The sequence below is a fragment of the Vulpes vulpes genome, chromosome 15 (assembly GCF_048418805.1).
Source record: "Vulpes vulpes isolate BD-2025 chromosome 15, VulVul3, whole genome shotgun sequence".
Classification (NCBI taxonomy): Eukaryota; Metazoa; Chordata; class Mammalia; order Carnivora; family Canidae; genus Vulpes; species Vulpes vulpes.
This window is the reverse complement of record NC_132794.1, coordinates 79,457,357-79,745,714: the sequence shown is the minus strand read 5'-3', so window position 1 is coordinate 79,745,714 and position 288,358 is coordinate 79,457,357. Positions and strand designations below refer to the sequence as shown.

The 288,358-nt window shown below is 41.4% G+C and overlaps 4 protein-coding genes and 1 pseudogene across 15 annotated transcripts; 2 read left to right on the top strand and 3 right to left on the bottom strand.

The window, feature by feature from the left end:
- Positions 1–4,712: 4,712 nt before the first annotated feature.
- LOC112917981 (olfactory receptor 6C74-like) lies at positions 4,713–5,672 on the bottom strand. Its single transcript, XM_025996130.2, has one exon. The coding sequence runs from the start codon at positions 5,664–5,666 to the stop codon at positions 4,713–4,715; it is 954 nt and encodes a 317-aa protein (XP_025851915.2). The 5' UTR covers positions 5,667–5,672.
- Positions 5,673–23,665: 17,993 nt separating this feature from the next.
- On the bottom strand, positions 23,666–24,820 carry LOC112921802 (olfactory receptor 6C2-like; annotated as a pseudogene).
- Positions 24,821–43,800: 18,980 nt separating this feature from the next.
- Positions 43,801–44,787, top strand: OR13A1 (olfactory receptor family 13 subfamily A member 1). The gene has a single exon (XM_025995550.2). It carries the CDS (start codon positions 43,801–43,803, stop codon positions 44,785–44,787), a length of 987 nt encoding a protein of 328 aa, XP_025851335.1.
- Positions 44,788–79,768: 34,981 nt separating this feature from the next.
- On the top strand, positions 79,769–137,081 carry ALOX5 (arachidonate 5-lipoxygenase). 2 transcript variants are annotated; one of them, XM_025990024.2, is made up of 14 exons: positions 79,769–80,034; positions 87,539–87,737; positions 91,664–91,745; positions 109,150–109,272; positions 118,002–118,108; positions 120,130–120,302; positions 123,243–123,389; positions 131,368–131,571; positions 132,252–132,338; positions 133,768–133,946; positions 134,232–134,353; positions 134,733–134,833; positions 135,141–135,311; positions 136,366–137,081. In XM_025990024.2, exons 1-14 carry the CDS (start codon positions 79,885–79,887, stop codon positions 136,543–136,545), a joined length of 2,025 nt encoding a protein of 674 aa, XP_025845809.1. In that variant the 5' UTR covers positions 79,769–79,884; the 3' UTR covers positions 136,546–137,081. The 2 variants fall into 2 exon arrangements, with proteins under 2 accessions (XP_025845809.1, XP_025845815.1); XM_025990030.2 differs by having other exon boundaries at positions 79,792–80,034; positions 135,383–137,081.
- Positions 137,082–142,715: 5,634 nt separating this feature from the next.
- On the bottom strand, positions 142,716–287,210 carry MARCHF8 (membrane associated ring-CH-type finger 8). 11 transcript variants are annotated; one of them, XM_025989993.2, is made up of 8 exons: positions 286,949–287,102; positions 229,075–229,254; positions 165,870–165,920; positions 151,715–151,797; positions 150,627–151,466; positions 149,030–149,210; positions 146,919–147,066; positions 142,716–146,437 (listed from the first exon to the last, which is right to left on the bottom strand). In XM_025989993.2, the coding sequence occupies exons 2-8, from the start codon at positions 229,174–229,176 to the stop codon at positions 146,133–146,135; spliced, it is 1,710 nt and encodes a 569-aa protein (XP_025845778.1). In that variant the 5' UTR covers positions 229,177–229,254; positions 286,949–287,102; the 3' UTR covers positions 142,716–146,132. The 11 variants fall into 11 exon arrangements, with proteins under 11 accessions (XP_025845778.1, XP_025845782.1, XP_072595491.1 ...); XM_025989997.2 differs by having other exon boundaries at positions 286,820–287,088; XM_072739390.1 differs by having other exon boundaries at positions 229,107–229,254; positions 286,949–287,086.
- Between the last annotated feature and the right edge of the window lie 1,148 nt (positions 287,211–288,358).

The window sequence follows — 288,358 nt, the reverse complement described above, 5'->3', positions numbered from 1 at the left end:
AGCATAAGATACCTAGGAATAAACTTAACCAAAGAGGTAAAGGATCTATACCCTAAAAACTATAGAACTCTTCTGAAAGAAATTGAGGAAGACACAGAGAGATGGAAAAATATTCCATGCTCATGGATTGGCAGAATTAATATTGTGAAAATGTCAGTGTTACCCAGGGCAATTTACACATTTAATGCAATCCCTATTAAAATACTATGGACTTTCTTCAGAGAGTTAGAACAAATTATTTTAAGATTTGTGTGGAATCAGAAAAGACCCCAAAAAGTCAGGGGAATTTTTAAAAAGAAAACCATAGCTGGGGGAATCACAATACCAGATTTCAGGTTGTCCTACAAAGCTGTGGTCATCAAGACAGTGTGGTACTGGCACAAAAACAGACAAATGGATCAATGGAACAGAATAGAGAATCCAGAAGTGGACCCTCAACTTTATGGTCAACTAATATTCGATAAAGCAGGAAAGACTATCCACTGGAAAATAAAGTCTCTTCAATAAATGGTGCTGGGAAAATTGGACATCCACATGCAGAAGAATGAAACTAGACCACTCTCTTTCACCATACACAAAGATAAACTCAAAATGGATGAAAGATCTAAATGTGAGACAAGATTCCATCAAAATCCTAGAGAAGAACACAGGCAACACCCTTTTTGAACTCAGCCACAGAAACTTCTTGCCAGATACATCCACGAAGGCAAAAGAAACAAAAACAAAAATGAACTATTGGGACTTCATCAAGATAAGAAGCTTTTGCAGAGCAAAGGATACAGTCAACAAAACTAAAAGAATGGGAGAAGATATTTGCAAATGACGTATCAGATAAAGGGCTAGTTTCCAAGATCTATAAAGAACTTATTAAACTCAACACCAAAGAAACAAACAATCCAATCATGAAATGGGCAAAAGACATGAACAGAAATCTCACAGAGGAAGGCATGGACATGGCCAACACACACATGAGAAAATGCTCCGCATCACTGGCCATCAGGGAAATACAAATCAAAACCACAATGAGATACCACCTCACACCAGTGAGAATGGGGAAAATTAACAAGGCAGGAAACCACAAATGTTGGAGAGGATGCGGAGAAAAGGGAACCCTCTTACACTGTTGGTGGGAATGTGAACTGGTGCAGCCACTCTGGAAAACTGTGTGGAGGTTCCTCAAAGAGTTAAAAAGAGACCTGCCCTTCGTCTCAGCAATTGTAATGTTGGGGATTTACCCCAAAGATACAGATGCAATGAAACGCCGGGACACCTGCACCCCGATGTTTCTAGCAGCAATGTCCACAATAGCCAAACTGTGGAAGGAGCCTCAGTGTCCATCGAAAGATGAATGGATAAAGAAGATGTGGTTTATGTATACAATGGAATATTAGCCATTAGAAATGACAAATACCCACCATTTGCTTTGACGTGGATGGAACTGAAGGGTATTATGCTGAGTGAAATAAGTCAATCAGAGAAGGACAAACATTTTATGTTCTCATTCATTTGGGAATATAAATAATAGTGAATGGGAATAGAAGGGAAGGGAGAAGAAATGGGTAGGAAATATCAGAAAGGGAGACAGAACATAAAGACTCCTAACTCTGGGAAAGGAACTAGGGGTGGTGGAAGGGGAGGAGGGCGGGGGTGGGGGTGAATGGGTGATGGGCTCTGAGGGGTCACTTGACGGGATGAGCACTGGGTGTTATTCTGTATGTTGGCAAATTGAACACCAATAAAAAATAAATTTATTATTTAAAAAAAAAGAGAAATCAAGTTCTTGCTCTGGGCTGAGGGGAAAGGAGAGTAGAAGAAAATTCATTTGTCACTGCCTATTGTCCCAGAGTGGGGTGAATATGCCTCTCATGTTGCCAGTGGTTTAGGTGGCAAAGCCCTATTTCCATAGCCCAGAATGTTTCATAGCACACACAGCAAGGCTACGTGGCAGCCTAGACTACTGAAACCCCAGAAAGGAGCAGAGATATAAAACAACCTCATTTTGTTGCCCACAGGTCTGAGCTACAGCTGGACTCTCAGACTACATAGGGTTCTGATGAAAGCTCTGGCTCTGCCACCCCCAGGGGGTAAAAGCCCAGTTAACATGCAACATTGCTGCCCACCTTTCTATACCAGTTAAGGGGAACAGGCAGCTTCTTTTACATTCAGCCCTAAGTGCTGCTAAGACAAATGTCCTGATGCAGTGCCTCACCTCATGACATACCTTCTCCAAGACACCTTCTCCTACACCATGCTCCTTCATCATATCCTCACCCTTCCATGTGAAGAAGCATTCTCGTTTTACAGCATCAACAATGAGAAGATGCTGGGATGCCTGGGTGGCTCAGCAGTTGAGTGTCTGCTTTTGGCCCAGGACATGATCCCGGACTTCCAGGATCGTGTTCCACATTGGGCTCCCTGTGAGAAGCCTGATTCTCCCTGGCTTGCTCCGGAAGTAGAACAAAGCCTCCAATTAACCTGCCTGTATCTGAGAGCCAACAGGACCCAGCATGCATTAGGCCCTTGAGGATGACTGATAGTAAAGCAATGGTTTTACAGAGTGTGTGGTGTGAATGAGAGTGCAGGCATTTGCCACAGGATCTCATCCCAATTCGGTATATAGTTAGTAGGGTTTTCACTCTCTCAGCTTCTCACTGAAGAGAGAAGGAATTGGACCACACATCTAACACATCCCACTTTTCCAGCTTCTGTTAGAAAGACTAGCTTCTCTCCTACCTGTCTCAGGGCACTAACAGGGTTTGGCATACTTTAGTCTCCTGGGGCATACTAAAAACAAATATTTGGATGACTAAAACAAAGGGTTTGGATGAGCACAAAGATTTGAGAAGTACCCGAATCTCTGGCTGGGTTAATTGGTGAGGTTTATCTCATACACTAAGCTGGTTCATGAGGCTGGGCTGTGAGCATTGGCAGAAGTGGCTGTTTTATCTAATGCATAGAAACCAAAAATACAGGGAACCCCTGCTTTTAGATTGGGCTCATAAATTATCTTCTTTGGAGAAAAAAAGGGATATATAGAGACACAGCTGTCCTTGGAAGATCATGACCCCCAGGACACTTTATAATCATACCCTTCCCAGACATAAAAACTGAAATCATCCAATATTCTTTGACAGTCTAAATCTTCTTCATCAGGTTATGCCTTAAATATTAAGTAATTCTCAAATCAAACAGGAAAGGAATATATGCACTCAAATCAGACCTATGGAAAATCAAATGCATGCCATGTAAATGCTGTATCAGATGTGACAGGAACTACTTCCCACTAGGGCCAGTTGTCTGCAGGCGGGAGCCGCTTCCTTCCTGAGACAACAAACACAGTAACTGACCCAATTTTAATTCATTTTTAAAATAACCAATGCACTTTTTCCTTTTAAACTTCCTAATTATGAGTTTTTTAGTTTTTGCTATATGAAATGTCAACTATAATTTAGCTTAACCTGGAAGTCAGTGGCAGCTCCCATACCTAAAGTCACATTAGGAAAAAATGTCTCTTACATGTAGGGAGAGAATTTGGTAGTGGGATCACCTACCTTTCAGCAATCTATTGGGGTCAGGGCTTCGCAACCTCAATTACAGGGAATAAAACCTCAACACATTTAAAAGTTTTGGGGTACTTAGATGGCTCAGTTGGTTAAGCATCTGCCTTTGGCTCAGATCATGATTCCAGGGTCCTGGGACTGAGCCCTACATAGGGCTCCATGTTCAGCAGGGAGTCTGCTTCTCTCTCTCTTTTTTGTCCCTATCCCTGTTTGTGCACATATGCTCTTTATCTCTTAAAGGGGAAAGGAGAGAAAATGAGTGAAAATATCAGTGAGGGTGACAAAATATGAGAGACACCTAACTCTGGGAAATGAACAAGGGGTAGTGGAAAGGGAGGTGGGCAGGGGTTTGGTGTGACTGGGTGACGGGCACTGAGGGTGGGCACTTGGTGGGATGAGCACTGGGTGTTATGCTATATGTTGGCAAATTGAACTCCAATAAAAAAAAGAATAAATACAATCTTTTAAAAAATTTTAAGGTTTTACATTTTATTTATATTTCAAGAAAGAGTTAAAGACAATTTTATTAACATTTGATACAGTGGGAAGATGACAAAGTCAAAGTGCCCATTCTAACCACATGGAGTTACACTGAGCTTTTATACCTCTAACACCAATAGACCCAAAGAGAGAATAAGCTTACTGCTGACTCATTTACATAAAAGATACAATGAATACAATACCATTAACTTTCTTTAGGCTATTATATTATGACTTTATGTAATTTTCAGAATAATTTGTTACTAAAATTTCAACCATGAATACTTAAAATGGTAATGGTTTCTACCCATTTTTTAAAGTATCAGGAGGCTCAAGCATGAAAATGTACCATAAACAGTAACAATTGTTATCTGGTGACTTTTTTATTCTTAGTCTAAAGACTTTGCATTATGTATGTATACTAAGCTCTCCATAAATATTGTTTGAGCTGAATTCATAAAAGACCACTGAGTAGAAAATTAAGGAAGATATTTTCAGCACAATATAGAGAACTAAGAGGAATTCCCAAATAGTGAAAAGTATTGTATTGTAAAATAGGATAGTGCCCATCTAGATGAAAATTAGCATAAGCTAGATCACCATAGGGAGAGATTCTACAGAAAAGATTTCTGCAATAGTGGGAAATTGAACTACAAGACCAAGAAGATCCACTTACCCTCTAAAGCTCTGTTTACGCAACCTCACCCAGGACAGAGCATCCCTCAAAGCCTGGTGGACCTGCTTGTTCCGCAGAGTATAAATAACAGGGTTGAGCAGCGGGGTCACCACTGTGTTCACAAGGGCAGCCTCCCTGTTGGAGTCCATCCTGTTTGTTTGCTTTGGTTTCACATATATAAAGACACAGCTGCCATACATCAGAGAGAGGACTATGAGGTGAGATGAGCAGGTGGAGAAAGCTTTCTTTTTCTCCTTGGCTGATGGGAGTTGCAGGATTGTGACTACTATGTTGCTATAGGCAATGATGGTTATGATAAGGGATGTCAAAAGGATAAAGGAAGTGAGGACAAAGGCCAACATATCAATAGACCTGGTGTCAGAACAGGAGAGATGAATCAGGGGGCCAAGGTCACAGAAAAAATGGGGGATGACATGGGGACCACAGAAGGATAACCGGAACACCTTTACTACCAGACCAGTGATGAGAGAGAAGGACAAAGCACAACAGGCCATGACCAGGAGGAAGCAAGTCTTAAGGTTCATGATGGTTGGGTAATGCAGAGGCTTGCAAATGGCCAAGTATCGATCTAAGGACATTACAGCCATGAGGAAGAAAATTATTGACCCATAAAACAGAAAAGAAAAGGCTTGTGTGACACAAGCAGTAAAGGAAATTGTTTGCCTTCCTGAAAGAAAGATGGACAGCAGTTTAGGAATAACTGTGGTGATAAAACAGCATTCAAAGAAGGAGAAAGTGCTAAGTAAAATATACATGGGTGTCTGGAGACGATAATCAACCCAAGTGATGATGATGATCACCATATTTCCTGTGATAGAGGCCACGTATGCCAGCAGATGTACCAGGAAGAAGATGTTTCCCAAGTACTGGATGGTAGGAAACCCTTCCAGAATGAATCCTCGGATTACTGTCTCATTCCTCACCTCCATAGTGATCTTTTCTCTGTCATCAACTCTCTTGGATATGTTAAACTGAAAACATTATCAGCAAAAAATAAAAATTTAATTGATGGCCACTGTTAAAAAATGACTACTTGCTACTACAATTCTGAATAAGGAATCACTTTATATCATTTAAATGCTGTATTATAAATTATTTTGAACTTTTTCTATTATTAAGCTATAAAAATTGAGGGTTTATTGTTTATTTTTGAGGGTAATTTTTATTTTTATTTTTTTGTCCTTTTCTGATTGATTTATTTCACTCAGCATAATACCCTCCAGGTCCCCCCACATCAAAGCAAATCGTGGGTATTTGTCATTTCTAATGGCTGAGTAATAATTTTTAATGTGCCACTTTATTTTTTAGAAAATAATATCTTTGGATAGCAGTCTATAAGGTAAACACTGTAACATGAAAATGATTGTTTGCAGGTAACATATAAAACTAATGGATAACAATAAAGGCTGTCATCCCACAGAGAATAATTTTATGAGGTCATAGTGTAAATTTCTAAACTTCAGGTAGGATATGCAATATATAAAACCCTCCAATGTGCTGACTTTAGCACTCTGGAAACAGAAAGTGTAGGGGGAGAAGCCATTTTCTTATTAGCATGTTCCAAACCGGTTATTTTCATGAAGTTGGTTCAGCCTGAGTTATTCACCTAGGACTTTAAAACTGAGCAGAAAACCAAGTTTATCTCAGTGTCTCATAACTACCTAGTCCTTCGGTTTAAGAGAAACCATGTCTAAAGATGAAAGGTGGTGATGACTGGGTTGTTTAGAATCAATGAATAAACATTTAATGAGTACATCAATTTCCCTCCCACTCTACACACCTCTCAGAACAGAAGATTTTCTTTCTGTTTAAGTCATAAATTACCTTTCAGTTTTATGGGAATTCACAGTTTTCCAGGAATATTTTTGCTACACTGGAAAATTTCAGTATGATGGAATTACACCTATATTCCCATTACAATCACTGGAGGAACATTCATTTTTTTAAAAATGCCGATGTCTAGCTAGAAGCTGGATGAATTGACATGTAATCTTTGAGAAAGGAGTTTGGGCATCTGTTGGAAATCAGTGCTCTACTGAATAAGTCACCATAATTAAATTGTATTTTAATTTTTTGATTTAGTTAAAACTATTACATTAACTATTCATGATTCGCAATACAAACTTAAACATAACCATCGAATTTCATAACAGAAGAGAGTCAGAAAAAAAAGAAGAGAGTCAGGAAATAAAAACAACAAAGGTCACTTTCCTTTGGACCCTGTTGCTAGTCACTTTCACAACAACCAGTTGCTCCTCACCTTTCAGAGTCAGTGAGAATCATTGCAGTCATAAATGAGAATACATTCACATGCCCTGATAAATATTTACCACCGGGTTATTTACCAATTTACCATCCCCAATGAGGACACACGTGGTCTAAAAGAACAAACCTCTGGAATATTCAGAATTCATTAGAGGAGCAGGAACTTAAATCACAACAGAGTCCCAGAGGACATTTAATTGTTCATATTTGGAAATGAGAAATTTCAGCAGAAACATACCATAATTTCCATTTCACTGCATATGGTAACATACTACCACCATTCTCAATAGCTACGTTGTCCTTTGTACAAGTCCTTAAAGGTATATTTGCCATGAGTGCCCTAGAGTTGCAAAATTTACAAAATACTGAATTATATATGACAAGAAAGACAAGCATATACAACAAAAGACATTTTACAATTTTTTTCTTTTTTTTCCTTTTTAACATGGTATTTTATTTAATGAGGTATAATTTACACACTGTAAAATGTACAAATTCTAGTTACAGGTTGATAATTTTCTACATATGTAAACAGCCATGTAACTACTACCAAACCAAACTATAAAACATTCCCATCTCATCACAAGTCTCCTGTGCCTCTCCCAAGTCAATAGCCCACACCAAGAGAAAACTACTTTTATTTCTGTCATCAAAATTTTCTTTTGCCGCTTCTTGAGATTCATTTAAGTGGAACACAGCATATGTCTGGCTTTATTTCCTCAGATTTCTCAGAGTTATCCATGCTATCACATGAACCAATGATTTATTCTTTCAGAGTGCTTTGAGGTAGGTCATTATCTATCTATACAACAGTTTTCCACTCTTCCACTGAAGGACATTTGTGTCCTTTCCAGTTCAGGGCTACTATGAATAAAGACATTATAAATATTCTTCTACAAGTCATTTTGAAGACTGCATTTATTCTCTGGAGTATATGGCTTGGAGTGAGAGTACTGAACTGATCATAAAATAGGTCTTAGCATTATAAGAAATCACAAAACAATTTCCAGAATTGGATTTCATTTCTCAATAGCAATTCATGAGTATTTAAAATGCTCCATATTCTCACAAACGTTTGGTCTTATAAGTCATTTTTAATTGGACACAACCTCTGTAAATTGGTTCGACCATTGCAGAAAACAATATGGAACTTCCTCAAAAAATTAAAAATAGAATTACCATGTGATCCAGAACTCCTACTTCTGGTATATATCCAAAGGAACTGAATAAAGGATATCTGCACTCTCAATGCTTATCACAGCGTTAGTCACAATAGCCAAGATATGAAAATAGCCATTAGTGGTGAATGGGTAAAGAGACGTGATATATAATGTGTAATATTATTCAGCCATGAGAAAGAAGGAAATTCTGACATTTGTGGCACCATGGGTGGTCCTAGAGGACATTAAAGCAGAATGAAATAAGAGAAATATTAATACTATATGATATTTCTTTTTTTCTTATTAGTCTTGTTAAGAGCTTAACAATTTTGAGTTGTTTCAAAGAACCAACTTTTTCTTTAAACTTTTAGTTCACTATTTCATTGATTCATATACATGTGCATTCATGTTTATATGAATTCAAACTCATCTGCATAATTTAGTTAAACCTCCCTTTTATTTTTCTACCCTTTAAAACTGAATATCTAAATGATTAATTTTATACATTTTTTAAAATATAAGTATTAATGCTATGCAGTTTCCTCTAAACATGCTTTAGGCTGCATTTCATGAAATTTAATATCTTGTGTTAATATTTTTGCGTCCAAAATATTTTAAGATTTTCTTAGTAATATTTTCTGTAATCCGAGAGTGACTTACAAATGAACTATTTAAAAAAAAGAAATGTGCTTTTTATATCCAAGTATTGAGGAATTTTCTAAGTAAATTATTGTAATTCATTTCTTACTTAATTCAATTGTGATTGGAGAACATGTTCCATATATTTTCAGCCCTCTGAAATATTTTGAGATTTGTTTTACAACCCAGCAAAAATATATCTTGAAATTTCTTTTTTTTTTTTTTTAGTTTTTTAACTTAAATTCCAGCTAGTTAGCGTATAGTGTAATATTAGCTTCAGGAGAAGTTAGTGATTCATCACCTACATATAACCCCAGCACTTATCATAGGTGCCCTCCTTAATACCAATCACCCATTTAGCCCATCCCCAGCACACCTCCCCTCCAGCAACCATCAGCTTGTTCTCTATAGTTAAAAGTATCTCTTATGCTTTGCCTCTCCTTTTTTCTCTTTACCCTATGTTCATCGGTTTCTTAAATTCCACATATGAGTGAAAGCATATGGTATTTATCTTTCTATAACTGACGTAAATCCTTTAGCATACTACACTCTCGTTCCATCCATGTCATTGCAAATGGCAAGATTTCATTCTTTTTAATGGCTGAGTAACATTCTATTGTGTGTGTGTGTGTATGTGTGTGTGTGTGTGTGTGTGTGTGTGTATCACATCTGTTTAACTCATCAATCAATGGACATTTAGGCTCTTTCCATAATTTGATTATTGTTGATAATGCTGCTATAAACATTGGGGTGCATGTATCCCTTCAGATCAGTATTTTTGTATCCATTGGGTAAATACCTAGAAGTGCAATTTCCAAGTGCACATGAAAATAATGTGTATTCTCCAGGTGATGAATGTAATAATCTACAATAACCAGTTATGTACACTTAGTTGATAGTCATTCAAATCCTCTGTACTTAATGACTTCTTTTTGTCTTTTTGCCATATTAATTATTAAATGATGGTGTTAAAACCTCTAACTATAACTGTGGATATTTTTTTAACTTCTCCTTTTAAAAATATTATTTATTTATTTATTTATTTATTTATTTATTTATTATTTATATTGAGGTTCAATTTGCCAACATATAGTATAACACCCAGTGCTCATCCCATCAAGTGCCCTCCTCAGTACTTCTTTTAGTTTCTCCAACCTTTCTTTCATGAACTTTAAGTTCTACTATTGTGTTCATATATATATAGAATTATGTCTTCTTGATAATGTCATCCCTTTATCATTACAAATTTACCCTTTATCTCTGAAAATACACTTCATCATGAAGTCTTTTTTTAAAATAAATATTATTTTGGCCACATAACTTTCTTTTGCTTCATATTTGCTTGTAATTTCTTGCTCTGTGTATTTAAATGTTATTCTTATAACCAGCACATAGTAAGTATGTGCTTTTTACCTAATATGGTAATCTCTGTCTCTGTCACTCTGTGTGTGTGTCCTTCTTTTTTTATTTGAGTGCTTAGTCCATTTACATATAATGATATTGTTGCAAATTTAGATTTAAGTCTACCATCTTGATGTTTCCTTTTATTTGTCCCCTGTTTTATATTCCTTATTCTCTTCCTATCTTCCTTTTAATTAAAAAAGCATTTTTACATAAATTTATTTTTTATTGGTGTTCAATTTGCCAACATAAAGAATAACACCCAGTGCTCATCCCGTCAAGTGCCCACCTCAGTGCCTGCCACCCAGTCACCCCCACAGCCTGCCCTCCTCCCCTTCCGCCACCCCTAGTTCATTTCCCAGAGTTCGGAGACTTCCATGTTCTGTCTCCCTTTCTGATATTTCCCACTTATTTTTTCTCCTTTCCCCTTTATTCCCTTTCACTATTTTTCATATTCCCCAAATGAATGAGACCATATAATGTTTCTCCTTCTCCGATTGGCTTATTTCACTCAGCATAATACCTTCCAGTTCCATCCCGTCGAAGCAAATGGTGGGTATTTGTCGTTTCTAATAGCTGAGTAATATTCCATAGTACACATAAACCACATCTTCTTTTTTTAATAAATTAATTTTTATTGGTGTTCAATTTACCAACATACAGAATAACACCCAGTGCTCATCCCATCAAGTGTCCCCCTCAGTGCCCATCACCCATTCACCCCCACCCCCCACCCTCCTCCGCTTCCACCACCCCTAGTTCGTTTCCCAGAGTTAGGAGTCTTTATGTTCTGTCTCCCTTCCTGATATTTCCCACACATTTCTTCTCCCTTCCTTTATATTCCCTTTCACTATTATTTATATTCCCCAAATGAATGAGGACATACACTGTTTGTCCTTCTCCGTTGACTTACTGCACTCAGCGTAATACCCTCCAGTTCCATCCACATTGAAGCAAATGGTGGGTATTTGTCGTTTCTAATGGCTGAGGAATATTCCATTGTATACATAGACCACATCTTCTTTATCCATTCATCTTTCGATGGACACCGAGGCTCCTTCCACAGTTTGGCTATTGTGGACATTGCTGATAGAAACATCGGGGTGCAGGTGTCCCGACGTTTCATTGCATCTGAATCTTTGGGGTAAATCCCCAACAGTGCAATTGCTGGGTCGTAGGGCAGGCCTATTTTTAACTCTTTGAGGAACCTCCACACAGTTTTCCAGAGTGGCTGCACCAGTTCACATTCCCACCAACGGGGTAAGAGGGTTCCCCTTTCTCCACATCCTCTCCAACATCTGTGGTTTCCTGCCTTGTTAATTTTCCCCATTCTCACTGGTGTGAGGTGGTATCTCATTGTGGTTTTGATTTGTATTTCCCTGATGGCAAGTGATGCAGAGCATTTTCTCATGTGCTTGTTGGCCGTCTGTGTGTCTTCTTTGGTGAAATTTCTGTTCGTGTTTTCTGCCCATTTCATGATTGGATTGTTTCTTTCCTTGCTGTTGAGTTTAAGAAGTTCTTTATAGATCTTGGAAAATAGCCCTTTATCTGATACGTCTTTGCAAATATCTTCTCCCATTCTGTAGGTTGTCTTTTAGTTTTGTTGACTGTATCCTTTGCTGTGCAAAAGCTTCTTATCTTGATGAAGTCCCAATAGTTCATTTTTGCTTTTGTTTCTTTTGCCTTTATGGATGTATCTTGCCAGAAGTTACTGTGGCCGAGTTCAAAAAGGGTGTTGCCTGTGTTCTCTTCTAGGATTTTGATGGAATCTTGTCTCACATTTAGGTCTTTCATCCATTTTGAGTTTATCTTTGTGTATGGTGAAAGAGAGTGGTCTAGTTTCATTCTTCTGCATGTACAATATTCCCAGCACCATGTATTGAAGAGGCTGTCTTTCTTCCAGTGGATAGTCTTTCCTCCTTTATCAAATGTCAGTTGACTATAAAGCTGAGGATCCACTTCTGGATTCTCTATTCTGTTCCATTGATCTATGTATCTGTTTTTGTGCCAGTACCACACTGTCTTGATGACCACAGCTTTGTAGTACAACCTGAAATCTGGCATTGTGATGCCCCCAGGTATGGTTTCTTTTGTAAATGCCCCTGGCTATTTGGGGTCTTTTCTGATTCCACCCAAATCTTAAAATAATTTGTTCTAACTCTCTGAAGAAAGTCCATGGTATTTTGATAGGGATTGCATTTAACGTGTAAATTGCCCTGGTAAATTTGACATTATCACAATATTAATTCTGCCAATCCATGAGCATGGAATATTTTTCCATCTCTTTGTGTCTTCCTCAATTTCTTTCAGAAGTGTTCTATAGTTTTTAGGGTATAGATCCTTTACCTCTTTGGTTAGGTTTATTCCTAGGTATCTTATGCTTTTGGGTGCAATTGTAAATGGGATTGACTCTTTAATTTCTCTTTCTTCAGTCTCATTGTTAGTGTATAGAAATGCCACTGACTTCTGGGCATTGATTTTGTATCCTGCCACACTGCCAAATTGCTGTATGAGTTCTAGTAATCTTGGGGTGGAGGCTTTTCGGTTTTCTATATAGAGTATCATGTCATCGATGAAGAGGGAGAGTTTGACTTCTTCTTTGACAAGTTGAAGGCCTTTAATGTCTTTTTGTTGTCTGATTGAGGAGGCTAGGACTTTCAGTACTATGTTGAATAGCAGTGGTGAGAGTGGACATCCCTGTCTTGTTCCTGATCTTAGGGGAAAGGCTCCCAGTGCTTTCCCATTGAGAATTATATTTGCTGCGGCCTTTTCATAGATGGCTTTTAAGATGTTGAGGAATGTTCCCTCTATCCTGACAGTCTGAAGAGTTTTGATGAGGAATGGATGGTGTATTCTGTCAAATGCTTTCTCTGCATCTAATGAGAGGATCATATGGTTCTTGGTTTTTCTCTTGCTGATATGAAGAATCACATTGACTGTTTTACGGGTGTTGAATCAGCCTTGTGTCCCGGGAATAAATCCTACTTGGTCATGGTGAATAATTTTCTTAATGTACTGTTGGATCCTATTGGCTAGTATCTTGTTGAGAATTTTTGCATCCATGTTCATCAGGGACATTGGTCTATAATTCTCCTTTTTGGTGGGGTCTTTGTCTGGTTTTGGAATTACGGTGATGCTGGCCTCATAGAATGAATTTGGAAGTACTCCATCTCTTTCTATCTTTCCAAACAGCTTTAGTAGAAGAGGTATGGTTTCTTCTTTAAACGTTTGATAGAATTCCCCTGGGAAGCCATCTGGCCCTGGACTCTTGTGTCTTGGGAGGTTTTTGATGACTGCTTCAATTTCCTCCCTGGTTATTGGCCTGTTCAGGTTTTCTATTTCTTCCTGCTCCAGTTTTGGTAGTTTGTGGCTTTCCAGGAATGCGTCCATTTCTTCTAGATTGTCTAATTTATTGGCGTATAGCTGTTCATAATATGTTTTTAAAATCATTTGTATTTCCTTGGTGTTGGTGGTGATCTCTCCTTTCTCATTCATGGTTTTATTAATTTGAGTCTTCTCTCTCTTCTTTTTAATAAGGCTGGCTAATGGTTTATCTACCTTATTAATTCTTTCAAAGAACCAACTCCTGGTTTTGTTGATCTGTTCCACAGTTCTTCTGGTCTCGATTTTTTTGAGTTCTGCTCGAATCTTTATTAACTCTCAACTCTCTTCTGCTGGGTGTAGGATCTATTTTCTGTTTTTTCTCTAGCTCCTTTAGGTGTAAGGTTAGCTTTTGTATTTGAGTTCTTTCCAGTTTTGAATGGATGCTTGTATTGCAATGTATTTCCCCCTCAGGACTGCTTTTGCTGCATCCCAAAGATTTTGAACGGTTGTATCTTCATTCTCATTAGTCTGGATGAATCTTTTTAATTCTTTCTTAATTTCCTGGTTGACCCTTTCATCTTTTTAGCAAGATCGTCCTTAACCTCCACGTGTTTGAAGTCCTTCCAAATTTCTTGTTGTGATTTAGTTCTAATTTCAAGGCATTATGGTCTGAGAATATGCAGGGGATGATCCCAATCTTTTGGTATCGGTTCAGACCTGATTTGTGACCCTGTATATGGTCTATTCTGGAGAAAGTTTCACGTGCACTTGAGAAGAATGTGTATTCAGTTGAGTTTGGATGTAAAGTTCTGTAGATATCTGTGAAATCCATCTGGTCCAGTGTATCATTTAAAGCTCTTGTTTCTTTGGAAATGTTGTGCTTAGAAGACCTATCGAGTGTAGAAAGTGCTAGATTGAAGTCACCAAGTATAAGTGTATTATTATCTAAGTATGTCTTAACTTTGGTTATTAAATGATTGATATATTTTGCGGCTCCCACATTCGGGGCATATATATTGAGGATTGTTAAGTCCTCCTGTTGGATAGATCCTTTAAGTATGACATAGTGTCCCTCTTCATCTCTCACTACAGTCTGGGGTAAATTTTAGTTTATCTGATATAAGAATGGCTACCCCTACTTTCTTTTGTGGACCGTTTGAATGGTAAATGATTCTCCAACCTTTTATTTTCAGGCGGTAGGTGTCCTTATGTCTAAAATGAATCTGTTGTAGACAGCAAATGGATGGGTCCTGCTTTTTTATCCAGTCCGAAACCCTGTGCCTTTTGATGCGGTCATTAAGCCCATTCACATTCAGAGTTACTATTATAGTATATGAGTTTAGTGTCATCATGATACCTATTCAGTCCCTGTTTTTGTGGATTGTTCCATTGGACTTCTTCTTAAAGGGGAATTTTAAGAGTCCCCCTTAAAATTTCTTGCAGAGCTGGTTTGGAGGTCACATATTCTTTCAGTTCCTGCCTGTCTTGGAAGCTCTTCATCTCTCCTTCCATTCTGAATGAGAGCCTTGCTGGATAAAGTATTCTTGGTTGCATGTTTTTCTCATTCAGGACCCTGAATATATCCTGCTAGACCCTTCTGGCCTGCCAGGTCTCTGTGAAGAGGTCTTCTGTTAACCTATTACTCTCCCCCATTTAAGTTAGGGATTTCTTGTCTCTTGCTGCTATAAGGATCTTCTCTTTATCTTTGGAATTTGCAAGCTTCACTATTAAATGTCAAGGTGTTGAACGGTTTTTATTGATTTTATGGGGGATCTCTCTATTTCCTAGATCTGAATGCCTGTTTCCCTTCCCAGATTAAGAAAGTTTTCAGATATGATTTGTTTAAATACATATTGTGGCCCTCTGTCCCTTTCGGTGCCCTGGGAACCACATTTAAACGTAGGTTTTTCTTCCTCAGGCTGTTACTTATTTCCCTTTTTCTATCCTCATGATCTTTTAATTGTTTGTCTCTTTTTTCCTCAGTTTCCCTCTTTGCCATCAACTTGTCTTCCATGTCACTCGTTCTTCCACCTTGTTAACCCTTATCATTAGGACTTCTAGTTTGGATTGCATCTCATTCAATTGATTTTTAATTTCTGCCTGATTAGATCTAAATTCTGCAGTCATGAAGTCTCTTGAGTCCTTTATGCTTTTTTCTAGAGCTTTTTTTCAGTAGCTTTATAATAGTGCTTCTGAATTGGCTTTCTGACATTGAATTGCAATCCAAATTTTGTAACTCTGTGGGAGAGAGGACTATTTCTGATTCTTTTGAGGTGATGTTTTCCTTCTAGTCATTTTGCTTAGCAGAGTGGCAAAACAAGGTATATTGGGAAAAGGGGAAAAAGACAGAAGAGAAAGAAGAAAAGGAAAACAGAAAAGGCAGAAAAAAGAAAAAAAGAAAAAAAAACAGAAGAAAAAGAAAAAAGGGGAAAAAAGGGCAGGAGAAGCAAACAGAAATCAAAACTTAAAAAAAAAAAAGACAAGGGGGGAGGGGCAAGATGGCGGAGGAGTAGGGTCTCCAAGTCACCTGTCCTCAACAAATTACCTAGAAAACCATCCAATCATCCTGAAAATCTACGAATTCGGCCTGAGATTTAAAGAGAGACCAGCTGGAACACTGCAGTGAGAAGAGTTCGCGCTTCTATCAGGTAGGAAGACGGGGAAAAAGAAATAAAGAAACAAAAGGCCTCCAAGGGGGAGGGGCCCCGCGAGGAGCCGGGCTGAGGCCGGGGCGAGTGTCCCCAGGACAGGAGAGCCCCGTCCCGGAGGAGCAGGAGCTGCACCAACCTTCCCCGCGGAAAGGCCTCCCGGGGAATTGGAGCAGGATCCCCAGAGAGGCGGGGATGCCCTCGGGCTCCCTGGGACAGTAACAGAGGAACTGCGCCCCGGAGAGTGCGCCGAGCTCCCTAAGGGCTGCAGCGCTCGGCGGGACCCGGAGCAGCTCGGAGGGGCTCGGGCGGCGGCTCCGCGGAGGGGGCTGCGCGGCTCCGGGAGCAGCTCAGCGGCGGCAGCTCGGGCGGAGGAAGAAGCTCCGCGGAGGGGGCGGCGCGGCTCCGGGAACAGCTCGGCAGCGGCGGCTCCGCGGAGGGGGCTGCGGGGCGGGAGCGCGAATCCGACAGCGCAGGCCCCGGAGCACAGGGCGCCGGGACACAGCCCTGGATCCGGCCTCCCCGGGACAGGCAGAGGCCGGGAGGGCCCAGGACAGCGAGGACGCTCCTGCCTGGAACTGAGCAGATCAGCGGCCCCGCCCGGGAGCCCCCAGGCCCTGCACACGGAGAGCCCCGGAGCTACTGCGGAGCTGACTCCAGGGTCCCAGAGCTGCCCCCGCCACTGTGGCTTCCTCCCGGGGCCTCACGGGGTGAACAACCCCCACTGAGCCCTGCACCAGGCAGGGGCAGAGCAGCTCCCCCAAGTGCTAACACCTGAGAATCAGCACAGCAGGCCCCTCCCCCAGAAGACCAGCGACACGGACCAGTTCCAAGGGAAGTCAAGGGACTTAAAGTACACAGAATCAGAAGATACTCCCCGTGGTTTTTGGTTTTGGTTTTTATTGTTTTTGTTTTTGGTTTTTTTTGTGTTTTTTTGTTTGTTTGTTTGTTTGTTTTGTTTTGTGCTTTTTTTTTTCTTTCTTTCTTCTTGATTTCTGATTGCTTACCCCACCCCACCCCTTTTTTTTCTTTTTTCTCCTTTCTTTCTTTTTCTTCCTTTTTCTTCTCTTTCCCCCCTTTTTTTTCTTCTTTCTCTTTTTTCTTTTTCTCTTTTCTTTCCTTCTCTCTCTTTTTCTCCTTTTCCCAATACAACTTGTTTTTGGCCACTCTGCACTGAGCAAAATGACTAGAAGGAAAACCTCACCTCAAAAAAAAGAATCAGAAACAGCCCTCTCTCCCACAGAGTTGCAAAATATGGATTACAATTCAATGTCAGAAAGCCAATTCAGAAGCACTATTTTACAGCTACTGGTGGCTCTAGAAAAAACCATAAAGGACTCAAGAGACTTCATGACTGCAGAATTTAGATCCAATCAGACAGAAATTAAAAATCAATTAAATGAGATGCAATCCAAGCTAGAAGTCCTAACGACGAGGGTTAACGAGGTGGAAGAACGAGTGAGTGACATAGAAGACAAGTTGATGGCAAAGAGGGAAACTGAGGAAAAAAGAGACAAGCAATTAAAAGACCATGAGGATAGATTAAGGGAAATAAATGACAGCCTGAGGAAGAAAAACCTACGTTTAATTGGGGTTCCTGAGGGCGCCGAAAGGGACAGAGGGCCAGAATATGTATTTGAACAAATCCTAGCTGAAAACTTCCCGAATCTGGGAAGGGAAACAGGCATTCAGATCCAGGAAATAGAGAGATCCCCCCCTAAAATCAACAAAAACCGTTCAACACCTCGACATTTAATAGTGAAGCTTGCAAATTCCAAAGATAAGGAGAAGATCCTTAAAGCAGCAAGAGAAAAAAAGTCCCTGACTTTTATGGGGAGGAATATTAGGGTAACGGCAGACCTCTCCACAGAGACCTGGCAGGCCAGAAAGGGCTGGCAGGATATATTCAGGGTCCTAAATGAAAAGAACATGCAACCAAGAATACTTTATCCAGCAAGGCTCTCATTCAAAATGGAAGGAGAGATAAAGAGCTTCCAAGACAGGCAGCAACTGAAAGAATATGTAACCTCCAAACCAGCTCTGCAAGAAATTTTAAGGGGGACTCTTAAAATTCCCCTTTAAGAAGAAGTTCAGTGGACCAATCCACAAAAACAAGGACTGAATAGACATGATGACACTAAACTCATATCTATCAATAGTAACTCTGAACGTGAACGGGCTTAATGACCCCATCAAAAGGCGCAGGGTTTCAGACTGGATAAAAAAGCAGGACCCATCTATTTGCTGTCTACAAGAGACTCATTTTAGACAGAAGGACACCTACAACCTGAAAATAAAAGGTTGGAGAACCATTTACCATTCAAATGGCCCTCAAAAGAAAGCAGGGGTTGCCATCCTTATATCAGATAAATTAAAATTTACCCCAAAGACTATAGTGAGAGATGAAGAGGGACACTATCTCATACTCAAAGGATCTATCCAACAAGAGGACTTAACAATCCTCAATATATATGCCCCGAATGTGGGAGCTGCCAAATATTTAAACCAATTAATAACCAAACTGAAGAAATACCTTGATAATAATACACTTATACTTGGTGACTTCAATCTAGCTCTTTCTACCCTGGATAGGTCTTCTAAGCACAACATATCCAAAGAAACGAGAGCTTTAAATGATACACTGGACCAGATGGATTTCACAGATATCTACAGAACTTTACATCCAAACTCAACTGAATACACATTCTTCTCAAGTGCACATGGAACTTTCTCCAGAATAGACCACATACTGGGTCACAAATCGGGTCTGAACCGATACCAAAAGATCGGGATAGTCCCCTGTATATTCTCAGACCATAATGCCTTGAAATTAGAACTTAATCACAACAAGAAGTATGGAAGGACCACAAACACGTGGAGGTTAAGGACCATCCTGCTAAAAGATGAAAAGGTCAACCAGGAAATTAAGGAAGAAATAAAAAGATTCATGGAAACTAATGAGAATGAAGATACAACCGTTCAAAATCTTTGGGATGCGGCAAAAGCAGTCCTGAGGGGGAAATACATCGCAATACAAGCATCCATTCAAAAACTGGAAAGATCTCAAATTCAAAAGCTCACCTTACACATAAAGGAACTAGAGAAAAAGCAACAAATAGACCCCACCCCCAGCAGAAGAAGACAGTTAATTAAAATTCGAGCAGAACTCAATGATATCGAGACCAAAAGAACTGTGGAACAGATCAACAGAACCAGGAGTTGGTTCTTTGAAAGAATTAATAAGATAGATAAACCATTAGCCAACCTTATTAAAAAGAAGAGAGAGAAGACTCAAATTAATAAAATCATCAATGAGAAAGGAGAGATCACTACCAACACCAAGGAAATACAAATGATTTTAAAAACATATTATGAACAGCTGTACGCCAATAAATTAGACAATCTAGAAGAAATGGACGCATTCCTGGAAAGCCACAAACTACCAAAACTGGAGCAGGAAGAAATAGAAAACCTGAACAGGCCAATAACCAGGGAGGAAATTGAAGCAGTCATCAAAAACCTCCCAAGACACAAGAGTCCAGGGCCAGATGGCTTCCCAGGGGAATTCTATCAAACGTTTAAAGAAGAAATCATACCTATTCTACTAAAGCTGTTTGGAAAGATAGAAAGAGATGGAGTACTTCCAAATTCATTCTACAAGGCCAGCATCACCTTAATTCCGAAACCAGACAAAGACCCCACCAAAAAGGAGAATTACAGACCAATATCCCTGATGAACATGGATGCAAAAATTCTCAACAAGATACTAGCCAATAGGATCCAACAACACATTAAGAAAATTATTCACCATGACCAAGTAGGATTTATCCCTGGGACACAAGGCTGGTTCAACACTCGTAAAACCATCAATGTGATTCATCATATCAGCAAGAGAAAAACCAAGAACCATATGATCCTCTCATTAGATGCAGAGAAAGCATTTGACAAAATACAGCATCCATTCCTGATCAAAACCCTTCAGAGTGTTGGGATAGAGGGAACTTTCCTCGACATCTTAAAAGCCATCTACGAAAAGCCCACAGCAAATATCATTCTCAATGGGGAAGCACTGGGAGCCTTTCCCCTAAGATCAGGAACAAGACAGGGATGTCCACTCTCACCACTGCTATTCAACATAATTCTGGAAGTCCTCGCCTCAGCAATCAGACAACAAAAAGACATTAAAGGCATTCAAATTGGCAAAGAAGAAGTCAAACTCTCCCTCTTTGCCGATGACATGATACTCTACATAGAAAACCCAAAAGCCTCCACCCCAAGATTGCTAGAACTCATACAGCAATTTGGTAGCGTGGCAGGATACAAACTCAATGCCCAGAAATCAATGGCATTTCTATACACTAACAATGAGACTGAAGAAAGAGAAATTAAGGAGTCAATCCCATTTACAATTGCACCCAAAAGCATAAGATACCTAGGAATAAACCTAACCAAAGAGGTAAAAGATCTATACCCTAAAAACTATAGAACACTTCTGAAAGAAATTGAGGAAGACACAAAGAGATGGAAAAATATTCCATGCTCATGGATTGGCAGAATTAATATTGCAAAAATGTCAATGTTACCCAGGGCAATTTATACGTTTAATGCAATCCCTATCAAAATACCATGGACTTTCTTCAGAGAGTTAGAACAAATTATTTTAAGATTTGTGTGGAATCAGAAAAGACCCCGAATAGCCAGGGGGATTTTAAAAAAGAAAACCATAGCTGGGGGCATCACAATGCCAGATTTCAGGTTGTACTACAAAGCTGTGGTCATCAAGACAGTGTGGTACTGGCACAAAAACAGACACATAGATCAATGGAACAGAATAGAGAACCCAGAAGTGGACCCTGAAATGTACGGTCATCTAATATTCGATAAAGGAGGAAAGACTATCCATTGGAAGAAAGACAGTCTCTTCAATAAATGGTGCTGGGAAAATTGGACATCCACATGCAGAAGAATGAAACTGGACCACTCTCTTTCACCATACACAAAGATAAACTCAAAATGGATGAGAGATCTAAATGTGAGACAAGATTCCATCAAAATCCGAGAGGAGAACACAGGCAACACCCTTTTTGAACTTGGCCACAGTAATTTCTTGCAAGATACATCCACAAAGGCAAAAGAAACAAAAGCAAAAATGAACTATTGGGACTTCATCAAGATAAGAAGCTTTTGCACAGCAAGGATACAGTCAACAAAACTAAAAGACAACCTACAGAATGGGAGAAGATATTTGCAAATGACATATCAGATAAAGGGCTAGTTTCCAAGATCTATAAAGAACTTATTAAACTCAACACCAAAGAAACAAACAATCCAATCATGAAATGGGCAAAAGACATGAAGAGAAATCTCACAGAGGAAGACATGGACATGGCCAACAAGCACATGAGAAAATGCTCTGCATCACTTGCCATCAGGGAAATACAAATCAAAACCACAATGAGATACCACCTCACACCAGTGAGAATGGGGAAAATTAACAAGGCAGGAAACAACAAATGTTGGAGAGGATGCGGAGAAAAGGGAACCCTCTTACACTGTTGGTGGGAATGTGAACTGGTGCAGCCACTCTGGACAACTGTGTGGAGGTTCCTCAAAGAGTTAAAAATAGACCTGCCCTACGACCCAGCAATTGCACTGTTGGGGATTTACCCCAAAGATTCAGATGCAATGAAACGTCGGGACACCTGCACCCCGATGTTTCTATCAGCAATGGCCACAATAGCCAAACTGTGGAAGAAGCCTCGGTGTCCATCGAAAGATGAATGGTAAAGAAGATGTGGTTTATGTATACAATGGAATATTCCTCAGCCATTAGAAACGACAAATACCCACCATTTGCATCAACGTGGATGGAACTGGAGGGTATTATGCTGAGTGAAATAAGTCAACGGAGAAGGACAAACAGTGTATGTTCTCATTCATTTGGGGAATATGAATAATAGTGAAAGGGAATATAAAGGAAGGGAGAAGAAATGTTGGGAAATATCAGGAAGGGAGACAGAACATAAAGACTCCTAACTCTGGGAAACGAACTAGGGGTGGTGGAAGGGGAGGAGGGCGGGTGTTGGAGGGGAATGGGTGACGGGCACTGAGGTGGACACTTGACGGGATGAGCACTGGGTGTTTTCTGTATGTTGGTAAATTGAACACCAATAAAAATTAATTTAAAAAAAAAGAAAAAAAATAAATCAATTATAGATGCAGTAACTCTAAAGAGTGTAAATGGTACTTCAGTGCTTTTCTGACTAAATTCGAATTCTGTAAATTAGTATAAAATTATGTTCTACTGATCACAGACTAAGATTTTTAAAAAATAAAATGACTTTAGCTTGTCAAAAAAAAAAAAAGACAAGGGAGAGTATCCTCTGATTCTGTATATTGTAAGTCCCTTGAATTCCCCTGGAACTTTCCAGTGCTGCTTGGTCAATAATTTCTTTTTCCCCGTCTTCCTACCTTGATAGAAGCTGAACTCTTCTCACTGTAGCATTCCAGCTGTTCTCTCTTTAAATCTCAGGCTGAATTCATAGATTTTCAGGATGATTTGAAGGTTATCTAGGTAATTTGGTGAGGACAGGTGACTTGGAGACCCTACTCTTCCACCATCTTGCCCCTCCCCTTATCACATCAAATCTGTTGTTCCAGAAATAAAGATATTTGTTTATAGATTTATTTGGAAAGACTCTACAGTCACAATTAGACTCCTTTCTACCTCTGGTTAGATTCCTCCAAGTTCCTTTATATTTCCTGTTGTAGGGAAACAATCTTAACTACTCAATTCCTTGTTCCAGAACTTATAATGCTTCCTTTCCTATGGTACTCATCATCAGGTCTTTAGTACTGAAATCATCCTGGCAAACCAGTAATACCAATGGAAACTTTACATTTCAATTAGAGACATTTATATGTCTTTATTATAGTCAGAACTAGAATTATAAAGATTTACATTCTATTTATAAAAAACTATGCACCATTGAAAATAATGCATTAAGTCATTTCAAGTAGTATTATTAATATCATGACAGTTATATATGTGTCCTTCAAAAATAAATATAGTGACCTCATTACATCTATCCTTGAACCAATTTGATACTCTTAATTCTTGTGAATTTCATTTTTCATCCTCATGCACTTACCAAAAATAGATACTTGAAATACCAGCTTTCCAACTTTGAGATTCCACATGCATCAAACAGAATCATGTATATGAGGCTGTTCATTAAAATTTGCTGAATTCTAATGATCTAAAACTAGTGAAAAGATCCAGGAAGATAATTTCATCTCAGTATAAAGAAGAATGTTAAAGTTTTCAAGAAGTGGAGAATATTGGATTATAAGATAAATTTGCCCCTATTCTAAGAATAAACAAGCAGAACCTCTAATAATGTATTTGCTAGCCTATATAGGAGATTCCAGAAATAGAAGGGACATTGTATTAGATGTAGAAGTAGCATTCTCCTCTGACAGTCAGTGGTTCTATTTCTTCAATCTAACCCTGGACAGAGTATCCCTTGCAGCCTAGTGGACCTGCTTGTTCTGCAGAGTAGAGATGACAGGGTTGAGCAGTGTGGTTACCACCATGTTCACAAGGGTAGCCTCTCTGTTGGAGTTCAGCCTTTTCATTTGCTTTGGTTTCATATATATAAAGACACAGCTGCCATATATCAGAGAGAGGACTATGAGGTGAGAGGAGCAGGTGGAGAAAGCTTTCTTTTTCTCCTTGGCTGATGGGAGTTGCACAATTGTGATTACTATGTTGCTGTAGGTAATGATGGTTATGATAGGGATGTCAAAAGGATAAACAAATCAAGGACAAAGGCCAACATCTCAGTATATCTGGTACCAGAACAGGAGAGATAAACCAGGGGCCCAAAATTACAGAAGAAGTGAGGTATGATATGGGAACCACAGAAGGATGAATAGGAAAGCATTACAACTGGAACCACCATAAGGATGAATCCCAAAGCTAAACAGGCAATGACCAGAAGGAAACACATCCTTGGGTTCTTGATGGTTGGGTAATACAGAGGTTTGCAAATGGCCAAGTACCGATCTACGGATAATATAGCCATAAGGAAGAAAACAGTTATTCCCAGGAAAAGAAAGATAAAGTCTTGTGTGAAGCAGGCAGCAAAGTAAATTGATTGCCTCCCTACCAGAAAGATATCCAGCAATTTTGGAATAACAGTGGTTATAAAACAGCATTCAGAAAAGGAGAAACTGGGATCCCTGGGTGGCGCAGCGGTTTGGCGCCTGCCTTTGGCCCAGGGCGCGATCCTGGAGACCCGGGATCGAATCCCACATCAGGCTCCCGGTGCATGGAGCCTGCTTCTCCCTCTGCCTATGTCTCTGCCTCTCTCTCTCTGTGACTATCATAAAATAAAATAAAAAAAATTAAAAAAAAAAAGAAAAGGAGAAACTGCTGAGGAAGAAGTACATGGGTGTCTGGAGGTGATGGTCAGCCCAGGTAATGGTGATTATGAGTATGTTTCCCATGATGGAGGCCAGGTATGCCAACAGATGCACCAGGAAGAGAATCTTTCCAGGGTGCTGGACACCAGGAAAACCCTCCAAAGTGAATTCCTGAACTTCTGTGTGGTTTCTTGCATCCTCCATCACCGACTTTTCCATTTCTCCAACTCTCTGAGCTATTGTGTAGGGTATCATAACTGAAGAATGAAGAACTTTATTTTATTAAATGTATAAAACAGTGTAGACAAATGGAAGAAGGGGAGTGGGAGGTACAGCCTTCCAGTTATGGAATGAATAAGTCACAGAGATGAAAAGTATAGCATAGGGAATATAATTGATGGTATTGTAATAGTATTGTATGGTGCAGATGTTAGCTAAACTTGTGGTGAACATAGCATAACATATAGAGTTGTTGAATTGCTATATTGTATACCTGAAACTAACGGAACACTGTGTGTCAACTATACTTTAATTTAAAAATTTTAAGAATGGAAATAAATCAATTAAAAAAATGTAGGCATGGTCATTGGATTTTTCTACTACTTTAAACTTTATATTTTATGTCTAAGTTTTGCACTTTATTAAGTAAAAATATATTTTTATCTATGAATATGTTTATGTTAAGTGGTAAAAAAGAACCGTGCATGTGATTATAAGTCTTCATAAAGAATAATGTAACTTTAACAGTGTTAGTTATTCTTCTATAGTTTATTGACAAGCAGAAAAAATCCTTCTTTAAGTTATATATCTGATCATTATTGATAAGGTACCATTCATATCATGCATCCACAATGTAAATATTATAAAAGGAAAATTGCATCCTTAGTTAAAATACTTATGAGTAGGTCATCCCACCAAAAAAATATATATACCTTGATGATATCCTTAGGATTTTTCATCCATATTTGAAGTCATAACATCATCTGTAGGGAAACTTCCTTTGCTTCCAGGTGCAGCTCTCTAAAGTGAGAGTACTAGAGTAGAAGGTGGACTCTAATTATATTTTTGGAGACACAGGTCAGGTGATTCTCCTACAGAGCTTGAGACTAGTCAGTAAGTGGTCATTCTAAGGGAGAATATCTTCTGACCCTATGAGTCCCTACATTTAGGAGATGCTAGCCTGAGGATAGAAAGAGAAATTGTATGCCTTGACTCTGGCAATTATTTTCTGATCATTCTCTCTTATATTGTCCACCTAAATAAAATATTCCTTCAAGTCCATAAACTTCTCTATGTGAGCCTTTGTCACTCTGGTCAACTAGTGTTCATTTCAGATCTCTGAACTGGCTGTCTGACTTAGTCAAACCTCACTCTTTTGAGTATATTAAATCAGTCTAAAGAGGAACAGACTCTGCTTCAATTTACAATAAACGAGCAGCAAAATAATGCAATCACACTAAGGCCATTTACTCACCTAAATGCAGCTCACAATAAACAGAACTCAGTCTCCTTCTCTTTCACTCTTCCAACAAATCAAAATTCTGATCTAGGCACTTAGAAATTGTGTGTGTATGTACGTGTGTGTGTGTGTGTGTGAGAGAGAGAGAGAGAGAGAGAGAGAGAGGATGGGAAGAGACAGAGAAGCACTTGCATTTAAAATTATCCTAATTTGTCCTAGAGAAAAGTTCAAAATGTGCATCTTGTCTGCTAAGCATGCTTCTTCATATGAAATCGGAACTTTCTAAAACTGGGATAAACAAAAGTGAAAGTTCCGTGGCATTCTTGCCTGATGAAATCCTGAGAAAGAAAGGAGAGCACATATATACCATCCCCAGTGCTCTACTGGAATCTGGGAGTAAGTTAACTTGGAATTCCAAAAAGTTTTATACCTTCCTTACAGGCTCCAAGTTCTCCAAAATCCCATTCTGCTTCTGAGTCAGCCACCACCAACAGGAGACTCTGCTTGCTGGGCAAATGCTCCAGAGCAGGGTGGAAGACAGCCTCCTCACTCAAACTAGTCCCTTCTAATAGTATTCTTCTTAAATACATTCCAGGGCAGGTAAAATGCATTTCCACTTCCTAAATTCTCCATGTTGAGGAGAATAAACATGTCATTGGTAGCTAAGATAAAACTTAAAGTAATTTCCCCCATCATATTCTTAGCATTCGACTCTCTTGACACCAGTCAGGATCCATTAGGACCAGTGGCAAACCCCAGATACACCAGACCTCATTAGAAGATAGAACAAAGTCCAATGTCCCTCTAGAATCCCTGGTAGCTACTAATTGGGCATTGTTGGAAACAGAAAATTATGATACCAAAATCATAGCTACCTTTTCATTACATATACAAATATAATAATTTGGACTCCCAAATGTCCATTGTCCTCCATGGAAATCTTCAAAGACAGAGCATATATAATCCTCCCAGATTTTATAAAGTCCCAATTTCATAATGCTACTAAGTTGAAACTGAAAGTTTAAGTGTGAAATTTGGAACCCCACCAGTGGTAATAAAGTGAAGCTCCCTTACTCTCCCAGTACAGTGTCAAAGAACACCAGATAAAACACAAAGTTTAAATAAGAGCTAAATGCCCAAGTATCAGTTGACAAAAACTTGTCATATCAGCAACATCAGGATGATAGAGATAGTAGAATTATTTGAAAGAGTTTGAAGTAGCCATCACAAAAACACTTCAATGATCAATCACAAGCATGCTTGAAACAAATTTAAAAATAGAGGATCCCTGGATGGCGCAGCGGCTTAGTGCCTGCCTTTGGCTCAGGGCGTGATCCTGGAGACTCAGGATCGAATCCCACATCAGGCTCCCGATGCATGGAGCCTGCTTCTCCCTCTGCCTGTGTCTCTGCCTCTCTCTCTCTCTCTCTCTCTGTGACTATCATAAATAAATAAAAATTTAAAAAAAAAATTTTAAAATAGAGGGGGCAAGATGGCAGCGGAGTAGGGTCCCCAAGTCACCTGTCCCCACAACTTACATAGATAACTTTCAAATCATCCTGAAAACCTATAAATTCAACCTGAGATTTAAAGAGAGAACAGCTGGAACGTTACAGAGAGGAGAGTTTGTGCTTCTAACAAGGTAGGAAGGTGGGGGAAAAAAATAATCAAGTTGGGGAGGGGTCCCTAGAGGAGCCGGTCTAAGGTCAGGTGGTGAAAGCCTCCAGGACAGGAAAGCCCAGTCCTGGAGAAGCAGGAACTTTAAAAATCTGCACCGGATTCTTCCTGGACAGAAAGGCTCTTACCAGGGAACTCGGGCAGAATCTCAGGAGGGGCAGTGGAGCCTCCCATTTCCCGGGGTCACTAACAGAGGAAGTGCCCCGGGGGAGAGCGCTCCGCACGCCGCGGGGCCCAGCTGGGTAAAGGGCTGGAGCGGCGCCCTGCGAGGCCTCGGGAGCAGCTCTGGCGGTGGCTCCGGGCGGAGGGGGCTGCGCCCTGCTGCCTTGGGGAGCTGCGCCCCGGATCCCAGGGCAATGGGGGATGCCACCAGTGATCCTGCGCTCCGCCAGGACAGGTGAGGTGGGGAGGGCCCAAGAGAGGGAGGGCTTTCCGGCAGACGGGCACCCCCAAGCTGTGCAGATCAGCACCCCCGCCCCGGATCATCCAGGAGTGTGTGGACTGAGAAACTGTGGTAGTTACTGCAGCAGCTGACTCCAGAGCTGGAGAGCGGGCTAATGCCAGTGTTGTTGTTCCTCATGAATCACCCTGTACCTGGGATGGAGCAGGGGCCACCAGGGAACAAGGGCCTCAAGGGATAAACAGCTCCCACTGAGCCATGCACCTGGCAGGGGGCGGGGCAGCTTCCCCAGGTGCACACATCCGAGAACCAGCACAGCAGGCCCCTCCCCCCAGAAGACCAGTTGGAAGGACAGGGGAAGAGCAAGTTCTTGACCGATCAAGCTGGAAAGCGCCAGAGGAAGTCAAGAGATTTACAGTATATAGAACCAGAGGATACCCCTCCTTTTTTTTTTCCTTCTTTTTCCAGTAAAACTCATTTTTAGCCACTCTGCACTAAATGACTAGAGGACTAAATGAGCAAAATGACTAGAAGGAAGAACTCATCACAAAAGAAAGAATCAGAAACAGTACTCTCTCCCACAGATACAGAATTTGGATTACAATTCAGTGTCAGAAAGCCACTTCAAAAACACAATTATAAAGCTACTGGTGGCTCTGGAAAAAAGCATAAAGAATTGAAGAGACTTCATGACTGAAGAATTTAGATCAAATAAGGCTGAAATTAAAAATCAATTAAATGAGATGCAATCCAAACTGGAGGTCCTAACGATGAGGGTTAATGAGGTAGAAGAACCAGTGAGTGGCATAGAAGACAAGTTGATGGCAAGGAAGGAAGCTGAGGAAAAAAGAGAAAAATAATTAAAAGATCATGAGGAAAGGTTAAGGGAAATAAATAACAGCCTCAGAAGGAAAAATCTACACTTAATTGGTGTTCCAAAGGCCACTGAGAGGGACAGAGAACCAGAAAGCATATTTGTTCTCTATCAGTAGGAGTCTCTTATAGCTTGTTTCTCTCTCTCCTTTTTTTCTTTCTCCATTTCCGTATGTTCATCTGTTTTGTTCCTTAAATTCCACATATACATGAGATCATCTATTTGTCTTTCTCTGACTGACTTATTTCATTTAACATAACACATTCTAGCTCCATCCATATCATTGCAAAGGGCAAGATTTCGTTCTTTTTGATGGCTCAGTAATATTCCATTGTATGAGGTCAGTGTTTGATATTTGTTCTCATTCCTGGACAGCTCATCCCAGCTGTCTTACTCCTTGATTTTCTCCTGTGAACTAGCTGCTAGGCTAGTTCACAGGCTGTATCTTTACTAGTTTTTTTACTTTACTTAATACTAGGCTGTATCTTTACTTCATTCATGATTCTAAAGGTGGAATGTCTTTCCCCACGACATCCACTGTTCTTGAGAGTGCCCTACGCTTGAACTTTGAATTTAAATTTACTGTATTCTATTTCTGTATTTACTGTATTCTATTCTATTTCCTTTCTCTTTATCTCATCTACTTTTTCCCTGTTATTCTTATTTTATGCTCTCCCTTGCATGACTAAAAGTATTTGTTATGATTCGATTTGATTTCCAATTTAGCTTGTTAACTGTAACTATGTGTTTAAGTTTAGTGGTCACTTTAGGGTTTGTAGTATTCTTCTTTATTACAGTGTATCTCAAGTGATATTATATCATTTAATATATAGTATTAAGAATCTTATGATAACATTATTTCATTTCTTCCCAGATGGCCTTTGTGTCATTGTCATCATTTACTTCTGAATGTATTATAAATCCCACGATATTATTTTTTAAGATTTTATTTATTTATTCATGAAGACACACACACACAGAGAGAGAGAGGCAGAGGGAGAAGCAGACTCCATGAAGGGAACCCGATGCGGGACTCAATTCTGTGATTCCAGGGTCATGCCCTGGGCCAAAAGCAGGTGTTAAACCACTGAGCCACTCAGGGATCCCCCTTATTATTTTTCTTTAGGTAGTTTATTATCTTTAAATATATTTAAATAATAAATAAAATATTAAATCTTTCCTAGAATTACTGTTTCTAGTGTTCTCCATTCTTTTAGGTAAATCTAGATCTCCATCTGGCATAATTTTCCTTCTCACTGAAGATTTCATTTAATATTTCTTATTTATGTTTACTGGTGAAGAATTCCTTTTGTATTTGTGAAATATTTTTCACCTTTACTTTTGAAAGATATTTTTACTGGACACAAGATTCTACATTGACAGTTTTCTCCCCTTTCAGAACTCTAAAGATTTTTCTCCATAGTGTTCTGCATTGATCTATCTTTCTTATCATTTCTCTCTGTATTTACTGTGTCTTTTTTATTTTGGTTGTTTTTAGAGATTTTTCTATCATTGGCTTTAAGGATGTGTACTGGTGATTTTTTTTTAGTTTTTATTGTGCATGGAGTTTACTGAATTTATTATATCTATGAGTTTATATTTTTTATTGAATTTGGAAAAAATTTACCCTTTATTCATTTCAATATTTCTTACATTCTATTCCACTCCTTATCTTCTTGTAGGGTTTAATCACACATATATTAATCTATTTGATGTTGATTTGGGACTCACTGATGTACTATTCTTATGCTTTTTGTTTTCTTCTGTGTTTGATGTGGATAGGTTGTATTGCTAGTGTTTCAAATTCACCAATCTTTTTTTTTTTTTGCAATGTCTAATGTACTGTTAATCCCATTAAGTGTATTATTAATTTAAGACACTGTAGTTTATATCACAGAAATTGTATTGGAATCCTCTAAATCTTCTAGGTCTCCATTTATTATGTTTTTCTATAGTTTCCTGAATATTTAGAATATAGTTGTTAAATAACTGTTTTAACGTTCTTGTCTACTGATTTTATTATTTTTGTCATTTCTGAGTTGGTTTTCATTCATTTTTCTCACTCAAAATATGGGTGTATTGTCCTACTTCTTTGCATGTCTGGTATACACATTATGTCTAGCATGAGAATTATCATAAATTCTATGGGCACCTTAAAGAAAATAACAATGTTCAACAGTTTGTTGTAGGGGAAAATGAACCATTTTTTATTTTTTTTTTGGCTGGTTTCTCATAGAACTTTAATAGAGGATAGGAATCAACAAAGATTGAGGATAGAAGGAATGAGATTGAGAAACTCTGATAGGATGGTACTTCCCTTTTCAGGAAGATATGAGGCAAGACGAGTAGTTATTAGAGAAAAGCTGAAAAAGGACTTGAAGAGTACAAAACACATTCAGGGCTACAGCTAGGACATAAGGACTCAACCAAAAATTAATAATTGGATTGTTTTAATAGTTGGTCCCAGCTGATGTTAGGGCATAGGACCTGGGTAGAGTGGGCTATGGTATTGCCTAGGCTTGACTCTCCAAGGCATTCTGAGATCCCTAAATTTGCACAAGTTTCCAAGCATCTCCTGCTGGAAGGCCTTCCCTTTCTGCTAAGTCTCACAGCACAGCTCTCACCATCTTCCAGTCAACCTTTCTACAGCTCTGCCTGACACTCATCTTTTGAGGGGCAGCTTTTGGGAATTACACATAATTTTTAAGAGACCCATTTGCTGAGACTCATGATACTGTATAAGAATGTTAGAATTCTTTTTTATTATTTATTTTTATTGGAGTTCAATTTGCCAACATATAGCATATCACCCAGTGCTCATCCCATCAAGTGCCCCCAACTCAGTGCCCGTGACCCAGTCACCCCACCCCCCACCCACCTCCCTTTCCACCACCCCTTGTTCGTTTCCCAGAGATAGGTGTCTCTCAAGTTCTATCACCCTCACTGATATTTCCCACTCATTTTCTCGCCCTTCCCCTCTATTCCCTTTCACTATTTTTTATATTCCCCAAATGAATGAGACCATATAATGTTTGTCCTTCTCCAATTGACTTAGAACCCACCAGGTCCATCCATGTCGAAGCATCTAGTGGGTATTTGTTGTTTCTAATGGATGAGGAATATTCCATTATATACATATAATACAGCTTCTTTATCCATTCATCTTTCGATGGACACTGAGGCTCCTTCAACAGTTTGGCTACTGTGGACATTGCTGTTATAAACATCAGGCGCAGGTGTCCTGGTGTTTCACTGCATCTGAATCTTTGGGGTAAATCCCCAGCAGTGCAATTGCTGTGTCGTAGGGCAGGTCTATTTTTAACTCTTTGAGGAACCTCCACACAGTTTTCCAGAGTGGCTGCACCAGTTCACATTCCCACCAACAGTGCAAGAGGGTCCCCCTTTCTCCATATCCTCTCCAACATTTGTTGCTTCCTGTCTTGTTAATTTTCCCCATTCTCACTGGTGTGGGGTGGTATCTCATTGTAGTTTTGATTTGTATTTTCCTGATGGCAAGTGATGTGGAGCATTTTCTCATGTGCTTGTTTGCCATGTCTACGTCTCCTCTGTGAAATTTCTGTTCATGTCTTTTGCCCATTTCATGATTGGATTGTTTGTTTCCTTGCTGTTGAGTTTAATAAGTTCTTTATAGATCTTGGATACTAGCCCTTTATCTGATAGGTCATTTGCAAATATCTTCTCCCATTCTGTAGGTTGTCTTTTAGTTTTATTGACTGTTTCCTTTGCTGTGCAGAAGCTTTTTATCTTGATGAAGTCCCAATAGTTCATTTTTGCTTCTGTTTCCCTTGCCTTCATAGATGTGTCTTGTAAGAAGTCTCTGTGGCCAAGTTCAAAAAGGGTGTTGCCTGTGTTCTCCTCTAGGATTTTGAAGGAATCTTGTCTCACATTTAGATCGTTCATCCATTTTGAGTTTATCTTTGTGTCTGGTGTAAGAGAGTGGTCTAGTTTCATTCTTCTGCATGTGGATGTCCAATTTTCCCAGCACCATATATTGAATAGACTGTCCTTTTTCCAGTGGATACTCTTTCCTGCTTTGTCCAATATTAGTTGACCATAGACTTTAGGGGCCATTTCTGGGTTCTCTATTCTGTTCCATTGATCTATGTGTCTGTTTCTGTGCCAGTACCACACTGTCTTCATGATCACAGCTTTGTAGTACAACCTGAAATCCGGCATTGTGATGCCCCTGGCTCCAGTTTTCTTTTTCAATATTTCCCTGGCTGTTCAGGGTCTTTTCTGATTCCACACAAATCTTAACATGATTTGTTCCAACTCTCTGAAGAAAGTCCATGGAATTTTTATAGGAATTGCATTAAATGTGTGACTTGTCCTGGGTAACATTGACATTTTCATAGTATTAATTCATCCAATCCATGAGCATGGAATATGTTTCCATCTCTTTGTGTCTTCCTCAATTTCTTTCAGAAGTGTACTATAGTTTTTAGGGTATAGATCATTTGCCTTTTTGGTTAGGTTTATTCCTAGGTATCTTATGCTTTTCGGTGCAATTGTAAAAGGGATTGACTCCTTAATTTCTCTTTCTTTAGTTTCATTGTTAGTGTATAGAAATGCCACTGACTTCTGGGCATTGATTTTGTATCCTGCCATACTGCCGAACTGCTGTATGAGTTCTAGGAATCGTGGGGTGGAGGCTTTTGGTTTTTCTACGTACAGTATGAAGTCATCTGCAAAGAGGGAGAGTTTGACATCTTCTTTTCCAATTTGAATGCCTTTTATTTCTGTTTGTTTTCTGATTGCTGAGGCTAGGACTTCTTGTAATATGTTGAATAGCAGTGCTGAGAGTGGACATCCCTGTCATGTTCATAATCTTAGGGGAAAGGCTCCAGTGTTTCCCCATTGAGAATGATATTTGCTCTGGGCTTTTTGTAGATGGCTTTTAAGATGCTGAGGACTGTTCTTTTTAATGTACTGTTGAATCCTATTGGCTAGTATCTTGGTGAGAATTTTTGCATCTGTGTTCATCAGAGATATTGGTCTATAATTCTCCTTTTTGGTGGGGTCTTTGTCTGGTTTTGGAATTAAAATGATGCTGGCCTCATAAAATGAGTTTGGAGTATTCCATCTCTTTCTATCTTTTGGAAGAGCTTTAGTTGAATAGGTCTTGTTTTTTTTTCTTTAAACATTTGATAGAATTCCACTGGGAAGCCATTTGGCCCTGGACTTTTGTGTCTAAGGAGGTTTTTGATTACTGCTTCAATTTCCTCCCTGGTTATCGGCCTGTTCAAGTTTTCTATTCTTCCTGTTCCAGTTTTGGTAGTTTGTGGGGTTCCAGAAATACGCCCATTTCTTCTAGATTGTCTAATTGACTAGTGTATAGCTGCTCATAATGTTTTTAAAATCGTTTGTATTTCCTTGGTATTGGTGGTGATCTCTCCTTTTTCATTCGTGATTTTATTAATTTGACTCTTTTTTGTTTTTAGTAAGGCTGGCTATAGTTTATCAATATTATTAATTCTTTCATAGAACCAACTTCTGGTTTTATTTATCTGTTCCACAGTTTTTCTGGTCTCTATTTCATTGAGTTCTGCTCAAATCTTTATTAGCTCTCTTCTTCTGCTGGGTGTGGGTTTTATTTGCCGCTCTTTCTCCAGTTCCTTTAGGTGCAAGCTTAGCTTTTGTATTTGAGTTCTTTCCAGTTTTTTTGATGGATGCTTGTATTGCAATGTATTTCCTCCTCAGGACTGCTTTTACTGTATCCCAAAGATTTTGAACGGTTGTATCTTCATTTTCATTAGTTTCCATGAATCTTTTTAATTCCTCTCTAATTTCCTTTCATCTTAGCAGGATGGTCTTTTACCTCCACCTGTTTGAATTTCTTCCAAATTTCTTCTTCTGATAGAGTTCTAGTTTCATAGCATTGTGGTCTGAAAATATGCAGTGGAGGATCCCAATCTTTTGGTATTCGTTAAGACCTGATTTGTGACCCAGTATGTGGTCTATTCTGGAGAAAGCTCCATGAGCACTTGAGAAGAATGTGTATTCAGTTGCATTTGGATGTATAGTTCTGTAAATATCTGTGAAATCCATCTGGTCCAATGAATCATTTATACCTCTTGTTTCTTTGGAGATGTTGTGCTTAGAATATCTGTCATTTACAGAAAGCGCCATGTTGAAGTCTCCCAGTATAAGTGTATTATCATCTAAATATGTCTTAACTTTGGTTATTAATTGATTTATATACTTGGCAACTCCCACATTAGGGGCATAAATATTCATGATTGTTAGGTCCTCTTGTTGGGTAGATCCTTTAAGTATGATTTAGTGTTCCTCTTCATCTCTTCCTACAGTCTTTGGTATAAACTTTAATTTATCTGAGATGAGGATTGCTACCCCTGCTTTCTTTTGAGGACCATTTGAAAGGTAAATCGTCCTCCACCTTTTATTTTCAGGCTGTAGGTGTCCTTAGGTCTAAAATGAGTCACTTGTAGACAGCAAATAGTGATCTTGTGTTTTTTATACAGTCTGAAACCTTGCACCTTTTGATGAGATCATTAAGCCCATTCACATTCAGAGTTACTGTTGAAAGATATAAATTTAGTGTCATCATAATACCTATTCAGTCACTGTTTTGTAGATTGTTCCTTTGAACTTCTTTTAGAGAGTCCCCCTTAATATTTCTTGTAAAGCTGGTTTGGTGGTCACATATTCTTTCAGCTTCTGCCTATCTTGGAAGCTGTTTATCTCTCCTTCTATTCTGAATGAGACCCTTGCTGAATAAAGTATTCTGCTGCATGTTCTTCTCATTTAGGACCCTGAATATATCCTACCAGCCCTTTCTGGCCTTCCAAGTCTCTGTGGAGGGGTCTGCTGTTAACCTAATACTTCTCCCCATATAGGTTAGGGATCTCTTATCTCTTGCTGCTTTAAGGATTTTCTCTTTATCTTTGGAATTTGCTAGTTTCACTATTAAATTTCGAGGTGTTGAACGGTTTTTATGATTTTAGTGGGGGGCTCTCTATCTCCTGGATCTGAATGCCTGTTTACCTCTCCAAGTTAGGGAAGTTCTAGCTATGATTATTCAAATATGCTTTCTGGTCCTCTGTCTCTTTCGGCATCCTCTGGAACCCCAATTAAATGTAGATTTTTCCTTCTGAGGCTGTCATTTATTTCCTTTAACCTATCCTCATGATCTTTTAATTGTTTTTCTCTTTCTTCCTCAGCTTCCCTCCTTGCCATCAAAGTGTCTTCTATGCCACTCACTGGTTCTTCTACCTCATTAACCCTCATCGTTAGGACCTCCAGTTTGGATTGCATCTCATTTAATTGATTTTTAATTTCAGCCTTATTCAATCTAAATTCTGCAGTCATGAAGTTTCTTGAGTCCTTTATGCTTTTTTCCAGAGCCACAAGTAGCTTTATTATTTTCTTTTGAATTGGCTTTCTGACATCGAATTGTAATCCAAATTTTGTAATTCTGTGGGAGAGAGTCCTGTTTCTGATTCTTTTGTGGTGAGTTCTTTCTAGTCATTTTGCTCAGTGAAGAGTGGTTAAAAACAAGTTGTACTGGAAAAAGGAAGGAAAAATAAAAGAGAAAAAAAAGGGAAAAAACAAAGGAAAAAAAAACAGAAAAAACACCAATGAACAAAAAACAAAAATACAAGGATGGGTATTCTCTGGTTCTATATACTGTAAATCCCTCGACTTCCCCTGAAGCTCTCCAGCGCTGCTCAGTCAAGAACTTGTTCTTTCCCTCTCCTTCCAGCTGGTCTTCTGGGAGAGGGGCCTGTTGTGCTGATTCTCAGGTGTGTGCACCTGGGGAACTGTCCAGCACCCTGTCAGGTGCTCGGCTCAGTGGGAGCTGTTTATCCTGTGAGGCCCCTGTTCCCTGGGCGCCCCGCCCCTCCCAGGCACAGGGTGACACCAGGAGGAATAACAAGACTGTCCTCAGCCAGCCTTCCAGCCCTGGAGTCAGCTCCCGCAGTAACTACCACAGTCTTCCAGTCCGCATTGGCCTGGATTCTCCAGGGATGGGAGGCGCTGGTCCTCACAGCTCGGGCAGCCCAGTGGCAGAAGCATCCTCCCTGTCCTGTGCCCTCCCAGCCTCTGCCTGTCCCCCGGGGAGTGCAGGATCCTGGTCTGTGTCCCCCAGTGCCCTGGGCTCTGGGGCCTTTGCCGCTGGAATCACGCTTGGGGCTGCACAGCCGGGTCTGTGCAGAGCCGTGGCCTGAACTTCTCCCAAGGCCCCGCAGGGTTCGGGCTCCACCTGGGGCACACCTTCTCTGTTAGTGACCCCGGAACCTGGAGGCTCCACTGCCCCTCCTGGGATCCTGCCTGAGCTCCCTGTGAGCGCTTTTCTGTCTGGGAAGATTGTTAAAGTTCCTGCTTTTCCAGGGCTGAACTTTCCTGTCCTGAATGCTCTGGCCACCCAGCCTTATCCCAGCTCCTTGTGGGGGCCCCTTCCCAACTGGATTATTTTTTATTCTTTTTTTCTGTCTTTCTACCTTGTTAGAAGTGCGAACTTTTCTTTCTGTAGCTTTCCAGCTGTTCTGTCTTTAAATCTCAGGCCAAATTAGTAGATTTTCAGGATGATTTGAAAGTTATCTAGGTAGGTTGGTGGGGACAGTGACTTGGGGACCCTACTCTTTTGCCATTCTGCCCCGCCCCATCAGTATGTTAGAACTCTTAAATTCACTTTCTTACTTTCCTCTTTTAGCATTCAGGGTAGGTCATATGCCTCTCTACTTCTTTTATCTTCCTTTCACATTTCCCTTTCTTCCTGTTTAACTATCTGATCATTCTCCTTTCCTTTTTTTGAATCTGTTTTAAGGAGTAACATAAATTTCATTCTGACAGCAAGTCTTTTTTTTTGTAAATTCTCCTATCTTCAGTTTCTTCTTGTATAGCTAGGGAAATAGCTAATTTTTTTCTAAAAATTTACTCTCCCTTTTTCCTGTATGACTTTCCAGCTTGGCCACATTTCCCAGCTTCCCTTGTAGCTAAATAGGCAACATAATTAAGTTTTAGCCCATAGACTGTAAGTAGAAGTTATGTGTGTAAATGCTTCACTTGCTTGAAATAAATTGCTTTCCCAAGGCTTCCTGTCACTTTTCTTCTTACGAGATGAAGTGTGGAGGTTGTGGAATATTTCATGAAGGTGAAGACAATAATGGCCTAGGAGATCAAGAATCATTGACTTGGGAGAAACCTGGATCTCTTAATAAGATGGGGCAAGGCTATCCCATCAGTCTGGAAACAACCCCATTACTCATACACATTTCAGATTATTGAGTGAAAGAGAAAATATTAAGCCACCATATATTTGGGTTTCTTCGTTATAGTAGTTTAGCCTTTAACTTAACTCATACACATTTATTCATGAATGGTGACATATCAGTAACATCTCAGGAAGGAAATTTTTTGTTTATGTATCTTTTGTTTCATTGAAAAAAAGATAACCTGCTCGGGCATAGTGCTGCCAGCACACAATCTTTTGTGTAATGGTTTCCAAATTAATAATAAATAATAAATTTAATTAATTAATTAATAATCCATAATAATAACTCATGTGGTTTCCAAAATGAAGTCCTGAAAATCCTGAAGGTAGATATTAGTATTCACATTATATAGACTTAAAAAATTATTGTATTCAGAGAAATTATAAAAGTTACAATAATTTGGGGCATCTTGGTGGCTCATTTGGTTAAGTTTCTGCCTTCTGCCCAGGTCATGATCTCAGGGTCTGATGATTGAGCCCCACATAGGGCTCCCTGCTTAGCAGGAAATCTGCTTTTCCCTCTCCCTCTACCTCTCCCCCTCACTTGTGTGTGTGAGTGTGCTCTCTCTCTCAAACAAATAAATAAATAATATTTAAAAAAGACAATTCACACAACTGCTCAAATAACAGGTCTCAAAGCCTTTTGTGAACTATTTACTTTAGTGCTTGTTCTAAGTACATCACACTGCTTAGTGAAATTAGAAGTGGTTGAAGTGCCTTTTAATAACAAACCCACTTAACCAAATGGATCAGTCACTTAATCAACAATTATGCATTAAGTGTCAGATATAGTCAGGACATTTTCATAGGGAAGAAGGTAATAGACATATCTAGTCTGTTCTCTGCTCATACAGAAAAACATATATATGTAAATAGGTGCCACATGGGGGGAAGAGGAAGTAAAATATTACCAAACCCTTTTCATATATTAGGTACTGCGATAATGAGGGAAGTCTTATCATTATTATAATTAAGTCCTGTAGAGGTTAAGAGACTTGCTCCAAGTCACACAACCAGTAGCATTCAGGCTTGGGATTTGACTCCAGCTCTGTAAAGACTCCAAAGCCCATGCCATTATCACTGAAGCATGGTTGGAGAGCCCCTGGGTGTGACTGAAATTTAGCAGAGGGTAATCATTTCCCTCCAGGAAGTCAAAGAAGCCTTGTAGAGGTGGTAGAATTAGATCTGGGAGAAAACATGGGAGGACGGGGAAGGGAAGAGAGCTTGGTAAGGGAGCCAAGATGTGTGGGTGAAAGATGGTGAGGGGGCAAGCGCTATCGGTAGAGATAGTTCATGCTGGGAAGCCTGGGAACATTTGCTCCATGGCTCTAGACTTCCACAAAAGGCAGTCTAGAAATGCTACCTGCCTTTCTGACGCCGCCGTGCCCCCAACTGCCACCCAGTCCACATGTGTGAGCACATTATTCTGAGCACCTGAACCTGAGTCTGTACTGGCCCAGATTATGTGAGCTGGGAGAAAGGTTTGGTCCTGCCCTCTGCTCAAGCTCACACCCTTTTACATACATTTGGATCAGAAGTCTGAACTGGCCTTTGTCTGAACACCAGTGACAGCCAGGCACCCAGCAAAAGTGATACTTAATTGCTCCTTCAGGGTCCACTTAGAATAATAGAGAACAGGTGTCCCAGGTGTCTCCCATTGGCAGTGACAAACTTTGCTGAAGATGAGTCACAAATTCTTGGCAGGATTAGCTTAAATAGGAGAAGAAAGCCTTTATCTAGACTGATTGTCCTAGATTTGTATATTGCTTCAGTGTTACCATATTTCCAATCTCAATCATGATCGATGGGGAAAGGATGTCTATACATAAAATTTATTAGCTCCACAAGGTGAAGAACTTTTTCAAGGTAATTAGGAGTATTCTGAAGATGGCTCATTCTATTGGGTGATATAAAAGGATGAGAAAAATTCCACTCATAACTCTTAGTCTGCCTAAATTTGATCATTAACTGTATATAAGACCTGGTATTTTTTGTTTGGCTGACATTAGTAACATTTATAGATTTCTCACTCTGTATTATTACTGTTTGATCAGTAAATGAATAGAGCAAATAGGATGCAAAAGCTGGCTGAGAGTTTAAGGTTTTCATTTACACCTCAATCCCCATTATAATCATATAAATTCTTCATTGATTTTTCGTTTTCCTGACTTTTTTTGACATTCAATGAGGTTAGATTTAGTGGGACATATAACAAATTTGTATAATTTTCCAAGAATTCTAGGGTGGAATCCCAAAGACTTGGGACTAGATACTAGCTTTGTCACTAGTACTCTGTGTGACTAGGGTAAGTCATTTGGATGCCTTTGTGATTTTACAATAAATGGTTGGATTAGGTTGTCTTGAAAGTATCTTTCAGATTTAAAACCGAACATATGAGATTTTGGCATTTTCTGATTTTTATCTTTCTGTTATTGAATCTTGTTTATGATAGGAATAATTTACCTTCATGTGTTACAGATGGACATTGGATTAATTATATGGTGACTGAAAAACCTTAAACATCTTTAGAGATAAAAATAATAGAAATGGTTGAATACCTTATGATAGCAATACTTCTCCACTTCTGAAATTATGAACAACAAATTGGAACTAAGATAAAATTTCACTAAAAATAAATTGTCTTCCACGTGAAATCTAATCTATCTTTATGAAAAACTAAGTGAAATGAACTTTTTAATTTCAAGAATTTGAGAACACTTTGTGCTGTTTCTTTAAAGTGATCAAATCATCCAAGATGCATTTTCATTTTCTTTGAAACTGCACTGAAGGGTCTGGTAAGTGTGGAAAATAATCCCTTTTAAAATGTACTATCACCTCTCACGTGGAGAGTCATATAGTCGACATGTAGTATGTGTTTATTTTTTTAATAATAAATTTATTTTTTATTGGTGTTCAATTTGCCAACATACAGAATAACACCCAGTGCTCATCCTGTCAAGTGCCCCCCTCAGTGCCCACCATCTGCAGTATGTGTTTAATTGGCAATTGGTACCTGAAATCTTTTTCTTTTCCCTCACATTTTTGGCAACAATTTTGTGATGCTTGATGAGGATAAAAGCCAATGCCCTATGAACCTCAGGAGAGAAAGGTTTTTGTTATTTTCGGAAGAGGAAGTGATTGGCTGAGGTCCAACAGAGATTTTATGATCATTCTCAAATGAAAGAATATTCGATCCTGGATGCTTTGATCTCCCTGTTGACCAATTGGATGAGGAGACTGTCCACCTGCCCTGGAAATTATAGTGAGAAGGTAATTATCTGAGGGGTAATTTGTTCCCTGAATGTGAATCAGTTTGTTGATACTTCCTTGTCCTGAACACCTGCTCAAAAATTCCATTTATGTTACTTATTTATTTTTCTATCCTCAGTCTGAAGTTAAGAGAATGGGTATAAAGTTTTCTTCATAATAGATTCTTTTGGTACTCCAGTAATGCTATGTGATAGATCCACACATGACTGCTCAATGTTTGGTGATGGAGGTGTCTGTCTCCTTCTAGGTGTGGCCACAGCATTATGAATCTCTGGCTTTAAAATCTGTATGGTGAAGTGGACTGTGAGTGATGACTGGGAGTGTCAGATGGTTAGAATCCCAGGGAAGAAATTAGTGGGAAGTGCAGAAACCTTTCATGGAGACATCCATGGGGCAAATCCAACTCTGTTCCTTTTCAGCCTGAGTCAGCTTTTCAGTCTCACAGTGGTCCCTGGAGTTAAACAGGAGTCACCCACCAGACTATGTTGAGGAGCCAGCAAAATTCCAGAGGAGCAAATAAAATATCCAGACCCACAACTCAAACCATACAGAAGAAATATTTACATTTGTTTGAAACAAATGTGAAAGAGGTTAAAGCATATTGCATTTATTATCTTCAGCAAAGTGATGGAGATGACCTAGTTCCTTACTTCTGGGAAGACACAGATGTAGCTCTGTCATTTGCATCAGCTTTGAACAAACTTTACACTGACACAGCCTATTGCTCTAATTCAGAGAAATGTTATGCTCTTCTATTCAAAGATTAGTCTTCACCTTACAAAGTGGTGATATGACTTGATCATGGGTGTTTACTCATCTTGTATAGACCTTTTAATACTTCAGTCATAAATACATCCATTGAAGTTTGACAAAAAGCAGAATTATTAATTGAAAGTGAACATCCTCCTTAAATCAACTCTTTTAATGAATAAAGAGTTGAAAACAAGGGAAAAGCAAATGTAGTACCAAGCTTAAACAATATAGAATGTGTACTGTGTTGAGAATGAAATCACTCTGCTTTTATTGGTACTGAACTGTTCTTTACTATTATTCCAACAAATGTATTTGAGGGCTCACCTGCTCCATTCCAGGCACAGGTCTGAAGACCAGGAAGTGGTGGCCAGAGATGACTGAAGCAAATGCCCCGATCTTAGAGGACCATATTGTGAAGTGATGTGTAATGGGTTCTAGCATAGAAATATGTACAGAATCCTGAAAGGCCACAAAAGAAAGAATGGTCCTTTATAGGGAAGGGATGTTAGAAAAGGAGGGAGATGATGATAGACCTGATTCATGAGAAGGAGAGCATCCTGGCTGAGAGAGCTGCAAAAACAAAGCCACAAAAGTCTGTCATGGCTGGTATGTTGGCCAGACTGGGAGTTCTGGGTGTGGCTGGAGCTTTGGCTTTGAGGAGTGAGATAAGAGGGAAGACATGGTCTGGACAGGAGGTGGATCCAGGAGTGCCCGCTGGGGGCCTTTATTCTGTCAGACTTGCCTTTTAGAAGGGATATTACATGGAAAAATCAGAAAATATAGAGAAGCAAAGGCAAAGAAATGAAATAAAGTATAATTTATCCTCACTGTTCAAATTCTGTTCTATCATTTGCCAGTTGTTTTTTCTACAGGTATATATGCAAACAGGATTTTTTTCTTAAACTCAAAATAAGATCCTATTGTACACACTATTTTTGAATTTTCTTCATTCTATTTTTATAAGCACAAGTAAAACATTTCTAATGCATCATTTAATAGGTAGAACATTATACTATATCAATACATCATAATATACTGACTTTAAAAAGTATAGGTTGCTTTTACATTTTCAGTATTATAAATAGTGCTGTGATGACACCTTGAAGATGTTCTTAATTATTTCCTTAGGATAAATTCCTAAAAGTGCAAGTTCTGGCTCAAATGGAATATAAATTTTAAAATACCTGCATCTTGGCACCCATGCTAATGTTAGTCAAAACCAGGTTTTTCAAACTTTGCTAAATCATGGCTCATAAAGAATGGATTGATTTAACTTTTGTTTCTTTGAGGTTGAATGATGCTTTATAATTTAATTGGCCATTTGTACTTTTTATGAGCTAATGTTCTTGCCCTTTGCCTAATGTCATATTGATATGTTTCTCTTGATTAATAAGTCCCAGTACAGTATATCTGTATAATATTGCTCATGCTATGATGTAAAGTATGAATGAAAAATGGTAGCAGCCTACCTTAGGATACATCTTATCTCTCTTTTTAGCCCTGAAATCACATGAATCTGTGGGTAGAGATTCACTTGATAGCCCTGGAAACCCCTCTCAGCCCAAGGACCATGAGTAACGAGACACTAGTAACAGAGTTTATCCTGCAGGGCTTTTCGGAGCACCCAGAATACCATGTGCTCTTATTCAGCTGTTTCCTCTCCCTCTACTCTGTGGCCCTCACAGGTAATATCCTCATCATTTTGGCCATCACCTTCAACCCTGGGCTCCATACCCCCATGTACTTTTTTCTCTTCAACTTGGCTACTATGGATATTATCTGCACCTCTTCCATCATGCCCAAAGCACTGGAGGGTCTGATATCAGAGGAGAGCTCTATCTCTTATGGGGCCTGCATGGCCCAGCTCTATTTTCTCACATGGGCTGCATCCTCCGAGCTGCTCCTCCTCACGGTCATGGCCTATGACCGGTATGCAGCCATCTGCCACCCTCTGCACTACAGCACGACAATGAGCATGGCATTCTGCAGTAAGCTGGCCACAGGTGTATGGGTGCTTTGTGCCTTCAACACAGCCATCCACACTGGGCTGATGCTGCGGTTAAATTTCTGTGGCCCCAACGTCATTACCCATTTTTTCTGTGAGGTCCCTCCTCTGTTGCTTCTCTCCTGTAGCTCCACCTATGTGAACAGCATCATGATTGTCCTGGCTGATGCCTTTTATGGCATATTGAACTTCCTGATGACCATTGTGTCATATGGCTTTATTATCTCTAGCATCCTAAAAATGCGGACTGCAGAGGGGAAGAAAAAAGCTTTTTCCACTTGCTCTTCTCACCTCATTGTCGTGTGTATGTATTATACTGCTGTCTTCTATGCCTACATAAGCCCTGTCTCCAGCTATAGTCCAGGGAAGAGCAAGTTGGCTGGTGTACTGTACACCATATTGAGCCCTACACTCAACCCCCTCATCTATACTTTGAGAAACAAGGAGGTCAAGGCAGCCCTCAGGAAGCTTTTCTCCTTCTCCAGAAATTAACTTCTATCTGCTGAAGCTTTTGCTAGAGATTGCATGTGGAAATCCATAGCGGTTTCAGAGATTCTCCAGTGAATAAGGCTTTGAAAACTACCACTAATAATTAAGTGTGATTATTAATAGATTTTCAATGTGACCTGAAAAGCAATTATTGTTATTCACTTTGGTTTCTTGTAATGTTTATATTTTCTATGTTTTGTAATGGATTTGAAAAAAATACTTAAATGAGTATTGAGTGATTAATAGTGTATTACTCATTTGACAAAACAAAACTCATTTGATCTATATTCTTAGAAAATTAGTAATTCAGTTAAGGATATACCAGTACCCATGATGGTGAATATAAAAAGAAAAAGCATAAGGAGCGTTGCATTTCAGGGTGTGGTGTAGATGTACAGAGAATACATGTGTAGTGTGAAAAAAGCCCTGCACTGGTCAGGGAGAAGATCTGGGTTCAAATTCAGACTCTTCCAGAGCACTCAACCTACTTCAGCTGTAGTTTCCTTCTGAATGTAATGAGGAAAATAAATCAACTTAGAGGTACTGTCAAGATTGAACAAGAGAACTGAAGACAATGATACCAAGTGCTGTATAAATTTAAGATATTACTGTTGGTGAGTGATCATTGAGGACAGGAGCAGCCAAGAAAATCTGGATGTCACAGCTCCTCACCCTGGCCTGGCTCAGGGTAGTGTTTGTGGTGGCTAGCTGGAAAGGATAGATGGAGGTTAAGATGATGAGACCACACAGAAAGGGGCTGCTGGGGAGAGGTAGATTCAACTCTCTAAAAATGACCTAGTGAGGAGCCGCACTGGGATGGGTAAATGAGAAGCCATTCTGGTGATTTCTGATATAGAGTAGAACCTGCTTGTCTCAGGAAGCCTCAGGCTCATGAGTGAGATTAGCCCTGCTCAGGAAAGGCCAAATGGAGTTCCTAATAGATGGATCATTTACCTTTCCTTAGTGGATTCTCTCTGTTTCCAAGAGCCTGTCATTTTTCAGTCCCCAAACTTTTTTCCTGCTCTTCAAATGCAAACAGGTCCATTTTAGTTTTTAGATCACTTCCCTATTCAGTGGAGCCCTTGTCAGGTTCTATTCCTGTGAGATCTATGTGAGTATCCCATCTTTCTCTCTGTGATCTCTAGGTCCAAGTGGAGCATCCCTCCCTGACAGAGTGCCATCTTGCTTGGAGTTTGTCTTCTCTATAACAGATGCATTCATTTCCTTCAGCAGACTTGACACTTGAGACTTTTTTTGTGGCTCTGTTTGCAGGAACAAGCATCAATTTGCCTTTCTTAGTTGAGACAGAGATGACATGCTCTTGCTTCCCTATATGTTATCTGTTAAAATTAGTCCTTGTGATTTAGTGCAGACAAACTCATGACTCCACAGGCATCCAGTAGGCAGCATTTTCTATGACTGGCTGACTATAACTTCACATTATCAATTCTTTGAAGAGCCACAGAGAGGAACTGCTAGAAATCCCAATTTACCCATTTCTCTGCTTTTTGTTTTTGTTTATGTCTATTAGTCAAGGAAGGTTCATACTTTCTTCAAATGTTTCCCCAACCACAAGCTCTTACCCTTTTGGCCTCCCTGACTCAAGCAGATCTTCTGTAAGTGTTCCACCAGATGAGTACACCAGCACCAACAGGCAGATAATAAGGGGTCTGGATGATGGAGATAAGATATGGGCCTGTAGTGCATCCAGCTTGTCCTCCATGAAGGTTGCTTTATGAACGGAAGTCTTAGCCACATTCCTGTCCTTTGGCTCCAATGAGGTGGTTGTATTCTTGTATTTTATATTGACTTTCCTTTTTCTTCAGTTTAGGAATTGATCCTTGGGTGTGACTACACCAGAGTTTATCAACGTTGACATTGTTAACATTTGGGCTAGATTATTGCAGGAGCTTTCCTGTGCATCATAGTAAATTTAGCAGTCTCTAACAACTAGGCCTCTAACAACTAGGTGCCAGTAGAATCACTCCAGACAAGAATGTCTCTAGACATTACCAAATATCCTTGGGACTGAAGAAAGAGCAAAATCATCTCTGGATGAGAACCACTGAGCTACAGCCAACCAGCATCTCTCACTTTTGGAATTTGTGCACTGCTATGCCACTTTCACCACTGACTACTGCCTCCAGCTAACATGAAAGCTTTTGTATGTCAGGTCTAGGACTAAGTACTGCCACAATTCATCTCTGGTTTTCCAGTAACTCTATAAAAGGCTAGGTGATATATCCAAGTTACACAATGAGTGGGATTTATGATTTCAACTAAAGCTCCATGAATCCAGAGCTTATGCACTTACCCACCAAAGTATATTAGAGCCTGTCATGGACTCCACCTTCTGGCACTGTCCATGATTGAGACAAAGGGCTTTGTTAACAAGCTGCTGCAGCTCCTATCCAACCTGACCAGTGGGTCTGGAAGAGCAATCTGTTTGAAAGCGTTTTGAAAGGTAGCAACTGGCCTCAGCAGAACACAAATTTACATACTAATAACTTCTTTCAGAGCTACTAAACTGGTACAGTGATATCTGTCACTTACTTAACAGAGATGAGAGACTTGAGCCATTTCTCCAGACGTGGAGTTCTTAGAGGTCCATCTGGCAGGGGAAGCCATTTATTACAAAGAAAGGGATTCATAAGATTGCAGAAGCCCATCACATTTAATTTTCCACTGCATGAAGCAGATTCTTATCTCTTAAATTTAATTGAAGAGCCTCCTTTCTTGAAGAAAGGAGATTGGAGGGGTTACTTTTCATCAAAAGCCATCAAAATTTGGCCTGTCTCATCTGGTAGGAACAGAGTCCAGAGGCAGGACTAGTCCTTAGTTCTTCACCACCAATTAGAATGAGCCCAGTTAGCCTTCTTAGATGAGAGCTCTACCCATTAGCTAGGCACCATAGCTGGGTCATGTTGGCAGCTCAGCGAGAGAGTGTACCTGGCATTCTCTAGGAAAACATGAGATGAAGAGAGGGTCTGAGCTTTTGAGTTTTGAGGACAGTGTTTCCTTACATTGACCCAATGCCAGATTTGAGGACCAATTCATGATTAGTTTTTGCTTTGTCCTTTGGGAGGGCAGTAAGCAAGCCTCAGGCCTTTTGTGGGCTGGGATTTCTTACATCTGAGTCTGAATCTATTGGTGGTATGATACTGAGTTGATCTGCTGTTGTGTACTCCCACATGCTGCCTTTTCCACCTTCAACACTTGTACTCATGCTATAATAGACTTATGAGAAGAATGAGACCCATTAGAATACTTCATTTTTCTGAATTATAAACTAATCATGGTGATTATGTAGCACCATAAATGTGTGCTTACTAAAACAAAACTGTCATCTCTGTTTCCTGTATTGAAGTGGAAAAACTCAAAGTCCAAATTATAATCCAACCTCCACTCAGATTCCTTGTGATGCCAATTAATCTACCTAGCATAACTTCTGTGTGGGTCTACATGCCAGGAAATACACCACATTCTCCTGCTTCCCTCTGTGCTTGGATAGCTGCTTGAGCTAGTCTAGATGGGGAGGTTTTGAGTTGTTTGGACAGAAACTAGCTCATTATTAATCTATTGTCTCTCAGCTCCAACCCCAGCTCTGGAATTCTGGGCCTGGAGTTCTGCGAATCATAAATTAATCTTTGCAGATGGATTTCTGTTAGTCTCTGCTCAGACGAGACCCTAGAGAAAGATAGAAACACTAGAGGCAGAAGAGACTTGTTCTGTTTCACTTGCTTCCTGCTTCTGTCAGCATTGCCCTAATGCTGTGTCATTAACTTTGCAGCAGTGATTCGGTCCAATGACAGCAGCTGGCTGCAGTTCTCACACTTGCAGGAGCAGCCTCATTAGCTCCATAGAGACACTGGCATGTGTCAACAAATGTTGCCTACTCAGAGGCTTGAATCCCAGCTCAGTAGGAGCTCTCTCCTCCAAGGTTCCAAGGAAGCAGCACTCACTGAGCAGTGCCTATTCCTCAAAGTCCTGAGTCCTAGCTCTGTGGAGTCTCTCCACACTACAGGAAGACCAAGCTACCCAGAAAGCACACTCCCATCAGAGGTCTCTCATCCAGCTCAGTGGACCTCCTTCTCTGGGGTTCTCAGTTACAGCAGCATTAAGCTCTGTCTTGGTTCCCCTAGTCCTAGGAGGTGAAGCTTCCTTCTGAATATGCTGTTTCTGTATCACCTCAGTGTTTGCTTTATGCCCTTATGGCCCTCCAAAACTTGTTTCACCAGTTCCTATATTAAATCTTCTCTGTGAAGTTGTGTAATATGGTTTCTGTTTCCCACTTAGACATTGGTTGATGTAGGCCTCCCTTCAGTGGGTGTTAATGTTGCTGCTGCTGTTGTTATGGTCTCCAGCAGGAGTGCTTCAGGCTCTGATAAATCTAAGCCCTACTCAAGTACATCAATCTCTGTCTCAGACACTTGACAGCAGGTCAAGGGCCAGAACACATTCTGGTCCAGGAGCAAGGAACAAGGTGATATTTATTATAAAAGTTAAGAGTTCTTTCAGGCTTCTTCTTCCAGATCTCAGGATCCTTTTTAAAAAGAGGTCAACAGGGATCCCTGGGTGGCGCAGCGGTTTGGCGCCTGCCTTTGGCCCAGGGCGCAATCCTGGAGACCCGGGATCGAATCCCACATCAGGCTCCCAGTGCATGGAGCCTGCTTCTCCCTCCGCCTGTGTCTCTGCCTCTCTCTCTCTCTCTGTGACTATCATAAATAAATAAAAAATTAAAAAAAAAAAGAGGTCAACATGTTCCTCATTGCACAACTGGGCTGGAAAAGAATCTCTCTGAATGCTCTAGAGAACTTTTTCTCCTGACCCGATTCGTGGTCTCAGAGCAGTGCTTTTATCTTTATTATCTCATCTGGGGATGCATGTCCTTGCTTTTTTTGGTACACTTACCACAGGGGGTAGGGAAAAGGCCTTTATCTCTTCTTCAATCAGAGGTAATTATTTTGGTGTCTTGCTATGTGCATTTTTAGAAGTCCTTTGTGCATTCAAGTCTCCTCCTCATCCTTTCTGGAGGTCTTTCTTAGATCTTGGGATCCAGTTACATGATTACATGTCAATGACCTTAGTTCTTTGGCTAAAGACTGAGGGCCACTGTTATCATATTGCTGGAGGCTAGTTATAGATTTGAAAGGATTTAGAGATTATAATGCAATGTGTATAAACAAAATGAAAATAAGATCAGCTTTTAGGCTATTAATTGGATCAGTATATGTTATAAAACATACATAATTTACTCTTCAAATATATTTTTTTCTGCTGGTATGACTATTTGGCTAGGAACAACCATATCATTATCTCAGTTTTAACTATCTTCTTATAGACTTCCATTCCTTCCTACCCTCTTATCACAAATTATACTGTCCTTATCAATTTCTGCAATACCTCCTGAGGATACAGCAATGAGCAAGATGGGTAAATATTGTCTTACCATGTAGCCAGGAAGGTAGTTTAATAAATAATGAAAACAAAATGTCATCAGGGGTGAAGCATAAACACAGCAAGGGAGCTTCATCTATAGGCCTCCTATAACAAGTGCCATTTAAGCTGAGATCTAAAGGATAAGCAGGAACTAGAAGGGCTACTTTTGAGTGAGAATGGAGAAAGGAGAGACTATTCTTGGCTTAGATTCTGGCAAAAGTATGGAGCAAGAGTGTTTGTGGCACATAAGAATGGTTGATTCATCTATCTACTCCAGAAACCAATATTGTACTATATATCAAATACCTATAATTCTCCTTTTTGTGGGGTCTTTGTCTGGTTTTGGAATTAAGGTGATGCTGGCCTCATAGAACGAATTTGGAAGTACTCCATCTCTTTCTATCTTTCCAAACAGCTTTAGTAGAATAGGTATGGTTTCTTCTTTAAACGTTTGATAGAATTCCCCAAGGAAGCCATCTGGCCCTGGACTTTTGTGTCTTGGGAGGTTTTTGATGACTGCTTCAATTTCCTCCCTGGTTATTGGCCTCTTCAGGTTTTCTATTTCTTCCTGTTCCAGTTTTGGTAGTTTGTGGTTTTCCAGAAATGCGTCCATTTCTTCTAGATTGCCTAATTCATTGGCGTATAGCTGTTCATAATATGTTTTTAAAATCATTTGTATTTCCTTGGTGTTGGTAGTGCTCTCTCCTTTCTCATTCATGATTTTATTAATCTGAGTCTTCTCTCTCTTCTTTTTAATAAGGCTGGCTGATGGTTTATCTATCTTATTAATTCCTTCAAAGAACCAACTCCTGGTTTTGTTGATCTGTTCCACAGTTCTTCTGGTCTCGATTTCGTTGAGTTCTGCTCGAATCTTTATTAACTCTCTTCTTCTGCTGGGTGTAGGATCTATTTGCTGTTTCTTCTCTAGCTCCTTTGGGTGTGAGGTTAGCTTGTGTATTTGAGTTCTTTCCAGTTTTTGGATGGATGCTTGTATTGCGATGTATTTCCCCCTCAGGACTGCTTTTGCTGCATCCCAAAGATTTTGAACAGTTGTATCTTCATTCTCATTAGTTTCCATGAATCTTTTTAATTTCCTGGTTGACCCTTTCATCTTTTAGCAGGATGGTCCTTAACCTCCACTTGTTTGAAATCCTTCCAAACTTCTTGTGATTTAGTTCTAATTTTAAGGCATTATGGTCTGAGAATATGCAGGGAACAATCCCATTTATTTGGTATTGGTTCAGACCTGATTTGTGATCCAGTATGTGGTCTATTCTGGAGAAAGTTCCATGTGCACTTGAGAAGAATGTGTATTCAGTTGCGTTTGGATGTAAAGTTCTGTAAATATCTGTGAAATCTATCTGGTCCAGTGTATCATTTAAAGCTCTTGTTTCTTTGGAGATGTTGTGCTTAGAAGACCTATTGAGTGTAGAAAGTGCTAGATATATCAAATACCTAAAATTTAAATTAAAATAAATATTTTTGAAAAAAAGAAGTATTGGTCCTAATCTGGACCAATGGTGGGGTAGCCTGGGTGTCTCAGCAGTTTAGCACTGCCTTCAGCCCAGGGCCTGATCCTGAAGACCCAGGATCGAGTCCCACATCGGGCTCCTTTGAATGGAGTCTGTTTCTCCCTCTGCCTGTGCCTCTCTCCCTCTCTCTCTCTCTCTCATAAATAAATAAATAAAATCTTTAAAATAAAAAAAATGGTCAGAGTTGACCAAGATGATAACATAGGAGGCTCCTGAACTTCCTTCCTCCCTCAGATGCACTGAAAGTTCAGCCACACATAGTACAATATTCTCTGAAAGAAATCCAGAAACTAGTTTAGGAACTCCTACATATCAAACAAATGAGAAAGTACCCACAGCAAAATGGGTAAAAAAGCTAAGATATACTCTCACCATAAACATTCCCTGTCTCCAGCACAGCACCATTACATGTAGGAGGGAACCTCCAACTTCCAGTTTATTTCTGAGGAATAAAGGATTTGGACAACATTTAATAGCCCAATTTATAAGACTTGCACCCAAGGAATGAGATCCAAAACCTATCTCTGAGAGCCAGTGAAGCTTGCGTCCATGAGACTTATAACACTATAACAAAAAAAGAAGCAGTTCTTAACAGCATATAAGCAGTTGCTGTGGCTATTCCCCTAGGTCCCAGTGCAGATGAAACAGACAAAAAGGCCAATCTTCCAGTCTTTTTGTTTTGTTTTGTTTTATATATGGAAATATGTTTTCTTATGATAAAAGCACACAATTTGTTTTTATTGAAGTTCAATTTTCCAAATTATAGTATAACATCCAGTGCTCATCCCATTAAGTGCCCTCTACAGTGTCTGTCACCCAGTCACCCCAAACCCCTGCCCACCTCCCCTTCCAACCCTTTGTTCATTTCCCAGAGTTAGGAGTCTCTCATGGTTTGTCTCCCTCTCTAATTTTTCCCATTCAATTCCCCTCCTTTCCCTTATAATCACTTTCACTATTTCTTATATTCCCTGTATAAGTGAAACCATATGATGATTGTCCTTCTCCAACTGACTTACTTCACTCAGCATAATATTCTCCAATTCCATCCATGTTGAAGCAAATGATGGGTATTTGTCCTTTCTGACAGATGAGTAACATTCTATATACATTACATCTTCTTTATCCATTCATCTGTCAAAGGACATCATGGCTCCTTCACAGTTTGGCTATTGTGAACATTGCTGCTATAAACATTGGGGTGCAGATGTCCTGGTGTTTCACTGCATATGTATCTTTGGGGGGGCACACAATTTGAGTTATTACTACTATGTAAACAGAATTTGGTTTTCTATATGACTGAAGTCCTCATTCAACCTCCCACTGATGCAATATTAACATATACATACCTAAATTGTCCTGTAATTAATTTAGATATTGGTTCTATATATCCGCAGAATGTAAAATGTATAACAGAGATAATTTCCTGACATTGTTAAAGTTATAACATTTCCCAGCTAAGCCATCAACTAAGACTTAATAAGTCTTTAGATAAGTGGCTGAATTCACCTAAAAGGCTATAACATGAATCACAGCTTATTTGAAGGGTAGTGTCAGGTATCCTTCTTCAGTGGGAGTTCTCCTTACAGTAGTCTACATAGTCACCCAGGAGCTATTATCTTTGGCTCCATACGATGACATCTCAGGTAGAAGGAGACAAGATCTATATGTTGGAATATACTTGGCTTAAAAGCCCCATGTCCCACAAAGGCCAATATCTCTTTAGTGTCTTTTCAAAGTGCAACCTGGAACTTTAAATTTACCCTACTTAGGAATAGGGTTGTTACAGATGTAATTAGTTAAGATGAGTAAGGTGGGTCCTTACTCCAAAATTCTTGGTGTCCTTCTAAGAAGAAGACCAGACATGCAGACATTGAGACATGTAGAATAGACCAGACCAAGAGAGAGAGAAAGACATTGGAGTGTGCCAAAGACTGCCATCTACCACCACAAGCTCTAAAAGGGAAGGAAGGATCTTTGAGCTTTCAGAGAAAACATGTCTCTAATGACAACAGCTTGATTTCAAACTTCTAGCACCTAGGACTATGAGAAAATAAACTACTGTTGCTTTAAGCCCCCAGTTAATGGCAATTTGTTGTCATTCCTTGCAAACTAGTAGAGTTGACTTCTAAGGTAAGGGAAGCCTCAAATTATGGCATCTCATCAGGTATTAGTTCTTCATATGTAATAGAAGTCAACTGTTTATGGATCACAATTGGCTTTTCATATTTATGAGATCCAGGGGAACAGAACTAGAAAGTAAACACAAAGTCAAATTAACATGCAGAAGAGGCAAGGACTTTGATAATCCTTTACCCACAAACAGGGAAGTATTTGCTAATTTAAACACAAATTGCTCTCATCCTCTTTTACATTTAGAGGAATTAAAGCCTCACAATTACCATGGCAATGGTAATTTCCACCCGTGGCAATGTTGTTTACTAACACCCCACTTCAGCAGCTTGCAAGGACAAATATATCTTTTACTAATGCACAGGTTTGTAGATTAGCTGGGATTTGATGGGATATGATGGCCATGGCTCTGGCTGAAGATTAGCTCTAGATGTGCTGCACATGTCTTCTCATTCAGGAATATGTGGCCAATTGGTTGATGATCTGATTATAGCAACTTGATGTAGTACAAGAAACTAAGCCAAACCAAACAAATCCATTTAAAGCCTTGGCTTGTATCATGTTTACTAAGATTCTACTAGTGGAGTCCAGTATCGGTGAGATTAGTAAACATACTCAGCCTACTCTAGAGACAAGTACTGCAATGTCACATGGCAAAGGGCATGGATATGTAATTATTACTGGAAAGAAGTCAAGAATTGAGAACAGTATACTGATCACACTTCACAACCCTCTTTTGGTTTTGAAAGGTGAATGCTACCTTGTATTTCCTCTCACTTTGCCCCAAATGAAACCCACGAAGCATAACTGGAAAAAAGATAATTATTTGTATAAGAATATAAGAGATTTCACAGAGGAAGACATAGACATGGCCAACAAGCACATGAGAAAATGCTCCACACCACTTGCCATCAGAGAAATACAAATCAAAACCACAATGAGGAGGAGGGGCCAGATGGCGGAAGAGTAGGGTCCCCAAGTCACCTGTCCCCACCAAATTACCTACATAACCTTCAAATCATCCTGAAAATCTACGAATTCGGCCTGATATTTAAAGAGGGAACAGCTGGAATGCAACAGTGAGAAGAGTTCGCGCTTCTATCAAGGTAAGAAGACGGGGGAAAAAAGAAATAAAGAAACAAAAGGCCTCCAAGGGGGAGGGGCCCCGCGAGAAGCCGGGCTGAGGCCTGGGCGAGTGTCCCCAGGACAGGAGAGCCCCGTCCCGGAGAAGCAGGAGCTGCACCAACCTTCCCGGGCCGAAAGGGGCCCGCAGGGAGTTAGAGCAGGACCCAGGAGGGCGGGGATGCCCTCGGGCTCCCTGGGACACTAACAGACACCTGCGACGCGCGTAGGAGAGTGCGCCGAGCTCCCTAAGAGCTGCAGCGCGCACGGCGGGACCCGGAGCAGCTCGGAGGGGCTCGGGCGGCGGCTCCACGGAGGGGGCTGCGAGGCGGGAGCGCGAATCCAACAGCGCAGGCCCCGGAGCACAGGGCGCCGGGACACAGCCCAGGATCCGGCCTCCCCCGGGACAGGCAGAGGCCGGGAGGGCCCAGGACAGCAAGGACGCTCCTGCCTGGAGCTGAGCAGATCAGCGGCCCCGCCCCGGAGCCTCCAGGCCCTGCAGACCAGAGCCCCGGAGTTACTGCGGGAGCTGACTCCAGGGCTCCAGAGCTGCCGCCGCCACTGGGGTTGTTCCTCCTGGGGCCTCACGGGGTAAACAACCCCACTGAGCCCTGCACCAGCCAGGGGCAGAGCAGCTCCCCCAAGTGCTAACACCTGAGAATCAGCACAGCAGGCCCCTCCCCCAGAAGACCAGCTAGACAGACCAGTTCCAGGGGAAGTCAAGGGACTTAAAGTGTACAGAATCAGAAGATACTCCCCTGTGGTGGGTTTTTTTTTTTTTTTTTTTTTGCGTTTTGATTTCTGTTTGCTTCCCGCCCCCCCCCTTTTCTTTTTCCTTTCTTTTTTTCTTTCTTTTTCTTCTCTTTTTTTCTTTTTTCTTCCTTTTTTCTTTTTTCTTTTTCTCTTTTCTTTCCTTCTTTCTCTCCTCTCTTTTTCTCCTTTTCCCCAATACAACTTGTTTTTGGCCACTCTGCACTGAGCAAAATGACTAGAAGGAAACCTCACCTCAAAAGAAAGAATCAGAAACAGTCCTCTCTCCCACAGTTACAAAATTTGGATTACAATTCAATGTCAGAAAGCCAATTCCGAAGCACTATTATAAAGCTACTGGTGGCTCTAGAAAAAAAGCATAAAGGACTCAAGAGACTTCATGACTGCAGAATTGAGATCTAATCAAGCAGAAATTAAAAATCAGTTGAATGAGATGCAATCCAAACTAGAAGTCTTAACGATGAGGGTTAACGAGGTGGAAGAACGAGTGAGTGACATAGAAGACAAGTTGATGGCAAGGAGGGAAACTGAGAAAAAAAGAGACATACAAAAGACCATGAGGACAGGTTAAGGGAGATAAATGACAGCTTGAGGAAGAAAAACCTACGTTTAATTGGGGTTCCCGAGGGCGCTGAAAGGGACAGAGGGCCAGAATATGTATTTGAACAAATAATAGCTGAAAACTTTCCTAATCTGGGAAGGGAAACAGGCATTCAGATCCAGGAAATAGAGAGATCCCCCTAAAATCAATAAAAACCGTTCAACACCCAGATATTTAATAGTTAAGCTTGCAAATTCCAAAGATAGAGAGAAGATCCTTAAAGCAGCAAGAGACAAGAAATCCCAGACTTTTCCGGGGAGAAGTATTAGGGTAACAGCAGACCTCTCCACAGAGACCTGGCAGGCCAGAAAGGGCTGGCAGGATATATTCAGGGTCCTAAATGAGAAAAACATGCAACCAAGAATACTTTATCCAGCAAGACTCTCATTCAGAATGGAAGGAGAGATAAAGAGCTTCAAGACAGGCAGGAACGGAAATAATAGGTGCCCTCCAAACCAGCTCTGCAAGAAATTTTAAGGGGGACTCTTAAAATTCCCCTTTAAGAAGAAGTCCAATGAAACAATCCAAAAAACAGGGACTGAATAGGTATCATGATGACACTAAACTCATATCTGTCAATAGTAACTCTGAACTGAACGGGCTTAAAGACCCCATCAACAGGCACAGGGTTTCAGACTGGATAAAAAAAGCAGGACCCATCTATTTGCTGTCTACAAGAGACTCATTTTAGACAGAAGGACACCTACGGCCTGAGAATAAAAGGTTGGAGAACCATTTACCATTCAAATGGTCCTCAAAAGAAAGCAGGGGTAGCCATCCTTATATCAGATAAACTAAAATTTACCCCGGGACTGTAGTGAGATATGAAGAGGGACACTATATCATACTTAAAGGATCTATCCAACAAGAGGACTTAACAATCCTCAATATATATGCCCCAAATGTGGGAACTGCCAAATATATCCATCAATTAATCTTTGGGATGCGGCAAAAGCAGTCCTGAGGGGGAAATACATTGCAATACAAGCATCCATTCAAAAATTGGAAAGAACTCAAATACACAAGCTAACCTCACACCTAAAGGAGCTAGAGAAAAAACAGAAAATAGATCCTACACCCAGCAGAAGAAGAGAGTTAATAAAGATTCGAGCAGAACTCAACGAAATCAGACCAGAAGAACTGTGGAACAGGTCAACAAAACCAGAAGTTGGTTTTTTGAAGGAATTAATAAGATAGATAAACCATCAGCCAGCCTTATTAAAAAGAAGAGAGAGAAGACTCAGATTAATAAAATCATGAATGAGAAAGGAGAGAGCACTACCAACACCAAGGAAATACAAATGATTTTAAAAACATATTATGAACAGCTATACGCCAATGAATTAGGCAATCTAGAAGAAATGGACGCATTTCTGGAAAGCCACCAACTACCAAAACTGGAACAGGAAGAAATAGAAAACCTGAAGAGGCCAAAAACCAGGGAGGAAATTGAAGCAGTCATCAAAAACCTCCCAAGACACAAAAGTCCAGGGCCAGATGGCTTCCTTGGGGAATTCTATCAAACGTTTAAAGAAGAAACCATACCTATTCTACTAAAGCTGTTTGGAAAGATAGAAAGAGATGGAGTACTTCCAAATTCGTTCTATGAGGCCAGCATCACCTTAATTCCAAAACCAGACAAAGACCAAAAAGGAGAATTATAGACCAATATCCCTGATGAACATGGATGCAAAAATTCTCAACAAGATACCACCCAATAGGATCCAACAGTATATAAAGAAGATTATTCACCATGACCAAGTAGGATTTATCCCCGGGACACAAGGCTGGTTCAACACTCGTAAAACAATCAATGTGATTCATCATATCAGCAAGAGAAAAACCAAGAACAATATGATCCTCTCATTAGATGCAGAGAAAGCATTTGACAAAATACAGCATCCATTCCTGATCAAAATTCTTCAGAGTGTAGAGATAGAGGGAACATTGCTCAACATCTTAAAAGCCATCTACAAAAAGCCCACAGCAAATATCATTCTCAATGGGGAAGCACTGGGAGCCTTTCCCCTAAGATCAGGAACAAGAGAGGGATGTCCACTCCTACCACTGCTACTCAACATAGTACTGGAAGTCCTAGCCTCAGCAATCAGACAACAGAAAGACATTAAAGGCATTCAAATTGGCAAAGAAGAAGGCAAACTCTCCCTCTTTGCAGATGACATTATATTCTACATAGAAAACCCAAAAGCCTCCACCCCAAGATTGCTAGAACTCATACAGCAATTTGGCAGTGTGGCAGGATACAAAATCAATGCCCAGAAATCAATGGCATTTCTATACACTAACAATGAGACTGAAGAATGAGAAATTAAGGAGTAATCCCATTTACAGTTGCACTCAAAAGCATAAGATACCTAGGGATAAACCTAACCAAAGACCTAAATGATCTATACCCTAAAAACTATAGAACTCTTCTGAAAGAAATTGAGGAAGACACAAAGAGATGGAAACATATTCCATGCTCATGGATTGGCAAAATTAATATTATGAAAATGTCAATGTTACCCAGGGCAATTTACACGTTTAATGCAATCCCTATCAAAATACCATGGACTTTCTTCATAGAGTTAGAACAAATTATTTTAAGATTTGTGTGGAATCAGAAAAGACCCTGAATAGCCAGGGGAATTTTAAAAAAGAAAACCATAGCTGGGGGCATCACAATGCCAGATTTCAGGTTGTACTACAAAGCTGTGGTCATCAAGACAGTGTGGTACTGGCACAAAAACAAACACATAGATCAATGGAACAGAATAGAGAACCCAGAAGTGGACCCTCAACTTTATGGTCAACTAATATTTGACAGAGCAGAAAAGACTATCCACTGGAAGAAAGACAGTCTCTTCAATAAATGGTGCTGGGAAAATTGGACATCCACATGCAGAAGATTGAAACTAGTCCACTCTCTTGCACCATACACAAAGATAAACTCAAAATGGATGAACGATCTAAATGTGAGACATGATTCCATCAAAATCCTCAGGAGAATACAGGCAACACCCTTTTTGAACTTGGCCACAGTAACTTCCTGCAAGATTCATCCATGAAGGCAAAAGAAACAAAAGCAAAAATGAACTATTGGGACTTCATCAAGATAAGAAGCTTTTGCACAGCAAAGGATACAGTCACCAAAACTAAAAGACAACCTACAGAATGGGAGAAGATATTTGCAAATGACGTATCAGATAAACGGCTAGTTTCCAAGATCTATAAAGAACTTATTAAACTTAACACCAAAGAAACAAACAATGCAATCATGAAATGAGCAAAACACATGAACTGAAACCTCACAGAGGAAGACCTAGACATGGCCAACATGCACATGAGAAAATGCTCCGCATCACTTGCCATCAGGGAAATACAAATCAAAACCACAATGAGATCCCACCTCACACCAGTGAGAATGGGGAAAATTAACAAGGCAGGAAACCACAGATGTTGGAGAGGACGTGGGAAAAGGGAACCCTCTTACACTGTTGGTGGGAATGTGAACTGGTGCTGCCACTCTGGAAAACTGTGTGGAGGTTCCTCAAAGAGCTAAAAATAGACCTGCCTTCGACTCAGCAATTATAATGTTGGGGATTTACCCCAAAGATACAGATGCAATGAAACACCAGGACACCTGCACCCCGATGTTTCTAGCAGCAATGTCCACAATAGCCAAACTGTGGACGGAGCCTCGGTGTCCATAGAAAGATGAATGGATAAAGAAGATGTGGTCTATGTATACAATGGGATATTACTCAGGCATTAGAAACGACAAATACCCACCATTTGCTTCGATGTGGATGGAACTGTAGGTTATTATGCTGAGTGAAATAAGTCAATCGGAGAAGGACAAATATTATATGTTCTCATTCATTTGGGGAATATAAAAAATAGTGGATGGGAATAAAGGGGAAAGGAGAAAAAATAAGTGGGAAATATCAGAAAGAGAGACAGAACTTGAAAGACTCCTAACTCTGGGAAACGAACTAGGGGTGGTGGAAGGGGAGGTGGGCCGGGAGTTGGGGGTGACTGGGTGAGGGGCACTGAGTTGGGCACTTGACGGGATGAGCACTGTGTGTTATTCTATATGTTGGCAAATTGAACACCAATTAAAAATAAATTTATAAAAAAAAAGAATATAAGAGGAATTTGGTAGTTTGGTTGGGAAGGGAAGGGGATATTTTGAGGGGGGTGAAAAAATGCATATGAAAAATAAAGATAATCAGAGACAGAGAAAGGGGAATAATAGAATATGGTGGAAATGATGTGACATAATATCCAAGTGTACATCAAAATAGGCAAGGTAGCTTCTTTCTGGTTCTGTTTCTGGAATATTCACTTTTAAGTCATCATGTAAGATATCTACCCTGAAGCCATCGTGGTAAGAGATCATCTAAAGGAACTGTATAGAAACAGAGAGAGATACTGGAGCAGCCCTCAGCTCTTTGAATCCTATCTCAGTTGTCAGTCATATGAGTGAGGAGACCTTTGACTCTAGCTCCAGTTATTATCTGACTGCAACTGCATGAAACACCCTGAATGGGAACCACCTAGCTGAGCAATATTCCCTGAAATAAACCTCCCTTTGTCATGGTACAGAATTCTTTGTATATATTGCTGATTCTTTTTTGCTAATTTTGCGTTTAAGATTTCTGCATCTATATTTATGAGGAGATTTGGCCTGAAATTTTCTTTATATACTGTTTTTCTTGTTTTCATATCAGGGTATGATATGGACTAAATTGTGTCTCCCTCAAATTTATATGTTGAAGCCCTAACCCCTTATGTAATTATATTGGATATAGGGAATTTAAGGAGTTGGTTAAGGTTGAATGAGATCATAATGGTAGAGCCTTGATTCACTAGAACTGTGCTCTTATAATAAGAGGTAGAGACACCAGCATTATCTTTCTCTGCCATATGAGGACACTGTGAGAAGGTGGTTGTCTGCAAGTCAAGAAGAGTGCTCTCACCAGAATCTGACCAAGGTCAATGTGATCGGTTTTATAGGCACTTGAAAGTAATGTTATTTCTTTGTTGTTGGGTGAAGTGTTCTATAGTTGTTGGTTAGAACCCAATGGTTGATGGTCTTGAGTTCTTATACATCCTTACTGATTTTTTTTGGCTACTTGTTCTATCAATTTTTGGGAGAAGGATGGTGAAGTATCCAAATATAATCATTGGTTGTCTTTTTTACCTTTCAGTTCTATCAGTTTTTACTTAACATATTTTGCAGCTTTCTTATTTGGTGCACACATTTAGGATTGCTATGTCTTCTGGGTGGATTGATGCTCTAATAATTGTGGAATGTCCCTCTTGAACTTTGGTAATTTTCATTTCTCTGAAATCTAACTTGTCTGATATTAAAATAGCCACTCCTGCCTTCATTTGATAAATATTTGCATGAAAATCTTTCTCTATCCTCTCACTTTCAAACTGTCTATATTGTTGCATTCAAAATGAGTGTTTATAGACATCATATCATTGGGTTATGTTTTTAAATCTATTTTATCAATAATTCCTTGAATTGGTGTATCTAGGCCATTCACATTTTGATGTCTTAGGGCTTAAGTCCACCATTTTACATTTTGTTTTCTGGTTGTTCCTAATTTCCATGTTTTCTTTTCCCTGCCTTCATGTAGGTTACTTGAACATTTTATAATAATTCAATTTTGATTTATCTATAATGCTTTTGACTGTATGTCTTTGTATAGCATTTTTAGTGGTTGCTCTATATATGATTTCCTTTATATTCAGAGAATTTCCTTTGGTCATTCTTTTAGGACAGGTATACTAGTGAGAAATTCTTTCAGTTTTCCTTCATCTGAAAGTGTCTTTATATCCCTTGATTCCTGAAGGATATTTCCACTGGATGTAGGACTCTGTATATTGGCAATACTTTTATTTCAGCACTTAAAAAAAATATTGCGCTACGTCTTTCTGGCTTCCATGGTTTCTGATGAGAAATTTACTGTCACTTGCATTGTTCTTTCCTATGAGTAATGTGTTGTTTCTCTCTTGCTGCTTTCAAATTTTTCTTTCTCTTCAATTACCACAAGTTTGAATATGATGTGTCTTGATGTGGATTTCTTTGAATTTATCATACTTAGGATTTATTCAGCTTCTTGGATTTGTAAGTTATATTGTTTGCCAAATTTGAGAAGTTTTCCGTGTTTGTTCGTCCAAGTCCTTTTCCAGCCCTACTCTATTTCTGCTCCTTCACAGATTCTAATGACACAAATGTTAGATCTTTTGTTATAGTTCCATAAGACCATAAGGATGTACCTACTTTTTTTAGCCTATTTTCTTTCTGTTGTTCAGACTGGGTAATTATTATTCTGTCTTCAGTTCATTGATTTTTCCTTTGTCTCCTGCATTCTGCTGCCGAAACTTTCCATAGAATAAAAAAAAAATAGTCATGATTTTTTTAAGTTCCAAACATCCATTTGATTCTTCTTTATTTCCTGGCTGAAAATTTCTGTTTTTTTTTTTTTTTTTTTTGTCCAAAGCAAATATATTTTTTTAATTAATTTTTATTGGTGTTCAATTTACCAACATACAGAAAAACACCCAGTGCTCATCCCGTCAAGTGTCCGCCTCAGTGCCCGTCACCCATTCCCCTCCACCCCCCACCCTCCTCCCCTTCCACCACCCCTAGTTCGTTTCCCAGAGTTAGGAGTCTTTATGTTCTGTCTCCCTTCCTGATATTTCCCAACATTTCTTTTCCCTTCCTTTATATTCCCTTTCCCTATTATTTATATTCCCCAAATGAATGAGAACATACACTGTTTAGATTTTTTTTATTGGAGTTCCATTTGCCATCATATAGTATAACACCCAGCGCTCATCCGATCAAACACCTCCCTCAGTGACCATCACCCAGTCAGCCCATCTCTCCTCCCACCTCCCCTTCCACTACTACCTGTTGTTTCCCAGAGTTCGGAGTCTCTCATGGTTTGTCCACCTCTCTGATATTTCCCACTCATTTTCTTTCCTTTCCCCTTTAATTCCTTTCACTATTTTTTATATTCCCTGAATGAATGAATGACAATAATGTTTGTCCTTCTCCAATGGACTTACTTCACTCAGCATAATGCCCCCCAGTTCCATCCACATCGAAGAAAATGGCAGGTATTCATCATTTCTAATGGCTGAGTAATATTCCATTGTATAAATAGACCACATAGTATTTATCCATTCATCTTTCAATGGACACCGAGGTTCCTTCCACAGTTTGGCTATTGTGGACATTGCTGCTATAAACATTGGAGTGCAGGTGTTTCGGCTTTTCCCTGCATTTGGATATTTGGGGTAAACCCTCAGTAGTGCAATTACTTGGTCATGGAGTAGCTCTATTTTTAACTCTTTGAGGAACCTCCACACACTTTTTCCAGAGTGGCTGCACCAGTTCACATTCTCACCAACAGTGCAAGAGGGTTCCCCTTTATCCACATCCTCTCCAACATTTGTTGTTTCCTGTATTGTTAATTTTCACCATTCTCACTGGTATAAGGTGGTAACTCATTCTGGTTCTGTTTGTATTTTCCTGATGGCAAGTGATGCGGAGCATTTTCTCATGTGCTTGTTCGCCATGTCTATGTCTTCCTCTGTGAAATTTCTGTACATGTTTTCTGCCCATTTTATGATTGGATTGTTTGTTTCTTGGGTGTTGAGTTGAAAAAGTTCTTTATAGATCCTGGATACTAGCCTTTTATCTGATGGGTCATTTGAAAATATCTTCTCTCATTCTGTAGGTTGTCTTTTAGTTTTGTTGACTGTTTGTTTTGCTGTGCAGAAGCTTTTGTCTTGATGAAGTCCCAATATCATTTTTGCTTTTGTTTCCTTTGTCTTCATAGATGTATTTTGTAAGAAGTTGCTGTGGCCAAGTTTAAAAACGCTGTTGCCTGTGTTCTCTAGGATTTTGATGGATTCTTGTCTCACATGTAGATCTTTCATCCATTTTGAGTTTATCTTTGTGTCTCGTGTAAGAGAATGGTTAGTTTCATTCTTCTGCATGTGGATGTCCAATTTTCCCAACACCATTTATTAAAGAGACTGTCCTTTTTGCAGTGGTTAGTCTTTCCTGCTTTGTTGAATATAAGTTGACCATAGCGTTAAGGGCCAATTTCTGGGTTCTCTATTCTGTTCCATTGATCTATGTGTCTGTTTTGGTGCCAGTACCACACTGTCTTGATGACCATGGCTTTGTAGTACAACCTGAAATCTGGCATTGTGATGCCCCGGGCTCTGGTTTTCTTTTTCAATATTCCCCTGGCTATTCAGGGTCTTTTCTGATTCCACACAAATCTTAACATGATCTGTATCCAACTCCCTGAAGAAAGTCCATGGTATTTTGATAGGGATTGCATTAAATGTGTGAATTGCCCTGGGTAACATTGACATTTCCACAGTATTAATTCTTCCAATCCATGAGCATGGAATAATTTTCCTTCTCTTTGTATCTTCCTCAATTTCTTTCAAAAGTGCTCTGTAGTTTTTAGAGTATAGATCCTTTACCTCTTTGGTTAGGTTTATTCCTAGGTATCATATGCTTTTGGATGCAATTGTAAATGGGATTGACTCCTTAATTTCTCTTTCTTCAGTCTTATTGTTAGTGTATAGAAATGCCACTGATTTCTGGGCATTGATTTTGTATCCTGCCACACTACCGAATTGCTGTATGAGTTCTAGCAATCTTGGGGTGGAGTCTTTTCAGTTTTCTATGTACAGTGTCATGTCATTGGCGAAGAGGGAGAGTTTGACTTCTTCTTTGCCAATTGAATGCCTTTTATTTCTGTTTGTTGCCTGATTGCTGAGGCTAGGACTTCTAGTACTATGTTGAATAGCAGTGGTGAGAGTGGACATCCTTGTTGTGTTCCTGATCTTAGGCAAAAGGCTCCCAGTGTTTCCCTCATTGAGAATGATATTTGCTGTGGGCTTTTTTAAAATTTTTTATTTATTTATTATAGTCACACACACAGAGAGAGAGAGAGACGCAGAGACATAGGCAGAGGGAGAAGCAGGCTCCATGCACTGGGAGCCCGATGTGGGATTCGATCCCGAGTCTCCAGGATGGCGCCCTGGGCCAAAGTCAGGCGCTAAACTGCTGAGCCACCCAGGGATCCCCGCTGTGGGCTTTTTGTAGATGGCTTTTAAGATGCTGAGGAATGTTCCCTCTAACCCTACGCTCTGAAGAGTTTTGATCAGGAATGGATGCTGTATTTTGTCAAATGCTTTCTCTGCATCTATTGAGAGGATCATATGGTTCTTGGTTTCCTCTTGTAGATATGATCTATCATATTGATTGTTTTATGAGTATTGAACCAACCTTGCATCCTGGGGATAAATCCTACTTGGTCATGGTGAATAATCTTCTTAATGTACTATTGGATCCTATTGGCTAGTATCTTGGTGAGAATTTTTGCATTTGTGTTCATCAGGGATATTGGTCTATAATTCTCTTTTTTGGTGTAGTCTTTGTCTGGTTTTGGACTTAAGCTGATGCTGGCCTCATAAAATGAGTTTGGAAGTATTCCATCCCATTTTATCTTTTGGAACAGCTTTAGTAGAATAGGTATTGTTTCTTTTTTAAATGTTTTATAGAATTCCCCCCGGAAACCATCTGGCCCCAGACTTTTGTGTCTTGGGCAGTTTTTGATGAATGCTTCAAATTCCTCTCTGGTTAGTGGCCTGTTCAGGTTTTCTATTTCTCCCTGTTCCAATTTTGGTAGTTTGTGGTTTGCCAGAAATGAGTCCATTTCTTCTAGATTGCCTAATTTATTGGCGTATAGCTGCTCATAATAAGTTTTTAAAATTGTATTTCCTCGGTATTGGTTGTGATCTCTCCTTTTTCATTCATGATTTTATTAATTTGAGTCTTTTCTCTTTTGTTTTAATAAGGCTGGCTAATGGTTTATCTATCTTACGAATTTTTTCCAAGAACCAACTCCTGGTTTTGTTGACCTGTTCTACAGTTCTTCTGGTCTCTATTTCATTGAGTTCTGCTCAAATCTTTATAAACTCTCTTCTTCTGCTGGGTGTAGGTCTTATTTGCTGTTCTTTCTCCAGTTCCTTTCGGTGCGAGGTTAGCTTGTGTATTTGAGTTTTTTCCAATTTTTTGAGAGATACTTGTATTGCGATGTATTTCCCTCTAAGGACTGCTTTTGCTGTATCCTAAAGGTTTTGACCAGTTGTGTCTTCATTTTCATTAGTTTCCATGAACTTTTTAAATTCTACTCTAATTTCCTAGTTGACCCTTTCGTCTTTTAGCAGGATGGTCTTTAACCTCCACATGTTTTAGTTTCTTCCTAATTTCTTCTTGTTATAGAGTACTAGTTTCAAAGCATTGTGGTCTGAAAATATGAAGGCACAATCCCAATCTTTTCGTATCAGTTGTACCTGATTTGTGACCCAGTATGTGGTCTATTCTGGAGAAAGTTCCATGTGCACTTGAGAAGAATATATATTCAGTTGCATTCGGATGCATTGTTCTGTATATATCTTTGAAATCCATCCGGTCCAGTGTGTCATTTAATGCTCTTGTTTCTTTGGTGATGTGTTTAGAATACTGGTATTTGCAGAAAGCACTGTGTTGAAGTCTCCTACTATTAGTGTATTATTATATAAGTATGCATTTTCTTGGTTATTAATTGATTGATATACTTGGCAGCTCCTGCATTAGGGGCATAAATATGCATGATTGTTAGGCCTTCTTGTTGGATAGACTCTTTAAGTATGATATAGTGTCCCTCTTCATCTCTTACTACAATCTTTGGGATAAACTTTAATTTATATGATATGAGGATTGCTACCCCAGCTTCCTTTTGAAGACCATTTGCATGGTAAATAGTTCTCCAACCTTTCATTTTCAGGCTGTAGGTCTCAAATGAGTCTCTTGTTGACATCAAATAGATGGGTCTTGCTTTTTTCTCCAGTGAAACCCTGTGTCTTTTGATGGGATCATTTAGCCCATTAACATTCAGAGTTACTATTGAAAGATACAAATTGAGTGTCATCGTAATACCTATCAGTACCTGGTTTTGTGGATTATTTCTTTGGACTTCTTCTTTGTTTTAAAGAGTCCCCCTTAATATTTAATGCAGAGGTGGTTTGGTGGTCACATATTCTTTCAGTTTCTGCCTATCTTGAAAGCTCTTTATCTCTCCTTCTATTCTGAATGGGAGCCTTGCTGGATAGAGTATTCTTGGCTTCATGTTCTTCTCATTTAGGACCCTGAATATATCCTGCCAGCTCTTTCTGGCCTGCCAGGTCTCTGTGGAGAGGTCTTCTGTTAATCTAATTTTTCTCCCCATATAAGTTAGGGATTTCTTGTCTCTTGGTGCCTTAAGGATTTTCTCTTTATCTCTGGAATTTGCAAGTTTCACTATTTAAATGTCAAGGTGTTGAATGATTTTTATTGATTTGCAGCAGGGAACCTCTCTATCTCAGGATCTGAATGCCTGTTTCCCTCCCCAAGTTAGGGAAGTTCTAGCTATGATTATTCAAATATGCTTTCTGGTCCTCTGTCCCTTTTGGCACCCTCAGGAACCCCAATTAATTTTTCCTTCTAAAATTTCCCTTAACTTATCCTCATGATCTTTCAATTGTTTTTCTCTTTCTTCCTCAGCTTCCTTCCTTGCCATCAACTTGTCTTCTATGCCACTCACTGTTTCTTCTACCTCATCAACCCTCGTCTTTAGAACCTCTAGTTTGGATTGCATCTCATTTAATTGATTTTTTAATTTGTTTTATTAGAGTTCAATTTGCCAACATATAGCATAACACCCAGTGCTCATCCCATCAAGTGCCCCCATCAGTGCCCATCACCCAGTCACCACCACCCCCCACCCACCTACCTTTCCACCACCCCTTGTTCATTTCCCAGAGTTAGGAGTTAGTTCTGTCTCTTTCTGATATTTCCCACTCATTTTTTTTCCTTTCCCCTTTATTCCCTTCCACTATTTTCTATATTCCCCAAATGAATGAGACCATATAATGTTTGCCCTTCTCCGATTGACTTACTTCACTCAGCACAATACCCTCCAGTTCCATTCACATCGAAGCAAATGGTGGGTATTTGTAATTTCTAATGGCTCAGTAATATTCCATTGTATACATAGACCACAGCTTCTTTATCCATTCATCTTTCAATGGACACCGAGGCTCCTTCCATAGTTTGGCTATTGTGGACATTGCTGCTAGAAACATCAGGGTGCAGGTGTCCCGGTGTTTCATTGCATCTTTATCTTTGCAGTAAATCTCCAGCAGTGCAATTGCTAGGTCATAGAGCAGTTCCATTTTTAAACTTTGAGGAACAATGACACAGTTTTCCAGAGTGGCTGCACCAGTTCACATTCCCACCAACAGTGCAAGAGGGTCCCCCTTTCTCCACATCCTCTCCAACATTTGTTGCTTCCTGTCTTGTTAATTTTCCCCATTCTCACTGGTGTGGAGTGGTATCTCATTGTAGTTTTGATTTGTATTTTCTTGATGGCAAGTGATGTGGAGCATTTTCTCATGTGCTTGTTTGCCATGTCTACGTCTCCTCTGTGAAATTTCTGTTCATGTCTTTTGCCCATTTCATGATTGGATTGTTTCTTTGCTGTTGAGTTTCTTAAGTTCTTTATAGATATTTCTTTCTAGAAAGTTTCTAAGTTTCTTTATAGATCTCGGTATCTCATTGTGGTTTTGATTTGTATTTCCCTGATGGCCAGTGATGCAGACCATTTTCTCATGTGCTTGTTGGCCATGTCTATGTCTTCCTCTGTGAGATTTCTGTTCATGTCTTTCATTTAATTGATTTTTAATTTCAGCCTGATTAGTTCTAAATTCTGCAGTCATGAAGTCTCTTGATTCCTTTATGCTTTTTTCCAGAGCCACCAGTAGCTTTATAATTGTGCTTCTGAATTGGCTTTCTGACATCGAATTGTAATCCAAATTCTGTAACTCTGTGGGAGAGAGTACTGTTTCTGTTTCTTTTGTTGTGAGTTCTTCCTTCTAATCAGTTTGCTCAGTGCAGAGTGGCTGTATGAGCAGGCTGAGTCAAGAATATAAACCATGCCCTAAGTAAATTTCAGCCTAGATGATTATGCCGAGGTCAGAGACCAGAATTGAAAACAAAAATCAGAACAAAATATAACAAAAGTACCACTCAAGTTAAAAACAAATTTTAAAACAAAATAGTAAAAAATAAAAGGCCAATAATACCAAAGAAGAAGAAAACAAAAAGAAGAGAAAAAAGCAAAGGTAAAGAGGAAAAAGAGAAGAAAAGAAAGGGGGGACTGGGAGATGTTGGTGGTGGCAAAGTTGTAGGGGAGGGAGAATGTAGTCTACCTGAGGGGTCCTAGAGGGTGGTCCTCTTGGTTCTGAGTATATTAAATTCTGTATGTTAGAAGATGCTCAGTCCCAAATTTATATAAACCAGAAATACTTGTAGAAGGCCCCAACATTGACCACCTAAACATAAATGAGATAAAAGAGGGGGGCATAATGGGAATGAGGAATCTCACAGAATGAACCAGCACGGTATACCACTTGGTTCTGAGTGCATGCTGGTCATGTTTTAGAAGGTATTAACTTCTGCCATTGTAGAACAAAATGAGGCAGAGAAAACAAAAAAACACAAAACCAAAAATCATATCTTGTATATCTCTCAAAATTAAGTTGAGTATGTTAAAGTGAATCTAGAAGTGGGAAATATATGTAGGACCTATAATTGTAGAAATATGAATGTCAAAAAGGAAGAAACTTAAAAATGAAGAGGTGGTAAAATATTGTAGTTAAGGTGGAAAAATAGAAAAAAATGGAAATTTATAGTCTGCTATAAAAATTCATTGTACTGGAAAAAGGAAGAAAAACAAAGTAGGAAGAGTATCCTCTGGTTCTATATACTGTAAATCCCTAGACTTCCCCTGGAGCTTTCCAGCTTGCTCGGTCCAGAACTTGCTCTTCCTCTGTCCTTACAGTTGGTCTTCTGGAGGAGGGGCCTGCTGTTCTGATTCTCAGATGCATGCACCTGGGGGAGCTGCCCTGCCCCCTGCCAGGTGCACGGTTCAGTGGGTGCTGTTTATCCCGTGAGGCCCCTGTTCCCTGTTGGCCCCACCCCTTCAGGCACAGAGTAACACCAGGAGGAATAACCACACTGATGGCAGCCAGCTCTCCAGCCCTGGAGTCAGCTCCCACAGTAACTACTGCAGTCTCCCAGTCCGCACTGACCTATATATCATGTGCTCCTGGGGCAGGTGCGCTGACCTGCACAGCTGGGGGTGCCCGGCGGCAGGAGAGTCCTGGCTGTCCTGTGCCCTCCCCACCTCCACCTGTCTCGGGGGGAGCATAATATCCTGGGCTGTGTCCACTCAGGGCACTAGGATCTGGGGCCTGCGCTGCTGGAATTGCGCTCCCAGGTCCACAGCACCCAAAGGCAGCAGAGCACAGCCCCCTCCATTCGGAGCCCCCACCTGACCTACCGGCTTCTCCCTGAGGCCCGGCTGGCTGTGCACTCCAGCCCTTTACCAAGATTGGCCCAGAGTGTGAGGTGCACTTTACCCCGGGGCACACTTCCTCTTTTAGTGACCCCAGGAATCTGGAGGCTTCCCTGCCCCTCCTGCAGTTCTGCCCAATTTTCCCTGCTAAGCACCTTTCCAGCTGGGAAGAATCCAGTGCAAATTTTCTAAAGTTACTGCTGCTCTGGTGCTGGGCTTTCCTGTCCTGGAGGCTCTCGCCCCTGGACCTTAGCCTGGCTCCTCATGCCCCCCCACCTTGATCTTTTTTATGTTTTATTTTTCTGCCTTCCTACTTTGTTAGAAGCAAAAACCTTTCTTTCTGTAGTGTTCCCGCTGTTCTCTCTTTAAATCTGAGGTCGAATTCATTGGTTTTCAGAATGGTTTGAAAGTTATCCAAGTAAGTTGGTGGAACCCGGTAAGCTGAGGACCCTACTACTCTGCCATCTTGCCCCACCACTAGCTTGTTGGTTTCTTAAACAGACACTTACCCATCTTATCCAGCCCTTCTACTCCTGGGTATTTATTTAGCCAAGAGAAAAAAAATGTATGTTCTTATAAAGATGTGTATGTAAATGTTGATACAGCTTTATTTCAATAACCAAGTGGGAAAAAATCGAATTGTTCATCAACAGGTGAATGGATAAACTAATAGCAACATATTTATATAATTGACCAGTTATCAACAATTTTTTTAAATGAAAGACTAATACAATACAGTAACATAGATGAATCTCAAAGTAACCATACTGAGTGAAGAAAAAAACCCAGACAAAAAAGGGTACATACTATAGGATTCTACTTATGTAAAAATTCTATAAAACATATACCAATCTGTTGGGACACTAAGTGGATCAGTGGTTGCCTGGGGAAGGCATGGGTAATGATTACAAGAAAGCATGAGGAAATTCTTCAGAGTGATGAATATTTCTTAATTTTCTTTATCATGGTGATTTCACATGTGCCCAAATTTTTCATATTGTACACTTTAAATAGGTAAAGTTTGTTGTATGTCACTGACAGCAAACTTAGTCCTTTGAGAGATTAATTAAAGGACTCAGAATGGAGAAGCTGTGGTTTAAAAAGAAATTACTGGTGGTAAGCATCAAACCCATTTAAATAGGGACCCCACACTAAGCAACTGCAGAATTTATGGTTACAGGACAGAATAAACAATAAACACAAGGGATTTTGATTGATATTGCCTAAATTGCCAACCAAGGAAATATTTTCACAACTATCCCCATACTATTTTGGTATTTCATCTTTGCTAAGTGAGAAATACATTCTTGTTCTATATTTTGTTACTTTAATTAAAGAGGTTGAACAGCTTTTCATATATATTAAATGTATATGGTCATTCTTTTTCTCAGTTATTTGCATGGGTTCTTGATATATTAAGAAATTACTTCTTCATCCACCACACATTACAAATAACTTTTGTTTACTGTGTGTATCTATATGAGTGTCTGTGGGTGCATACATTTTGAATGTTTTATGTAGTCAAATCAGTAAGTGTTTCCTGTTGTGCATTTTGGCTTTTCTGCCTTGCTAAGAAAAGCTTTCTTTACTGTAGTGTATTAAAAATATTTAGTATTTTTACTTGGTGATTTTAAGGCCTAACATTTTATACCTAAAACTATGAATCAGCAGTTCCTCAAAAATTTAACATAGAATTATTATATCATTCAGCAATTCTACTTCTGAGTATACACTTAAAAGAATCAAAGCAGGCATTCAAACAGACATTTGCACACACATGTTCACAGCAGTATTATTCACAGGAGCCAAAAGATGAAAGCATCCCAACTGTCCATTAATAGATTAATGGATAAACATTTGATGTATACATACAATGCAATATTATTCGGTTTTAAAAAGGAAAGAAAATTCTGGCACCTATTACAACATGGATGGACTTTACACTATGCAAAGTGAAATACACCAGTCACAAAAGGACAAATATTCTATGATTCCACTTATGTTGAGGTATCTACAGTAAACAAAGCTACAAAGATATAAAGGAAAATTGTGGTTACCAAGTTCTGTGGGGAGAGGAAAATGTACCTACTAAGTGCAAATCCCAGTGCTGAGCACTAAGTGGTTGGTGATAGAGTCAGCTTCTTCTCAAAGGGCAGGATGCCTCAAAGACACTTCTGACACCTCCAAGAGGAATCTGGCTTAGGGAAGAAACCCTGTGGCCCACTACATCCTAAATGCATGCACCATACTCTGTCCCTTTTGCTACCACCACTTTGGGGCATACTGTTGAGATGAAAGCCAGGATGATTAGTCACCCGAATCATGCCTATTCCCCCAAACTCACTCTGGAACAGCTTAACTTTGCCACCAGCCCAGCTCTATAGGGCCCTTCCAATACCAAAGATGTAAAGTGCTTGTTCTTAAAGCTGGGTGAGGAAAATGATATGCCCCTCCTTTTCCTCCTACATGAGGCTTCCTTCTTCCTCTCCCAAGGGGAACTGTTAAGCTTTGCCTCAGGGAGCTGGCATCTGGTGTGAATCCCACCAGTCTCCAGTCCTGGACAGGTGAGAAGGTAAACAAGAGCCACTGTGGCCACGTTAAGAAACAGACTTACCAGGTAAGTCACTTCACCGTTCTGAGCTTCTCTTTCCCAACTGTCAGCTGAGAGTAACCACTAACACCTCTTCTGCATCTCTCAAAGCTATCACGTAAAGCACAGTGGGCCTGATCCTGGAGACCTGGGATCGAGTCCCACGTCGGGCTCCCTGCAAAGAGCCTGCTTCTCCCTCTGCCTGTGTCTTGCCCCTCTCTCTGTGTGTGTCTCTCATGAATAAATGGATAAAATCTTAAAAAAGAAAAGTACCTCTGTACTCAGTGGTAAAGTACCAAAGAGAAGAATGATCATTAGCTTTGTCTTCCTAAGTAAAAAGTTGAATTGGACTGCAGATGGTAAACCTTTCTGGGCCTTAGGAGAGTATAAAACAAGGTAAGGTAGTATGGAGTGCCCTGACCTACTTCTTATATACCAGCCTTGTGGGATGGGAGAGGGATGGACCAGCAAAAGCCTGGTCTTGTTCTGAAATGCACAAAGTGGGAGAAAGTGGAGAGAGGTGAGGTATTCATTCAAAAATGTCTGAGCTCTGGCCATAGACTGAAGGTGTAACAGGCTTTCATCATTATTCTTTCAGCAAGATCCTTACAAAGTGCACTCTTTACAACTTAGTCTTATTCTTCTTATTCTTCCTGGGAAAGGAAAAATGGCAAACAAACAAACAATGGGGCTGGGAGGATGTCACCTGCTCCTCCACCTGACATCCACCTGAGGGGAAGTGCTCAAGGACTATGAGGTCATCTGTCCAAAGGCAGGGTGGGGAGATAGGATTTGGGGCAATTTTTTTTTCTTTCCTTTTCTTAATGCCTGGTGAATGAACATTTCTTTTAAGTGCTCAGTGATAGTCAGTGCTTAATTCTGATTAGCTATGTTTGGAGGTCACCAAAAGAAGATGTGGTCCAGGTGACAAATTGTAACTGTACTTATGGTCGTGAGCATTTCATAATGTATATAAATATCAAATCACTATATTGTATACCTGAAACTAATATCATACTGTATGTCAGCTGTACTTCCATTTAAAATGTTTAATGAGGAGAAAAGGTGTGGGTCTACAAAACACCCTCCAGAGGAAAATGACTACTCAAAAGGATCTGTCACCAGTCATTTCCCTGGCCATCCATGGCACCAGGACCATGTTGTCCTGGTGGAGGGGCACCCTTGCCTTGAAGCAGTTACTAATGCCATGGCTCAAAAGGGCTCCCTGTAGACATGCCACAAGGGAATCATGAGACCAGCTAGAAGGGAAGTCAGAGCTGCTCTCTTGAGCTTAGGCTCAGGGTCCCTGTCTGCTTTGCCTGCCACAAAAACCAGGCTTTCCTACCTCTCCAGTAACTCAACCTACCTAGGATCTACTTACAGCTTCTCTGTGCCTGACATCATGCAGGAGACAGTCCCTGCCCTCATGTACTCCAGAATATGTTGGGGGAAATAAGAGACAGAAGCAAGTACTCATGGGACAGAGGGGCAATGTGCAAAAATATAAGTATGAGCAAAAGTTGTAGGAGCTCAGAAGAAGCGCAACTAACTCTGCCAAGGAAGGCTCCATGGAAGAAGCAACACTGGTGTAGTTTCTCGGAGGATAAAATCAGGAGACAGAGAAAGAAGGTAAGAGTACTCCAGACAAGGGAAGGAAACATGCCAAGACTTCAAGGAGATAAGAAGTAGAGTTCAAGAAAGAGCATAGTAGTTGAAACACAGCATGAGGCACAGCAAGCCAAGAATACTTTGGTATGAATGCCCTCACCCCAGGTCACCCATAATGTGGGAATGCCATGCCAAAAGAGAAGTTTCCACGCCATGAGAAGCAGAAAAACTATTGGGGACTATTGCTCCATTCATTACCCCACTCATAAAGAAGGAAAGTCATCTGAAAGAAGTATGCCACTGTTTCCAACCCGCCTCCAGAGCAGTGGCATGGTGGACCTGCCCAGAGAAAGAGGCAGGCCATAAGAAAAGAGCTCCATAGGTCCCCCTAAGAGGACTGACTTTATTTGGAAGAGAGCATGGGGAGGTTCAACCTAAGAGTGCTATCAAAAACAGTGGAGATTTTTGGTGGCAAGCAATTAAGAAGAGAATGGCGCTTAATGAGAGCAACAATCCAAGGTATAAACCAACTGGAGGTATGCAATAGAAACCAAGAAAGGAAACTGCCAAAAAACCTTCCTAGGCTAAAACAAACTTCAAAGAGTTTTCAAAGACTACTGCTATAAAAGGTCCAGATTTATTTGGATCTGACTATAAAGCAATTTATATCCCAGGGCATTGTCAAAAACAACAGCAATCAGCCAGCAATTAGTGAAGGCTAATAGTAGGATGTGGTACCAAGAGTCAGAAAAGCAGACAGAGAAAGAGGCAAAGAGAGAACAGCTAAAAACCTTGTCATCCCCCCTTGGGGAATGCATGTGCCCAAGGTGGCATTCTGAGGAGTGACAGAAGAACCTCCTGCACTACAGAGGAAACAGACTTCACTGTATTGGTGAGTAGAGTCAAAAAAAAAAAATAATCAAAGGACAGCAACAGATGCATAGACCAACTGAACAGAATAGAGTCTAGAAAGAAACCCATAAATATGGTCAACTAAACTATAACAAGTGTGCCAAGGGTATACAATGGGGAAAGAATAGGCTCTTCAATAAATGATGTTGGGAAAACTGGATATTCACAGGCAAATGAATGAAACTGAGCCCTTATCTTACACCATATATAAAATCAACTCAAGATGGATTAAAGGCTTAAACATAAAGCCTGAAATGGTAACACTCCTACAAGAAAACATAGGGAAAAAGCTCTCTGACATTGGCCTTGGCAATTATATTTGGATATGACACCAAAAGCACAGGGAAGTAAAAGCAAAAATAAATAAATGAGACTACATCAAACTGAAACTCTTTTGCATAGCAAAGGAAGCAATGAACAAAATGAAAAAAAAAAACAACCATTCAATGGGAGAAAATATTTGCAAACCATACATCTAATAAGAATTTAATCTCCAAAATATATAAGGAACTCCTACAACTGAATCGCAAAGAAACAAAAAACCGAATCAAAACTGGGCAAGTGACTTGAATAAACATATTTTCAAAGACATACAAATGGCCACCAGGTGCATGAAAAGGTACTCAACATTATTAATCAGATAAATGCAAATCAAAACTACAATGAGATAACCTCACACTGTCAGGATGGCTATTATCAGAAAGACAAGAGGTAACAAGTGTTGGCTACAGTGTGAAGAAAAGGGAACCTTTGTGCACTGTTGATGCGAATGTAAATTGGTGCAGTAACTATGGAAAACAGCATGGGGTTTCCTCAAAAAATTAAAAATAGAACTACCATATGATCCAGCAATCCCACTTTTGGGTATAGATCCAAAGGAAATGAAACGAGGGTCTCAAAGAGGTATCTGCATGCCCATGTTTATTGCAGCATTATTCACAATGGCTAAGATATGGAAACGACCTAAGTGCCCATCGATGGATGAATGTATGAGGAAAATGTGCATCTATATACAATGGAATACTATGCATCCATAAAATGTTGTAGCATTTGCAACATGGATGCAACATGGATGACCCAGGAAGACATCATGCTAAGAAAGCAAATACTATATGATCTCACATGTAGAATCTTAAAAAGTTGAACTCAGAACCAAAGAGTAGAGCAGTGGTCACCAGGATCAGGGATGTAGAGATGTTGGTCAAGGGGTACAAACTTCCAGTTATAAGATAAATAAGTTCTGGATATCTAATGTACAGCATGGTGACTGTAGTCCATAACATTATACTGTATAGTTGAAATTTGCTAATAGATCTTAAGTGTTCTCATCACACACACAAAAAAAAGAAAGAAAAATAAAAAAAGGAAATCATGTAAGATGATGGATGATTGCAGTAATCATGTCACAGTGTATCCATTTTTCAAAACCTCACATTGTGCACATTAAATATATACAATTTTATTTGTCAGTTATACTGTAATAAAGCTGAGGAGAGGGAGGCATAAAAATAAATAAATAGCTTTCCTTCAAAAAAAAAGGTAAAATATTCAGGAATAAATTTAATAACAAAAAATGCACTGAAAACTACAAAACATTATTGAAATAAATTAGAGAAGATCTAAATGAATCGAAAGATGTCCCATGTTCCTGGTTCAGAAGACTTAGAAAAACTTTTTTAAATGTTTTAAGCACCACATATGTACTACAGCAATAAATGAGGGAAAGAAAGCTAAATGCCCAATAATAGCGGACTAATGAAAAGAAATAGTGGTATACCCATATAACTGAATATTATGCAGTTGTCAAAATATTTTGAAGGTAAAATTATGTAGGAAAATGCATGTTATAATACTAAGGAAAATGCAAATCTGACAAATTACACACTATGGTGTGGTCCTGATGGTGTAAAAATGTCTAATAATAAATATTTACTACTTTTCTATCCACGAATTTTGTTTCTATATCAAACGTTTCTTTAATTTCTACAATAATTTATTACTTTTATCCAAAAAAATGTTATATGTACTTTTTAAAGAAAAACAATAGTCATTTCATTCCTAGATGTCAAGTGCAACTCCATAGCCATTCTTCACACCACCCGCAGGGGCTCCTGAAGCCTGTCTCTTGGCCTGGCAGGGGTTGGGTCCCAATTTTGTGTTAGCTTCACCTGTGCATCTCAGCTGTGCCCATTCTTTCATGTCTTGACTCCCAGAGAATCCCTTCAGTGCCTGTCTTTCCATGAATAAGGCTAGTCCCATTGAAATCTGCCCTTATCTCCCACTTGCCGAAAGTGGACTGGCAGGTACTCACTGCTCAGTGGTTGGTCCTGCCAGGCAGAGAAGGAAGCGGGATTTGCCACCAGGTGGAGCCCGGGTTCCCAGAAATAGGGAGCCTGCCTCAGGCCTGCCTCTGCTCCTCCCCAACAGTGAGTGTACAAGAAGGCCGGGGACTTGACACACCCACCTCCCAAACACACATGGAATGAACTTGTATTTTAATTTAGTTCAGCTCATTACTGAATGTGCACCAGTTCTTCAGCTGGCGCTGGGGAGGGGAAGGGCTGTGAGCCTGAGCCTAGTAAGTGGGAATGAAGTGTGGGGGGCGCAGGCCAATACAGAAGACTTATAAAATCATGTCGCAGCAGTGGGAACGCTGACCACCCATGGAAGCTTCCTCCTAGGGAGCAGCATCTTCTACTGACAGCCCTTTCAGGGTTCAGCCTGAAAATTAGAAAGCTGACCCATGACTCCGCCAGGCAGCGCGCTCCCCAGCCCCGGTCCTAATTCCTGGAACATGTTTGCTGTGGAGTCCACCACATCTTCTTTCCCAGAACTTCAGTGAGTGGTCCCCCGCCCCCAGGAGCCATCCCCAAGCAAGCCTAAGTCCTTCCCCACCATAGGCGTCTCCCGCCCCAAGTCTCTTCGGCCACCCCGCCCCCCACCTGCCCAAGCCCGCAGGCCTCTCCGGACAACACCTAAGTGTTCAGATTTGTGTTCTGCTGCCGCGGCCCCCCTCTGGCTGCCCTGCTCCCGGCTCTACTCGGAGGATGTCCTGTCCTGAGGGCGCCTGGCGTCTGCTCCCTTCGGTGCCCACTCGCACCCTGCCGAGAGTGACACTCAGCCAAGCCTTTGGGTGAAGCCGGAGCTCACCCAAGTCTCTGGCCTGCAGAGACCACTCTCCGCGTCGGCTCTGGTGTGGCTTCCTCCGGGGAGTCTTCCCGGAATCCCCAGGTGAGTCTCCCTTTTCCCTGCAAACTCCCAGAGCACCGCTGGTCTAAGAGACCGTGGCATGGGCGGTCCCCAGTCACACCGGGAACTTGTGAGTGTAGGGACTACGCCTCCCTTCTGGAGGTCCCCGGGAGCCCAGCCCTCCGCCTTCTCGGAGCCCCGCGCCCAGGCGAGCAGAGGCAGAAGGAAGGTGGAGAGCGGGAACAATGCCTAGGCGCGGAGCGAGACAATGAACGGACGCTCGGTAAGGGGATGGCAGCTTAGGGGGTCCCAGCCCCAAGACGCCTAAAACAGACACCAAGTGAAAGCCGCGAGAGCAGAGCCGCGCCAGCCCTCGCCTGCCCGCCGCGGGTAGCCAGCAGCCTGAGCGTCGGGGCGGGCGGGGGGCGGGGGCGGGGGCGGGGCTGGGGCGGGGGCGGGGCGGACTGGGGCGGGGGCGGGGCGGGGGGCGGGGGCGGGGCGGGGGCTGGAGCTGGGGGCGGGGCGGGGGCGGGGCTGGAGCGGGGGCGGGGCGGGGGGCGGGGCTGGAGCTGGGGGCGGGGCGGGGCTGGGGCTGGGGCTGGGGCTGGGGCTGGGGCTGGGGGCGGGGCGGGGCGGGAGGCTGCGGCCCTGGTGCCGCGACCTGCGGACGCGCGCGAACCCGCCGTGCCAGGCTCGTGGAGCTCGCAGCCCCCCGCCATGCCCTCCTACACGGTCACCGTGGCCACCGGCAGCCAGTGGTTCGCTGGCACCGACGACTACATCTACCTCAGCCTCGTGGGCTCCGCCGGCTGCAGCGAGAAGCACCTGCTGGACAAGCCCTTCTACAACGACTTTGAGCGCGGCGCGGTGAGGGCGCGGGGCTAGGACCGGGCTGGGCACCCCCAGGGTCCCGTCGGGGCGACCCAGACCGAGTCGGGGCGGGGGCGCCCGGGACCTGTTGAGGTGGTAGGGACTGGGCTAGGGGAGTGTCCAGGACTCCGTCGGGGCGCCTGGGACCCAAGTGCAGGGGCGGGAGGCTTGCAGGGTGAGACCTGCAGGGCGCCGCGCTTCTGCCCCGGGAGCAGGAGAAGCCCCGAGGTCCGCTTACCGTTTCGCAGCTGGGACCCGAAGGCTCTGAAAGGTTCCTCGTTGGGCAAGGGCTGTGGGCAGCGCTACTTGTGCCCCATTTTGTAGGGCCCCTTCCACATGTGGGTCGTGGGGTGGGGTGTGGGGGCGTGCAGGTCCTTGCCCTACTGTGAAGCCAGATGGCACCTCGAAGCAGCCTCAAGCTGTGGGGAGAAAGAAAGCACAAGTCTGGGAGTTCAGAGCTCTGGGTTGAATCTGGGCCTGACTGCTAGCACACTCTGTCCCCTCACTGGGACTCCATTCCCTCAAATGTAAAATGGAAAGGATGATTTCAGGCTGGTCCAGGAATCTGGTTGAGCCTAAGCCCAGCTACTGGCCCAGAGTGGAGTTAGCAGATGTCTTCACAACTGTATAGCGCACATTCTCAGGACAGGTCCCCAAAGGAATTTAGAGGGAAGAACAAGAGAACTCAAGCAAAAAGCCTTTTGCAAAGCCTGGAGATTGTCTGTCTCCCAGCAGGGTATACACTAGGGAACACTTCCACCCCAGACATGAGGGCACAGTGGATCAAGAAGAGGAAGGAGGGCTTCTCCTCTCCCCTTCTTACTAGATATCCTGGAGCTGTGGGAATCCAGAGAGCAAAAAAGAGCCAGTATTTACTGTACCTCTACTCTGTGGTGCCACGTACAGGTGGCACCATTTAGAAGTGAACTCCTGATGCTGATCTGGGCATGAATTCCAGCCCTGTGGCTTTCTCTGTGAGCATGGCAGGTCATGATCCTTACTGAGCTTTTAATGACTTGCCCAGTCCACTGCCAAGTGCATAGGAAATGTTCCTTGTATGATTATTGTGACAGTCTCAACACACTGCATGCCCAACACACTTCCATTGCCCCCCAGCTCCTGAACTGGACCAAAAAGATTCAGACTTTACAAAGTGGTCTTTTCACCCCTTAGTTGATTGTTAGGTTGAACCATATGTCAAAATTGCTCATAGTTGACAATTTTTGATAAGCAAAACTGGGAATTTCATTTGGTTCAACTGAATATTTCTCGGATAAAATTCATGAATTAGGTTTTAAGTCTGTAGAGGCTGCAGTAAGTAAATAATAGTCTACTGCATTTCCCAAATTCAAACTCAAAGTGGGCTTGATTCATCCCCAGGAGCTTCAAAACCTTGTTATTAGAGGACTTGGCACTTAGCCAAGTTCAGGACGTTAGCCTGGTCCAAGCTCCCTTGAGGAAGAGTGAGGTGTTAAGTATAAAAACAATGGTCTGTTGTTTGGTGTGCCCATTAGGGAACTGGCCCAGAGGACCGTGGTGCAGGAAGGCCAATAAGACATCCATCTGGGAAGATGACACCTTCTGCCATTTCTGTAGGACTTTCATTTAATTCCATTCATTCGTGGTTCCCCCAACATCTCAGGAAGGAGGATAGGATACAGATTATTTCCCCTTAATAAGGGGACTGCAATGGGCCCCATTTTCCTTTACACACACACACACACACACACACACATCTGTGTGCTCATGCTGTATAGGACAGGGCACCCCACATGTGGCCTCTACCAGGAGGAGACACTGTAGTGTGACAATAACAGGATCATTAGAGGAGGGGTAAAAGCACTGTTCTGTTCATTACTTCCCCACCTTGAGAATTCATTCAAATGACACTGTGACAAAACATCTCAGTGAAAGTCCCAGAAGCAAATTTCAGGAGAGGTTTGCATGTCACATTTCCATTGAGGTGGGAGAGGGCAAGTCAGGAGAGCTGCTGGGCTGCAGGGGAATTGGTTAGTTCCTAAAGACTCTGAAAAAAAAATCCACTTTTGAGAAAGTTCCTGTTGATGCAAAGCTACTCCACACTTTGTCTTGCACAGCCCAGAGCTACTTCCTCATTCTCCAGCTGCTGTCTCTTTAAGGACAGTCTGTTCCTGTTGGGTAAAGGTGAAAAAGAAACCTTAGAAGAGGAAATATTTGCTGAGAAGAACTGGCCATCCCCTCTTACTTGGGAAAGGGTTCTAATCATTATGGTCAACAACAGTCACAGTCACAACAATAAAGGCTGTTACCAGGCAGCCTGTCCAGTCATCCCTAGGTCTTTGGCAGGTCAACATGCACATTCCTCTGGGCACAATTCAATCAAATGATAGAACTGATTTCTTCTCCATAAATTGAGTTACAGATTCCTAGTTATTCTCATCAGAGTTCCACATACTGATTCGGGTCAGGACTGGGAATTGAAGCCCTTCAAAGGTGAGATTCTCCTGTGAACGGTCACACCCTCAGTGGCTTCCCTACTGCCTGCTTGGGAAAGCCCATACCATGAACCCACACAGCCCAGAGACTGGCCCAAGTCTGGCCAAATTGATTTGTCTCCTAACTTCTGTCAGTTGAAAGCAGTTCAAGTCAAATGGGACAACTTTTACAGATCTGAAGGTCTCTGGGAAATATTACTTGATCCATTTTCATTCCAAGACAGCACTTTTAGGAAAGCTAGGGACAATACAGAAGTGTTTAGTATATTGTCCTTAAATGTATTCAGTGAGTGTAGACAAGTCTTACAACTATATATACTTCTCAAGTATATTCAGGGTATGTTAATCTTATTAATCTCCCTATGAAGCGAATACTCTAGAATACCTCCTCAGTAATAATATATTAATGAAAAATAAACATTTCCCTGTAAGCTTCAATCTCTATCCCCTAGTCTTCCCTCTCTATCCTCTCTTCCCTACATTCTGGCTCCTGTTTCTCCTTTTCTTCCTTCCTGTCCCCCTAGTTCCCATCACCACCCAATGTCCCCCATTTCTCTCTTCTTTTCTGCTCCATTTTCTCCCTCTTGCTCTGTTTTCCAGTGTCCCCTAGTTCCCTCTTCCCTGCTCCATAACCTCCTCATTTCCTTGCCCAGCCCCTTAACCTCCATCAATATGAGCATCCCAGGCTGGGCCTCAGGACTCTGCTCTGTCCTTGCTCCAGCAGAGAGATCCCTCTCCCTGTCCCAGCAACAGCAGGGATCTGGGACGGAAACAAAGAAACCTTTATAAAAATGCTGATATAAAGATCAAATGAAAAGTGACCAGCTAACACATTGATGAAATATTCAAAAGCCTTAAAACCATATATGTAATAAAGAGTTGAAAGCAATGAGTAAAACTAGAAAACTGGCCCTTCTGTGAGATGAGACTGGGAAATTGCATGTTTCCCTGCCTGTGCATCCCTCTCCAGCATCTGACCATTGCACCTGCTACCTCTAACCCAAGGAACTCTAAGCTCTAACCTCCTCCTTCTACACATGCATTCCCCACCTCAGGGGTCTTGCTCTCTCAGTTCCCTACATCGAAATGCCTTGCCCATCTCTTCCCCTCCCCATTCACCTCACCCCCCAAGAGCTGCCACAAATGCCGTCTGTTAGACTTTACCATATCCTTCCACTCCACTCCATGTTGGCCCTTCATACTTTATATCAAGAGGTTGAACCAGGGCTAAAAGCAAGGTCAGGTGTCTCCCAGTCCAGGGCTTTACACATGATATGATCAGGGGAACAGTGGGAGGAACTTGGGCTTGGCCATCCACAGATATGGATTCTAAATGCAGAGCCACCAGTTACTAGCATGGTAGCTACCTTAGTTTCCATCTGTAAAATGAGATAATCATCTTCTTGGCCATGTTCATATACTATATTTATTGAGGGCCTGTTATGGGTAATCCACTGTTGATAGCATACAGTGTACAGAATGGACATGAGAATTCGACATTTCATGGCAAACAGATGATAGACACAGCATTCGCCCAGTGTACTGGCCTACAGAGAAGAGACAGGAAGAGACATCTCGCAGTTCCTAAGACCTGACTTTGCTGTCTGATATACAGAGCCCTGAGATCTTCCTGGAGGCCTTACTCTCTCCTCTAGGACTCCCCAATAGTGGCTCCCTTAGGTGCCAGAGCCACAGACTAGACTGTCCCTAAGACTTTCTGAGTTGGGTGAGACTGAATTCCTCTGGCCCTGGTTTACCTCCTATAGTACCAGGTCTGAAGCCAGGACCAGCCAGATACAAGCCAGACAGACAGGCCTGTCACTCTCCCCCTGCCAAAGACCCCATTAGATGGCATGTTGAGTCCCTGTTAGTCTGTCTGGCCTGTTCATTCTAGGTGAAACTCCAGGGCCCTCTGCCAGGCATCTATGGGGGTGGTGGGGGAAGGGGACCTGAAGAGTTCCATTCTCCTGTGACTGCATCACAGGTATGCTGAATGGAGACCCCACTGTCCTCAGAGAAGCTGCTGCATTTCTTCCTGGTCAGTTACCACTGCCAGCTGGACACCTAGCCCTCCATCTGAGAATCACCCAGTCCTGCAGAGTCTTCTTTGGTCCCAACTCCCTTCCCTTTTTATTACAAGGTCCTGGACTCACCTTTCCCAAGACAGTGTCCACACTCAAGGCACTTTTTACTTTAGAATGGCTGTCCTCTCATCACTTACCCTGGCATCAAAACCACAGACACTGTCAACCCACCTAGCTCCTTGGAGCCACAGGAAAGCCACTTCCCTGGAGCAGCTGTCCAGGCCCAGGCCTTACCACATGCTAACTTCCCTTTGCCTGCCTGCACTGCCAGCAACAAAAATGCACATGGCCGCTTCTCCACTCTCAGGAATTCTCTCCAGATTTTGAGCCAAGAGGTTTGAGCTCACAGGCTCAATTTCTTCCTCCCACATCTACTTCTGGCTACTCAATTTGCTGTGTGTAGTCAGGGATGGATCACAGCACAGAGGCCCATACTAGCTCATAGCTGTTCATAGGCAGTGACCTCAGGAGTCCAGGAAGAAGGACCTGTTGATTCTGATGCACACAGCAGCTGGTTACCTGTGGCCTTGGAGAAAGAAGCCTACTTAGATATCATATCACTTGGATTTCTCAATGGTCCAGCAAGCTAGGCATTCTTTCCCCTCATTAGATGAAGAAACAGAGCTTCAGGGAGTAAAGCAATTTGCTGAGGCCCATGACCAGTCACTTTGGATCTGCAGTATGACTTCAGAATGAGGCTGGCTGAGATGCCCTGTTGCATGGCTCACCTTGCCCTCTGCCCCATACTGCCACCCCCAGTCCTTGGTTGGATTCTCTGTCGTGGCCCCATGGGAGAGCTGAGGTCTCTGCCCATCTGCCTGGCTGGCAGGTGGAGTCTGGAGTGGGGAGAGGCCCTGCAAATGTCCAGTGCCTATTCTCCTTCTCCAAATGGACATGGCCTGCTGTTGCCTCAGCTCAGGGGGCCTCCATTCTCTCCCAACCCCAGAAGCCATCCCACAAGAGCTGTGTCCTTCCTTTCTTCTTTTCCTCCCAGCTCCTCAGGTCATTCAGCCCCTCACCCTGGGACTCCTCTCCCGCCCCTGCATCCTGGGACCTGCTGGCTTCTTCCCAGGCATCAGCACCCTGCAGTACAGACAGGCTCCCCAGCTGAGGTCCCACAAGCCTGGGGGTCAGTGCTCTCTGAGACCTCACCTGTGGATTCTGCTCTCCCACAGGACACACTGTGGGGTAAAATAGTTCTTTCACCCTGCAGGATTCTGCATTCTGGCAGCACAGATGTGCCTGCACACCTGTTAGGGACCAAGAAGTGTCATCTCAGTACAGAGGCCTGGCTCCTTGGTCCTCAGAAACTCTATGAGGACCCAGGCTCAGACCACAGGGCACAGGGAGGAGGCTTCCTCTTTCTAACCACAAGTGTCTGGCGTCTTCAGTAACCACAACATGCGAGCTGCACTTTGCTCTGAGCCAAGAGGTTTGCTGAAAATACCCAACTTCCCATTCGTCTTAGGAAGTCCTCCCTGGGGCTCCTCTGGAAGCTTGGTGAGAGAAGGTTGGAAATAGAGACATATGGGGTCACACGCAGAATGAACACCCCTCCCCTCCATTTACTTCACTATCATGCTGATAGTGTTCCTCTAGGTTCTGCCATCAAGGAAGAAGTTCAAGGGTTGGTGAAATCTGGCTTAGAAAGTACCTTGAGGGGCAGTCCGCGTGGCTCAGTGGTTTAGCGCCGCCTTTAGCCCAGGGCATGATCCTGGAGACCCGAGATTGTGTCCCACATCAGGCTCAGTACATGGAGCCTGCTTCTCCCTCTGCCTGTGTCTCTGTCTTTGTCTCTGTCTCTGTCTCTCTGTCTCTGTCTCTGTCTCTCTCTCTCTCTCTCTTTCTCTCTCTCTCTCTCCGTCTCTCATGAATAAATAAATAAAATCTTTTTAAAAGAAAGGTACCTTGGGGGAGCACTGAGGCCAGGGCTCCCCAAACCTGCTGGTGTATAGAACACCCAGTACAGTGCTCAAGCTCTCCTTTCTTTCTGTCTGCCATCAAGAGCTGCAGACACACAGATCACCCCAAAGCCATGGAAGAGCTGCCCAGCACCCTACCATGCCTGCCCATCTCCTAGAGTCAGGAGCCTGGCAGCCTGGAGCACTGAGGCACTGAGCAGCTCAGTGCCAGAGACCTGGTGGGCAGTCTGCGCATGGCCTGCAGTGGCACCTTTTAGCAGCAAGACCAGCCTCAACCCACCACTGTGCCACAGATGTAGTGGGAACTGCTTATCTGATTTTCTTGACCTTGCTGTGGCTCAGTGAACAGCACCTGCCCTAGGATGACAAATATCTATGCAATTTCACTTGCGTCTGAGCCTCCCCATTTCACTCAGTTATCTGCTCCCCAGAGAATAAGAGAGACATGGAGCAGCTGTGCTGGAATGGTCTGAATTAAAATTCCATCTCTGCAAAGAAATAGCTGAAATGGGACTTAGTAAGCCTCAGTATCTTCATCTGTGACACAGTCATGACTGCCCCTCACCCTCACATCATTGTGAGGATCTATAGCTATCAGCAGCAAGCCCTTTGCAAGATGGAAAGGGCTACCCAGAATGCAAAGGCCAGTTTGCCCCTCCAGCCTGTAGGGTGGAAAGGCCAGCAGCTCCCCTGCCCTCATCATGGGCATCTCAGCCCTCACCAAGCACAGTCTACCAGAGGGCATCCCGTCCTGGAGTCTCCTCTCCTCCAGCCTGAATCATGTGCAGACAGCAGGATGTCCCTCTCTGAGCAGCACTATCCATCTCTTACTCATTAGACCTCCATCTCCATAAAGGCAGAGCCCAGGACTTGTCCACCTGTCTCCTAGGTACAGCACAGAGCCTTGCCGAGGGCAGGCATTCTGCAAACATCTTGGCTAAATAAACTAAGGGGTGATGCAGAGGCTCAGGAACCACCCCCCCTCCAGACAATCTGATATGCCCTTTTTTTTTTATCTCAGGTTGATTCTTATGATGTGACCGTAGATGAAGAACTGGGCGATATCCAGCTGGTCAAAATCGAGAAGCGTAAGTATTGGCTCCATGATGACTGGTACCTAAAGTATATCACGCTGAAGACGCCCTGTGGAGATTACATCGAGTTCCCTTGCTACCGCTGGATCACTGGTGAGGGCGAGATTGTCCTGAGAGATGGACGTGGTGAGTATTTCAAGCTCCTTCCACTCCCTGAGCTTCCCAGGAACCCAAGGGGTTTGCAGGCCCTCCTTCCTCAAAGAACTGTATTCTTGGGAATAATAACACTGCTGCTCTGTGCCTCGATGCACTTGTAGGTGGTATGATGTTCCTAAGGGTACTAATAAGTCCCGCACTCAGAGGGCGGAGTGAGAGGCCCCCAGCCACATGCTCAGCTGTCATCCCTCTGTGCTGCAGTCCTTCAGGGGCAGGCTTATGATTCCCTTTTTGTCAGAGGGCACCTAACAGCAAATACCTGTGGAATATCTCCCTAGATGGGCAGTTGTCCAGGTGAATTTTCATTTCTTCTCTCTGTGAGGTCATAGCGGGGCTTAGGCTCCAGGGTATCCCACACAGGACTGGGAAGGGGAAAAGTTGATTAGGAGTGCCCCAAGCACAGCCTAGAGGAGCCATGGTCATGCCTGGTGGTCATGGGCACCAATTGTTAAATCTGAAGTCCTACATTTCACTTAAAGAGAAAAGAACTTAAAATCTGCCCTCTTCAGCAAGACCCTCCAATGTGCAGACCCCAACCTGGCACTTCCTTTCTTATTCCTCATAAGAGACAGACAGCTGGCCTGGTATGGAGGAGCAGAGAGAAGAATGGATGGCAAAGGTCAGCTAAAGCCACTGTCTCTCTGGATGAGTCCCCCTTGCATGCTAGCCTCTTAGTGTGTGAGTGTCAAACCCATGCCTTGGCAAAATTCTGACTCCAAATGATGGTCCTTCAGTTTGCTCACACTCTAAACCCAGGACAAGAAGTCTTCAAAGCTGTGAGTCACTAAAATAATGAGGAAGAAGACAGATGCTTTTGTCAGTAAGATGTTTAATACTTCCTAGTTGGCAGTGCATTCCTATCCTAGTAGATCATTCATTCTTCACAGAGGTTCAGTGGGGTAGGTAAAATGGAAATGATTACTACCCCCATTTTTTAGCTAAGAACACCAAGACAAAACAGGAAAAACTTCTTTTCTACCCAGTATTCAGGCTGCACCCCATGGTTTCTCACATGAAATTTAAGAAACCAAATTCCAAAAACATTTTTGAGCTGAATGACTGGAGCTAGGAGGATTTTTGTCTCCCGATCTGACAGGGAAAAAAAAAGTCACAAAATTCACTCTGTCTTGTGGTGGCCAAAATGTGAGTAGTTGTGGACAGGATACTTCTCTTTCTCTAGAATTAGAAAAACAACTAGCTCCAGGTCTCCCTCATACCCCTCCAACCCAGGATTCTTGGTTGTGCAGTCCTTTTTCCCACAGACCCTGAATCCTTTTCTGGCAAAAAACATATGGCACATTCAAATGCAGATATTTAGAAAGGTGTAGGCCAGTATGCAGGGGAGCACACCAGTGTGCAGGCCATTAGCACTGCTAGTTCTGGCGGGGTGGGGGGAGGGAAAGAATGCCAGAATAATCCCAGAAGGGGGGTGTCCTGGAGACAGAGCTCCAATAGGAGTAGCTGTAGCCACCAGTAGGGATATATACAGCGTGGGGAAGCATGAAGAGAGGACCTAGGGAGTAAATGTCCTCTCCTCATTTTCCCATGCCCTTCTCTGTCTGGTCAGGGTCCCCAGCAGCTGAACCCCATGTGAAGCCCAATGATGAAGTTCATTCCAATGAAGAATAAGATCAGGGCCTTCAGGGACAGGACAAGGTGAAGGCTAGATCTGGAGTGGCACATAGAAGCTATCCATCGATTGCTGTGAAACAATCTTAGTGGCTTTAAATAGCCATTTTATTTTGTTCATAATCTTATGGATCAGAAATGTGGGAAAGACTCAGCCGGGCAGTCATCTGTGAGCCATGGAGCATCAGCAGAGGGGGAAGGACTAGCAGGCTCACTCCTAAGATGGTTCTTCTCTCACATGTCTAGTGCCTTGGGGCTCCTTACCCTCTCTCCCCACATGGAATCTCTCATTCCTGGAGCCTTCTCTCTGGAGTTGGGCTTCCCACAGCTTGGCAGTCACAGGATAATTGCACTTCTTATGCAGCAGCTGGCCTCCAAGAGCAAGTATTCCAAGAGATAGAAAGTGGAAGCTGCCCGTCTCTTCCTGTCTGGGCCTAGAAACTTACGGAGGGTGAATTCCACCATATTCTATTGGTCCAAGTCCACCCAGACTCAAAGCCCACCTCTCAATGGAAAGAATGTCAAAGAATGTATGGCCATCTTTAATCCACCACATAGCATAACAAGCAATCCTTGGGACAACCTGGAAACGAAGGGGCCCAGCCCACAAATGACATGGTAACCTCTGCGATCTAATACTTCCCACGGCACTTGGGGTGAACACAATAGTCAGAGGACCATCACTGTGGCCCCAGGGATCCAGAGCACCTGTGTGAAAATATAGCTTCATTAAGGCACTCATATCCATGTTCTGGAACCAGCTCCCACTCCTGAGCCTTGGGGCATTCAGTCTAGGTCTTGTCACCTGCTGTGCTCCCAAAAGTTCCATCGGTCACCAGAGTGGAATGTCCAATATCTTCAGGGCCAGGAGAAATGGAACTGATGCCTTTTGAAACTTGGTATGTGCAGTTCCACATGTTCTGACATATTCATACCACTGAAAGTGAAGAGACCCAATTTTTTAGAGCCAGGTACCTGAGAAACAGGCTGGTTCTTTGAGATAGAATAGAGATGATGAATGTTGAATGCCTACACCCATGTCTCCTACAGCTAGTGACAGCTACCATTACAGTGACTCATCCTGCCTTCCATGGGTTCAGGCTGCCCCCACTGGATGGCTTTCCATCCTCACAGTAGAATAAAGAGATGCCCCATTGATCTTCTTCTCAGGGCCCCAGTTCCCAGCCCTGGACTGGAGCTGCCTCTACCAGAAGGAGCTCTGAGTGCAGGCTAAGAACTATTGGGTGCTGGTCTGCAATGAGTCAACTGCAGCCTGAGAGTAGGCATTTACCAATGCTTATAGCAACTTGCAAGAATTATTCTATTATTGTTGCATCTTATAATAAAAACAGGCCTTGTGTTCTGAATGTCCTTGGTTTGTTTTTTATTTCATTTTTCTAGTAGTTAATTTTTATTGTGTTTTACAAAAAATATCAGACTGTGGTGGAATGGAAATTTTCAGAACCAGAGAGCTGGAGAAGCGCTATTATAGACCCCCTTTTCTGGAATCCTACTATCTGGGCTCCTACTAATTGTGTTCACTGGCTCTACCTTAAATAACAGTATAAAAGGTAGTCATGAACCAGCTTCTCCTGCTTGAAATTCCCTGAGCAGATTGACCCTGCCCTTAGCTACTTGCCCCACTTCTGAAATGAGAACCAAGATGCCTTTGAATCTGGGCTAAGAGGGAGGAAGAGGCAGCACAAGTCCATCATGATTATAAGGACAGTCGTGTTAATTATTGTTCCTACTTACTGTCAAGCACTATGTGAAGTGCTCACTAAATCCCCACTATGACCCTAAAAACAGGCATTATTACCTCCATTTTACATGTGAGCAAAATAAGGCAGCTTGCTGTATACACTATATGCCTGCCGGAGAGAGGTAGAGAATCATTGGCCTGCCTCCATAATGCCTGATGAGAACCAAGCCTGGCTCACGTATCTGGATGTGATTCTCAGGGCCCCAAAGTACAAGGTCCTCAGCTTGCTGAGTGAACAGGCAGAAAGAGGGGGAACTGGATTTGTCTTTTATAGTGGGAGTGCCTAATCTTGTGTTGAAACTCCACTAATTAGCTGTGTGACCTTCAGCAAAGTTCAAAGGCAAAGCTGTTCAACCTCCCCAAGCCCCAGTGTCCTCAATATGAACAGGGCAATATTCTGAGGCATGTAAAGATGGGGGCAGGGTTTGTGTGAGGGAAACCCGAATATTGAACATTGTTACCCCTTTTTCCCATGGCTCTTCTCACATCTGTCCTTTCCTCACAGCAAAGTTGGCCTGCGATGACCAAATTCACATCCTCAAGCAGCACAGACGTAAAGAGCTGGAAACACGGCAAAAACAGTATCGGTGAGTTAAGACATCAGACCAAATGGCCATAAATAAACTGTGCCCACAGGTTATGGCCGACCACTGCTGCTAAGATGACCAAGCCTCCAGTTTGCTGTAGTGCTCCTCAATCCCCAACCTCCACCTGACCACCACTACAGGCAGAGATGGTAAACAGCATTATGGAAAAAACTTGAGGTCAACCATATCAGCATTTAGGAAGAATGGGACAGCAAAAGCTTAGATTTACATTAATGTTCTTTAGCCTCCCATTGTAGAGATTACCTCTCATTTTTTTTTATGTCTTCTGATAAGAATTCAATTATAAAGTGATATATAATCTGCAACAAAATTGACAAATATTTAGCTACCAGACCAAGGAAAAAGAGTGAGAGAACTCAAATTATTAAAATTAGAAATAAGAGAGGAAGTATAGTACCCACCTTGCACAAATTAAAATGAATCAAAGGGAATGCTATAAACAATTGCATGCACAGTTGTATAACACATTGTATAACACATTAGATAACTTGGGTGAAATGGGCAAATTTCCAAAGAGGCAGAAATAACCAAAACTGAGGCAGGAATCAATAATCTTTTTTTTTATTGGAGTTCAATTTGCCAACATATAGCATAATACCCAGTGCTCATCCCGCCAAGTGCCCCCCTCAGTGCCCATCATCCAGTCACCCCAACCCCTCACCCACCTCCCTTTCCACTACCCCTTGTCATTTCCCAGAGTTAGCTGTCCCTCACGTTTTATCACCCTCACTGATATTTTCACTCATTTTCTCTCCTTTCCCTTTATTCCCTTTCACTAATTTTTATATTTCCCAAATGAATGAGACCATATAATGTTTGTCCTTCTCTGATTGACTTACTTCACTCAGCATAATACCCTCCAGTTCCATCCACATTGAAGCAAATGGTGGGTATTTGTCATTTCCAATGGCTGAGTAATATTCCATTGTATACATAGACCACATCTTCTTTATCGATTCATCTTTCGATGGACACCGAGGCTCCTTCCACAGTTTGGCTATTGTGGACATTGCTGCTAGAAACATCGGGGTGCAGGTGTCCCGGCGTTTCACTGCATTTGTATCTTTGAGGTAAATCCCCAGCAGTGCAATTGCTGGGTCATAGGGCAGATCTATTTTTAACTCTTTGAGGAACCTCCACACAGTTTTCCAGAGTGGCTGCACCATTTCACATTCCCACCAACAGTGCAAGAGGGTTCCCCTTTCTCCACATCCTCTCCAACATTTGTTGTTTCCTGTCTTGTTAATTGTCCCCATTCTCACTGGTGTGAGGTGGGATCTCATTGTGGTTTTGATGTGTATTTCCCTGATGGCAAGTGATGCGGAGCATTTTCTCTGTGCTTGTTGGCCATGTCTAGGTCTTCCTCTGTGAGATTTCTGTTCCTGTCTTTTGCCCATTTCATGATTGGATTGTTTGTTTCCTTTCTGTTGAGTATAAGAAGTTCTTTTTTTATAAATTTATTTTTTATTGATATTCAATTTGCCAAAATAAAGAATAACACCCAGTGCTCATCCCGTCAAGTGCCCACCTCAGTGCCCGTCAACCAGTCACCCCCATCCCCCGCCTACCTCCCCTTCGACCACCTCTAGTTCGTTTCCCAGAGTTAGGAGTCTTTCATGTTCTGTCTCCCTTTCTGATATTTCCCACTCATTTGTTCTCCTTCCCCCTTTATTACCTTTCACTATTATTTATATTCCCAAAATGAATGAGACCATATAATGTTTGTCCTTCTCCGATTGTAAGAAGTTCTTTATAGATCTTGGATACTAGCTCTTTATCTGATAGGTCATTTGCAAATGTTTTCTCCTATTCTATAAGTTGTCTTTTAGTTTTGTTGACTGTTTCTTTTGCTGTACAGAAGCTTCTTATCTTGATGAAGTCCCAATAGTTCATTTTTGCTTTTGTTTCTCTTGCCTTCATGGATGTATCTTGCAAGAAGCTGCTGTGGCCAAGTTCAAAAAGAGTGTTGCCTGTGTTCTCCTCTAGGATTTTGATGGAATCTTGTCTCATATTTAGATCTTTAATCCATTTTGAGTTTATCTTTGTGTCTGGTCTAAGAGAATGGTCTAGTTTCATTCTTCTTCATGTGGATGTCCTATTTTCCCAGCACCATTTATTGAAGAGACTGTCTTTTTTCCAGTGGATCCTCTTTCCTGCTTTGTCAAATATTAGTTGACCATAAAGTTGAGGGTCCGCTTCTGGATTCTCTATTCTGTTCCCTTGATCTATGTGTCTGTTTTTGTGCTAGTACCACACTGTCTTGATGATCACAGCTTTGTAGGACAACCTGAAATCTGGCATTGTGATGCCCCCGGCTCTGGTTTTCTTTTTTGATATTCTCCGGCTATTCGGATTCTTTCCTGAGGAATCAATAATCTGAATAGAACAATCACAAGCAAAAAGATCGAATCGGTAATTTTGAAACTTCCCACAAAGAAAAGCCCAGCCCAAGATGGCCTAACTGATTAATTCTGCCAAACATTTAAAGAATTAATACCAATCTTGCTTAAGTTCTTCCAGAAAATAGAAGAGGAGAGAACATGTCCCAACTCATTGGATAAGATCACTATTATACCAAAATCAAAGACATTATAAGAAAACTATATACCAATGTCTTTTATGGGTATAGATGCAAAATTTTCAATCAAATACTAGCAAACAGGATCCAGCAGCATGTAAAAGGCATTATACAATATGACCAGGTGAGATTTATCCTAAGTATGCAAGTTTGGCTTAACATCCAAAAAATCACTTAATGTATCTGTAGAGTAAATCACTTACCGTATCTGTAAAGAACAAAGAAAGTAAATCACTTACCGTATCTGTAAAGAACAACAAAACCCATGATTATCTCAAAAGACACACAAGAGTGCATGTGACAAAATCCCATACCCTTTCATAATTAAAAAGAACACTAGAAAAATAAGAATTAAAGGGAAATTTCTCAACCGATAAGGGGCATATGTAAAAAAATTTAGTTAGCATCATACTTAATGGGAAAAAACTGAATGCTTTTCTCCTAAGGTCCAGGAGCAAGATAAAGATGTCAGCTTTGCCACTTGTATTAGCTTTGTACTGGAGGTTCTAGCCATGGCTATTAGACAAGAAGGGAACAAAGAGCACCCACATTAAAGAAAAATAAATAAAACCATTGTTATTCACAGATGACACAATCTTTCATGTAGAAAATATGAAGGAATTCACCAAAAAACTTTTGGAACAGGGTCTTGGGTGGCTCAGTCAGTTAAGCATCTACCTTAGGCTGAGGTCTTAGTACTGGGGTCCTGGGTTTGGACTCCCTGCTCAGCGGAGAGCCTGCTTATCCCTCACCCTCTGCCCTGTGGACCCCGCTCATGCTCTCTCTTGCTATTTCTCCCTCTCTCTCAATCTCTCTCTCTCTCTCAAATAAATAAATAAATAAATAAATAAATAAATAAATAAATAAATAAAATCTTTAAAAAAACATCCTGGAACTACTAAGCCAGCAAAGTTGCATGGTACAAGATCAATACAGTTGCATGTACAATAGCATCAAAAAGAATAAAATATTTATAAATAAGCTTAAAAAAAGAAGTCCAAGACCTATACAATGAAAAATACAAAACATTGTTGAAAGTAATTAAAGAAGACCTAAATAAGGTGAAAGACATCTTATGTTAATGGACCAGAAGACTTAATATTATTAAAATGGCAATACTCTCCAAAGCAATGTACAAATTTAACACAAACCCTATCAAAAAAGGTTACTTTTTTGCAGAAATTGACAAACGGATCCTAAAGTTCATGTGGAAATGGGAGGAACTCAGAATAGTTAAAACAATCTTGGAAAAAAAAAGTTGTGGAACTCACATTTCCAGTATCAGAAATACTACCCTGCTGCAGTAATCAAGACAATGTGCCATAAGCAAAAGGTCAGATATATAGAGCAACTAAATTAAATTGAGAGTTCAGAAATAAGCCATTACATTTGTGGTCAATTAATTTTCAACAAAGGCAGCAAGGCAATTCAATGGAGAAAAAAATAGCCTTTTCAACAAACAATGTTAGGACAACTGACTAGCCACAGACAAAAGAATGAAATTGGACACTTATACCACATACAAAAATTAACTTAAAGTAGATAAAATATGTAAATGTGAGAGCTAAAACTATAAAACATTGAAAATACAGGAGTGAAATTTCATAACCTTCGATTTGGTAAATGATTTTTAGAAATGACAACAGGAGCATAAGCAATAAAGGAGAAAGATAAACTGATGTCATCGAAAAGTTTTAAAAAACTTTTGTGCTGCAAAGGATAACAAAAAGAAAGTGAAAAAATGGGGTACCTGGGTAGCTTAATCAGTTGAGCATCTGATTCTTGGTTTTGGCTCAGGTCATGATCTCATGGGTCATGGGATTGAGCCCCACATCAAAGCTCTATGCTGAGCAGAAGTCTCCTTGGAGAGTCTCTTCCTCTACCTCTCTTGTGCTCTCTTTCTCTCTCTAGCTCTTTCTCAAATAAATGAATAAAATCCTTTTTTAAAAAGTGAAAGACAACCCACAGAATTGAATTGATAAAATATGTACAAATCATGTATCTGGTAAGGGACTTGTAGCCACAATATTTACAAATCAAAAATAAAAGACAACCCAATTTAAAAATTGAGAAGCATCTGAATAGACATTTTTCTGAGGAAGATATGCAAATTATCAGTAAGCACATGAAAAGATGCTTGACATCATTGTTCATCAGGGAAATGCAAATCATTACCACTTCATGCTTGCTGTGATGGCTGAAATAAAAAAAGTTAGATAATTACAAGAGTTGTGAGGGTGTGGAGAAATCAAACCTCTCAAACACTACTGGTAGGAATGTAAAATGGTGCAGCTGCTTTGGAAAACAGTCTAGTAGTTAAATTATCTTTTCGTTTTTAAATATTTTTTAATTTATTTATTTATGAGAGACACACAGAGACATAGGCAGAGGGAGAAGCAGGCTCCCTGAGGGGAGCCCGATGAGGGACTCTATTCTGAGACCTGGGGATCATGCCTTGAAACGAAGGCAGACGCTCAACCACTGAACCACCCTGGCATCCCTCAATTTATCTTTATTTAAAGATTTATTGACTTAGAGAGAGAGAGCATGAGTGGAGGGGCAGAGGGAGAGGGAAAGAGAATCTCAAGCAGATCCCACACTGAGCACAGAGCCCAATAGGGGGCTCAATCTCATGACCCTCAGATCATGAGATTGAGCCAAACAGAAACCAAGAGTTGTATACTTAACCGACTGTACCACCCAGGCATCCCAAGGTACTCAAATTATTAAATAAAGAGTTTCTGTATTACCCACCAATTCCACACCTAGGAATATACCTAAAAGAAGTGAAAACATATGTCCACACAAAAACTTGTATATGAATGTTTAAATTATCCATAATAACCAAAGGTGAGCATAACCCAAATGTCTGTTAACTGATGAATGTATAGTATAAATAAAATGTGGTATGTCTGTACCATGGAATATATTTTGGCCATAAAGAAGAATGAATAAATACTTCTCCAGAGAAAATATATGAAATAAGCACTTGAAAAGATGCTCAATACCATTAATCATCAGGAAAATGCAAATCAAAATCACAATGAGAAACTACCTCACACCCACCAGGAACTAGAATCAAAAACACAGACAGTAGCAAGTACTGGAGAGGATATGGGGAAACGAGCCCTCAGATGTTGCTGGTAGAAGGTAAAATGGTGCAGCCAACTTGAATAACAATTTAGCAGTTTCTCCAATCTTAGACTACTAGCAATTCTGCCCCTTTTTTTCTTTTGTGTGTGGTATTTACACAAGAGTAGTGAGAATAGGGATCTCTACACACACACACACACACACACCACACACACACACACACACACACACACACACGAATTTGTATACAATATTCATAGCAACATTTATAATAGCCCAAAGGTAGGAACAACCTAAATTCCACTAACTGATAAATGGATAAACAAAATGTGGTATATCCATATAATGGAGTACTCCTTGGCATTGAAAAGGTATGAATTATGGATCCATGCTAAACCATAGATGAACCTCAAAAACATTATGCTAAATAGAAAAGTCATTTATAAAAGACTACATGCTGTAAGATTCTATTTATATGAAATGTCTAGAACAGGTAAGTCTGTGAGCACAGATTAGTAGATTATTGGTCTCCCAGGGCAGGAAGTTGGGGATGGGGGATGGGGACTATCAATGGGCACAGGGTTTCTTTTTGGGGTGAAAATATTCCAAAATTAGATTTTGGTGAAGGTTGCACAAGTCTGTAAGTATACTAAAAATCCTTTAATTGGATATTTTTAAGGGGTGAACTTCATTATATGTAAATTATATTTCAAATAGCTGGTTTTGAAATAATACATGATCTAGAGTGCTCATCTGGAAAATGATGGTCAGTGTGCTGTATCCAGCCTGTAAATTTGTATCATGATCATTGTGGAGCTCTGAGTAAACAGGGCTCTCATCCCCCAGGCCTTCTCAGTCCAACACCTGTCTATCATCAAGGCATATTTCACGTCCTTCTTTGGCTGTGGAGACATCTGAGTTTGTGACTCCTTCCAAGGATGAGGAATGGAAGGAATCATGCTGAACAATCAGTATGATTACCTGGGCTGTGGAGGAGCTTTTGGGAAGTGATGACCATTACATATTTCCACGTATTCCTCTATAGTGTAACTCCTTACAAGGTATGTGTAGTATGTCAGGTTTTTTTTAGTCCAATAAAGCAAGAGAAGAGGAGTCAGTGAACTGCTGCTATACAGAGCAACATGGGCAGCCTCACAAATACAGTGTTGACCAGTGGAAGCCATACACAAGATATCTGGCCAATCCATGGACTTTGGAGTTGTATTGTTTGGGGAAAGTTATATAGCAGTGCAACAATAGACAATAGCATGGAAATCATTCCCATAAAAGGAAGGATAGAGATGGAAAGCAGGTGTGGTGTCGGGGTACTGGTAATGTTCTGATTCTCCATCTGGATGTTGGTTATAGAGCTGTTTTGTACATTTTTTTTGCATGTGTGTGTGCTTATATATATTATATATATACAGATTATATACAGATACAAACATACATGTATTCATATATTTGATTTCATAGTAAAATGTTTAAATAAAACTTTAATGTCTTTATACCAGGTGAAGGAAGGTAATCTGAGTAATGTTAAAGATTTATGAATTTGTGATATGTTTTAAGACGTTTGTGTTTGAGCCTCTCAGCTCAGACACCATATGATGTGTTTTGAGACTTTTGTATTTGGCACAGAGCACAAGGCATTGTCTGAGAGCTCTATACCACCATTCCCATTTTAAAGGATTATTATTTCTATGCTCCTTCCTCAGCCTTCCTCCCCACTTCAGCCACACCTGTCAGAGCCCCTACAGTGAGCACTCCATGGACATTTGGCCCTGTGGGAAGAAGGAAATGCTAGATTGTGGTGATGATAAACAGCTTTCAGAGAATTAACCTGGTTTGTGTTCTGTTAGGTGAACAGACAGCAAGTTATACCCATTACACTATAATTCAGACTAAGATGTTAATGGCTGACAAATTAAATTAGTCTTACAGGTATGTTGTCTTAACTCGGTATTTTCCAAAGTGTGTCCTGGAGCAGTGGTCCAAAAACTTGGTCCCCATGATAAGACAAGCTCAGGAAACTGTTTATTACATCCCCCTCCTGGAGGTTCCCAGTACACATAAACATTGAGAATTCTGAGAAGTTCTGTGCTGGTGGGCTGTGCTAATTCTTTTTTAAGCCCAGTGTTTTCCAAGAGAATCTGACACATGATTCTAAACATCTACAGAACAAGTACTCTATGAGGCACCCTTTGGAAAATGCTACTTTACTAGGGAGCTGTGGATTCTGTGATGTGTTTGTTTCACAGGGATAGGGCTTTGGCAGGGCCTAGGGAGATGGAGCCAAGAGCCTTTCCGTTGAAGCAGTTTTCCCCTCTCTTAGATCTAATCATTATTTCTTCTTCCTCCTTCCACTCATCTGTCCTTTTCAGATACCCTCCTCTGCTTCCGTTCAGGAAACACTGTACCAAATCTGCACTATCTGCATAATCTAGGGTTCCTCTTTCACATAAACTCTTGGGGTTCCAGATAAGAGTTTGGAAGTAAAGTAACTAAGAATAGCCTCCAATCTGTTAGAAAGCTGCAGGTCCAGCTGGCTCTCACCCCTCAGTCAGCCAGGAAGGGCAATGGAGAAACCCACATAGGTGGTAATGCAATGCCCCGTTCTTACCGTGACTGCATATTTCCAGAGGGCGCATGCACACAGAACAGTGTGCAGTGGAGTGGTTTGCAATCAACAATTTAATCACTTCACAACTTGCTTTGTTCACTCATTATTCTGTTTTAAAGAGGAGCCAGTTGACACAGTCAGGTGTTATCCATTCATTTGCAGCACATCATTGTATGAATAAACCATCAGGCTCACTCACTCTCCTGCTGATGGGCATGTGGACTGCACCACAGTGAGCTTCCTCATATGTCTCCCGGTGCCATCATGGAATAGTTTCTCCAGGGAATATTCCTCAAAGTAGACTTGCAGGATTGCAGACCACATTTTAAGTTTTCTAGATATTGCCAATTGTTTTCCAAAGAGGTTCTTTCAGTTATCACCCAGAGCAACTGTTTCTGAGACATGCTTTGCATCTTGAGACATTTTCATTCAGGTCAGTCTAATGTCCTGCAATCGTATCTCCTTGATTTCCTCATTCTTGAATTGCCGCATATTTCTAGCTGTGTGTGAATTCAGCCATTCCCCTATTGATGGACATTCAGCTTGTTTCCCACCTGTATGTTTGTCTGTATGTGGCATTACTCAAAGTGGTGCAAGAAGCAGCCTTGTGCAAGCAGCTTGATGGACTGGTGCCAGATTGATTTCCATAACTCATATTGCTGGGTCAAATTAGCAGTTTCATTTTAAGAAATACTAACAAAACTCCTTCCCCACAACTTTATAGCAATCTTCAGTGCAATTTTCCAGTTTCATGTGTATATATACAACATACCCAATCATGCTGATCTTTTGTATTTTTAACAATCTAAAAATCTCTAAGTTGGACTCCATTGTTGTTTTAATGTGCATTCCCCTGACCACTAGGAGTTATGCCCCTGTGCATTGCCTCTTCTTTGAATTGCCTATGTTTATGCTTTATTTTTCTGTCTTTCTTATTAATCTAAAGAAGTTCTTTGTATATTAAGATAATATCATTTTGTTATAAGTATAGAATATGTCATTTGTCTTCTGTCACAGAAGATTTTAGTTATTTTCTTAACTACATATATTGACTTTTCTTTACTGCTTTTGGGTTTCCTGCTTTGCATAAGAAGGCCCTCCCCAACCCAGTGTCACATTCGTACACCTATATTTTTGTCTTCTACTTTTGCAATTTAGTCTTTAACATGCCATGTTATACACCCACAATTCACCTGCCATGTATTTTTATACATTATGTGAAGTAGGGGTCAAGCATCCTCAGTATCACTTATTACTTATTACATACTACATTCGTCCCTACTACCTAGGGAGGACACCCACCACACGCAGAGCCAGCCCAGGGTGGTGGTTATGGGCAAGGGCTCTGAAGCCAGTTTCTGACTCAGCTCCCGTTTACTGCCACTCACCCCATGTCCTGTGCAAGTTGTTTAGGCTCTGTGTGCCTCACCCCCTCAAGCTATAAGATGAGTGAAATGCACTTGACGGGATGAGCACTGGGTGTTATTCTATATGTTGGCAAATTGAACACCAATAAAAAATAAATTTATAAAAATAAAAAAAAAGATGAGTGAAAGAATAGAACTACTTTATAGCAGCAATGTCCATAATAGCCAAACTGTGGAAGGAGCCTCGGTGTCCATCGAAAGATGAATGGATAAAGAAGATGTGGTCTACATATACAATGGAATATTACTCCGCCATTAGAAATGACAAATACCCACCATTTGCTTCCATGTGGATGGAACTGGAGGGTATTATGCTGAGTGCAGTAAGTCAATTGGAGAAGGACAAACATTATATGGTCTCATTCGCTTGTGGAATATAAATAATAGTGAAAGGGAATAAAGGGGAAGGAGAAAAAAATAAGTGGGAAATATCAGGAAGGGAGACAGAACATGGAAGACTCCTAACTCTGGGAAACGAACTAGGGGTGGTAGAAGGGGAGGAGAGTGGGGGGTGGGTGTGACTGGGTGGCGAGCACTGAGGTGGGCACTTGACGGGATGAGCACTGGGTGGTATTCTATATGTTGGCAAATTGAACACCAATAAAAAATAAATTTATTATTAAAAATAATAAATAAATAAATAAATAAATAAATAAATAAATAAATAAGAACTACCACCCAGGGTTTTGAGAGAATTAAATAGATTAAACCATGAAAATTCATAGAAATAGTTTGGGGCACATAGAAAGCACTTGATAAGCGTTAGCTAGTTTCATATCATATTTACATATTTTCTTGGAGCTGTTTCTGGACTTTTCGTGTTAGTCTGTTTTTCTTTCTGCAACTCAGTGCCATCTTTTGAATATTTTATCTTTCTAATATATGTTAATAGCTCTGTCATTCTCTTTTAAAATTTTCATGATGAGCATTGCTTTGAATTACATATAAATGTGTTATGTACTGAATGACATTCAGCCCTCCCCGCCCCTGCCTGAGAACACAGTGTGTCTTTCCCTCCCATCTAGGTCTTGTGGAATGACCTTCTGTAGAGTTTCTAATTTTCTTCTTGCAGACTTTTCTTCTCCCTGGGACCTTTATTACAAGGGAAATTATAGCTTGTACCATTCTGAGCAGGATATTCTTCTAGTTGTAAATAAATATTGCTGGGATAAAGATATATTATTCATTTTTAAATATTTTGTATTGACAACTTACTAAACTCTTATATTGGCACTAATCATTTTTTTAAAGATTTTATTTATTCATGAGAGACACAGAGAGAGAGAATGAGAGGCAGAGACACAGGCAGAGGGAGAAGCAGATTCCATGCAGGGAGCCCGATGTGGGACTCCATCCCAGGTCTCCAGGATCACGCCCTGGACTGCAGGCGGCGCTAAATCGCTGAGCCACCCGGGCTGCCTGGCACTAATCTTTTTTGTTAGTGGGTCTTTTTAGTTACCTAGTCATTCGGTCAGATTATCTAAATGACGATAATTTTATCTGTTATTTTCCATTATTTACATCACTGTATTTTTTTCCTTATTTCATAACTGGAATTCCCAAAACAAGTAATAGTAGTAATGATGGTTTTGATTTTTGAGAAAAGTCTTTGATATTTCTGTTAATTTAATATTATACTTGCTATTGTTTTCTGATGAACACTTTTTACTATATTTCAGAATTTTATGGTTCATTCTAATGGTTTAGACTGAATTTGTTCAGTTAATTTCCTCAGAAGAGGTTTGGGGGTAATATAATACCTGAATGGATGCTTGTCTCTACCTCCCAAAAATTCTCCTGCCCTCACCAATTACTTGACGATATAAGAGGCTTAGATGACTACCTAAAAAGAAGTCTGTAAATACTTCACACTGTCTCCTCATTTTCAGTATAAAATGAGAAACCTAATGATAAGTCGATTATTTTCTTCTCCCAGAAACTTGTGAGCTTGTGAGAGCTTCTCTCTCCTGCTCCCCTTCTCTCCCCCTCCCCTTCTCCCTTCTCTCCACCCTCACCTCCTTTTGTCTTTCTGCCCCACTCCACGCTCCCCACCAACACACACACACACACACACAAACACACATCTTCCCTCTCTCTGGCATTTTAACACTTCATCAGTATATAACTATACATGCCCTTTTTCCCTTTTCTTTTCCACCTGGGACTTACTCAGAAAGTTGAAGTGTTTTCAATTTAAGAAAGTTTTTCTCTTATTTCTGGATTTTTGGTTCTCCATATATTCCTCTCCCTCCTTTTGGATCTTAGTCTCTGCATGTTAAATCTTCTATACCTGCCTTTCATGTCTCCTGTGTTTTCTTTTTTTTTTTTTTAATTTTAATCCCAAGTAGTCAACATACAGTGTCATATTAGTTTCAGATGTACAATATTCAGTGCTTCTGCTTCCATATAACACCGAGTGCTCATCACAACAGAGTACACTCCTTAATCCCCATCGTAGTTTCCATTTCTTTGTGGTTTTGTTCTGTATTTGTGTTACATTTTCTTCCATTTTGCACAGATCAGTGCCTGACACCTGACAGGTTCTCAGTAACTAGTTATTGAATGAATACATTTTGTCCAGGAGACAAAATTAGATCTCACAGGAACTATTCTCTTTTCCCATTTCTCTATTGAATTTTCAATTCAGAAATCATGTTTTGTTGTTGGAGAAAGTCTTTTAACTACTTCCTTTACTCACATCTCTTTAACATTTCTCCTTTTTTCAAAGAAATTAAATGTCTTTTTTGCTTCTTCTTCCTTCTGCCTGGTTTTTCAACTTGGTCCTCCTCAGTGGAGTGTGATTTTTTTTAATTTGCCTGTTTATCGGAGGACATGAAGGCCTTTGGCCCCCATGCAGGTTAGCCGGTCAGGTGTTTCAGGTAGCAGTGGCCTACAGTGGGAGGGACACAGATGTTGGTGGCAAGCTCACAACTGTGCTGTCTCCATGCACTCAGAGGCCATAGTCTCCTGACCACCCTGGCCGGGCACTTTCATCCATCAGTGCTGCCCACTCAGGAGGTGGGGTGACAGCAGTGAGAGACAGGAGTTCCCAGGAAATGAATTTTCTAAAATAAGAGGGGGAAACATCAGTAGATTAGGATGTTGTACACTTGTACACTTGTCTCCATTGTATTCTGTTAAGGTGGTGTTAAATCAAATATAACAAATATAGAAGATTTTCTTAGAGTCCAGGAAAATGGAATCTTATAGGTAAACCATCAATGAGAAATGGCAGTGCTGCGAGACAGAAAATGCTTTTCAAAATGCATTTGCTCTGATGGATCATATCCAGTTCCTATTTGGCTCTTGTGGTCCTAATGGAGTCCTACTGGACCATTAGGACTGCACAAAAAAGCCATAGGGATTTTTGTGACAGTAAAAGGCAAGATGAAGGCGGGGCAAGATGGAGGAAAAGTAGGGTCCCCAAGTCACCTGTCCCCACCAACTTACCTAGATAAATTTCAAATCATCCTGAAAACCGATGAATTCAGTCTGAGATTTAAAGAGAGAACAGCTGGAACGCTACAGTGAGAAGAGTTCAGCTTCTATCAAGGTAGGAAGATGAAAAAAAATTAAAAAATAAAAAAGGCATGGGGGGGGCCCGACGAGCTGGGCTAAGGCCGCGGGGTGTGAGCCCCCAGGACAGGAGAGCCCCGTCCTGGAGGAGCAGGAGCTGCACCAACCTTCCCGGGCGGAAAGGGGCCGGCAGGGAGTTAGAGCAGGACCCAGGAGGGCGGGGGTGCCCTCGGGCTCCCTGGGACACTAACAGGCACCTGCGCCCTGGGGAGAGCGGCCACACGCTGTGGGCCAAGCTCCCTAAAGGGCTGGAGGGCGCGCCCGGCTGGGCCTGGGAGCAGCTCCCGCGGCGGCTCCACCGAGAGGGCTGCGGCCCCGGGAGCGCGATTCCAGCAGTGCAGGCCCCGGAACCCAGGGCGCTGGCCACAGCCCAGGATCCGGCGCTCACCCAAGGACAGGCAGAGGCCGGGAGGGCAAAGGACAGCAAGGACGCTCCTGCCCCGAGCTGAGCAGGGGCAGGCTCTCATTCAGAATACAAGGAGAGATAAAGAGCTTCCAAGATAGGCAGAAACTGAAAGAATATGTGACCACAAAACCAGCTCTGCAAGAAATATTAAGGGGGACTCTTTAAAAGAAAGAGGAAATCCAAGGACGAAGTCAAAGTCTCCCTCTTTGCAGATGACATGATACTGTACATAGAAAACCCAAAAGACTCCACCCCAAGATTCCGAGAACTCATACAGCAGTTTGGCAGTGTGGCAGGATACAAAATCAATGCCCAGAAATCAGTGGCATTTCTATACACTAACAATGAGACTCAAGAATGAGAAATTAGGGAGTCAATCCCATTTTCAATTGCACCCAAAAGCATAAGATACCTAGGAAGAAACCTAACCAAAGAGGTAAAGAGTTTATACCCTAAAAACTATAGAACACTTCTGAAAGAAATTGAGGAAGACACAAAGAGATGGAAAAATATTCCATGCTCATGGATTAGCAGAATTAATACTGTGAAAATGTCACTGTTACCCAGGGCAATTTACACATTTAATGCAATCCCTATCAAAATACTATGGACTTTCCTCAGAGAGTTGGAACGAATCATCTTAAGATTTGTGTGGAATCAGAAAAGACCCCAAATAGCCAGGGAAATATTGAAAAAGAAAACCATAGCTGGGGGCATCACAACACCAGATTTCAGGTTGTCCTACAAAGCTGTGGTCATCAAGACAGTGTGATACTGGCACAAAAACAGACACATAGATCAATGGAACAGAATAGAGAACCCATAAATGGGCCCTCAACTCTATGTTCAACTAATATTCCATAAAGGAGAAAAGACCATCCACTGGAAGAAAGACAGTCTCTTCAATAAATGGTGCTGGGAAAATTGGACATCCACATGCAGAAGAATGAAACTAGACCACTCTCTTACACCATACACAAAGATAAATTCGAAACGGATGAAAGATCTAAATGTGAGACAAGAGTCCATCAAAATCCTCAGGAGAACACAGGCAACGCACTCGTTGAACTTGGCCACAGCAACTTCTTGCAAGATACATCCATGAAGGCAAGAGAAACAAAAGCAAAAATGAATTATTGGGTCTTCATCAAGATAAGAAGCTTCTGCACAGCAAAATAAACAGTCAACAAAACTAAAAGACAACCTACAGAATGGGAGAAGAGATTTGCAAATGACGTATCAGATAAAGGGCTAGTTTCCAAGATCTATAAAGAACTTATTAAACTCAACAGCAAAGAAACAAACAATCCAATCATGAAATGGGCAAAAGACATGAACAGAAATCTCACAGAGGAAGACCTAGACATGGCCAACAAGCACATGAGAAAATGCTCTGCATCACTTGCCATCAGGGAAATACAAATCAAAACCACAATGAGATACACCTCACACCAGTGAGAATGGGGACAATTAACAAGGCAGGAAACCACAAATGTTGGAGAGGATGCGGAGAAAAGGGAACCCTCTTACACTGTTGGTGGGAATGTGAACTGGTGCAGCCACTCTGGAAAACTGTGTGGAGGTTCCTCAAAGAGTTAAAAATAGACCTGCCCTACGACCCAGCAATTGCACTGCTGGGGATTTACCCCAAAGATGCAGATGCAATGAAACGCTGGGACCCCTGCACCCCGATGTTTCTAGCAGCAATGTCCACAATAGCCAAACTGTGGAAGGAGCCTCGGTGTTCATGGAAAGATGAATGGATAAAGAAGATGTGGTCTATGTATACAATGGAATATTCCTCAGCCATTAGAAACGACAAATACCCACCATTTGCTTCGACGTGGATGGAACTGGAGGGTATTATGCTGAGTGCAGTAAGTCAATCGGAGAAGGACAAACATTATAAGGTCTCATTCATTTGGGGAATATAAAAATTAGTGAAAGGGAATAAAGGGAAAGGAGAGAAAATGAGTGAAAATATTAGTGAGGGTGACAAAACATGAGAGACTCCTAACTCTGGGAAATGAACAAGTAGTAGTGGAAGGGGAGGTGGGTGGGGGTTGGGGTGACTGGGTCATGGGCACTGAGGGGGACACTTGGCGGGATGAGCACTGGGTTTTATGCTATATGTTGGCAAACTGAACTCCATTAAAAAATAATAATAATTCAAAAATAAATAAATAAAAGGCAAGATGATATTAAAGGGACTCCAGGGCAGCACCGGTGGCTCAGCGTTTCAGCACTGCCTGCAGCCTGGTGTGTGATCCTGGAGACCCAGGATCCAGTCTTGCGTCGGGCCCCCTGCATGGAGCCTGCTTCTCTCTCTACCTGTGTCTCTGCCTGTGTCTCTGCCTGCCCCCGCTCTATGAATAAATAAATAAAAAATCTTAAAAAAAAAAAACGGACTCCAGACTTTTTTATGACCTCAACTCTTGGTGTTTTACTTTCCTTACATAAGAGAGATTTTTTTAAAGCTTTTATTTATTGTTTCACGAGAGACACAGAGAGAGAAGTAGAGACATAGGCAGGGAGCCCGATGTGGGACTTGATTCCCGGACCCCAGGATCATGACCTAAGCTGAAGGCAGGTGCTCAATCACTGAGCCACCTAGGCATCCCAAGGGAGATTTTAATAAAAGGAAATTAGGAATACAAAGGGAAAAGCTGTTAACCAGATTGTAAATTTTGCTTTTTAAAGAAATATGAGATCATTCTCCCTATGCTAAAGAGACAGTTTTGGTTAGTTTGGGTTTTGCATAAGCAAAGAAAGAAAAGTTTAAGAAAAAAATCTTTAAGTAAAATTTAAGGAGCACCTGGGTGGCTCAGTTGGTTAAGCATGATTTCAGCTCAGGCCATGATCTCAGGGTTGTGGGATCCAGCCCCGTGTCAGGCTCTGTGCTCAGTGGGGAGTCTGCTTGAGAGTCTCTCTCTTCCTCTCCCTATGCCCTCCCCACCCCATGCTCACAGGCACATATGCACCTCTAAAATAAAGTATTTATTTAAGAAAAGTAAAATTTAAAAAAGATGTAAGTGATCAATGCTGTGGGATAAGTTTCAAGGACACCAGGACCTGAAATTTTTGGCATGGCCTGTCTTTGGGGGAAGCTATTTTGGTTATAACAGTGACTAAGCCTACCACTAGCAGTGGTCTGTGCCTGAAGCTCCTCATCGAACCACCCTGCTGCCCTGGACATGACCCTGCCCCCATTCCCCAGATACCAAACACAGTGCAGTGAGCGGTGTGTTGACTGAGCAGGGGGCATACTAGCTGTCCAGGTCAGCCCAGAAGTGGGGTAGCATCAACCACTTCTGCCTCCAGTGATCATCAAGGCTTCTCTATGCCAGGGGAGAGATTGCAGTTGGGTGAGGTCTTCTGATGCTTCCTTTTGGCTTCTTTTTGTACACTGGTAAACATCGACCATTCACTACTCCTCTGCCGTGAGCCCAGTCTCAGGTTCAGGGGACCTCAGACCTCCTACTGTGATGCTCTGGGCACAGCAAAGCAGGCTACTGCCAGCCCCTGGGAGGGGTCCGTACTCCCCAGGATACACACTCAGCTAGAATGCGTTGACCTGATAGAAGACACATCCTCAGACCAGTTGAGCAGCCTTTAGTCTGAGAGGGCTAACCCAAAGGCCAAGCATTTGATGCAGTTTTCTTCTTTTTATTCATGCTCAGGTGGATGGAGTGGAACCCTGGCTTCCCTTTGAGTATTGATGCCAAATGTCACAAGGATTTACCCCGAGACATCCAGTTTGATAGCGAGAAGGGTGTGGACTTCGTTCTGAACTACTCTAAAGCGTGAGTTTCCAAGAATCTAAGGATGCTGGGCAGCTCCTCCAGGGGCTGGGGCTGCGAGTGAGATCCTCACTCCTTTCTCGGGGGGCGGGGGTGCTTTGGATAGGGAAGCAGCTCAGCTGGGCATCTCTTTCCAAATCATCTGACTGTATCTTGGCCATACTGGATCCTCAGTGTACAACCACAGGGTGGCCTGTATCTAAACAAAATTAAAACCTGGATGACTCCAGACACCAAACATAGCTCTGTTGTCAGCCCAAAGTAGAGGTCTTTACTTGAAGTGTCCCATCCCCGCCCATATCTCATCCTCCCATGGCCAATTCAAGGGTGGACAGGGCCCAGGCTGTACCTAGATAGCAAAGCTCTGCAGGAAAAATGGCCACCATGCCTGCGCTGACCACTGACACCCATCCCCAGGCTGGCTGTCACAGCAACCCAGTGAGGCAGGCATGGTTATTATTATCACTTTGCAGTTGAAGAATCTGAGGAATAAGGAAGTCACAGAACTTGTCCAATAGCCCTGGCTGATAAACAACAGAGATTTGAGTTCTGTGCTCCTTCTTTGTGATTGAATTACTGCAGCGCTTTTACTGAAACTCTTTGGGTGCTCGTTAAAACATATGGAGCCCCAGCACCATCCCAGGGCCAGTAGAGGAGACTTTGAGCTGTATCTTGACACTTCAGGGAGTTCTCACACCAACATCTGCAATGATGAAAAACTCATCATTTTTCAGGACCTAGATGAGGTGGCCCTTCTCCCAGAAGCTCCTAGAAGCCCCTGGACCTGAGTGATGTCTCCTCCCTTATGCTCCCCAGTACTGGCCACACAGGCCACCATTTCTCCAATGATACCATAGCCCATCCTTCTCTACATCTGCCACGTAACTTGGCCCCTTGAGTTATGGAATGTTTGGCAAAGGAACATAGCAAAGGAATCGTGAGATGGGCCCTCAGCCCCTCCTGGTACTGCACAGCTGAGCAGGCCAGCTAAGCCCTACCTCTGCTGGCTGAGGACAATGAGGTTCTAAGAAGGAAATTAGAGATGTGCTCTCTGCATTTGAGGAGGGCACATCCTGAGTCAAGGGGACTGGACCTCAGCGAGGTAGCTCAATGTACCCCATACCCTGAGGAGATGAGGGGAGGATGGGAGAGGCCTCTGGGCCAGTGGAAGGTAATCTTAGGGAAGCTAACTTCTCAGAGCCTCAGTGTCTCATCTGAAGAATGAGACCACAGATCCTACCCAGGGTTGTTGTGAAAATATAATGAGGCCACATAGGTCAACCCCACACAGAGAAGGTTCTCCCTCAAAACAGCATTAGTTTCCATCCATTCTTAGTAATTGGGTCAGGCCAGCCAGGACCCAGGTCTCCATCATCACACACTTGCTCCCTCAGATTGGCCTCTGCCCTCAAGGACTCACAGAGGATCCTTCACTTTGTCTGGTGTTATCTTGTTATGGAACCCAGGAAGTCTTCACAGCAGAAAGGCATCTGGCCTGGCCTTGCAGCCAACCAGGCAGACAGAGGCAGGGGCCTATAAGAATGGGACAATGATGCTCTGGCAGAGGGGGTACCTTATGCAAAGGTCAGCTGTGGCTGGGCCTTTTCACAGAATCAAGTGGCTTGTAACATTTCCTGGTGGTATTGAAGGAGGAACAGCTTGTGTGTTTACTCACCACTTGTGTTTACAGACTAGAACTTGATTGCAGGAAGTTGGTGGTCTGATAAGGGAATGTCCCTTTAAAGGAAATTGAGAAAGAGAGCTTCCTTCCTAGTAAGGTAGAACAGTGCAGAAATGTGACTGAGCTCCAGAGGAGGTGGCCAGCCTCGCACCAAGACCAAGGTGCTCAAACCTTCACCTCCTGTGCATTTCCCATCAGATGGAATCAGGTGGAGGCTGCTCCTTGAAGGAGCACCCTTCTCCGTGAGGTCACCAGGGACACCTCACTGTAACCACAGATGGCTCCCTAGGTAGGCAGCATCAGAAGCGCTGCCACAGTCTGCCCGGACTCCTCCAGACCTGCATTTGCAGAGTTCGGGGAGATGTGAGAGCTTGGCTTGGCAGCCTCCAAGGGTCAGATGAGAGGACCCAGAGGTGGTGAAGGGAGTGACCAAAGAGGGACTAGGGGAGTGAGGAAAGAATGCAGGTTGTGGTGTGGATGGACCTGGGATTCAGGTCAAAATTAGGAGACACTGAGGCATCCTTGACCTATGCATCTGGCTGATCGGGGAAACAAAGTGGTCATTACATAGGGCAGCTGGGGAAGGAGTGGGGTAGACGAGCCCAGCGTGGGGGTCTCGTTGAGGTCAAGAGCCCCGTGTAGCCTCTGGTGATGTCTTGCAGGCTCAGGCCGAGGGCCAGAGGTCGTGTACTGGGGAGGGCCAGGAGGGGTAGGACCACAGCCCCTTGGCCATAGCCCCGATCACTGCCTGCTCCCAGCCCCCTACACAGGTCACTGCTGCTAGTTGAAGGCCAGACAAAATCACATGTGTGGCTCCTTGAAAGGAGTTGGTGGTGAAGAGAAGGCTCAGGCGCCTGAGATGCTGAAGAGCAGGAGCGTAGAAGGGACGGAAGGGATGACACTGGCTGGGGGCAGTTCCAGCAGAGGAGGAGGAGGAAAGCAGGGAAGCAGCATAGTGAGGCCCACGGTGGGGCCTTTCATTTCTCCAGAAACTAAAGCCATGAGTTCTGTGCAGAAAGAAGACCCCATGCCCTCCTACTACCACCCCAGCTCAGAAACAAGTTGGCTGCAAGTTGGCTGCACATCACCAGAATACTCGTAGATAATAGTGTCCTCCCCCTTAACCTAACAAACGCCACCCAAAATCCCCTAATATTGGAAGTTTTAAAAACTATCTCCTGCTTCTTCCAACTGATGTCTGCATGTCTGTCTGTATATTAACCCTGTTTGCCTCTATCGAATTTTGTTAGACAGTCAGAGATGCATCCCATTGGAAGATAAATATGTTGGGAAATGTAGAGGAGATATTCCCACCTAAGTTAGACCTGAGACATTTTAGTTATATTTGCTAAAGTAGCATTTTTGCGTGTGTGGTTAAAAATGGGTCATAAAAGAAGACATAACACAAAGCATAAAATATGGTTTCCCTATAAAAGAGCTTGTTCTGTGGTCAAATTACTTTGGAAAACATTGCAACCTCATCAGAATCCCCTGGAGAGCTTGTTAAAAATCAGGATTTCTCGACCCATTTCTATAGTTTCTGATGCAGGAGGGCTGAGGCAGGACCTGATAATCTGCATTTTAACTCCAGGGGTTGCTGATGCTGCTGGTCTGGGGAGCATACTGTGAACCCCTGCCCCCCAGGATTGTAAGGCCTTGAGAAACCCTGGCATAAAAAAAAAAAAAAACCTGCTTAATATCCCTGTGTTCTCCCATCTCCTCAGACTGGCTTTCCTTTGTGGGCTGGAGGCCTCCCAGAGCAGGTGGCCCTCAGGGGACAGGAGGCAGAACCTTTCCCTTTTCTTGGCTTCCCTGTGTCCTTCTCTGCTCTTTACTTTAGCTCACCTGCCATTTATGTAGCGCCTGCTGGATGTCTGGACCCTAGAACTCTTGTAGGTACCAGCAACCCTTGCCTTTTCTTCTCCTGTGCCCCTCCCCCACACTTACCTCAAGCCTGTCCTGGGAGTAGAAAAAGAAAATACTGATTTCTACTATGAAACAAACTCAATAAAGGAAGGTGCAATTTTAACTGAATGTGGCTCTTTTGGCAAGGTTTATTCTAGGGCAGCTGGGCTCCTCCAGGACACCGGGCAGCCGCTCCAAGCCTCCTTGCTTAAGACAGTAAGGACAAGCAGCCAGGCTGCCTGGTGAGGGAGTGTGGGTCCAGACAGCATCTCTCAGACATTCATGTGCATGTGGGTCCGCATGAGACATTGGTAGACACAAGTTCTGATCATTGGGTCTGAATGGGGATCGAGTGTGTATTCCCAGCAAGCCCCCATGTGATGCTGGTGCTGCTGGTTCCTGGACCAGACTCAGAATAGTGAGGTTGTATTTTGCTTTCTTGGGAAAAAAAATCTATTGATCTCTTAGAATTATAGCAATAAGTATCAACCCATGATTCATCACCCTTCAAAAACTAAAGGCTGCCTATTTAGAGCCCAGCAGCTAGGGTTGCTAAAAATTCTAGCTGTGTCATCTTGGGAGAGTCTTTTCAGTATCCTGACCCTGAGTTTCCTCCCTACGATATGAGGCTGATGATGCCTAACTGCTGGAATTGTTATGAGATTTCCATGAACTCACCTATGTGATGCCCCCATGGTGATGTCTGATATGCCATAGGCGAGTTCCCTCTAGTGTATCCATTCTGGGTGCTTGGGAGGACTCTTTCCTCATTCCTGAGCCCAAGGAAGGAGCCCAGCTGGGAGCTGCCTCCTCAGACACTGTCACTGCCCACTGGCAAGCTCTTCTGGGCTTCCTCTATGCCTGTGCAAGCAGGGCTGGGGGAGCTACTGCTGCTCCTCCTTTAACAAATGTTTATGGAGCTCCTGGGGGTGAGGTCCAAGATGAATCAAAAGTGGCCCTCTGGTCACAACTCCAAGAAGCTCAGAGTCTAGTGGAGACCAAGTTGTAGATAGCTGCATACAATGGATACTACATACAATGGCATGTAGTAGCTCTTCCCTAGGGAAGAGGTGCTGGGAGAACTTGAGGCAGGGAGGAAGTAACTCTGGGGGGGACAGCATCAGAAAAATGCTTTCCAAGAGAGAAGATGCCCAACCTGAGTTTTGAAGGATACGTAGGAACTTACACTGATTGGAGGAGTGGAGGGGATGGCATTTTAGGCAGTGAGAATTCTGGTGAGCCAGGGGACCAGAGTAGAAACCTATGTGGGGAAGAGGGGCTGAGGCTATCAAGACAGGAATGGGGCAAAGAGCTCAGCCTCTACCTGGCAGGGGGGTGGAGGGGAGTAGGACCATGGTGGTCCAAGAGGCTCAGCATTTTAATGTCAAGAAGAAAGGAGTTGGTTGTCAGATGCACTAGAGAAATCAGGGGACTTTAGAGTTGACTATAGGGCCCTTTGGATGCAGCCACTAAGAAGTCACTGGTGCCCTGGATGAGAGCACTTTTGGAGGCAAAGGGGACAGGAAGTAAAAAGGAGTGAGTAGGTGAAGATTCTTCCATGAATTGGGTGTGAAGGAGGAAAGAGGAATAGAACAAGAAGCCCCAGGGAAAGGAGGGGGGTAAAGTGCTGTGCTGCAGACAAGATTTTGAGCCTGTCTGCTGGTTCCCCAGAATGCCAGTGCCGAAGGCTGCAGACTAATATTAACAGTGAGTGACCATTATGGCACTACTTGCTAATGTTTGTTGAACTCTTCTTATGTATAGAGTTTTCTGTGCATTATGTCGACTCCGTGAGGCAGGGACTGTCATTGTGCCCATTTCACAGGTGAGAAAACGGAGACACAGCAAGATCAGGGACTTACCCAAGGCCACGTGTCTGGGAAGCAATGGGGCTGGGTTCTTAGGCCAGGCCCTTGACACCTTGTGCTCCCAGCACCATCTCAGCTGCCATCTTTCAGGGACTCCCAGACCCATCCAGTCTTGGGCCAGACGCCAGCACTTGGGTGGGGGAGGAGGGAGAGTCCAAGACCCCGGGTCCAGCCCCCTAGTGGTCTGATGGGGAAAAGACACCCAAGTGCCCAGCCCCTGGCTCTGGGCGGACAGTTCCAGAGAGAGAGGACGCTCAGCCCCAGGGCCTCGCTAGCCTGTGCCCCTGTAGCCCACTCCATAGCGTGCCACTCTGCCCATGGCTAAACCTAGTCCTGCCTGAGGAAAACAGACTTGTGGCTGAGGTCAGCAGAGAGACCTTCCCCATCGAACCCCCAGGTTTGGGCAGTTCAGTTTCCATGCCACTTCTGGGTAAATCTGGTAACTTGTCTCGTCTCAGCTGCCTGCTCTGGCTGGGATGAGGCCAGCCCTCCTCAGTAAGCTTTGCCTCCCACTCCAAACAACAAAACTGTGAGGTGGAAAATGGAGAAGCTGCTAGAAGGAAAGGAGCAGGGGAAGCAGAGGAGGCAAGGGCTCAGCCCTCTCCTGGCACAGCAAGCAGCCCAGTGCACGTCCCCGCCTGGCTGTGTGACCCTGAATGAGCCAGGTGCACTCTTGAGGCTGCAGGATCCTCTTCATGCAATAACAGATCCTTGGTCCCAATATTCTAGTTGTCTATAAGCATGTAGAAATATTTTGCCTCCAGATGACATGCAAATATTTTCCTCCTAACTCCACTTCTTCCTGAATTGGTGGCTTCCTCTGAGTACGGCTATACCCCACCCTGTTTTCATGCCAACCTTTCGAGGTCAGAGAGACCCAGCTGGGGAGACGATGAGCCAAGGACTATGACTCACTCTCGGTTCCCCACAAGATCCCTCCATGTTCGGGATCTCTTTCCTGGGCACCATCTGGCACTGGGCTTGGGGTGGGGAGGGCGGGGGACTGCCAAGACCGCTGAGACCTGGGAAGGCCTCTCCTCTCTCAGAAATGAGTGTTTTTCCACACCCAGTCTGAAGTGGATGTCACAGTGAGGCTTACTCCTCTGGTTTACCAGTGGTTTCTGTCCCAGGAGGCTCAGCTGACAAGGGAGGTGGAGGAGGACAGTGGATGCTGGCAGAGGAAGGGGTGACAGTCCTGAAAGGCTTAGCCAGGGGCCTGCCTCACTGTGGTGAGGCCCAAAAGCATGTGTGGAAAATAAGCAGTCATGAAAAAAACAAAAAAAAAAACCCAAACGTGTGTGTCAAAGCTCCTCCTTCCTGAGGAGGGGCTAGGGTAAAAGTGTTGACGGTACCAGCGGGGCCTGGAGAACCAGTCCAGCATCATTCTCCAGCCCCGAGGTGCTGGGCACCTGCTGAGTGCACCACACTGTCCAGGCTGCACTCCAGCACCTTCCAGGCACTACTGCCTCTCCATAGCCTGCAGGCAGCCACTTCATCCCACTCACAGAAGAGAAGTCGAGGCCCCTAGGGATTCCCAGCATGGGCTCCTCCGGCTCCTGGGAGGTGGGGGAGGGCTGGTGCAGAGGAGAAACATTTGCTAGATGGAGGGGGAACCATCTAGCAAAAGGGGAGTCATAGGTGTCATGTTCTGCCTCACGTGCCTTTCCTGTGTCTGGCAGGGCTGGGAGGGGCCCCTGCATTTCCTGCTTGCCTGCTAAGTCCCTGCATTCAGCCACTCAGACTCGCTGCCCTCATGCCTGCTCCCTTGTCACTTCCCTGGGATGAGGCAGCCACATGTCCCCATCAGCCAGGTCCGCTTGGGACAAAACACCCAAACCTCCATCCTTTGATTCTGATGGGAAAGGCCTGAGGTGGCTTTGGAACTCGCACACCTTCCTGCAACAACACTCAGGCCCCAGCCAGCACCTCCCCTGTCCCCCAACCGCCACCCCACCCCCCCAAGGAGCGGGTCCCAGGACAGCCCTGGACCTGCACAGGTTAGGGCTGCTTCCTCTGGGCAGGGTTAGGTCTGCTGGCCCTGCTGGGGAGGTAGCTGGATGGGGAGGGGGGTCTCCTGCCCCAGGTACCTGCTGTCCCTCCCAGCGATCCAGGCTGCCCGAGCCACCGGGAACCTGGAGGCCGAGGCTCAGCGCTGAGCATGTGGACTCAGCCCGCCCTCCTGGTGCTTCAGGCAGAGGCCGAGAGCCACATACATGCCTTTGTACAGAATCTGCCATTGGCGCTGCTGAGACAGTGTCATGGGGCAGCCTGGTCTGGGCAGGGAAGGAGCAACTTCCCTGAGGTCAGGGGAGGACTGGGGGCACTCTAGGCAAGCCCTGCATATACACTCAACCCCGAGGCTCAGGAGGAGAAGAAAGGAGCACAGGGCATTCCAGGCAGAGGGAACAGTACACGCAAAGGCCCCAAGTGAGCACGTACGAAAGGCAGCACAAGTAGGGGGATTGAACTCTGGAGTGGGCGGTGGGGATGAAATAGGATAACTGCCTGGTACCCTCAGCTGTGGGTGTGCCAGACTGAGGCAGAGGGTGTCACATGAGCACTGGCTGGAATTTCCTAACCTCTGTCCTGTACCTTGCTCGAGTTAGGAGGGAAGTCTGGGATACCTCTTTCACGATTCCCTACCTTTCCCAGGCCCATCCCACAGTTACCTCCTCCAGCAGGCCCCCAGGATTGCTCAGACCACTCAGATCTCACTCTCTAGTGCCTGCAGCCTGCATTTTGAATTTATCATGCTTCTGTCCTGGCTTATTTTGCTACCCCGCATAATGAGCATTGGGAAAACTATCTCCCTCGGCACCAGGCACAGAGCCAGGATTAGGCAGAAAGTAGATAAGGGATAAAGTCAATCAAACTGCAAATCTTCTAAAACTCCAGGAGACTAGCTAGGGTAGCTGCATAGCAGCTAGGGCACTCTGTGCCTGGAAGCTTGCACCAAGTGGGGGCTGCAAAAGTTTGATGAATGAATGAAGGTGTGGATGAAAGCAGGCATGGATGGGATTGGAGGCCCTATAGACTGTTCTCGAGGGCAGTAGTCAGATTCCTTCACGGGGAGACGCAGTAGGAAGATAAGCACAGGTGCCTGTCTGTGTCCTGGTTCTTCAAGGCCCATCAGCTGCGCCCTCACAGCTGTCCTGGATTCAGCTACCTGTTGCCCAGGGAGTATTCAGAGGCCTCAGGAGATACAGGGTGAAGGGGCTTTGGAGAGGGAGGCAAAGCCAGGATGAATGCAAGTGGGGATGTGGTCTCCTGGCCTGCAGGATGGAGAACCTGTTCATCAACCGCTTCATGCACATGTTCCAGTCTTCTTGGAGTGACTTCGCTGATTTTGAGAAGATCTTCGTCAAGATCAGCAACACTATTTCTGGTGAGTGTGCCTTGGGGTTCTCTCGTGGTGCTGGGGAGACTGGCCTGGGAACTAGTCCACCCCTCCACCCCCCCACTCCAGTGTGGCAGCAGGCTCAGCAGGCCGGGCCACCCTGGCCTCCCCAGCGCCCACAGCACCCTGCTGATCACCCTCCCGCCCAGAGGCTTCTCCTCCTTGACATTCGGGACTGAGCTCCCTCCACCTCACTTCATCATCAGAGGTCTCAACACGGTCAGAACGTTGTGTTTACATGAATCGCTCATTTATGATACTTCTGAGCAGAGCAAAGGCAGAACTTAAGTGTGTTTTTAAAGCATTTACCTAATAGCAACTTTAGGTTCCCTCAGACTCGGAGGTGTTGAGTAGGTGTTGGCTCGCAATAGCATCGTAATTGCCGGGGTTGGCCCAGGAAGGGAAAAACAGCAACAGAAAGATAAGGAAACAGGAAGGATGATGAAGAACAGGCATTGAAATAAGCACCTGGGGGGCAGCCCCGGTGGCTCAGTGCTTTAGCACTGTCTTCAGTCCAGGGCCTGATCCTGGAGACCTGGGATCGAGTCCCACATCAGGCTCCCTGCATAGAGCCTGCTTCTCCTTCTGCCTGTGTCTCTGCCTCTCAATCTCTCTCTCTCTCTCTCTCTCTCTCTCTCTCTAATTAATAAATAAATAAATAAATAAATAAATAAATAAATAAATAAATAAATAAATAAATAAAATCTTTAAAAAAAGAAAGAAAGAAGCACCTGGGGAAAACTGCCTTTGCAGACTCCTCCCCAGGAGGGCTCTCTGCTCCCCTCCTTCTCCCTCCTTCTCCTTCCATCCTGGACAGAAGGACCCAAGTCCCTCTTTCCTCTACAGGCACAGTGTCGTACTGCAGATCTCTAGAATGAATTCATCTTGCTCAACTGAAACTTCATGCTCACTGATTGGTGACTCCGTGTTTCCCCTCCCACAGCCCCTGGCAACCACCATTCCACTCTTTGATTTTATGAGCGTGACTGTGTTAAATACCACGTGTAAGTGGAATCCTGCAGTATCTGTCTTTCTGTGGCGGGCTGGCTTCCCGTAGCATGATGGCCTCCACGTTCATCCACACTGTCACACACTGCAGGACATCCTTCCTTTTTTAAGATTGTTTCCACATCTCAGCTGTTATGAAGTGAGCTGCAGTGACCACGGGAGTGCAGATATCTCTTCCAGATCCTGATTTAAATTCTTTTGGATAAATACTCAGAAGTGGGATCACTAGATCACATAGGACTTCTAGTTTTAATTTTTTGGGAACTCACTCTACTGTTTTCCATAGTGGCCACACATTTTGCATTCCCCCCAACAGTGCACAAGGGTTCCCGTTTCTTTGCATCCTCTCCATCACCTGTTGTCTTTTGGTTTTATAATAGCCATCCTGACAGGTATGAGGTGATATGTCATTGTGGTTCTGATTTGCATTTCCCTGATGATTAGTGATACTGAGCATTTTTTCATATACCTGCTGGCCATTTGTATGTCTTCTTTGGAGAAATGTCTGTTCAAGTCCTTTGCCCACTTGTTAATCAGGTTATTAGTTTTTTTGTTGAGTTGTGGGAGTCTTTACATATTTTGGAGATTAACCCTTGGTTTGCAAATGTCCTCTATTCTCTAAGTTGTCTTTTTACCCTGTTAACTGTTCCCTTTGCTGTGCAGAGCTTTTTTAGTTTGATGCAATCCCATTTGTCCATTTTTTGGTGTTGTTCTTTTTTTTTTTTTTTTTTTTTTTTGGTGTTGTTCTTAAGAAAGGAATTCTTCAGGAACCTTCTGAGGCACCAAGGGTGGTTCAGGGAGGACAACATAGTGGCGTGGCCTGACCCCGTGGTCAAGCAATAGGGCATAGCCAGGGGAATCTGTGGTTGACCAGCTGCCTAGCAAACCCCTGTGAGAAGGTACCCAGCAGGGACACTGACCCTCAGCCAGGGTCAGAAGGGCTGCAACCTGGGTTGCCCCCACTCAGAGTTCGGGCAGGGCCACAATTTTCTCCCCTACAGAGCGTGTCATGAACCACTGGCAGGAAGACCTCATGTTTGGCTACCAGTTCCTGAATGGCTGCAACCCAGTGTTGATCCAGCGCTGCAAGAAGCTACCCGAGAAGCTCCCTGTGACCACAGAGATGGTGGAGTGCAGTCTGGAGCGGCAGCTCACCTTGGAGCAAGAGGTCGAGGTAGGACCTGGTTGTCTGGTGACTTCGGCCAGGCCAGCTCAGATGGCCAGGTCACACTCTGTCAGGCGGAGACCACTTTCTGCCAGCCGGTGCTCACCAGCCTGCAGGCTGCTATGTCCAGGCTCATCGGCCAGGCTGACGAGATGAGCTGCCCTCGGTAAAGTGGTCTCTTCCCTTCCCTGGGTACTGATGGAAAATTTCCAATGTAGGAGGAGGAATTGAGGGTGACATTTCTCAGTGCTTGGAGCTAGGAACATGTCAGTATTTTCAATAGCAGTATCATTAATTAAAAGAGGGGTCCCTCTCAGTAGAGGCTGGTTGTGAGCCAGGCTTCATGATAGAGGCTTTACACACAAGGCTGCAAAATTGTCACCAGCCTTGCAAAGGTAAGGAAATGGGAGAAAGAAGCAAGCCTTGCAGCAGAAGAGGAAAAAAGGGAGAAAATGGATGGAATTTTTAACTTTCTAATTAGAAATGTTGGTGTCTTCTGCTTCTGCCCTACCCTCTCCCCTGCTCTTCCTCTGGCTCACCTGCAGGCATTTGAGGGCCCAGAATAGTGCTTGCTCTCCAGGCGGTTAGTATCTTCCCCCAGAGCCAGGACAAGGGGGCCTCCTGCCCCCTGCGCCGCAGGTGTCTAGGTGGCCTTCTGTTTCTGGTCATCATGTCTGATTTGCTCAGCTTGCCTTGGGGCCCCAGCTAGAGATGGATGGTCTGTGCATCTGTGGACAACCCTCCCAGCTCGACACCCTGCCCACCGGACTCTAGAGGGCCACCTGCCCAGCTCACAGTCCCCTGCCCCAGGGCAGCAGTCCCAACGCCCTCACCCTGGACCAGCCCAGGCCCCAGACACTACCTACTCACATGGACAGCTAACCAGGACAACACACACCCCTACACGGGCACATACTCACACATGCATGCACACACAGCAGTATTCCCTTGTAGATTTAATTTCTGGATGGATTAACATTGATTCAGTGGCTATATGTTTCACACTTCAAGTCAGAGAATCAGAACCTTGAAAGCCACAGAATCCTAGAATTGGAAGGGACTGTGTAGCCCTCTGGCAGGGGGCTACACAGCGTCTGCTTGGGAGTCCTTGCCACTTCCACGGCTGGCCGTCTTTGTCACAATAGTCACCTTTCCTCTGAGTGATGGACTTGAGTCTCAAAGCAATAAGCTAATAGCTGCCACTGACTAGAGTCTTACACACCATCTTTCACATACCATCCCTTACACACATACCAGCCATCTTTTGCAGACCTCTCATCTCCTACAACACAAGTCTTAATTCCCTGAATTAGTTGTTAGGGCCAGGAAAATGGAGCACGTGGGCCAAAAAGAGAGGACAGGGACACCAGACAGGCAAGAATAGCAGTGTCCACTGCAGAATCCCCAAATGTCAGAACTAAGAGATAGGTTTCCCCCCTCACTTTTCGGAAGGACGAAACTGAGACCCAGAGAGAGGAAGTGGCTTGGGATAACAGAGAAGTGGCCCAGGCACAGGTCCAAATCCCAGGGCCCATTGTTAGCCTGCCCTCATCACCGTAACTAACCTGGGTCTTCTCGAGATGTGATCGGCAGCCACTCCTGTGCAGTACTCATGATGGTCATGTCCACTCTGAAAATCCAGTTGTCCAGCCTATCACAGAAGCCCACCCATCCCTGTGACCCAGCAACCCATGTGTCTCTACCTCCTTGACAAGGTGATTCCGAGGGGCCCCATCATACAGTCTCCTGAAACCAGCTTCTCCCCATGCTCCTGCCCTCGTGAGCAATGGGCACAAACCCCATCCTCCTCACCCCTGCCCCACACACACTGCAGACAGACTGCTCAGAGCTCATCACTGGTGTCAGATGACTGCCATCCATGGTCCTTTGGGTCAAAAAAGGAGGAAGCTGGTGGCCAGGCCCTTGGCTCCTGTCCCATCTTTGGTCTTTGGTCCCCCTTAGAGGGATTCCTGAAGCCTGTGCTCGGTGGCCCAGCACGCCCTCTACAGGCAGAGTTGTGGACACACATCTCACCTGAGCACCTGTGGAAACTCGGCAACCCTGCAGCAGCGCAGAGCCCACCCCCCTCCCCAGCTGCATCCATTACTTGCTTAAAATAAGAAGGGCTTTAGAAGAAGCGCCACCTGTCCTCTACCCAAATTCTTCAAGTTCTGGCCTGAGTAGACCCCAAGTTTATGAAAGGAACCCTCACAGCACTCAGGGTGGGCTCCCTGTAGAAGACTGGACAATATTCTGCAAAGAGTAGCTTTCTCCCTTCCTCAAATCCCATTAGCAAGTTAATTTTTTTGAAGTATAATAACCACAGAAAAGAACCCAAATCAGGAGTGTCAGCAAGCTCAGTGAATTTTCACCAAATGGCCCCACCATGCCACCAGCCTCAGACCAGGACACAGGACACACCATCCAGGGATACAGACCCCTCCTGCCCCTGAAGAGCCTACCCTCCCCCAAGCCCTAAAGACCCCCTCCCCGAACCCTGCGTCTCTAGATCCTGCCCCTGCAGATACCCCCTGCAGAAGCTTCCACCACCAAAGAGCCACCCCCACTTCTCCTCCCAAAGGTGACCAGGTTGTGACACTACGTAACGGAGGCCGGGCGCGGTGCTCTTCTGTATTTGCGTTCTCTTGTCTGTTTTGTCTGCACTCTATCTGCTTCCTTATTACACTGCCACCCTGCCACTGCTAGCATCTTCCCTGAGGGTCAAGCAGCTTCCAGTGACAATACATCCTTCCCATTACCAGAAAACCACCACAACCTCTGAACATTCTGGATGTCAACTGGCCTAGAGTCAGAGAACAAAACTGTAAATTCTGACCCTAATCAGACACTAGGGGCCTCTAGAGCCACCTCTCCCTCTCTCTGGGCCTAAGCTTCAGGTCCATCTCCAGCTGGGAGTGATGTGGACACATTTCCTCTTGCCTCCTGCAGCAAGGGAATATCTTCATCGTGGACTTTGACCTGCTGGATGGTATCGATGCCAACAAAACAGACCCCTGCACTCTGCAGTTCCTGGCAGCGCCCATCTGCTTGCTGTACAAGAATCTGGCCAACAAGATTGTCCCCATTGCCATCCAGGTAGGCTGCCTACCTTGCTCCTTTCCTAGACAGCTCTGGGGCAGCCAGGGCCTAGGCAGGAGTTCCCTGGGTGTCTCCACCTTAACCTCCAGGAGGAGGAGGCCACTCTTCTCACATCTTCTAAGGAGGGTACTGAACGCTGAGACTCTGCCAGATGGACCAGGAAAACAAGATCTTAAGGCTTCCTGGCAGCTGTGGGGAGGGCTGGCCATGAGAAGCAGAAAGGGCTCCCCTCCCCAAGGTACACTCGACAGATTGCTGGCAGGGCCAGGTGCTCTGCTAAGGACCTGCCCTGGGGTAACATACTACATCCCTCCCACCTGCCCAGCATCCTGACCAGGGGCCCCAGGTCAAAACAGCAAAAGGGGGCCTGGCAGGTGAAGCTGGGAGAGGAGCTGGAGACCATGGCCACCAGGGTACATCATGGAGGTCAGGAAGCAGGCCAGTCCTGCAATGCTCCCTTCTAGTGCCCTAATACCCGTGGATTCTTGTTTTTACTAATGATGATGGAGAAGGAGAAAAAGGACCAGTTTGGGTGACAGGAGGCAGGGGCAGAGCTTCATCTCTCCAATTCCTGGCTGCCCTCTGCTTCCTCAGAGCACCCAGCACATTGTGACAGCTGGTATGCAGACAGGAAGAAAGAACACGTAAGACAGGACTAGATGTAGTTCTGTGTTGGGGGCTGCTGCCCCGGGGCTCCTTCTGGGGACAGGTGGGCAAGCATCCAGCAGACTTGACTTTGAGCCAGCTACAAACTGGGCATTGAGTGCTACGGGCATAATAGCAGCTGGCTTGCCTGGCACTAACCCCATGACAAGATTGTCCCAAGAGTTAGCCTGCACAGTCCATAGTCCCTTACCTGCAATTCTGAAATCTAAAAAGTCCTAAAACTGCTAGGTTTTTCAAAAGTTTGCACCAAATTCATTGGCAACAAAACTTGCTGTGAACCAAAAGGAAAGACTATATAGAAGCTTTGCCCCATCCAATGTGGTATGCATGTCTGTCACTACAGAAATACTGCTGTGTTTGATTGTAAAATATTCTGTTGTCCAAGACTCAGAGCAGGGGAGAGAGGTGTCACATAATGAAGTATATATGCTGCTAAAAATCCTAAAACTTCTGGATTCTGAGACACCTGGTCATCAGGGTTTCAGACCACGACCTGCCTTTATTTATGTAATCGTCATTACAACCCTCCAAGGTTGGGGACTACTGCTGTGGGTCATTTCCAGCAGGTGAGAAAACAGACACAGGTGCACACAGCATAGTGGGGATGGGTGCCAGGCCGTCCAGCTCCAGAGTCCAGTCCATACTCGCCCCAAACCCCCACACATCTCCTGGTCACAGGGGCACATCTTCCCCCAGAAGAATTCCCAGCCTATCAGAGAGAAGCCTTATGCTTAAGAAACTGAAGCAAAAGATAAAGGGACAGACGATGGAAGGGAAGCAAACAGAACTAAGAGACCTGAGGAGAGGAGCCATTTACCACTGGTAGGCTCCCTGAAGCCTCCGGTCCTCCAGAGTCTTCATGTGGCCTAGAGTCAGGGGCCTGGCTGCAGTCCCAGCTTGGCCACTTGCTAACAGGCGTGGGACCTTGGACAAGTCACAATGTTCCTGAATCTCTTCTCTCTACTGAAAATGCAACCTTTGCAAACTATAAAGAACCATGAAAATGAAAGCCAGAGGATAATAAACCAAACATTCGTTCTTAGAAAGGCCAAGAAAATCAATAACCCCATTATGAAGCTAATGAAAGAAAAAAAGAGCAAAAATACACAAGAGTAGGAATAAGAAGACATAATCACAAGGGTGTTTGTCCTCTTTAATGGTAATAGCATGGCAACAAATTTGAAAAGCTGGAAGCAATGAGTAAAAACCTGACACCACTCCAGAGAAGCTGAATGTCTAGCCTGATAAGGGGACCAGGTGCTGATCAGCCAGCCAAATTCCAGCCAGCCTTTACCCAGCAGACACTTCCAGGACTCCTTCAGGTGTTTCAGCTCCAGAAATCATTTTTTTAAAGATTTTATTTATTATGAGAGACACAGAGAGAGAGGCAGAGATACAGGCAGAGGGAGAAGCAGACTCCCCATGGGGAACCTGGTGTGGGACTCGACCCCCGGACCTCGGGATCACGACTTGAGCCAAAGGCAGACGCTCAACTACTGAGCCACCCAGAAGTCCCAGCTCCAGAACTCATTTTGTGAAGCTGGCATAACCTTCATGCTGAAACCCTGAACAGGCAGGTCTCCAAAGAAAGTTAAAGACCAATCCAAGTTACAAATACAGATTTTTAAAGGAAATCCAAAGATGATATTAACAGAGTGAATACAGCAGTGTCATGAAGGACTAATAGGTCATAACCAAGCAGGGTTTCTTCCAAGATGTTTCAATAGCAAGAAAACTTCTGGTGTAATTCATGACACCTGTAAGGAACAATCTTTTGATTCTATCAATTGACACCAACAGGGAACTTGATAACATTTAGGAGCCACAACTAACAAATATTAAAATACCAATGAAAGGAATCTATGTCCCTGTGATAGAGACAGGAAACATCACCCCCCCCCAAAAAAAAAAACCATTTAGGAGCCACAACTAACAAATATTAAAATACCAATGAAATGAATCTATGTCCCTGTGATAGAGACAGGAAACATCACCCAAAAAATGGCAACCCTATGGACACCTGTAGAGTGGCTCAGTGGTTGAGCATCTGCCTCTGGCTGAGGGTGTGATCCCAGGATCTGGGATCAGATCTCCCTCTGCCTATGTCTCTGACTCTCTGTGTGTGTCTCTCATGGATAAATCAATAAATCTTTTTTTTTAAATGGCAACCCTAAAGCCATTTCTGTTAAAATCATAAATAAGAATGCTGATGTCACTATTTCACTCAACACCATCCTGGAGGTCCCGACACCAGTGACAAATAAGAACATAATCAATAAGCATGTGGAAAAAAAAAAAACAGAAGACTATCTTTTGGTGATGATATGATGATGGATCTAGAAAACCTAAGAGATTCTCATTTTTCAAAAAGTTATTAGAATCAATACATAGGTTTAGCGATGTGTCTGGATAAATAGACTCCCTGAAAGCACCAGTTGTTGCTCTCCATACTAACAACACGATATCAAACCATATAAGCTGTAAAGTCATTTTAAATGCTGTAAAATCAAATCTTTTTTTTTAATTTATTTTTATTGGTGTTCAATTTGCCAACATACAGAATAACACCCAGTGCTCGTCCCGTCAAGTGCCCCCCTCAGTGCCCGTCACTCATTCACCCCCACTCCCCGCCCTCCTCCCCTTCCACCACCCCTAGTTCGTTTCCCAGAGTTAGGAGTCTTCATGTTCTGTCTCCCTTTCTGATATTTCCCACGCATTTCTTCTCCCTTCCCTTCTATTCCCTTTCACTATTATTTATATTCAAATCTTAACAAGTGCCCTTTTCATATTGATCAAGAAAAGTTTATATCATAATAGGGTCAGTTCTATCAAAGTTAAACCTATGAATTTAATGCATTTCCAACTAAAATTTCAGTCAGTTTCTCCCCCCCCCCTCTCTTTGGTAAGGGGTGGAGAAAAGTTGAAGGTGAGAAAATCAAATAAAAGAATTTAAAGAGTCATGTGGAAAAAGATGTATTCAAGGAAAGCCAAAAGGTTTTTTGGAAAAGAAAAAAATGAGGACTTCCTTGCTCTTATTAAGGAATACCTTAAGGTCTCTGTTCAACACAGGTGCTACGCATCACAGACCGGGGGTGAGGGTGGGGTAAGTGTAAAGAGGCCAGAAATAAGCCCAGTACATAAGAATTGAATGTAGATAGTGGTGGTTTCTCAACTCAGTGCAAAGGGGTGAATTTCGATGATGCAATCACAGCTGCCTTCACAGAAGGAAAAGATTAAATTGGATCCGTATGTCATACTATTAACAAAAATAAATTTCAGATGAAGGAAAGATTAAAATAAAAAAAAAGTAAAAAGAATTTAGGAGAAGGATGTATAATATGCCCACTAAGGAGGTTCTTTTTTTTTTTAATCTTTTTTTTTTAATTTTTTTTTTTTTTTTTTAATTTATGATAGTCACACAGAGAGAGAGAGAGAGGCAGAGACATAGGCAGAGGGAGAAGCAGGCTCCATGCACCGGGAGCCCGACATGGGATTCGATCCCGGGTCTCCAGGATCGCGCCCTGGGCCAAAGGCAGGCGCCAAACCGCTGCGCCACCCAGGGATCCCAAGGAGGTTCTTAAAGTAAAACAGGAAACCAAGAAGTAATAAAGGGAAAGATAGGTATATTGGATTGTCACGTTTTAAAAAGTAAATGATAAAATACACCATAAACAAAGGCAAAAGGCAAATAATAGGAGGAAATAAATGCTCTACAGGGAGAGATAAAGGATGAATATCCACAATATACACATAGTTGCTTCAAACTGATAAGGAAAAGACAAATATCCCAATACTAAAATGGGCAGAGAATGAGAGGCAGTTGATAGAAGAGGAAACATATGGAAAAATCAGCACAGGGAAAAATTCTCCAGGTCACTAATAGTTAAGGAAATGCAAATTAGTTACAATGAGATATCACTTCTGACTCATTAAGTTGGAGGCAGAAAAAAAAAAAAAGTGGGAACACCCAACCTCTAGCAAGGACGGCCTCCCCAGCCCTGGCTGTGAGCTGCTGCAGGCCTGGGCGAGCGCGAGCGCACACTGTGACACCTGGGCCGGGGCAGCTCACATGCCTTACCGTGCACCTGTGCGGCTAAGGTGTGCCTCTGAGGTTCTGGATTGCGGTGGGTGGTCAGAGGGTCCCCAGGGCGGGGTGGCATGGCCAGGCTGATGGGAGGGGCACAGGGTACCAGCGCCACTGAGCGGGTGTGTCCCAGCTGCATGAGCCCACGGGATGGGGGGAGGCGGGGGAGGACACTGCCTGCCCCAGAGAGCAGCCTTCCCAGCCCTGCAGCCTCTCCTCTGGTGCCCGGGCAGTAGGATGAAAGTGCTCACAGTGAGCATGCACATGCGAGGACATCCCAAGCATGGCTGGTGGCAGGAACACAAACTTGGAGACAATCCGAAGGCAGTAGAGGATTGACTGAATGAAATCTTTTATGTCCAGATGATGAATTGTTGCACCACCATTAGTAAGAATGAACTTGAGGTATCACAGCCGACCTGAGGGGTTTCCACAGTGAGTTAACAAAGCGGAAAGTAAGACACAGAGCAGAGATCTCATGTCATCCATGCAAACTGAATGCACAGTGCAGACGGGGCAGGGCCGGCACCTGTGTGGGTATGGAGAGGTGCCCCAGGACACAGGTGCACCGGTAATGAACACTGGGATGGACTGGTTAGGGCACAAAGTGAGCCAAAGAAAAAAGAGACCTTCCTTATCACAGTGTTCAACAATTTATGGGAAATTGAACAGGTAAACACATCTGCTCAAAAGAAGCTGGATTATCAGGTTATTTTTTATTATGCTCTTCTGAAGTGACTAGAATTTTTTTTTTTTACGATAAGATTTCTAATCAGAAGCAAAAAACTACTTTGTTAATAAAAACACAAATTTAAAAATCAAAAACAGCAAGGTATTTCATGGCACATTCTAGAGTCCCACGGTACCACTGAGCCTGGACAGGAGTTGGGGGGACAGCATGATGGGTAGCAGGGGACAGCCCAAGTCAACATGGCCTTAGAGGCCAGTGTACAAGTTCAAAGCGGAAGCAAGGGGGAGTCTGGACGAGGCACTGAGTGAAGAGACGGGCTGAAGGCAGTGCCCAGGAATGAACAGTGTGGGTCCCATCCCAGCTCAGCTGTTTGCCCAACGTGTGACTTGGGAGACCTACACAACCACTCTGAGCCTCAGTTTCTCCCTGCTAGTGGGGATTAAATGAGATAGTACAGCAGAGCACCTGGTGGCAGAGGGTGTCCTCAGCTGCAGAGCCAAGTTCCAGAGCGTGGCAGGCCGCCCATGTGTTCTGGGAGACCAGGTGCCGAGTCAGGTGTCTGTGGGGCCAGGCAATTAGGACAAAATGAAGGAAACTCGGGAGGGGTGCCGGCTGGGGGAGGGGCAGGACAGTGGGTGTGGGGGAGCAGCGGGGAGGTGGAGGCAGTGGCAGGGAAGGGAGAAGTGGGGTGAGGGGGGTAGGAAGGGTGCAAACAGGGAGAGCAGGGGCCAATGGCAGAGGTGGCACCATTCAAAAAGGATGAGTGCTGTTCTATAAAAATGTGCATTCAGAGTTCACAGACCTCATTTTTGAAGAAGACCTGATAATTCGGATTTTTACATGAAATTATCTGATATTAAAAGTTAGCAACTAAATTGCATTAATAAATAGACATGAATATTGGGAAAGTCATGGGACCCCTGGGTGGCACAGCAGTTTAGCGCCTGCCTTTGGCCCAGGGCGCGATCCTGGAGACCCAGGATCGAATCCCACGTCGGGCTCCCTGCATGGAGCCTGCTTCTCCCTCTGCCTGTGTCTCTGCCTCTCTCTCTCTCTCTCTCTCTCTCTGTGACTATCATAAATAAATAAACATTTAAAAAATTCTTAAAAAAAATATATTGGGAAAGTCAAACCTTCCTATCCCAGGCGAGCAGAGTGGAGCTGGCTGTCATAGAGCACTTGAAACATGGTGAGTCACAGCCCAGGTGTTCTGGTACACACCTGATTTCAAAGGGTTAGAATGAGGGGGATATATTGGGTAAAATAAAGTTAGATCATTAGCAGAAAGTTCACCTGTTTCTTTTTACTTGTATTACTGTGACCACCTGATACGGCTTGCACTGTTTCTACTGGACAAGTTTGCCAGCGAGAGACAGGGAAATCACCTCCCAGAACAGTCCCGTTACCTTAAGGAGTCCACTGAGTTTGGCCCCTCCGCCCAGTCCCGGGCGACCGTCCCCCTTGGTCTGTCAGTCGGCTAGCCCGCTGGTGTCCCAGGAGCCGGCCTGGCCCGCAGCTCCCCGAGCCGTATCCTGCTCCTTCCACTCGGGTAGTTCCTTCTCATCATAAATGTTCACCCCTCCAAGGCTCCGTGTGCTCCCCTGAAAGAGGTCAGGACAGCACTCGCGTGACCTCATCCTGCTGAGTCCTGAACCCGTGCAGGCTAGTGGCTGTTGTCATGGGCAGAGCTGGAACCAAGGAACTGGAGGGCAGGGAGGGCCGAACATAGGGTGACTTCCACAGAGGCGTCAGCTGCCAGATCATGGACTTTGGGGGCTTTATTTTCTGGCATTAAGAGGTGATCTTTTTTAAAGAAGAGGTTGATATTACCTCCTGTTTGGCATTTTAGAAAAAAGTCACCTTGGCCGCGGTGTGGAGTCCAAACTGGAAAGGGTGCGGGCAGGCCTGGTCTCACCTACAGGAGGCCCCTGGCTGCAGGTCTGGGCTCAGGTGACCGTACCCTTGGCCACTGCATCCCCAGGACCCTAGCACCTGGGGAGCCGGGGACCTCATCCAGGGCAGAAAGGGAAGCAGGTGTGGCAGCTGGAGGCTGCGGAACAGCAATGTTTAAGGGAAGAACAGAGGAAGGGCAAGTGTGGGACACGGAAAAGCAGCCATCAGAGCAGTCGGCAGAAACCAGGAGGGAGGAAAGCTGGGGGCCTGGGTAGAGGAGCCGAGCGATGCACTCAAAGCACCCGGCGTGCTCCTTGCTGGGATTTTCTTGCCATCTTAGTCACTAGCCATCACTCGGGGAGTAAGTAAATAGTGCTGCAGATGGCGGGACTGAGGCTCAGAGAGGCTCAGGAAGGTGTCCAGCGTCCCACAGATGATGTAGATGATGTCGTAAGTGATGTCACTGGGGTGGGAAATGCAAACCTTGGGCTCCCTGCACTCCTTGGTGATCCTCTCATGACTAAGAGGCCCCTGTTTAAGACATGTGGATGGATTCTTCTGGAATTTCCTGAGAGGCCAGGCTCTCCTACAGATATATAGAACCAAACATTGCCATTCATTTTCTTTTTCCAATGTATCAGCTCAACCAAGTCCCAGGAGATGAAAACCCAATTTTTCTCCCTTCGGATGCAAAATATGACTGGCTTCTGGCCAAAATCTGGGTGCGCTCCAGTGACTTCCACATCCACCAGACCATCACTCACCTTCTGCGCACACATCTGGTGTCTGAAGTCTTTGGCATCGCCATGTACCGCCACCTGCCCGCAGTGCACCCCATTTTCAAGGTAGGGCAAGCTCCTGCCTTGCCCAGCAGAGCAGGGTGTGGGCACGGTGGGGGGACAGAGGGAGCTGGGGCACGGACCACCCCACGGGGCTGGCGCTGGGAGGAGCCAGCAGAGAGGGGCCCTTGGAGAGATGCTCAGGAGGCAGTGGTACAGCTCTGAGCCTCCGGGTTCCTGAGGACACAAGGCCTGGGCCCAACACAAGCCCTGGCTGGCCTGGGAAGAAAGTTTGGAGAGGCCGATGAGGTCAGTGTGAGCCTCGTGTGATCCGCGGTGGTAGTCCCCACCATCACCACCCTTCTGTCTTCCTGAATCCTACTGACACCGACTGCTGGGGTGATGCAGGCTCAAAATAGCTCTCTGGGCCTGTTTCCTCATCTGTAAAGCAGAGAGCACTTGCCTCATAGGATTATTGTCAGAACCAAAATAGTTCACGAATTCAGAGAGCGTAAACCCATACCTAGCACCTAGTTAAGCACTTGACAAATGTTGGCTATTATCATTTTTATCATTATCATGTCACTCAGCATCGAAGCTGCATTCCCCAGGCCTCCAGCAGCCCCTCTGCATCGGACTGGGGTGCAGGGTGCTTGGGGTCTCTGGGGGCCCCTGGGGGTGCAGACCTGGTCAGGATGAGGCCTGGCCAGGCCTGCTTTGAGGCCTTCTCCTGCTCTTCCCTGCAGCTTCTGGTGGCACACGTGCGGTTCACCATTGCCATCAACACCAAGGCCCGTGAACAGCTCATCTGCGAGTATGGACTCTTTGACAAGGTGGGCACCTCTGTGCGGGCCCCACTTCTCCAAACCTCCACCCCCATGCCAGATTTCCTCTCAGGAGACAGACCTCTAGGCTCTGTGGTGGTAGTGGGTGCCTCGGAAGGGTTGGAGGCCGGAGGCACTCACAGTGACAGCTCCCCACATCCTCTGGCCAATTTGTGGCACCTTCCATACCAGTCACCTCTTCCCTTCCAAATGCGCTGCTTGCTTCTCACTTCTTCTCCTGGCCTGTGTCACCCTGTAGACTTCTCCTGCTCTTCCCCATCCTCTGGCCTGTGGGTAGAGATCCTGCCTCCTGGCACCCACTCCTCCCTCCCTCAGCTGGGCCTACCACCTGCCTGACCCTCACATCCTCCCAGGCAGCACCTTGCCCATTCGGACCCCCTGTGGCCTTACCACGCCTGGACCCTCCCAGTATCCCTCACTCCTGCCCCCTTTCCTCTTCGATCACCCATTAGTGAGGCAGTCACATCATCAGTGAGGCCGAACCACCGTTTGGGTTGAAAATGACAAAACCCGAGTCAAACTAGCTGAAGCTGGAAAAGAAGTGTATTCTCTCAAAACCCTGGACATAACAGAGGTGAGAGCGCCTCTGACCCTCCCAAAATGGACCCAGGGACTCGAATAATGGCCCCAGGGGACAACCACACCAGCTGGTACTCTGCCTCTCTTTCCACTGTGTTGGTGCCATCCTCCCAGTCAGGCCCTGCAGACAGGCTTTCCCCCGAGGGTGAGGGACTGGGACCTCACCACAGGGAGCTCTGGGCTCACGTTCCCACATGGCGACTGCCATATCCCATCCAATTAGAAGGTCCAAGGAGCATCTCCAATCACTCTGGCTTGGGTTAAATGACGCTGTGGACCAATGTGTGGCACCCCAGGATGCAAGTCCTCCTTTGAAGGTTCTGTGGCCTGACTGCCCAGCCACCATGTAAGCCTACGTCTCAACAGCTGGGATGAGGACCAGGATCCCTTCTTATGTATCTCTCCAGCCCTCACCTAAGCAAACACTGCCCTCAGGAGAGCTGTATGGTCCTGGGGGCTGGTATCTGCCCCTTTAGCCCAGAGATGAGGTCACTGAGAGCAGTGCTTGGACTCTGGGCAGCCTGTGCTCAGCATGAGAGCAGGCCCCGCCCTCCTGCAGCTTCCCCCCCCCCCACCCCGTCTCTGCACACACCCCTTCCACTGCAACCTCTGGCACTGGATGGGGCACAGGTGCCTCTCCGTAACCTCCTCATTGGGCTGCCCTTGGTATTCCCTGAATTAAACATCCCACCTCCCAAACTCACAGGACATGGGCTCGCCCCTCCACATGCCTGGCCACCCCAGTGTCCTTTCAGTTTCTTGTGGAGAGCTCTGGGCAAGAAGGCTGAGGAGGTCTGCCCAGGCTCAGCTCATGGTACTCTTTCTCCTCCCACTCAAGGCCAACGCCACAGGGGGCGGTGGACACGTGCAGATGGTGCAGAGGGCCATGCAGGACCTGACCTACATCTCCCTGTGCTTCCCCGAGGCCATCAAAGCTCGGGGAATGGACAGCACAGAGGACATTCCCTACTACTTCTACCGGGATGACGGGCTCCTGGTGTGGGAGGCCATCAAGACGTGAGTGCACGCTGGGGCTGTGGGGCCTGCTCTGTGCAGAGCGAGGGGAGGTCCTGGAGGAGGAGAGGCCCAGGGTCTGGACGTCTGACTCAGTGGGCCAGAGATGGCTCCATTGTCAGGGCACTGATGGAGGAAGGAGGGTGGATGTGTGAGTGTGGGTGAGTGACCTGAGTCTGGACATTAAGGAATAAATCCGGGGGTCACCACTGGAGCCCCGCCCTGGGGCCCAGCTGCAAACCCAGGCCAGGTCATCCACTCCTAGCTGGGCCCCTCCTCCTGAGCCAGGTTCACGGCCGAGGTGGTAGGCATCTACTACAAGAGTGACCAGATGGTGGTAGAGGACCAGGAGCTGCAGGACTTTGTGAAGGATGTTTATGTGTACGGCATGCGGGGCAAGAAGACCTCAGGTACACACTGCCCCCAGCTCTCCCTCTGGCTCTCCCTTCTGCTCTTCCCTGCCCCTCTGACTGCCCTTGGGCAGTTCTGGCCCCAGCATCCACCTTAGCACCTGGTGCTGGGGCCAGAGCCCCGTAAGGGGACCCCTGGCCATCAGGAGGTCTCATGGGAACATCTCAGGGACTTTCTGCAGCCACTGAGAACCAGGATGAGAAACATCAGAGCCCTGGCCAAGCTGCTGTCTCTCCCAGTGTCTTGCCCATGGCTGGGCCCCCCGAGTCCCTGTGTGGGGGAGCTCAGGGCCTGGGGTGGGGTGGGGGAGGGTGCCCAAGGGTCATCAGTCCACCCCCCCAACCCCAGGGCCTCAGCCAGCCCCTGGCTCTTCACTAGGTTTCCCCAAGTCCATCAAGACCAGAGAGAAGCTGTCGGAGTACCTAACAGTAGTGATCTTCACGGCCTCGGCCCAGCATGCAGCAGTGAACTTCGGCCAGGTGGGCAAAGGCTGGGCGGGACATGGCCAGGGTCACCTTGACTGCTGCTGAGGGGCCCGGCCAGAGCCACCCCTCTTTCTGGTCTTCTGGGGCTGGTCTCAGGCAGCGTCAGGGACGTGTTCCGCCCACTAAGCTGAGGGCAGCAGCCAGAGAGGGGACGGTAGGCGGCCTTGCGGGAGCAGGAAGCCTAGTACAAGGAGGGCAGGCGTGTGGCCGGCGCTCTCAGTGGTGCAGGGAGGGACGTGGGCCACTGCAGGCAGTGGGACCAGCCGGGGAGGCACGCCTGTGTCTGTGTCTGTCCCTGCAGTACGACTGGTGCTCCTGGATCCCCAATGCTCCCCCAACCATGCGGGCCCCGCCACCGACGGCCAAGGGTGTCGTCACCATCGAGCAGATTGTGGGCACGCTGCCAGACCGTGGCCGCTCCTGCTGGCATCTGGGCGCAGTATGGGCACTGAGCCAGTTCCAAGAAAATGAGGTAAGCGCGGGAGACATTCTGCCCCTTCTAAAGGGCAGGTCGCTCGCATGTAACCCATTCCTCCGTCTCAGGGCTTAAGCTGGACTCCTGCTCTCCAGAAATCCTGACTTCCAAGGCTGGGGGTGCCCAAGAGGTCCTCAGGCCTGCGCCTGGATGGAGCTTGGAGCAGGGGAGCAAGGGACTCTGCTCCCCGGTGACTACCCCGAGGGAACAACCAAGAGTTTCCTGGGAATCTTTCCAGACATTTCCATGCACACACCCTTTACTGAACCTAATGTCAAAGCTGGGTATCTCAGGATCTCAGGCACAACCCTGTGGCATTAGCTCTGTGTTGCACAGAATGATGACCAGTTCTACCAGCCCCAGACCCATGTGCCATTTTAGGGGGCACTGAGGTTGCTTTGGGGACTTTGCTAATGTGTTAGTCCTCCACTAACATCTTTGCACGTGTGTACATGTCTTTGCACATGTGTTCAGTAGCGCCAGATGACGTGTTCCTAGTAGAGGAATTTCTGGGCCAAAGAATGTTGAGACGATCTGTCCTCCACAAACTAATCCAAAATCTCACCCTTTCCAGCCCTGGGTATGAAACTTTCCAGTTTTAATAACCCAATAACTTTCATAAAGCTCTATCTAGTTTGAATTTGCAGACATCTGTGTGAGTGTACAAACAAGCACAGTACCCCAGCAGGGCCTGGCCATGGCCGTCCTGGGCCGGAGAGGCAAGCGCTGGCTCCTGTGCCCCTGCTGCCTGGAGCCCAGATGGGAAGGCAGGACCGTACAGCCGCGTGCCCACCACAGTCCCCCGTTCACTCATGTCATTACACACCCTGGTAGCCACCCCACAGCAGGGCAGTTATCTTTCCCAGTTATCTGAGACCCCAGACCAGCAGCATTCTTGGGGTGCTCTCAGCAGGTGGCAGTGGATGGAGGGAGGGAAATGAGCACATGCTCCCTCGCTCACTTCCCAAGAGATGGTCTCTGGGGGTGAGACAAGGCCTGTCATTTGACATCACCTCAGCAAAGATTAACCTGTCTGTATCTGGGCCCTTAGCTGTTCCTGGGCATGTACCCAGAAGAGCATTTCATCGAGAAGCCTGTAAAAGAGGCCATTGCCCGGTTCCGCAAGAACCTTGACACCATCGTCAGCATGATTGCTGAGCGCAACAAGAACAAGAAGCTGCCATATTACTACTTGTCCCCAGACCGGATTCCCAATAGTGTAGCCATCTAAGAAGCCACCTGAGCCAGTCTCACTTGGATATGGCTAAGCTACGGCTTAGCTCGAGGCTAAGCTCAGGTCCCAGACTCCAGCCTGCCCAGGTGGGCAGGCACCCAGGTGGCCCTGGGGCAGACCTTGCAGCTTGCTTTTCTGTGGCTGCCACGATTCCTCAGGCCCAGGCTTACTGGCTTCAAACCAAAGGATGTCCAAGTTGGGCCATGTTATGCCTAAGCTTCAGTGCATTCTAAAAGTTTTTCCCTCAATCTTTAGTGAATCCCATACTCTGATCAGAGTGAGTACACTGCACAAATCCGTCTGACGCAGAGCAGGACTGTGTGGCCTCCTGCCCTGCACCCAGCTCAGTGCTTCCACACCAGGCAGCAACAAGAAGACAACTGATAGACATTTGTTCTCATTGGGAGGCATGATTATTTTCTGTTCTATTTATGCTTAGTCCAATTTCTTGCATATACTAGATGCCCAAATACATCCTTGTTGAATAAATTAGGAATTGTTGTCATAAAAATAAAGAAGTGCATTCAAAACAAGTCTCCTTAAACATGCTATATTCCAATCACCCCAAACAGCTCACATCCCCTCTTCCCACAAAAAAAAAAAAAAAAAGGGCGCCATAATCACTGTGATTCCCTAGGCAAAAGTGCCCCCTGCCAAAAAACCCAGTCTAGATAGAAGGTGGTTTTCCCAACTCGTTGCTCAGAAAGCTCCACTTTTTCTTCAGAACACCTCCCAAATGTCATCCACCCTGGGGAGGCGTCTTTGATTCTCATCTCTCCCCCCAGGGCTTTGTCCCCCCAGGATAACTATTGTAATCCTCCCATGTAGCCTCTCCCTTGGACCTAGGGCCCCTGCAGGACAAAGAACTCACCTTCTATGTGTGCCCAGGGCTGGCACAAGGCCCCAGCCTGCTGCTCCCCCATTTTTCTCCTGCAAGGCACCTGACAGGTTCTAGGCACTACCTTGGGAGCTGGGGGCTGTTTTCTCTAATAAGAGAAGACTCAAAATGATTTTTTAAAAGATTTTATTTATTTATTTATTTATTCATGAGAGACACAGAGAGAAAGAGGCAGGGATATAGGGAGAGGGAGAAGCAGGCTTCATGCAGGGAGCCTGATGTGGGACTCAATTCCAGGATCATGTCCTGAGCCAAAGGAAGACTCTTAACCACTGAGCCACCCAGGTGTCCCTCAAAATGACTTTTAAAATGCATTTCTTTACCCACACCCAAAAAACAGAGCCAGCCCTGAGCTTGGGCATGGTGATTCATTGTGTCCTCCTACACACTTGCCCAAACTATACTCCCTGTCTCTGGCTTCAGAATTGAATCAGCAGGGTCTCCAGAATTTCTGGAAGGTGTACCCAATGTGATAGGCCAGAAGCTCAAAGTCTGCATAAAAGGTTTCCACAGGGGATGATATAGAAAGGGAGAGAAGGCACGCATGTGCCCCTGAAAGCGTTAAGTCCCTCTGAGGAAGCCTGACCATTAGGTAAGTACCAGAAAGAAGTCTGGACATTTACTGGCCCAGACTCCCTACCATCCCTTTGAGATGTGCCCACACTTATGAGTGGCTTTAGGGGTGGACTTCATTATCCTATGGTCATGGGAGAGGCCCTCACTCAACCCCATGTCCTTGTGAGGGCCAAGGTACCAACCTTTAGAACTGGCAAGGCCATATGAGCAGAGGAAGGGAGAGGAGCAGGCATAAATGATGGTGCAGGCCTGAGCCTGTGGGTGCAAGCAGACCAGAAAGGAAGGTCGGGGCAAGATGGACCCCAGACCACCTGCACCTCTACAAAACCCTCACTCCAGCTAATGTGGAGTCCTCAAACAAAAGTGATCCATTATAAAAATCTTGCATCAGGCAGGAATGACAAAAATGGTCTTGGCATGAATGTCACAAGAGATCCAAAAGTGTGGCAGAGGGAGCTCGCAGTTAATGTTCTCTGCAGCTGGCCCTACCAGCTCCCTGCGTATTTAGTAGCACCACAGGAGAGGGAAAACCCCCACTACATTGCATAAACTTGTCTAAACCTCTGGCCTCTGGTTGGCCCCTAAGCCAAGCATGTATGGAGCAAACTGCAAATAGTTCAACTGAGGGTGAAACAACTAGAGTAAGATTTGAACTTTTAAACAGGTTTCAGTTTAGCGCAGCCAAGTTAACTGCTTGCTTAAAAAAAAAAAATTCCTTTTCAGAGGAATATAAAAGAACTCAGAATTTCTATATAATAACATTCACAATATCCAAGGCACAATCCAAAATTATGCAATATACAAGGAAAATGTGACCTACTCTCAAGGGAAACCAAGAGGAACTGTACAATGGCACAGATGTTGCAATCAACAGATAATGATTTCAGTGAAGATTTTATACCTGTGCTCTGTGGATCAAATATATTACCAATTCATGAAAGGATAGGAAATCTCAACAGAGAATTATACATTGGAAAAGAGAGGAAGAGAGGAAGACCTAGACATGGCCAACAAGCACATGAGAAAATGCTCCACATCACTTGCCATCAGGAAAATACACATCCAAACCACAATGAGATACCACCTCACACCAGTGAGAATGGGGAAAATTAACAAGGCAGGAAACCACAAATGTTGGAGAGGATGTGGAGAAAAGGGAACCCTCTTACACTGTTGGAGGGAATGTGAACTGGTGCAGCCACTCTGGAAAACTGTGTGGAGGTTCCTCAAAGAATTAAAAATAGACCTGCCCTACGACCCAGCAATTGCACTGCTGGGGATTTACCCCAAGATACAGATGCAGTGAAACGCTGGGACACCTGCACCCCGATGTTTCTAGCAGCAATGTCCACAATAGCCAAACTGTGGAAGGAGCCTCGGTGTCCATCGAAAGATGAATGGATAAAGAAGATGTGGTATATGTATACAATGGCATATTCCTCAGCCATTAGAAATGACAAATACCCACCATTTGCTTTGATGTGGATGGAACTGGAGGGTATTATGCTGAGTGAAATAAGTCAATCGGAGAAGGACAAAATTATATGGTCTCATACATTTGGGGAATATAAAAAATAGTGAAAGGGAATAAAGGGGAAAGGAGAAAAAAATAAGTGGGAAATATCAGAAAGGGAGACAGAACATGAAAGACTCCTAACTCTGGGAAATGAACTAGGGGTGGTGGAAGGGGAGGTGGGTGGGGGGTGGGGGTGACTGGGTGGCGGGCACTGAGGTGGGCACTTGACAGGATGAGCACTGGGTGTTATTCTGTATGTTGGCAAATTGAACAACAATAAAAAATAAATTTATTTAAAAAAAGGAAAAGAGAGGAAGAAGGAGAAGAGAGGGAGGAGGAGGATAGAGAATCATCATCAGATGGAAATTCTAGAACTAAAAATATCTGGAAAAATAAGTAATAGAGCAAAATATAGATGAGAGCAAAGAGACAGTGAACTTAAGGCAGATCAATATAAATGATCCAATCTGAAGGAAAGAGAGTTTTTTTTTTTTTTTAACCTAACAGGGCCTCAGAGATCTATGCAATGACATCAACATGCATATAATTGGAGTCCCAGAAGGAGAGAGAAGGTACAAGACAATGGGGAAGAATATCTGGAGAAATAAAGGCCAACAATTCCCCAAGTTTGGAGAGAGACAAATTTATAGCTCCAAGAAGTTCAGCCAAACCCAAGCAGAATAAATGCAAAGAAAACCATACCTTAGAGTCAAACTCCTCCAAAAGAGAGTGAAAAAGATGACCCGGGAAGCAGTAACAGATAGAATACAATGGAACAATGATTTGAAGTGCAAAGGACTTGTCATCAGAAACTGTGGGGACCAGTTGACAATGAGATGACATTTTTAAAGCGCTGAAAGAAAACAGTCACCAACACAGAATTCTGTAACCAGCAAAAATACTTCTCAAATATGAAAATGAATTAAAGAAATTTTCAGGTAAAATGAAATGAGGAGAAGGTATGACCAGCAGATCTACACACCAAGAAATGCTCCACTGGAAACAGGTCCTCAGGAGGGATAGGAGAGTATCAGATACGGCAAACATTTGGCAGATGTAAGAGACTTTCTTCCCTCCTCCTTCCTTTAAAATATATAAGATTATTTGAAGCAAATATTATAACATTGTCATGTGGCATTTATAATACATGTAACCATTACATGAAGACAGCATAATAGACAATGGGAACTGATGGACTATTTCAGTCATATGCTTTCTACATCTTCTATCAAGTGGTACAATATTAATTCTAAGTAGTTTGTAAAATTTTAAGTAGGTTATAATCTCTATTGCAACCACTGAAATAATGTAAAGAAGTTTATAGCTAAAAACCAAGAGGACTTAAAATGGAATTCTAAAAATATATAAATAATTTAAAAGAAAGCAAAAAAAAAAAAATGGGAACAGGGGAATGAAAACAAAGAGGACAAACCAAATGGTAGACACAGAACCAACCATTTCAGTAATTACATCAAATGTCTATAAGGACTAAAAACTCCAAATAAAAGGCAGAAATTATCAGAATAATTAAAAAAACCAATACCCAACTGTATGCAGTATACAAGATACATACTTTAAATCCATAGCAGTGTCAAGGGCCTGAGTTTGATTTTGTTTTTTGTTTTTGTTTTTTAACCATGCTGACAGTTTGATTGCTGTATGGCTGCCCCTCCCCTCTGAATGTTTAAATCAGACATTTCATTTTTTCCAGAGAGACCAGCCATTCCTGGTCATCTAAGTGGTTCTACTTCAGCATCAGGGGTCATCCTCCTCCCACCACCCTGACACCCCAAGTAATGAGGAGCAGGAAGTATGTCAACATGTAAATTAATGGGCACAGGGCTGTAAGTTTGTTAAGTTTATTTACAAAACAGGAGGCTGGCCCTGTGAGTAGTTTTCCCTGAGAGGATTGAAAGCGACCCCTGGAAGTGTGCCATGCAGCAGCCCTTGCCCCATTACTTTGTGGCTGGAGTTATAAAGGACAGAAAGGCCTTGTCAAGGCTGTGTGCAACAAGACACCCCATCCCCCCTACCAGGCATCTCTTCAGCCAAACTCATCAAATTTGGTGGATTCCCAAAGCACAGAGGCTCCCCCCTCAGGCAGCACCCCCACCTCACATTCTGACAGAAACAGAATCCTCTTTCAGCTACACCCTCCTCACCCCTCCAACCAATAGCTGAACACTTGAGCACTCCCTCCCTCTCACAGGCATATACCTGTTCAGCTGTTCTGTGGTCACCTCCTCCTCGTGAGGCCTCGACAGCTCCAGAAGCCCGGCAAGGATACTTGGCAAAGTATCCTCCTGCTTAGCTCCAAAGTCTCCTGGTAGCTACTGTGGTACCCTTAACTGGTGGATGAATTCTCTGAGCTCACCGAGGGTACAGTATGTCTGGGGCAACGCTGGCCTCTCTGTTTTCACCTTATGCATACAGGTAAAGGCAGGTGCCAGCCCTCAGCACTCACAGTTTGCAGTCTTGAGACAGGAAGATCAGCTACATCACCATGACTCAGGGAGGACCCAGCAGAAGCTGGGAGATGCAGCCAGGCTAAGCTATCGCCAGAGATCCTGCTGATCTTCCCTGGTCCTCCTACTCAGCTAGGCTGAGTAAGTGTTTTCAACAGATAGGGCAAGTGGGGCAATAATCAACTGTTCCACAGTCACATTGCCAAACACACTCTGAACTTGAATCTGGCTTCTCGCAGGGCACGAAGTCCAAGTAGAGCCTGGATATTTGAAATAAGCACACCTATGTGAGCTACTTTAGTTTTCTCTCCTGAACCCACCCCCTCCCCACCAACCACCCGCTCTGCAGGGACAGGCTGAGGAAAAGATACCTCCAGAGGTTGCATAGTTTTCTTCTTCAACATGTGAGCCAGAGGAATGTGGAAAGGGGATCAGAACCATTGGAATGAATGCCTGCCAAGGTTCCCAGCCTTCTTGCAGGAAAACACTTTCATGGCACAATCTCTTTTTAAAGAGATGCTTTATTGCTGCAACTAGATACCCCATGTATAACACAAACAACCCCTCGAGAGAATTATTCAAGTGTTAATACTGAGAAACAGTGAACACACACAAAAGGATACAAAACCAGATAAACATTCAGATAACTAGAAACTTTCCAAGTTAAGCAAATCTTCAAATGTGAAGTGCCTTTTAGAAACTACACCACACATGCCAGTGTAAATTTGGTTTTTATTAACAATCAGCTTTCTATAAACATTGTATCTAAATAGGTGAATAGCTGCACAACGTAATTACTTCCAAAACAAAGATAAATGCTTTTATTTCCCTATGTTCCTGTCTTTCCTTGGGCTAGAGAGGGAAGATACAGATTTCAAATCAGATTCAAAAGGGAAAATATTCAGAAAGTGTCTCTGCATTAGGCCAAACACACAGCATTGTGGATCTTACCCCTGCTGTTCCCAGGCCTCCTCATGCCCTGCAGCCAACCCACCAGGCAGCAGAAGCAGCTCCAATTGGGCAGGCTCGACCTGAGACTCTTAAACTGGCCCACCGCCTGGGGCCTGCGTGTCTGGAACCAGGTAGGGCACGCCAGAAAGGCTGAAAACTAGACCCAGAAGACTGAAAAGAGTGGGAATGAGGCAGAAAAGGAGGAGACAGTAGAGGCCCAGAACCGGATGAGATCTTTGATAGTTTTCAGGCTTTCCTAAAATCAACTCAGACATAAAAGTCAAATTCCTGCTGACAGCCAAAGTCAAAAGCGATAGAGCCAAACTAAATTTGAGCGAGTAGGGGCCAAATCAGAGAGGGCTGGCTGGCCACACCCCTGATGCCACTTCCCTCTCCCCCTTGCTAGTCCCCAAGTACCAGCCCTCCCGTCCCTGAGACCCCCAGGTTATCCCACATTTCTGGTTCAGCCAAGTGTTGTCCTCCCACCAAAGCCACATGCAGAATGAGGGGAAACAGGAATAAATAGCCCCTAAAGAACTAGAAGGCAAGCTGCTGCAGACTAAAGGAACACTGGGCAAATCCGCTGCCCTCACTAGATGGCAGCACAGCACCACCTTTCCAGAGCTTCTGGCTTCCCAGGTCAGTCTCTGGGTGGTAGAGGTTAGAGCTAGAACTAAGAATGGGGTCAGAGGTGCTCAACTAGAATCTGTGAGAGAAGAGGAAGGCAAGGGGGAATCTATGTGCCATCACAAGAGAGGAAAAAAGGATGTGGGATGGACTGTCCTGGGACAGAAGGCTTTTTTTTAGGAGCTTGGTGTAAGTGATGAGATGGCATTAGGCCTTCCTGGAAAAAAAATGAGGATTTCATGTGAGAATTTGGTCAGGCACAGAAGCAACACAGCAGTCATGGCTATAAAGGCACCTTTACCATTAGGGGGTGCCAGCCATGACAGGTGGGCTGCCCAGAGGCTATTCCTACCTAAGCACACTTTCCTCTCTGAGCAGAAAGTCTCAGTGACTTTCAAGTCCAGTATGAAGGGTTCCATCAGGGAGAGGAGAAGAAATCTGACTTAAAAATCTATCCCGCTCCTCAGAGGACTACTCATCTGCTCTAAGGTGGCAGGGACAAGGGCCCTTGGCTGGGCAGCTCCCAAGGGGCACAGACAGGCCGGCTCCAGGACTCGGCTCCCCTGAGGGACAGTGTGTAGTTGCTTGGCATCACCAGCCTGAGAAGGGGTGTGGGTAATCGCACTTTGGGGCACAGTGGACACAGGCACAGACTGGATGCAGCCTGGGAGATGGAGAGAGAGAGCAGGCTGACCTATTTTCAGGGGCTGGCCATGGCTGGACAGTGCCTGCCCAGCGTGAAGAAGGCCACAGTGGAGCAGCATCTTAGACCAGGATCTGTGATGCCAATGAACCAGACCCTGGATGGGAAGAGCTGGCAGGGCCAGGCCTGCTATCACGTGCCCTCTCCCAGAGCTCAGACACACCTCAGCCCTCCTGGCTTTCAAAACAAACCATAGCACTTCCACTCTAAAAGGCCAAAGGGATCATCTTGTGTTTGCTTCATCCTCTTAACAGGAGAGGTGAGGCACCGAAGGCTCAGAGGACTGAGGGCAGGACCCCCAGGCATCCTTCCCCTTAGAGGAGGCTCTACAGATGCAGAGTTGCCTGGGGAGTAAGTATCTGGGCATACTTATGTCACACCACAGACCTTCCTGGCCTATCTTCCTGGAGTTGATTCCTATTTACCTGGCGAAATGAAACTGATTTTTTTAAAAATCAGACTTTTTAAAGGGACAAAGGCCATTTGATGGTAGTGACTTTGGTTTTTTTTTTTGTTTGTTTTATGAAAATGGTACAGGAGATAATCCCTGATGTCAGAACAAACTGATCACAAGCATCCTCTCTGTCTGGTCCAGTTAAGGCGATAAATGGGTAGACCTGTGGCTAGGGAGCAGTGACACAGTGGGCCATGGCAGTTTGCTGCTCACTCCTGGCCTCTGTCCCAGAGCCAGCCTGTATATCTCTGTGCCCTGGCCAGTGATCTACAGAACCTCCTCAGGAGCAGAAGTTGTCCAGTGTGGCTGGTGCCAGGAGCACCCACAGCGTACATGCTCCAGACCAGGGCAGCACATGTTTACTCTTTTGATGAAGCCAGCACAAACTGGAGAGGTTTGTCCATAAAGAAATCAGTTTTAAATATTCATTTTTGTTCTAATTACTCACTTCCTTCCTTTCATTTAGATCTCACAAAATCTTCTTTTTCAGTGTTGACCAAAAAGAAATGTTTGGGGCAGACCCATGACATAAAGACTTGTCATAAAATAGGCTTGAAACCACAGGCATTATACTCAAATTACCATCTGGCATCCACTGATTCCCATGAAATGTTAGGAAAAAGCCTCACACCTGTTTGTCCTGCTTTATAGCCAAGAGTCCTTTTTTATGGACACAGAGTAAATGTCAGGTTTCTTAGAATATATAAGGCAAAAAGGGTTTTAGATCTATTGTAATGTAAAAGAGATAATGGAAGAAAGGCTTCTAAATGAGACATTCTTTTAAATGTCAATCCTACTGGACACACATATTACAAAATAAAGATTTTCTTTTTGTAAAGTGCTGTTTGCTTAGTGAATCACTCACCACCACACACAGAGCACCACAGCCTCGTCTGCTCAGGAGAACTGTCTATGGCGGCATCGGCAGGGAGCTCATCTCCCCAGGCTATAATCAGTAAGGACAGAAATCCTCTCATCATGGCTAGACATTCCCAAACACTCAGCTCCAGGATGAGGACCGCTGCCAACTAGGAGAGACCGGGCATTGAAGCCTGGGTGCCACCCTGCTCCTGCTCTTCCCTCAGGTTTGGCATTTTATTCTTTCGTTCTGCTCAAGGTTTCATGGGCCAGAACCGAGCCAGCAACCCATCATGGTGTCATGGAGACTTCCCTTCCCATGGAAATGCTGGCAGAAGTGGAACCCAGCCGTGTACAGCCAATGTGAGGGCTTTCCAGGAGATTCACTAAGGAGGGTTTAGAAAAAGAGAAGCCATTAAAACAGTCACCTGCCCAGTCTATGCTATTAAAGGACATAAGAAAAGGTACACAATTGGCAGTAAACAATTTCCTTCAGCTTTTCTTTGATGTCCAGGAAAACTACACTCTCCACAAAATCAGACATGAACGATTTCTGTTCCAGTGTCTTCAGGTTCTGTCCAACAAGAAGAGTTTGTGTCGGAATGGCAGATTCCATGTCCATCTTTATTTTCAAAGTTGGGTTCTGTTAGTGCAGAGTTTTCAAAAATACTCTTTTTGCTTGTTTCTGGACAGTTCTGAACATAGATTACTCTGTTATAAGCCTTGAGTCTCTTCCATAATTGTATGTACACTTTGCACTGAACGTACATAAAAAGAAGTCCGCCAGTAAAGCCAATGGCCACAACCACCAGTTTAGTCCAAAAGGGCCACTCTAGGATTCCTGGAAGGGTAAAAACCTGGTTAGCCTATCAGTAGACCTAATTTAAGATCTGAAGTAAATAAAACACAACTTTTGACCTTCCCACAACCAATGGATTCTTTGCTCATCAAAAAGGATGCTTGGTACCTCTTAATTGATGCCCCTGTCCCAGAAACTCAGACGTTTGAAATCTGACTTAAAAACCAATCAGGGGATCCCTGGGTGGCGCAGCGGTTTGGCGCCTGCCTTTGGCCCAGGGCGTGATCCTGGAGACCCGGGATCGAATCCCACGTCGGGCTTCCGGTGCATGGAGCCTGCTTCTCCCTCTGCCTATGTCTCTGCCTCTCTCTCTCTCTCTCTCTGTGACTATCATAAATAAATAAAAATTAAAAAATAAAAAAATAAAAATAAAAACCAATCAGCAATAATACCCCAATCCTATGACCCCAGTGTGTTATCCAGGATCTCTACACTGAGGTCATCTTTCATAATAAGCACGTACCTGTTGCCTGTCCATGTTTGATCTCCTCAGTGGTTCGGTCAATGAGCACATACAAGGACCAGACCACACAGGTGATGGCGATGACATGGAATGTCACTGAGCACATTATCTTCCTGCGCTCACTAGCCGTCATCTGCAACTTCTCCCACTGGAAAGACAACATGCAGAGCATGAGGTGCAGAACCCAGATGTAAAGGGCTATAATGGGGGTGAGAGCATTATAGATAGGTAAGATTGTCTTTTTCTCCCTTCTCCTTTTCCTAAACTACATGAATTTTCCCAAACACCAGAAGTCATTTTCCTTAAGCCATTTGGTTTCAAGCAAGTACCAGCCACTGGTACTCTGTCAACAGCCAAACTTTTTATGCAATGCAAAGAAGCTGGGATCAAGACAAGCTATGAACCACAAACAGAAATCAATCCTCTAGTCTGCTTATTCTTGCAGGCAGACATCCAATGGCTAGCTAAAGGACTCTATAGTTTCAGTCCTGATGAAAAAAGCATGTTGGTCTCGACCCAGGAGGCACACGAGAACTTCCTGCCTTGTGGACTGGCATGGGCAGGGAAAAGAGGGTTGATGACGCCACAACACACAGCAGATGGGTCACACTACATCGTGAAGGTGATGACAGAAGGCGCTCTTTGGTCCTTTGCTACTTTGGCAGCACCAGCTTGAAATTGATGCTAAGAGTTCCTGGTGTAAGCAAGCTGTGCCAGTCCCATCTCCTCCTAGGAGCTCATTAATTTACTCCAAATAGCCAGATTATCTTTTTCACTTACTGTTTTCCAAGTCAGAAGAAAAAATATAAGGGTAGAGAAAAAGAACAAAGTGCAAACACTCTGCATGTCCTTGGACAGCCCTAGTCATAGCCTCTTTCCAGATGGTTCTATGCAAAACAAGCTGAAAGTAGAGCCTCGTGAATTATCTACACTGGTCAAAGTCTCACTTGACAGATCAGCACAGAGTAGGTATCTGATAAATTACATGGTCTTTATGGAGCAAAACATTTGTAAGTAGTTTGCATCTGCCTTCTCCAACACCCAGAATGCTTTCTGCTATGGTTTTATATAGTATACCTTCTTTTAGCTTCCCTCCTAAAATGCCCCCCTGCTCCCTGATCTATTTCCTAAGATATACTCAGTCCACGCCTTTCACACTGCCCTGAAAGGCTCACCCTCACCTTTTTGGTGTATACTTTTCTATACAATCTGATCTCTCTAAATTCACTTTACGCCAAATCCTACTGGTCCTTCAAGAACGGCTTTAACACCCAAATATTCTGTGACACTACCACCACTTCACCTCCCCAGTGCTACAGCCCACAGCCGATGCTTCCTCCTCTGAATATCTGAAATGCTCTGCCACCACTTAATCTAGCATCAACTTGGCATTGTCATGTCATTTGACATGTCAACATGTCAAACAGTGGTTTGATCATGTGACTCTCCTTGGATATACATATCGTAATTCTCGAGATAAGAACAAGTCTTATTCTTCCCAACAAAACCTTATGTGCTTGGCATACACAGAAACACATTAAGCCATTTACACAGGAGGCACTTACCAGATGAAGCTCTGCTCAGAGTGGGCAGTGACATGGGGCCTGAAGACAGGAGCATTTCACATAAGGCCTGTGGTGCACCCTCCCCTTACTGACTAGCAAATACTTAACACAAGTATCGACCAAATAAATTTACTATGTTACTCTGTGCTTTGTGCTGGGGAGAGATATTAATGTCTAATAACATACATTCCTCATCAAAGGCAAGACATGAACAGTTAAACGTATAAAGTTAAATGCTGACTAAGACATCACAAAATGGTCTGTGGTCAAGGGCCAAATGACTGACCCGGACAAGCAAGCAGTCTTAGTCTGATGGAAAAACACATTAGGACTGAAGGGTCAGTAAGAGCTTCTTCCTGAGAGGAAGAAGCAGGAAATAAGAAGCGGAAATGGTGACTTTTGTAGCACGAATGTGCACCCGTCCCCACTTCTCATAGACAGGAGTGGAAATGAGCTATGGCTTCATCCCAGGCCAATGAGTTAACTCTACCGGGGGCTCTCATTTCAAAGAGGTGAGAGCACTTCCGAATGCATCCTTGCACATACTTTTCTCAAAGGCTTCAGCTTGATCTCCATGATGAACTCGTACTTGCAGAGCTCACAGCAGCGTGTGTCAGAGCTCTTGATCCACTGCTGCAGGCAGGTCTGGTGCACAAAGTGGAGGCTCCCTGTGCAGCGGCAGGGGGTGATCAAGGGGCTCTCTTCATCCCCTTCACAGTGGCAGATCCTGCAGTGAAAGGAGAGCCAGTCATTACCAGGAGAGCCACATGACAGGGGAGGGTCAGTCCCTCCAGTGGAAACTTTCAGCAACAAACATCACAGAAATTACTACAAGCACAGAAACACACAAACACGGATGCGAACAATTACTACTAAAACTAAAAACTTCTAGCTTACCACACCAAATTGGAAAGTCTGGATGGCATTTGGCATCAGAAAGGAAAATATGATGTAAGAAATCACAAAGCAGTCATTTTTGGTAAGATTTAAGAACTTCACTGAAAGCTGAATCTAAGGCAACATGGAAGCATCTTTCAGAACATGTTAAAATAATTAGAAGAAAAAATTCTGTGTAAAACAAAGCCAGCACTCTACCTTCCAAAGATACCAGTCCCTTAAAAAGATGATGAATTTGCTTTTTAGCTATAATCACTCACTTTACCTTCGCACACTACAGCTACACATTTCTGTCCTCCCTCAGAGGGTAAACAGAGAAAATACAGGACTTCTCCTGGATCTAAAATCCCCATTATAAGGTGCTATGACCTTCTTTTTTGAGGGAGTAAGAATTTTAAATCATTCATGATTTCTAAGGGTGTATGCAAGGGATATAGCTACTAACCTCAAGGAACTCAACAGATTTTTTGAGAAATGGAGGGTCTTTTCCAGCAGCTGGACAACAGGTAGGGACACCTGGCCTGAAAGGAGCTGGCCCCGGGCCCTAGGCAGATCCTGGCCAGGCTCATAGCTCTTTGTTTCTGTGAGAGGGTTTCTGATCCAACTGTTAGAAATGGTAACAGCTGGCCCAGAGGAGAGGTGCCCAGAGAAAGGCAAGAATAGGAAAAGCTTGAGCGTGGTGACAAAAAGTGAATGCTGAAAGATTCTGGAGACTAGACAAGGATGCTGCACACGGGAAGACAAAGGTGGGAAGTGGAGTCAGGACCTAGACAGAGGTGGCCACATCCAAGTTAAAAAGAAGGAAGAAAGATGCTGCTGAAGGCCGGCCTCTTCCCGTGCATACTGTGTTGCAATTGGAACAAAGGTTTAAAAATGAGGCTGGAAGGGGCAGCTGATGCTTAAAATCTAGATCATCAAGCTGGAAAACTGGAGATAGTATTTTCTTTCTTCCAATTTCCTTATGCAAGGCCTACTTATTTTTGGTTGAGAAGAGTCAGCTTTGCCTTTAATATGTGTAGCTTCTTCCTCTTTTATCATCTGTAAAACTATTTGGGACCCATCTCATAAAAATTGGTTTTTCTAATGATATCAATACTCCATTCTTCTGGAGAAAACTATTAGCCCACAATTGTCTACCAATCACCCATTAGTTCATTTTCCTGAAACTTCACATATTAAAGCAAGATGAGGCCACTGAGGTGTGGGGAGCAGAGCTGGCCAGAATGGTGGTTCTTGGCAAACCAACCTGCAGGCATCCCCTGACGTGGACACAGGAGAGACAGGGGGGCATTTTTCAGAGGGGGGAGAAGGACAATCCAGGTCACTGTCCTTCTCTACTGAGCAGAGGGGCGCCCGCAGGACCTTGCTCCTCCACTTTGCAGACGTGCTCTCCTCAAAGACATCATCATCTCCCATTTCATCAGAGCAGAAGCCTGTGCTCCCTGCCAGCCCACTGGAGGACTCAGCGGTGTGCAGGTGGGTGGCACAGCTCTCCAGCTCGGGGAGCCCATGTGGGCCACTGGCGCTGGAGCTGCGCGAGAGCAAGAACAGGCACTGGAGCAGGCGCCGGCTCCTAGACATGGTTTCACCATCTGTTTTCTCTTCCAAAAGAGGGATGTGCGTGCCCCCCTTGCCAGCTTCCATCTCTGAGGCAGTTGAACAATTGGCAGAAAGGAATGAAACACAAGACTGTTTGGATCTGCCAAGAGTTTTGCAATGCAGTTCTCTTTTTTCCTTCTGATGGAACCTGTTAACTCTTAGACCTGGATCTTGAGGAAGTATCAGTTTCCCTTCGGACCAAGTTCTTTCCACATAGTAAAAACTTCCCACAGTATCCTGGGCCTTCTCACCCACATCGTTTAGGGATTTCGAGTACTTTAGTGTTCTTCTGGCTTTGGTGCTGTCAGCAGACTTCAAGGCTGGGGCCCGTTCTGAACCTCGGGAATTTCTCTTGGACAATGTGTCTTTACAGATAACTGTCACAGTGAGCCCTTGTGTCAGAGAACTCTGGCACTGAGGAGCTTTCAAGACAACAGCAGACTGCACGGGACTTTGGTGACAACACTCAGAACACACCGTACTGGCACTGCACGCAGAGAACAGTGGGAGAAAAGCACAGAAAGTCAAATGATCTTAAAAGAGAACGGACACCGAAGTGAAGTGGTGAGACCCATGTGGGTGACCGGGTGAGCGCACAGCACGTGAAACTGAGCCAGCTGTTGACAGCTGAGGCATACTGTAAGTAAGCGGATGGAAAACCCAGAACCTGCACAAACTAGCGCTTACTTCCCGGATGTCACATGACCCAGCACCGCAGGTGAAACAGAGCGTTACCTGCAGATGTCCTGATTGGACGGCGTGACAGAAGCGCGAGAGAAGGCGGATGCCGGAGCCGACGCCAATGAAGAACCCCCAGCCTGCAACGACACACCTCCAGTCAGTTTCAGGGGAATGAGCAAAGGGGATGGTGAATGCCATCTCCTTCCAAATGACTATGGGCAAAGAAGCTAGAATGCCTGCTATGTCCCACTGCTCACTGAATAACACATATTTAAAGTCCTGATGCACAGAGGCAAAACAAATCAAACAGCACTCTTTGCTTCTATGTGGGTAAAAGTGTAGTCAAGAAATATTTGAGACTCTAGAGCAGCAATACCAATCTCCTGCAGATTCACTGATCCTTTATTTCCTGAGCATCTAATTAAAAGTTCATATGTAAGTCAAAAATCAAATACTACACAGGAGGCACCTGCTTGGCTCAGTTGGTAGAGCTGCAACTCTTGATCTCAGGCTCATTAAGTTCAAGCCCCACATTGGACGTGGAGCCTACTTAAAAAAAAAAAGAAAGAGGGGCAACCCGGGTGGCTCAGGGTTTTAGCACTGCCTTCAGCCCAGGGCATGATCCTGGAGTCCCAGGATCGAGTCCCACATCGGGCTCCCTGCATGCAGCCTGCTTCTCCCTCTGCCTGTGTCTCTGCCTCTCTCTCTGTGTGTCTCTCATGAATAAATAAATAAAATCTTTAAAAAAAATAAAGAAAAAGAAACCAAGTACCAGATGGTATATGCAAATGCCAAAGAAATGTGAGCTGCTGTCCCTGCCAGTGCTTACCTTCCTCACCTGGCCGGCCGTCTTTAACCTGGTCCCAGAGGTAATCCTAATCAGGGTGGCTGGATGTTTCTCCTACTCACCTCACACTGGGCCCATGAAACCTTGCTACCCTGCCAGAACTCTACACACAAAAGGGAGACTAGCTGACCACAGGGTCACCAATCCATAGCTCAACCTGGGGCCCCGGAGAGGCACATTATATTCCCAAGAGTTCTAATCATGGGATTGTGAATTAAGAAAAATAATCAAGAAAATTTAAATTTGAAAGAATGTGAAGTCAAAGGTCATGACACAGAGGGTCTGAGAGGTTATAAACAAGCCAAAATGAGAAAAGAGCTCTTGGAGGGTGAGGAAGTACCACAGTGGACAAAGAAGTGGAAGGAGAAACAGGAACAAGGAGTGTACCTGAGCTGAGGAAGCAGAACCATTGCTAGGGGGTCCCCCAGCCTCCCACTCCATCCTCTGTGGGGTGCTTGCTAAGCCTTCTCTAGACTCAGATTCCTGAGTTCCCATGGGCCTAGAAGCACCATGCATATTCATATAAATGTATTCCCCCCTCCTGAGGCAGTCAGCCTGATTAAGCATCTGTCCCACACAACCTAAACAGTCACATGAAAACAGCACCAGAGGCTGTTATCAAGAGCAAGGCTACATTACCTCCCTTCCTTCCCCAGGCCCACACAAGTGGCCTTCAGCTCTGCTCCTGGATTTGAGGGAGCCCCACAATTCCTGGATGAGGCCTAGCCCCCACTCTTCCTAAGTGTCATCCCCAGGGGCATGCTCTCATCCTGGCATTCAAGCTACAGGACCCCTGCCATGGGCCAGCCACCAAGACCAGCAGCACCACTGTCCAGAAGCTCTCCCCATCTGCCCTCTCCAGCAAACACATCCATCTGGGGAGAGCTAGGCCTGGCAGTCTGACTGAGGGCTTCAATGGACCACTCTTCCTGCTCCCCAGCAGGAGAACTCAACATCACTTTAAATCTAGCTCAACCTGAAACCTGGTCCAAGAAGTTACACGCTATCACATTGCATGTGTATGCTAAAATCACACAGTAGTACTCAACTAGCGCATCTTCTAAGTCACCGAAGAATCCACATATTCTAACTGAATGTGGAAAATATTCAGTGTCCTGGGAGGAGGTAAGTCTCATGAGGTCAGGAAGTTGAAATAAAAAGAAAATGGCTTCTCACTCCTGTCCTGAATTCAAGTGTCCCACATCAAAAAGGGAAGTCTAGGGATGCCTGGGTGGCTCAGTGGTTGAGTTCTGCCTTCCGCTGAGGGTGTGATCCCTGGATCCGGCTCCTTGCAGGGAGCCTGCTTCTCCCTCTCCCTGTCTCTGCCTCTTTCTCTCTCTCTGATGAATAAATAAATAAAAACCTTAAAAAAAAAAAAGGGAGGGGGGAAGTCTGGGGTAATGATCACATCATCATTCGCCCAGAACAGGGGAGTACTTGGGAGGCAGGAGGGAAGAGCCTCAGGGCAGAACAAGCCCTGCACCAAGGAAGGAGCCGCAGTCCACACATACAACAGGACGGGGAATCATTTTCCCATGAATTTCATGTCTCAGGTGGACCCCTGGGAACTCATACTGTCATGTGTGTACTTGCAGTAAAGCATCATGCCTGTGAGCTGGTGGCAGCAGTCCCAAGCCTCTGATCTGCTTATTCAGAAAAAAAGGAATAGTCTCAGCATCCTCAGTCTGTGTCCCTGGGCTCATGTCATCCTCTCCAATCCCACAAAAATATCATGAGACACTTGCAGCAGGTAACATCCAAGCTTCAACAAGCCTCGCAATTTTCTCTTCGTATTAAATCATGAGGTTTCAAGGATATTTTTAAAATCTACTTTCTGTTGTTTTATATAAATACAAACCAACAAATGCCTTATCCTGGCTGACTCCTTCTCCAGTAAGAATGAGAAACGAACATGATTTGTGAGGCCATCACAGATCTCATAAGAGGCTCCTGCTGTTTCCAGCTAAAGGGGAGCCCATGTTGAAATTCAGGACCAGTCCACATGTAAAATGATCACCAAAGCATAGCATCAATAATTTTAAAGAGCTTAACTTGTTGCTGGCATCAATCAGGATAAAATCTGTCAACCTACCAATGAGGATTGAAAGAACTGGACTGATCATCCACAGCAAGGACAAAACGAAGCCTACAAATATAGTTCAAATACAGTGCCAGGGTCCAATTGGGGAAGTCAAGCTAAGTCAGGAGCCAGCAGTCCCCTCTCAGAGGCCTGGCACACTGGACAGCTCTCCCATTCATCCTGAGGGCAGAGGGCAGGTGGCGCAGGGCAGGCTACGGGCCAGCAGTACCAGCCTTAGGGGAAAAGGAGAGTGCCCTCCCTCCTCTACGATATGAGGCCACACAGGACTGTTGCTGATAAAAGGATGTGTAAATGTCCACAATGAGAAAATTCATGTGTGTTGAAAAAACTAAAGTCCTGTGTTCCTGAAGTTCTTTGTTGGTTCTCAAACAAGAGACTTCCTGGTCATGAAAAGGAATGAAAAGTAATCTCACTACAAAAAAATTTTTGTAAAAATCCCCTCTTCTTAAGATGTCGTAATCAATTATGCAAACAAACCTCTGGATTCCATCTAGGCCTAAATCCTAGCTGATTTTATTTCTTAGGAATGACAATTTTAGAGAATTTGTCTTGCAGTACTCAAGTCACTTAGTGGTTGTTTTTCCTATCAGATTTACTGTTTTCAATTATTTTATCAAGGCTGCCAAAAACAACCAAATGAAAACTTTCCATCTACTCTGTAGAAGCTGACATTTCCTTTTGTGAGAACTTACTGCCATTGAAAGGGCTATCATAACAGGCTCATCAAGTCCATTTCTCAGTCCATGCCAGGAACTTACCAATTTCACATCAGAGGGACTTACTCACTACAGGACACCAGCCGTACCTTCCTCAACTCTCCTTTTGCTTCAATTCCTTCCCTTGTCTTTCTAACTTGTGTGTGTGTGTGTGTGTGTGTGTGTGTGTGTGTGTTAGAAGGAACTTTATTGGGTGTCGGGGGCTCAGATGAGATCCATGAGGATGTTGTCCTTCATGACGCTGGGCTGCAGGCCCGGCTGGGGATCCGGGCCCCGGGGGACCCCCGCTCAGCAGCATCTGACCTGGCAGCGGAGCTCTCGGGGGAAGCTGTGTAGGCCAGGACCGGGCAGGTGGTGGGTGCAGGAGGGGGCGCCCCAGCTGGGGTTGCCCCAGGCCCTGGTGTGGTGGCAACAATGCTGGAGCCCCTGGTGGCTGGAGGTGGTGGAGGGAAGCTTGGGGTGGGGGCATCCCAGTCTGAGGCGGAGGTGGGTTGAGGAGGATGTTACTTCTCAACCACATTCTCTACTACCACCCTCTTCCCATCCCTCCTTCTCTGCTGTAAATCCTCAGTGGGTCTTCTTTTCATTATGGACAATGTTACTTTTAAACATCTGGGGTCTCGTGTCCCTAACAAAAGTGAATACACCCATCTGATTTACATCAACAGGGCCACAAGAAATGGTTTGCTTTTAAGCCAGAAGCAATTTGAAGATGGACTGGATAAGGAGGGGAAGAGACAAGCAACCTCAAACTTGATAGAAAAAAATGGGGAAAGGAAGTACAGATGGCTCTTAAAACATGAAAAGATGCTTAACCTCTCTTACAATGAAAAATACAAATTAAAACTACATTGCAATATACCTGTTGTTGTTTTTTTAATTACCTAATACCCGTGTCGGCAAAAGTGTGGGAAAACAGCCATGCTTATACACTGCTGGTGGAAAAGCAAATTGCTTAACTCCATAAGATGGCAATTTGGCAATTGCTCTCTAAATTACAATGCACATTCACTTTGTTCCAGGAATTCTTTCAGGAATTCATCCTCACACCTATGCACAAATAGGTTTGTTCAGCACTGTTTGTGGGAGAAATTGCTTGGCATAACTTCAGTGCCCATGGGCCTGGGGTTGACTGAGTCAATACTGGGTAGTCATTAAAAGAAGGGAAAGGTACTGTTATGCTCCAAACTGGGGACATGGAGGGAACAGGCAGAGGGGAGAGCCATGCTATGTGTGCTGGCCCACATGGAAGGGTGCACACTTCAAGGCTCCTAATAGTGATCTGTTTCCTCTGAAACATGGAAAGAGATCAGGGACCCTGGGCAGGAGAAACAAGTACTTCAGTGGAGACCCTTCCCAACCATTATACCACTTTTACCATGAACACTTATTTCCTAATGACAAATTCATTTTTAAAATAACATGTGATTAAAAGTTTAAGAAATAAAATAAAACTACAGAAGCACAACCAACTGTTTTGATTTTCCAACTCTGGGAAAAATCAGTGAAGAAACTAATTTACTGAGTCATTATCTACATTTTTAAAAAATGAAATAAAATAGAAGATGTCAGAAAGCATCTGACATCCTATGGATTAAGTCTTTTGGAGGTATTTTTTTTTTTCAGTTGTGTTTGTGAATAAACTTTCAATGTAAAAACTATTTCTTACCAACAATCAGTCAAAATAATTCAAAAGTCATTACAGTATTGTATTTCTAATGAATACAAAATATCAAAATAATAATAAGAAGATGGCTTAAGAGAGCATTTGACATCATCAGCAGAGATTTCAGAGGTAACAGTCTGACAGTGCCCAAGCCAGAAGGGCTTTTCTCTCTAAGGACAGTGTTTCCACCTATATTAGATTTCTACTACTGTGTAATAAAGTACCACAAGCTTAGTGGCTTAAAACTACACAAATTTTTAATCTGACACACTGTGTGATGAGGTCCTCTGCTCAGGGTCTCTCTTCTTTCCAAAAGCTCCAGGGAAGAATATACTTCCACATTCACACAGGTGGTTGGCAGGTGCAGTTCCTTGCAGGCTGTGAGGCAGGGGCCACCTGCATTCCCCATCAATCCCTCCCCATTCTCAAGCCCACTCTTATTTCTCTCATGTCTTCTTCTGCCACCAGTTAGAGAAAGTGCTCTGCTTTTAAAAGCTCATGTGATTACATTCATACAACATAATATGATGGGAACAATGCCTCATCATATACACAGGTTCTGGGCATCACAGTGGGGTACTTTAGAAATGGTGCTTACCAGACCACCTGGCATTTACTTACTGCTCAGTACATTACGTAATGCTACTACTATCCCAAACCAAGAGATAATAATCTGCTCCTTACTGCCAGCTCAGCAGGCCTGACTTCACAGAAATAAAGCCAAATAAAGTCTAACTTGGTGTTTAGATGCTGCAATACAGACTGAGATTGCATTTCAGCAAACTTTCTGCTTAGTACAGAAGTTGCTCTGTGCAAAAAAAAATGCTTCCTTATGAGAGACTCTGATTTCTATAAATAACCAGTTATATTCAACTTCAATAATGAGCTGCAAGTGAAGGAGAGGCCAGTTCTGTGGCTGCTCTGATAAATACATGTAGACTCTTGATGAAGGGCTGTGCCAAGAACATGCTTTCACAATGGCAATTAATTAAAACTGACCATTAAGAAAGTAAATATAGGATATATACAATATAGGATTCATGGAGGAGAGTGTACAATAAAAACTACTGAATTCTCAAATGAGGTCCATTATAAATGACTCCCAGCATTGCCTAGCAAATAGTGCTAACACTGAATTCTTTTCTATGGCGGCCTTTTAGAGAGAATTAGAATTATGTGAATAATAATATATCCCCAGCACAATGAGGGGCATATATCACAGCACTGTTAGAGACAAAGCAGTAACTGAAGGGACCTTTTCATAGCTCATTTTCCAAAGCAGGCTTTTAGCTATTGCTGGAAACCTTACAAATATAGCTGGTTTTCAAGAAATTACATTGAAGGCAATGATTTCTGAGCAAAGATAGCTTCACATTCCCAGAAAGTACAAGTGTAAACATAAAAAGACCCAAAATCATGGTGTTGGGTCACCCAGCACTCCATACTCCCTTGTTCCTTCTGGGTAATGCCTCCATACTCCATCCAGCATGACCAACCCCTCCTCAGATTTCTCCTCAAAAGGGGCATTTCACTATCCTTGTAACCCTGTTCTTTTCTTTCATAGCACTTATCAAGGTTTATAAAAAAATGTTTCCAGGTTTCTGGAATAATATGCTAACTTGGAATCTGCTGCTGTTTAGCCTAGCCTGGTACACAGTAGGTATTAAAGGAAGAGTTGTTTAATGAATAAAAAGCAAGTGCACTCTGGAGTGACTGCCTATTCATAGGTGCAAAACAGGTTCTCAAACTTGTTGATCTCAGGACCCCTATATGCTCTAAAAAATTACTGAGGCCCCCAAAGAGCTTGTGTTTATGTGGGTTACATCAACCAATCTTTACTATATTAGAAAACTTTAAAAGGGGCACCTAGGTGACTCAGTTAAGTGTCCAACTCCTGATTTCAGTTCAGGTAATGATCTCAGGGTCATTAGATTGAGCCCCGAATCTGGCTTCACACTGGGTGTGAAGCTTGCTTAAGATTCTCTCTTTCCACTCCTAACTCGGGGAAACGAACTAGGGGTGGTGGAAGGGGAGGAGGGCGGGTGTTGGAGGGGAATGGGTGACGGGCACTGAGGTGGACACTTGACGGGATGAGCACTGGGTGTTTTTCTGTATGTTGTTAAATTGAACACCAATAAAAATTAATTAAAAAAAAAAAAAAGATTCTCTCTTTCCCTCTCCCTCCCTCCCTCCTCCTCCCATACTTGTTTTTTTTGTTTTGTTTTGTTTTGTTTTCCTCTCTCTCTCTCTCTAGAAAAGAAAGGTTAAAACACAATGTTACCAGCACATATTCCACTAGTGTTGGAGAAAAGATGCCATCTCACATGCTACACAGCCCCTGGAAGCCCCATTGTACACTCAGAGTAAGAGTGAAAAAAGGCAATTAAATCATCTGCTAGTATTATTATGCAACTGGTTTTAACCTTGCCCCTTCCCCCTCAAGACTATGCAAAACCAAATTTTGAAAACCACTGGCCTAAAGCTTTAGCCAAAAACTAAATTGTAAGCAGTCAGAAGAAAAAAATATATGAAAATATGGTCAATCTCTGCAAAAGGTGAGCCAAACAGTACAACAGCACCCGTGGCACTCCATCAGGATCCAAAGTGAGGCTACACCATGTTCATGATGCCACTCAACTTCTCCAAGTCATTCCCCTGTTTCTGCCACAGGAAAGTATCTTATCTTTGGGATAGATGTTTTCTTCAAATTAAGAAAGGCATATTTTGGCTCATACTTTATCTATAAGTCTGAGCAACTTAAGTCTGTCACCGGTCAACTTTTTATTCCAGAAACACAGAGAAGCAGACATTGGTCTTGACAACCATACCACAGCCTGTGAACCCCCCTCCTAAGGCTGTATTTACATCTACACATGACATTCTACTATAAGTCATTCCTATCTAATGGCAGCAATCACTAGAAAATATTCAAGAGATCTAGGAGAGCCAAAGCTTAAATTCACTCAGATTTGCTTGCCAAACTAGCATAGCAATAATTTTAAGGGCTTGTTAAACAGGTCTAGTCTGACTTGTCCCTGGAAATACCTGATTAACCAGAGGCACATATACTCATGGTATCTAAATAAAATTATTTCTATTCTAAGCTATTCTAAAATACTCTAATATATTCTACTAGGTACCAGTCTTAGCAAATGTCAGAGTCTAGTAAGACTAACTGCCTGGCTATAAAAAGGACGGTACCCATGCAGCAGTTTTCATGATGTATGTCTAGCTCACCACTACCATCTCCTTCTAAGTGCTACCAATCATGAACTTGCTCGAGAAATTGCATCACCTGGACCAAGACTAATTCTCAGGATCCAAGAAAAAACTTCCCTTGAGGTAAACTAATAACCATGTCTGTGTGCTATGAGAGGCTTGAGCAGAGGCTCTAGAAAAGTCCAGCCCCTACAATGAGCCTGGCCTAAACATATTCCTGGTGCCTAAGAAAATTCCAGTGGGACTGAGTGAGTTCAAGTATCCCCAGGGAATGGCAACCTTCCTCTAAGGAATTTCAAGCTAATATACAGTAATCCTCACTACAATGCCCCTGGCACCCAGGAATTGGGCAGCTATGATGGGTCATCATTCTCAGTACATCTGCCTTTCATTTCTACCTACTATTTTGGATTTCTCAGAGATGTGACAACTGGTTTCATACAATTTTTTTTAAAAAAACATTTCATTTATTTATTCATGAGAGGCACAGACAGAGAGGCAGAGACATCGGCAGAGAGAGAAGCAGGCTCTCTGCAGGGAGCCCAATAAGGGACTTGATCCCAGGACCCTGGGATCACCACCTGAGCCGAAGGTAAACACTCAAACACTGAGCCACCCAGGTGCCCCAGTTTTCTACAATTTAATTCCATCCTGGTTGGCTCCTTTTCACTGTTTATGTCCTGCTTTAAGTAGCCCCTCCTCTGCCACAACTTCCCCAAGAAGCCCTTCTAAAATCTGGTTCCTTGTCATGCTCCACCTCAGCCCCATGATCTTCTACCTTCATAATAATTCTCTCCATCTGCCCGTGTTTTCTGGAGGTCTGCTTACCCATCTCTTCCCTGGTTCAGCTTTCAGAGCACAGTGAAATCTGAACTCATGTAATCCTGGTATATGCTGCACTGGACCCCCTTGTCTATGTTACAGATGAGGATAAATCATGCCAAGAATATCTTGTGCCAAGCAATGAGAGAGCCTTTAGGTGGAGGCAACTGTGATATGGTTCCCCTGAACTGGGGAGCATACCACCTCACTCTGATCACCTGAGTTCACGCTGAGGCTGTGCACAGTACCTCACTGCATTCCTTTCATCAGCCCAAGCTCCAAATTATCCTGGGAGTGACAGCCACCTGACAGCCAGATGTGGCACATCATACGCCTGCTGCAGAGACACGTTCCTCTCCCTCTCTTGTCTCCACCACATAGCCTCCCAAATCCCCTTGTCTGTCAGAGTGCTAGTTCACAAAGAGCAAAATCAGGAGCCATGGTGGGTGACAGAGTCAGAGTTCAGGTGACATAACAAAGAACATTATTTCTGACAGCTATGTTTTGATTTCACATCAAAAAACTAGCAAATTGAAAATGTGATTTCAGATGTCATACAGGGATACAAAATTCTCACTGCAAACAAATTTAATTAAGTAGAGTCAGTCAGTTGAAAGAAAATGATGCAAGAGCAGCATGGGTAGTGCGTGGGTTAAGGGTTGGGTATATATGGCTGCTGTCGGGGGAACACTGCTGGCTCACAGGATCAAGGACCCCTCAGCAGGACAAAGGTCAAGGTGGGGCTACACGGAGTTGCAAATGCCGTCTTTGTGAGGTCTCATCACACCTCAGCTTCTCTAGGCAATCAGTCACCAGAACAGGTCTTTTCCAGAGGGCAATTCTGCTACTTCTTTAAAAAAATAATAAAGGATTGGCCACATATTGCTACAATATCATCATAAACCATGGTAAGTGTTTTAAATGATGAGTGTTCCTGCAGCTAGGACCAGAACACCTCAGATTTGAAACATCAAAGTAGAAGTTTGAATCTTATTCTAAATGCAATAAGAAGCCACTGAAGGCTTAAAAAGAGAAACATCAGGATACTATTTACCTGGTTGCTGGGGTGGAGGCTGATTTGGGAGGTTGCAAGAATGTAGGCAGATTCTTGGAAAGCTACTGCAGTAGTCTAGGAGGCTTGGGCCCAGGACATGGCTGTGATGATGGAGAGGAACAATGGGATAGATACAAAGTGTCTAATACAACACAATGCAAACATTCACTCCACAGTCATGTACTGAGCTGCTCCAGAGCTACAGTCTATCCTTGGCTCTGAATATTTATGAGTAAACAAAACACAGCCCTAACTTCATGGAACTTATTTGTGGGGTGAAGGGGCACCAGAAAAAAATTAATAAAAACTCAAGGAGTGATAGGTGCTCTGTTGAAATACAACAGGAAAAGGTGACCACTTAGGTGATTAGGATGGATCACTAAAATGAGGTGACAAATTTCATGAAAACTTGCACTTCTAATAGACTCTCAATAAATGATACCCTCTTAATGTCATTACCATTAATACAAAACAAAGTACTGGCTGAAGATTTTGCAATCAAAACTGCTTAAATGTTCTATTCTTCCTTAATTTAACTGTCCAAGAGGATAGCACCTGGATGCCCATTTTAAAGACAGATGAGCCATCTAGCAGCCTTTCACACATCCCATCTAACCTGCCTGCTTATTTCTTTGAAAGGGGAGTGTGGTTTTTTAGGCCACAACAAAACATGGGGAGCCTCCAACAAATATTGAATGAAACACCCCATCCCTCTGTAACAAAATCTAGATGGAACACTAAAAGACAGATGGAAGGTTCATTTTTACCTATTCTCAACCTCTAACTTCATGGAACGTCAGTTACCAGGAAGTGGTAAGCTGCAGGAGCATAATGCACACTGGCCACAAACCAACACACTGAACCCAGTTGGCAGCTGAGTAAGCAGAAAGTCTCCCGAGAGAGACAATGGTGATTTCAGGGAGTGTAAAACATGTCTGTGCTCTAACCTTTTTTTGCATCTTCTATCTCAAAGGTACAAAGCATCTGCTTAATTATGTCTACGACACAGAAGACACAGCTTTATGTGCCATGGCCTAAAGTGGCCTCAAACGACAGGCTCATTTTATAAATGTTGCAAGAAAGAACTGCATTCTCAAAAACAAAATTATCTTTCACAGCAGTCCTCCCCTCCCAGAGGCCCACAGAACCGTTCATGCCTAACAACTAACTCTACATAACACAACTTTCTTATTAAAGAGGGGTACATTCTGCAACAAAATTTCATGTTGCCGGTTCACTGGAAGTAATGTGTGTACAACACAACACAACACAACACCCCACTCCTGAGATTTCCCTCTAGGCCCAGTTCAGGGAGCAGGAATTCCTGGTTTGAAAATGGAAGACACCCAAATCTTCTTGGCACAACTCTGTGGCAGGAAGCTTTGAGGCTTTCATGGTTACCCTATTTCTAAAAGTGTTAAAAGTGTGAAGCTAAAATTGCTTTTTTAGAAAACTCCAACCTTGCCCACAGGAAAGCACCCCATCATTGGCCACGTTTGTTTCCCTCATCATTTTATGCTGGTACCCAGCTCCATGCCTGGTACAAAGAACACACAATAAATATGTATGCAAGAAGGAAGAAAGGAAAGGGCAGGGGTTTTAGTAGATGTCTTAATTTCCACCCCAGGTGATATTTAATGTATATAGCCCTGTCTTTTATCAGTAATAATAATAGCTATCATCAAGGACTACCATGCCCCAATCAATCTAAGATCAGCAGGGTTCAACAAATTTTGACTACAGTTAGTTCACTGATTAACTGCAAAATGAGGGAACAGCCTTAGGGTTCCTTGCAAACATTATCCCCAAGATTCACAACAACCCTAAATGTTGTTATTCTCTAATTTTATTCATCAGGAAATTAAAGTTCAAAGAAGCATCCTTCCTCAAAGTTACATGGTTAGTAAAACATTGTCCATTTAACCCCAAAACTATCACAGAGCAATTCAGAATGTCACAGCCCAACCCGCACCAAGTCCATACAATGTTTCCTATAGATACTGTAAGCCAGTAATTTACAAGCTTTAAAAAAAAAAAAAAACTAGAGGAAGAAACTTCCCTTCAAGTAAAATCTTACTAAAATCATAAACAAATATACATCTGAGGCACAGGGTGATGCCGTCCTTCAGAACTGCCACCATTAGGGCAAGGCAATGAGTGTTACTACATGCTTTTAAAATGATTAATTCAACTTAACCAGACAATGCCATACGGATCTGCATCTTCTCATTTTTCTCAATTCTTAAATGTTGGACTGCTCTTCAAATGGGGGTAGGGCAAACTGGCCATTTAACTCAGACAGTAATGATGTATACCACTACACAGTTCTATTAACCCCTAGCTGAATGAACAGCAAAAGGAAAGAAATGGAGGTTGAAACAGGAGGGATTATTTGTTGAAAGGTATTTATTTGAGACGATCAAAGCCTAGGTTTTGAAAGACTGTTCGGAGGAGGGTAGGGGGGTAGAAGGGTCAGATCAGGAATGTACCAAGGAGCAACCTAAATGACCTTCAAAGTCATACTGAGCACTATGGACTTTTCTTTTTATGCAAGATTAAGTGGATGGATGATATGGTGAGATCAGAAATATGTCCAGGAACAGACTGATTGTCTCAAAGGATTTGATAGATTCTCCTTTAGTTAGGAAAAAAAAAAAAAAAGGTGATACAGATGAGAGTATCTGCATAGTTTATAAATTAAAATGGCACATCACATCATATAGCTATTTATTTCTGAGTACTTAGGAGGCCTGAGACAGCAGAGCAGGTTATGTCACACTGTTCAGATCTTCCTATTGGGATCTGTGTCAATGTTTGGCCAGCTGACATAGACATGGAGAGAAGGCCCATCTCTGCAAGGAACCTACAGGGACATACTGCATGATGGACAACAGGTTGGCTGGAGCCCATGTCCAGGCTGAGAAATGAGCAGTGCATGCAAATATGTTTGTCTGCTGCCTCCCGGGTCACCCATAGCAGCTATTATGCTCCTGACAGGCTAGTCGAGTGACTACACCACAGGAGTGTCAGGTGCTGTTGCATGGCCAATTCACTCTCTCAGCCCTCATTTTCCTAGCCATCTTCCAGCTAGAGGTAGCTCTGTGATCCAGTTCTGGTCAGTGAAGTGTAAGCAAAAGTCAGGCAGCTGAGTGGCGATTCTGGGAAAGCTTTTTGCCTTCATGCTGAAAAGGGTCACTCACAGCTGACAGACCCCTCCACTGTTCATCATTCTTCTTATTCCTGCCAAGGCCACAGCCACGGTACCTAGAGGTCCAGCTCCCATATTGAAACCATGAGGTACTAAAGCATGAGGATAACAATGTGCTAAGGATGGTGGCAGAGAGAGGACAGAAAGTGCCTGAGTCCCTGACAACACCTGAGTAACTGCATCAGCCTTGAACCATCTACCTCCAGACATACTTTGTCATCAGAACCACATAAATCCATAATTATTTAGGCCACCAGAGTTGGCTTTTTGTTAGTCAGTCAAATGCATTCCTGAGGGGAGAGATGCTCTAGTGACTGAAATTTTTTTAACCTGAGAGTAAATGATTTCTACTGGAAGAAATAGGGTTTTCTCCCATTAGTCATTAACCTCAATATACATTCAAAACTGCCTCACTAGAAAAACATAGCTGCCATGCACCTTGTTATATAGTCCTAGAGCAGATTAAAGAACTGTATCAATAACTTTGCATCCTAAAAAGAAAAGTGGATAAAACATGGAAGATAGAAGAAACCAAACCCCAAACTATGAATATAACATACTTCACTGGCACTCTACCTTAGAAATGTTACTTGAATGACTCATGGAATGTCCCAAAGTCTTCTCATTCTGCAAGAAAATCAAAGTGTTAAGTATCAAGAAAATCAAACAGGTGATTAAATTGTGCAGAGAACAATTAATTAATTGTAACAATCCTACTAGAATTTGCTAAGTGCAAACTACTATGTACTAGCAAAAATGAATAAAATAGTAGTCCTTGCCTTAAAAGAACATAATAAGAACAGGAATTTGGAATTAACTAAAAATGAAAGGGCTATAAATATCTTAAGACACATTCAAATGGAGGTTCAGAGGCAAAAAACTCCATGTTCAGCTTTATCACTCCGTAATGTGAGGAGCCATGGTAGGATCAAGGAGCAGAAAGTGGGATAGCTGATCCCACCCAGGTCATTTGGCTATCAAAGTGTTAGGTACTCAACAGGGACATCCCATAGCTCACATCTATTACCTCAAGCCTGTTTCTTTAGTCACAAAGTCTTTTTTTTTTTTAATTTTTATTTATTTATGAAAGAGATAGAGAGAGAGAGAGGCAGAGACACAGGCAGAGGGAGAAGCAGGCTCCATGCACCGGGAGCCTGACGTGGGATTCGATCCCGGGTCTCCAGGATCGTGCCCTGGGCCAAAGGCAGGCGCCAATCTGCTGCGCCACCCAGGGATCCCCAAGTCACAAAGTCTTATATCAAATTCCCTCAAGCCTGTTTCTTTAGTCACAAAGTCTTATATCAAATTCTTCCACTTTAATATCTCTCAATCTCCAATCTCCACTCCTCACCCCCACCCCCTAACATGGTTGGACTTCAGCAAGCAACACAGTATCCCCAAGGGAGGCTGGAGCCACTTACACCACCCCCATCCCCTGTACCAGCAAGGGCATCTTTACTAGAGCATTTCTGACTGTGAGCCACCAGTGCAGTAGGCCTCCCCCCTAGAGGACCAACACAGCCCCCCTGCTTGTATCAAGTGTACTCATACAGCGCTCCAAATCATCAGCTTCAGTTCTGGTGGAAAAAGGACCAGGCTTTCTTTCTTTTTTCTTCAGAATCAGGCCTACAATTTTTTGTTTGTTTGCTTTTTAAATTCTTTTTCCTTTTCTCTTTTTTTGGATCACACTTTTTTAAAAAATCAGGCTTATTTTAACAAACAAATCAAAGCACACTTAAAGTCCAAACACTCCCCACCATTGCAAGCAAGGAGGAACTCTGCAGAGGACTGTGGGAAAGAGCAGCCAAAACAGCATAGAAGAATGCACACAGCATACACCAGAAACGCTTCCTGAAGCACCAGGCCCTGGACAGTGTATGATCCCTTAATATAGCACTACTCTCAGAAGCAGAAAATACAAGATTTCATAACAGAAACCTATACAAAATGACAAGACAGAAGAGTTTTCCCCAAAATAAATATCAAGAAGAAATCACAGCCTGAGATTTGCTCAAAACAAATATAAGCAATGTATCTGAACAAGAATTTAAAACAACAATCATAAGAATACTAGCTGGGCTTGAAAAAAAGGCAGAGAAGACACCTGAGAAACCCTGACCCTGAAGAGATAAAAGACCTAAAAACTAGTCAGACTGAAATAAAAAATGCTGTAAGTAAGATGCAAAACTGATTGGATATAATTACAATGAGGATGGAAGAAGCAGAGGAATGAGTCAATGATACAGAAAATTAAATTACGGGAAATAAGCTGAGAAGAAGAGGGAAAGAAAACTATCAGGTCACAAATACAGATTTAGGGAATTCAGTCATTCCATTAAAGTACAAAAATATCTGCATCATAGGAGTCCCAGAAAAAGAATGGGTAAAAGGGGCAGTAAGTTTACTTGAACAAATAGCTGAGAACTTCCCTAATGTGGGGAAGGAAACAGGCATTCAAATCCAAGAGGCACAGAAAACTCCCCTCAAATTCAACAAAAACAGGTCAACATCAAGATATATCAGAGTGAAACTTGCAAAATACAAAAATAGAGAATTCTGAAAAGCAGCTAGGGACAAAAGGTTCTTAAACAAGAAGGGCAGACACATAAGGTTAGCAGCAGACCTGTCCAAAGAAACTTGAAATGCCAGAAGAAAGTGGCATGATATATTCAACATGCTAAATGGGAAAAATATGCTTTATCCAGCAAGGTTGTCTTTCAGAATAGGAGAGTTAAACAGTTTCCAGGACAAGCAGAAACTAAAGGAGTTCCTGAACACTAAATCAGCTCTGCAAGAAATATTAAAGGCAACCCTTTGAGCAGGAAAGAGAGTTCAGAAACAACAAACACTAGAAAAGAACAGAGACAATCTATAGGACCAGTGACTTTACAGGTTAAACAATGGTACTAAATTCGTATCTATCAATAATTACTCTGAATGTAAATGGACTAAATGCTCCAATAAAAAAACACAGGGTATCAGGAAGGATAAAACACACACACACACACACACACACACACACACACACAAGACCCATAGATATGCTGCTTACAAGAGACTCATTTTAGACCCGAAGACACCTCCAGATTGAAAGTGAGGGGGTGGAGAACCATTTATCATGCTAATCTTCAATCTCGTTTATATGTCTACTGTCAATGCCTTAGGTTTATGTTCTCTTCATTTCTCACTTGGAATTCTTAAATAACTTCCTACCTAATCTTCCTGCTTTGAAAGAAGTGACCTCCCTAATACATAATTGCTTTGGACTGCATTGTGTCTCCCCAAATTTGTTACAGGATAAGAACAAAATTGTAAAGTATGTTCAAAGTGTTGGCAATGTCACCAAAGACTATTTCTAAAAGACCAGAAGATTCAGAAATTTCATTCCTTCATCTTATTCATTCATTCACTCACTGGGAGTGGAGAGTATTTCCTTCCGCAGAACAGGTAAATCTGTAACCATTTAAGTCTCATTCATGAGTAGTATGGACAAACATAGGGCACTGCTGTGAATCCAGGCTTAAAGGGTCATCTAGTGGCAATTTATTACTAAATTTTAATTTATTCTACTAAACTAAAATAAATACCATATGCCCTGGATTATCTGCACAGAAAACCACTATAACCACTATGATATTACCCACTACTTTAAAAGAAATGGCCAATTTAACACCACCTGGAAATCTACAGAGAAGTTCTGAGGTACTAAGTGAAGCAATAATTCCTATATCTGACTTTTTTGACATTTATTATTCATAGAGAAGGGTTATTGGGGTGGAGAGAGGCCTAGCTGTTAAGGTAGGTAACATTATAAATCCAGACTGAAATCTAAAAGTTGCTCTTTACCTTATGAACTTGAGAAATAAATTTAATGATGTAAAGTCTGTATCCTGTTTTCCTTGTTAGAACAATTCAATATTTTACATTGGTAAAAATCAAACAAATTATCCAGCCCCAGAACGTACAGATGTTTTAAAGCTTGAAACTTATCAATATTTAGTATTGGGTGACAGGCATTAAGAAGGGCACATGATGTGATGAGCACTGGGTGTTATACGCAACTGATAAGTTGAGCACTGGGTGTTATACGCAACTGATAAGTTCTGAGCACTACATCTGAGACTAATGATGTTGGGTAATTTAATTTTTTTAAATGAAAAAATATTTAGAATTGCTTCTCCATTTCTTGGCAAGAAATTAACAATTCAGTTCTAACTGACCATTTTTTGATGTTGGGTAATTTAATTTTTTTAAATGAAAAAATATTTAGAATTGCTTCTCCATTTCTTGGCAAGAAATTAACAATTCAGTTCTAACAGACCATTTTTTCCCCTTAAATACCGCTACATTTATTCAGACTTACTGAAAAAAACCTAAGAAGTTCAGGACCATAACAGATCTATTTTTCAGGAAGCAAATCCCAGGATTCATTCAAACCAGTGACTTAGTCATTCCATACTTATTTACTATGTGACTAAGACATGCAAACAACTGTATAGATACAAAACATGGACAAAAATAAATCTGACTCCTAATGATGATGTTACCAAAGAACTGCTTTGAAATACTGTTTCAATGACAAATATACAACCAGGGAAGAAAATGAATTTTTAAAAATTTAAAAACATTAAAAAACACAAACATGAATTATATCAGGGTACAGTGGGTGACACTCTTCTTTCCTACAGTCACATGGGAATGTTTCTGAATGAAAAGAAGTAAAGTTTAACCAAACATTAATGTCTAGATCTGGAATTAGGCATTCCAAAGAGAAAAAAAGAGTTTCATTCCAGTTCAAGCCAAAACTAAGCTTCAATGCCCAAGTAATACAAACCTTAGCAAATTATTTTCATAAATCTTTAATATGGTTAGTCACTGCTTAATGGGTCCACTAACCCTGGGAGAGAGAAAAGCCTCACTGCTGGTAGCAAAAACTGTTCCTTTCTTTCCTCAGAGAAGGCATCAGGAGATGCCACGCTGTGATAGCCCATGCTCCCCTAGCTTGCTCTCATCTCCATGTGTCTTTGGTGGGCTCTTATTGTCTACATTAAACATAAGAACTCCTCAAATCACAGCTCCATGCCCTCTTCTCATTTGTTGTCTCCCTTAGATCAGTGCTTCTGAAACTGTGCACTTGTATATTTAAAGACCTTTGTAAAATGCAGACTGTGATCTGTTAGGTCTGAGGTGGGTTGAGATTCTGCATTTCTAGGAAGCTTCCAGGTGGCTCCCATGCTGCTCGTCCCCAGACTACACTTTAAGATGTAAGTTTCATCTCAAATCCTAGGCCAGAATAATATATAAGGCTATGATTCTTTTTTCTAATTGAGGAATAACTGAATATGACTCATTTTTTAAAGAGCAAATCATGACTACTGTAAAAATAAATTTCTGTATAAAAGATGGCACTGAGCTCATAATTGAGTTAAAACAAATAAATCAATCAGGAAGCAAACTGATACATACACTGGGAAAGAATGAGTCTGAGGGTGTGAGAAAGAAAAGTTTTCTTAATGTAAGAAGTTACCAAATCACAAAGATAAAGAGAAGCTCTGTTGAAGAATAAGGGACATTTCACAATTTAATCAGTCCTGTCAATGGTGTTTTGCAAGTCCATGTGTGGCTCAAACAGAATGTACCTTGCAGATAGAACGGAGATGCAGAGCCCACAGAGACCGAACACGCCCTGGAAAGCAGAAGCCAAGAATTAACAAGAAGACAACGAGGTGAGATGTCTAAGCAAGTTTTGAGGATTTTGTATGAAGGAGTCAAACAATAAAACTTCATGTGGGAGTTTCCCAGAAACTCTGACAAGGACCACTCATTAAAACAAAACAAAACACACAAGCAAGCAAGCAAAAAACAAAACAAAAACAAAAACAAAACTCTGTTTAAACAGACATACTATGTATCTACTCAATATCCACCCTTACCAACAGAATAAATTTGTTTTTTAAATTTTATTTATTTATTCATGAGAGACAGAGAGAGAGAGAGAGAGAGAGAAAGGCAGAGACACAGGCAGAGGGAGAAGCAAGCTCCATGCAGGGAGCCCGACGTGGGACTCGATCCTGGATGTCCAGGATCACGCCCTGGGCTGAACGCGGCGCTAAACCACTGAGCCACCTGGGCTGCCCACAGAATAAATTTGTGCTGGGCAGCAATGGACCCAACTAAAAGTCCTCACTTTCTCACTCTATTTTGCACTTAAGGGTAAATATGTAAGAAAGTTCTCCCTAAAGACATTAAACTTGAGGTTTTCTGGGAGAACATTTTGCTTTCTTGATATAGCTATTGCTTCTTTGTCCAGCACACCTTCCTTTCTCAGTCACCCTGGAATAAAGATGTCGTGCCAGGAGATACATTAGTCACCTTAAGACCATGAGGAGAAAAGGTATACACAGAGGTCTCCAACTTTTTGGTCTCAAGACTCCTTTACAATGTGAAGCACTGAGGACTCCCCAAAGCCTTTTGCTTATGTGGATTATATATATTTACCACATTAGAAATTAAAACAATTCTTAAAATATGGATTTCTTAATTCAATTAGAATAAACCCCATTATATAAATAACATTTCTATGAAAAATAACTATTCTTCTGAAAAAAAGTGACAGAATAACATATTTTTATATTTTTATAAATCTTGTTATTGTCCAAATAATAGAAGGTAGCTCGATTCTTTTTTTTATTTTATTTTATTTATGACAGAGAGAGAGAGAGAGAGGCAGAGACACAGGCAGAGGGAGAAACAGGCTCCATGCAGGGAGCCTGATGTGGGACTTGATCCCGTGTCTCCAGGATCCAACCCTGGGCTGAAGGTGGCGCTAAACTGCTGAGCCACCCAGGCTGCCTGATAGCTGGATTCTTTTTTTTTTTTTTTTTTTTAATTTTTTATTTATTATTTATGATAGTCACACAGAGAGAGAGAGAGGGGGGCAGAGACACAGGCAGAGGGAGAAGCAGGCTCCATGCACCGGGAGCCCGACGTGGGATTCGATCCTGGGTCTCCAGGATTGCGCCCTGGGCCAAAGGCAGGCGCCAAACTGCTGCGCCACCCAGGGATCCCTGATAGCTGGATTCTTATATCTGCTTGTACATTCAATCTCCTCTGTTGTTTTGACTGAAATAAATGAAGAAAATTTGACCTCAGACTTTTATAAGTGTATATGTATTTAAGAACCATTTGAGATAACTGTGGATATTCTTTGTACTACACAAAAACTCAAGTAATCAGCTGTGATGTACACTCTAATATTAATAAACTTTTAATACTCCACTAAAATCAACTGGTCCATCTTTTACTTCGAATTGGTCTCTTAATCATGCACGACTTTATAACATCACACTAAATTGGTCATTTAGAAATTACTGGTTCACTAGGTTATGCAAATCTTCCAAGCCTGACACATTTCATTTTTCAATATGAAAAAATATCACACTCATTAAAATAATCATCAGAGTCCTTAATTATTGAAAAGCTACCAACCTCACAGTGGTGGATACAAGTTTTCCAAAATCCTAATTTTTGCTTACAGACTTCAAATTTTTTCACTGGCAACTAAAACTGTTCCTTGAAAGGAATGATTGATTCAATTCATTCAATTTAGAGAAATGTCTGCCAAATATCCAAGTCAGAATAAACTAGAGTTTGACTGCCAATAATTCTTTCAATAAAAATTGTATTCCATTAAAAATGACTAGTTAATTTAGCAACTCAATCACAGAAATGCTTTGCTCTGAAGCAACCACTGCACTTTGGTATTCAGTAGAAATGATCTATACTAGATATGCAAAAATGGAATAAAGTACATAATATTTAACGAGAAGAGTACATTAAAACCGACACACATATTAAAATTTGCAGAAAATGAAATCAAAGTATAATTGTCTTCAAAATGTTCCCAAAGTTAAAGATATAAGATACAAGAAATATATCAAGCTTCCAAAGATAAGCACTAAAAAATCTGCACCAAGAGATACACTCATTAGCACCACACATAAAACAAAAATAAATTCTTAAAAGTGTTCAAGTAGCCCACATGACAGTGCGTCCCTCCCAAAGCTGTGCGCTCGGTCAAAGAGGAGGACCATCCCCGATAGAGGAGGACTGTTCTTCCATCAAGGGTATACGAGTAGCTGCGCTCCCCTGCTAGAACCTCCGAACAAGCTCTCAAGACAGTAAGAAAATGAGAATAAGAAAGAGAGATGGGGAGAAAGTATGGAGGGGGCAAACAGAAAATAAAAAGTAAAATGGCATCCTTAATCCCTAAGATCTCAGAATCTATCCTAAGGTCATACAGCAAATAGAGAAACATTTATTCAAGAAAATTTATTATACCTTGGTATGAATAGTAGGAATCTGGCATTTGAGCTACAACCCAGTCTATCCTCAGGTTGACAGGATGACAGAAGCTCCACTCTGGAAGGGTGCAGCCATGAAAAAAAAAAAATGGCTTCCATCCCCTCCCCCCAAGCTCCCAAAAGAATAGAATGGTATCTCCAGAGAGAGGGGCAGGTCCTAAGTATTACATACTACTCTATCAACACCATGTTCTGGAAGCCATGTTCCAGGCAAAAGTGATTTAGAAGTATGTCTGGGCTCCTTTCCGCACAGTGCCCACTAACAGAGCAGAAGCTCTACTCCAGGCATGGCAGTCTGGGTGTAATGGGGCCCAACTTTGCTTAACTCAACAGATTGAAAGGGTGGAAGTTCTACACCAAGACAGGCAAGCCAATTTCTTTGCCCTACATAAAGCAGGTGCATGACTCCAAAAGATGTGGGCCACTGTACCTACCCCCACCTCCAGAGCACAAGCTTAGATTTTGCAAAGGTGGAAAGTCAAGCCAAAAGAATAGAGAGCTCCTAAGCTATCTCCAAGAAAACAAACATTATCTGGAATAGAATATGTAGAAATTCCAGCCTAATGGTACTAGCAAAAATGGTGGCATTTTAGGAGGCTGGTAGCTCTAAGAGATCAACAAGAGAAACCATAAAACAACTAAAAGCGTACCACAGAAAACCAGAGACAGACAACTAAGAAAGTCCTCCTGAGGATGGAAGAAACCTCAAAGACTGGCCTCAAAAACAACTGCAACAAAGGGATCTGCATTTACTTGGATCAGACCATGGAACAATGTCCTACGGAACTGTCCAAAATATCAGAGAAATCAGCCAACAGTTAATGGAACTAAAACCTGAGTGTGAAATCAACAGAGATAAGAAAACTTAACAGGTCAGGAAGAGAGACAGTTACTGCCATAAACGTAGTCATCCCAACTTGAGAGAGTGCATGCCCAAGGCTTACCCACTGAGAAGCAAAATCAGAAACTATATATTGTGAAGAAAACAGATTTTACTATAAATCCAGCCAAGTTACAAAGAACAACCCACAGGAGGTGGAGGGTCAAAAGAACAACCCACAGGAGGTGGAGGGTCAAAGAATTTTAATTCAAAGATAATAAAAAGTATTATCTAAAATATACAGCATTGAGTACAGAAATTACAAGACATTCAGAGAAAGGGGAAAGTATGACCCAAACAGTGAAAACAAGAGGTAATAAAAAAAGGCCCTCCATAAGGCCCAGAATGTTAGGTACAGTTCCAAAGATAAGCACTAAAAAATCTGCACAGTTACTGTTTGGGGGTCTTTGGTACAGTTACTGTTTTGGGGTCCAGTTACTGTCTTTGGTACACAAAGCCTTCAAAATAGCTAATATAAATATGTTCACAGAACTAAAGGAAGCCATACTTAAAGAGGTGAAGTTCCTTCGCATGACAATACCCTACCCAACTGATGAAAGCAATAAAGAGATAAAAACTATAAAAAATGAACAACATGGAAAATGTGGACGTGAAAAGTAAAATAATTGAAATGAAAAATCCATTACAAGCATTCAACAGCAGATTTGACCTGGCAGAGGAAAGAATCAGTAAATACAAAGATGGATCCTAAGAGATTATGCAATTTGAAGAACAGGGATCAAAAAGAATAAAAAAGATAAACAGAGCCCTAGAGAAACATGGAACATGATTAAGTACACCCACATATCCATAATGTGAGTACTAGGGAGAAAGAAGAGAGAGGAGAAGAAAAAATATTCGAAGAAATAATAGCTGAAAATTCCTAAAATCTGATAAAAACATTAATCTCCACATCTAAGAAGCTAAATTAAATTGTAGTAGGATAAAAGCAGAGGGATCTGCATCCAAACACATCAAATTAACATGCTGAAAGACAAAGAGAAGATCTTGAAGGCAGCAAGGGAAAAATAACTAGTTGTGTACAACTAACCCTCACAAAATTAATAGCAGATTTCTCATCAGAAACAATGGAGGCCAGAAGACTGAGGGGGGTGGCAATTTTAGGGAACTGAAAGAAAAAGAATCTTAACCAAGAATGCTATTCCAGCAAACCTACCTTTGGTAATGAAGGTGAAATTAAGATATCACAAGTAAGAAAAACAGAGAATGTAACACTAGCTGATACATCTTAAAAGGAATGTTAAAGAGAAGTTCTTCAGGCAGAAAACAACTTAACATCAAATAATAATTAATTGAAACTACATGAAAAAAAATCACAAAGAACACCAGAAAAGCTAATTATGTAAAAATAAAAGACAGTGTGTGTGTGTGTGTGTGTGTGTATGTATATATATGTGTGTGTGTGTGTGTTTTTCTTGTTCTTTCATTTCTTAAGAGATTGTAAAAAGAATTATACAAAAACATATATTTTGAATTGTTGGACCTATTACATAAAGAAATGTCAATATATTTGACAATAACAAAAGAAGTAGGTTGGGTACAAGACTGTATTGGCAAAAGAAGTGACACCAAATAGCAACTCAAATCCATGGAAATAAAGGAGAACAAGAAATGGTAAAAACTTTAAAAGAACAAACTCTGTAAATGCTTTCCTTTCTTTTATTATATTTTTTAAGATTTTATTTATTTTATTATTATTTATTCATAAGAGAGAGAGAGAGGCAGAGACACAGGCAGAGGGAGAAGCAGGCTCCATGCAGGGAGCCTGACATAGGGCTCGATCCTCGGACTACAGGATCACACCCTGGGCCAAAGGCAGACGCTAAACCACTGAGCCACCCAGGGATCCCATCATTTCTCTTATTTAAGTGACAAATTAATAACTGCAACAATGTATTATTAGGTTTGTAACATATACAGATGTAACATGTATAGCAACATTAGCAAGAAGGGGAAAGAGAACAGAGACACGTAGGCATGATTTTATATCTTATGGAATTAAATGAATATGATGATAGATTTTGTTTTTTTTTTTAAAGTATACTCTAAACCCGGGAGCAAACACTCCACATGATAATTTTTAAAAATCATGTAATACAAAACAAAGCAGTAAAGGATAAACAGAGAAAAAAGGCATAAGATACATAAAAAAAACAAAAAGTGAAATGGCTGACACATCAAACTATATTAACAGCAATAAATATTAATCCAATCAAAAGGTGTGTCACCGTGGATAAAAACACAAAATGCAAGGGTACACTGTCTAGAGAAGACACACTGTACACTGAAAATTGCAAACAGGATGATAGTTAAGGAAAAAGATAAAATTACAAAAACAGTAACCGTAAGAAAGTTGAAAAGACTATACCAATATCAGACAAAACAGACTTAAGAAAATTATACCAGAAAGAGGAATGAATGCTTATTTTAAGAAATCAATGAATCACAAAAATCTAACATATATATGCCTCATAAAAGAGCCCCAAATTACACAAAGCAAAAACTGATAGAACAGAGTGAAAACCAGACAATTCAATAATACTGGCAGACCTCAATACCCTATATTCAACAATGGACAGAACAACTAGATAGAAGGCTAACAAAAGGTAAGAACTGAACAGCACCATAAACCAACTAGACCTTGAACAGACCTCTACAGAACACTAGACCCAAAAACAGAATACACATTCTTCTCAAGTGTACATGGAACATTCTCCAGGGCAGCAATACATGGCAGACCATAAAACAAGCCTCAGTAAATTCAAAAAGAATTGAAATAATACAAAATATGATTTCTCACAATGGAGTTAAATTAGATATCAATAACAGAAAGAAATAAGAGAAAATCACAGACACATGGAAATTAAACAATAAAATCTAAAATAATCAATTGGGTCAAGGAACTCACAAGGGAAATTAGAAAATGTGAGATTAATAAAAATGAAAACATAAAATACCGAACTTATTCAATGCAGCCAATATAGTGCTTAGAGAAATATTTACAACTGTAAATGCTGATAAATATAAAGAATAAACTCAAATAAATCACTTCCAAAATAAGACACTGGTAAGAAAAGAGCAAAGCCTACATAAATTAGCAAAAGAGGAAAAAATTACAAGGAGATATTAGTAAGGACTAGAAAATTGATGGAGAAAAACCAACAAAACCAAAAGTTGGCTCTTTGACAAGATTTTTTTTTTAAATCAAAAAACCTTTCTGTAGCTTCACCAAGTAAAAAAATAAAATACAACTCTAATCACTAAAATTAGGAATAAAAGAGCTTGTATTGCCAAGCTTTCAGAAATATAAAGGGTTATAAAGGAATATTGTGAACTATTTTATACCAAAAAAATAAACAAGTAAAGAGGAAACCCTACAGAGACAGACACAAACTACCAAAAGTGACTCAAAAAGAAATAAGAAATCTAGGAGGTGCCTGGCTGATTCAGTTGGTGGTAGATAGTGTGTGATTCTTGATTTTGGGGTCATGAGTTCAAGTCCCAAAATGGGCATGAAGCCTACCTAAACATAAAAATTTTTAAAAAGAAAGAAAGAAAAGAGATAAAAAATCTGAATAAACCAGATTCAATTAGCTATTCAAAAACTTCCCACAAAAGGGCACCTGGGTGGCTAAGTTGGTTGAGTGGCCAACTCTTGATTTTGGTTCAGGTCATGATCTCAGGGTCCTGATGTCAGGCCCTGTGTTGGGCTCTGCTCTCAGCAGGGAATCTGCTTGAGATTCTCTCCCTCTCACTCTGCCCTCCTCCCCTCCCCCCTGCTCATTCTCTCTCAAATAAATAAATATTAAAAAAAAAAAAAAAAAAAAGACCAAAGACATCCTTAGAAAACTGCATACCGGTATTACTTATGAGTATAGACTCAAGATTTCTCAACAAAATACTACCAAATCAAATCCAGCAACAGAGGGTGCCTGGGTTGGTTGAGTGTGCCTTTGGCTCAGGTTGTGACCTGGGGGTCCTGCAATGGAGTCCCACATTGGTCTCCTTGTAGGGAGTCTGCTTCTCCCTCTGCCTGTGTCTCTGCTCCCCCTCCTTCTCTCATGAATAAATAGATAAAATATTTTTAAAAATCCAGCAACAGATAAAAAGGATATGTACTAAGTGGAATTTATACTAGGAATGTAACACTAAAATAGCCAAAATTCAATATAGGACACAAGATCAAAAGAATTTTTAAATATATATATAATAAACATTTGACAAAATCAAACAACTTTCCTGATAAAAACACTCAACAAAAAAAAAAAAAAAAAAAAAAAACACTCAACAAACTAGGGATAGAACTTCCTCAACCTGATAAAGTACATCTACAATAAATCCACAGTAGTTAATATCACACTCAATGATCAAAGAATGATTTTACAGTAAGACTAGGAACAAGACAAGCTGTTCACTCTTTCACCTTCTATTCAACATTGTAGTGAGGATTCTAGGCAGGGTAATTAGGGGAAAAAAAGAGGATAAAGACATTTAGCTGGGTAAAGAAGTAAAAGTATCTTTGCAAATGACATGATCTCGTATACAGAAAATTCTGAGAACAAAAACAATATACAAAAATAACTTGCATTTCTACACACTCTAAATGAACAACTCAAAAATAAAATTTAGAAAACTCATTTACAATATTCTCAAGAAAGATAAAATACTTAGGAATAACTTCAACAAGGTAAGTGCAAAGTTTATACTGTGAAACTACAAAATATTTTTGAAAGATGTTGAAAGACCTAAATAAATGGAACAACATCCTTTGTTAATGATTGAGATGACTTAAAATTTTTAGGATGGCAAAACTTTCTGTTTGACCTACAGACTCAAGGCAATCCCTATAAACATCCAGTTGACTTTTTAGCAACTAACGAGCTGATCATAACACTCATTACATGGAACCAACAATAGCCAGAATAACCTTGAAAAGGAAGAACAAAGCTATATTGATACCACAACCCATTGCAATTAGTGATATAAGAATAGCCCAAACAATGGAATAATACTTGAAGTCCAAAAGTAAGCCTGGAAAAATAATAGTTTTTTCAACACAAGCCTGGGACAAATGCAAAAAAATGAAGGTGGATCCCCCCTTCCCTACACTATACACAAAATTAACTCAAAATGGATCACAAAGCAAATATAAGACCTAAAACTACACAGTTCTTACAATATAATATAGGAGTAAATCTTAATGACCTTCGGTTAAGCAAAGCCTTCTTAGACATGACCAAAACCATAGTGGCAAAAAAAAAAAAAAAAAAAAAAGTAAATCAGACTTCATCAAAATTAAAAACTTATGTGATTTAAGTACAACAATCAAATAATGAAAAGAAAACCCACAGAATTGGAGGAAATATTTGCAAATTATATATTTAATAAGGGACTTATGTCGAGAATAAACTGTTTATAACAATAAAAAATAAAAAAAATAAATAAAAACAATAAAAAATAATGTTTATAAAATAAGCAAAGGATCTCAAGAGACATTCCTCCAGAGAAGATAAATAGCCAATAAATACATGAAAATACAGAAAGGAAATTCTTCAATTTGATAAAGAGTGTCTATTAAAAAAAACTACAGGTAACATTATATCTAATGATGAAAGAAAGACTGAATCCTTCTTCCCTGATTAAGAACAGGGCAATGATGTCTCTTCTCATCATTCTTCTTTTTTTAAATTTTCATTGGAGTAAAATACATGTAGCATAAAATTTATCATCTTAACCATTCTTAAGTGTACAGTTCAGTATTGTTAAGAATATTTACATTATTGAGCAACCAATCTCTAGAATTTTTTCACCTTGCAAAATTGAAACTCTAAACACATTAAATAACAATCCCCATTTCCCTGTCTCTCCTTGCCTAGCAACCACCATTCTACTTTCTGTTCCAATGACTACCTAAAGATACCTCATGGAAGTAGAATCATACAATATTTGTCTTTTTGTGACTGGCTAATTTTACCTAGCATAATGTCCTCAAGGTTCATCGATGTTGTAGCATACGCCTGAATTTCATTCCTTTGTAAAGGCAATCCCTATAAACATCCAGTTGACTTTTTAGCAACTAACGAGCTGATCATAACACTAGGGGCTAAAGAGAATCCCATTGTATGTATATACCATATTTTGTTTACTCATTCATCCATCAATGGTCGACTATGTTGCTTCCATCTTTTGATCATTGTGAATAATACTGTTATGAATACAGATTTCCAAATATCTCTTCAGGACCCTGCTTTCAATTCTTTTGGATATATACCCAAAAGTGGAATTGCTGGATCATATGATAATTCTATTAATTTTTTGAGGAACCATCATACTGCTTTCCATAGTGGCTGTATCGATCTACATTCCCAGCAACAGGGCACAAGGGTTAGTAGGTACTTGGTGTGTAAGCTGCTATCTCATTGTGGTTTGGAGCTGCATTTCCCTAATGCAGTTCACCCTAGCAACGGTAAATATTTTTCATATGCATATTGACCATTTATATATCTTTGGAGAAATGTTTAGCCTATTCAAGTCCTTTGCCCCTTTTCCTTAGGTTACTTGTTGTTGTTATGTTGTAGGAGTTCTATACATATTCTGAATATTAACTCCTTATCAGATATATGATTTGCAAATGTGTCTCCTATTCCACAGATTTTTTCACTCTGTTGATGCACAGAAGCTTTTAATTTTGATGTAGGCCAGTGTATTTATTTTCACTTTCATTACCTGTGCTTTTAGTCTCAATAAATCTTTGCCAAATCCAATGTCATGAATCTTCTATTTTCTTTTTCCAAGAGTTTTACGCTTGGTTTAGTTAGGACTCTTGACACATTTTGAGTTAATTTTTGTATGCAGTGTAAGGTAAGAATCCCACTTCATTCTTTTGCATGTGGATATTTAGTTTTTCCCAGCACTATTTGTTGAAAAGGCTGTCCTTTCCCCACTGATCATCTTAGCACTCTTAAATCATTTAGCACTCAAAAACCATTTGAGCACATATGTGAAAGCTTATTTCTAGGCTTTCTATTCTATTCCATTGGTATAAATGTCTTTATGCCAATACTACAATGTTTTGATTACCGTAACTTCTTAATAAATTCTGAAATTAGGAAGTGTAACATTTCCTAGCTGTCCTTTTTTTAGTCCATTAATGTCTGTCCTTTTTTTCAAACTTGTTTTGGCTATTCTGGGTCACCTGAGATTCCATATGAATTTTAAGATGAAAGTTTACTTTGGGTACTACTGACCTTTTAACAATATTAAGTCTTCCTTCCAATCCATGAATACAGGATTTTTTTCAAACTTGTTTTGGCTATTCTGGGTCACCTGAGATTCCATATGAATTTTAAGATGAAAGTTTTACTTTGGGTAAACAATATTAAGTCTTACAACCCATGAACAATATTAAGTCTTCCAACCCATGAACACAGGACATCTTTATATTTATCTATATCTGCTTTCTTTTCTTTCAGCAGTGCTTTACAATTTTCTGAGTACATGTCTTTCATCTCCTTGGTTAATCAACAAAAAAACTCCTAGAACAAGTGAGTTCAGCAAAATCACAGGATACAAAATAAACACAAAAAATTAATTGCATTTCTCTATATATCAATGAACAAAAGGACATGAAAATTAATACTTACAGTGCAAATCTAACAAAGCAAGATATGAATGTTAACTAAAATGCTGATAAAAGAAATCACAGAAGATAATAAACAGAGAAACACACTGTGTTCATGGATTAGAAGACTCAACATAGGAAAGTTATTAACTCTCCCCCAAACTGATATACAGTTTTAATCCAATTCCTATCAAAACCACAGCAATTATTTTGTAGATATAGAGAAGTTATTCTAAATTTACAAGGATAGGTAAAGAAATTAGAATACCTAAAATAATTTCATAAGAGATTAAAGTGGGAATAATAAGTCTACATGATTTCAAGACCTATTAAATAACTATAGTAATCAAGACTGTGTGGTGTTGGCAGAGAAACAGACACAAAGATCAATGGAATAGGACAGAGAGTTCAGAAACAGACCCATACAATGTGCTCAACTGATTTTGGAGAAAGAATCTTCAACAAATGGTGCTGGAGCCATTGGACAATAAGCAACAAAACAAAACAAAAATCTGTGAAACTTTAAAAAAATAGAAGAAAATCTTTAGAGTTCGTATACTTGGCATCTAAAATATGATTGATGAATAAGAGAAAAAAATGATAAACTAAAATTTAAAACTTTTGCTCCATTAAGAGGATAAAAATAAAAGCTATAAACTGGGAGAAAATATTTGTAAATCACATATCTAACTAAAGATAGTATCTAGAATATATAAAACTTATAAAAACTCAACAGCAAAAAAAAAAACTCAAGTAGAAAATGGGCAAAAGACATGCACAGATATTTGAATGAAGAAAATACACAGGTGGCAAATAAGCATATGAAAAGATGTTCAACATTATTAGCCATTAGGGAAACAGAAATTAAACCGTAATGAAATATCACTACACATCTATTAGAATGACTAAAATAGAAAATAATGATATCACCAAATTCTGGTTGAGGATACAGAGAAGTTGGATCATGGGTATGTTGCTTGCAGGAATGTAAACTGTTATTCACTGTGAAAAACAATGGAAGTTTCTTTAAAAATTAAACAGGCAATTACCATACAAAATAGCCATTGTTCTTCTGGGCATTTATCCCAGAGAAATGAAAACATATGTTCACGATGGGGAGGACCGCCTGGGTGGCTCAGTAATTGTGCATCCGATTTTTTATTTCAGCTCCAATCATGATCTTGGGGTTGTGGGATTGAGCCCTGGGTAGGGTTCAGCGCTGAGCTCTGCTTGTCCCTCTTCCTCTCCCCCTCCCACTCTTACTGTCTACACACATGTACACTCTCTTTCTAAAATAAATAGATAATTTTTTTAAAAGTATGTAGGTGCTTATAATAGCTTAGTTGAAACAAATGTCTTTCAAACAGGTGAATACTTAATTAAACACTGTGCTATATCTGCACCATGTAACACTATTCAGCAAAAAGGAAATCTCAAGAGAATTATACCTAATTTAAAAAGTCAGTCCCAAAAGCTTACAAATTGTATGATTCCATTTATAGAACATTCTTTAATTGACAAAATTATAGAAAAGAGAATAGACTAATGGTTGTCTGTGGTTAAGGAGGTAAGTAGGTGTGGCTATACAGGACAACTGAAAGATCCTTGTGGTGACAGAATTACTATGTATATTGACTATATCAATGTCAGTATCCTGATTGTGATATTTTACTAGAGCTTTGTAAGCTGTTACCATTGGGTGATAGTAGGTAAAGGTACGTGAGATCTCTCAGTATCATTTTTTACAACTGTGTATGTGTGATATTGTGATTTATAAGAAATGTATATTTGTCATCTAAATGAGAAATATACATTTCTCCTATCTATTTGGTTTTTATTTTTTTAGGTTCTTTTTTTTTAATAATAAATTTATTTTTTATTGGTGTTCAATTTGCCAACATACAGAATAACACCCAGTGCTCATACCGCCAAGTGCCCCCCTCAGTGCCCATCACCCATTCACCCCCACCACCCGCCCTCCTCCCCTTCCACCACCCCTAGTTGGTTTCCCAGAGTTAGGAGTCTTCATGTTCTGTCTCCCTTTCTGATATTTCCCTCCCATTTCTTCTCCCTTCCCTTCTATTCCCTTTCACTATTTTTTATATTCCCCAAATGAATGAGACCATATAATGTTTGTCCTTCTCCGATTGACTTATTTCACTCAGCATAATTAAATATAGTTCCTGGCTCACAGTTCCCAAAACCCTTAGAATTTCCTAGGCCTGAGAGTGGTAGGGGTGTCTTCTGTTATGTTAATGAGGGGAGTTTGAATGCACTTAAAGATGGGGCCATGTGATTACAGAGGTGGCACTTTTAAGGGAGAACAGTGGAGGCTGAATGAACCGTCAATGGCTAATGATTTAATCAGTCAGTCAATCATATCTTATGTAGAAAGCCTCCATAGAAACCCAAAAGGACAGAGTTTGAAGAGCTTCCAGGTGGGTGAACATGTAGAGGAGTAGGGAAAGTGGTGCTTCTGCAAAGGACATGGGAGATCTATGCCCTTTCCCCATGACTTGCCCTATGCAACATTTCCATCTATCAGGCTGCTCCTGAATTATATATCCTTTTACAATAAACTGGTGATCTAGTAAGTAAAATGTTTCTCTGAGATTTGTGAGCCACTCTAGCAAATTAATCAGATCCAAATAGGGGTTTGTGAGAAACTCTGATTTATAGCCAATAGATGAGAAGTACAGATAACAACATAGAGTTGTGACTACTGCCTGAAGTCCAAAAAGGGTCACGAGAACCTCAATCTGTATCCTGTTGGTCAGAAGCATAGGTAACAGCCTAGGCTTGTGACTGGTGTTGGAAGGTAATGGTGGAGGTGAGAGGGGCAGTTTGCTAGAACTGAACCCTTAACCTGTGGAATCTGATGCTTATCAACAGGTGGTAGAATTGAGCTGAATTCTCAGACATTCTGCTGGTGTCCTGAGAATTGCTTGGTGCTATGTGGGAAGCCACACTCCCCATACTGGAATCAGTACCAGAACCAATGTGTATATATTTATATATGTATGTGTATATGTGTTTGGGATATATATGAATGAAAAACCATCACTAAAATGCAGAGATTTTAAAATTAGATATAAAAGCAAGATATAACTACATGTCACATATAAGAAAAACACTTTACATATATAAATACAAACAGGTTAAAAATAAAGTATGGGACATCAATAACAAAATGATAGTAATAACAAGATGACAGAGATGCTGAAATTATCTAGCAAAGACTAGAGGCAGCTCAAATGACCATTCACAACTCTTAAAATAGAAAATAGACTCAGGACACCTGGGTGGCTTAGAGGTTGAGTATCTGCCTTCCACTCAGGGTATGACCCCAGGGTCCTGGAATCAAGTCCCACAAAGAGCTCACCCACAGGGAGCCTGCTTCTCCCTCTGCCTATGTCTCTGCCTCTCTGTCTGTGTCTCTCATGAATAAAGAAATAAAATCTTTAAAAAAAGAAAAGAAAATGGACTCAATAGTAATGACAAAAGAAAAGAATCAAGAAGTTGATAGAAAAACAGAAAGTATTTTTTAAAAAGAAAGCAGAAAAATACAAAGTATTCAATCTTAAATAACAGAGAGGGAAAAAAAGATTTTTAAAAATGGGCACAAAAAAAAAAAAGGGCAAAACCTCAGGAACCTGTGAAGCAAAACCAAACGGTTTAACAGTCATGTCACTGGAATCTAAAAAGGAGAAGTACAGTGCTGAAAAATACCTGAAGAAAAGCTTGTTAAAATGTTCCCAAGTTGAGCTAAAATAAATGTTCCCAAGTGCATAGAAAGACAAAAAACCTACAGATTAAAGAAGCTGAGTGAACTCGAAACAGGATAGAACAAAAAAAATTTATTAGAAATCTTGATTTAAAAAATATTGCCTGAAAAAAAAAATAAAATAAAAAAATAAAAAAATAAAAAATATTGCCTGGGTCAGTGCTCTGGACTGAACTGTGCCCCCACCCCAAAGTTCCTATGTTGAAGCCCTAACCCATAATGTGACTGTATTTGGAAATGGAGCTTTAGGAGGTAGGTAAGGTCAAAAGAGGTCATAAGTGACCCTCATCCAATAGGCCTGGGGACCTTATGAGAAGAGGGAGAAAGGGGTAAAAGGAATGAGGGAGGAAGGGGAAGGGAAAGGAAAGGAGAGGGAGGGGGAGCGAGAAAGAGAGAGAGAGAGAGAGAGAGAGAGAGAGAGATACTGTTTCCACACACATGAACTGTTTTGTTATGGCTGCCCAAGCAAACTAATACAATTCAGAAAAAGGATTCAGAAAAATTCAGAAAAAATTATTAAGTAATCTATATTTATCTCAAAAATAAAACTCAGGTAGTTTTAAGGAATAATAAATACAGCACATATTTTATAACATAAAATTTATATATATTATATACATATTATATATTATAAATATAATTTGTATTATATATTTATTATATATTAATTATATGTAATAATATACGTAATGATTAATATATAATTAATATAATTATTACATATAATTAATATATAAAACTTAGAGCACAGTCATTGCAATTATAAGTCAGGAAAAAAACAATTACATCACAAAATTTTAGGGGGGAAAGCTTATAAAACTGTATTTCAACACATGGACTAGGCAATTTATTTAAAGTTATGCAAAATGCACCAATAGTTGTCTTCAGTAAAACAATACAGTTCAAATTTATAATAATGTGATTACCTGTTTCATTTTTTAAGCTTTATTTATTTATTTATTTATTTTAGCTTTAACATGACAATAACAAACTAACAAGAAACTATAAAGCATAAGACCATAACAGCTATCCATTTTTTCTTGGCCATTCATCTATATTCTCTGGACTTCAATTTTGTCCTTTATAATACGGGCTTGTATGGAAGTGGGCAGGGCAGAGAAGTTAACAGAGCTGGTAACTCTGAGCTCTAAATGTGGTATATCTGTGGGGAATATGCTGCCCTCTTTAGTTCTACTCAGCACCACACATACTGCAGTTTTAAACTTACCCCAAAGATATGAATAAATAGGTTTATAGTTCAAAAACCCTTCTGACATAGACTAATACTTTTTAAAATGTTTAATGTAGGGAAGCCTGGCTCAGCGGTTGAGCATCTGCCTTCCATTCAGGGTGTGATCCCAGGGTCCAGGATCGAGTTCCACATCGGGCTCCTTGTGGGGAGCCTGCTTCTCCCTCTGCCTGTGTCTCTGCCTCTCTCTCTCTGTGTCTCTCATGAATAAATAAATAAAACCTCTATAAATAAATAAATAGCACAGCAAAAGAAACAGTCAACAAAACTAAAAGACACCCTATAGAATGGGAGAAGATATTTGCAAATGACGTATCAGATAAAGGGCTAGTGTCCAAGATCTATAAAGAACTTATTAAACTCAATACCAAAGAAACAAAGAATCCAATCATGAAATGGGCAAAAGACATGAACAGAAATCTCACAGAGGAAGACATAGACATGGCCAACAAGCACATGAGAAAATGCTCCACATCACTGGCCATCAGAGAAATACACATCAAGACCACAATGAGATCCCACCTCACACCAGTGAGAATGGGGAAAATTAACAAGGCAGGAAACAACAAATGTTGGAGAGGATGTGGAAAAAGGGGAACCCTCTTGCACTGTTGGTGGGAATGTGAACTGGTGCAGCCACTCTGGAAAACCGTGTGGAGGTTCCTCAAAGAGTTAAAAATAGATCTGCCCTATGACCCAGCAATTGCACTGCTGGGAATTCACCCCAAAGATATAGATGCAGTGAAACACCGGGACACCTGCCCCCTCGATGTTTATAGCAGCAATGTCCACAGTAGCCAAACTGTGGAAGGAGCCTCGGTGTCCATCAAAAGAAGAATGGATAAAGAAGATGTGGTATATGTATACAATGGAATATTACTTAGCCATTAGAAATGACAAATACCCACCATTTGCTTCCATGTGGATGGACCTGGAGGGTATTATGCTGAGTGAAATAAGTCAATTGGAGAAGGACAATCATTACATGGTCTCATTCATTTGGGTAATATAAAAAATAGTGAAAGGGAATAAAGGGGAAAGGAGAAAAAATAAGTGGGAAATATCAGAAAGGGAGACAGACCATGAGACACTCCTAACTCTGGAAACGAACAAGGGGTGGTGGAAAGGAGTTGGGCGGGGGGTGGGGGTGACTGGGTGATGGGCACTGAGGGGGGCACTTGATGAGATGAGCACTGGGTGTTATTCTATATGTTGGCAAATTGAACACCAATAAAAAATAAATTTATAAAAATAAATAAGTAAATAGTTAAATGTAACATGACATGAGTAGAGGGATTATTTTCCTAGAAATATATTAGTGAATACCATCTTTTCCAAATGAATTTTCCATCAATTTTCATTTTTGTTTTTTGAACATGAAATAAAATTATGCTAAAAAACATTAAAGGTCTTTTTATTCATCATTAATATTTTTAAAACTTTAACTAAAAAAATAATAAAATAAAACTTTAACTATACAAACAGTAAAATAAACAGATTTTAATTTCTGCTATTTAAAAACTATATATCCAATAAATCCATACACCCTTAAGGGGTATATAGCTGAAAAATCTTTATCAATACAAATCAGAATACATTAGCTATAAAAGTTATTATAGAAATTGTAGCACTGTAAACACTTCCTACAGTGCTGTATAAGCAAGTAACCTTTATAGAAAGACTTTTCAATTTCTTTAATATAGAATGTATTCAGTCAGGGAACATATTTATTGACCACATACTGTGTGCCCGGTACCATTCTAAGCCCTTGGGAATGATCAATGAACAAAACAAAGATTTTGTTCATTACTTACTCTTGGAGTGCCTGGGTGGCTCAGTCATTGGGTGTCTGACTCTTGGTTTTGGTTCAGGTCATGATCTCAGGGTCTTGGGGTGGAGCCCCACAACAGGCTTTGTGCTCAGCTAAAAGTCTACTGGAGATGATCTCTCCCTCTCCCTCCCCCCTCTGCTCTTCCCTCTGCTTATACACTAAGTAGGTAAAATCTTAAAAAAAAAAAAAAAAAAATCCTACTCTCATGTAGCTTGAGAAAATGGTGCAGGAGACTACTGGTCTTCTTGGATGGTCTCAGCTTAGAGTATATCTGTTCACAACATGTTTGTTCAGTGAAGAGTTTCAAAACTATAAATGATATTTCATGGTGAAATACATACATCCAATTTGGTCCAGATGCCTTGAGGTTCTAATTTCCTTTCATCTTCACTATCTTTGTCCCTTATAGCTCAAGGGCATCTCATAGCCTCAGCAAAGTTAAGAGAGAGAGCGAGAGAGAGATGAAATCAAGCAGACATGCAAATGGAAACATTAGAATGTCCCTGTCAAATGAATTACATGCTTGGCTTAGACACACACACACACCACACACAAAAATACCAAGAAACAGAACTAAGAGCCTTTGTTACTGTTCCATCTTTATGCATTTTCCATCCTATAAGAAACTAAAAAATCTTCCCAGCAAGAAGAACTAAGCAAGGAAGCTTTTGAAAACAATACTTCCCCCCAAAAATGCAAGTGGAGCCTGCAGCTGTACTCATTTGAATTATAAACTAACCTGCCTTCTCCAAGATTTTCCAAAGCCATAATTCCATGATTTAAATTTAAGTGGGCAATATCACATCAATAAAAGACACTTTTTATACTAGCAGGAGGATATAATATAAACTCCTTTATACTTTATATACTTAAATGTTTATTTGGCTTAAGAATATTTTTCACAATTTCAAGGAACAGTTTTGTTACAAAGTACATACTTGAAAATGGAATTAAACTGCTAAGCTTCTCTGGTTGAGAACCTCAATGGTGAGGTATCTTTGAACAATTCTATTTTTATATATTAATTCCATTAAGACCTAATGGCATCCCTAAAATCAGTGAGAATCTGGCCACTGCTGACAGAACACTTCTCCTACCTGAAGCTTCATTTTCCAGCAAGACGCATTGGGGAGCCCTCAGTGCAGCTCTCCCCAGCAGCATGTTCCTGGGTTCGTCTGCACAGCAGCTGCCGCCCTACAGCAGCCAGCAGAAGCACATCACCACAGCTGGACTTGTAAGGGCTTGCTGGAGCCCTTGGCATACCACTCCTGTGATCAAATTGGACTACTTCCTCCAGCTGATTTCCAAGGAACAAGATAGTGAATGAATAATTCATGACAAGTCCGTTCCAGCAACCCATTTCTGCTCTATGGTCTACTTCCCACAGCAATTTGCAATGTAAAGATTCTAAAGCATATACCTGCTAGCAGGCAAAGAATGAAAGTTCACTTTTCTAGTCAATTACAGTAAATGTTAGTAGATCTGTTTGCTCTTCTTTCATGCTAACCTGTCACCCAGACTTCCTTAAGAGATTTTTTTTAATGTGGGAAAGGTTAATGATTAACCACAGGTATCTGACACATACACACACAAAATTTTTTCTCCATAAAACCTCTCTTACACAGTGGTTTCTGGTGGTAGGAAAAGCAGCAAAGTGCTTGCTCTAAGATCAGCAGGTCAGTACTTAACATTTAGCAAAAGACCAGTTCCAGCAGAGCACAGGAAATTATCACATGGTCGGGGAGAGGAGTTTCAGTATCAATGCCAGGAAACAAATTGCTTCAAAGGGGAATTTTCCTGGTCTCTCAGGCTATAAATATAATTTTCATCTCATTGGTATTCTTCTAGGAAGAACATGAACATTCATTTTCACCAATTTGTCAGTGGTTACATATTTCCAAAGGAGTGATATCTAAAGTAGAATTCTCTGCAGCCGGACACATGATGATGCCAAGAGGAACTTGAAAAGAAAACAGAAGACCCATACCCCTTCTAGCTCAGTTCCACCTCCAGGAAGTCCAATCTTACACCCATCACTTTTACCTGTTTCAATCTTTCTTTCCTTTTCTTCTGCACTCACTGGGAATATCTCAAGCTTGTGCTGTGTTAGTAAGTTCATTTTCCAGCCATGACTATTCTGTTCCTAGCTATTTCTGATTTATTTGTTCTGCAAATTGGTTCTCCATGTGACTCCTTGGCTCTGTATTCTTCCCTTTTCACCTCATTCTGTTATTTTATTTTTTTCATTCTATTATTTTATTATATCATTTCTGAGCCTGTTGTTTTATGAAACTCAGGTTCTTAATAGCCTACTCCTTAATAGCTTACTCAAGAATTCTCTTCATTTTGAAGGGAAATTAGTATTTCTTCCAGAATAGATCCTGCATCCTTCTTCTGCCTGTACTGTGCCTTTCCCTCCATCCTGCCACATGTGCAGCAGGCTTGCAATGTCCTCTTGTTGGTTCAAGCTTCACTGGGTCGTTCTTCAGAGCACCTCTGCCTGTGTTACTGTGTAGTCTAGGGGAGCTCCTCCCCTTCCAGCTGCATTCTAACTGCTGTTCACTGAGTGTGAAAGAAGGAGAAGGGAACCAGCTCCGCTGCGACTAGGGCTATAAGCAGCCCTAACTCTGAGTTTCTCTCCCAGGGATATATTCTTTTCCTCCAAACATTAATTCCCTCAATCCTTGAGGAAGTTCATCCCCACCAGAAAGAGTCTGGCCCAGGTTGTTCTCTTCTTCCTTTGCAGTCAATCCTCTCCCCCAAATCCTGACTACCCACTCTCCACTCCTACCCAGTCCTGTCACCTGCAGTTCACTCTATGCCTTTTTTTCCACTTACTGTTCTCCAAACAGATTTGCCTGATCTACGTTCCCTTCTGCCAAGTGTTCTGCTACCTCCCACTGTGCTGATGATGATAATCAGCTCTAGGGTTTAGGGCTAGTCTATCTTCCTTCTCTACTTCTCTCCCAGCCTAAACATACCAAACTCATAATCTCCCGTGTGCTTTTATCACATGAAAGAAATACTCAGGCAAAGGCTTCCAGTCACCTGGAATTCCCAGTGTTCCTACAGCATTGCCTACACTGACTCATGCTCCTCACAGACATTAGGGATTTTGCAGTACTTTGATCACTATCCTTTTCTCTCATAGAACTTCTGCACAGGCTGAGTTTAAGGATGACTCTGAGCCAAATACTCTGAATTCTCCGAAACTTCCATTTCTCTCAATGACCATTTTTAAAAATTAACTGTAGGTATGTTTCTGCCAGTTTTTATCCAATTTGCTATTCATATCACTAAATCTAAAAAAGTGAATATTTAGAAATTTGGCTTTATTCTGCCATCTTAAGATGGAAACCACACTACTTTAAAAAATAATAATCTGATATGGCCGCATCAAAAATAGTTCTAATGCAAAGACTTGTGGCACAACAGACATTATATCAGTAGATCATAACAAAATGACTACAGTGGATATGACAGGTTGCTGTCCCTTCTTCCTTTTCAGCAGCAGAACCCCCAATTCTCAGGATGCCTGAGTGGTTCAGTGGTTGAGCGTCTGCCTTTGGCTCAGGTCATGATCCCAGGGTTCAGGGATAGAGTCCTGCATCAGGCTCCACGCAGGGAGCCTGCTTCTCCCTCTGCCTATGTCTCTGCCTCTGTCTCTGTGTCTTTCATGAATAAATAAAGAAAATCTTTATTTTTTTAAAGATTTTCTTTATTTATTTATGATAGAAAAAGAGAGAGAGGGGCAGATAGAGAAAGAGAGAGAGGGGTTGACTGGCAAGAGCCCACTTATGGCTCAGGAGGTGAGATCTGCTGGAGACATTCAGGAATACCTTCTCATGCTTAGAGAGAGTAACTAGTTTTTCTTCCTTTCTTCCTCCCATGTACAAAGCTATGTACAGTCCTGAATGCTACTGACAACAGCTACAACATTCAGGGAAATCTGCCTTATAATGAAGTATATTCCATGAATGGTAGAGCAAACAGACAGAACCTGGGTCCTTGAGAATGTCTCTGATTTGTATCAACCACTCTGAGACCCATCTTTCCTTTAATATAGACTTCCTTTTATACGAGCTAGCAAAATTTTCATTGTTTAAGACAGGTTGCATGGTTGTTCTGTTACTTGTAGCTGAAAACATCCTTACAGATAGCATTTGGATTATCTGTTTACATTATCAAACCCTCTTTTGTCTGGCTGTATATTATTATTTTATTTATTTATTTATTTATTTATTTATTTATTTATTTATTTTATAATAAATTTATTTTTTATTGGTGTTCAATTTGCCAACATGCAGAATAACACCCAGTGCTCATCCCGTCAAGTGCCCCCTCAGTGCCCGCCACCCATTCACCCCCACCGCCAGCCCACCTCCCTTTCCACCACCCCTGTTTGTTTCCCAGAGTTAGGAGTCTTTATGTTCTGTCTCCCTTTCTGATATTTCCCACACATTTCTTCTCCCTTCCCTTATATTCCCTTTCACTATTATTTATATTCCCCAAATGAATGAGAACATATAATGTTTGTCCTTCTCCGATTGACTTACTGCACTCAGCATAATACCCTCCAGTTCCATCCACGTGGAAGCAAATGGTGGGTATTTGTCATTTCTAATGGCTGAGTAATATTCCATTGTATACATAAACCACATCTTCTTTATCCATTCATTTTTCGATGGACACCAAGGCTCCTTCCACAGTTTGGCTATTGTTGGCTGTATATTTTTAAAATTAACAAAGAACTTCAAGCTGATTATTAAGAATCAAGTATGGCTAAAGATGCTCCAAAAAATATCAATGATTCTCAGAATTAAGAGAGACAAAGATCATCTATTCTAACCCAACAGAAAGCTGAATCCTTGCATAATATTGCAGCACTGGCTGTTTCTTCTGAATACTGCCAGGAACAGAGTTCTCCAACCACGTCCTAAGGCAAACAATTCACTTCACTCCACTGATAAATGAATCCTTATTTACTGTCATCCTTGGCCTGAAGTGTCTATTGTAATACTGGATTTAAAAGCAAATTAAAGAGAGGGCAAGCAGTTTGGCACAATGCTGGCAGCAACAGTAACAAGGTACACTGGGACACCAATTTTCCCTAGAGTATCAGTAAGTTGGCAGAATTGTGAATCCACTAGCATTTAACCAGATTATTAAAACTCTTTTTTTCATGGACTGTACACATGTACAATTCTACCCTGTTAAAGTTTTAGGGCCTCCTTCCACTCCCCACTGTAAGAGTGACAATGTGAGGGATGCCTGGGTAGCTCAGTCAGTTAAGTGTCTGCCTTCGGCTCAGGTCATGATCCTAGAACTTTGATTGAGATAGAGCCGCATGTCTGGCTCCCTGCTCAGTGGGGAGCCTGCTTTTCCCTCTCCACCCTGTTTGCGTGCTCTCTCTCGCTCACGCGCTCTCTCTCTCTCTCTCTCTAATAAGATCTATTTGATCTCGGGGGCTCAGAATAGAGTCTGCTTAAGGATTCTAGAACTCTCTCCCTCCCTCTCTGCCCCTCCCCTGACTCCTGCACATGTACACATACTCTGTCTCTAAAATAAGTAAATCTTTTTTTTTTTTTTAAGGGCCTATAACTGTTGTAAGAAACTAAAGCTAAAGAGAAGATTTTGTAACAGAGTCATTCAAATTTTCTTATATTTCCCATGCTCTCTTCAGCAGTCTGAAGTTTGGATAAACATGCTAAATATACAGTAAGTAAGGGTTTTCAACATTTTTTTCCATGATGAACCATCAGAAAAGCATAAAAGACTGCTGGGTAAAATATTAATTCGGGAAGCCTGGGTGGCTCAGTGGTTTAGCTCCGCCTTTGGCCCGGGGCCTGATCCTAGAGACCCGGGATCAAGTCCCACATCGGGCTCCCTGCATGGAGCCTGCTTCTCCCTCTGCCTGTGTCTCCGCCTCTCTCCCTCTCTCTCTCTCTCTGTCTCTCATGAATAAATAAATGAAAATCTTTTAAAAAATATTAATTCTACATGATAAACCTATTCTCCAATTTTAAGACAATCATTTTAGTCATCAATACAGTAGACTGTTTTTATAATTTTAAAATATAAAAAACTTTTGGAGTTTCTTACTGTCTTTGAACTATTGTCATCTATTCATTAACTTAACTTCCTCTTTTCAAGTATCTGTATGCTCTGGGTTTAAAAATTCTCACTGAAAGAATGAAACACCCTTGAAAACTTTAAAACATATATATTTTCTGGTAAAGTTTATTTCTCCAAAGGTTCTTTCCTCTGGCAGCTGAAACAACAGATGATGAACTCACAGCATATTCCAAGTATTTCAAAAAATTTTTATTGCTTTTGCGTATCTGAGGTAAAAGTTCTGATTATGGAGGACCTGGCTTTCAGAAAAAATATGAAATAGGCCAAGATGGTGGTTGTCAGACAAGCCCCTCCAACTTTTATAAAAACTATGCATCATAGCTGGACTGCCCCAGAATACTTTTACATTTATGCTACAGTGCCACATGAAATGCAGGATAGCAAGCCCTAGGTGAGATAGAACACAGAGCTTGTGGCTTGATTACAGTATACATGTACTCTCCCCACTGATGACATTCCAACCAAGACCTTCAAATTCTTAAGACCATTACAATGACATGTCCCTGAAGCAGCAGAAAATATAAAAGGAAAGTACTCATAACTCTGCCTGCCTTTAGTTAACAGTCATTCATGGCTTTTCTCTGTCAGTGCCACTATCCTGAAGACCCTGATGATGAATTCTTGGCTTGCCAGCTCTTGAACATTCTTAAAACCTGCTCCTTCAAATGTTGCCCAATACTCTGGATAAGCTATCTGGTTTGCTCTGCTTCTCTACTATATGCTTGTTTGGGTCTCTGAGAAGGACTGGTCTTGCTCGGTTACTAAATAGTTACTCAAGACAGCACCCAACATGGGAACCTAGTAGACTGTTCTACATTATCTCTAGAATGCCAGGCCTAGCCTGGCCTGCTGATAACAGCTCAGCAGCAAACTGTGCCCTTAGATACTGGTACAATTTTCTACCTGGAGCCTTCTTCCCACTTATCTGCCACATACAAGAGCATTCTCAAAGTTACCAGTATCATATCATTGCTCTACACCACAATTTTTCTAATATAGCATGCATCATACACAAATTAAAACAACTTAGCTTTCATCAAACCACTGTATTTGTCAGAGGACCTGGGGACCTTGCCGGTTTTATAACAGAAGCATTGAGAATCCCACTACTACAGAAATTCTAACAGGTGTGCTGAGAGGAAGTCTACACAAGAAAATCTTTCCAATATTTCTCCAAATGCCACTGCATACTTTTTTGACCTACTCAAATACAAATATTTGAGTAGAATCACAACTACCACTTACAAAAGGTTGAGTATGTCTTCATTCAAACTTGGATAGCTATATGCTACAAGGGACGTCTGTTGATGAATAAAATTTCATTCATTCCCAGGACCCTTGCACCCTGGTGCTAGAATGCAGCTTGGCTCCCCAGGAGTTCCCAGCATCCACATGTCCTCAGTTCTAGTACTGCCTTTAAAGATAGAGGTCCCCTCCATTTGCACTCCCCCATCAAGGCTGGGTGCTTCATGGGTTCCAGGTATCTCCTTCCTCTGTGGTCCCCTCTGTATTTTCCCCCTCTCCTCAATTAAAGTTCTGTCCTGGGGAAAAGAAAATCATCTCTACCAGTAAGGAACCTGTATGTACTCTGTTATGGGATATAAACAAATAACTACAGGTAACAACCATGTGGTAGAATTTTTAAAATGCCACATCAGAGATAAAGATACTATTTTTTCTTTCTCTCTTTTACCTACTACAACTCATTCATGGAGGAAGAGAATGGAGAATGAAGAGGAAGAACAGAGTCTTTAATGGGCTTATGAATTAGAGAATTTATAAATACCTTCCATAGACCTACTTAAATACAGAAAAAAATCAGAGTATTCACAATAATAACATTCTTAAACACTAATGCTTGAATACTTGACATAAAACACAATATATTATTAAACTTATAATTTAGCAAACTATATCAGATTAAGTTCTTCAATAACAGAAAAATTAATGCTAAAGTAGTATGTAGGCCAAGATAAAAAGTACAAATGAAGATTTGTACAGTTTGGGTAAAGCAAAATCAGACTTAGGATAAAGAATGGGACTAGGGTCTAAAATAGGTGTCAAGTAGGATTCAGATCTGGGCCAGTCTTCAGGTTTCCAAGGGTACTCAATTGCATGCTTTTGTTTTGTTCTAAAGACTGATATAGGCTATGAAGTCCTTTCTACCACACAAGAGAGGATGTGGAGCAAATACTAAGGTAAGATTACTAAAACCTAATACAATTACTATACTACTAAAAGCAAATCAGTCTGGCAGTAAGAATATAATTTCATTTTTTATTAATAGGAGGTAGAAAATATAAAAAATTTTGAGAATGAACTATAACTAGATCAAATATTTCATGATAAGATTCAGTTAAGAGGTATTAACTTTGTTGAATGATACACATTTTATCTGAAAGAAATCACAAAATATTTTTGTCCTCATATTTTACCTGAAATACCCTGAAAAACTGTATAGTCCAAGAAGATTTTTAAAACAATTGGCTTCACCAGTAAGTACCTACTTCAGCTGCTCAAATACAACATTACTCTATGTCTATGATCCATCATAACAACTGAGAACTGAGAATACCTGAAAAATCAGCTTATCTTTAAATATGTTATTTTTAAAAACAAACAAAACACTTTTATCACATGAAACTTACTTAGCTCTGCTCTCAAAGGTTTCTCCCTCAAAAGCTCTTAATTGAAAAACAGTAATTGAGGGTGGAAGAAATGAAATCACTTTTGTCAATTTATCTATGAGTTCAAAATACACAATCACAGGCCAATATAACCTAGTTCTGAGGGTTCAGAAATACAGTTTGTATAATACAGGAAAAGATAAATGACCTAGGCAGGTATAATGAAATAATTTGATTACTTATTTAAAGATTTCCCCAAACCAGTAATTCCACTTGTCCCTCCAACAGTCTGAGATGTTTATTTCCTAGGACTGGTAGCAGAGTAATATAAACGGGTGTGTCCTCCTTCCGAGGAGGGAAGAGCTGCTGGGAAGAGGAGGTGCAGGCAAGCAGTCTCAGGCTCAAGTGTACATGGACCAGACATCACCTCTCCATGACCACCACAAGCCATCAGCAATAAGCACTGTTATTGATCCCAACTCCTATCCATCTCCTTGTGATCCACTCACTTCTTTCATCCCGGATACTACACCTCCCTGGTTCAGGCCATCATCACATGGAGCGTAGCATCAGCTTTCTTTTTTTTTTTTTTTAAGATTTTTTATTTATTTATTCATGAGAGAAAGAGAGAGAGAGAGAGGCAGAGACACAGGCAGAGGGAGAAGCAGGCTCCATGCAGGTAGCCCGATATGGGACTTGATCCCAAGACTCCAGGATCACATCATGCCCTGGGCTGAAGGCAGGCTGTAAACCACTGAGCCACCCAGGTATCCTGTAGCCTCAGCTTTCTGAATGCTCTCCTCCCTGATCCCCTTCACCAAACTATGGTCACTTTACTAAAATAGAGCTCTACCCTCCACTGTTTCAGTTCCCTTAGCACCACGGTGGCTACTCTTGCCACACCTGATACTTCAACCTCCAGCATAATGAGCTTTTCTCAGTATCTCAAACACACCATGTACTCTTCTCTAGGAATTTCTGCCCCATATTCTAACCATGGCACTTACCACACCGAACTGGGTAACTGACTATTTTCCCGGCCAGCAGTATGCAGAGCAGAAGAGGGAGAATATGGAGAACCAAAGTGCAGGCTGCTACAGCAGGAGAGCAGACCAGGACCCGACTACAGTTGAGGCGTGGCTTACAGAAGCATAAGGCCTGGAAGAGACGCCCTCTGTGTTACACAGCATTTATGCTCAATGTCTGATGGCATGCACCATGTAATGGGTGCTTAATATATATTTGTTCAAAAATATGAACAGATTAATGAAGACAGAAGAGAAAGACAAAGAGAAAAACATCTGAATTGAACCCAGTGTAGACTCACTGAGTGCTGCGGGAATGAAGTCATAGAATAAGCAGAGCTGGGCGCATTTCATTAGGAGGGATGTGTGGTTTGCAGAGATAAAGGTCAGTGGCTGGCAGAGCAGCATGCAAAAAGAAAGTGAATGAAGAACATGAGTATGGAGGTTGGGTCTGAATATCAATTCTGATATTTGCCAACTGCCAATGAGGGAACCTTGGGCAACTCCTCTAACTGTTCTGTGCCTCATCTATAAGATGAGGGTGACAAAGGATGACAATGATAATACCTACCTAACAGTGCTTGGATGAGGGTCAAATGAATTCACTGGGTTAATGTTTGTACATTAGAAAAACAGTGTCTTGTACAGAATAATCATGATATATTAAATAAAACAAAACTTAGTAGTAGCTTGACCTACTCAGATGCAGTAAAAATGGCCACATGTGAAGTGAATAATTAATTAATGGTAGACTGCATACTTCCACTTACTGGAAGGAGATGTATCAACCATATTTACTAGAAAATGTGAAGAATTTTCTCAGTTTTAGGTAACACGGCAGAATCGTTTCCACACATATATACACAATTCATGGTACACTGGGGAAACTAGAATGTCTGAGCTATACAAAAAACACAACACCTATTCCCATCTCCAATTACATACAAATCCTGGAAAAAATACAGCAAAATAATTTTTAATATACAGCCAGTTTCAAAAGCAAGAAGAAAAAACTCCCAGGGGCTAAGAGCAAGGAAAAAATTTAAACTCCAAGCATTAAACAAGAGCCTAGGGATACCTCGGTGGCTCAGCAGTTGAGCATCTGCCTTCAGCTCAGAGCGTGATTCTAGGGTCCTGGGATTGAGTCCCGCATCCGGCTCTATGCATTGAGCCTGCTTCTCCCTCTGCCTGTGTCTCTGCCTCTCTCTGTGTGTCTCTCATGAATAAATAAATAAAATATTTTAAAAAAATAAACAAGAGGCTAAAGCTAAAGGAAAGAAACTTGAATTATATGTTCACAGAGATAAAGAAAAATATTTAAGAACATAATTCAAAGACAGGGAATTATTTTAAAAATTTATGAAATAAAAACACATAGGTGTGCCTGGGTGGCTCAGTTGGTTGGACATCTGCCTTCAGCTCAGGTCATGATCTCAGGGTCCTGGAATGGAGTCCCATGTCAGGCTCCCTGCTCAGTGGGGAATCTGCTTCTCTCGTTCCCTCTGTTTCTCCCTCTCCCTCATGCTCTCTCTCTCTCTCTCAAATAAATAAATAAATAAATAAAGGGGATCCCTGGGTGGCTCAGCAGTTTGGTGCCTGCCTTCAGCCCAGGGCATGAGCCTGGAGTCCCGGGATCAAGCCCCACGTCGGGCTCCCTGAATGGAGCTTGCTTCTCCCTCTGCCTGCGTCTCTGCCTCTCTCTATCTGTGTCTCTCATGAATAAATAAATAAAATTTTAAAAATAAATAAATAAATAAAATATTTAAAAAACAAAACAAAACGTGTAGACACTGAAATTATGATCTCATGGTAAAACTAGACCTGGCTGAGGCGAGGGTTAGCGAATAGAAAGAGAATGCTGAAGAAATCACCCAGAGAGCAGCACACAGAGAAAGCAGGGCAGAAGACAGTGAGCTTTATTCCCAGAGAGAGAGAATGAAGAGATTGGGGGAGAGGCAATATTTGAAGAAATAACAAGTCAGTGTTTTCCAAAAGTGAAGAAAGGCCCCAGTCCTCACCTTCAAAAACTGAAAGAGCACACCTAAATTCCAAGTAGAAATGGGATAAACAAAACAAAAGCAAAACTAGCCACATCACACATCAAAGGATCTCCAGTTACAATACAATGGGGAAGCTGCTATCAGTATTAACTGCATCCTCTAACACGGCTCTTCTTATCTCCCTGTCACATTAGAGGCTCCCCCAGGACAGGAGGCTTTCCAGTACATAATACACTGTTAATATCTGCTTGACACATGAATGAAAGTATAAATGTGTGCAGTAAGTTCATATTCGTGTTATATTCATGTGAAAGCATTTTTAAGAGGTAACAAAATAATATAGAAGAAATACCATACAAATTCAAGTGTAAGGCATTTCTGTTGGGACCCACTTCTTCATTTGTTTAAGATAAAGGAATCATATATCTCAATGATGTCAGATATAAAACCACTATAGAATACTATAATATTATTGAAGTTGTTATCTTATTGTCAACAGAGTTACTGACAGAAAATCTGAAAAATTACCTGCCTCCTAGTTAGTTGTCTAATGCAGGTAGGACAGCTGTAAGAGAATAGTGACAACCAACAAACCATAATCATTGAATCTTGAAGTAGGACCTACACTAATATATTTACATTCCACTTTTGGTCAATTTCCATGCAACACACTAAAGCCAAATGCAAATGTTTCATTTCACAATCAAACTAGATTCTTGGTTTTACCTACATGACATGGACTCTTATCTAACAAACTCTCATGACATCAGTATCACAGAAGTAAGTTACAGACATTCTTCCATCTCCATGCCTAAATAAATAAAGAGCAAACCATTAACCAGTCTAAGACTATATGAGAATTGTCTGGGGAAAGTAAGCCATTAATATATAAAATAACTACAGCTAATACTGTTGGCTTTTAAGAATATTTAAAATGGCAGGACCTCAAAGTTGTAAGTAATTTTATCTGCATTCAAGCTTCAAAATCTATGTATGCAAAAGAAAATGTAATAGTTTAAACTGATCAACTTGTATTTAATGTTTGATAATGGCATGCTGTCTTACATCTAGAAAAACATCCAAATTTTAAAAATCTAAGTTTATTTCTTCATTCTTAAAGAAAGCAAGCCTAACAAGGCAGAAAACAACCATTTAGAAAAGAAGTAATCAGAATTTGTTTCTTAAACAGTCAAGGTGCTATAACTTTCTGTGTGCTTGAGCAAACTAGGAGTTACAGTGACATATTTGATTACCAGACAGGAAACACATTCTAGGAAGCAGGTTTTTAAAAACCACTCCAGGGGCAAAGGAAAGGTAAATAGATGACAAAAGAAATCCTTGTTTCTAGGTGTGAGAATATTAATCTCTTGGGCTCTTGCAGGTAAAGTAGGTAGATGATTCAAGAAGTCATGCACATGATCTCACAGAAGGTAACACCGAACCAGAGACAGTAATTTGAGACAGGTATATTTTTTTAAGATTTTAAAAATTTTTTAAATTTATTTTTTAATTAATTATTTTTATTTATTTAAGAGAGAGAGAGAGAGAGAACACAAGCAGGGAGGGGCAGAGGGAGGAGGAGAAGCCGACTCCCCGCTGAGCAGGGAGCCCGTGGGACTAGTTCCAAGGACTCTAGGATCATGGCCTGGCAGACACTTCATCACCTGAGTCACCCAGGCTACCCCTGGACAGGTATATTTTAAAGATGTATATTCATTTTTTCATTTAAACACACCTCTATGAAGAAGCTAGGAATGGTCCAAAAGAGAACAATCAGAATGTTGAGAGATTCAATTCTGTAATACGTGAAACAATGGATTTTTATGTTGTGGAGTAAGACTGATGGTTCCTGGAAGAAAAAAAGAAGATAGCCAATAAAAGAAAGCTACAGAGAGTTTGTTCTTATACTGGATCTCAAATCTCTTGTCACCCCCCAAAAAAGAATAGAACTACCTTTGGAAGTAGTGGGAGATGCCCTAATGGTGCCCCAAGAATAAGCCAGCCACAATACAATGATACAGAGCAGATTCAAGCAGGTTAAACTAGGAGTTGGGCTAGAATCTGAAGATTCTGAGATGTTAAAAAACAGACTGTTTTCTCCACGTTCCCTATATTATTAGGCTTTTATGATTTAAGAAGGAATGATTTATGGAACAGAAAAAAAAACAAATAATAAGATGTTAAAGTATAGTGATTATGCCTCAAAATACTGTTATCAATTGAGAGGCTATCTTTTCAGAAGATATCAGGTAAAAATGAGTACAGTATTAGCTGTCAGCATTCATATATTTACATAGCAAATATAAATGTTGTTAGATGACCATCATCCTATAAGTGCATGTGAACTTATGTGTAAAAGCAAACAGAATAGCTATGTGCTTTGCTTAACTCATTGAAACTATAGGACATATAAACTGTCTTTCCAGTAACACCTTACTTCATTAAGATACAAGTGCTTATAAACATATGTGTAGAAGCATAGAACAATGATCATATCTTGATGCTTTATGGTAAAATCAGAAGCAAGATGGGGAGGCCAATGGGGCCAGCAAAAGAATTGTTTATAAAGAAGAGAAACTATCACTTTCTTTTTATTGTTTCAATGTAAGCTATTCACAGAATTACCTTTCTGTTTATCCTTTTCAAGAAATACCATAATGTGGGCCAGTTCATTCAGTATTCAGTATATCTATATCTATATCTATATATATATCTATATCTATATATATGTATATACAGCAGAAAATTTAATAATGTATTTTCTGAACAATCTTATAATATTGTTCTAGGAACAATTAGGTTGTGCTTATTCAATGCACTCACAAAGTATTGATTTGGAGATGATAAATGGGGGAGAAAAGCAGAGGGCAGAGCATCCACTTAGCCCAACCAGATCATTGCAAAAGGAAGTGGTTCTGGAGCCAGCAGCTTCTCACTTCAGCAAAGTCTGTAGCAGTGTGGCAGCTTTTCCAACTATGGTAAAAATAGTGATTTTTTACACCAGAAGTGGCAATAGCAACTTTCTGATTTGTCAGCTGATGTCAGCAGAGCAGTCCAAAAGTGTGGGGATTAGTTCTTCCTGGAAACCCAGCCTGCTCCTGCAGCCCTTCAATTACTTCGTAAGCATCTACTACTTCCCTATATTAAATCCCTCTCCTTAAATTAACTGGAAATAATGCTGCTGTTTACAATGGACCTTGTCAATACCAGAGTAAAATGATCATCATTCTGGAAAATAATTTATAAATACTGTAAAATGAAATGTGTATTTCTTTTTTTTTTTTTTTTTAAGATTTTACTTATTTATTCATGAGAGACACAGAGAGAGAGGCCAAGGCATAGGCAGAGGACGAAGCAGGTCCCCTGTAGGGAGCCTGATGCAGAACTCAATCCGAGGACCCCAGGATCACGACCTGAGCCAAAGGCAGACACTCAACCACTGAGCCATCCAGACATCCCAAAATGTGGACTTCTAAACATTGATTTGATGACCAAATACAAAACAGTCTTTTAGACTATTAAAAATACATGTTAAGAATCCTACTTAAATGCCCAGAAGGATATTTTAAAATAGGCCTGAGTGCTTCTCCCTCTGCCCGTGTCTCTGTCTCTGCCTCTGTCTCTGTCTCTCTCTCATGAAGAAATGAATGAAATATTAAAAAAAAAAAAAAACGGGGGGGGGGGGGGGGGGCAGCCTGGGTGCCTCAGCAGTTTAGCACCACCTTCAGCCCAGGCCCTGATTCTGGAAACCCAGGATCAAGTCCCACATCTGGCTCCCTGCATTGGGCCTGCTTCTCCCTCTGCCTGTGTCTCTGTCTGTGTGTGTGTGTGTGTGTGTGTCTTTCATGAATAATTAAATATTTTTAAAAAGTAAAAAATACAATAGAGAACCAAAATGAAATAGGCCTGAAGATAGGAAAAACATCAAATAATGGGGAAAGGAGACAAAAGAATGAGGAAAAACATGGATTTTTTTTTAATGGTGAAATTATTTGTGTGAAAAGAAAAGAGGAAAAATCTCATTTAATCAAGTGGAAATGTATTCAAGATACTACAACTATTCTGAAATTAGAGAAAGAAAAAAATCTACAAATATCCAATACTTGGTATCTTACATCAGTTTTATTTTTAAATAAATATTTAAAGTTCAATTTGGATCTTATGATCAAAAAGTTGAACACAGACATGGAAGATATAAAGAAAGGATCCAAACTGAACTTCTAGAAACAAAAACTATACAGCACCTGAGATGAAAAATACACTAAAAAGATTAACATCAGATTAAACATGGAAAAAGAAAAGATTAATAAACTCAAACAGAGAAATTAAAATGATGCAAAATAAAACGCAGAAAGAAAACATAAAAATTTAAAAAATCAAAAGCAGTGTTATTGCAAAGTTGCCACTGAGTAACTTGGAGGAGTCTCCAAAGAAGGGAGGGAATAGAAGAATATTTTAAAAATATTTCAAATTCAATAGAAACCCTAAACTCACATCCACAAAGCTCAAAAAGCCCCAGTCACAAGAAATGAAGAAAACACAGGTGCCTGGGCAGTTCTGTCAGTTGAGCACCTGACTCTTGGTTTCAGCTCAGGTCATGATCTCATGGGTTTTGAGATCAAGCTCCACATCAGGCTGCACACTCAGGAGGGAGTCTGGTTGAAGACTGTCTCCTTCTGCCACTCCCTCCTTCTCTAAAATAAATAAACAAACCTTAAAAAGAAATGAGAAAAACAAAAAAAGAACACAAAGAAAGATGAAAAATTAATTACCAGCCACTCACACTACAAGAAATGTTAAGTCCTTCACAAAGAGACAAGGTACAAAAGAAATGGTATTTATGAGAGTACATAGATATTTTGATTAATTAATCTTTTTAAAAGTATTTTAAATAATGAACTGTAATTCTGGGATTTATAACATATATATATGAAAAATTTATGACAACACCACAAAAACCAGGAAAGAAATAAAAATATAATACTCTAAAGTTTTTATAGTATACTTTTAAAAAAAATTTTATTGGAGTTTAATTTGCCAACATACAGCATAACACCTAGTGCTCATCCCACCAAGTGCCCCCTCAGTGCCCATCACCCAGTCACCACAACCCCCACCCATCCACCTCCCTTTCCTCTACCGCTTGTCGTTTCCCAGAGTTAGGTGTCTCTCATGTTTTGCCAACATCACTGATATTTTCACTCATTTTTTATCCTATCCCCTTTATTCCTTTTCACTAATTTTTATATTCCCCAAATGAATGAGACCATATAATGTTTGTCCTTCTCCGATTGACTTATTTCACTCAGCATAATACCCTCCAGGTCCATCCATATCAAAGCAAAAGGTGGGTATTTGTCGTTTCAAATGGCTGAGTAATATTCCATTGTATACATAGACCACATCTTCTTTTTTTTTAATAAATTAATTTTTATTGGTGTTCAATTTACCAACATACAGAAAAACACCCAGTGCTCATCCCGTCAAGTGTCCCCCTCAGTGCCCGTCACCAATTCCCCCCAACCCCCCGCCCTCCTCCCCTTCCACCAACCCTAGTTCGTTTCCCAGAGTTAGGAGTCTTTATGTTCTGCCTCCCTTCCTGATATTTCCCACACATTTCTTCTCCCTTCCCTTATATTCCCTTTCACTATTATTTATATTCCCCAAATGAATGAGACCATATAATGTTTGTCCTTCTCCAACTGACTTACTGCACTCAGCATAATACCCTCCAGTTCCATCCATGTTGAAGCAAATGGTGGGTATTTGTCGTTTCTAATGGCTGAGTAAGATTCCATTGTATACATAAACCACATCTTCTTTATCCATTCATCTTTCGATGGACACCGAGGCTCCTTCCACAGTTTGGCTATTGTGGACACTGCTGCTAGAAACATCGGGGTGCAGGTGTCCCGGCGTTTCATTGCATCTGAGTCTTTGGGGTAAATCCGCAACAGTGCAATTGCTGGGTCGTAGGGCAGGTCTATTTTTAACTCTTTGAGGAACCTCCACACAGTTTTCCAGAGTGGCTGCACCAGTTCACATTCCCACCAACAGTGTAAGAGGGTTCCCTTTTCTCCACATCCCCTCCAACATTTGTGGTTTCCTGCCTTGTTAATTTTCCCCATTCTCACTGGTGTGAAGTGGTATCTCATTGTGGTTTTGATTTGTATTTCCCTGATGGCAAGTGATGCAGAGCATTTTCTCATGTGCATGTTGGCCATGTCCGTGTCTTCCTCTGAGACCACAGCTTCTTTATCCATTCATCTTTCAATGGACACTGAGGCTCCTTGCACAGTTTGGATACTGTGGACATTGCTGCTAGAAACATCGGCGTGCAGGTGTCCCGGCGTTTCACTGCATCTGTATCTTTGGGGTAAATCCCAGCAGTGCAATTGCTGGGTCATAGGGCAGATCTATTTTTAACTCTTTGAGGACCCTCCACACAGTTTTCCAGAGTGGCTGCACCAGTTCACATTCCCACCAACAGTGCAAGAGGGTTCCCCTTTCTCCACATCCTCTCCATCATTTGTTGTTTCCTGTTTTGTTAATTTTCCCCATTCTCACTGGTGTGAGGTGGTATCTCATTGTGGTTTTGATGTGTATTTCCCTGATGGCAAGTGATGCGGAGCATTTTCTCATGTGCTTGATGGCCATGTCTAGGTCTTATTCTGTAAAATTTCTGTTCATGATTTTTGCCCATTTCATGACTGAATTGTTTGTTTCTTTGCTGTTGAGTTGAATAAGTTCTTGGATACTAGCCCTTTATCTGATAGGCCATTTGCAAATATCTTCTCCCATTCTGTAGGTTGTGTTTTAGTTTTGTTGACTTTTTCTTTTGCTGTGCAGAAGCTTCTTATCTTGATGAAGTCCCAATAATTCATTATTGCTTTTGTTTCCCTTGCCTTCATGGATGTATCTTGCAAGAAGGTGCTGTGGCCAAGTTCAACGAGTGCGTTGCCTGTGTTCTCCTCTAGGATTTTGATGGAATCTTGTCTCACATTTAGATCTTTCATCCATTTTGAGTTTATCTTTGTGTATGGTGAAAGAGAGTGGTCTAGTTTCATTCTTCTGCATGTGGATGTCCAATTTTGCCAGCACCATTTATTGAAGAGACTGTCTTTCTTCCAATGGATAGTCTTTCCTGTTTTGTCAAATATTAGTTGACCATAAGGTTGATGGTCCACTTCTGGATTCTCTATTCTGTTCCATTGATCTATGTGTCTGTTTCTGTGCCAGTACCACACTGTCTTGATGATCACAGCTTTGTAAGACAACCTCAAATCTGGCATTGTGATGCTCCCAGCTATGGTTTTCTTTTTTAAAATTCCCCTGGCTATTTGGGGTCTTTTCTGATTCCACACAAATCTTAAGACGGTTTGTTCCAACTGTCTGAAGAAAGTGCATGGTATTATGATACGGATTGCATTAAATGCATAAATTGTCCTGTGTAATACTGACATTTTCACAATATTAATTCTTCCAATCCATGATGGAATATTTTTGCATCTCTTTGTGTCTTCCTCAATTTCTTTCAGAAGTGGTCTGTAGTTTTTAGGGTATAGACCCTTTACCTCTTTGGTTAGGTTTATTCCAAGGTATCTTATGCTTTTGGGGGCAATTGTAAATGGGACTGACTCCTTAATTTCTCTTTCTTCAGTCTCATTGTTAGTGTATAGAAATGGCACTGATTTCTGGGCACTGATTTTGTATCCTACCACACTGCCAAACTGCTGTATGAGTTCTAGCAATTTTGGGGTGGAGTCTGTTGGGTTTTTTTTTAATTATTTTTATTGGAGTTCAATTTGCCAACATATAGCATAACACCCAGTGCTCATCCCGCCAAGTGCCCCCCTCAGAGTTCTATGTATACTATCATGTCATCTGCGAAGAGGGGGAGTTTGACATCTTCTTTGCCAATTTGAATATCTTTTATTTATTTATTTATTTTGTTGCCTCATTGCTGAGGCAAGCACTTCTAATACTACATTGAAAAGCAGTGGTGAGAGTGGACATCCATCCCTGTCTTGTTCCTGATCTTAGGGGAAAGGCTCCCAGTGTTTACCCATTGAGAATGATATTTGCTGTGGGCTCTTTGTAGATGGCTTTTAAGATGTTGAGGAATGTTCCCTCTATCCTTACACTCTGAAGAGTTTTGATCAGAAATGGATGCTGTATTTTGTCAAATGCTTTCTCTGCATCTATTGAGAGGATCATATGGTTCTTGTTCTTTCTCTTCTTGATATGATCTATCACACTGATTGCTTTACAAGTGTTGAACCAGCCTTGTATCCCAGGGATAAATACCACTTGGTCATTGTGAATAATCTTCTTAATGTGCTGTTGGATCCTACTGACTAATATCTTGTTGAGAATTTTTGCATCTGTGTTGATCAGGGATATTGGTCTATAAATCTTTTTAGTGGGGTCTTTGTCTGGTTTTGGAATTAAGGTGCTGCTGGCCTCACATAATGAGTTTGGAAGTATTCTATCTCTTTCTATCTTTTGGAACAGCGTTAGTAGAATAGGTATGGTTTCTTCTTTAAACGTTTGGTAGAATTGCCCTGGGAAACCATCTGCCCTGGACTTTTGTGTCTTGGGAGGATTTGGATGACTGCTTCAATTTCCTCCCTGGTTATTGGCCTGTTCAGGTTTTCTATTTCTTCCTGTTCCATCCAGTTTTGCTAGTTTGTGGTTTTCCAGAAATGTGTCCATTTCTTCTAGATTGCCTAATTTACTGGCATATAGCTGCTCATAATAAATTTTTAAAATCGTTTGTACTTCCTTGGTATTGGTGGTGATCTCTCCTTTTCCATTTGTGATTTTATTAATTTGAGTGTTTTCTCTCTTCTTTATAGTAAGGCTGGCTAATAGTGTATCTATCTTATTAATTCTTTCAAAGAACCAACTCCTGGTTTTGTTAACCTCTTCCACAGTTCTTCTGGTCTCTATCTCATTGAGTTCTGCTGAAATCTTTATTAACTCTGTTTTCTGCTGGGTGAAGGTTTTATTTGCCGTTCCTTCTCTAGCTCCTTTAGGTGCAAGGTTAGCTTTTGTATTTGAATTCTTTCCAGTTTTTTGATGGATGCTTGTATTGCAATGTATTTCCCCCTCAGGACTGTTTTTAGTGTATCCCAAAGATTTTGAACAGTTGTATCTTCATTCTCATTAGTTTCCATGAATCTTTTTAATTCTCTTATTTCCTAGTTGACCCTTTCATCTTTTAGCAGGATGGTCTTTAACCTCCATGTTTTTGAAATCCTTCCAAAGTTCTCCTTGTGATTTAGTTCTAGTTTCAAAGCATTATGGTCTGAAAATATGCAGGGGACTGTCCCAATCTTTTGGTATCAGTTACAACTTGATTTGTGACCCAGTATGTGGTCTATTCTGGAGAAAGTTCCATGTGCACTTGAGAAGAATGTGTACTCAATTGCGTTTGGATGTAAAGTTCTGTAAATATCTGTGAAATCCATCTGGTCCAGTGTATCATTTAAAGCTCTTGTTTCTTTGGAGATGTTGTGCTTAGAATATCTATCAATTACAGAAAGTGCTCTGTTCAAGTCTCCCAGTATAAGTATATTATTATCTAAGTATGTCTTAACTTTGGTTATTAATTATTTGATATACTTGGCAGCTCCCTCATTCGGGGCATAAATATTCATGACTGTTAGGTCCTCTTGTTGGATAGATCCTTTAAGTATGATATAGTGTCCCTCTTCATCTCTTACTACAGTCTTTGGGATAAACTTTAATTTATCTGATGTGAGGATGCCTACCCCTACTTTCTTTTGAAGACCATTAAAATGGTAAATGGTTCTCCAACCTTTCATTTTCAGGCTGTAGGTGTCCTTATGTCTTAAATGAGTCTATTGTAGACAGCAAATAGATGGCTCTTGCTTTTTTCTCCAGTCTGAAACCCTGTACCTTTTGATGGGATCATTAAGCCCATTTATGTTCAGAGTTACTATTGAAAGATATGAATTTAGTGTCATCATGATACCTATTCAGTCCCTGTTTTGGTGGATTGTTCCCTTGGACTTCCTCATTCTTTTACAGAGTCTCCCTTAATATTTCTTGGAGAAATGGTTTGGTGGTCACATATTCTTTCAGTTTCTGCCTATCTTGGAAGCTCTTTCTCTTTCTATTCTGAATGTGAGCTTTGCTGGATAGAGTATTCTTGGCTGCATGTTCTTCTCATTTAGGACCCTGAATATATCCTGCCAGCTCTTTCTGGCCTGCCAGGTCTCTGTGGAGAGGTCTGCTGTTAACCTAATACTTCTCCCCATAAAGGTTAGGGATTTCTTGTCTCTTGCTGCTTTAAGGATCTTCACTTTATCTTTGGAATTTGCAAGTTTCACTGAAATGTCAGGGTGTTGAAGGGTTTTTATTGATTTTAGGGGGAATCTCTCTATCTCCCAGATCTGAATGCGTGCTTCCCTTCCCAAGTTAGGGAAGTTCCCAGCTATGATTTGTTCAAACACACTTCCTGGTCCTCTGTCCCTTTTGGCGCCCTCTGAAACCCCAATTAAACGTAGATTTTTCCTTCTGAGGCTGTCATTTATTTCCCTTAACCTATCCTCATGATCTTTTAATTGTTTTTCTCTTTTTTCCTCAGCTTCCTTCCTTCTACTTGTCTTCTATATCACTCACTCATTCTTCTACCTTGTTAACCCTTGTCATTAGGACCTCTAGTTTGGATTGCATCTCATATAATTGATTTTTAATTTCTGCCTGATTAGATCTAAATTCTGCAGTCATGAAGTTTTGAGTCCTTTATGCTTTTTTCCAGAACCACCAGTTGCTTTATAATCGTGCTTCTGAATTGGCTTTCTGACATTGAATTGCAATCCAAATTCTGTAATTCTGTGGGAGAGAGTACTGTTTCTATTCTTTCTTTTGTGGTGAGTTCTTCCTTGTAGTCATTTTGCTCAGTGCAGAGTAGTTAAAAACAAGCTTTACTGGAAAAAGTAAGGTAAAAGAACAAAAAGAACAAAAAAATAAAAAAGGGGGGAAACAAACAAAAAACAAGGAGGGGTATCCTCTGATTCTATATACTGTAAGTCCCTCGACTTCCCCTGGAGCTTTCCAGCTCTGCTGGAAAGAACTTGCTCTTCCCCTGTCCTTCCAGCTGTTCTTCTGGAGGAGGGGCTGCTGTGCTGATTCTTATGTGTGTGCACCTGGGGGAGCTGCCCCACCCCCTGCCAAGTGCACAGTTCAGTGGATGCCATTTTTCCTGTGAGGCCCCTGCTCCATGGTAGTCCTGCTCAGTCCCAAGCACAAGGTGACACCAGGAGGAACAACAACAGTGGCAGCAGCCAGCTCTCCAGCCCTAGAGTCAGCTCCCGCAGTGACTACCGCAGCCCCCAGTCCGCAGGGGCCTGGACGCTCTGGGGGCGGGGGCGCTGATCTGCACACCTCGGGCCGCCCGCGGCAGGAGCGTCCTCGCTGCCCTGTGTCCTCCAGGCCTCCGCCTGTGGGGGGCGGGGGGGAGTACCAGATTCTGGGCTGTCTGTGTCCCCCTACGCCTTGTCCTCTGGGGCCTTAGCTGCTGGAATCTCGCTCCTGGTACCGCGCAGCCCCTCCGCATGGAGCCGCCGCCTGAGCGGCAGCCTGAGCTGCTCCTGGGGCCCCGCCGGGCAGGCGCTCCAGCCCTTTAGGGAGCTCGGCCTGTGGTGTGTGGCGCGCTCTTCCCTACACGCCCTCGCGCACCTCCTCTGTAGGTGACCCCGGGAACCTGAGGGCATCCTTGCCCCTCCTGGGATCCTGCCCGAGCTCCCTGCCAGCGCCTTTCCATCCGGGAAGATTGGTAAAGCTCCTGCTTTTCCGGGACTGGACTTTCCTGACTTGGAGCCTCTCACCCCCGGGCCTTAGCCCAGCTCCTTGTGGTGGTCCCTCCCCCTTGGATGCTTTTTTATTTCTTTATTTTTTTTCCATCTTCCTACCTTGATAGAAGCACAAACTCTTCTCACTGTAGCATTCCAGCTGTTCTCTCTTTAAATCTCAGGCCAAATTTGTAGGTTTTCAGGATGATTAGAAAGTTATCTAGGTACGTTGGTGGGGACAGGTGACATGGGGACCCTACTCTTCCGCCATCTTGCCCCCAATTTTCTATAGTATACTTGAAGTAATATACTGTCACTTGAAGGTAGACTGTGACAAGTTAAAAATGTATGCTATTATAAACTCCAAAAAATTTTTAAATTAAAAAAAAAAACCACTAAAATAAAGAGTTATAGCTTATATGCCAACAAAGAGTTTTTAAAGGCCAAGACGGATGAAAAGGGGAACACAGGCAGTTGGGCCAACAGAAAACAAATAGGAAGATTTAACCTAACTGTATCAATAATGTTTGGTCCAAACATCTAAATAAAGGGCAGCAATTGTCAGATTTTATAAAAAAAAAAAAAAAAAAAAAAGACCCAATCAGATGCTGCTTATATAAGAGCACTTTAAATGTAACACAAATAGGTTAAAAGTGGAAATACAGAAAAGATGATGCCATACTAACACTTACCAAAAGAAAGTTGCAGTGCCTATATTAGTATCAAAGTAGATTTCAGAGCAAAAAATATCACTGTGATAATCGTTTCATAATAATAAGGGGTTAATTTTTCAGGAAGATCAAACCACCCTAAATGTTAATGCACCTAATAACAGAGCATCAAATACAGTAGCAAAATTGGTAAAAATAAGACAAATCCACAACTATAGTCAGCAATTTCACGACTACTCTTAAAACTAACAGAACAAGGACATTCAAGGATATAGTAGACTTGGAAAACACTACCAATCAACTTGACTTTATTGACAGTCATAGAATACAACATCCAAGAATAGAGAAATACTATTTTTCTAAAGTGTACACCACATATTTACCAAAAGACACCATGCCAGGTTTCTGTGCCATGAAACAAGCTCAATAAATTTTAAAGGACTTAACTTATTCAAACTATGTTTACAGACCAAAACGGAATCAAATTAGAAATAAATGAGAGCAAGATCTCTGGAAAGTCCAGAAATTTTGAAAATTAGATAACATACTTAAAAACACTCATGGATCAAATACGAAATCAAAGGGAAATTAGAAAGTATTCTGAACTGAATAAAAATGAAACTCAACAGGAAAATTCACTGGGAAAATAAATTGGAAAATTTCCAACCTCTAAATACCTACATTAAAAAATAAGTTTTGGGGCACCTAGGTGGCTTAGTCAATTAAGTGACTGCCTTTGACCCAGGTCACAATCCCAGGGTTCTGGGATCAAGCCCCACACAGACTCCCTGCTTAGTAGGAAGTCTACTTCTTCCTCTGCCTGCCTCTCCCCCTGCTTGCATTCTCTGTCAAATAAACAAAATCTTAAAAAAAAAAAAAAAGAAAGCTCTCAAATAACTTTTGCTTCTACCTTAAGAAGCTAGAAAAAGAGCAAATTAAACTGAAAGGAAACAGAGGAAAGAAAATGATGAATTTCAAAGCAAAACACACAAAAAATAGAAAAATGACAACAGAGAAAATCTATGAAACTGAAAGATTTCTTTGAGATCAATTAAATTGATAAACCTGTGACCAGATGATCAAAGAAAAAGGATAATCAGTGCTATAAGATGAATGTCTGTGTCTCTCCCAAAATTCATATTCATATGTTGAAATCCTAATGCCCATGTGCTTGAATTAGGAAGTGGGGACTTTGCAATGTGTATTAGGAAGTGGGGACTTTGCATGTGATTAGGGCAGAGCTCTCATGAATGAATGAATGTCCTTAAAGAGGTCTTAGAGATATCCCTTGGCCCTTCTGCCATGTGAGGCTATAAGGAGATGTCTGCAACACAGAAGAAGGCCCTCACCCTGGATCATGCTGGGACCTTCACCTGGGACTACAGAACTCTAAGAAATGAATTTCTATTGTTTATAAACCATCAAGTCTGAAGTATTTTGTTATAACAGCCCAGAATGAACTACGATAATAACATTATAAACAATTTTATGCCAATAAATTCAATAATGAAACCAACCAATTCCATAAAAGACACAAGTTATCAAAGCACATTGGGAAAGAAACAGATAATCTAAGTAATCTTACACTGAAGACATTGCGACTTTAGTTTAAAACTTGCTCACAAAAAATTCCCAAGGGCACCTAATTGGCTCAGTCAGTTGAGTGTCTGACTCTTGATTTCAGCTCAGGTCATAATCTCAGAGTCATGAGATCAAGGCCCACACTGGGCTCCACACTCAGTGGGGAGTCTGCTTGATATTCTCTCCCTCTGCTCCTCCCCGCCTTTTGCACATGTGTGCTCTCTCTAAAATACATTTTTAAAAAAATTTCCAGACCCAGATGGCTTCACTTGTTAATTCTACTAAACCTCAAATTAGAAAGAAATAATAATTCCAATTCCATTTAAACTTTTAAAATACTCAAAAGGAGGAAACAATCCCTAATCATTGAATGAGGCCAGGATTGTCCTTATGACAAAATCAGATGAAGATATCACAATCAAAGAAAACTACACACCAATATCCCTTCGGAACATAGATGCAAAAATTCTAGACAAGAATTTTAGCAATTCAAATACCATATATTAAAAAGTTAATACAGTATAGCCGGTTTATACCAGAAATATAGGGTTGGTTTAACATTAAAAAAAAACAAAACCCAACCAGTGTATTTTGCCATATTAACAAACTATGATGGTTACTTTTATGTGTCCACATGACTGGGCTAACGGATACCCAAATGGCTGCTAAAACATTATTTTGGGGTGCATCTATGAGAGGGATTCCAGAAGATATTAGCATTTGAATGCCCCTCCCGCTCAAAGCAGGGAGGCATTTTCCAATCCACTGAGGGCCTGAATAAAACAAAAAAGCAGAGGAAGGGTGGATGTGCTCTGTTTGCTTGAGCTAGAACATCAATGTTATATTGCCCTTGGATATCAGTATTCCTGGTTCTCAGGCCCTCAGACTCCAGCCTTCGGAATCAAACTGAGACTTATAACATTTGCTTCCCTGGTTTTGAGGCCTTTGGATTTGGACTAAATTATACCATCAAACATCTGGTTCTCCAGTTTGCAAATAGCAGGTGGTTGGATTTCTCAGCCTCTATAATCATGTGAGTCAATTCCTATAATAAATCTCATATCTAAATCTGTATCTACACATCTATAGGTAAAGATATCTTATTGGTTCTGTCTCTCTGAAGATCCTCTGAAGACAACTATACAAAATAAAATAAAAAACTGTATGATCACCTCAGTAGACAGCACTCCAAGAATTCTTTGGTACATATTATTCCATCCAAACCCCTGCATTAAGAGACTTGAAAAAACACTAGCATAATTTGTAACTTTTCATGGCCATGTCCCTCTTAAGTTCCTGCCGAGAAAAACTCAAGGTTGCTAAATGCATTTGTTATTTATTCCAGCCAATACCTAAAGATAGAGCCCCTGTATCCAATCTCTGTAGGAGAGTACAAGTCTAACTTGAAACAGCACAAGACAGCAAACCCAGATGGCTTAATCACACTGACAAACTCCTTTTCAACTATTTAAAAATCTCTACGTCCCTGAATCTGCTCAAGCCCCCACTCATTTCCCATTTGTCCCTCTTCTCTGCTCCCTCATTCTCCTTTTAAAATATCCTAGTCACCTCCACACAAAAAGAAGCTGAGTTCAATTCACACTGGATTCTCCTCCCTACTGTAATAGTTATTACTAAATAAAATCTACCCTATTGCTTTAACTAGAATACAGCTTTCACAGAAATAGAATTTGACAAAACCTATGATCCATTCTTGACCAAAACTCTCAGCAAACTAGAGATAAAAGGAAGCTTAACCTGATACAGTGTATCTACAAAAAACATAGAGCTAACACTATGCTTAATGTTGAAAGAATAAATGCTTTCCCCCTAAGATCAGGAACAACATGAGTACTAGAGATGTTCGCTAGGACAAAAAGGGACGAGGGACACATGCATATAGAAAAGGGCAGCCTAAGGGACAATGACATCTGTCTGTCTTTGGCTCACGGAGTGATCCTGGGGTCCTGGGATGGACATCAGGCTCCCTGCATGGAGCCTGCTTCTCCCTCTGCCTATGTCCCTGCCTCTCTCTCAGTGTCTCTCTTGAATAAATAAATAAAATAACGAAGAAATCAAGAAAAGAAAGAACGGAAGAGAGAGAGAGTAGGAGAGAGAGAAAGGGGCAGCATAAAACACTATTCACAGATAACACAACTGCCTATGTGGAAAATTTAATGTAAGCAAAGCTACTAGAACTCGTAAGTCAGTTTGCCAAAACTGCAAACAAGATATAAGATCAGGGGCTCGGGGCCAGATGGCAGAAGAGTAGGGTCCCCAGGTCACCTGTCCCCACCAAATTACCTAGATAACCTTCAAATCATCCTGAAAGTCTACGAATTTGGCCTGAGATTTAAAGAGAGACCAGCAGGAACGCTACAGTGAGAAGAGTTCGCGCTTCTATCAGGTAGGAAGACGGGAAAAAAGAAATAAAGAAACAAAAGGCCTCCAAGGGGGAGGGGCCCCGCGAGGAGCCGGGCTGAGGCCGGGGCGAGTGTCCCCAGGACAGGAGAGCCCCGTCCCAGAGGAGCAGGAGCTGCACCAACCTTCCCGGGTGGAAAGGGGCCCGCAGGGAGTTAGAGCAGGACCCAGGAGGGCGGGGATGCCCTCGGGCTCCCTGGGACAGTAACAGGCACCTGCGCCCCGGGAGAGTGCGCCGAGCTCCCTAAGGGCTGCAGCGCTCGGCGGGACCCGGAGCAGCTCGGAGGGGCTCGGGCGGCGGCTCCGCGGAGGGGGCTGCACCGCCCGGGAGCAGCTCGGAGACGGCTCTGGCAGAGGCTCTGCGCTCCACGCGGAAGCGGCTGCGCGCCCAGGAGCACAGGGCACCGGGGACACAGACCAGGATCCGGCGCTCCCTGTGAGACAGGCAGAACCCAGGAGGGCACAGGACAGCAAGGACACTCCTGCCCTCAGCTGAACAGATCAGCAGCCCCACCCCCGGAGCATCCAGGCACCTGCAGACTGAGAGCTCCATAGCTCCAGCTACTGAAGGAGCTGAATCCAAGGCTCCAGAGCTGGCCTCCACCACTGTGGTTGTTCCTCCTGGGGCTTCACAGGGTAAACAACCCCCACTGAGCCTCACAGTGGCCTCCCTGGATAAGCAGCTTAAACATCACTCACTAAGCCCTGCACCAGGCAGGGGGCAGAGGAGCTCCCCCAAGTGCTAACACCTGAAAATCAGCACAGCAGGCCCCTCCCCCAGAAGACCAGCTAGACGGACGGGAAAAAGAAATTACTGACCAAGCACCTCTGGAAAATTCCAGGGGAAGTCGAGGGATTTACAGTATACAGAATCAGAGGATACTCCCTTTTGTTTTGTTGTTTTTTTTATTTCTATTTGCTTCCCACCTCCTTTCTTTTTTTTCTTTTCTTCTCTGTTTTTATCTTTTTCTTTTCTTCTATCTCTTCTCTCTTTTTCTCCTTTTCCCAATACAACTTGTTTTGACCACTCTGCACTGAGCAAAATGACTAGAAGGAAAACCTCATCTCAAAAGAATCAGAAACAGTCCTCACTCCCACGGAGTTACAAAATTTGCATTACAATTCAATGTCAGAAAGCCAATTCAGAAGCACTATTATACAGCTACTGGTGGCTCTAGAAAAAAGCATAAAGGACTCAAGAGACTTCATGACTGCAGAATTTAGATCTAATCAGGCAGAAATTAAAAATCAATTAAATGAGATGCAATCCAAACTAGAGGTCCAAACGACGAGGAAGAACGACTGAGTGACATAGAAGAAAGGTTGATGGCAAAGAGCGAAACTGAGGAAAAAAGAGACAAACAAAAGAGCATGAGGATAGATTAAGGGAAATAAATGACAGCCTGAGGAAGAAAAACTTACGTTTAATTGGGGTTCCCGAGGACGCCAAAAGGGACAGAGGTCCAGAATATATATTTGAACAAATCATAACTGAAAACTTTACTAATCTGAGAAGGGAAACAGGCATTCAGATCCAGGAAGTAGAGAGATCCCCCCCTAAAATCAATAAAAACCGTTCAGCACCTCGACATTTAATAGTTATGCTTGCAAATTCCAAAGATAAAGAGAAGATCCTTAAAGCAACAAGAGACAAGAAATCCCTAACTTATAGGGGGAGAAATATCAGATTAACAGCAGACCTCTTCACAGAGACCTGGCAGGCCAGAAAGGGCTGGCAGGATATATTCAGGGTCCTAAATGAAAAAACATGCAACCGAGACTACTTTATCCAGCAAGGCTCTCATTCAGAATGGAAGGAGAGAGAAAGAGCTTCCAAGACAGGCAGGAACTGAAAGAATAGGTGACCTCCAAACCAGCTCTGCAAGAAATTTTAAGGGGAACTCTTAAAAATCCCCTTTAAGAAATCCAATGGAACAATCCACAAAAACAGGGACTGAATAGGTATCATGATGACACTAAACTCATATCTTTCAATAATAATTCTGAACGGGAATGGGCTTAATGACCCCATCAAAGGGCACAGGGTGTCAGACTGGATAAAAAAGCAGGACCCATCTATTTGCTGTCTCCAAGAGACTCATTTTAGACAGAAGGACACCTACAGCCTGAAAATAAAAGGTTGGAGAACTATTTACCATTCAAATGGTCCTCAAAAGAAAGCAGGGGTAGCCATCCTTATATCAGATAACCTAAAATTTACCCCGAAGACTGTAGTGAGAGATGAATAGGGACACTATATCATACTTAAAGGATCTATCCAACAAGAGGACTTAACAATCCTCAATATATATGCCCTGAATGTGGGAGTTGCCAAATGTATCAATCAATTAATAACCAAAGTTAAGACATACTTAGATAATAATACACTTATACTTGGTGACTTCAATCTAGCACTTTCTACACTCGATAGGTCTTCTAAGCACAACATCTCCAAAGAAACGAGAGCTTTAAATGATACACTGGACCAGATGGATTTCACAGATATCTACAAAACTTTACATCCAAATGCAACTGAATACACATTCTTCTCAAGTGCACATGGAACTTTCTCCAGAATAGACGATACACTGGGTCACAAATCAGGTCTGAACCGATACCAAAAGACTGGGATCGTCCCCTGCGTATTCTCAGACCATAATGCCTTGAAATTAGAACTAAATCACAACAAGAAGTTTGGAAGGACTTCAAACATGTGGAGGATAAGGACCATCCGGCTAAAAGAGGGAAGGGTCAACCAAGAAATTAAGGAAGAATTAAAAAAGATTCATGGAAACTAATGAGAATGAAGATACAACCATTCAAAATCTTTGGGATACAGTTAAAGCAGCCCTGAGGGGGAAATACATCGCAATACAAGCATCCATTCAAAAACTTGTTAGAACGCAAATACAAAGCCAACCTTACACCTAAAGGAGCTAGAGAAAAAAACAGCAAACAGATGCTACACCCAGCAGAAGAAGAGAGTAAATAAAGATTCGAGCAAACTCAACGAAATCGAGACCAGAAGAACTGAGGAACATATCAACAAAACCAGGAGTTGGTTCTTTGAAAGAATTAATAAGATAGATAAACCATTAGCCGGCCTTATTAAAAAGAAGAGAGAAGACTCAAATTAATAAAATCATAAATGAGAAAGAGATTACTACCAACACCAAGGAAATACAAACAATTTTAAAAACATATTATGAACACCTATACGCCAATAAATTAGGCAATCTAGAAGAAATGGACGTCTGGAAAACCACCAACTACCAAAACTGGAACAGGAAGAAATAGAAAACCTGAATAGGCCAATAACCAGGGAGGAAATTGAAGCAGTCATCAAAAACCTCCCAAGACACAAAAGTCCAGGGCCAGATCGCTTCCCTGGGGAATTCTATCAAACGTATAAAGAAGAAACCATACCTATTCTACTAAACCTGTTTGGAAAGATAGAAAGAGATGGAGTACTTCCAAATTCGTTCTATGAGGCCATCATCACCTTAATTCCAAAACCAGACAGAGACCCCACCAAAAAGGAGAATTATAGACCAATATCCCTGATAAACATAGATGCAAAAATTATCAACAAGATACTGGCCAATAAGATCCAACAGTACATTAAGAAGATTATTCACCACGACCAAGTAGGATTTATCCCCGGGATGAAAGGCTGGTTCAACACTCGTAAAACAATCAATGTGATTCACCATATCAGCAAGAGAAAAAACAAGAACCTTATGATCCTTTCAATAGATGCAGAGAAAGCATTTGACAAAATACAGCACCCATTCCTGATCAATACTCTTCAGAGTGTAAGGATAGAGGGAACATTCCTTAACATCTTAAAAGCCATCTACGAAAAACCCACAGCAAATATCATTCTCAATGGGGAATCACTGGGAGCCCTTCCCCTAAGATCAGGAACAGGCAGGGATGTCCACTCTCACCACTGCTATTCAACATAGTACTAGAAGTCCTAGCCTCAGCAATCAGACAACAAAAAGACATTAAAGGCATTCAAATTGGTAAAAAAGAAGTTAAACTCTTCTTTTTCGCCGATGACATGATACTCTACATAGAAAACCCAAAAGACTCCACCCCAAGATTGCTAGAACTCATACAGCAATTTGGCAGTGTGGCTGGATACAAAATCAATGCCCAGAAGTCAGTGGCATTTCTATACACTAACAATGAGACTGAAGAAAGAGAAATTAAGGAGTCAATCCCATTTACAATTGCACCCAAAAGCATAAGATACCTAGGAATAAACCTAACCAAAGAGGTAAAGGAACTATACCCTAAAAACTACAGAACACTTCTGAAAGAAATTGAGTAAGACACAAAGAGATGGAAAAATATTCCATGCTCATGGATTGGAAGAATTAATATTGTGAAAATGTCAATGTTACCCAGGGCAATTTACACGTTTAATGCAATCCCTATAAAATACCATGGACTTTCTTCAGAGAGTTAGAGCAAATTCTTTTAAGATTTGTGTGGAGTCAGAAAAGACCCCGAATAGTCAAGTTAATATTTAAAAAGAAAACCATAGCTGGGGGCATCACAATGCCAGATTTCAGGTTGCACTACAAAGCTGTGGTCATCAAGACAGTGTGGTACTGGCACAAAAACAGACACATAGATCAATGGAACAGAATAGAGAATCCAGAAGTGGACCCTGACAACTAATATTCGATAAAGGAGGAAAGACTATCCATTGGAAGAAAGACAGTCTCTTCAATAAATGGTGCTGGGAAAATTGGACATCCACATGCAGAAGAATGAAACTAGACCACTCTCTTTCACCATACACAAAGATAAACTCAAAATGGATGAGAGATCTAAATGTGAGACAAGATTCCATGAAAATCCGAGAGGAGAACACAGGCAACACCCTTTTTGAACTTGGCCACAGTAACTTCATCAAGATAAGAAGCTTTTGCACACATAGGATACAGTCAACAAAACTCAAAGACAACCTACAGAATGGGAGAAGATATTTGCAAATGACATATCAGATAAAGGGCTAGTTTCCAAAATGTATAAAGAACTTATTAAACTCAACACCAAAGAAACAATCCAATCATGAAATGGGCAAAAGACATGAACAGAAATCTCACAGAGGAAGACATGGACATGGCCAACATGCACATGAGAAAATGCTCTGCATCACTTGCCATCAGGGAAATACAAATCAAAACTACAATGAGATACCACCTCACACCAGTGAGAATGGGGAAAATTAACAAGGCAGGAAACAACAAATGTTGGAGAGGATGCGGAGAAAAGGGAACCCTCTTACACTGTTTGTGGGAATGTGAACTGGTGCAACCACTCTGGAAAACTGTGTGGAGGTTCCTCAAAGAGTTAAAAATAGACCTGCCCTACGACCCAGCAGTTGCACTGTTGGGGATTTACCCCAAAGACTCAGATGCAATGAAACGCCGGGACATCTGCACCCCGATGTTTCTAGCAGCAATGTCCACAATAGCCAAACTGTGGAAGGAGCCTCGGTGTCCATCGAAAGATGAATGGATAAAGAAGATGTGGTCTATGTATACAATGGATATTACTCAGCCATTAGAAACGACAAATACCCACCATTTGCTTCGACGTGGATAGAACTGGAGGGTATTATGCTGAGTGCAGTAAGTCAATCGGAGAAGGACAAACAGTGTATGTTCTCATTCATTTGGGGAATATAAATAATAGTGAAAGGGAATATAAGGGAAGGGAGAAGAAATGGGTAGGAAATATCAGGAAGGGAGACAGAACATAAAGACCTCTAACTCTGGGAAACGAACTAGGGGTGGTGGAAGGGGAGGTGGGCGGGGGGTGGTGGGGAGTGGGTGACGGGCACTGAGGGGGCCACTTGACGGGATGAGCACTGGTTGTTTTTCTGTATGTTGGTAAATTGAACACCAATAAAAATTAATTTATTAAAAAATATATATTAAATAAAATGAGCGCAAATAAAAAAAAAAAGATTTGTGTGGAATCAGAAAAGACCCCGAATAGCCAGGGGAATTTTAAAAAAGAAAACCATAACTGGGGGCATCACAATGCCAGATTTCAGGTTGTACTACAAAGCTGTGGTCATCAAGACAGTGTGGTACTGACACAAAAACAGACACATAGATCAATGGAACAGAATAGAGAATCCAGAGGTGGACCCTCAACTTTATGGTCAACTAATATTCGACATAGCAGGAAAGACTATCCACTAGCCAAAAGACGGTCTCTTCAATAAATGGTGCTGGGAAAATTGGACAGCCACATGCAGAAGAATGAAACTGGACCATTCTCTTACACCATACACAAGATAAACTCAAAATGCATGACAGATCTAAATGTGAGACAAGATTCCATCAAAATCCTAGAGGAGAACTCAGGCAACACCCTTTTTGAACTTGGCCACAGTAACTTCTTGCAAGATATATCCATGAAGGCAAGAGAAACAAAGCAAAAATGAACTACTGGGACTTCATCAAGATAAGAAGCTTTGCACAGCAAAAGAAACAGTCAACAAAACTAAAAGACAACCTACAGAATGGGAGAAGATATGTGCAAATGACGTATCAGATAAAGGACTAGTATCTAAGATCTATAAAGAACTTGTATGTTGAGTTTTCAACAGCAAAGAAACAAACAATCCAATCATGAAATGGGCAAAAGACATGAATAGAAATTTCACAGAGGAAGACACAGACATGGCCAACAAGCACATGAGAAAATGCTCCACATCACTGGCCATCAGGGAAATACACATCAAAACCACAATACCACCTCACACCAGTGAGAATGGGGAAAATTAACAAGGCAGGAAACAACAAATGTTGGAGAGGATGTGGAGAAAGGGGAACGAACCTTCTTGCACTGTTGGTGGGAATGTGAACTGGTGTAGCCACTCTGGGAAACTGTGTGGAGGGTCCTCAAAGAGTTAAAAATAGATCTGCCCTACGACAAAATTCCCAAAGATACAGATGCAATGAAACGCCAGGACACCTGCACCCCGATGTTTCTAGCAGCAATGTCCACAATAGCCAAACTGTGGAAGGAGCCTAGGTGCCCATCGAAAGATGAATGGATAAGGAAGATGTGGTCTATGTATACAATGGAAGATTACTCAGCCATTAGAAACGACAAATATGCTCTGATGTGGATGGACCTTGAGGTTATTATGCTGAGTGAAAGAAGTCAATTGGAGAAGGACAAAAATTATATGGTCTCGTTCATCTGGTCAGTATAAAAAATAGTGAAAGGGAATTAAGGGGAAAGGAGGAAAAAATAAGTGGGAAACATCAGAAAGGGAGACAGACCATGAGAGACTCCTAACTCTGGGAAACGAACAAAAGGTGGTGGAAAGGGAGGTGGGCGGGGGCTGGGGGTCACTGGGTGATGGGCACTGAGGGGGGGCACTTGATGGATGAACACTGGGTGTTATGCTATATGTTGGCAAACTGAACTCCAATTAAAAAAATATATGTAAAAAAAAAATTAAAAATTGAAGTGAACCCCCCCCCCCAAAAAAAGAAATTGGTTATCTAAAAAAAGGAGGGCACGAGATGTCATGAGTACTGGATGCTATGTAACTGATGAATCACTAAATTGTCTCTGAAACTAATAATATACTATATGTTAAATTGAATTTTTTAAAAAATAAATAAGGACATAACTATAATGCACAGTGTGGATGAATTGCAAAAGAATTAATCTTTGAAAAATGCTATATTACAAAGAGTACATATTATTCCATCTATATAAAACCTTAGAAAATGCAAACATCTACAGTGAAAGAAAGCAGATCAATGACTGCTTAAGGAAGAGGTATGAGGAAACTTTTGGGAGTGATGGATATGTTTACAATCTTGCTTGAGAAGATATTGTATGCTTTTTTTTTATACTGTATGCTTTAAATATGTATTGTTTATTGGATGTCAATTATACTCTAATAAAGCTGTTTAAAATGCAATAAGGGCAGCCCAGGTGGCTCAGTGGTTTAGCGCCACCTTCAGCCTAGAGTGTGATCCTGGAGACCTGGGATCAAGTCCCATGGGGGCTCCCTGCATGGAGTCTGCTTCTCCCTCTACCTATGTCTCTGCCTCTCTCTGTGTGTGTGTATCTCTCATGCATAAATAAATAAAATCTTTAAAAAATAAATAAATAAATAAAAATAAAAATGAAATAAATCATAATAGGAAATAATCCTGAAAAATGTAAAGGGACCTATTGAACCACAAGACAGAGTTAAGTCTAGATAAGAAATTGATAGGGATGCCTGGGGGGCTCAGTGGTTGAGCGACTGCCTTTGGCTCAGGGCATGATCGTGGATGAAGTTCCAGGATGGAGTCCCACACCAGATTCCCTGCATGCTTTTCCCTCTGCCTAAGTTTTCGCCTCTCTCCTTCTGTGTCTCTCATGAGCAAATAAATCAATTTTTTTTAAGAAAGAGAAATAACTCTGTAAACTATAAGGAAAAAAATATTCTAAAAAAAAACCCCTATGTAGAATATATTCCTAATTGAAGGAATGCAAACAATCTCCACGTCAGGTTTCTAAATGCAGAGCAGACTCTGGAAGGCAATGGATCAATACTTGCAAAACACTAAGGAAAAAAAATACTCAAGAAACATCTACCCAGTTCATAAGCAATAGCAGCAGAAATCCGTTTATTATAAAAAATTCCTCTTAATTCCACAGTGGTCCCCATACCATTAAAATTAAATTCACTCATTCATTCAACAACTGTATTGACTACTGTGTAAAAGTCATTAACTCTTCTTTGAACTGTATAGATACGGGCTCATGCAATGGAGCTATAGAATCATGTATCTGATAAACATAGGTAAAACTGTCAATGTTAATGATTGGATTATTTGATTCTGGGTAAACTGCAAGGCCCTCTCTTCTCACAAGATTCAGAAGGAATAAAACTGTTACTGATGTAATGAACCATCTCCTGTTAACCAAGAGATTGTGAGATAAAGTTAAATCTTTGCACCTCTGAGAACAGTGGATGATGAGCAGGAAAGGAGTGCCTCTTTCTGCAGTGCTTCTCTTCCTTCCTCTTCTCCTCTCCCAAATACAGAAGATCATAAATTATACCAAAGAACTCTGTTTTGAACTTATTGTGCCAGAGAAACTAGATAAAGAAAAACAAACTCCAATGGACAAAAATTTGCCTTCCAAATCAATTCTGATACATTTCAGAACCTAGACTTCTACAAAAATCATTTTTAGCAACATTCCAACTGCTGCCAAAACTGTTATGGAACCCTTTCAAACTCCTGTGTCAGCTGCAACTCCACTACCTGCAGCCGCACCTTGGCACCATGATTCCCAAAACGATCACACTGTCATCAGGTTCAAAGTATTCCCCACACTAAAATGGGACAGAATGGTGCCTCTTCCCAATACCAATTAAAATCCCAATTCCATGAATATGGTCATTAATGCTACTTATTTAAACCTTAAAAACCCCATCAAATAGATCGATTCAGTAAGTATGTATGTATAGGTGTATACATACATGTACATATGTATATACACATGTATATGTATATACACATATGTGTATATGTACAGACATACATATCCTGTCTATACATACATATATTACAATATATATACACATATCAAGAAATTCCTGCCATCTGGTGTCCAAATGGAACACAGCAATGAATAGAGACCGAGCAACCTGGTATAGGCAAGCACCTTAGCCTAAAAAATGTTCTAAGTAGTAGTATTTAAAAATCCATTTGGGCTAAAGGGTTACAAAAAAAGACCATTAATTTAAATGAATCTTAAATGAAGACTATTAACTTAAATGAAAACTGAAAGAATATGGGGATATGGGGTATTCTTTCAGCTCCAGTAAATTGAGGAAAAACTAAAATTTTGAAAATAGTATATCCCAAGCCCATCTATACCACCACCACCCCTGGTCAGGCTTTCAGCCAATGCTGAAAATGCATCCTAAGAGCTAAGAAACAGAAAGGGTGCAGACTGATGACACAAACAACTGAAAAAAGGAAAACACAAACTAAGAATATGGAGACCTTTCTTAAGTTATATGGTACCTTTTTATCTTCCATAGTCAATCTACCTCAAGAGCTATGATACGATAAGTTTGGGTTTTTTTTTTCATTATTTTAATAATAAGGCAAAGAGTGGTATCCTGTCAACTATAATGACTCAATTTTAAACAAGACATCAGTTTTTGATTTAACATGGATTCTTTAGAGTCTTCAGTAAAAATTTACTACAAAAGAGGAATGCTGTGAGAACTACTGAGCACATGTCTACACAGCACATGGCAAGGCAAGGAGAAAGTAGGAGTCATCTCTGACTCCTCCCTATCTCACCCCACACAAAATTATCAAGCCCAGTGTGTTAATAAGCTAATTATCTCTATATTCCCACTACTCTATCCTAGACGAAGTCACTATCACCTTTTCCTTATAGGTCAGAGATTGGCAAACTACAGCCTATAAGCCAAAATTGGCCTGTCACCTGTTTTTTTGCAAGAAAAGATTTATTGGAACACAGTCATGACCATTCATTTAGTCTTTGGCTATTTTCATGCTGCAATGGCAGAATTGAGGAAATATGACTATCTGGCCCACCAAGTCTAAAACATGCATTATCTGGCCCTTTTTAGAAAAAGTTTACCAAACTTGGCCTAGGTAGGCTATTAAATAATCCTCTAGGGATACCTGGGTGGCGCAGCGGTTTGGCGCCTGCCTTTGGCCCAGGGCGCGATCCTGGAGACCCGGGATCGAATCCCACATCAGGCTCCCGGTGCATGGAGCCTGCTTCTCCCTCCGCCTGTGTCTCTGCCTCTCTCTCTCTCTCTGTGACTATCATAAATAAATTAAAAAAAAAAATTAAAAAAAAAATTTATAAATAAATAAATAAATAAATAAATAATCCTCTAACTAGACTCTCTACCACTCATTGAATTCACTCTCCAAACTGCAGTCTGAGTGAAATGCTTTAAGAACACAAATTTGATCATTCATTCTTCTGCAAACATAAACCCAAATTTCTTATGGTAACTCCTATAACTTTTCCAACCTCCTATCTTGCCACTACCCTTTATATTCCAGTTATTCTGTTTTAATCTCTTCAAACTCACATTGCTTTAAATTTGGGCTTTCAGCATATGATATTTCTTCCAATTGGGATACTCTACCTTTCTCTAGCTAACTCCAGGTCATATAAAGGTCATTTTCTCCAGGAAGCCATTCCTGACCTCCTGAACTGGAATTCGGTACTTCTGCATTCCTCCATTGCTAGTTTTACTATTGGATTCCAATGCATTTTAACTGTCAGGCCAGATCAAGAGCCGTATAAGGGCAGAGACAGGCTCTATGCTGTTAACTATGATACCCTTGCAGCAAACAGAGACTAGTATGTATGAGGTCTTCATAAAACCTTGGTTCAAATTAATTTATCCTTTGTATCATGTTTTGAGAATTCAAGGAACTTTTCCTCAGAAATTTATCATAAATAAACATACCATTTTAGGCAATGAAGATAAACAATCATGTATAACCATGGCAGAATAAGTTGATACCAAATCTGAAAACCTAGAAACCTGCAGAGAAAAATTCCAAGCCCAACTATTTATACCATGTGTATTTTAGTATATTACTGGAGAAAACCTTGGTCGTCAGAGCCTATCATTCTAGGCCATCTATAATGAAAACAACAAAAATAATGAAACTAAATTATTCTCCTAATACCTGCTCTTCCCTCTCCTTTTCTTTGGTCTTACTTCTGTAGATTCTAGCAGAGGTAGCATCCTGGGTTGGAATGGCAGAGATCTGATGCAGTGGCATGCTCATCCCAGCCTCCTGTCTGGTTGTCTTCTTTACTGAAGAGACTCTCCAGTGGTAGAGTCATTTTGGGCCATGGACTTCAAGCTGAGAGAAAAAAGACAAGACATAACTGAGATAAAACACTTCAAATGTCCAACAGTGAGATTAGCATTTTATATTTATTCATATATTTATATTCTTATATTCATATTTGAATCAGTTACAATGACTGACATAAATACTTGATCTTCAAAAACAATAGAAGGTAAATGTCTTATGGGGAAAATTTTTTTTTTATTTTTTTTTTATGGGGAAAATTTTAACACTTTTTCTCATGTAATAAGACAGAAACACCTGAAAGAGGCTGTGGATCAGCTACATGTATAATCAGATGTTAATTTTCCATTGGCTATTAGGTTTTAAACAGTAGTGTCATCCTTTATTTTAAGAATATTTCTGAAGTTAATTTTTTTTCCTTGAAAAAAAGCACTCATTCTGATAAAAGTAGTGATCTTGCCTTAAAACTATTGCCCTTGAAACCACATAAATTTAAGGTATCTATGATCTCTGCTTAACGTTCTGAAAGTCTAGACACTCTAGACCAGTTGTTGGAAAACTTTTCCTATAAAGGGCCAGGGAGTAAATATTTTAGGCACTGTGGCGCATATATTTTTTAAATTACTCAATTCTGCTGTTGTCCCATGAAAGAAGGCACTATAAGTGTGTAAATGAACAAGAATCATTATGTTCCAATAAAGCTTTACTTACAAAAATAGATGGCTAGCTAGATTTTGCCCACAGCTTATAGTTTGCTAACCCTGGTCTTTTTTTTTTTAATAATAAATTTATTTTTTTATTGGTGTTCAATCTGCCAACATACAGAATAACACCCACTGCTCATCCCATCAAGTGCCCCCCTCAGTGCCCATCACCCAGTCACCCCCACCTCCCCCCCTCCCCTTCCACCACCCCTGTTCATTTCCCAGAGTTAGGAGTCTTCCATATTCTGTCTCCCTTTCTGATATTTCCTACCCATTTCTTCTCCCTTCCCCTCTATTCCTTTTCACTATTATTTTTATTCCCCAAATGAATGAGAACATATAACGTTTGTCCTTCTCCGATTGACTTATTTCACTCAGCATAACACCCTCCAGTTCCATCCGCGTCGAAGCAAATGGTCAGTATTTGTCATTTCTAATGGCTGAGTAATATTCCATTGTATACATAGACCACATCTTCTTTATCCATTCATCTTTCCATGGACACCGAGGCTCCTTCTACAGTTTGGCTATTGTGGACATTGCTGCTAGAAACATCAGGGTGCAGGTGTCCCGGCATTTCATTGCATCTGTATCTTTGGGGTAAATCCCCAACAGTGCAATTGCTGGGTCATAGGGCAGGTCTTTTTAACTCTTTGAGGAACCTCCACACAGTTTTCCAGAGTGGCTGCACCAGTTCACATTCCCACCAACAGTGTAAAAGGGTTCCCTTTTCTCCACATCCCCTCCAACATTTGTGGTTTCCTGCCTTGTTAATTTTCCCCATTCTCACTGGTGTGAGGTGGGATCTCATTGTGGTTTTCATTTGTATTTCCCTGATGGCAAGTGATGCGGAGCATTTTCTCATGTGCGTGTTGGCCATGACTATGTCTTCCTCTGTGAGATTTCTGTTCATATCTTTTGCTCATTTCATGATTGGATTGTTTCTTAGCTGTTGAGTTTAATAAGTTCTGTATAGGTCTTAGACGCTAGCCCTTTATCTGATATGTCATTTGCAAATATCGCTCCCATTCTGTAGGTTGTCTTTCAGTTTTGTTGACTGTATCCTTTGCTGTGCAAAAGCTTCTTATCTTGATGAAGTCCCAAAAGTTCATTTTTGCTTTTGTTTCTTTTGCCATCATGGATGTATCTTGCAAGAAGTTGCTGTAGCCAATTTAAAAAAGGGTGTTGCCTGTGTTCTCCTCTAGGATTTTGATGGATTCTTGTCTCACATTTAGATCTTTCACCCATTTTGAGTTTATCTTTGTGTATGGTGAAAGAGAGTGGTCTAGTTTCATTCTTCTGCATGTGGATGTCCCATTTTCCCAGCACCATTTATTGAAGAGACTGTCTTTCTCCCAGTGGATAGTCTTTCCTCCTTTATCGAATATTAGCTGACCATAAAGTTGAGGGTCCACTTCTGGGTTCTCTATTCTGTTCCATTGATCTATGTGTCTGTTTTTGTGCCAGTACCACACTGTCTTGATGACCACAGCTTTGTAGTACAACCTGAAATCTGGCATTGTGATGCCCACAGCTATGGTTTTCTTTTGTAAAATGCCCCTAGCTATTCGGGGTCTTTTCTGATTTCACACAAATCTTAAGATAATTTGTTCCAACTCTGAAGAAAGTCCATGGTATTTTGATAGGGATTGCATTAAATGTGCAAATTGCCCTGTGTAACATTGACATTTTCACAATATTAATTCTTCCAATCCATGAGCATGGAATAGTTTTCCATCTCTTTGTGTCTTCCTCAATTTCTTTCAGAAGTGGTCTGTAGTTTTTAGGGTATAGACCCTTTACCTCTTTGGTTAGGTTTATTCCTAGGTGTCTTATGCTTTTGGGTGCAATTGTAAATGGGATTGACTCCTTAATTTCTCTTTCTTCAGTCTCATTGTTAGTGTATAGAAATGCCACTGACTTCTGGGCATTGATTTTGTATCCAGCCACACTGCCAAATTGCTGTATGAGTTCTAGCAATCTTGGGGTGGAGTCTTTTGGGTTTTCTATGTAGAGTATCATGTCATCAGCGAAGAGGGAGAATTTGACTTCTTCTTTGCCAATTTGAATGCCTTTAATGTCTTTTTGTTGTCTGATTGCTGAGGGTAGGACTTCCAGTACTATGTTGAATAGCTGTGGTTAGAGTGGACATCCCTGTCTTGCTCCTGATCTTAGGGGAAAGGCTCCCAGTGCTTCCCCATTGAGGATGATATTTGCTGTGGGCTTTTCGTAGATGGCTTTTAAGATGTAGGGGAATGTTCCCTCTATCCCTACACTCTGAAGAGTATTGATCAGAAATGGGTGCTGTATTTTGTCAAATGCTTTCTCTGCATCTATTGAGAGGATTATATGTGCTAACCCTGTTCTAAGGAATTTTCCATGGATGATGAGGGTCATCATGGATATCCCGGGATTTTCCAAAGGTTGCCCCTAGGTAAAATAAGAGTTTCTAAATAAGCTATATTCTGTGATTCAAGGCATTCCTTCAAAGTACCTGGTAATTGAATTGTGTGTTCCCCATCCCCTCCACCCTGTCCCCACTGCAATCTATCAAACTGTATATATAAAACCAATTATATACACGAATTATCCAGAAAGTTTAATATAATAATATTTGATGCTATTAGAACTTTAACAAAGAATGGGAGCAATAAACCAAAGCATGAATCTCTAATTTGGGGATTTTCACTTATTAACCATGTACTGGAGGGTGGAACAAGGAAGGAGCGTAAACAACAGGGCCTGGAAACTCTGAGGTCATATTTGATGAGTAGCTATTTATTCCGCCCAGCCCTAAGGTCCTATCTAAAGGGCAACCAGCCATTCCACCTCTCCCCAAACTCTGCTCTGAACCAAAAGTAGGTGTTTGTGTGGCTGGTCTCATTTCTGACTGTGTTACTAACCAAACCAACGAGCAACAGAACTCACAAAATTAATTTCTTTCACCAGATTCTCTGATCAAGAAGCAACAAGAATGAATAAGAAACTGGAAGGGATCAACACTATGAGAAAATGAACTAAAAGAATATTGTTTTTAAAAGTCTACTGTTAAATAAATAATAAATAAAAATAAAAGTCTACTGTTATAATAGGTGGGTGATCATTGATAACCAATAAAAGAGGAAAATATAGTTGATATTAATGTCTAGATATTATAATCACTAATTAATTAAGTATGAGTGTCTACATACTATACATTACCTACTCTATCTTAAGCCTTTGATGAGGCTGACACGAGATGGAGCACTATGTCCAACAAATGGCCTGAATATTTATGTTCACATTACACAAGACAAGAGGCACTTACTGCTTAGTTGTCTTATACCATCTGGAAGATCACAAAAGTCACTTGTGAGCAGTTTTTTTCATCACTCATGCCTCAAAGTCCTTTGTTAGAAATGACAAAGTCCATGTGGATTACTTATTCAAACTAATCAAAAAAAAAAAAAAAAGGCAAAAAAAAATAGGGATCCCTGGGTGGCGCAGCGGCTTGGCGCCTGCCTTTGGCCCAGGGCGCGATCCTGGGGACCCGGGATCGAATCCCACGTCGGGCTCCCGGTGCATGGAGCCTGCTTCTCCCTCTGCCTGTGTCTCTGCTTCTCTCTCTCTCTCTCTCTCTATCAAAAAAAAAAAAAAAAAAAAGGCAAACTAATCATGTCCAAAGCCCCTACCACATATTATACCAATAGCTGCTTTTGGTGCTTCTAGTATAATAATCATTATCACATCATTGGTACATGATCATGACAAGCCTGAAGAGGACTATTTACGCCAGAGAAACACAAACGTAAGAAAGGGTTTTAAATATTGTGTGGAATTTTGAAGGACCTTCCCTTCTTACAGCCGTTTAAGTTACTCTTCTGATATGAACCCCTATCTCCAGATTTGAAAGTCTGCCTGAAGTAAACCCTCCCCTATGCCATATTTAGGATAAAAATGATAATCTTCAAAAACAAACTGCAAAATAGACCATGCCACTTTTCATGTGAAAAGCATAAAGCAGGTATTACTCATACTATTTTCTTTGCGTGATTTCCAAATACCTATATCAATTTACAATAAAGAGCAACAATTAAACCTCTGCACTATGCCTGACAACCCAGGCATGAGGACTTCAATTCCACTACTGCTAAAAATACAGCACACCTAATATGAACATCCATATCTAGAAATGGACAAACTGGGTGTTTAAGAGTATGGAAGCAGGGATCCCTGGGTGGCGCAGCGGTTTGGCGCCTGCCTTTGGCCCAGGGCGCAATCCTGGAGACCCGGGATCGAATCCCACGTCGGGCTCCCGGTGCATAGAGCCTGCTTCTCCCTCTGCCTATGTCTCTGCCTCTCTCTCTCTCTCTGTGTGACTATCATAAATAAAAAAAAAATTATTAAAAAAAAAAAAAGAGTATGGAAGCAGAGGCACCTGGCTGGCTCATTCAGTGGAGTATGCAACTCTTGGTCTCACTGTCATGAGTTCGAGCCCCACACTGCATGCAGATCTTAGTTTAAAAAATAAAATATTAAAAAACAACAAAAAAGGAACTATGGAAATGGTAATGCCATGCCAATTGATCGAAAGAGTTACTATTGTGAAGATGGTAATTCTCCCAAAATTGATATACACATAAAGCAATCCCTATCAAAAACCCAGCTGACTTCTAAGCAGAAATTAGACGAGCTGATCCTAGAATTCATATGGAAATTCAAGGGGCCTGTGATATCAAAATGATCTTGAAAAAGAACAAAGCTGGAGAACTCCAACTTCACGATTTCAAAACTTGCTAAAAAGGAATAGTAATCAAGACAGTGTGCAATTGAAATAAGGACAGATACACAGATTAACAGAATAGAATTGAGTCCAGAAATAAACCCATTTATCTGTGGTCAATTGGTTTTTCAACAAGGGTTCCAAGACTATTCAAAGGAAAAACAAAAGCCTTTTCAACATGCCAAAGCATAAATTTAGACCCTTACCTCACACAAGTAAAAAATAAACATAACCAAAATAAAACATTTGTACTACAACAGATACCATCAAGAAAGTGAAAAGACAACCATAGAACACAATAAATATTTTTGCAAAGCATACAATAAGAGATTTGTGTGTTGAATATATAAAGGGCTGTCACAACTCAGTAATAAAGAAACAACCCAATGAAAAATAAGTTGTTCAAGAGACTCTTAATTATACAAATTACTAGAGGAGAAGAAGGTATGAGAATGGGTCAAATAGGTGACAGGGATTAAGGAGTGCACTTGTGGAGATGAGCAGGGTGATACAAGGAAGTGTTGAATCACTATACTGTACACCTGAAACTAATATAACAGTTTGTTGACTATACTGAAATTAAAACAAAAAGTTTTTATTTTTTAAAAAGGAAAAATGAGTTGTTCAACCTGACTAGTTAAGAGGAGAATGCAAACTAAAACCATAAGATATACTTTAATCACTGCTATACTTAAACATAGGTAAGTGTTGGCAAGGATGTGGAGAAACTGAAACCCTCATACAGCGCTGGTGGAACTATACGTAGCTGCTTTGGAAAACAGTCTGGATCTTCCTTAAAATGTGGGAATAACACAAATGTCCACAAATTAATGAATGGATAAATAAAATGCGTTATCTATATAATGGAATATATAGTTGCTACAACATGGATGAAGCCCGAAAGCATGGTACAAAGTAAAAGGACCAAATATTGTATGATTACATTTGTATAAAATGTCTAGAGTAGGCAAACTATAGAAGCAGAAAGTGGATTACTGGTTACCAAGGACTGAGATAGGGATCGGGGATGAGGGCTGATGGCTAGAAGGGTTTCTTTTTAGAGAAATAAATATGTTCTAAAATTTATTACAGTCATGCTGCATAACACTTAAGCATACTAAAAGCCATAGAATTATATACTGTAAATGAGTATATTGTAATTAATGTGAATTATATCTCAAAAAAGCTTCTGTTAAAAAGAATATACATACAATTATTATGTATTAAGATAGATAAAAACTGTTTTTCATTTGTGCTTGTCCTATGTAATTTATCCAAATGACATGGGGACAGTCACTGTTATCCTACTACTCTTCTGGTTTTGAGAAAGATAACAGGAAGCATACAAAATCAGCAATCAGAAATCGAAGTGAAGCCTTGACTCTAGAATACTGTGTGATGTTGGACAAATTGTGGAATTTCAAAGGCTCTGTTTCTTCACCCACAAAACAGAAGGATAATAATCTCTACTCTATTCACAGGGTTATTGTGAAGACCAAAGAAGATTGTGTCCGTGTGCACAAATGTCAGGGTTCTTAACATCAGCACATTTTCCAGCCTGCTTTTTCAGGCATCTGCAATGAATCCTCTCACTGCCTTACAAAGCGCAATTTGTTTGCATTGTCTTTCCAATACTATTTTCTGTCTTCCTACACCTCATTCTGATAGATTTACACAAATGAGAACTTCAAATCCTTCCAACACTTATTTAGGACCTCTAGTAGCATGACTCTGAGGGGAAGCAAGGCTGACAATGCTATCCCTACAAGGAAAGAGGTAGGAAGGCCTGATCCTAAAGATGATCAGTGTGGCACAAGAGTGAAGCTGTTCCATGTGCTTTCCAAATGGTCCAGATAAATGAAGGGTTCTCTCCATTCCAACAATGGTGCTTGGGACAAATATAGACAACAAAGAGGCAGCCAGGAGAAGACAAATATGCCAGTCACAACTTCCTTGAGGGATGGTCACCACAGGTCTGCATGCCTCCCTGCACCCCTGCTAATAGGGTGCCAGGCTCCAGCAGCACCCTGCTCCTCTCCATTATGCAGTGTTGAATCATAACATCCTAAATGGCACTCAGAATAAACAACTTTAAGTTAAGCCTGTTTTTATCAGAAACATATTTCATATTTTAAAAAAATGAGAAGCTTGTGTACAGCAGCTAGCAGATTCAAAAAGAAAAAAAAAGCAGTAAGAAGAGAGAGGAGGCCAGCTGTAATACAGAGCAATGAATGATCAAAGCCACACTTAAAGAAGTGAATGTGATGTAGGAAGGAGAGAGACCATTTTGAAAAGGAGGATTGACATCTAGTGAGAGGACTAAATCATACTCTGGTTTCTGGCTGTGCATTCAAAAGACTGGGATGCACAGAGGAGTGGGGGATAAAGGGAAGCTCACCAGGGACACGCTGAGCTTGACATGCCTGTGGGAAACCCAAGATATACACATGGTGTACACTGGGAATCATGCACACACCACAACACCTGAACACACAAGAACAGAATCCATTTTCCAAGGAAAACCCGCAGAATCAGTAGTTTACATCATTAGGTGCTATAAACAAATGATAAAACCCAACATCAATACAGAATTTTTAAACAGCAATGAAGAATCCCTAACTTTAAAAAACATGTATCTCAATCAAAATTTAACTTCACACTCACACAACAAAACTCCTAGAGGCATACTAATTAAACCAAGAAGCAAAATAAGCACATTACCACTTCTATTGTTTAATATACAGCTAGATTTTTTTTTCTGCTAATGGGATAAGACTTAAAAAGAGAACTTTATAAGGGCACCTGGGTGGCTCAGTAGGTTGTGTCTGACTCTTGATCTCAGCTCAGGTCTTGGTCTCAGAGTCATGAGTTCAAGACCTGAGCTGGGCTCCACACTGCGCATGGAGCCTACTTAAAAGAGAGAGAGAAGTTTGTAATACAATGAAAGAGCTAAAGTCCAAAGGAATTTTCTAAGAACTACTAGAATCAGTTAAAAATATAAACATTTGTATAAAATCAGTAATGTATTCTAGTATAAGAAAAAAGTATATAAATACATAATGTTACTAACATTCCTTTACATAAACATAACAAAAACCTGACATAGAGATGGATGATATAAAAGTTACTTAAGAACTTTTAATGATTCAATGATTCAGTAATTTTGGAGTATATTTGAAAACTTTAAAGCAATAATAGTTTGTTATAATAATAATTTGTGTTCTTCCCCGATAAAGTGTATATATATATATATATATATATATATCTGGTAATTCCAAGGTCTAAGCAAGATTTTTCTATTTTACAAAGTGATTCTAAAATTCTGCATAAGAATTAATCAAATGATCAAATAAAAATGATGAGAAAGAATAGAAAGATGAATCCTCTTGAAATACAGACAAAACAAAGTAATAATAATTATTAAAACAGCAAGATACAGAAAACTGAAAAGAACTTAATACAAATAACTTTTCAAAAATATTAAAATCCCCACATAAAATGGATGTAAACAGCACTTTACGAATGAGGACATTGCTCACTTAATATTTCAATAATCAGGGAAAAACAACAGCTCAGAGAACGATATTTTCCCTTCATAAACTTCTACCAAAAAATATGATGAAACCTACCATTGGCCTATGTTCTTATGATCCTCCGTAGTATCACAAACTCAGAATGCCTATCAGGAAAAATGCTGAGCAACAGAGCTAGGAAGAGCTTATCTTTGAGAAGCTTAGCCTGAGAAAATACAAAAAAAATCTACAAGTCCCAAGATTTTCACAATAACATTATTTACAACAAAGAAAAACACACAGTTCCCTTAAATTTCCCAAACGGGGGGAAAGCTAAAGTAAATTGCGGTGCTAATACAATCAAAGGAATATTATGTAATCAAAGAAATACTATTAGAAGCAAGAAAAACATGGATTTGATAAAAAGCAGATGATAGGGACACCTGGGTGGCTTCAGCAATTGAGCGTGTGCCTTAGGCTCGGGGAGTGATCCTGGGATCCAGGATCGAGACCCACATTGGGCTCCCTGCAGGGAGCCTGTTTCTCCCTCTGCCTGGGTCTCTGCCTCTCTGTGTATCTCTCATGAATAAATAAATAAATCTTTAAAAAAAAAGAGTATATAAATTATATATACATTATAATTACAAATACATTGGTACATACACAAGCTAAAACCCTAGGAGGGAAACTCATTAAAAACACTAAAAGCAGTGGGGAGCTTGGGTGGCAGGCACATTGTAAGCGTCTGACTCATGGTGATCTCAGGGTCTTGAGATCAAGCCCCACGTTGGGCTCCACACTCAGCATAGAGTCTGCTTGAGTTTCTCTCTCCCTCTGCCTCTGCCCCTTCACCCTACTCCTGTGCATTCACATTCTCTCTAAAATAAATAAATCTTTTTTAAAATGCTAACAGCAATTTAATGATGTAGCAATATGACTTTTCATTTCTCTATTTTTTAAACCCTTAGTGATGATCTATTACTTTTACAGTTTAAATATTTAAACAGCTAAAATTAAAAGCTCAAGTGATTCCACATAGCTTGGCAATAGTCAGAATTTCAGATATCAATGAACATATACAACCATGAAAGGCAGTACACTTCTGAAGGCCTCAAAGAATTCAAGCCTCATCTTCCTACATGAATAAAGTAGAAGATGCATTCTCAGGACACAGCTGTCTTCAAGCATTATAGTGCTTGTATTATGTTCATTCTCAATTTTCTCAGCATCTCCTTTAATATTTTTGCACAGTGCTCTCTCTTTAAAAACAGCATAGTGCATCATGGTAACAGTTTACCTTTTTTACAATGTTTTATTATGTTTGATTTTCATTCTAAAGTTACTGACTTTGGAGACTGCATTTCATATCCTACACATCGTAAGACTCATTAATATTTTCATGTCATACTATTTCTAGTTTGTATATTTCTCACAAAATGTAATGGCTATTACACACCAGCAGAAATGGAGACTCAGAACATGAACATGTAGCAAACAGGAGTCTCGTATTCGAATATGGCAGACTGCGTAGGTCACTACTCATCCACTGTCAATAAATCTGAGCATCTGCCCAGCACTTGGAAAGCACTGTCTTTGGTTTTTTTTAGTATATGTTTATCCCTGTTACTGTAGCAGAAACCATCATCCTTACAGAACACAGAAAAGAACAATAAACATGGACTATTAATATTTTTTCCTTTTAATCATGGCTGTATCTTGTTCCAAAAAAATGGATGCCTTCTTTCCACCAGGAGAATTGACTTCTCTCTTAGCAAGAGATATCTGTGTGTGAAGGAAGCCGACATGCCCAGAGTTTGACCATGAGATTAGGTACTTTTATTGTTCAAACGGTATTTACTATTTAAAAAAAAAAAGTTCCTCAATTTCCTACCACTAATTGCAAAAACTTGCTTACGGTCCCCAACCCTTTCCCTTTCATGAATTATGTAAATTATATCATGTAGCTCAAAGGAAAAGGAGACCCCAGCGCTGGGAAGGTACCTGGGCTCTCTGCCCTCCTCTTCATATGCCTCACTTACCAACCATCCATCCACCTGATTCTTTCATCCTCTCTTTGCAAAGGCTCCTTTGCATCAACTAAGTAAGAGCTTTCCAAGGAAAATACACAGAGTAAGTAGTTTATATCCGTAGATGCTACTTAAGATTTATTAAATTCCACATCAATTAAGAATTTTAAAATACTTTGTGGATCTCTGATTTTTAAAAACAAAAGGAAAATGCTTCCAATTTGTCTATCCTCTTTCACTCTATGAGAAAACTTTCTATGTACAATGGTCTTCTCTTGCTTGCCTTTCACAACTCAATTCAATGCAATCCAACCTCTGTTCCCCCACTTCACAGAAAATATTCTTGGCCTTTCTTATTTACTAATCAAACTTGGGAGAAGAGCTCCAAATGAAAGTAACCAAAAGAAGACACACAAAACAACAACTAAGAGAGATAAAAATAATTTTCTTAAGTTTTTTTTAAGTTCTTTTATTTATTTATTAATGAGAGACACAGAGAGAGATAGGCAGAGACACAGGCAGAGGGAAAAGCAGGCTCCCTGTAGAGCCAAATTTGGGACTTGATCCCAGGACCCTGCACACACAGAGAGAGAGAGGCAGAGACACAGGCAGAGGGAGAAACAGGCTCCCTGCAGGGAGCCCGATGTGGGACTTGATCCTGGAACTCCAGGATCTCACCCTGGGCCAAAGGCAGGTGCTCAACCGCTGAGCCATCCAGGTGTCCCAATTTTCTCAAGTTTTTAAAACTGTTTTAAATAAGTCAGTCAATGTCCTCTTAGATATACAGATGATATACCATTCATAAAGCTAAAATGTGATAATATGAAAAAGAAAAAAGTACTTGAGAATTTTTTAAATAATAAATTTATTTTTTATTGGTGTTCAATTTGCCAACATACAGAATAACACCCAGTGCTCATCCCGTCAAGTGCCCCCCTCAGTGCCCGTCACCCATTCAGCCCCACCCCCATTCTCCTCCTCCCCTTCCACCACCCCTAGTTCGTTTCCCAGAGTTAGGAGTCTTTATGTTCTGTCTCCCTTTCTGATATTTCCCACACATTTCTTCTCCCTTCCCTTCTATTCCCTTTCACTATTGTTTATATTCCCCAAATCAATGAGAACATATAATGTTTGTCCTTCTCCGATTGACGTATTTATCTCAGCATAATACCCTCCAGTTCCATCCACGTTGAAGCAAATGGTGGGTATTTGTCATTTCTGATGGCTGAGTACTTGAGAATTAAAAATTATAAGCCAAATTAGAAATTCAACAGAAGGGTTAGAAAATAAAAGTCACAGAACTTGCTAAAAAAAAGTACAAAAGTATGCAACAGGAAATAAGAGGGAGAAGACAAGATCTGAGGATATAAGGTAATATATGCAGATCAGTTTAGAAATTCCAACATCTGACCCAAAAGGAGTTCCAGAAAGAAGAAGCAGAGAAAACAGGGAAGGAAATAATCAGAGAAATAATACAAGAATTCTCCAAATCTGAAAGATGCAAGTCCCCAGACTGAAACAGCCTGGTATGAACCTAGCATAATGAACCGAATTAAAAAAAATTTTTTAAAGGTCCACATGAGCACATATTATCATAAAACCCTAGGACACCAAGGGCAAAGAAAAATCTGAAAAAGAAAATGTCCTCGGGAAGTGGGGGGAGTGAGGAACAAGGATTGCAGCTATTACATCCCAAAGAGATAAATACATCAAAATGGAATAAGGCTTCTTCTCAGTAGCACCAGCACCAATGAAGCCAGATGACAGAGGCATAATGCCTTCAAACTTCTGAGGGAATATTTCCACACTGAATTTACTATCCAGCGAAACTATCAAATAAATGTGAAGAGAGAACAATAATAATATAAATAAAGGAAGTTACTGCCTGTGTTCTATAATTTTCATGGTTTCAGGTTTCACATTTAGGTATTTCATCCATTTTGAATTTATATTTGTGGATTGTATAAGAAAGCGGTTCAGTTTCATTCTTTTGCATGTTGCTGTCCAGTTGTATCAACATCACTTACTGAAGACACTGTCCTTTCCTATTGGATATTCTTTTCTGCTTTGTCAAAGATTACCTGACCATACAATTGTGGGTTTGTTTTGGGATTTTCTATTCTGCTCCAAATATGTCTATTTTTGTACTACCATACTCTTTTGATTACCACAGCTTTGAAATATAACTTGAAGTCTGGAATTGTGATGCCTCCAGCTTTTCTTTTTCAAGATTGCTTTGGCTCTTTAGGGTTTCTTGTGGTTCCTAACAAATTTTAGGATTGTTTGTTCTAGCTCTGTGAAAAATGCTGGTAGCATTTTGATAAGAGATTGCATTAAATGTGTAGACTCCTTTGGATAGTACAGACATTTTAACAATATTTGTTCTTCTGATCTATGAGTACAGACTGTCTTTCCATTTCCTTGTGTCATCTTCAATTTCTTTAATCACATGTTTTATAGTTTTCAGAGTACAGGTCTTTCACCTCTTTGGTTAGATCTATTCCTAAGGTATTTTATTATTTTTGGTGCAACTATAAATGGGATTATTTTAATTTCTTTTTGTTGCTTCATTATTAGTGAATATAAATGCAACAAATTTCTGCACATTGATTTTTGTATCCTGCAACTTTACTGAATTCATTTATCAGTTCTAGTAGTTTTTTTTTTTTTTTGGTGGAGTATTTTAGGTTTTCTATATATAGTATCATGTCATCTGCAAATACTGAAAGTCTTACTTCTTCCTTACCAATGCGGATGCCTTTTCTTTATTTTTGTTGACTGCTGTAGCTAGGACTTCCAGAACTATGTTGAATAAGGGTGGTAAGAGTGGGGACGCCTGGGTGTCTCAGGAGTGGAGTGTCTGCCTTCAGCTCAGGGCTTGACCCCAGGGTGCAGGATCGAGTCCCACATAGGACTCCTTGCAGGGAGCCTGCTTCTCCCTCTTCATATTTCTCTGCCTCCCTCTCTCTGTGTTTCCCATGAATAAATACATAAAATCTTTTTTAAAAAAGTGGTAAGAGTGCACATCCTTATCTTGTTCCCAACCTTACGGGAAAAGCTCTTAGTTTTTCCCACCCCCCGCCCTCCTCCCCTTCCACAACCCCCAGCTCGTTTCCCAGAGTTAGGAGTCTTTATGTTTTGTCTCCCTTTCTGATATTTCCTACCCATTTCTTCTCCCTTCCCTTCTATTCCCTTTCACTATTATTTATATTCCCCAAATGAATGAGACCATATAATGTTTGCCCTTCTCTGATTGACTTATTTCACTCAGCATAATACCCTCCAGTTCCATCCACGGTGAAGCAAATGGTGAATGACAAATATTTGTCATTTCTAATGCCTGAGTAATATTCCATTGTACACATAAACCACATCTTCTTTATCCATTCATCTTTCAATGGGTACCGAGGCTCCTTCCACAGTTTGGCTATTGTGGACATTGCTGCTAGAAACATCGGGGTGCAGGTGTCCTGGCATTTCATTGCATCTGAGTCTTTGGGGTAAATCCCCAACAGTGCAATTGCTGGGTCATAGGGCAGGTCTTTTTAACTCTTTGAGGAACCTCCACACAGTTTTCCAGAGTGGCTGCACCAGTTCACATTCCCACCAACAGTGTAAGAGGGTTCCCTTTTCTCCACATCCTCTCCAACATTTGTGGTTTCCTGCCTTGTTAATTGTCCCCATTCTCACTGGTGTGAGGTGGGATCTCATTGTGGTTTTCATTTATATTTCCCTGATGGCAAGTGATGCAGAGCATTTTCTCATGTGCGTGTTGGCCATGACTATGTCTTCCTCTGTGAGATTTCTCTTCATGTCTTTTTCCCATTTCATGACTGTATTGTTTGTTTCTTTGCTGTTGAGTTTAATAAGTTTTTTATAGATCTTGGAAACTAGCCCCTTATCTGATAGGCCATTTGCAAATATCTTCTCCCATTCTGTAGGTTGTCTTTTAGTTTTGTTGACTGTATCCTTTGCTGTGCAAAAGCTTCTTATCTTGATGAAGTCCCAATAGTTCATTTTTGCTTTTGTTTCTTTTGCCTTCGTGGATGTACCTTGCAAGAAGTTGCTGTAGCCGAGTTCAAAAAGGGTGTTGCCTGTGTTCTCCTCTAGGATTTTGATGGAATCTTGTCTCACATTTAGATCTTTCATCCATTTTGAGTTTATCTTTGTGTATGGTGAAAGAGAGTGGTCCAGTTTCATTCTTCTGCATGTGGATGTCCAATTTTCCCAGCACCATTTATTGAAGAGACTGTCTTTCTTCCAGTGGATGATCTTTCCTCCTTTATGGAATATTAGTTGACCATAAAGTTGAGGGTCCACTTCAGGATTCTCTATTCTGTTCCATTGATCTATGTGTCTGTTTTTGTGCCAGTATTGCTGGCTACATGTTTTATCGATTTTAACTCTTGTCTCTCTCTAGGCCAGTAGTTCTCAACCTTTTTAGTCTCAGGACACCTGTATATTCTTAATCATTATCGAGGACCCAAAGATACTTTTTGTTTACATGGGTTTTATCTACTGATACTTCCCATGTTTAGAAATTTGAGAGATTTAAGAATAATTGTTTTATTTAAAGATAATAAACCCATTGTGTGATAATGTTTTTATGAGGAAAAGAACCTTCCAAAAAATTAGAGAGGTAATCGACATTTTTGTAATCTTTTGTAATTTTTTTCTTTTTTTAAACAGGAAGCTCCCACATCTGCCCCATGACGCAACGTTGACCACTTGCACAAGTATGTCCCTGGTGGGGGATGGGGAGCGCCTGCCTGGAATTCTCTGAGGTTGGAAATGCAAACACTAACTATTGAAAAACCTTGAAAGGGCAGCACAGCTCCCAGTACAAATTAAAGTCCGACCCGAGGAGTTGAAAGAACCAAGCCTCCCTGCTCCCTGTCCCAGAAGGAGAGGGAAAGGTCCACGTCCCAGTCCGTTAGGACAGCACCTGTCGGCGCAGCAGGTCTCGGCGAAGGCGCTCGCGCTCCGGCTCAGGCTCCTCGGCGCCCCGCTGCACACAGGCCGAAGTCCCTCCTGAGGCCTCAGCGGCCCGGGGGCAGCTCCTCTCCCCGGGGGCGGGCCTCGCCTCGGTCTGCGCGCCCGACGGTTGGGCCCGCGATTGGGCTGCGGTGGCGCCGCTCGGGGACCCCCAGAAGGCCACCACGGCCCGCACGAGCACGCTGGGCATCTGCGGTCCGCGGGCGGGAGGCCGGCTAAGCCTCGCACGTCGGCGGCGCCAGGGGGCGGCGGGGCTGCAGTGCAGGAGGCCAGAGAAGCGCGCAGGCAGGACGCGCGCCAGGGTGGGGAGGGCGCCCTCCGCCGTCTTGAGGACCTCAGCTTTGCAGGACAACCTGAACCCGGCATTGTGAGGCCCCCTGCTCTGGTTTTCTTTTGTAAAATGCCCCTGGCTATTCGGGGTCTTTTCTGATTCCACACAAATCTTAAGATGATTTGTTCCAATTCTGAAGAAAGTCCATGGTATTTTGATAGAGATTGCATTAAACGTGTAAATTGCCCTGGGTAACATTGACATTTTCACAATATTAATTCTTCCAATCCATGAGCATGGAATATTTTTCCATCTCTTTGTGTCTTACTCAATTTCTTTCAGAAGTGGTCTGTAGTTTTTAGGGTATAGATCCTTTACCTCTTTGGTTAGGTTTATTCCTAGGTATCTTATACTTTTTGGGGCAATTGTAAGTGAGATTGACTCCTTAATTTCTCTTTCTTCAGTCTCATTGTTAGTGTATAGAAATGCCACTGACTTCTGGGCATTGATTTTGTATCCTGCCACGCTGCCAAATTGCTGTATGAGTTCTAGCAATCTTGGGGTAGAGTCTTTTGGGTTTTCTATGTAGAGTATCATGTCATCAGCAAAGAGGAAGAGTTTGACTTCTTCTTTGCCAATTTGAATGCCTTTAATGTCTTTTTGTTGTCTGATTGCTGAGGCTAGGACTTCTAGTACTATGTTGAATAGCAGTGGTGACAGTGGACATCCCTGTCTTGTTCCTGATCTTAGGGGAAAGGCTCCCAGTGCTTCCCCATTGAGAATGATACTTGCTGTGGGCGTTTCGTAGATGGCTTTTAAGATGTTGAGGAATGTTCCCTCTATCCCTACACTCTGAAGAGTTTTGATCAGGAATGGATGCTGTATTTTGTCAAATGCTTTCTCTGCATCTAATGAGAGGATCATATGGTTCTTGGTTTTTCTATTGCTGATATGTTGAATCACATTGATTGTTTTACAAGTGTTGAACCAGCCTTTCATGCCGGGGATAAATCCTACTTGGTCATGGTGAATAATCTTCTTAATGTACTCTTGAATCCTATTGACTAGTATCTTGTTGAGAATTTTTGCATACATGTTCATCGGGATATTGGTCTATAATTCTCTTTGGTGGGGTCTTTGGTTTTGGAATTAAGGTGCTGCTGGCCTCATAGAACGAATTTGGAAGTACTCCATCTCTTTCTATCTTTCCAAACAGCTTTAGTAGAATAGGTATGGTTTCTTCTTTAAATGTTTGATAGAATTCCCCAGGGAAGCCATCTGGCCCTGGACTTTTGTGTCTTGGGAGGTTTTTGATGACTGCTTCAATTTCCTCCCTGGTTATCGGCCTCTTCAGGTTTTCTATTTCTTCCTGTTCCAGTTTTGTTAGTTTGTGGCTTTCCAGAAATGCGTCCATTTCTTCTAGATTGCCTAATTTATTGGCATATAGCTGTTCATAATATGTTTTTAAAATCATTTGTATTTCCTTGGTGTTGGTAGTGATCTCTCCTTTCTCATTCATGATTTTATTAATGTGAGTCTTCTCTCTCTTCTTCTTAATAAGGCTGGCTAATGGTTTATCTATCTTATTAATTCTTTCAAAGAACCAACTCCTGGCTTTGTTGATCTGTTCCACAGTTCTTCTGGTCTCGATTTCGTTGACTTCTGCTCGAATCTTTATTAACTCTCTTCTTCTGCTGGGTGTAGGGTCTATTTGCTTTTTTTGTTGTTGTTGTTCTGTAGCTCCTTTAGGTGTAAGGCTAGCATTTGTATTTGAGTTCTTTCCAATTTTTGAATGGATGCTTGTATTGCGATATATTTCCCCCTCCGGACTGCTTTTGCCACATCCCAAAGATTTTGAACGGTTGTATCTTCATTCTCATTAGTTTCCATGAATCTTTTTAATTCTTCCTTAATTTCCGGGTTGACCCTTTCATCTTTAGCAGGATGGTCCTTAACCTCCACATGTTTGAAGTCCTTCCAAACTTCTTGCTGTGATTTAGTTCTAATTATCAAGGCATTATGGTCTGAGGATATGCAGGGGACAATCCCAATCTTTTGGTATCAGTTCAGACCTGATTTGTGACCCTGTATGTGGTCTATTCTGGAGAAGGTTCCATGTGCACTTGAGAAGAATGTGTATTCAGTTGAGTTTGGATGTAAAGTTCTATAGATATCTGTGAAATCCATCTGGTCCAGTGTATCATTTAAGCTCGCGTTTCTTTGGAGATGTTGTGCTTAGAAGACCTATCGAGTGTAGAAAGCACTAGATTGAAGTCACCAAGTATAAGTGTATTATTATCTAAGTATGTCTTAACTTTGGTTATTAATTGATTGATATATTTGGCAGCTCCCACATTCGGGGCATATATATTGAGGATTGTTAAGTCCTTTAAGTATGATATAGTGTCCCTTTTCATATCTCACTACAGTCTTCCGGGTAAATTTTAGTTTATCTGATATGAGGATGGCTACCCCTGCTTTCTTTTGAGGACCATTTGAATGGCAAATGGTTCTCCAACCTTTTATTTCCAGGCTGTAGGTATCCTTCGGTCTAAAATGAGTCTCTTGTAGACAGCAAATAGATGGGTCCTGCTTTTTTAACCAGTCTGAAACCCTGCGCCTTTTGATGGGGTCTTTAGGCCCGTTCCCGTTCAGAGTTACTATTGAAAGATATGAGTTTAGTGTCATCATGATACCTATTCAGTCCCTGTTTTTGTGGATTGTTCCATTGGACTTCTTCTTAAAGGGGAATTTTGAGAGTCCCCCTTAAAATTACTTGCAGAGCTGGTTTGGAGGTCACATATTCTTTCAGTTCCTGCTTGTCTTGGAAGCTCTTTCTCTCTCCTTCCATTCTGAAATGAGAGCCTTGCTGGATAGAGTATTCTTCGTTGCATGTTTTTCTCATTTAGGACCCTGAATATATCCTGCCAGCCCTTTCTGGCCTGCCAGGTCTCTGTGGAGAGGTCTGCTGTTACCCTAATACTCCTCCCCATAAAAGTCAGGGATTTCTTGTCTCTTGTTGCTTTAAGGATCTCCTCTTTATCTTTGGAATTTGCAAGCATAACTATTAAATGTCGAGGTGTTGAACGGTTTTTATTGATTTTAGGGGGGGATCTCTCTATTTCCTGGATCTGAATGCCTGTTTCCCTTCCTAGATTAGGAAAGTTTTCAGCTATCATTTGTTCAAATACATATTCTGGCCCTCTGGCCCTTTCGGTGCCCTCGGGAACCCCAATTAAACGTAAGTTTTTCTTCCTCAGGCTGTCATTTATTTCCCTTAATCTATCCTCATGATCTTTTGTCTCTTTTTTCCTCAGTTTCCCTCTTTGCTATCAACTTATCTTCTATGTCACTCACTCGTTCTTCCACGTCGCTAACCCTTGTCATCAGGACTTCTAGTTTGGATTGCATCTCATTCAATTGATTTTTAATTTCTGCCTGATTGGATCTAAATTCTGCAGTCATGAAGTCTCTTGAGTCCTTTATGCTTTTTTCTAGAGCCACCAGTAGCTTTATAATAGTGCTTCTGAATTGGCTTTCTGACATTGAATTGTAATCCAGATTTTGTAACTCTGTGGGAGAGAGGACTGTTTCTGATTCTTTCTTTTGAGGTGAGGTTTTCATTCTAGTCATTTTGCTCAGTGCAGAGTGGCGAAAAACAAGTTGTATTGGGAAAAGGAGAAAAAGAAAGAGGAGAAAGAAGGAAAGAAAAAGAAAAAAGAAAAAGAAAAAAAGAAGAGAAGAAAAAGGGTAAAAAAGAAAAAGAAAAAGAAAAAAAGGGGGGAAGCAAACGGAAATCAAAAAGCAAAAACAAACAAACAAACAAAAAAACAAGGGGGAGTATCCTCTGATTCTGTATACTGTAAGTCTCTTGACTTCCCTGGAACCTTCCAGGACTGCTTGGTCAATAATTTGTTTTTCCACTGTCCGTCTTCTGGGGGAGGGGCCTGCTGTGCTGATTTTCAGGTATTAGCACTTGGGGGAGCTGCTCACAGAAAGATATTTAAGCTGTTTATCCTGTGAGGCCACTGTGAGGCTCAGTGGGGGTTGTTTACCCCGTGAGGCCCCAGGAGGAACAACCACAGTGGCGGGGCCAGCTCTGCAGCCCTGGAGTCAGCCCCCACAAAAACTCCGGGGCTCTCCGTCTGCAGGGCCTGGAGGCTCTGGGGCGGGGCCGCTGATCCGCTCAGCTCGGGGCAGGAGCATCCTTGCTGTCCTGGGCCCTCCCGGCCTCTGCCTGTCCCGGGGGAGGCCGGATCCTGGGCTGTGTCCCAGCACCCTGTGCTGCCGGGCCTGCGCTGTTGGATTCGCGCTCCCGCCCCGCAGCCCCCTCCACGGAGCCGCCGCCCGAGCCCCTCCGAGCTGCTCCGGGTCCCCCGCGCGCTGCAGCCCTTAGGGAGCTCCGCGCACTCTCCCCGGGGCGCAGGTGCCTGTTAGTGTCCCAGGGAGCCCAAGGGCATCCCTGCCCTCCCTCCCGGGGTCCTGCTCTAACTCCCTGTGAGCCCCTTTCCGCCCGGGAAGGTTGGTGCAGCTCCTGCTTCTCCGGGACGGGGCTCTCCTGTCCTGGGGACACCCGCCCCGGCCTCAGCCTGGCTCCTTGCGGGCCCCTCCCCCTTGGAGGCCTTTTGTTTCTTTATTTCTTTTTCCCCGTCTTCCTACCTTGATAGAAGCGCGAACTCTTCTCACTGTCGCATTCCAGCTGTTCCCTCTTTAAACTATTCCAGTAGATTATATAAGAGTAGACTCCAGGTATGCCCACCAATGCTGCCTCATGGGAGGAGAATGGGCCCCCAGAAGGAAACTGATGGAACCTGGTACTAAGTTCTTAGCCAAAAGCAAATGGTGGGAGGAGCAGGCAACTGGTTGGCTCAGTCAGTGGAACATGCAGTTCTTGATCTCAGGGTCATGAGTCTGAGCCCCATGTTGGATGAAGAAATTACTTGAATAAATAAACTTAAAAAAAAAAAAAAAGCAAAAGAAAGGAGACATGCTGCAGACTTAAAGGCCAGTATATGTAATTTAGGATCCCAAGGAGCAGAGCAACAGAGCAAGTAAGGGAGAAAATAATGTGGGGCAGATGGGACTCAGCTCAAAACAGTGCATGCCATCTTATCCAATGACCCTGGGAGACCTCAGCAGAAACACTCCACTATGTGTGTGAATAAGGTGAACCAAGGATGATTACTGGGTGAAGGGCCTGAACCAACAGCCAGATTTTCCAAAAGATTCTGAACATGAGGAAAGTTAAGGAGGAATATTCACGGGCATTCCCTTGCTCACAGGACAAATATCAGAATACTAAGAACACTCAATTAACAAAAGGAAAAGAAATATATTGGGGCTCTTTCAGCATTTCACTTCTAAGAAACTGAAGTATGAGTCTGACTTTAGTAATAGGAAACACTTCCAGTGAAGACCAGAAATAGTCTACTTTCTCTAGTTCCTCCAAATGCTCTTCAATGTCTGTCCTACAGAAGGCAGTATCTGATCCTTAGAGATGAGGAACGGAGGCAGAGGAGAGATCAAGATCACAGAAGCCCAGAGCCCTTCCTTGGAATTCATCACACTAAGTGACCTGCTTCTATTTCTGCCTCCCTTACTGGACTGTGGAGCCATGACTAGAAAACAGAAATAGATTCCACCCATTTACCATACAATGTTTCCATTTGTTATTGCTGGGTAACAAACTACCCAAAACTTAGTTGCTTAAACGGCAATGATTTCTTCTTTCTCTGTGGGACCCAGGAAATCTAACAAAAATCCCCTACCCCTGGATAAGCAGAGCAGGACTAACTCCATTCTGTGCTACACCCGCCATCTCATGTAAAACCCCCCACACGACCTGCCTATTGCTTAAGGCACTACCCCACGGTAGTCTAACTATTAAGCACACTCTTATCAGAAACCAGCCCGCATAGGAATGCGGAACCTCTAACCGCCCATAAAATGTAAACCCCGTCTTTTGTCGGCCAAACCTGCACGCCAATTCTAACCAGAATGATAAGCTAGTTCAAATGGTTGCTATAGGGATCCCTGGGTGGCGCAGCGGTTTGGCGCCTGCCTTTGGCCCAGGGCGCGATCCTGGAGACCCGGGATCGAATCCCACGTCAGGCTCCTGGGGCATGGAGCCTGCTTCTCCCTCTGCCTGTGTCTCTGCCTCTCTCTCTCTCTGTGATGACTATCATAAATAAATAAAAATTAAAAAAACAAAACAAAACAAAAAAAACAAAAACAAATGGTTGCTATAGGGTAAATTGTGATTCAATTTGCCCATGCGTGTGGATCGACATGACTGTGCAACTTTCTATGTGTGTTACAATCTCATTGGCCACTGGCCCCTATAACACTGCTGTGCTTCTTAATCTCAGGGTCCAAGTCCCTGCTCTGCTGTATGGAGTATACTTGGAGTATACAAGCTCGAGCTTGTAAATAAACCCTCATGTACTTGCATCAGTGTCGGCTCCTTGGTGGTTTCTCAGATTCGCAATCTTGGGCACAACATGTCACAATTCCATTTCTCACAATTCACATTCCAAGGGCAGCTCTCCTGCTGCCCTTACCCAACTTCCATGCTGCTGCACTGGATCCAGGTCAGTTAAGGACTGGGTTCAATGGGGAAGGCTGGGCCTCCCTTCCCATGTGGACTTCCTCCCGAGCTTCTCTATGTAGTAGCAAGCAGCACTCCAAGGGGGGAGAACTCAAGAGGAATGGCTTACTGCACATGGTACCTCTGGCTGCATCATGCCTGCTCATGTCCCCCTGGCCAGATCAGTCACATGTCAAAGTCCAGCATCAAGGGTGGAGAAACAGACTCTTAACACTTGATGGAAGAAACAAGCAGATTCATATTGCAAAGAGGAAGAGACATTACAGGCCATTTTGCACCAAACCACCACACACTATTTGTGCTATTTTTCTCTGTGATACTAATTATTTGTATTGGTAGAGGGTTTTTTCCTATATCATAAAGTGTTTTTAAACCTATTACATTCTAAAAAATAAATTATTTAATTTGTGTGGGAGAAAACAGTTACTGAGCTCTATTTCTATTTCAGAATAATGGATCCAAAAATATTTCAAGGCTTAGAGACTAGAATTACTTCTAGCAGCAAGTCACATAGGAGTTGCCACATTTCTTCACAGATCTTTTGAAGCATTTTTATTAAGTTGATAATACTTTATAACAAAAAATCTAAAGCAACTATATTTCATTTGAAGTGCTTCCAGCAAAAGGAATTCTTTTCATAGCATATAATTTAGCATAGAATGTTGGTTGTGCAGACAGCCCTGCACCAGCCAGCTGTCAACTCAGGCTGGAGCAAGCACTTTCTCTACTCCCTGTAGTGAAGTTGGAAACCACAGTGGGGCTTGCCTCACCTCTTCAGTCTTAACCTCCCTCACCTTCTAAAATAAGTCTGTCCGGCCAGGACAAATCTTCTCAAGAACCCTGTATATGCCACAGTCAACTCTACCCTTGTTCATTCTGATCTACCCCCTTGAGATGCTCTCCATACTGTGTACACTGGGGCGTAAACTCCCTGGCCTTCAGAACACGTTTCAAAGCTTATCTCCTCTGCAAGAAATAAACAGCAAAACAAGTTTCCCTTTCCCTTTATTACCACCCATAGCACTTACCCAATACTCCTTACAGTTTGAACAAAATGGTCCTTCAATATACGCAATGGCTAATTTTATGTCAACTTGACTGTGCAATAGTACCCAAATACTTGGTCAAACATTATTCTAGATGTTTCTGTGAAGGTATATTTTCATATGTGATTAACATATAAGTCAGCAGAATTTGTGTAAAGGAGATTACTTTCCTTTATGGGTAGGTCTGACCTAATCACTTGAAGGCCTTAATTTAAGAAAAGGCCAACCTACCCTGGAGGAAGAGAGAATTCTGCCAATAGACTGCCTTCAGACTCGAATTCCAGAATTAATTCTTCTCTGGATTCCCAGCCTGTCAGCTTCCACAGCACATGAACCAACTGGTCAAAATCAATAAAAATCTCAATCTCAATCTCTTAGTGTCTCTGTTTCTGCCTGCCTCTCTCTCTCTCTCTGTCATATGTATATATGTGTGTGTATATATGTGTGTGTTTGTGTTTGTGTGTCTCCTATTGATTCTGTTTCTTTGGAGAACCCCAATATAATATACTATATACTTTTAGATTATTCCCAAGCATATAAAGCTTAGCCTATTTAAAAGGCTGAATTCTCTCTGGATCATTACATATTTCTTTAGTATTCCCTACAGTGTTCTATATAGAAGTAATATAAATGTAAATTGGGAAATAGTTATTTGTTTTTAAAGTCAACTATCAGGGATCCCTGGGTGGCGCAGTGGTTTGGCGCTTGCCTTTGGCCCGGGGCGCGATCCTGGAGACCCGGGATCGAATCCCACATCGGGCTCCCGGTGCATGGAGCCTGCTTCTCCCTCTGCCTGTGTCTCTGCCTCTCTCTCTCTCTCTCTGTAACTATCATAAATAAATAAAAAAATTTAAAAAAAATAAATAAAGTCAACTATCAATTCTCAGAGATTTTTATCTCATTATAAATGCCTTCTCTTTGGGAAGACATAAAATATCTGAATCAATTAAATTAACCAAACAAATAGACAGACATATATTTTAATAGGAACAAGAAGGCTAGTATGACCCAAACACTAAAATGGCTCATCAACATTTTCTGAGCACCTTCTAAGTGTCAGGGTCCTACAGGGAACTGTGAAATATTAGAAGGGGACTGATGCTAGCCAGTCCTTCCCTAAAATATACTGGCTAATACCCAGAACATAGACACTATCACATGTAGAAAGCAAATCTCAGTAAGGTGCACATTTCTGTTCCCACCAGTTATATACATATCAAAACTCTACAGTTTATACTTGTTAAAAATATCAGATTAGACCCAAGATGGAATCGCTATGTCAACAAATCAAAGCTTAACTAAATTTTTATGTTCATTTCTCCCAGAAAAGGAAGGTTTAGGTTAACCATCAGCAACTGTCTGCTCAGCACAAGTTACTTGACTTGGCTCCAAGACTTCCCTTTGCTTCACATAAGGAAAGTAACTCTGCTCTAACCAGTCAGCAAATGACCAGTATAACCTCCTTGTTCCTACTCCCCTTGATCTATAAAAAACCTCCTTGTATAGCTCTTTTGATCTGCTAGTTAGATGCTGCCAATTCATAAACCACTGCATAAAAGCCAACCAGATCAGTAAACTGCCTGTGGAAAATTTTCTTCTAACATACCCAAAGCTATTTATGTCAGTTGTATTCATGATCACAATTGTTTTTCTGTTTTGTTTTTTAAGATTTTACTTACTTACTTATTTGACAGAGAGAGAAGAAAGCAAACACAAACAGGGGAACTGGGAGAGAGAGAGGTAGAAGAGGGCTCCCCACCAAATAAGATGCTGGATGCGAGGCTCAATCCCAGGACCCTAGGATCATGACCTGAGCCAAAGGCTGACACCTAACTGACTGAGTCACTCAGGCGTCCCTCATGATCACAATTATATAATTTAATACTATATAAACTAATCACAAATGAGCAAAAATGTGGCTACAAAAATAAGAAACTACGATTCCCATAAAAACACAGTTGACTACTTTGGAAATTACCCATAAAAGTACATTATTTCCCTTAAAATTTTCTGACAAATGGGTTATAGGTAAGACAACTACAAGAGACTTGGAAAAAATACTCTAAGTACCAAAATTCTGTGCTCAGATTGCTTCAGAAATTTCTAAAATCTCAAATCTACTTTAAAGAAACTGAAACTAGAAAGTACAAGTTACCATATAGATGGAGTTTATACAAGAATAATGATCTAGAACTCCAATCACTGGAAGCATACTAAAAAAAACTCCTACCCTAGGTCAAGAGATTGTCCTCCTGCACTGTCCACTAATATCAGAAACTTTGCATGTGAATGCTTCCCCACAGTTTCTACTTAAATTTCCCTTTAGGGTGGCAAAGATTCAAAAACTATATAGATATACCAGTTATTTAAAAAAATTTTAAAAAGATACAGCAATTATTCACTATAGTACTATTTGAAACAGCAAAAAACTAAAGACAAAATGTCCATTAACACAGGACTGGGTGAATATTCGACATTATGTTCACACAATGGAATATGATATAGCTGCAAAAAAGATATAAATAATGTCTCTATATACTTGCATTGCATGATTTCCAGGAAACAACAAGAAGAGTAAAAAGCAAGGAGAGGAAATGATATATAGCATGCTACCATTCATCTAAGATGGCGTTGAGAGGCAGAAATAACTATGTACATGTGAGTGCACTGCATGCACGCCCACTTGCTTACATGTTTTAAATGAAATGATAGGGAGAGAAGACCAGAACAGAGAGGATGAGGATCAGAGCTAGGCTTTCCTCATCCTGTCTTGTTCCATAGACTTGGCTCTGGGACCATGTATATGTTTTCCATATCAATTAACAAAAAAAAAAAAAAAAAAAACCCAAGAGACAAAAGTTTCTAATTCCTAAAATTCAAAAGCAAAATGAAATAAACCTAAATATTTATACAATCAGTGGTGTAACCATATAAAAAGGAATTATTTCAAATAACTTCAAACACAATTTCACCCTTGATCCCTTGAGGATACTATCCTAAGAATAGAAAAAAGAATTAGAGAAAAATGATTTTTAATTCTTAAACCATTTTTAGTAACCATATTGTTAGTAATAATATTTACAAATGTAAACATCAAAGGAGTTCATGTCAAAAGGATCCAGGAACCAGTCTGAAGGTATTCATTCACACTGGCCAAAGACGAAACAATATGCTAAGAATAACTCTGATAGACTTCCAAAACAATCAAATATGCTAAAATTCATGTGTTCATAATGCTATTTGTTAAAAATGAAGAAAAAAACATCATTTACCATCTTTGAAGATATTAAGAACCCTCCAAGAGTTATAAGTAAAGGGAAAGAAACGTTCATTTAACTTGTTTCCCCTACATGAACTGTTACCTCTGAATAACCAAAACTTAAGAAAAACTTCTCTATAGATGTATTACAGCTAATAAATGAAGAAGAAATAATGAAATTAGAATAGCAACATCTGGGGATCCCTGGGTGGCACAGCGGTTTGGCGCCTGCCTTTGGCCCAGGGCGCGATCCTGGAGACCCGGGATCGAATCCCACGTCGGGCTCCCAGTGCATGGAGCCTGCTTCTCCCTCTGCCTGTGTCTCTGCCTCTCTCTCTCTGTGTGACTATCATAAATAAATAAAAATTAAAAAAAAAAAAAAAAACAGCAACATCTTGCAAAACCCTGATTATGCAAATTGAAAGTGGCCATCAACATCACAAAGAAAAAACAATCAGACATGAAATGCTATTGGAAACCACCCTCTATGAAATATTCTTGCAACAAAAATGAACCTAAATCAAATACAATCTCTAAAATTAACATTCAGTTTATAGGAAGTAAGGGATGGGGAAAAAACATGTTAAATGACACCACTGAGATGCATTCAGCAAACGCTAAGATAAATGACAGGATTTCTTCAGCAAATATGTTTCAAGAACAAAGTAAATAAATAAGAAGGGGAACCTGTATGTTAAGAGATGTTAAAGAAAACGTATCAACTAAATGTAACATGTAGATGAACCAGGTTTAGATTCAAATAAATCAAATGCAAAAAACAGTATGAAGAAATAGGGCATCTGGGTAGCTCACTGAGTTAGGCATCTGCTTTAGGCTCAGGTCATGACCTCAGGGTCCCTGATGGAACCCAGAGCCAGACTCCCTGCTCAGTGTGGAGTCGGCTAATTCCTCTCCCTCCCCCTACTTGGCTAACATGCTGTCTGTCTCTCTCAAATAAATAAAATCTTTTTTTTCTAAAAAGTATAAAATAATTTGGGGGCAATTGTGGTATTGTTGTTAATTCTAAGAAAATGGCTCTTCTCTCAGTAAAAGTACTGAAATATTTATATGAAATATACTAACTAGAACTTTCTTCAAAGATGCCGGGAGTGGGATATAAGGAGACAAAAGAGGCTGGAAGGTGATGCCAGCTGGGATCCGAACACACAGCAGTGCATTGTACTATTATTCCTCTTTTGTGTATATCTGAAATTTTCCATAATTAAGTTTTGAAAATTTGATGAATGCTTGCACAAATATAAACTTTAAGTTAATAATAAAATGTTCAGAGTATACACCATTTTTCTCTTCTGTAGTTCAGTTTAAGTGGCAATGCTTGTATTCTGTCACCTACCTGTCCTCTGGGGGCACATGCCTCTTATATCTCTAGATTATGAACTAAAGGGACCGAGCCTGCTACACTGGAGGTGGCCAATAAACGTTAAATGAATAAATTCTGTTTGTTATACATCTTCCCTTCCAATAATTCTAATTTGTCTATTCAATTTGTGATAAAGGTTGAATAAATAGAACTAAGTACAAAATAAAAAGTTTTAAAATCCCAAACCCTATATTTAACTTTTTAAATTTACACTCCACAAGATACTCATTCTTCTTTTTTTTAAGATTTTATTTATTTACTTGACAGAGAGAGTGAGTGAGAGAGAGAACAGAAGCAGGGGAGCAGCAGAGGCAGAGGGAGAAGCAGGCTCCCCACTGAGCAGGGAGCCCGATGTGGGGCTTGGTCCCAGGACGCTGGGATCATGACTTGAGTCGAAGGCAGATGCCCAACTAACTGAGCCACCCAGGCACCGCTCATTCTTCTTTTATTGTGATAAAAACATGTACAAAATTTATCAATTAACCATTTTTAGGTGTACAGTTCAATAGTGTTAAATATATTCACAATGTTTTGAAAAGATCTCTAGAACTTTTTCAAACTTGCAAAACTAAAACTCCATACCCATTAAACAAAATGTGCTAATCCTTAACACTTCCAACCCATTGTCTATTTTATTGTATACATGCCTCTAACTACAACAGCCTTTATTTTTTTAAAGATATTTACTCATTTATTCATGAGAGACACACAGAGAGAGGCAGAGACACAGGCAGAGGGAGACCATGCAGGGAGCCCAATGTGGGACTCGGTCCCAGGACTCCAGGATCACACCCTGAGCCAAAGGCAGACGCTCAACCGCTGAGCCACCCAGGCATCCCTACAACAGCCTTTAATGTATAATTCTTCTAAAAATAAACTTCATGGACCACTAGCACAATAGCAGATTTTTTAAAAAGAAAAAAATAAAACACCCTAGTACTTAAAGGAAATGGGAGAGAGGTCAGGAGTATGACTATTAACAGAAGATCCATAAGAACTCCTGTGGCAGAGAAGAGGACAGGGCTGGAAAGTAGATTCAGAGTTACTCTAAAGGAGCATGAGGGGTCAGAAGCAGCATGCCCAACACTAAGAGAAGTCAAATGAGGCAGCACCACTGCAGAAGCAGTAGTCCTTTCGCAGGTGCACTCAATAGGGGCTTGCCACTCCCCCAGCTATCCCACAGCATCGATAGCAAGAGAGCTAACAAGTACACAGCACCAAGCTAACAGATGCCTTGGATCAGGTACCTTAGAAAAACACTGTGCCAAGACTCACTCAACATTTTTAGGAGTGTGTGCTCATTCAGGGCTACCATAATACAATGGCAGCTATAAATTTAAATGTATTTTTTTTAAGATTTATTTATTTGTTTATTCATGGAGACAGAGAGAGAGGAGGGCAGAGACACAGGCAAAGGGAGAAGCAGGCTCCATGCTGGAAGCCCGACTTGGGATTCGATCCCGGGTCTCCAGGATCATGCCCTGGACCAAAGGCAGCGCTAAACCGCTGAGCCACCCGGGCTGCCTGGCAGCTATAAATTTAGCAATAATATACTACAGTGTAAGTTTCTAACAAATATGTAAAAAAAAGGATCACTGATACTTTTCTATTATAGTTCTAATTAACTTTGGTATTTCTATCTTACAAAGGTGAACTCTGGGGTGCCTGAATGGCTCAGTGGGTTAAGTGTTTGCCTTCAGCTCAGGTCATGATCTTGGGGTCCTGGGACTAAGCCCAAAATCAGGCTCCCTGCTCAGCGGGGAATCTGCTTCTCTCTCTCCTCTGCCCCTCTCCCCACTTGTGCACACTCATGTTCTTTCTCTTTCTCAAATAAATAAAATCTTTTTTTTAAAAAATCACTTTTGGGAAAAAATAATTTAAAAAAAATAAAAAAATAAAATTAAATTAAAAAATCACTTTTGGGATGCCTAGGTGGCTCAGTGGTGGAGTGTCTGCCTTCGGCTCAGGATGTGATCCCGGTATCCGGGATCGAGTCCTGCATCAGGTTCCGGGCATGGAGCCTGCTTCTTCTCCCTCTGCCTCCTATGTCTCTGCCTCTCTCTGTGTGTTTCTCTCATGAATAAATAAATAAATCTTTAAAAAAAATCACTTCTATACAATTTTATTCCTCTGAAGCACAACTCCCAGCTGAGCCTACACTAGGATTACTCTAGGAAAGACAGAGAGATTTTGCACATGATTGAGGTCACTGGCAGGGCCAGACATGCCAAAGGCCTGTTTACAAAAAGGACCAAGAGGACCAAGAAATCTCTATGGGTGGGTTGCAGGGAGGGGAGGGAGGCACAACCATTCATTGTAAAGCAAGAGCCCAGGTTTAATCCAAATAAAGCCATGGAACATTAGAACCTAGACATGGCTTGGAGGACCACATGGTGTGCATCACTCATACTATGTTGCATAAAACAGGGGAACTGTAAATAGAGGTAAAGATATATCTCAAAAAGGCTCTGTAGAACAATAAAATTTCAAGGAGTTGCAGCACAGGAAACATTATCTGTTAGCCAGAAAATGATAGCAGTGTGGGTGATAATGACCATCCTGGTGCCCCAGCCACAATGGTAGCCCTGCCAACTAACAACATTTGCACTAGTAACAGTGCCCACACTGCCAGTATTGGGCACAGGGGTGAGAGCTCTCAGTTCTGCCTCCAGCACCAGCAGGTTATATGTGTGGGTATGTGTGTATGCACAAACACAGAAGTATAGGTGCATGTATAGGTGCTTGTGACATCCAACTATTAACACTGTAACTGCAAAGTATCCAGAGAGAATGGGAGTAGACTCACAAGGGAACTTTCACTTTTGCTATGCTGCTTTCTCTTTTTTTACAATTATATTGTACCACAAATAAAACTTACATTTTGAAGAAATAATGTCTACATAAAGCAGAACATTTCAAAGCCTAAAGAGAAAAAAATATGTAGTAAAATCAGCAAAATATAATATAGAATTTGTGGGAAAGCCTCATTCATACTTTGACAATTCTTGCCCTTTTTTAAAGATGTTATTCATTTTATTTGAGAAAGAGAGAGAGAGAGAACACAAGCAGAGGGCAGGGGTGGGGTGCAGAGAGAGAAGGACAGGGAGAAGCAGGCTCCCCGCTGAGCAGAGTCCAATGCTGCAGGGCTTGATCCCAGGACCCTGTGATCATGACCTAATCTGAATGGAGACGCTTGACTGAGACATCCAGGCACCCCTTACCTTTTTTTTTTCTTTTTAAGATTTTATTTATTTCTGAGATAGAGAGAGAGAGAGGCAGAGAGACAGACAGAGGGAGAAGCAGGCTCCATGCAGGGAGCCTGATGCGGAACTCAATCCCAGGTCTCCAGGATCATGCCCTGGGCCAAAGGCAGACGCTCAACCACTGAGCCACCCAGGGATCCCCACCCCTTACCTTTTTAAATCAAATATTCCAAGTGAATGTATCTTTAAAAAGGAAAAGTGTGGTTTAAAAAGTAGTAATTTTCTGGCAATTTCAATTATTCAGGAAAAACATAAATTTTAGGAAAGGAACAATTAATTTTAGCCTTGTTCTAATCATATGTAAATTAAAAGTTGGTAGACAGATCATAAACTTAATAGGCCATCAGAAGAAACACAATTATAAAAGTACAAGATTTAGAGTCAGGGAACCTGGGTCTGCCACCACTGCTAGTGAGCCTACACCAGAACAAATACTGATAGAGAGCTCACTGCATAATAGGCCAGTTCCATATACTTTATATATACTAAATCAATCAATCCTCACAACCTTATGAGTCAGATCCTACTATTATGTCCACTTTACCCATGGGTAAACTAAGACACAGAGAACTGTACTGGCATGCTGAGGGTCCCTCATCTGGTGAGGGGTAGCCCAGATGGCCAGCAGCAAGCCTAGTCTCAGAGTGTGTGCTCTGAATCACTTAGTTTCCTCATTTAGCACAGCTCCCTACCTTCCTGGCATAATTCATACTCTGAAAAAATATATATAAAGTCAAAATCAAATTTTGCCACACATGAATATGTCTCTATGAATAAGACAGCAGAAAGAAAAACACCAGAAACAATATTTGAAATGATAAGAGGGGAGAATTTTCAAAAACATAAAAGACTTGGATCAAGATTCAAGAAAAATAATATACACCAAGTATAAATAAGAACTCAACACCTAGAAACATTGTAGGAAACTATAAAATGAAATATTTTAAAACAGCCAAACAAAAAACCAATTACTATAATTAAATCTGACTAAAGAATTCTTACCAGCAACAACAAAAACCAAAAATAGCAGATTATTTTCGAACTACAGAGAAAACGTAGTATCATCAAACACTGTATTCTCAGCAAAACTATCCTTCAAGAATAAAGATGACATAAAGATACTTCCAAATATATAATAACAGAGAGTTTATAACCAGCAGATCTTCATCAAAAAAAATCTAAAAGAAAAATAATTCTAAAAGAATATAGTGCAGAAAAATAGAAAATTATCTGAGAAAACAGATCTGAGATATCAAAAGCAATAATGGTAAACATCCAAGAAAATGTAAAGAAACATTTCCCATGCTAAAAGTAGTAATAGTTTGTAATTAATTGTGGGTTTAAACAGAAGAGAGAAAAAAATCTGAAAAACCAAAGTGTTTAAATTAAGGCATATGTATGGGAAGAGAGTACTATCTCAAGAATAAACCAGGAAAAAACACCTAAAACAATAGAGAGGGAAAACACCGTAAGAGAAAAACAAGAGCAAAAATCTTATTTTTTTTCCCAAAGGAGAACAAATAAGAAAAAGGTATAGAAAAGTGCAAATAAAAAGTGCAAAGTAAAATAGCAGGTATCATGAATATATCAACAATCATGATATACATAAATGAATTAAAATTGTCAGATTATAAGATTTTATAAAATATAAATAACTTATATATTTTATATGTTATATATTATTTACACAAGGCATAATAATAATAACTAAAAGTTGAAAGTAAAAGGATTAAAAATGTTAAGTATTAAAAGAAAACAAAGACAGGTATAATATCAGAAAAAAATAGACTTATCTCAACGTTACCCACTACAAGTAAGAAAAATAAGATAATGTGGTCTAAATGAGTAGAAATCTCAACTGAGAATGAAAATTAAGAAATGAAGCCAGAGAGAAATCCTAGAAGTGAAGAAAATTAAAATTTTTAAAAACTCACTGGATGATCTTAACAGTAGATTGGAGAGGATAGAAGAGTCAGTGAACTGGAAGAGAGTCAGTGAACTGGAAATTATCCAAGCTTAAAAATGGGAGGAAAATTGCACATACACACACACACACACACACACACACACACACACAAGAACAAACTCTTACAAATCTGTGAGATAATATCAAAAAGTATAACATACATATAATTGGAGACACAGATGAGGAAGCGTGTCAACCTGCAGCAGAAAAAAATATATGAAGACGTGATAGCCAAAAACTTCCCAAATTTGATGAAAAACACTGATCTGTAAATCCAAGAAACTCAGTGGATACTAAGTAAGATAAGTACAAACAGAATTATACCAAGGCATATCATAAACTACTGCAAACCAAAAATAAAGAGAAAAATCTTAAAAGCACCTAGAAATAAATAACAATAATAATACTAACAACAATACAAATGACAGTTAACTGTATCATTAAAAAACATCTATAATGCTGAAAAGGAAAAACCGTCAGCCCATAATTCCATATGCAGCAAAAATATCCTTCAAAAATGAAAGACAGGGCATCTGGCTGGCTAGTCAGTGGAGTATGTGACTCTTCATCTCAGGATTGTGAGTTCAGGCCCTATGATGGGTATAAAGATTACTTAAAAATAAAATTAAAAAAAAAAGACAAAGATATCCAGATAAGCAAAAACTAAGGAAATAAGCCCCAGCAAATGACACCTTATAAAAACTAGGGTATACAAACAAGAATTCATCGGAAATGGTAAACATTAAAAACTGCCTTTCATTTTCTCCTCTTAATTTCTTTAGAAGACATTGGCTGCTTAATACAAGAAGTATAATATTGGAGCTAATAATGGAGGTATATGTAGATACATTACAGTAATAGCACAATGAATGGGGCAGCAATAGAATTACATATTTACAAGGTTCTTATATTTTATAGGTTGTGCTATAATATTAACTCTAAGACTAGGATAGACCAGGATAAGTTAAGGATGCATGTTGTAATTGCAAATGCAAATGATTTAACTAGGGGATTCTTCAATGCGTACATAGGGTTGTGAGATTGAGACACCTCTCCACCACCCCCACCCCCCAGATTCTCTCAGAATTTTCCCTCTATGGTGGCAACAAGGCAAGTATGCCTACTGTCATTGCTTCTATTCAACAATATAGAGAATGTCCTAGTCCTAACCTGGCAAGAAAAAGAATTACAGGTATAAAAATTAGGAAGAGTGATGTAAAACTGCCTCTTTTCATAGATAACATACTGTTAACAAATTCCTAAGAAATCTAAGTCAGGGGGCACCTGACTGGCTCAGTCAGTTAAGCACCTGATTTGGCTCAAGTCATGATCTCTGGACACTGGGATGCAACCAGAAGGGTTCCTTGCTCAGCAGGGAGTCTGCTTCTCCCTCTCTCTTTGCCCTTCTCCCTGCTCGTACTTGCACACTCTCTTAAATAAACAAATAAAATATTTAAAAAATAAATTAAAAAATTAAAAAAAAAAGAAATCTAAGGCAGTTTAGCAAGATTTATCGAGGTCACCTTAGCAACATTGCAGGATGCAAGGTCAAAATACAAAATTCAAAAGTACTCAAATTAGCAACAAAAAGAAAAAAATGTGAAAAATTTATCTTAAAATAATGTCAAATGTTGAATAATTATAAAACATTTTTACAAAAGCCATGCATTCCCTATATAGTGAGAAGTTAAAAAAAAAACACTACTGAATGAATTTAAATATCTAAATACCTAATAAAGACATACACCTTGTTTGTAATTTGGAAAATTCAATACTGCAAAGATACTGATTCTGCCCAAATCAGAATTACATTCACATTTCTACCAGGCATTTCTATAGAAATTGGCCATTTAATTCTAAAATTTATGTGGAACTGAATAGGATATTTGCAAAATATCTTCTCCCATTCTATAGGTTGTCTTTGAGTTTTGTTGATGGTTTCTTTTGCTGTGCAAAAGCTTCTTATCTTGATGAAGTCCCAATAGTTCATTTTTGCTTTTGTTTCTCTTGCCTTCATGGATGAATCTTGCAAGAAGTTGCTGTAGCCAATTTAAAAAGGTGTTGCCTGTGTTCTCCTCTAGGATTTGATGGAATCTTATCTCACATTAAGATCTTTCATCCATTTAGAGTTTATCTTTGTGTATGGTGCAAGAGAGTGGTCTAGTTTCATTCTTCTGCATGTGGATGTCCAATTTTCCCAGCACCATTTATTGAAGAGACTGTCTTTTTTCCAGTGGATAGTCTTTCCTCCTTTGTCGAATATTAGTTGACCATAAAGTTGAAGGTCCACTTCAGGATTCTCTATTCTGTTCCATTGATCTATGTGTCTGTTTTTGTGTCAGTACCACACTGTCTTGATGACCACAGCTTTGTAGTACAACCTGAAATCTGGCATTGTGATGCCCCCAGATATGGTTTTCTTTTTTAAAATTCCGCTGGCTATTCGGGGTCTTTTCTGATTCCACACAAATCTTAAAATAATTTGTTCTAACTTTTTAACATTCCCCTGGCTATTTGGCTATTTTTAACATTCCCCTGGCTATCCACACAAATCTTGACATGATTTGTTCCAACTCTGAAGAAATCCATGGTTTTTTGATAGGGACTGCATTAAACGTGTAAATTGCCCAGAGTAACATTGACATTTTCACAATATTAATTCTTCCAATCCATGAGCATGGAATATTTTTCCATCTGTTTGGAACACAGTATTTATATAGTTTCAAGAATTACCAACTTCAAAAGAAAAAATTATATCTTGACAACAGAGAAATCTAACAGAAAGCAACTTAACCAAGTGTTCGATTTTACCAGCAATATTGGAACTACCTATCATCTAATGGCTCCTAATATGCTGCACTGAGAAAAATAAAAATCACTTTTGTTTTCTCCCTGTCTAAAATATACAATCTGAATCTAATCATGAGGAAAATTCAGATAAGCACAAACTGAGGAACAGTCTAGAAAATAATTAGGCTGTACTCCTCAAAAATGTCAGTATCTGGGGCACCTGGATGGCTGAGTCGATTAAGTATCTGCCTTGGGCTCAGATCCTGATCTCAGAGGGTCCTGGGATAGAGCCCTGTGTCAGGCTCCCTGCTCAACGGGGAGCTGGCTTTTCACTCTCCCTCTGCCTCTCCTCCCTACTTGTGCTCTCTCTCCAATCAATTTTTTAAAACATTTTTTTAAACATCAATATCAAGAATGACAAAGACAGGTTGAGGAACTACTCCAGATTAAAGGAGACTGAAGAAACCTGAACTCACCCTGGCTGTTTTCCACCATCCCATTTTCCAGCAGTGTCAGTAACTCAACTGTCTCACAGTGTTTCATTTAGGCAGCTTGACTTATTAACCATCATTTACATCACAACTCATTTTATGGCTACACCAACTTGGCATTTTTATATCATCTAAACAAGGAAACTGTGGCCACGCAGTAAGGACAAGAGTTTGCAATCTCTGCCCATTCCAAATGGTTGTGTTAGTTTTGGCACATGGTCAGATAATTTTTGGAAAAGGCAATAAAATGATGTATGAAGATAGAAAAAAAATTCAGTGTGATTCTGGATTGCATAGTAGACAGGAAAAACAAAAGAATAAAGGACATTATAGGGACAATTGTTAAAAATACAATATGATGTATGAATTAGGTTACACTCGTGTACCTGATTATTTAATTTCCTGACAAATATTTTACTGTATTTCTGTAAGAGAATGTCATGGTTCTTGGGAAACATACAAATTAGACTCAAATTAATCAGAAAAGCTTGCATTTATATATATCCATAGAGAGAGCATGATACAGCTAATGGGTAAAATATAAATAACTGGTGAATCTTGGTAAAAGATATGTGGTAATTCTTTGTATTCTCCTTATACTCTGTAAGTCTGAAACCATATCAAAATAAAAAGTAACACCTAACAAAAGACATAATTGAAAAACTGGAAAACTTTTTGACAAATATGACAGATAAAAGGTTACTTCCTTTAATATATAAAGAAACTGTATAAAACATTCAGAAAAAAGTAATACCCCAAAAAATTAATGGGAAAAGGTATCTATAGCTTATTTACAAGAAAAACTAATAAACTTTTAAAGGAAAAACAACAAAATATCAAACTCACTAATAATTTAAATAGGCAAAGAAAGATGTTTTCTACCTCTTAAATCAGTTTGGTAAGTATGCCTGAAAATGGCCACTCAAAACCCTATTAGTGAGAGTGTTAATTCGAACCTTAAAAAAAAATCTTTCACTAAAGCAGTTCATAAATACAAATCAAAAGCCTTAAAAATATCCACACCATCTCACCCAGTGATTCTAGTACATAATACTGTCCCCAAAAGAAATCATCTGAACTGTGGATTTAAAATGTATGCCCAAAGATATTCATCAAAGGATATTTACAGTAGCAAAATTCTTTAAAACAAGCTGTATGCTCAACAGTAGGCAAATGGCTAAGTAAATTAGAATATAACCACAAATACAATATGCAGTCACTGAAAGAAAAATGGGGACTGTTAAACAATAAATGTTAAGAAAATAAAGTTTATAAAAACAAGCATTCATGGATGACCCAGTCTAGGTAAAAAAAAAAAAAAAAAATTAATGAAACACAGAATAAAAATACTAATAACAAACACTGATTGTTTGAATATAGACAAGGAGTGTGGACACCTGGTCCAAGTCTCAAGTTATCTATGAGATCTCTTCTTGTCCACCCTTTACCACCCGAGACAGAGCTACTACTCCTTACATGGTGGCATCATTCCAAGTTACCTGCCTCACTCTTCAGAAGAAAGGACTCAGCCTTTCTTGAAGGCATGACACCATCCCTAGTTGGACTCAACAAACATTTGCTGCTTCATATTTACAAATTCTCCTACTCTGCTTCATGTATGTTAAAAAAAAAAAAACTTTTAACTATCTAGCTATTAAGGTCACATCAAAGAGTGCCTGGGTGGCTCATTCAATTGAGCATCTGCCTTTGGCTAGGGTCCTGGGATAGAGCCCTGCATCATGCTAAGCAGGGAGCCTGCTTCTCCCCATCCTGCTCCCCAATGTACACTCCCCATCCTGCTCCCGCTTGTACACTCGCGCATGCCCTCTCTCTCAAATAAATAAATAAATAAAATATTTTTTTTAAAAGTCACCTTGAAAATGAAATGAAAATTAAACATGGAAGTGCATCAAGAAGCAGTCTCTCTCTTTTTTTCTTTCAAATAAAAACATTAAAGAGAGAACATCCCTAGAGCTTTGTTTCAAAACCCCAGACTCCCAAGGCAGGCTTCAGACAGCATTAAGACATCACATACCTGATGAGCATGATACCACTGTCACTATCAGCTCACTTTCATGTCAAAAAAAAAAATATTTTTAAGTCTAATCATTAGCTGCCACCAAAAAATACACCCATCTGTGTGTTACACTGATTAGCCATTACCCAGGGCCACACCTTATTCCAGCTCTGCCCTATTCCCCATTGATTCCACTACTCTGCCCTATTCCCCACCTTCCACTTGGCAACATTCCACCTAATTAGCTGAGCAGAGCACAGTCACAGGGAGGAAGCCATGAGCAAGACGAACAACATGGAGAAACCAGATGGAAGTAGGATGACCACAACTGTGGCAGAGGGCTGCTGGAGAAGAATCCACAAGTCAGTGGTTCTCAACCAGAGCAATTTTGCCACCCAGGGACTTTTGGAGATATTTCTGATTGCCGTTCACTGTGGGGGTACTACTGGCATCTAGTATGAAGACACCAGGGATGCTATTAAATATCCTATAATGTAAAAGATAGCCCCTCACAACAAAGAATTATCTGGCCCCAAATCTCAATAGTGCTAACACTTAAAAACTTGCTGTAAAATGATTTATCCACTAATCCCAACTCAGAAGTAGGATACCCAGTGGGTAAAGGAGACCTGAAGTAGTTTAGGAAATGTACATACACACACACAACCTCCTCAACCAGATGCTAAGTCAGAATGTGAAACAACTGTTCCTTTAGTGACCAAACTCTACCTTAGGAAGTAGGAAAAAGAGAATAATTCAATAAGTTATTTAATAAGAACACCTTCTTCCCCCAAGGGCTTGCTCCCTTACATATTCTTCTTCAAAGACTGCTTCCTAGCAGAAACTGTAAGATGATAATACTATCAAAATTGTCGCCACAGACTGGTAAACATCTCCAAAGAAGTTGGCAATGCACTCCACCATCAATGACAAATTTACCTGGTATGTCAACAAGACCAAAGAACCAAATTCACAGTTCCTAGCTTAGCTTAAAAGAAAAGGGGCAAACATTCACAGATCAGCCAAAACAAAGAAAGTAAGAGTGCTGTTCTTCCCAGATGAATCATCCAAAACTACATAAGACTTAGGAGGAGCAACATTTTCAAAACTAAGAACAAATAATACTTAGTCTCACACTTCTACCCAAAGAAAAAAACAACAGAAAACAATTTAGAATATGAATGTCATTGTTATAAATCAGTTAAAGTCTGTGAGCACTTTGCCACATGACAATATGGTTTTTCTCGATTATTTTAACAACTGTATCATGTCATGATTTCCACCTATGGGAGGCTAGAGGGTTTACAGAAGTTATCCAGCACCATCCCTGGCTGAGGCAGAAATAACTTTGATCTGACTCTGAAGCACCACTACCAGTCTGACCTTGGCCTTTGTCCTTGCAGTGTTAGGAAGGACTTAAAGTGGCCCATTTCAATGTTGGTGCAGAAGAATCTGTTAGCACATGTCCATCATGCTAAGTCAAGAGCTCTTCCCTATGATCTACAGGTGTTAGTTTGGCCCTAGGTTAGAATCAGTGAAACAAATTTAATTATCAATGTATCAGCTCTTGGTGTTTCTATAAGATTACCATGCTTTCCCTACCCAAGTCTTTTTCTTCTTTCTTCTCCAGGCTGTAAAATATGCTCTCCTCATGAACTGTGTTAGGGCTAGCTCAATTATGATTCAGTGGGAGACAAAAAAACAGAATGGAAGAATCAGAAGGAATCTTAGAGATCAACTAGTTCAAATCTAAGCCCACTTTTATAAATGAGTAAAATAAGGCAAAGAGAGAGAAAGCAAGGTTGCCACTTGCCAGAGGTCAAGGTTGCTTGCCAGAGGTACTTGCTCAGGAAAACCAGAAGTGGAACTCAGGTTTCCTACCTCTTAAGCCTAATGCCCTCAGAACTATACGAATTGTAGAGTATGCTATGTAAGTAACAGAATTTACATAATTTATTTAAAGTTTTATAATTTAAAAAATAATTTTTAGTTTTAGCAAGTTAAAAAAAAAACACTTCACATTGTCACAACCACCCTATGAAGTAATAGAATTGCTATCATCCCCACTAAATGGATGGTAAACCCAGGCTCAAGTTCATACAGTAAGCACTGAAGCTGGCTCCAGGGCCCATATCCTTAACCACAATGCTACCTAGGTAAGTACTAGAACATTCCTAACATTATCTCAACTGAATTAACAAACTTAAGACTTCCAGTAATTTTTGACAATTTTAATGCTTTGATAGAATCTAATATAAAAGCTATCCTTCCTGAGAATATAGTAAAATTATTTTTAACAAATCAAGATAAATGTAAAAGATAATTGCATAAGAATTATAATTTATAAACTATAAACTTAAAGGATATATTATGCCAGTATTCCTGGCATAAAATGTCATTTTAACTTAAAAATGACGTTACGGGGACAGCTTGAGTGGCTCAGTGGGTAAGCGCCACCTCCAGCCCAGGGCGTGATCCTGGAGACCCAGGATCGAGTACCACATCTGGCTCCCTGCATGGAGACTGCTTCTCCCTCTGCCTGTGTCTCTGCCTCTTTCTGTGTGTCTCTCATGAATAAATAAATAAAATCTTTTTTAAAAATCAGGTTATGGTATTAATGTATGATTTTCTTTTTTTTTTTTTTTTTTTTTTTAATTTTTATTTACTTATGATAGTCACAGAGAGAGAGAGAGAGGCAGAGACACAGGCAGAGGGAGAAGCAGGCTCCATGCACCGGGAGCCCGATGTGGGATTCGATCCCGGGTCTCCAGGATCGCGCCCTGGGCCAAAGGCAGGCGCCAAACCGCTGCGCCACCCAGGGATCCCAATGTATGATTTTCTATATCAAATACCCAGAAGAAATTCACCTAAAAGCAATCTAATCTTTCTAGGAATAATACAGAAAGAATTCATTTACAGAATGGAGCTTTTTAAGAAATCTTAGCCAAGCAGAGTTTTATACCCTTAATAATTTCTCAAAGGCCTTTCACATATTGTGTGCCATGAACAAAATAAAATAAGCTCCAAGCAAATAAAATACATAATCTGCCTAATTCATACAAATGTACTAAAACATTAATAAATATTAAAAGTATGGATTAAACACTTAAGTTTAGTTTTTGTTCCACCAAAACTCTATAAAATGACAGTAAAATGACTTTTAAAAAAAGGTTACATTTCTGGGAAGATGGAGTAAATATACATTTCCCTATTTGTCCCACTAAATACAACTAAAAACTGTGGACATTATATATTAAATAAACAAAAGCTCTGAAAGGCAGAAAAGAAGGCAGACCAGCTAGGGACCTCAGGATTCAAGAAACAACATGATGTTGAGTTCCCAGGGTTTTCTTTTTGCTTTATATAATTCAAACTTATAGCTGAAGAACTGGCAATTCAAAAACACCAAGGAGTATGGACCAAAAAAAAAAAAAAAAGCCCCACAGAAAGCCAACTCTTTCTAACCCAACAAGTAGAAAAGGGTCAGCCCAGAAAGACAAAAAACTTTAAGACAGTGAAACTTTTAGACATCCTACTCTAGCCATAAACCACAGAAAAAACTGCAGCTACACCCCTACTCAGTCCAGCAAAGACAGAGGATAAATCGGAATTCTACTCCTACCAAGATGCAACAAGGCATCCCAATATCCCCATCAGGATGGTATTAGAGAAGGCTGAGTAACTAGTGAGGACTTTCATCCCCACCACTGCTGTGTTTGGAAAAAAAAAAAAAAAAAACAAAGCCTCAGCAAAGAAATATAGGATACAAAGAAGAACCAAAAGGCAACTTCAGAACTGAAAAATATAATTATCAAAATACAAAAATCAATAGATGGGCTTAATATCAGAATGGTGGGAACAGAGAAAAGAGTCAGTGAACCAGAAGAAAGAACAACAGAAACTACTCAATCTGAATGACAGAGAGAAAGCAGACTGTGGGAAAAAATAAATAGCGTCTCAGGGACCTGTGGGATTATAACTAAAGAGCTAATATTGATGTCATCCCAGAGATCTGAGCTGAAAAAGCACTTGAAATAATGGCTAAAAATTCCCAAAGTTCGCAGATGTATGCACTCACAGACTCAAGATTCTGAGCCAACTCCAAACAGGATAAACTTAAAGAACACCCTCCAAGACACTGTCATAGTCAAACTTCTGAACACTACAAAGAAAACATCTTGAAAATAGTGAGAAAGCAACAACACCTTACCTACAAGGGGAAAATCATTTCAATGACAGCAAATACTTCATCAGAAACCAGAGAAGCCAGTAAGAAGAGACACAACACCTTTCAACGACTGAAAGAAAAGAACTATGACCTCCGAACCCATATCCAACAAAAATATCCTTCAGAGAGGGAAGTCAAGACAGCTGAGATAAAAGTAAACTAAGAGAATGTGTCACTAACACATGTACTCTAAAAGAATTGAATGGCTACGTATGTTCTCTAAACAGAAAAGAAAAAGAGAAAGTTAACAAAGTATTTACAAATAGAATTCAGCAAATATAAATAGAATTATAAACCATGACCAAATGAGGCTTATTCAAAGGATGTAAGATCTGATCTATATTTTGAAATCTATAATGTTGATCTACAATGTTAAGAGGCTAATGAATGAAATCACATGTTCATATCAATTAATGCAAATAATACCCAAATTCAACACCTGTTCATGATAAAAACTCTCAGAAAAAATATGAAAAAAGAATTTCCTTAATTTGATAAAAAGCATCTACAAAAAAAAAAAAAAAAACACCTACACCTAACATGACACATAATGATGAGATCAACCATTTCCCCTCCTCCTCCCAAGACTAGGAAAAAGGCAACTCTTGTTTAATATGTTGCTGGTAGTTCTAACCAATGCAATAAGGCAAGAAAAGGAAATAAGAGGCATGCAGTTTGGAAAGTAAGAAATAAAATTGACCTATTTGCAGTTGGCATAGTTGTCTATATAAAAAAATCCCAAGGAATCTACCAAAACACTCCCAGGATAAGTGAGTTCAGCAATGTGCAGGATATGAGATAAGCATACTAACATTAGTTTACTTATATATACTAGCAATGAAAACAAGGACACAACTTAAAAATAAAACATTTATAATCATTTAAAAATGGCATACTTAAGATAAAACAAAGCTCTTTTATGCTGAAAACCACAAGATACTGGTGAAAGAAACCAGAGAATGAATGAATGAATCACTGAAGAAAGAAAGAAAGAAAGAAAGAAAGAAAGAAAGAAAGAAAGAAAGAAAGAAAGAAATACTGTGTACCTGGACTAGAGCTCAACAAAGTAAAGCTGTCTATTCTTCCCTAATTGATATACCTGTGAGAGGCACCTGGCTGGCTCAGTTGGTAGAGCATGCAACTCTTGATCTCAGGTCATGAGTTTGATCCCCACGTTGGGCATGGAGCTTGCTTAATATTAAAAAAACAAAAAACTAAACATGTTAATATCATACAACCCATTAAATGCACTCCAGGACAGTTATCTCAGAGAAATGAAGTAATATGGTCACACAAAAGCCTGTGCACAAATGCTTGTAATAGCTTTATTCAACCAGATGTCCTTCAATAGGCAAATGATTAAACAAATTATGGTACATCTGGATGTACAGAATTACAGTACATCTATGGCATATACCACAGAATACTATTCAGCAACAAAAAGGGAATAAAAAGAACTATTTGGACATGGGATAATCAGAATGAATATCCAGAAAATGTTGAATTTGAAAAGCCAATCCAAAAAGGTCATAAAATGTGATTCCATTTATATAACATTCTTAAAAAGACAACAGTTTAGCAATGGGAAAACAGATTAATGATTGCCAGGGGTGAAGAAGGAGGTGAGTGTGGGGAGAAGTGGGTATAGCTATAAAAAGCACAACATGAGGAATTCTTGGGGAGACAGAAATATTCTGCATCTTGACTATAACAATGTCAGTGTCCTGGTCTTGATATTTTACTGTAGAGTTTCAAGATGTTAATTCTGAGGGATATTGAATAAAGGTTAAACAGGATCCCTCTGCAAGTTAAAGAGGATTCCTGACAACTGCATATAAACCTACAGTTATCTCAAAATGGAAAATTTAAAGAAAAAAGGTATAAATAAGAAGGCTACAAATGAGAGATGGTAACCAAGCAGACAAAAAAATTTTTTCAACATATTTTTTGAAGACAGGAAAATATGGAAATAAAAATTTAGCAAGGTAAATAGGGCCACAATGTAAAATACATGAAATGATGGATAAAGATACAAAAGGAATTAATTTCCCTATAAAACACTAATGGGCTCAGGCTTCAAGTTATAAGTGGGAACAAGCTACAGGCTAAAAAACAGATATAATAAAAGTCTAAAAATAAAACAATTGGTTCCCTGGCCACCTCCCCAACCAAAACTGCTACCAAAAGCAGGGTGCTGTCATAACAAAAACCTAAATAAGTTGTATTTATTTAGTCATCACTTTGTCGGCAATGAGGAACTTCATATTAGAGAATGAAAAGATGATGATCCATGTTATACAAAGGAAAATATTTAGAAACTCTGCTGATGGCTCTAACTCAGAATACAAACCACACACCTGATAAACTTTAAGCCCTATGGGGGGAAAAGTAGAAAACTTTAAAACTATAGTGTGTGTTGGTTACTACTGGTTATTTCTAGCAGGGTATTACAGGAAAAAATGAGCTCAGAGAAAATCAGATTGCAGTGTTATATAGATGGCTTCCACTGAAACAAGATAGAAGAGTGGAAGCAAAAAAGCAGAAAAATAAAGTAGATTTGAGAACTATGTCCCCAAAATTAACTTAGTTATTGGCACTGTGATTGATTGGAAGCCAATGGGTAATAAGTCCGCTAAGTTTCTAAGGGAAATATACTGGCAGAAAAACTACAAGGCCAGATTTAGAAGGTCTGACTGTTCAAGACCTAAAAGCCATCTCTGGGAGTCCAACCTTCTACAAAAAGACCAACTTCACCATACCCAAGGAGGCCATGCTCAGAACATAAAATGTGGATGTGGGATGTGGCCAAATAAGAGAATGGGGGAGGGGGGAACCTCATAAAGGATGGTCCCTGGGGCAATGAAGCAAAAAAGAACATGAGAGTTTGTCTCAAGGAACAAAAATTAGAGTCTAATTAAGAAACATCCTTTCCTTCCAGGGATGGAAACCTTCCTTTATAATGTCTGCCCATAAACAAAGAACTGTTACAGAAGAGTGACAACTGTCTCTATATGTTTCACCTTCCAGTGGAATTGTTTACTAATCATGTTGTATTCTTACTATAATACTTTTTTGGGGGGAGGGGGGATAGGGAGAAATATGTCTTCTTCACTCACTTGAACAAGAAAGGCTGATATGGACCTGACAGGCATCACTTAAAGATCCTGTACTTTGAACTGAAGGCAATGACTGGCTGGATAGGGGATTAGTGTGCTCTATGTGTGGGGAAAAAAAAATTAAACAGTTTGGGGACCAGAATGACTAACTGAAACAGAGCCAACCCTATTCATCTACTTACATAGTTTCTTGTTCCCAGGCAAGCCAGAGACTACATTTCCAGTCTCTTGCAATTATTTGAGAGGCCTGTTGACAGATTCCCAGCCAATATAAGGACAGTAATATTTGTCCACTTCTAGGCCCTTAAAAACATTCACTGAAAAAAAAAAAAAAACATTCACTGAGATCCTCCATCCAGCAGTCTCTTCAACCTTCATCTTGGAGGCAGATGGCATAGTTATAGATAAAGGAGTTACATTCACTTTGTGTTAGATTACGCATGACAATATTTTGTTTTTGCCGTTACCACGGTATAACACAGCACCAGGCTCTCAAAATTTTTGGTGCATACAAATCATCTTGTTCTGATGTAGCAGATCTGGGATGCAGCCTGAGATTCTACTTTTCTAACAAGCTCCAAGATAATACTAATGTGGCTGGTTTATGGAATACACTTTGAGGAGCAAGAGCTTAAATTACCAAGAATAATACGCAAGGAGAGAATAGACGATTCTCTGGGGAAACTAGCCAGGATAAAGGTCTGCCACATAGTGACTGAGCAGTGAGCCTAGAGAATTCAGGCTCACATTAAAGCAGGATGATGGAAGGCTCTAGGAAGAAAGACCTCCAGAAAATTATAGAGATTGATAGAAAAGATACTATAGATGATATAAGAGAGCATCTAGTAAAAAAATTTTAAGAATATGTGTATGAAAAGTTACGTCACTTAAAAAAATGAGGTAACTGGGCAGCCCCGTGGCCCAGCGGTTTAGCGCCGCCTTCAGCCTGGGGTGTGATCCTGGAGACCCAGGATCGAGTCCCACGTCGGGCTCCCTGCATGGAGCCTGCTTCTCCCTCTGCCTGTATCTCTGCCATTCTCTCTCTGTCATGAATAAATAAATAAAATCTTTAAAAAAAAAAACACAAGGTAACTTTAAAAATATACATTAGACCATCAAAAGATGAATGGATAAAGAAGATGTGGTTTATGTATACAATGGAATATTACTCAGCCATTAGAAATGACAAATACCCACCAATTGCTTCGACATGGATGGAACTGGAGGGTATTATGCTGAGTGAAATAAGTCAATCGGAGAAGGACAAACATTATATGGTCTCATTCATTTGGGGAATATAAATAATAGTGAAAGGGAGTAGAGGGGAAGGGAGAAGAAATGGGTAGGAAATATCAGAAAGGGAGACAGAACATGGAAGACTCCTAACTCTGGGAAACGAACTAGGGGTGGTGGAAGGGGAGGAGGGCGGGGGTGGGGGTGACTGAGTGGCGGGCACTGAGGGGGGCACTTGATGGGATGAGCACTGGGTGTTATTCTGTATGTTGGCAAAATGAACACCAATAAAAAATAAATTTATTATTAAAAAAAACATTAGAAAAAAGTAGTCACACACTACTACTTGGCTCTGTAGAACAATTAAGTTCAAGTGGTCACTGACTACTATTTCAGTTAAAATAGAGCTATAATCACAGCTGGAATGAAGTAAAGGTAAGTGAGGAATTTAAGATGCCCAAATCCACATAACACGAAAGGAATGCATAATCTAAAACTGGTAAATCAATAATATGTATAAGCATTAAGTTTAGAACTATGGAGGTAAACTACCATAGAAAGAAGAAAACAGAAGTTGCCTCTGTGTTCATTATAAACCCTTTGTGTTCATTATTTTTAAACACTATCCAAATATTTTGATGAAAACTTAAACATTAATTTTAAAATACAGAAAAATATAGAGACTGGTAACATAATATGGGCAAGGGAATGGAAAAAAATGGTATCTACACATTAGGGGAAGTATAGATTGAAATAAACATTTGGGCAACAATTGCCACTATACAATTTAAATCTCATCTGACCAGACAATTCCACTTTTAGGACTCTATACTGTACTAGTACTTCACGAATGTTCAGAAACATACATATGATAACAGGCACTTCAACACTGTTATAAATGAGAAAAATCAAGGGTGCCTGGGTAGCTTAGTCGGTTAAGCATCCAATTCTTGATCTCAGCTCAGATCTTGATCTCAGGGTCATGAGTTCAAGCCCCATATTGGATGCAGAGATTACCAAAAATAATAAATAAACTTCAAAAAAAGTTCACATAACCACTGCTAATAACAGAAAAAAATTAACAATCCAATCATTCACCAAGAGTACAAAGATCAAATTATGGAATATTCATATAATGTAATACAACACAACAGTAATGTATCCATGAACTACAGCCACCTACAGAAATATGGGTCAGTCTCAAGTCTCATATTATGTGGGATACAAAAGCAAGTGATCAAAGTATCCACACACTGTGATTCTAGTTACTAAGTTCAACATTGTGAAGACTGAAAGAACATAGCTTAAAGAGGCAAATATGATAAAACTATGAAAAATAACAAGGAAATAACAAACATAAATTTAGGGCATTAGTTATGTCTGTGGGGAGGTAAAAAGATGGGGTGAGATGGGGACCAGGGGCACTAAAGATAATGTAAGGTTTTGTTCCCAATTCGTGGTGATTACAGACTAATAGCATTTAAGTTCTAGACATATTTCATAATTATTATAATGCTTATTCAATATCTAAAATATGAAAACATCTAGAAATAAAACTTCCAGGTAACAAATTTTTTTTCCTTTTGTCAAGACATGTTCATGAGAAAAATAATTCAAATAATATATGAAAGTCCAATCATTTAAAAAAAAAAATCACCTAAAATCCCACCATCTAGACACAATCAGTAACAATTTACTGACTATCCTTCTGGACGTTATTCATGTTAGTATACATACATTTAAAATTTTTACATAAAATTACAACACATATGCGCTTATTGTATAAATGCTATTTACACACTTGCTTTTTATAATTAGCTGTACTGAGTCCACAATTTACATAAAATACACTCATTTTAAGTGTAATATTGGAAAAGTTTTGACAAAAGTATATGCAGTATAACCACTAACCACTTAAAATTCAGACAGAACATTTCTATCACTGCAAATAATTTCCTCTTGCTCCTCTGCAGTCAATTCCTCCCACTCCCACTTAGGTAATTACTAATCTGCTTTATTATAGATTAGTTTTGTTGGTTCTAAGATAAATCGAATGGAATTATACAGTATGTACTCTTCTGTGTCTGTTTTCTTTTGCTCAGCAAAATGTTTTTCAATTTCATGCCATGATATTATAGTAGTTCCCTTTACTATGGAATACTGTTCCTTGTGTAATTATTGATAAACATTTGGACTATTCCAGTTTTGATCTCTGAACATTGGGGTCTAAGTCATTTGTGATGTCACATTTTATTTTATAACCAGGAGAAGAATTGCTAGGTCATCCCATAAATGTATAAGTTAACAGGAAACTGCCACACTGTTTTCCAAAGTGCCTGTATCTTTATACACTCTTACTAGTAATTCATGTATGTTCTGGTCACTCTATACCTTCACCAACCCTTGGTATCATCAATCTCTTCAATTGTAACCATTCTCATAAGCAAAAAGTTGTTTATAATTTTGATTTGCATTTCCCTAAATGACTGAACATATTGAGAACTTTAAATATGCCTATTGTGAATTTAAGTATCTTCTTTTGTGACATCTCTGCCCATATCTTTTTAAGATTTTATTTATTCATGAGAGACACAGAGAGAGAGAGAGAGACAGAGAGAGAGAGAGAGGCAGAGACACAGGCAGAGGGAGAAGCAGGCTCCATGCTGGGAGCCCGACGTGGGACTTGATCCTGGGTCTCCAGGAGCACGTCCTGGGCTGAAGGCGGTGCTAAACCGCTGAGCCACCTGGGCTGCCCTCTGCCCAAATCTTTTACCAATTTTATAATTTGGATTGTCTGCCTTATGAATGGTTTATAGAGGTTCTTCATATATACTGGATAAAAGTCCTATGCCAGATATATGAATTGCAAATATTTGCTCCCATTCTCTAGCATATCTTTTATTTTCCTTAGCAATGTCTTTTAAAGATTTTTTTATTTACTTATGATAGACATAGAGAGAAAGAGAGAGAGAGAGGGGCGGAGACACAGGAGGAGGGAGAAGCAGGCTCCATGCCGGGAACCCGACGCGGGACTCGATCCTGGGACTCCAGGATCGCGCCCTGGGCCAAAGGCAGGTGCCAAACTGCTGAGCCACCCAGGGATCCCCCTTAGCAGTGTCTTTTAAAGTGCAGAAGTTTTTAACTTTTATTAGGTCTGATTTAACATTTAAAAATTTTTATAGGGGCACTTGGGTGGCTCAGTGGTTGAGCATCTGCCTTTGGCTCAGGTCGTGATCCTGGGATCGAGTCCCACATCAAGCTCCTTCTCCCTCTGCCTATGTCTCTGCCTCTCTCTGTGTGTCTCTAATGAATAAACAAATAAAATCTTTAAAAATAATAAAATAAAAATTTTTATAATTACTGCTTTTTGTATCATTCATAAGACTCAATGTTTTCTCCCTCAGACTGGGAATAAAACATGAGAGTCTGCTTACCACTTCTATCATAATGTTGGATTTGAGGTCCTAGCAAATGTAATAAGCCAAAGAAAAGAAATGAAAAAGGAAAGAAAGAAGGCAGGCAAGAAGGGACAAAGAAATGGCATACGGATTGGAAAGGAAGAAGTAAAACTGTCTTTATTCAGTGACTGCATATATAGAAAATTCTTAAAAAATAACCAAAAGACTACTAGGAATAGTATGTGAATTTATAAAGGCTGCCAAATACAAAGGTAATATACCAACAAAACCAACTGTACTTCTGTATATTAGCAATGAACAAGTGGAAAATTATTTTTAATCCCATTTACATTACAATCCCATAACATCAAAAAATATAAAACATTAAGATACAAACTTGACAAAATATGTATATGACATGTACGCTACAAAATTAAAAATAGTTCTTTGAAACAAATCTTTGAAAATAAAGAACAAAGGTAGAGGATTTATACTAACTGATTTCAAACCACACATAAAGCTACAGTAAGAAAGGCAGTAGAGTACTGATAAAAGGACAGAACTTAATAGAATAGTGAGTCCAGAAACAGATCCACATATATATCACCAGTTGATTTCCAACATAAAATGGCAAGATAATACAATGGGCAAAAAGCACACATAAAAGACAAGAAATTTAATAGGAAAAGGATAATCTTTTCAACAAATGATAACAAAGCAACCATGTATTCATAAAGGAACCTAGATTCCTACCTCCTACAACATATGCTATTAACCCCTAAAAATAGGTCATAGACCTAAATATAAGACATTTAGAAGGAAACTTCTAAAAAAAAAATAGAAGGAAACTTCTATGGCCTGATTTCCTTGATATAACAATATTTCCAATAACTTTGTATATTAATAAATATACATCTTTTACATTTTTTAAAAGATAAGAAAAATAAAGGACAGAGAGAATCTTTAAGACTTTTTTAAACATGTCTTCATTTTTAAAATCAAATATCCTCCCTTCCACCAATGACTTTTTCAAGTGTACAATTCACAGAATTGTGCAACCACCACACAATCAATTTTAGGACGTTCATCATCCTAAAAAAAAAAACAAAAACCCATTACTCATTATCAATTCTCCCGTCTACCCACAGCCCAATTCCCAGCACTAGGCAATCACTTGATCTATTTTCTGACTCTATAGATTTGTATATTCTAGACATTCTGTGTAAACATAACCATATAATACATGGCCTTCTGTGACTTTTATCATTTAGTATCACCCTTTAAAGGTTCATCTATGTTGTAGCATGAATCTGTACTTCATACTTTATGGCTGAGTAATATTCTACTGTATATATATAAACCACATTTTATTTATATCCATTTGCCAACCTGTATACATTTAAGTTGTTTTTACCTTTGGGCTATTATGAATACTGATGCTGTGAACATCTGCATATAAGTTGTTGTGAATATATATTTTAATTTTTCTTTGGGTATAAACCTGGGAATTGCTGTGTCATTTGCTATCCTTATGTTCAGCTATTTGAGGAAGTACCAGACTGTTTCCCAAAGCAGCTGCATCACTTTACATTCTCAATAATAGTGTATGAAGATTCCAATTTCTCCACTATCTGCAACAGTTGTGATTATCTGTCTTTTGATTATAGCCATCCCTGTGGGTATGACATGGTATTTCACTGCAGTACTGATTTACATTTCCCTGGTGGCTAATGAGATCAAGCTTCTTTTCAGGTGTTTACTGGCCACTCATATGTCTTGTCTGAAGAAATGTCTATTCAAATCCTTTGTTTTTAAAATAAGGGTTTTTTTTGTTGAGGTGTAAGACTTCTTTACATACTCTGGATACTTGACTTTCATTAGTAGATATGATTTGCTCATATCAAACAACAAAGAGAGCATGTAGACAGGATATCAACAGAAACTCTTAAACTCTGAGGGGAGGCAACCAAAACAGCACTACAATGTAAGGTAACTTGCAATATTTAGAAAATTACAGATGCCCATAACCTACAAGCACCAACTCCAATCCTAGGTGTTTACCTCAGAGAAATCCTTACACTTGGTAAAAACTAACGTGGGTGGACCTTGTTGGGGGAGGGAAAACATGAATGAAATGTAGTAACCTAAGTGGAAAAGTCATAGAAAAAAAATCTGCATAGTATCATGCCATTTACAGAAAGTTCAAAAACATACAAAAGTAAACTGTTTGGGGTGGGGGGAGTGTACACACTAAAATAAGTTCATGAAGAAAAGCAAAGAAATGATAGAATTCAGTAAGGTGGTTACTTCTGAAGGGAAGGAAGGGGGTGTCTAGTCAGGAAGGGGCACAAAGATTTCAATGGTGTGATAATATTCTGGTTTTTGAGCTTTATATATGCAAATAATACATTTTTGCGTGTGTGATATATTTCATAAACAAATTTTTCAGGGAGCTACACTGATATATAAAGATCTCTGTAATCCCAATATACTTAATGCAAATGAGTATCATAGTGAACCAAAAACTACATATAAACAATATTATCCATTATTTTTAACCCAACAAAGTGTATGCTTTGTAAAACTGAGAAGATGGATTCCCTGCCTTTTCCTGCTTCTCTCTTTCTATAAGCCTGTCTTCTCAACCATGGTTTATTTTTATTTTTTTTTAATTTTTTTTTTATTTATTTATGATAGTCACACACACACACACACACACACACACACACAGAGAGAGAGAGAGAGAGAGAGAGAGAGGCAGTGACATAGGCAGAGGGAGAAGCAGGCTCCATGCACCGGGAGCCTGACGTGGGACTCGAATCTGGGGTCTCCAGGATCGCGCCCTGGCCCAAAGTCAGGCGCTAAACCGTTGCACCACCCAGGGATCCCCATGATCTGGTTTAACTACTACCTCCTCTAGGAGGTTCTGCCACTCAAGCTATCAACTTGATGGGCTCTTATCCTCCTCTCAATTTCCACTGTATTTGTATTACCTCAAGGCCCTCATCACATTATGCCTAGAATGCATGTGATTTAACTCCTCTGTCAAAGATAAGTACCTGAAGGTCTAGAATACTGATTCTATCAGCCTGACTCATAGAAGGCTCTCAGTTTTTGTTGACTATTGAATAAATGAATTTGAAAATTCAGGAGTTTCAGAGAGAAGTGAGTAAAGATTTGGCCTGGGTTTTCTTTAAAACTCTCAAAAACTGAGGAATTAAATAATTATACACCTTGAAAAAGAATTTCAACATTGAAACTCTTCAAGACATAGCAAATACAAGATTAACAATAGTTGGTTAAAATATAAAATGTAAAATGTTGGGATGCCTGGGTGGCTCAGCAGTTGAGCATCTGCCTTCGGCTCAGGGTGTGATCCAGGGTCTGGGGATCAAGTCTCACATCGGGCTCCCTGTGAGGAGCCTGCTTCTCCCTCTGCCTGTGTCTCTGCCTCTCTCAGTGTCTCTCATGAATAAATAAATAAAATCTTAAATATATATATATATGTGCGCATATATATATAATGTTTATAGAGCATATACTGATTATTTTCCATGTCCACAGGCGGCCAAATCAAAGGCAAAATAACTTCCAGAAAGATTATTCACCACCAGTACAGTCCACTGCCTTAGAACATGTCTTGAAGTCAGTCATATAACTGGAGGACAGGTAGAGTTGTATCTTTCATAGAAAAAAAAAATAGTACATGCCATTTCATGTCCCAAACTTGTTACCTTTAGAAATTTTAGCAACTTTTTTTTTTTTTTTTTTTTTTTTTTTGCTTTCAGATATTTAAACTGTTTACCAGGGCACTTTGGTGGCACAGATTGTTGAGCATCCAACTTTTGGTCTCAGCTCAGGTTCTGATCTCAGGATCATGAGATGAAGCCCCAAGTCAGGCTCCATGCTCAACTGGAGTCTGCTTAAATCTCTTTCTCTCCCTCTCCTCTGCTACTCCTTACCCCTGTGCTTGCTCAAGCTCTCTCCCTCTCTAAAATAAATAAATAAATATTTTTAAAATTTTTTTTATCAAAAATATAAATTGTTTACCACCAAGAGTATGAACCTAAACATTATGTGCTTATGGCAGAAAAAGAACTGCTTCATGGGGGGACAAGTGAAACAGAGCTGTTCAAGAGCTAGCCATTATGGCTGATAATAAACAGGGAGTCATAACTGGTTGAACCAATCCATTCCTGTGTATGCATCTGTAATTTCTTCCTGGAGCTAATTTAAAGGAGACAAAAACAGTGAAAGGGAACAAAGAGGAAAGGAGAAAAAATGAGTGAGAAATATCAGAAAGGGAGACAAACATGAGAGACTCCTAACTCTGGCAAACAAACAAGGGGGGGTGGAAATGGAGGTGGGCGGGGGGCGGGGGGGTGGGTGACTGAGTGACGGACACTGAGGGGGGCACTTGATGGGATGAGCACTGGGTGTTATGCTATATGTTGGCAAATTGAACTCCAATAAATAAATAAATAAATAAACAAACAAATAAACAAATAAAATAAAGGAGACAAAAATGTTGAAGGTTTGCCAGATTTAGCAAATAAAAATACAGTAAGCCCAGTTAAACTTAAATTTCAGATAAACAATGAATTTTTTTTTAGTAATGCATGCCTTATGCAATATTTATACTAAAACCTTTTTCACGGTTAATCTGAAATTCAAATTTCAACTAGGTTATCTGTATTTTATCTTGCAACCGTAACTAAAGCCAAAAAAAAAAAAAAAAAAAAAAGGAGCAGTAATCAATTCAATTTCCTCACTTTGTAGCCGAAACTAAGACCTAAAGAAAGAAGTGACTTACCTAAACCCACATCAAAGATTAAGGAAGTGAGTTTACTTTGAAAACAAAAAACATATTTCACTAGGTCTCCTTGGGTTCCATTCATAGTCCATTCAACCTCCAATTCTGAGTCCTCTCACAGAAGCACCAAAGTGGACAAGCTTTAAAAGGCTACAGTTTTTCTCTTTCAATATCAAACTTCAGATTTCAGTAAATCCTTTCTTCGAGAACTAACCAGAAAACTAAGCATTTCTCTTCACTTAAAAAATCATCCTGATAATTTTTGGTCTACAGACTACTACTTCATATTGTTTATACGTTCACTCACTATATGAAACAGGACCTCTTTTTCTCCTAAAACCCAGTTCTCTCAAAATCCAGGGTTTCAAAATTTGTAATTTGTTCAAATCATTCCATGACTGTAAGTAAAGACTTTAGGTCATGTATTCTCTCAACTTTTATATTTTTCCGAAGAAATGTCCTAGTCCATTCAGTTGGGTCTAAATAAAAGTCCTGCAAAAAGTCTTCCACTCCCATTCTATACTTGAGCAACTAGGCCAGCAATGAGCATCAGGTCCAACTATTATAAATATACACTTACTTTCCCTGGGCCTGGACTGCAAGAAATGAAAAGATGGAAAGAGAAAGGTCCATTGGAAATTTGGGGCCTTTTCCAAGTCTATGTGCAGAATATACTAATTGTCTCTCTAATTGCATGACACACGGTCAAACAAAATTGAAGGAAAAATAATGGAAAACTCCATATAGGCAAAAGACTCCTCTTCCAGACCCTGTCAAATTAACAAACACAGAACCCTTCCTCAGCAGCATACCAGTGCTTCTCAACCTGTGATCCCTGGAGGCCTTCAGAAGTATTGCAGTGGAACAGGAAGACAGTAAAGCAGACAAAGGTTTCGATTTTATCTTTTTTTTTTTTTAAGATTTTATTTCTTTATTTGAGAGCAAGCGAGAGAGCACAAGCAGGGGGAGGGGCAGAGAGAGGGAGCCGCGGCCTCCCCGCTGAGCAGGGAGTCGATGTGGGAGCTCCATCCTCGGATCCTGGGATCATAACTGAGCCGAAGGCAGGCACTTAACCCACTGAGCCACACGGGCACACGACCCCCCCCCCCCCCGCCCTCCTTTCCTTAACTGAGGCTTCCAGAGAGGTTCTAAGAAAGGTTGTGTTGCGTCAGAAAAGCCTGGGGAAAAAGGCAGCAACATAAACCATAAACCGTAACGACCTAGCATATAATACGTTTTCTACTAAAAACTTTACCCAGGTGAACATGAATCCAAACCGTGTCAGATGAAAAATCTAAAGACAAGCAGGAACTTAGCAATTAAAAGACAAATATCTACCTAAGCTTTCCCTGTGGCAGCTTCCAAAGTACGCAGGTTAAGCAGGTTTCCCTCGAGATCACACACGTCAGGGGTGGAAGGTCCTCAGAGATCCCCTAGTCCAGACGTTCAGTACAGATGTGGAAACTCAGGCTGGCGCGAGGCTGACTTGCTCAAGGTCTCACAGCCCTCAGAGGCCGGACTTCACCGGGACTCCGGGCTGGCAGCCCGAGGCCTTCAGCTCCCGACGGGTCGTGCGGCCCCTGGCTTGGCCGGGCCCCAGGGGCAGCCTCGAGCAGCCGAGGCGGAAGAGCCCACGGCCCAGGGTCGCCGCCGCCTACCGGCCGGCTCCACTCCGGGGCGGGGACCCAGGGCGCTACACAGCCCTGGCCTCGGCGGCCGCCCCGCCCAACCCACCTGTCGCGGACTGCACAGCGGCAGCCACACCCCCTGCCGGGGCCGGGGGCTCAGCCGGCCTAGTCTGCCGCGGGCAGCGGCGACCGCACGCGGCGCGACCTACGCCGGTCCCGAGGCCGCAGGAGTTACCTCAGGTGGGCGCTGAGCTCCCGGATGGGCCGACCCGGCCCGCCCGAAGCATGCCGGACACCAGGATGCCGCAGGGCCGGAGCTCCGCCGCCACCGGGCCTGTTTACACCCCTGGGCGGGAGGACGCGCCGTCTCCTCACGTGACACGTGCGTCACGTGTCCGCCCGGGGGCGGGCGAGGGGCGTTGTGCTGTTGCCTGGCAACGACGGCGCGAGGGGCGGGCCGCGGCGGTCGGAGCGAGAGCCGGCGCGCCCTGCGGGTCTGCGAGCGGAAGCGGGCGCCTCCCACCGCTCCCCTCTCATCCCTTTGTGACCCCCGGGCCTTGACTGCTTGTATTGTTAGCGCTTTGCAAGGACGAGGGAATTCGGTCAAGTATTCTGACGTTAAACTTGGAGGAAAAAATGGAAAGAATTCCTTACCTAACGCTGGCAAAGGCAAAGCGTTTGTTTACCTTAAGGACCCTGTGTTTGCTTTCGCTCTCAGGAGCCCAAGGCTATTCTACAGCCTATCCTATTATAGAATGATGTGAGGAAGGCTTAAGGAGCTTCCAACTTTTTTTTTAATTTTTATTTATTTATGATAGTCACAGAGAGAGAGAGAGAGAGAGGCAGAGACACAGGCAGAGGGAGAAGCAGGCTCCATGCACCGGGAGCCCGATGTGGGATTCGATCCCGGGTCTCCAGGATCGCAACCTGGGCCAAAGGCAGGCGCCGAACCGCTGCGCCACCCAGGGATCCCAACTTCCAACTTTTAAATCATATTTTTTTTTATAATTTTCATAAGAACTAGTCCTTGTATATGTAAATACAGATACATCTAAATAAGTGTGTGATTCAGCATTCACCTTTTGTCCACACCAAACTTTCATGATTATAGCTGATACTTGTTTTTAGCAATTTCTACCAAATCTTTTTCCTACATCAGACTTTACAGAAGTTTCAGCCACTGCCAATTTCTCCCATAATATTCATGACAGATTTCATAAAAGACTAATAATTTGTACTATTTCTTAGTAAATTCATGAGTGAATTGTGAGCAACTACCTTCAAATAGTACAGAATTGTTCTGTTGCCCAGAAGTGATCTACTGCATAATTAATTCCTCCACACAATCCTGATCACTTTGCATACATGGCTAAGAGCAAATTGACAGGGTCAAGAGTGTGCTCAAAATACCCTTCAGGTCAGTGCAAGGTCAAGCATCCTCTACATTAACACATCTAAAATGCAACATTACAAAAAGGAGAAAACACAGTCATGAATTTTCTCCATACTCATCTTTTCCTACGGAAAATAGGTTACAAGGCCAGTTGCCACAACCTGCTTGACTTTTTCTGCTGCTTCTGGCAGCAGAAGTTCCATGAAAGGAGAAATAATATCTTTCACTGATATACCTTATGCCTACGCCATG

Coding starts and splice junctions, on each gene's coding strand:
- LOC112917981 (XM_025996130.2), bottom strand. CDS start 5,666: ATGGAGGTGAGGAATGAGACAGTAATCCGAGGATTCATTCTGGAAGGG.
- OR13A1 (XM_025995550.2), top strand. CDS start 43,801: ATGAATCTGTGGGTAGAGATTCACTTGATAGCCCTGGAAACCCCTCTC.
- ALOX5 (XM_025990024.2), top strand. CDS start 79,885: ATGCCCTCCTACACGGTCACCGTGGCCACCGGCAGCCAGTGGTTCGCT. Junction 120,303..123,242: donor CCTTGGAGCAAGAGGTCGAG/GTAGGACCTGGT, acceptor TGCCTCCTGCAG/CAAGGGAATATCTTCATCGT. Junction 133,947..134,231: donor GTGTGGGAGGCCATCAAGAC/GTGAGTGCACGC, acceptor CTCCTGAGCCAG/GTTCACGGCCGAGGTGGTAG.
- MARCHF8 (XM_025989993.2), bottom strand. CDS start 229,176: ATGAGCATGCCACTGCATCAGATCTCTGCCATTCCAACCCAGGATGCT. Junction 149,211..150,626: donor ACGTCAGGGGATGCCTGCAG/GTTGGTTTGCCA, acceptor CTTTCACTGCAG/GATCTGCCACTGTGAAGGGG. Junction 147,067..149,029: donor AGCTGAAGCCTTTGAGAAAA/GTATGTGCAAGG, acceptor TTGTCTTTCCAG/TGGGAGAAGTTGCAGATGAC.